The sequence below is a fragment of the Microcaecilia unicolor genome, chromosome 13, assembly GCF_901765095.1.
Source record: "Microcaecilia unicolor chromosome 13, aMicUni1.1, whole genome shotgun sequence".
In the NCBI taxonomy this organism is placed as follows: Eukaryota; Metazoa; Chordata; class Amphibia; order Gymnophiona; family Siphonopidae; genus Microcaecilia; species Microcaecilia unicolor.
This window is the reverse complement of record NC_044043.1, coordinates 55,514,430-55,758,222: the sequence shown is the minus strand read 5'-3', so window position 1 is coordinate 55,758,222 and position 243,793 is coordinate 55,514,430. Positions and strand designations below refer to the sequence as shown.

Here is a 243,793-nt window from a genome sequence, read left to right as displayed (position 1 = left end):
TATATTGGGGTGCTGGGGTTGGAAGATCTCCTTGGGGTGTAGGAGTGTCTGTGTATTGGGGTGCCTGGGCTGGAAGATCTCTTGGGGGTAGGAGTGTCTATATAGTGGGGTGCCTGGGCTGGAAGATCTCTAGGTGTGTAGGAGTGGCTGTATATTGGGGTGCTGGGGTTGGAAGATCTCCTTGGGGTGTAGGAGTGTCTGTGTATTGGGGTGCCTGGGCTGGAAGATCTCTAGGGGTGTAGGAGTGGCTGTGTATTGGGGTGCCTGGGCTGGAAGATCTCTAGGGGTGTAGGAGTGTCTATATTGGGGTGCTGGGTTTGGAAAATCTCTTGGGGGTAGGAGTGTCTATGTATTGGGGTACCCAGGCTGAAAGATCTCTCTTTGGGGGTACAAAGTGAATACTGTGACACTAATGCTGGCAGCTTGCTTCCCTTTATGAATCATTACACAAACAGTCCTCTGGCCTCTGAGATGTGGTTTCCTCTCAGAGAACAGAAAAATCTCCGAGTTAGTAGGTCTGGCTCGCACATGCTGTCCGCCTGGAGAGAAAAGCAGTTCCCCTTCTCACTCAGAAAACCCCTGAAGATTTTTCTGTAAGTATTTATTTAAGCTGCTTTTTTTGGAGGCAATCTGGGGTTGTGAAGTTTTTCCATGACAAGTGGCTGGACTGGATTTCAGGATCTGCCAAGCTGGAGCCCTGAACAGGGGCAGATCTGCCCTGCTCTTTGGGTTGTGCTGGCTAGGAAGCGGAATGCAGCCAGGAGCAGGAAAGACACAGAAGATTTTTTCAATTCAGTCTTGGGCTTCGCAGTCCCCTAGCAGGATAGTTCCTTCCCGAGGATAGTGAGCTCCCCAAAATGATTCTCTGTGTAAGGGCACAGTATCGACTCAATGATGCAGAATCAGTCAGCTGTGGAGGCTTGTGCAGTGTTGGGATATGTAGCGTGAACTGCAAACATGTAAAGGCAAATTTTTGCAGTAAAGCTGAAGTCTCTTCATGCCATTTCTCTTGCTCCACATCAGCTGTCACCTTAGTGGCTTAAAATCGCAGCGCCTGTTTGTGTCCCAGCTGGTAGAAATTCAGTGCCATCAGCAGAGCATTTGGGGACGGAGGAGGGTGCAGCACTGGAAAAGGAAATGCTGCACAGAGAAATGTGGTTTTGGTGACATGTTAGATCACAGTGGCACTTAAAGGGTGTAGTAGAGAATGGAGGAATAAAAATAGCACAGACCTCCTTGGTGTGAGTGGTTGTATCATCTGCTACTATATAACCATTACTGCACAGCAGGACTCCTGCCACTGACTTAGGGTTTTGGGGGGTGGGGGTGGGGGGGCAAGAGCCCTGGCACCAGCAGAGCTGATCATTTCAGGGGACTATATTGGGGACAGGTGTTTCCTTGCCACTTCAGGCTTGTGGAGCTTTTCTGTATCTGCTCTGTGCTGGATAAATGCTGTGCCCAGTTGTGATTTTAGTTTTTTTCTGTCTGACTGCTGACCTGGAACCTCGGATGAACTTGTTTTACCAATTGGAGTGAAAGGTGGGAATCCCTGCTCTCCCCCCCTCCCAGAGTCACATTCAGCTTTTCTGATTCTTCCCCTGCCCCCCAATCTTCCTTCATGGTGTTCCCCCCCCCCCCCCTCCCTATTTCACCTCTCTCTGTGTGGCAGGGAAAAGTGCAGAGCCTAGTTTTGGGCATAGTGGCAGTAATAATTTGAGTGAACATGGGGACTAGGCAAGCACATGCTTAAAATGGAGTGGCTTAATGGTTAGAGCTGGAGAACGGTCAGGCAAGCCAGTTCCAGGAGGGAACTATTTTAGGCCAGTCTTGGATTTCTGATAACCCCTATCCTAGTGCATTTTGTGACCTGCAGTGCTGATTTCAGTGGGTAGAATTGGGGACTGCAAATAGCACACTGAATTGGGAAGTTACCCCAAATTCTCCCTTCTGAAACTGGGAAAACTTGGCAGCTCCGGAACAGAGAACCAAGGATTTTAGGCAAGTAATTTACACTCTCCATTATCTCTTGTACAAACTAGAGATGCCAAGGGTGGACTGCCCCAAAGCGTGAGATCTGTGGACGATGGTCTGAGAGAGCAATTTATAAATTTACAAAGCTTTACATGTAAAGAAAGCGCCACAAGGGGTAAAAAAAAGGATATTTAGCGCTCTTTGGTTCTTCTGAAAGGGGTGTAGACAGATTGGAGGTAGTGTTAGGACAGTTTCCAAAGGAAATTGATAACTTAAGTTAGCAAGTAAATTCCTTGGACTGAGAACTTCCCTTCAATTAGTAGAGCATAGGTACATTTGTACCCATGAACTTCTCCACTCCAGTCGAAATTTTCAAAAGAAAACTCTATTTCTGTGAGACCATAGAAACATACCCACGTGTATATAGTCTTTTGCTCATTGGTCACACTACATGGCTTCCTAATGCAAGAGTAATGCCAACATTTTGCTCCCAAATGCAAATAGTGCACCTAACACGGGAGAGAGCACCAGACACATTTGCTAGTGACAGCTGTTATCTTGCGCGCACACAACAATTGCGTTTGAACCTAGAGTTGCACCCACGCAGATCTGTGTATGTGTTGGAATGCTATTTGTGTGATACCAGTATTTATGCACAGAATGTGTGCCTGCAATATCGGATGCTGATACGGATCCATGCATGCACACAACTCTCTCAGTTCTGCTCTTTGTTTTGCACTCCTCCCCTCGGTTCTCTTTTTTTTTTTTTTTTTTTTTAAACCCATGCTCTTTATGGAAGCCAGAAAAAAAGTTGCAGATGATGCAGAGCTTGCATGCTTGCAGTAATAAGAAACGGACATGAAGTCCTCACTAAGGCTGACCACAGAACAGGGGTGGGGCCTGGGCCCACCCATCCCTCTCTGCCCCCTCCTCCAGTTAAAAATGTTACCTTTGCTGGCAGGGATGCCCAAGCAAGCCCCACCAGCAGAAGAGCTCCATGGCCCGAACCTCCCCCATTGTGAAGAAGTCAACTTTCCAGCCGCCGACACTGGCACTCCTCACACATGTATTGAGTATACATGAGGAATGCCAGCATCGGTGGCTGGAAAGCGTGCCGTCAACTTTCACAGTAGGGGAGGTTTGGGCCGCACAGCTCTTCATCTGTTGGGGCTTGGGCATCCCCGCCAGTCGTTCAGGATACTATAGTTTGGGGGAGGGGCCTGAGCCGCCCCCCCCCCCCCCCCATGACTACACCACTGCCACAGAACGAGCTATTTCTCTGCATTTGTGCTTCTGTACTTAATAGCCAACAACATTTATTCACGTGGATTTAAATGTGCTGTGGCTTGGTGTTGACATGAAGCTTTGCGCATGATTAGCTCTTGCACAGGATGCAAAATTGTGCGGAAAAGCTGAGCTAATCAGCGTGCAAGTCCTGGCCCTTCACTCTTCTACTCATGTGCACCCCCAAACTGCTGTGCTCACCATCATGTACATTTCTTGCATTTACTGCCAGCTGTGTTTCTCAGCCTGCAGCAGTGGGACCCTTCAAACTTAGCCCTATTCCTCTTACATTCCTACCCCTTCTGAATATATTCTCCACTCCCCCCCCCCCCCCCCCCCCCAAGACTCTCCCTGGTTCCAGTGACTCCCTTCAAGGCCTGAGCAGAGCTCAGTCTCCCCCTCAGCTTTTTATCCCTCACCACTTGCAGTTCACCCCTTCCTTCCTGTTACTAGAGCTGGATCCTACCGAGAGGGGGAAGGACTGGAAAGCTAAAGAGGGCTAAACTCTGAAGAATAGCCAGATGGTTTAGCCATCCTTCTGGCTTTGAGACATAGTACATGACAGCAGATAAAAGACCTGTACGGTCCATCCAGTCTGCCCATCAAGATAAACTAATTTTACATAGTATGTGATACTTTATATGTATACCCGAGTTTGATTTGTCCTTGCCTTTATCAGGGCACAGACTGTAGAAGTCTGCCCAGTACTGTTCTTGTACTAAGTTCTGAAGCTAACATCGAAAGCCCCTTAAAATTTACACTCCAGCCCATCCCTATCTATTCAGTCACGATCAGGGCATAGACCGTAGACCGTAGAAGTCTGCCCAGCTCCCGTTTTGTTTCCAATTACCGGCGTCACCACCCAATCTCCGCTAAGATTCCACGGAACCATTCCTTCTAAACAGGATTCCTTTGTGTTTATCCCACGCATGTTTGAATTCCATTACCGTTTTCATCTCCACCACCTCCTGCGGGAGGGCATTCCACATATCCACCACCCTCTCTGTGAAAAAATACTTCCTGACATTAGTCCTGAGTCTGCCCCCCTTCAATTGCAATTCATGTCCTCTAGTTCTACCGCCTTCCCGTCTCCAGGAAAGGTTTGTTTGTGGATTAATACCAATTTATAAATCTGTAGAATCTTGAAAACAAATCCAGGGAGTTGGCAATCCTAGGCTTCTGAGGACACAGTGCGCCCCCCCCCCCCCCCCCCCCCAATCTTCTGGTTCTAAACAGGTGCCTGGTTTTGTGTATGCCTTAATCCAGCCTTGCCCCTGCTAGCTGATACCAACCTAGCATTTTATTTTTGTTCCTCATAGAAACTGACCACTGTCTATGCAAATGCCTAGATTGCATTATGTGGGTGGAACTATATTCGTCTGGTGACTGAATAAAAACATCCCAGAGGCCAAAAAATGTGAGCACGGAGTACACTCCAGTCTTTATGATCCCACGTAACTGGGACTGACCCGTTGTCTGATTAAGTGAAAAATCAGATAATATGGAAAACAGTGATAACGATGCATAAAGAGAGAGAGAGGAAAATGAAGGAAGCCCAGTAGAAACACTTGGTCTTGTGGCTACTGTACGCCACCCACCCCAAACTTTTTTTTTTTCTTATATACTGCCTGCAAGCCTGATGTGCATTAAGGTACAGTAGGTATTTTCTGTCCCTGGATGATTAAGTTTGTACCTGAGGCAAAATCACAAGGAACTGAAGCTGGGGTGTAGCCAGACACCCAGTTTTGGGTGGGCCTGGGCTCAAGATGGGTGGGCAGAATAACTCCGCTCTGTCTCACAAGTGATTTGGTCAGTTCCTCTCTCGCCTGCATGCCATATGGTTTCTCAAAAATCCCCCTCCCCGTATACCTTTTAAATAGCAGATTTTCACTGTTAGTGAGCAGCAACTAATACACTGCTCATGTTGGCCCCACAGCCTTCCCTCTGATGCAACTTCATGTTTCTGCAGAGGGAAACATCAGAGGGAAGGCTGTGGGGCTGGTGCGAACAGTATGTATCAGTTGCTACTCGCTGAAGGCGAAGATCTGCTATTTACAACGTATGCAGGACGGACAGTTGTTGGGAGTTTTCAGCTGGTGAGGAGGCTTGGGGATCAGTGCCAGCCACATCGTAGGTGTGCTGCTATTGGGTGGGCCTGAGCCCAAAGTGGGTGGGCCTGGGCCCACCTGGACCCACCCTTGGCTACGCCACTGAACTGAAGTGGGATTTGGACCAGACTCCCCTGGTTCTAAGCTGCTGCTCTAACCATTAGGCTCCTCCTCCACTCCAAGCCTAATGTTTCCATCAGCCTGAGTGCTTGATTTGTGATTGGTCATTCTAAAGCTCCTGCGTTCTCTGTCCCATCACGAGTCCTTCACAGATCTTCTTGAAGTCATGTGACCAGAGAGCTGTGCCATGGACAGGTTGAGCCAATCCTGATTTTTACCCCATGGTTTTTAAAAATGTGAAAACTTTTCTCTATCATTGACCTAAGGCTCCAGGAGGGAATTCTAACATTTGGCGGTGGGGGTGAGGGATGTTGTGGGTATGAGCACTCCAGCTCTGCTTCCCCTTCTCCTCTTTGACATGTGAGGTGTGTGCAGCCCTGTGACAGAATGATTCAGAGCACTGACACATCATCAGAAACTCCTTTTACAGGAACCTCAAGCAGTTTCCTAACCCAGTCCTGGAGATGGCAGATAATTTCAGGATAGACCACAATGAATATGCTTCAGATAGATTTGTACACAGTCTCCACCAGCTCTGTTAGAGATATTCACGATTCTGATATTTTCAGCAAACTAGTCAATAGCATTATTCTGGGTTGTGTCAGGCTCTGACAACATTGTATTTCAATTTTTTTGTGTTGCGATTGTGAGGTCAGTTTTGGAGCTGGGCTGTGTACTTAGTCTTTAGTTTGAATGGTTTTTGTTTTACACTGTTGATTTTAGTTTCTCAGTATTTTTACCTGAAGGAGTAGCCCAGTGGTCAAAGCAGCAGGCTGAGAACAGGGAAGCTAGGCCTCAAATCCCTCTGACACACCTTGTGCAAGTCACATTATGCTAAGAACATAAAAACAGCCATACTAGGTCAGACCAATGGTCCATCTAGCCCAGTGTCCTGCTTCCAGCAGTGGCCAATCCACATCACCAAGTACCTGGCAGAAACCCAAATAGTAGCAACGTTCTATGTAGAACCCCAAAGAGTAGCAACATTCCACGTAGAACCCCAAAGAGTACCAAGATTCTAGAATTCTAAAGAATAACAAGATTCCATGCAGAATTTCAAGTGTAGCAACATTCCATGCTACAAATCCCAGGGCAGTAGTGTTTTTGTTACCTCAGGTACAAACTTAGGACTAAATTTCCTGATGTGAGCTGCTTAGTAAATTGACTTCATTCATAATAATAGAACTTTTGGCCCTTAGATTGTAAAGCACTTTGAGGACAGGGAAATGCCTACTGTAACCTTGAGCCATCAATGAAAAGGTGTGAGCGAAATATTTTAAAACCATTGTACCTTGTGACTTTTTTTTAATAATTGTTTTTATGATAATTATTACACCATATTCCACTGTGAGCATCTTTTTAATAGGGAGACCAATCACATTAATGCCACTTATATTCCACATATTACTTGTTTCATTCCAACAAACACACACAATTAAAATCTCATCTTCAATCACAAAAAGGACAATGCACAAAACTACCCACGATTAAAAAAAAAAAAAAAAAATGATATGAGTAAGAAGCCATCTAGAACTAGGGGGACTGTCCATAAATAATGAATGATGATAATACACTACTTTTATATACCATCCAAAGCTATTAGCTCCAAATAGTTCACACAGAGAAAAATTCCAGTGACAAATTTAAAATACCAGAATAAAAAAAAGTAAAAATGTATTGAAAAGCCATATTTTTGATAATTTACAAAACCTCAAATAATTTTGTTCCGCACAAGTTTCTGTTGGCTGCATATTCCACAAACTTGGAGCAGATGAACAAGAAGATTTTAACCGAGTAAAGAAGGCAGACAGAATTTTTAAAGCTGTCAGTAAATACTAGGTCTGGGTTTGGTTAAGGAAGCCCAATAGCCCAGAAAGTTTCCAAACAATATTTCCTGATTAAAAAAACAAAACATTAAGGGCTCTGTTTACTAAGCCACCGCTAAAAACGATCTCATTCTAATGCTAGAGACACCCAGAATATATGGGTGTCTAGCATTAGCGTGTGGTAAATTTTAGCAAACGCTAACACGTCTTAGTAAACAGGGCCCACAGGTCAATATTCTGCCCACGGCAGTGAACAGCTTACGAGCTGCTTCCAGGTGTGGATTGACTTAATCCTGAATATTCAATGCCGGGCCATGCGCAGCGCCCAGCATTGAATATCCAGGTATGACTGCCATACTGGAAGTTAAGCGGGCACCAGCCGATATTCAGACCAGTCCTGGTTAACTTGCCGCAGTTTCTTAGGTAGAGGACTGAAAATCGCAGATAAGTTTCTGCTCTGCCCTAACTCCACCCCCAGACTGCCCACAAACTAGCCAGTTTCAGCATGGGCAATTTTAGAGGGGATATTCAGTGGCATTATCTGGATACGTGCCACTGAATATCCCCAGATAACTCTGCACAAGCAATTTTAAATGGCCAAGAGCCTCTCCTGCTTATTTAAACTACTTTGAGTATCGAGCCCCTCAAATTCTATTAGCAACTATAGGCAACCGGTGCAAAAGTTTCAGTAGCAGAATAGCGCTTTCAAATTTCAGTTTTAAAAAGAATAATTTTAGCAGCAATAATCTGTAACATTGCAGTATAGATAGTGAAGTTTTAGAATTCCTAAAAACAATGAATTGCAGTAATTTAATCCTGAAAAAACAGTTGCATGAGCAATCTTTGCAAATAATCCTGAGAAAAATAAACTAAGATTTAATGGAAGAAAACATTTGACACCAAACCTGTGGGAGGTGGAATTTAACCTTCCAAATCAAAGTGCTCGGAGGGCAGAGGCTACAGCTTCCCACCTACCCATAACAGTTGCACTGCCTTTTCTGAATTAAGTTTAAGAAGATTCTCTCGTCCAGATTAAAATATGATCAAAAACTTTCATAAAAATAAATCTCAATAATAGATACTACCGGAAACAAAATTTGTACATCAGTGTAAACATATGTTAAATCTAGTGACTTTTAATAACACACCCAAGGGACTTTAAAAATATTCAAGAGCATAGGTGATAAGGGTGAACCCTGAGGTGCCCCATGTCCTGGCTTCTAACTATCTGAGGGCGTCTTTTACTAAGGCATGCTCACATTTTGGGCACGCCATGGCCTAGCTACGTGGGGCCAGGGGACCTGGGCCCCCATAGATGTGGTCCTGGACCCCCCTGCCGCCGACCCTCTCTACCCCCCTCCCGCCATTGCTGTCGCCTGCCTTTTGCAGGAAGAAGAGGACCTCAGCTGGCGGAGGTTGGGGTCCCCCGCCAGCAAGGGCAGGCGACAGCAATGGCGGGAGGGGGGTAGAGAGGGTCAGCGGCAGGGGGGGGGCAAAGGTGGTGGCGGCGGCAATGGTGGGGGGTTGGCGGCGCCGGGGGGGGGCTAAAATGTGCCCCCTCACCTCGGGCTCCGGACCCCCCTCCCGCCGAAGTCTGGCTATGCCCCTGGGGCACGCTAAACGTTAGAGATGCCCATAGCAGTGGCGTTCCTAGGGGGGCTGACACCTGGGGCGGATCGCCGATGCACCCCCCCCCCCCCGGCGAAACGCAACTATCCCCCCTCCCCTTACTCTGCTATCCCTGGTGGTCTAGAGATACCTCTTCGTCTTCGGGGCAGGAAAGAGCCCCCTCTTTCCTGCCCGGAGCGCTGCTGCTAGCTGCCCTGCATCCTGTCCTGTGGTGAGTCCGGCTCTCGGCATTTCAAAATGGCCGCCAAGAGTTGAAGCAGCCTCACGAGACTTCAACTCTCGGCGGCCATTTTGAAATGCCGAGAGCTGGACTCACCACAGGACAGGATGCAGGGCAGCTAGCAGCTCCGGGCAGGAAAGCGGGGGCTCTTTTCTGCCCCGAAGAGGTACCTCTAGACCACCAGGGATAGCAGAGTAAGGGGAGGGGAGGGGGGGAGGAGAGAGATGGCAGGGGGGAGGTGAGGGCGTGGAAGGGGTGGGACAGGGGACGTGAAAGGGGCAGCTTCCCCCAGTGAAACGACACCCTCCCCGGTGCATCTTTACTTGTTGGGGGGGTGGCGTGCGTCTGTCAGCAACGCTCGTTCCCTGCTCCCTCTGCCCCATTACAGGAAATAACCCATTCCGGGGCCAGAGGGAGCAGAGAACGAGCGTTGCCGACAGACGCGTGGCACCCCCCCCCCCAGCGGCGTACACCCGGGGAGGACCGTCCCCACCGCCCCCCCCCTTAGTACGCCACTGGCCCATAGGAATGCATTGGCATCTCTAATGTTTAGCGTGCGCCAAAAATGTGAGCGCGCCTTAGTAAAAGACCCTCTGAGTTTCTCTGATTTTTAACTCTCTAAAACAAGGATTTTTCAGAAATGCAGAAAACCATCAGGTCGCCTTAATAATAGTACCTGATCTACTACATCAAAGGCAGATGAAAGGTTAAGCTGCATCAGAATAGGCATTCCTTTATCCAAATTCAGTCTCAAATCATCTGAATAAAGAGCGAGACAAGATTCAGTACTGAACGATTTCCAAAAACAAGACTACATTGGATCTGAAAAGTAAAATTTATCCAGATAGACCTGAAGTTAATCAGCCATCATCCCTTCTGCCACTTTTGTTAAATAAAAGGTATGCTGGTTACCAGTAGAACATTTTGAGAACTCTTGACTAGACTTATTAGAATCTTTTAGTAAAGGTGTTAAGTATATTTGTGCTCATGTTTATTAGAAATCTACCGGACAGAAAAATTAAATCCATGAAAGCTATCGTCCAATGTATCCTTTCAGATGATAGATATTTAAACAGTGGAGCTGGACATGGATGCAAATCACAATGATTCTTACTAAATGTATTGATTAATACATGGAAATTAAATTTATTGATGATTGTAATTCAGTTGTGACACACTGGATGGCGTGTTAATGTATGTGACACACTGAACAATTCACAGCTGAACAAAAACCCTCCTAAGTATTTCATTTTTTTAAATGATGCAGATTTTATGCTGCTTATCCTAGAAATAAGCAGTGGATTTTCCCAAGTCCATATTAATAATGGCTTATGGACTTTTCTTTTAGGAAATTAGCCAAACCTTTGTTTTAAACCCTGCTAAGCTAACTGCTTTTACCACATCCTCTGGCAACAAATTCAAGAGTTTAATTACACGCTGAATGAATGTTTTGTTTTCTTACTTATCACAGAAGGGCTATGAAGCTCTGCGCATTTCTGGTTCTGACATTAGGTAATATTCTGGCCCACTAGGGATAGTGCTGATATTCATACATGATATTCTTTGTATAAAGGTTGCCCAACTCTGGTATAAACAAAGTGTGTCTTCAGACCATAAAGGCTTGGAAGGACAGTAAACCTTCAGCACAGAGGTCAGAGAGTAAGGTGCAGAAAGATACAAGGATTTTGTACTGTATCCCATTGGTTACCTGTAACCTATATAATTCTTGCAACACAGGAGTAACATGCTACCTATGCTGAGAGTCTGATATTAAGCTGGTGGTAGCATTTTGAACATCTGCAAATAATTGTGTATTCACCATGAATAGCCTGAAAATCACACCAATTACGTGTGTCTCCAGGACAGGTCGTAAATCACTGACCTAAAGAATTATATTCTAGTGAAGGAAGACGGTGGTCAATAGGGAAGAGAAAAAAACTGCAAACGTTTGACTATGAGCAGCATTAGGAAACTGAAGTGATGAGGAAGAGAATGAGGGGCAAATCCACGAATGTAAACTCAGCACCCAGCACTGGTGGCTGGCAACCAAGTGTTATGAAGGGCTCAGATGGGTCCCATTTCAGCTGTTTCCTGGTGCCTGTGGCACGTCGCCTGCCCAAGGAATGATTTTGGAGCTGAAGAAAGAACGGAGAGAAGAACACAATGTCTAATGGTATGAACATTCCCTGCTGTCACTATTTACATGAAACTAATTCCAACAGTATGTGCAGTTATGACTCTCTTCCTCTTTGCGTAATGTATGCTATCTAGCGTGGAAGCATCAGGTATGCCAAGACTTCAGGCTGTAAACCCTGTGTGTTGCCCACGTTAGAGCATCTTCCCTGTTGCCTGGACTAGGTTACTTTTTCAATTTACCATCCTTCAAGGATAGGGAGAGAGATTTTCTTGGAAATTCTGAACTGAGGAAAAATTGGGAAGTAAATAATTTGACTTGGTGTACGTATATATTACATTTTTTGTATGAGCAGTTTCTCAAAAATGAACATAAAATTACACTTATGTAAAATGGATCATAGGCTATGATGATATATTACGGAGAGCCGTGTGTTCAATGTACACCCTGGTTTTGTGAGGTAAATGGTACTATGGAGTCCTTTGAGCAAGCTGCGGTAAAAGGACTCCGTTGTGGGGTAAAAAAGGAAATGGCTGTGTGGTAACTTTAAGCACTTGCTGTTTGGCCATTTCCTGGGGGAACCCTTAGGAGGCGGTAAGTGCTCCTTTGCTAAGCTGGCAGTAACTGGGCAGCGATTTGCCCCCGGTGCTAAAATAAATTTAGAGGACCGGAAATGGCGAATGGCACACACTGGAACTTCCACCGGGATCCTGTGATAGCCCGGCGGTAGGGCTGATTTTGCTGCACGCTATTGCGATGGTAGCCCTACCGTGGCATTGTAAAAGGGTCCCCATATAAGTTGTTTTTTTTTTTTTTGTATGAGATTAAGATTAAAATTAAACTTCAATATAGACAAGAGCTGCTCTCATCATTTTACTCTTGTAACAAGCATCTATAATTGTAGACATCTGAAAATTCTGTTTTAATTATCTGAGAAATTCTTTAAAATACTGTCATTTTAGGGAAAGAGCTGTTATGCTCGCGTCTTCTCGTTCAGATTTTTACAGCTGTCGCTGCATGGTTCCATGTTCGTGTCTCTCCAGCTTGTCTCCTTCAGAACTGGTCCAGCAGGAGTCCAACTCGTAGTACTTTGCTGGGCTCCTGGCTAGTGTTGCCATCTCACTCCTCACTGGACTGTAAAGGCTCTTGTAGTTTTTGGTTTTTTTTTGCCTCATTGCATATAGTTCTGATCATCTCGTTAATTTGTCTTAGACAAATCAGCAATGTGGATAGGCAAACCCTGTTTGTCGGGGTGATTTGGCAACATTTCTCTTGGTCCGTGTTCCCTCTGAGGCAGGGGTTTCTATCTCGTGCATATTCATTGTGGAAATTTTGAAAACCAGACTGGCTTGGTCTGTCCCATGGACTGGGTTAGATTTGCAGTAGAGGCACGGCATGCAAATGTATTTCATGCATATTCACTGTGGATATCTTTAAAACCAGACCAGCTTGGTGTGGCTCTCCAGGACTGGGTTGAATCCTTCCTCTAAGGTGTGCATAGTCCTTTAGTGACCTACCAGCTTATTTTCGAAAGAGACTAACGCCCATCTTCCGACACAAATCGGGAGATGGACGTCCATCTCAAAAACGGGTATAATCGAAAGCTGAATTTGGATGGCCCCAACTGCTTTCCGTCACGGGGCGGGCAAAATTCTTGGGGGCGTGGCCGAACGGTAGCGAAGGTGGGACAGGGGCGTTCCGGGGCGTGGTTAACAGATGGAGCTCCGCGCCTGATAATGGAAAGAAGCAAGACGTCCCCGACGAGCATTTAGTCCACACAAAGTTGGTCCTGTTTTTTTCACGACCAAGCTTCCAAAAAGTGCCCAAACTGACCAGATGACCACCGGAGGGAATCGGTGATGATCTCCCCTGTCTCCCCCAGTGGTCACTAACCCCCTCCCACCCTAAAAAACAAACTGTTTAAATATTTTTTCCAGCCTCTATGTCAGCCTCAAATACCATACCTAGCTCCATGACAGCAGTATGCAGGTCCCCCGAGCAATTTTAGTTTAGTTGGTGCTGCGCGGGACCCATGCAGAGAGCAAAAATCGGAAGAAAAAAACCAAAACATGCAAGTGCAATCAGTGACGTCCAAAAAACAAAACAAAACATGCAAGTGCAGTCAGGGACGTCCAAATTAAAACCATAATAATAGGGGGATTTGAACCAGCCACCTTCTGATTACAAGACCTGTGCTGTAACCACTGCACCACTTATTCAGTTGCTTAGACATTCCTTCCCTTTGCATTAAGTCCCTCCAAGTTTCTGTCAGCCAATCACAGCTAAACAAACTGTGATTGGCTGACAGAAACTTGGAGGGACTTAATGCAAAGGGAAGGAGGTCTAGGCAGCTGAATAAGTGGTGCAGTGGTTACAGCACAGGTCTTGTAATCAGAAGGTGGCTGGTTCAAATCCCCCTATTACTATTGTTTTAATTTGGACGTCCCTGACTGCACTTGCATGTTTTGTTTTGTTTTTTGGACGTCCCTGACTGCACTTGCATGTTTTGTTTTTTTTCTTTCGATTTTTGCTCTCTGCATGGGTCCCGCGCAGCACCAACTAAACTAAAATTGCTCGGGGGACCTGCATACTGCTGTCATGGAGCTAGGTATGGTATTTGAGGCTGACATATTCAGAAGGTGGCTGGTTCAAATCCCACTGTTACTATTGTTTTAATTTGGACGTTCTCTGCATGGGTCCCGCTCAGCACCAACTAAACTAAAATTGCTCCAGGGACCTGCATACTGCTGTCATGGAGCTAGGTATGATATTTGAGGCTGGCATAGAGGCATCTCAGGGGGACCAGTGCACTACGAATGCTGGCCCCTCCCACGACCAAATGGCTTGGATTAGGTCCGTTTTTGAGATGGCCAGCAGCGGTTTCGATTATCGCTGAAAACCGCGGACGGCCATCTCTAGGTCCAGCGATCTCACCATTTGTGTCGTCTATCTCTAGAGTCGACACAAATGATGGGATTTCAGCGGGCCGAAACGTATAATTGAAACCGAAGATGGACGGCCATCTCGTTTCGATTTTACGGTTCGCTCCGCCTCTTCGCGGAGCCGTCTCCGGAGATGGACGTTTTTACACATGGGCGTTCGCGTTCGATTATGCCCCTCCTAGTGTGTTGCAAACCCAAACCATACAGGCTTCTGCACATTTCTATTTAAGGACCTGACAAGAGGTCCCTGCAAGAACTTGGCCCATGGCTGGCGACCAGTGTGCTTAGCTTGTGCTGGAATTGCAAACATTTTGAACACTCACATGTGGGCATTTCCTGCATTCTAATTTTTTTAATTCATTTATTTCTTTTATTAAGATTTACTTATTCTTTTTTAATAAATTTCACCCAAGGCAGTGTACAGCAAGTATGAACTAGGCATAGGCAATTTACAATTACAGTGACAGCACAACCATAGTAAAACGTGTAATTAAACTCTGGAATTCGTTGCCAGAGAATGTGGTAAAGGCGGTTAGCTTAGCGGAGTTTTAAAAAGGTTTGGATGCTTCCTAAAGGAAAAGTCCATAGGCCGTTATTAAATGGACTTGGGGAAAATCCACTATTTTTGGGATAAGCAATATAAAATGTTTTGTACATTTTTGGGATCTTGCCTGGTATTTGTGACCTGGATTGGCCACTGTTGGAAACAAGATGCTGGGCTCAATGGACCTTTGGTCTTTCCCAGTATGGCAATACTTAAGTACTTATGTAAATATAAGCGTAGCACACAATCAAAATAACAAGGTAAACTCAGATATGGGCAAATTAAATCCCAGTAATAACAATATAGTGCAGTTTTAGCATAGTACACATTAAAACAATGCAGTAAAACATTAATATAGCAATGCACATTAGTGCATAGTACATAATATGGAGTGGAGGAGTGGCCTAGTGGTTAGAGCACCGGTCTTGACATCCAGAGCTGGCCGGTTCAAATCCCACTGCTGCTCCTTGTCGATCTTGGGCAAGTCACTTAACCCTCCATTCCCTCAGGTACAAGCTTAGATTGAGAACCCTCCTGGGACAGAGAAATATCCAGTGTACCTGAATGTAACTCACCTTGAGCTACTACTGAAAAAGGTGTGAGCAAAATCCAAATAAATACAGTAATTAGAAGCATGATAAAACAAGAATCTTTTCTTTCTTTTTAAATATGGATCATATTCACAAGAGGACAGGTGAGAGAATAACAAAGGAGTTGAGATTCGCTCCCTGCTGCTCTCTAACTTGAAGGGAAACAAATTGTATGCGCAGTCGGGGAAGGTGGAGCTGACCTCGGAATGTATGTGGTAACCTAATCCTGTGTAGTATGTGCAGCTGATGTTAATCTGGGTACACGTGACTTCACCCATTGAGGATTTGGGAGAAGAGCCAGACTTTCAGCTGCTTCCTGAAGCAGAAGTAGTCTTGTGTGAGCAGAAGCTTTTCTTGGAGTGAGTTCAGAGTGTGTGGGCTGCTCCTGAGAAGGCTCTTTGGCATATTCACACGGTGTCATTTCCTTTGGAGAAGTTGTGTTTAGGGATGCTCTTTGGGAGGACCCTAGAGACTTCAAAGGTTCATAGAGGGAGATCCTGTTCTTCAAGTACTCTGGTGCATTTCCTTTAAGGTCCTTGAAGATCAGAGAGAGTTTAAAATTTGGCCCTGTAGCCAGTGAAGTTTTTGCGGGAATGTTGTGATGTATATCGAGACTTTCTGAGAGACCTGTCCTAGCAGTCTTAAGTATATTCTCTACTCCAGTTTTTGGGAACCGCACCATCAATCTGGCAGGGGTCAAAGATTCAGCCAACTCTTGAGAATGATTGGGGGTGCTAAACCCATCACAAATGACCCTTCTTTTGACCAAGTGAAGGCTGGAAGCTGTGCAAGGCATCCTGAAAGCATGAAAACCTCTGGGTACATGACAGAGGAGTGGAGGACTAGCCTAATGGTTAGAGCACTGAACTGAGAACCAGGAGAGTCAAGTTTAAATCCCACTGCAGTTCCTTGTGCAAGTCGCTTAACCCTGTATTGTCTCATGTACAAACTCAGATTTTGAGCCTTCCAGGGACAGAAAAACATAGTAAAATAGTAAGTGATGGCAGATAAACACCTGAATGGTCCATCCAGTCTGCCCAGTAGTTGCATTCATTATCAATTCGGGATTAAATCAACAATCAATGTGATGATATATACTTGATCATGGTCTTTCTTCGGTGTTTCTGGGACATAGACCGCAGAAGTCCGCCTGACTCTGTCCTTATATTCCACCTACTAGAGTTGCTGTTAAAGCCCACTCCAGCCTATCCAAATACGTCTTGTCATTGGTGAGACACAGGCCGTAAAAGTCTGCCCGGCACTGTCCTCATGTTCCAGATTACTGGAGTTCCTGTCAAACCTCTCTCCATACCATCCTACAACCAGATTGCTATATGCGGGACTCGGACCATACAAGCCAGCCCAGCATTGGCCTTAGTTACATAGTGCATAAGTATTGCCATACTGGGATGGACTGAAGGTCCATCAAGCCCAGCATCTTGTCTCTAACAGTGGCCAATCCAGGTCACAAGTACCTGGCAAGATCCCAAAACAGTGCAATATATTTTATGCTGCTTATCCTAGAAATAAGCAGTGGATTTTCCCCAAGTCATTTTAATATTGGCTTATGGACTTTTCTTTTAGGCAGCTATTCAAACCTTTTATTAAAACCCCGCTAAGCTAACTGCTTTTACTACATTCTCTGGCAACAAATTCCAGAGTTTAATTAAATGTTGAGTGAAGAAATATTTTCTCTGATTCATTTTAAATTTACTACTTTGTAGCTTCATTGCTTACCCCCTAGTCCTAATATTTTTGGAAAGAGTAAACAAGCAATTCATATCTACCCATGCCATTCCACTCATGATTTTATAGACCTCTATCATATCTCCCCTCAGACGTATTTTCTCCAAGCTGAAGAGCCCTAGCTGCTTTAGCCTGTCCTCATAGGAAAGTCGCCCCATCCCCTTTATCATTTTCATCGCCCTTCTCTGTACCTTTTCTAATTCTGTATCTTTGAGATGCGGTGACCAGAATTGCACACAATATTTGAGGTGCGGTCACACGTCACACCATGGAGCGACACAAAGGCATTATAATGCTCTCATTTTTGTTTTCCATTCCTTTCCTAATAATACCTAACATTCTATTTGCTTTCTTATCCGCTGCCGCTGCACACTGAGCAGAGGGTTTCAACGTATCATCACCAATGACACCTAGATACCTTTCCTGGTAGGTGACTCCTAACGTGGAACCTTGCATTACGTAGCTATAGTTTGAGTTCCTGTTTCCCACATGCATTACTTTGTACTTGCTCACATTAAACGTCACCTGCCATTTGGATGCCCAGTCTCATAAGATTCTCTTGTAATTTTTCACAATCCTTTTGCAATTTAACAACTTTGAGTAGCTTTGTGTCATCAGCAAATTTAATTACCTCACTAGTTATTCCCATCTCTAGATCATTTATAAATATGTTAAAAAGCAGTGGTCCCAGTGCAGACCCCTGGGGTACCCCAATATCTACCCTTCTCCATTGAGAATACTGACCATTTAACCCTACTCTGTTTTCTACCTTTTAACCAGTTTTTAATCCATAATAGTATACTACCTCCTATTCCATGACTCTCCAGTTTCTTCTGGAGTCTTTCATGAGGTACTTTGTCAAATGCCTGTTGAAAATCCAGATACAGAATACTGACCAGCTCACCTACTGTACCTGAATATACACCACTTTGATAACTTTCAGGCTTGCCGATAGTATATAAGAAAAACAATTAAAGCAATAAGCTACACAGATTATGTTAATAAGCAGGGCCAGCTCAATACAGAAAGTATGATAAGCATGGTGCCAGGGGGAGTGCTGACATTTTGGGTGGCATCAAAAGCTGTCATGAGCACTGCTCTAAAATCTGTTGTGCCAGCCCTATCTGTGGCAGAGCTCTGCTCTTTACCTTCAGGTTATGCAGTGCAGGAAGGAACCCCACTGCAAGTCTTGTGAGACTCTGCTGTTGTGTGGCACAGGAAGGCAATTCAATGCAAGCCTCAGATGTAGGGTAGTAGCAGCATCCCTAGTGGAGAGTGAAGGATTTCAGAAAACCTGGCTCCATCCCTGTTAATAAGTGTGTTTAGCTCAGTCAGGAGCCTCAGTCCTGATTTATGAAGCACACTGGGACACTACTCTAGTTTCATACAAAATCAGCACTTGGGAAATACTGGTCCATAAATTTTGGAAATGGTATACTGGAAGCTGAGGGTTGGGCTCCTGTCATTCAAGTTACCGGAGAGAGAGGAGGGAGGGGGAACAGATGTTTGGGAAGGAGGGCATGAGGTAGTGGATAAATGCTGCACAGGGATAAGGGAAGTGGCAGGCAGTAGATACAGAGGATTAGAGAGTGAGAGGTGGAGGAAACATATTATGGAGTAATAAAGGGAAGGGTGTACTGCATGGAGGATGAGTGATGATATGATATGGTGATGGAGGAAGAGGAAGTTGAGAAGGAAGGAAAGCAAATACAGGAGAGAGGAAACCGAGGGTTGAAAGATGTGAGAAGAGATGGCAATGAAGAGAGGAAAAAAGGAAGCTGATAAAAGGAAGGATGGTGCTCCCAACTATTGTTCCTGCTGAAATGTAGGGATCTATAAATATGTGAGAGCATTGCTGCATTACTCAGAGCAGTGGTTCTCAACCCAGTCCTTGGGACACATCCAGCCAGTCTGGTTTTCATGATACCCACGATATGCATGAGTGTGATCTCCACGTACTGCTTCCATTGTATGCAAATCGATCTCATGGCTCTTCATTGTTGAAATCCTGAAAATCCAACTGGCCAGGTGTGTCCCGAGGACTGGATTGAGAACCCCTGGTCTCTACAAATACATGCCAAATAATCTGATATTCAGAACAAAAAATTGTATTTTTGAAATGCACGTGAATCCCATTTTTTTCTTGATCGGTTTATTTTGTTTTTAAAATTTAGCTGTTAGCCATCTCTTTTCCAAGCTGAAGAGTCCTGAGAGGGGATAGAGATCTACAAAATACTAAGTGGTGTAGAATGGGTAAATGTAAATCAATTTCTTTTTGTTTTTACTCTTTCAAAAAGTAGAAAGACTAGGGGACACTCAATGAAGTTTCATGAAAACAGGATGAAGTATTTTTTCACTCAGCAAATAGTTAAGCTCTGGAACTTGTCAGAGGATGTGGTATTGGCGTTTAGTGTATCTGGGTTTAAAAAAGGTTTGGACACTGCTTGGCCCTGGGATTGGTAGCATGAATCTTGCTACTGTTAAGGTTTCTGCCAGGTACTTGTGACCTGGATTGGCCACTGTTGGAAGCAGAATAATGGGCTAGATGGACCATTGGTCTGACCCAGAATGGCTATTATGTTCGTATCTATTCAAAAGATGGGTCCCCCTCCCTTTTACATCTGTGGAATGAAGGGTCATGTCAATCTGTGAACGTTTTAACATAACAGACTGAAAGATAAAGACTAGTGAGAAAATATTTAATATAGAGGGGAAGCTCGCTGGTATCCAGAGCACCTGGAAACTGTTCACCAGTTCTGGTCTGGGTGCTAGAGGTCATAACAAGGGTCACCAAAATCCTGTTGTGCTGATTTGTCATCAGAACTCTGTGCCAACATCTCACATATTGTAAAGTATGATTATGACATGAATGGCTAGTGGAAGAAGACAAATTTTTAAAAAGGAGGTGCTGCTAAACAGAGACAGACATTTTTTTTTAAATCTCCTGTCCTCTCACACTTTTATGGAATAAGAACTGTCTCCCACTTCTAATGAGAAGGTATTCCATGAATGCACCACACTTTCTGTGAACAAAAAGAAAAAAATTCTCCGATTTGCTTCCGAGTCTGCTTCCTTTCACTGTTACCTTTGGCCTCACGTTCCTTTGAAAAGGACTTACCTTGTGTATGCTGCTAGGAATGGTGGCTTCTGTCCTCTCAGTAATATTTTCTCTTTCCAACTTCAGATTTCTAGACCTCAGAGAATGAAGGGTGCAGCCAGGCCTGGCAGCCAGGAGACTGAACGTGGGAGAGTTCTCCGCATTCCTGCCTCTGGAATGAAGACCTCTAGGTCCTCCAATTCCCTGGCTTTTGAGTCTCGGCTCAGCAAGGTGAGAGTCTGTCAGCAAGTGCAGAGACCTGTAAGAGAGCGACCCCCCGACCCCCCCCCCCCCCCCCCGGCTCTAGGTCAGAAGGATTGATGGGATCAATCCTGGTTTTCCAGCTCCTGCTGTTTGTGTTGAGAATTTCCTAGAAAGCTTTGCAAGAGTTGGCAGACTGCTGACCTGGAGCCACACCTAGGCTGACTTCCCGCCTTTCAAGTCTAGTGTTCGTGTTTGTTCTTCACAGCAATAAAATGCAGCATCTAGGAAGACAGCATTTAAGGGCCAGATTCAGAAAGTGGAACCTGTTAGGTACCATTAAGATCCTCACTAAGCTAGTATTCTGTAAAAGGTGCTCTGCATGAAGCATCCTTTAGCGCCATTCTTGCACCTACCTTTGGGGTGTGAACGCTTCCACCTGCCACAAGCTGGTGTAAATGCTCACACCAGTGTCATACCTAGCTTGTTTGCCACCCAGGGCGGGTTGCCACTGCACCACCCTGATGTGTCACTCCCCAGCGTGTTCCCCCCCCCCCAAAGTATGTCAACACCGCCTCCCCCCAAATGCATCACCCCGCCACCTTTCCTGATGGCAGTTAGACATTCAAATGCAGGTATTCTACAACATCATGCCTAATTTCTGGGAATGCCTTTGACCTGATGATGCCCCTCCCACAGCCACACACCCCTTTGGAGTAGCGCACTATGAAATAGAGATGTGTATATTATAAAGCATAGAGCAGATCTGTGTGGAACTCCTAATTACTGTCAATTAAGTGCTTGTTAATGCCAATAATAGCACCTAATTGGCTGACTAATCTACTTGCAGATCTGGGATCATCGCCCAAATTTGGGTAACCTATACAGAATCTGGGGATAAGTGGTTAACGTTCATAAGCACTTATGTTTTTCCCATTTACTGACAAGAACTTTCAAAAAAAAAAATATTTGCCCATGTAAGTGATATATGACCAATGTTTATCCTAAGATGAAGATGGGACAAGGGAGGGGCCAAAACGTTACACAGATAACAATATCTAACCAGTACCCAAATAATTTGTAACCATTTAAGTGGACCACATAAATAGCAGCTCTAAATTTAAGTGATTTTTTTTGCACAAATGGTGGCAAGAAGATGTGTGTTTTTTACGTGACTTCTATGTAGGTGTGACGAAAAAAAAGTAATCCCAGGAGATGAGGTTAAAAATAGCCCAGTGTGGCCACATTTTACCTATAGAAGGCTGCTTCAGGGGCAGCAACTGTTGATTTAGATATAAGGCATAAATTAAAAACAAACCAATATGAAAATAAAGCTGCTTACAAAAAAAATCATTAAAACATATATTAAACTTAAATTATCCTTGAATAAAACAATTATAAATTGGTAAAAATCACTAATTGAAAGCTTAAATATGTAAACATGCAGTAAAGTATATTATAATATCAATTTAACAGACGTTTGGTGAGAGCGGGCACTATGAATTGTTATGAGTTTGTGTGAATCGGGTCTGTTGAGTAGTTTGAGACTTGTGACACATTGTGAGAAGCACAAAACGTACCTAGGTGGTGTTGAGGGCACTCAGTGGTCCATTAGCCTCAAAATCTGATAAGAGGCCATATCACATCATGCAAGACCAGGTTCCTCCACTAGTGGTTTTTTTTTTTTTTTGAGGGGCATTTTCGAAAGAATGTCCAAATCAGAATTGGAATGTGTGCTGCACATAATGCTGAAAACCTCAGGATTTCCTATTCGAAAATAGGTAAGAAGGATGTTCTTGAGCTGAAAATGTCCAAAATGAAATGTCCAAAATTATGAACAAAACCAAGGCACAAAAACATCTGTTTGGCATTGTTTGTACAAAAATGGGCACACAGATATCTCCACAGAGCAGAGGGGCAGCCTAGTGGTCAGTGCACTTTAAACAATGGGACCTAGGTAAAAAAATCCCACCTTAATTCCTTTATACGGCCTTTTGCCCTTCAAGAAAGCACCGAAGACCCATCTCTTCAAGGTAGCCTACCCTAACGATTCAACCTAACCAAAGCTTGCCCACATGATTCTTATTGACAATTGTTATACATCGACAATTATTATACATCGACCATGTTTCCAATTATCCTTTTTGCTACCCCATATCCATTCCTCTCCATCTTCCTATGCCTACCTCCCAACGTTCGTTTCCTTCTGCACCCAATCCCTCCTATGTTCAATTCACTTATCCGTTAACCCCATTAATTTTGCGTTTACTACAAACTGTATATTCTTCTTACGACTTTGTAATTCTTTATATTAGTATGTAAGCCGCATTGAGCCTGCCATGTGTGGGAAAGTGCGGGGTACAAATGTAATACTACTACTACTTAACATTTCTAAAGTGCTACTAGGGTTACGCAGCGCTGTACAATTTAACATAAAAAGGACAGTCCCTGCTCAAAGAGCTTACAATCTAAAGGACAAATGTACAGCCAGTCAAGTAGGGGCAGTCAAATTGGGGCAGTCTAGATTTCCTGAAAGGTATAAAGGTTAGGTGCCGAAAGCAACATTGAAGAGGTGGGCTTTGAGCAAGGATTTGAAGATGGGTAGGGAGGGGGCTTGGCGTAAGGGCTCAGGCAGCTTATTCCAAGCATAGGGTGAGGTGAGGCAGAATGGGTGGAGCCTGGAGTTGGCGGTGGTGGAGAAGGGTACTGAGAGGAGGGATTTGTCCTGTGAGCGGAGGTTTCGGGCGGGAACGTAAGGGGAGATGAGGGTAGAGAGGTAATGAGTGGCTGCAGACTGAGTGCATTTGTAGGTGAGAAGGAGAAGCTTGAACTGAATGCGGTATCTGATTGGAAGCCAGTGAAGTGACCTGAGGAGAGGGGTGATATGAGTATATCGGTTCAGGCGGAATATAAGACGTGCAGCAGAGTTCTGAATGGATTGAAGGGGGGATAGATGGTTAAGTGGGAGGCCAGTGAGGAGTAGGTTGCAGTAGTCAAGGCGAGAGGTAATGAGAGCGTGGATGAGAGTCCGTGTGGTGTGCTCAGAGAGGAAAGGGCGAATTTTGCTGATGTTAAAGAGGAAGAAGTGACAGGTCTTGGCTGTCTGTTGGATATGCGCAGAGAAGGAGAGGGAGGAGTCGAAGATGACTCTGAGGTTGCAGGCGGATGAGATGGGGAGGATGAGGGTGTTATCAACTGAGATCGAGAGAGGAGGAATAGGAGAAGTGGGTTTTGGTGGAAAGACGATAAGCTCGGCCATATTCAGTTTCAGGTGGCGGTTGGACATTCTTGCAGCAGTGTCGGATAAGCAGGCCGATACCTTGGTCTGGGTCTCCGCGGTGATGTCTGGTTTGGAGAGATACAGCTGGGTGTCATCAGCATAAAGATGATACTGGAAACCATGAGATGAGATCAGTGAGCCCAGGGAAGAGGTGTAGATTGAGAAAAGAAGGGGTCCAAGGACAGATCCCTGGGGAACTCCAACAGAGAGTGGGATGGGGGTGGAGGAAGATCCATGGGAGTGAACTCTGAAGGTGCGGTGGAAGAGCTAGGAGGAGAACCAGGAGAGGACAGAGCCCTGGAACCCAAATGAGGACAGTGTGGCAAGAAGTAAGTCATGATTGACAGTGTCAAAAGTGGCGGATAGATCGAGGAGGATGAGGATGGAGTAGTGTCCTCTGGATTTGGCAAGGAGCAGGTCATTACAGACTTTAGAGAGTGCTGTTTCTGTCGAGTGTAGAGGGTGAAAACCGGATTGAAGCGGATCGAGGATGGCCTGAGAGGAGATAAAATCAAGGCAGCGGCTGTGAACGGCGCGCTCAAGTATTTTGGGGAAGAAGGGTAGGAGGAAGATGGGGCGGTAGTTGGAGGGACAGGTAGGGTCGAGTGATGGTTTTTTGAGGAGGGGTGTGACTACGGCGTGCTTGAAGGTGTCAGGGACAGTTGCAGTGGAAAGAGAGAGGTTGAGGATATGACAGATGGAAGGGGTGACAGTATGAGAGATGGTGTTAAGTAAGTTGGTGGGGATGGGATCAGAGGAACAAGTGGTGCATTTCGAGGAGGAAAGAAGGCGGGCGGTTTCCTCCTCGGTGATATCAGGAAAGGAGGAGAAAGAGGCCAGGGTTGGTTGGTTGAGGGAGAGGGTTGAAGGGTGAACAGGAGGAGGTGGCTTGGTAGCGAACTCAAGGTTGATCTTTTGCACCTTGTCGCGGAAGTAGTCAGCCAGTGATTGAGGAGAGAGTGAGGGGGGGGTGGGAGCGGAGGGCACTTTGAGGAGGGAGTTAAGGGTGGCAAAGAGACGATGAGGGTTGGAGCTGAGAGAATTGGTCAATTGGGAGTAGTAATCCTGTTTGGCAAGGAATAGGGAGGACTGGAAGGAGGATAGCATGAATTTGTAATGAAGGAAATCTGAATGGGTGTGAGATTTCCTCCAGAGGCTTTCAGCAGATCGGGCGCAGGAGCGAAGGTAACGGATGCAGGGTGTCAACCTCCAGGAACAGATAAAAACCTACTGTACTTAAAGGTACATCACTACAATAGCCAACAAGCTTGCAGGTGTCTTAGAAATTCAGGTACAGTAAATATTTCTGTTGTCGGGAGGTCTTATATATTTGTTCAGAAACAGGAGTTAACGTGGGAGTTACACCTGGATCCTGTTGTTCAAAGTCCACTGCACTGACCACTAGTCTACTCCTTGCCCTTGCTTGCTGCTCTGTTAAAAATGGCCATAACTGAAGCTGAAAAAGATCTAGGTGTTATTGTAGATAATATGCTGAAATCTTCTGCCCAGTGTACGGTGGCGGCACAAAAGCAAACAGGATGCCAGGAATTATTAGGAAAGGGATAGTAAATAAGATTGAGAATACTGTAATGCCTCTGTATCGCTACATGGTGCAATCTCACCTTGAGTATTGCGTTCAATTCTGGTCACCGTATCTCAAACAAAAGATATAACGGAATTAGAAAAGCTTCAAAGAATGACCAAAATGATAAAGGGGATAATATGAGGAAAGGATAAAGAGGTTAGGGCTCTTCAGCTTGGAAAGACTGCTGAGGGGGGGATATGACAGAGGTTGACAAAATCTTGAGTGGTGGAGAAGTGAATCGATTTTTACTTTACACAAAGTACAAAGCCTGGGGGACACTCAAGGAAGTTACATGGAAATACTTGTAAAACAAATAGGAGGACATTTTTTTTCACTTGACGAATAGTTAAGCTCTGGAGCTTTTTGCCGGAGGGTGTAGTAACAGCTGGGTTTAAAAAAAGGTTTTGCCAAGTTCCTTGAGGAAGAGTCCATAGTTTGTTATTGAGGTGGGCATGGGGGAAGTCACTGCTTGCCCCAGGATTGGTAGTATGTAATGTTGCTACTTTTTGGGTTTCTGATTGGACACTGTTGGAAACAGGATACTAGGCTAGGTGGACCATTGGTCTGACCCAGTATGGTATTCTTATGTTATTATTTATGTTCTGTCATAGAGCCTGGTATCCACTGTCCCATTAGGGGTGGGTGGGAAGGGGTCAGTAGCCACTGGGAGATAGAGGGGTCATACCTTTGCCTCTCCAGTGGTCAACTACTCAATCAGGTCACCTGTTTTGTACCCTGGATGTGATTTGAAACAGGTTTAGATAAAAATGTCCTTTTTTTGTCTTGGACATTTCTTCCCATTCTATTATTGATGAAAGACGTCCTAATTTTAGGCCCGCCCTAGTCCCACCCAAAACACACCTCCAACATGCTGCTTTGCTGTTTGGATGAACTGCAGTGTAAAAGGTCCAGATGGACTTTTTTTGGCCATTTTCAGATGTCCATCTGCTTCTAAAATAAGTGTCATAGACATCTATTTACCTTTTATTAAATAGGCTGAAAATAGGCACTTGTTTGCCCTTCACACAGAGGCAATATGTTATAAAATTACCTTCTATAAGGATAACATCCATTCAGAGTTAGTTTCATTATTCAGTGGCCTGACTTAGGTTGGCTGAAAATCTAAAATATGCAGACTTGTTTAAGTGGAGGCTACCCTACTAAATCTTGACCTCTAGATTCCTGGGGGAGATAAATGCTTGCCTTTTTATTATTATAGTGTGTAGATTTTTTTTTTTTAGTATGTCTTTCCGAATGATGCTCAAAGCAGCTTACAGTGTTATTAGAATCCTGGCAGCCCGACTCATATTTTGTCCAGAAACCTCTGTGGCTTGGTTTTCATTGTTTTCATTCAATGAAATGACAGGTCACTGTTTGTAGACTCACAGTAACAGCTCTTGCTTTTGTGAGCTATGATGTGGTGGTATAATTTTAGGACTGGATAAGCATACTAAGCATTTTTCTATACATAGAGTAAAAATGATGACATGAGAATGTGATGTTCAAGGTCACCCATTCTCTGGGTTTCATCAAAAAAGCTGTGCAAGGGCTTTGACACTGTGATCAGAAATTGTGAACAAAAAACACTGGAAAATCATCCTGACAGCTTCATATTCAAAAACAGCTCAGAAGTAGCAGGTTGCATCAAAGCATTTTCCTTTGTTTTGACTATTCTAGGTTAATTTTTATTTGATATATATCTTTTTGTTTTGACTATTAGTGATTTTTTTTTTTTTTAGTGTATTATTGGCTTCCTGAATTTTACACAATCCTTTTGGGCCTCTTTGGAATGTGAATGAATGAATAAAGTGAATGCTAACTTTTCCCCAAACCAGTAAAGAAGGAATTCACACACAAATGTCTGCCACCTATCCTGCCAGGGTTCTAGGACAGTTCCCACCTGGATAATTCCCTCCACACAATTTCCACTCACCATTTCCTGGACAATCCCCTCCCCCCCCCCCCCAAATAACATTTATGTTACCAAATATACATCAAACACAGTGTATATGTAACGAAAAAAAATATTACTTGGTAAACCATTAGAAAGAAGGAAGATGAGTAGACAGTAGACTAGTTTTATTTTTAAATTTAGTATTTATAGTAGATCCCAATATTCAGTTTTAATAGTCTGCAGGCTGAGTTATAGGCCCACGGCAGTGAGTTTGGTACACCAAAGCCATTTTCCAATCTCTTCTAGACCCTTGATTCTGTCTTCCACTCCCTCCCTCCCTCTGGTTTCCTGCATATCAATCTTGCCCCGCCCTCTACCAGCACTTCTGTCTCGCCCCTGATGACCCATTGCTCTTACCATGACTTCTTTCGCTGACACCAATGCTATGAGCTATGGACAATGCATAGCATTGGTATCAGCATGAGAAGAAGAAAGAAGTCTTACCAGTCATTGGGGGGGGGGGGGGTCGGGGATAGATGTGCCAATCACCATAGAGAGGGATGGGAAGAGTGAGACACCAGTAACCGTGGTGGGGCAAGGCAAGGATGAAATGTGGGTAACTCGGGAGTTGGGGGAGGGGGGGAGTGAGGAAGAACAAACACTCGAATCGCAGAATAAGGAACGAGTGAGCACTGAAAAGGCAGAATTGGGGGGGGGGGGGAATTAACCAAGTAGAAATTGACACATGGGAGGGGAGAATTATCCAGGGGGGGTAATTGACCTACATGGCAGTTGTCCAGAGGGTAATTGGTGGGTGGGAATTGTCCAGGTGGGAACTTGCTGGATACTCCTGCCAGGGAGGAAAGTGAGTTTATTATCTATAATTTACTAGTAAAAAAGGCCCGTTTCAGCCTCTGATGAAACGGGCGCTAGCGGGCACAGGACTCCCTTCCCCTCCCCTTAAGCTAGTCTCCCTGGTGGTCTAGAGGTACCTGTTTGGTCGGGGCAGGAAAGAAAGAGCCCCCTCTTTCCTGCCCGTAGCGGTGCTGCTAGCTGCCCTGCTGCATCGTGTGGGAGTCCGGCTCTCAGCGTTTCAAAATGGCCGCCGAGAGTTGAAGTCTCGCGAGGCAGCTTGAACTCTCAGTGGCCATTTTGAAACTCCGAGAGCCGGACTCGCACACGATGCAGCCGGGCAGCTAGCAGCAGCACTCCGGGCAGGAAAGCAGGGGCTCTTTCGTTCCTGCCCGAGCGAACAGGTACCGCTAGACCACCAGGGATAGTGGCGTAAGGGGAGGGGAGGTGATGAGGGGAAGAGTGAGCGACAGGGGGCGATACCTTTAAAGGGGCGGGGTGATGAGCACGTCCTCGGCGGCTGCGATTTGTTGGAAGGGGAGGAGTAGTGCGTTCATTTGCCTTGTGTACATGTTCTGCCCTCAACGTCATCATGTTTGACGTGAGGGCGGGGCATGAAGATATGGTGAGTGTTGTGGCTTCACCACCATGAACTTACGAACTGGTGTGTGAGTGCCTGCAGTGACGTCAGTGTCCTCAGAATGTTGAGGGTGCGTTTTATTATAGTAGATATCTCCCTACAATATACATCTTACAGATATCTTTAGTTACAATAGTATTTTTTTTTATTTCAAGTAAAAAAAAAATTACTTATCTTCCCCACAAACCTAATTTGAAATTATGATCAAAAATTTGTAGAACATTTAGAACATGATGCTTCACATTTTTTTGGAGCAGGTAAGTGAATGGTTTGGTTTTTAATGTCATGATCTAAGTGTTTTTGGTTATAGTGTTTCTTGCATGGTGCAATTATCACTTTAGAGAATGACAGCTGTGTAACCTGTGAGCACTTTATTACAAATATGTGGTAATAACTACAAAATAGGTGTGCAAAGAAAATAAGTAAATTTTTGTATTTGATGATATTTAAAATATATATTATGAATAAAGATTTATGCTGTAGGATGTGTATATGTATATATGAGAGAGAGAGAGAAAAATTATTCATTTCCTTCAACAATTTGCTTTCACCTCTGTTTGTGTTGATCGAGGAAGAGAAGGTGACAGTCTGACACTGGAGCCCAGCAAACTAATAGGATCCTCGATCCATCTTTTCTTCACATCCTGTGAGACAGAATTCATTTCCTTATTTATATGTCAGCAATTCATAATATTTCAAAGTGAATGTACTTCACTTTGAAATATTATGAATGAACTTTGCACTCCAATCAACTCAGCAGTTAGTGGCTCTTTATCTATATACAAGACCAACCTTCTATGAAGCCTCCAGCCGGAAGTGTGAAGCGCCAGAGATATCCGGTTTCCCCATGAGTGAAGGAAAACAGCACAGCACGAAATCTCACACAGTGAAGGACTCAGAGGGGGAGGGGAGAGAGATGCCCTCACTCTCTCTGTAACAAAAACACAGAACAGCAGGAAACGTAACACTGAAGGACTGGACTGGGAGGGGGAGGGCGAGAGGGCAGGGACACACACTCCCACATGCACACTCTGAAGAAAACCTTGCTAGCCCCCCGTTTCATTTGCATCAGAAACGGGGCTTTTTTTTACTAGTTTCCCAATAATCTCACATTTAAAAGCCCTAAATGGCATTCTAAATATTGCTGGAGATGCACCTATTTAAGAAGTTAAATATCTAACTGACACGTTCTCCTTACAATAACTGCAAAAAAAAAAATTCCAAAACATAATCTGTTGCTCCTTATCTTCGACAGCTGAAACGAGCCAGCAGCGATGACCACCTGAGCAAAGCCAGGGGCACCCCTGCCACCACCTCCCGCCTGAAGAAAACCATTACCACAGGAGCAGTTCCTGAGGCGGCTGAGAGCCGGCTGAAGAGCAGCACAGGTGAGTGTTCTGTCAGACCTGGAGCCCTGTGAGCTGGGTTCTGCTCCTTGCCGAACTGTGCAGTGACACAGGGAGTGCCTGGGGTGGGGGAGCAGTACTTCCCATCTCCGATCAGTTCTTCTGAATGGGAAAAGTGCCCATAGTGAAGTGAACCTATGAACAGGAACGGTGACAAATCTATGGGCTGTCGCTGGAAATGAATGTCATTGGTGTGCGCCGTTTGCATATAGTGCGCATACTTCTTACAGTCACCCTGATTCTGTAAAGGTCGCCAAAAATTGCGTGCACAAATATAGGCGTGTTCCCTATTTGTGTGTGCAATTTAATTGAGTAAGCCAATTGGTGCCAATAATTGGCTTTTTAACAATCAATTATTGGCACTAATTAGATTTAATTGGGACCAATGCACATAAAGTTAGTTGCAGGATCCGCTCCTAAAACTTATGCACATTCCAGAAAAGGGGGTGCAGAAGTGGGAGGGTCATGTGTGTTTTGGGGCAGAATGGGGGGGGGGGGCATGGCTTTGAGTTGTGTGCATGTAATTACAGAATAATGTGCTCCAAGTGTTAATGTAGGTGCAGGCATTTTAACAACGTTTTCATTGATGCAAATCTACGTGTGACTCTCTGCTTAAGCATGTATTCTATAAACCACGCCGAACTTTAGGTTCAGCCTATAGAATATTTCTTAAGTGGGTTTTATTTATTTATTTTTGCACCAATTTTTTAAGGTGCCAATTACACAATTTCTGGCTCCTCATTCCTGTTACCTCATTGAGCACTGAACAAGTCTGCCAGAGCTTTCAGATATCCACATTAGATATAGAGGAGGTTCATTATCTCCTGCACTGTGAATTGCTCTGAAAGATTTCCGCTGTCCGGTTAGATATCTTATGACATTTCACAAGTAATAGCAAAATGGAAAATGGTTTCTCTACATTATTGTCAGGTAATAGTTTAAAAAAAACATAACAATGTGGAGCATTGCGGGGCCCTTTTATTAAGCTGTGTAAGTGTCTACGCGCACCCAACATGCACGAAAATGGAGTTACCGCCTGGCTACCGCATGGCTCTTGCAGTAATTTCATTTTTGGTGTATGTCTGCTACATGCGTCCGAAAAAATAATTTTTATTTTCGGACACGCACACGTAATTACCGCCCGGTTACCGCTTGAGACTCTACCGCTAGGTCAATGGCTGACAGTAAGGTCTCGGACCCAAAATGGACGTGCAACAATTTTCATTTTGCTGCACGTCCATTTTCGACAGAAATTTTTAAAAAAGGTATTTTTTTACAGGTCTGCTGAAAAATGATTCTGTGTGCGCCCAAAACACACGTCTGCACTACCGTAGGCCATTTTTCAGCGTGCCTTTGTAAAAGGGCCCTGACAGCATAAAGTGGACTATTGTGATTATCTGGGAGCTGTACTGGTGCTTGCAAAATAACGCAAACCACAAGGTGGCAGTATAAACAAATATATAAAGCTAAACATCCTTTGGCTCACCCAGAACCAGACTTAATTCCCTAGCCAGGTTTTGCAAGGAGGATCAGGGGATGAGAAGTTTTTTCCAGTGGCTCCAGCAGCTCCTTAAGAATTTCAGCTCTTAATGGATGCAAAATAATTCAGTGATCTCATTTCTACATAGATCCACCGTTGTAGAAATAATCAATGTTCCTCCTGTGAGCCCAGAAAATGTGTGCTTTTGTCCATCCCCTCGACATCTTGGGGGCGGGGGGGAGAATGCCTGACCCTGCAATTGCAAAGTTAATTTGATATCATTAGTGTGGCCTTTACATGATGTGCCAGTGTTTTCAAAGCCACCAGCATTGAGACATTATTGTGTGATGAGGTCTTGGAAAAATTGCTTTCTTTTTAAAGATAAGTCACGTAATGTAATTGAGCAAAACCACTTTCCTAAAGCAAACACAGGTCTCATTATTCTGCTGTGCTGACTGAAAGTATCTGAGATTAATTAATTAATGAGAGAACGCTCACATCTGAAAGAGCTGGAATTGTATTAAAGAAGGAAAGGCGATCCAGGAGGAGCATGCAAACAGTTTTATTGGTCTTACTGGTTCAGAAGAAAACCAGAGCCTTTGTGGGCTGTGGAAGGATAAGGTATGGAGCATCCAGTTTTAGGTGTTTACAGAATGTAAATTTTGAGGTCTGTTGGGAGGTGGAGAACCATTAAATCATGATTTTTACATTATACCTTGGAGCGTTCCTTTTTCCGTGCTTTTTCCAGACTCGCTGCACAGTAATATCCATTCACAGCTCTCCCTAGGACAATCTTTCCATGGCTTCCCCACACTCTCCCTGTTCCCTATGGCCAGCTCTGGCTCTTCCCTCTGCTGCTGCACGACAGGCTTCTCCTGTAGAGGTCTATAAAATGAGTGGCGTGGAAAGGGTAGACGTGAAGCGCCTGTTTACTCTTTCCAAAAATACTAGGACTAGGGGGCATTCGATGAAGCTACAAAGTAGTAAATTTAAAATGAATCGGAGAAACTTTTTCTTCACTTGACATGTAATTAAACTCTGGAATTCGTTGCCAGAGAATGTGGTAAAGGTGGTTAGCTTAGCGGGGTTTAAAAAGGGTTTGGACGGCTTCCTAAAGGAAAAGTCCATAGACCATCATTAAATGGACTATGGGAAACTCCACTACTTATTTCTGGGATAAGCAGCATAAATGTTTTTGTACTTTTTGGGGATCTTGCCAGGTATTTGTGACCTGGATTGGCCACTGTTGGAAACAGGATGCTGGGCTTGATGGACCTTTGGTCTTTCCCAGTATGGCAATACTTATGTACTTATGTGCTCTTGTCATCAGCCTTGGCTCCTGTTTCCCTCCTTCAGCATTTATTGCTGTTCCTGCCATCAGCTCTTTCAGGGTTAGAGGTTACAATAGACTATAAATTAACTTTTTGCCCATATGTATCATCTATAATAAAGGTTTTTTGTTTCCTTAGACACGTGAGACTCTTTTAGACTCTCTTGGATAAGAAAGATGTGCAAAACACTGCTTCATGCACTAGTAATCCAAGGGTTGGATTATGGAAATTTGCTTTCTCCATGGTGACAGAGGGAGGCGGTGGAGCCATGTCTCAGCTGCTGAGAACAGGGGGAACTGGAAGATGGGGCATGTACAGCAAGGAGGAGGAGGGAGACGTATTGGGATAGTTTAAAGGAGGTAAGATTGACAGGGGCGTAGCCACGGGTGGGCCTGGGCCCACCCACTTTGGACTCAGGCCCACCCAGCAATGGTGCAGAGAGACACCAAAAGAATTGATCTGCCGCCGGCACGCTGCAGGCCTTCTTTCCCCTCCCTCCCCTTCGGGCAGCGCTGCAGTCTAACTGTTCAGCTGAGCAAAGCTGCATGGCACCGCCTGGGTCCATCCTGCCACTACGCTGCTGCTTCCGGCTCCGTTGTCATCTTTGTTCTTCTGCTGCTTATCTGCAGCGGATCCGCGCGCTGCCAGGGCTGTCTTGTTGCTGCCTGCGACGACTGCTTCCTGCTGGCCCCGCCTCTTCAGAAAGAGTATCGGAGAAAGTGAGGCCAGCTGGAAGGAAGCAGTCGCAGGCAGCATACAGACAGCCCTGGCAGCGCGCGGATCCGTTGCAGATAAGCAGCAGAAGAACAAAGATGACAACGGAGCCGGAAGCAGTAGCGTAGCGGCAGGATGGACCCGGTGCCATACAGCTTTTCTCAACTGAAGAGTTAGACTGCGGCGCTGCCCGAAGGGGAGGAACGGGAAAGAAGGCCTGCAGCCAGCGTGCCAGTGGTGGCTGGGGAAAGGGAGGGAAAAAACCTGTAGCTGCAGCACATGCTGGCTGGCGGGTGGTTGGTTTGTATGTATGTGTGGGGGGGGGGGGGTCGTCGGGGAGAGACAGGAGCATTGTTTGGATGAGGGAGTGAGACAGGGTAGAGCTAGGTGGGGGGAGGGATGGAGAGATGCTGGAAGGGGAAAGAGAGGGAGAATTGTTGGATATGGGTGGGATGGGGGAGAGGGAGGGAAAGGGCATGAGAGAAAAAAACGCGTTGGACATGGAAGTGGAAGGGAGAGATGAGAGGGGAAATGTTGAACATAGCATTGAGGTGAGGGAAAGGAAGGATGGAGAGATGGTGGTTGGTGGTGGGGGGGGGGGGGTAGAGAGAGATGTCAAACCAGGGGCTCAAGGCAGGGAGAGGGAGAAAAGTTGAACATGAAGGTGGAGGAGAGGAGAGGAAAGGAGAGATGCACAAGTGGGGGAGGGGAGAAAGAGGGAAGATGGCTCCAGGGAGAGAAGATAGACAATCAGTGGCTTAGCCAGACAGCCAGTTTTGGGTGGGCCTGAGCCCAAAGTCGGTGGGCACAAAATTTTCTCTGCTCCGCCCTACCTCCACCTCAAAATATAAGTACTTTAGCTAATGAGGATCCCACCCAGAAACCCACCAACATTAAAATTTATTGTTGGTGGCTTTATGGATGGGGATGGACTCTAAACTGACTAGGGGAAAAAAGGTATATTTTTGCAGCACAATACCAGAAAAACAGAACATTGCTATACATTGCAAAATAAGACAGCAGATGTAAATTCTCAAATTGGACATATTCCAAACACTAAAATGAAAATAAAATGATTTTTTCTACCTTTGTTGTCTTGTGACTTTATTTTTCTGATCATGTTGGTCCCAGTCTCTAATTCTGCTGCTCTCTATCTGCTCCTTTAACTCCACTTCCATTCTTATCTCTCCCTGCCCCTCCATCCATGTGCATCTGCTTCCTCTGCCTTTCCTCCCTCTCCATCCATGCCCAGCATTTCTCCTCTTTTCCCTCCATCCATGTCCAGCATTTCTTCCCTTCCCCTCCTCCATGTCCAACAATTCTCCTCTCTCCACTGCTCTCCTCCATGTACAACAATTCTCCTTTCTCCATTGCCCTCCCCTCCCATCCCATCCATGTCCAGCGATTCTTCTCTCTCCCCTGCCCACCCCTAGTCCAGCTGCATTTCCTTTTTGCCTCTCCTTCCCCTTCACCCTTATGGCCCAGCTCTCCCTATCCCCTCCACCCCATGATCCAACAATTCCCTCTCCCCTCTCTCCCTTCCCATCTACCCCAAATTGGGGTCCAACAAATCCCTGTCTCCAATTTCCACCCTTCTCCCTTATGATGCATTTACTTGTCCACCCTCCCTTCCACCCCTATGGTCTGGTTTCTTCCCTTCCCCCTTATAGCCCAGCAGCTCTGTGTTCCCTCGTTGCACCTCTGTTTCCTGTCCTCTCCAGTTATGGATCCAGCGCAGTGCCTCTCCTCCCCCCCCCCAACCAGTCCTTTCTTCTGTAGCGTCCCGCCTTTATGCAACTTTGTTTAAGTGCAGGAGGAAGTAGGAACGCTGCAGAGGGAAGGACCAGATCGGTGACGGACCAGACAGCCTGTTCCTGTTACCGCTGCCGGCACAGCAAAGAATCTGCCGGTTCAGTTCCGGCTCTCTTCTGAAAAAACTACTTTTTTCTGCCTTCTGTGACCATCAAAGAGACTGTCAGACCTGTCCTGCTCTCCTCCTCGACGGCGTTTCTCTATTCTAGCCTTCCTGCCGCCTTGTGTAGTGACCCCACCAATCAATGTTGGCATTCCAGTGACGTTGTGGTGACGTCAAGCCAAAGGCAGGGAAGCAATGGAGGGGAAGGAAAGCACGAGCCGGCAGCCGGGAACTCCCACGTGGCAGGTATTTTTTTTTGGGGGGGGGGGGGGACACCGGACTTACACGGAGGCAAGGGATCAGATCCGGTGCTCGATCTGCCCCATTCCTATGCAGCTGAGCCAGGTCTCTAGTCGGCAGCGCGGGGCCCCTGAGAGAGCGAGGCCCTGTGCGGCTGCACCGGATTGGAAGAGCAGGACAAATTGGGTGGGCCTGACCTGAGATTGGGTGGGCCTGGGCCCACCCAGGCCCACCCGTAGCTACGCCCCTGGTCCACCATCTCTCTCTCCCTCTCCTTTGTGTCCTGGGTCCAATATCTCTCTCCCCTTCCCATACAGCATCTCTACCTTCCTCCCCTCTACCATGATGTCCAACATTTCTCTCTCCCTTGTGTTCTGGTCCAGCATCTCTCTCCTTCCCATGCAGCATTTCTCCCTTCCTCCCCTCTACCATCATGTCTAACATTTCTCCCTTCCCTCCACCCCTATGCCCACCATTTCTCCCTCCTCTCCACCCCTATGTTAAACATTTCTCCCCCTCTCACCACCTATCCCCTCGCTATGCAGCATGTCTCCCTCCCCTCCACCTCATATGCAGCCAAGACTTCTCCCTTCCTTACCCCTCCAACCCTTTGCTGCATCTCTCCCTTCTTCCCCATGCAGCATCTCCCCCACCCACCATGCCTCATCTTTCCATCTTCCCTCCCCCATGCAACATCTTTTCCCCATCAATCCTACCCCCGTGCAGCAACTTTCACCCCATCTTCCCTCACCCTCATTGCAGGTCCGCCCAGCAGCAGTGTTCCTGTAGCTCGCAGCAATTCCGGTCGCAGGCTCGGCGATTCCGGTCGCAGGCTCGGCTCGCTGCAATTCCCACATGCTGCCTGCCGGCTGCCGCTCAACAATCTCCTTGCAGCTACTAAGCGCTAATCCGGAAGCCTCTCCTCTGCCATAACTTCCGGTTTCTGCCCAGTCAAGATACGGCAGAGGAGAGGCTTCCGGTTAGCGCTTAGTAGCTGCAAGGAGATTGTTGAGCGGCAGCCGGCAGGCAGTGTGTGGGAATCGCTGCAGGCCTGACCCCAAATTGGGTGGGCCCAGGCCCACCCGGGCCCGCCAGTGGCTACACCCCTGAGAAGGGCGCCCACTTTGACACAAATCGGGAGATGGGCGTCCTTCTCCCAGGGTCACCCAATCAACATAATCAAAACCCAATTTTGGGCGCCCTCAACTGCTTTCCCGTCGCGGGGATGACCAACGTTCCCGGGGGCATATCGGAAGCATAGTGAAGGCGGGACTGGGGCGTGCTTAACACATTGGCGTCCTCGGCCAATAATGGAAAAAAGAAGGGCATCCCTGACGAGCACTTGGTTGACTTTACTTGATCCATTTTTTTCTTATGACCAAACCTCAAAAAGGTGCCCGAACTGACCAGATGACCACCGGAGGGAATTGGGAATGACCTCCCCTTACTCCCCCAGTGGTCACTAACTCCCTTCCACCCTAAAAAAAAAACTTTAAAATTATTTTTGGCCAGCCTCAAATGTCATATGCAGGTCCCTGGAGCAGTTTTAGTGGGTGCAGTGCACTTCAGGCAGGCGGACCCAGGCCCATCCCCCTCTACCTGTTACATGTGGTGGTAAATGTGAGCCCTTCAAAACCCACCACAAACCCACTGTACCCACATGTAGGTGCCCCCATTCACCCCTTAGGGCTATGGTAGTGTTGTATAGTTGTGGGTAGTGGTTTTGGGGGGGGGGGGGGGGCTCAGCACACAAGGTAAGGGAGCTATGCACCTGGGAGCAATTAATGAAGTCCACTGCAGTGCCCCCTAGGGTGCCCGGTTGGTGTCCTGGCATGTCAGTGCACTACGAATGCTGGCTCCTCCCACGACCAAAGGGCTTGCATTTGGTCGTTTCTGAGATGGGCGTCCTCTGTTTCCATTATCGCCGAAAACCAGGGACGACCATCTCTAAGGTCGACCTAAATGTTGAGATTTGGGCGTCCCCAACTGTATTATCGAAACGAAAGACGGACGCCCATCTTGTTTCGATAATGAGTTTCCCCACCCGTTCGCCGGGATGTCCTACGAGGACATCCTCAGGAAAACTTGGGCACCCCGTTCGATTATGCCCCTCCACGTGCTTTTGTTTTTTTGTTTTTCTGTTTTTTGTATTGTTTTATAAATATCAATAAACATATTGAACTTAAAAAAAAAAAAAGAATTCCAGCCATGCATACGAGGCTTCAGTGTCAATTTAGTTCTGTTTGGTTTTTTTTGTTGGTGGGTAAAGTATTGATTCTGATAATGTTATCATTTGTGCTTGTTTCCGTGGCAACAGTGTGTTTTCCCATGTTTGTGCACATATTTTGCATACAAACTGTTTACATGCAATTTGGTTATAGCACTGAGGGCAATAAAATGTTTCTTATACATGCATTAGGAAAGCCTAATGCACGGCTGTAACGCACAACTTTAATATATTGGCCTCTCCATCTCTGGCTAAACTGTAGTATTCCTTTAAAGGCTATAGAAAAACCACATACACACAGAAAAAGAGGATTTGGAAAAGGAAATGTCTATTTATTAAATAAAAAAAGAAATGCTTTGATCCAAGAAATTGGATGCAATTTCTGGGAGCCTTTAAGCTCTCTATTAGCAGCTTTGTTGAGGTGTGACCTTATTTCTAGCAGCCTCATTTACTAATTATCTTTAATGCTAATCTGATCTTCACTGGACAGCCCCCTATTGTGGAAATTCTGCCATATAATGTGTAACCTTCAGTTTTATTTAATATACTGTCTATTGAATAATCAGCTAGGCGATTTTACAATGTGATTAGGACAAGATAAAAATAATCTCATAAGCATCTGGAATTGTAGTAGGAACACCACAATTAACACATGAAGGAAGGAGGGGGATCTAATGGTAACTGGAAGGGATAGGACCAACCCAGATCCTCATAGCCCAGTCATGAGAATGCGATCAGAGGGAAACAGTGGCGTGGGCCGGGGCCCACCCACTTAGGTCTCAGGCCCACCCAACAGTAGCACAAGTTTAGTGGTAGCTGGTGGGGATCCCAATCTCCGCCAGATGAATTCCCCCTGATGGTAATGTAAGCCACATTGAGCCTGCAAAGAGGTGGGATAATGTGGGATACAAATACAATAAATAAAATAAATAAAAACGGTACTCTTCATGATACCAGCACATGCGCATGCCTGCTGTACACTGCAAAGGTGGAAAAAATAAATTTTTCCGCCAGCTGAGATATTCTTTTGGTGGGGGGGGGGGGGGGGGGAAAGAACACTTGGTGCCCACCCACTTCTTGCCTAGGCCCACCCAAAATCTGTTGTCTGCCTACGCCCCTGGAGGGAAATGTAGGATTGAAAAAGTGAGGCAGGATTTAAAGTGCAGGGAAAGAGAGAGGTCATCCTACAATAATACTTAGTGGAGGGACCTAAGGACATTTTGCTGAGTCAATCAAAGTGATCATGTTGGAACATAAGTTTGCTAGCCTGAAAGGTGAGAGATCCACAATAAAATATTCAGTGCAAAAGCACTAGGATCTTATAGGAAATCCTGTAAGGGCTGACCCAATTTCAGTTTGGCTTCGGATTCGGCACCGAAACCAGCCTGTGCATTTTTGACTGAAACACCGTCTCCATGATCTGTTCCCCGCGATCACTCTCCACCCCCCCCCCCCCATTCTGCCTGACCACCTGTAGACCTCCCCAGGCTTAAGTTAGGAAGCCCTGGTGGTCTAGAGGCCTCTTCAGGGGGCAGGATCGAGCCTCAACTGCCCTGTGCTGCTGCTCTGTCGCAGTGGCTACTGAGATTTCCTGTGGCCTACCAGTGCTGGTTCCAATTGCAAAATGATTTCCAGGACCTCCTTGAATGGTCAGGTGCGATTAGGGTTACCATACGTCCGGATTTCCCCGGACATGTCCTCTTTTTGAGGGCATGTCCGGGGCGTCCGGCGGATTTTGCCCGCGCCCACGTTTGTCCGGATTTCTGGACAAACGTGGGCGCGGGTGCGGGCAGGCGCGTGCGTGCGGTGGGCGTGTGGGCGGGCGATCGGCGCCGTGGGTCTGGTGACCTGGTCTCCCGTCCCCTCCCCTTCCTTACCATGTTCCCTGGTGGTCTAGTGACGTCTTCGGGGCAGGAAAGAGCCCCCTCTTTCCTGCCCGGAGCGCTGCCTCCCCTGTCTATCATCCTTCTCGGTCTGGCTGGGGATTCAAAATGGCCTCCGAGAGTTGAACTCTCGCGAGGCCGCTTCAACTCTCGGTGGCCATTTTGAATCCCCAGCCATACCGAGGAGGATGCAGCAGGCAAGGGCAGGCAGCGCTCCGGGCAGGAAAGAGGGGGCTACTAGACCACCAGGGCTAGACAGTAAGTGAGGGGGGGGGTATGTGATGGGGGGAGGGGACTATGTGACGGGGGGGGAATAGGGGCGGAACCCGGACCTGAAGGGGGCGTGGCAGGGGCAGGGCATGAGGCGTGGCGGGGCGGGGTAGGGGGGCGTGACATGTGTCCTCTTTTTCAGAGGACACAAAATGGTAACCCTAGGTGCGATGGCAGAGAGGGGGGGGGCTGGTTTAGTCGGGTGTAAGGGAGTAGTTTCAGTTTCTGCTGAAACTGAGCAGCCAATTTAAGATCCTGGGTTTGGTCAGTCTCTAGAATCCTGTATGAAGCTGGAAGCCAATGTTTTCCTGCCTTTGGAAATAACCTGTGAGGTTGCCAACAGGGCGACCGAGTGTGGGGGGGGGGGCGGGGGGGAGGCAAAATTCCCTGGACCCAGCTCCAAGGGGGGGGGGGGGTCCCAGGCCTGGCACAGGCAAGCTTCTTCCTGCCTGTTTCCGGGACTGGTCTGTCTTCTCTTAAAGAGGTCAGTCTGTCTCCTGCTGCCCAGATGATCGTATTAACGCAATATTCGGCGGCACAAGCAGCAGGAGATGACAACAGCAGTCGGTAAGGGAGCGGATGGTGCAAGTTGGTGCAGTGGCAGTCCGAGTGTGAGGGGACTGCATGGTGGTGGCAGCCTGAGTGGGTGGGGGGGGGCACAGTGGTCCGGTCCTGCCCCGGAACTGGCTGGATCTCTCGGCGGCCTTGGTCACAAAAGCTCATGATCTGTGTGAACGTTTTTTTTTTTTTTTTTTGATCCTCCAAGATATTGGAACAGGTTAAACCAAGCTTCCATAACATGTAGGAGTTCATTTAAAAAACCTCTACCTGTGGAAATAGCAGCATTCACATTGGCTAGATGTGTAAAATGGCGATTTCTTAAAGTTGTTTACATGTGTAGATGGCCAGGACACATATCTCTGGTCGGGGGGGGGGGGTGTTTTTGGCAGTGGTTTGATTTCCCTGTCAGCTTTTGCATTGGCTCTGAGGTATGGTAAGGTTTTGTAAAAGTGCTCATTTCAGCCAGGGCGTTAAATGAGGGAGTAAGGGGGCAAATTTCACTAGGAGTGGCCTAGTGGTTAGGGTGGTGGACTTTGGTCCTGGGGAACTGAGGAACTGAGTTTGATTCCCACTTCAGGCACAGGCAGCTCCTTGTGACTCTGGGCAAGTCACTTAACCCTCCATTGCCCCATGTAAGCTGCATTGAGCCTGCCATGAGTGGGAAAGCGCGGGGTACAAATGTAACAAAAATAAAATAGATACTATTGGAGATTCTAGATGGAATGTTGCTACTGTTGAGATTCTGTTGCTACTATTGGAAATTCTACATGGAATGTTGCTACTATTGGAGATTCTACATGGAATGTTGCTATTCCACTAGCAACATTCCATGTAGAAGGCTGCGCAGGCTTCTGTTTCTGTGAGTCTGACGTCCTGCCACTTTGGTGATCTGCAAGGGCCGACTTCTACATGGAATGTTGGAACATTCCATGTAGAATCTCAAGTAGTAGCAACAGTGGAGGAGTGGCCTAGTGTTTAGGGTGGTGGACTTTGGTCCTGAGGAACTGAGTTCGATTCCCACTGCAGGCACAGGTAGCTCCTTGTGACTCTGGGGAAGTCACTTAACCCTCCATTGCCCCATGTAAGCCGCATTGAGCCTGCCATGAGTGGGAAAGTGCGGGGTACAAATGTAACAACACCCATTTTTTATTTTTGTGTAAAAGTTTTTAACTTTTTTTTTTTTTATGTGCAGCTTCCCTAATTAATCAGTGCCACAGATACACATATCCCCTGATATTCAGCCAGTGGCAGGCAGCGTGGTTAGCCACCTCTGCTGGCTCTGACCCCGGGTATTCAATGCTGGGCTGTAGCTGGCGACTGGCATTGAATATTTGGTTTCAGTTTAGGCTGTGGCACCTTAACCGGTTAAGCGCGTATGCAGTACTAGCTGCTTAAGTTAACCAGCAGTTAAAAGTAGACCTGCTGAATTAGCCAGTTTAACTCTGAATATTTGTGCTTAGTTGGCTAAGTCATGTGACATAGCCAGTTAGTGGCTAGCTGCTAATATTCATCAGAGATAACCGGCTATCTTGTGCTGAATATTAGCATTTAGCCGGCTAAGCGCTATTTAAACCAGCCGGGAGCTGTTTCTGGACGGTTAAAGAGCACTGAATATCAGGCCCATAGTTTTTGAAATAAGGCCACTATGGGGTAATTCTGTAACAGTTCTGGTTAATGCGCGTTAAAGATGCTAACACGCCTATAACGTGGCTTAGTAAACAGGGCCCCATGTTTGTTAATAATATGTAAATTATCTTTGAATCAAGCATGTTTCCAGAAGATTCGAAGGTGGCCAATGTAACACTCATTTTTAAAAAGGGTTCCAGAGGTGGTCCGGGAAATTATAGACCGGTGAACGTGACGTCAGTGCCAGGCAGAATAGTAAAGACTATTATACAGAACAAAATTACAGAGCATATACATAAGCGTGGATTAATGAGACAAATTCAATGTGGATTTAGTGAAGGTCTATAAAATAGTGGGTAGATGTGAATCGCTTGTTTACTCTTTCCAAAAATACTAAGACTAGGGGGCACAGGATGAAGCTACAAAGTAGTAAATTTAAAACAGCAGGGTTTAAAAAAGGTTTGGATAATTTCTTAAAAGAAAAGTCCGTAAGACTTTATTAGGATGGACTTGGGAAAATCCACTGCTTATTCCTAGGATAGCTGCACTGTCAATAAACTATGGCAATACTCTACTGTGACCTCTTAAACATACAATACACAAACCAGTAGAGGTGATCTTAGGAGTGTCTACTATTTTTCTAGTCTACATGCTGTGGGCCCCTATTCTGTGACGGATGTAATAATCGACTGACCCCTTCCTACCACTATTTTCAATTTTTTTATAATTTTTCAATGTTTTTCAGTATTTATGTTATTAAATGTCTTATGACATCAACAAGACTTATATTTTTCTCCGTAAAGCTTATGTCTACTCCCATATAGATCAAGATATCAGACAGTGTTGGATAACCATTACGGCTTTGGCGGCTATACGTTTAGCGCTCATTTAATTGACCTTAAAGCAGTGGCATAGACAGACCTCGATTTGGGAGGGGGCATGAGCCCAAAGTGAGGGGAGGCACATACCTGGGCTGGTGGGGGGGTCCCCAAGCCTTGCCAGCAGAAGCTTTCATGCGGCGGTATTCAGCGCTATGCTGCCTGCTATGCTTTCCCTCACCCTCGTATGCATGCTCGGTTTTAGTGAAATTGAACATGCATGAACATCTGAGCATGTGCAGGTGAGAGGGGGAAAGCAGGGCAGGCAGCGCTGTGGCAAATATCACTGCGGGAAAGCTTCTGCTGGTGGGGCTCGGGGACTCCCGCCAGCCAAACCAGCAGACCTTGGGGAGGGAGGGGGTAGAACCCAAATTAGGGGGCCCAGACCCCCAAGGCCCCCTCTGTGGCTATGCCACTTAAAGGCAGGTTCTGATGGCGTCTGGAATCTTCTGTGATCCTCTCGCGTATGGACCTATGACAGCTGCTCTCTGTAACATTGAGGGCATAACTGAAGCTGAAATTTGTATGAATAATGTGATTTCAGCTCTTCCTGTGAGAGATACATTTCCCTGAATCTGAAGTTAGTGTGTGCGTGTTGATGGGTCTGTGCCAATGGCTGACAGCACTGCTCAAAAGATGATCTAATCTCACTTGGGAATCCTTTTTGGCCTGCTTTTAGCCAATGAAATGTTCTCAGCTGGAGTGTGGATGCTGATTCTGTATGAGTAAGACTTTTTCTTCAAACTCTTGGAGGTGGAAAACAGTCAGGAAACAGCCACGCCTTGGCAAAGGAATCCTGGTCTACAGCTTTCCTTGGTCAGTGAAAGAAACAAGTCTGAATTCAGTCACTTTTTTTTTTTTTTTTGTAAAAGATAAGCCTACATATTTTCTGTCTCATAAAAACATAGAAAATGATGGCAGAGAGAGAGGCCATAGTGCAGGGGCAGAATGTCAGGGATCTGAGACCCTGGGCAATAAGAGTCATGGACCCCCCTCCCCCCCCAACGTCTCATCCAACATAAATTATTGGTTCTATATGTATTATAACCAGGGGCTTAGCCAGACTTCGGCGGGAGGGGGGGGTCCAGAGCCCGAGGCACATGTTAGCTCCCCCCCCCCGCCGCCACCACCACCACCAACAACAACTTTGACCCCCCCCCCTCCCGCCGTCACCTAACTTTGCTGGCGGGGGACCCCCAACTCCCGCCAGCCGAGGTCCTCTTCTTCCTTCGTTCTGTTTCTGAGTCTGACGTACGTGCAGGAAGTCAGACTCAGAAACAGAACGAAGGAAGAAGAGGACCTCGGCTGGTGGGGGCTGGGGTCCCCCGCCAGCAAAGGTAGCAGACAGCGGGAGGGGGGGGGGGTCCAGGCCCCTGTGGCTCCACGTAGCTATGCCCCTGATTGTAACAGTTCTAAAAATTCACTCTAGACAAAAACCTAATGTAGAAATATACAAAGTCATTAAATTATGCTAGTGGTGTATGTGAGCTACAAATTTGCCCCCATTTACTAAGCCATTTGGCTGTGTTGGCATTAGTACATGGCAGACAGCCGCAAGTGTGGCTACGTAAACAGCGGGGTTGGAAAGATCTGCATGTTGCTTTGTTTTCTAAATGCTGCTGAGACTACAACAATGGTTCTCAAACTTTTTTCATTTGGGACACACGTGATGGCCAATGTTCACATATGTGACATACCGCATACATGACCCTCACAGATGCAAATTTCTCCATGGAAGTTACCGTACAAAAACTTATTCTGATTCTTATGTCATCTGAGCGTAAGAACATAAGTGTTGCCATACTGGCATGGACCGAAAGGGACTCACAGAAACAGAAGCCTGCGCGGCCACATTGCCGATCTGCAAGGGCAGGCTTCTACTTGGAATGTTGCTAGTGGAATAGCAACATTAACATTCCATGTAGAATCTCAAATAGTAGCAACAGAATCTCAATAGTAGCAACATTCCATCTAGAATCTCCAATAGTAGCAACATTCCATGTAGAATCTCAAATAGGGAAAGGGAAATGGGACTTGATATACTGTCTTTCTGAGGTTTTTGCAACTACATTCAAAGTGGTTTACATATATTCAGGTACTTATTTTGTACCAGGGGCAATGGAGGGTTAAGTGACTTGCCCAGAATCACAAGGAGCTGCAGTGGGAATCGAACTCAGTTCCCCAGGATCAAAGTCCATTGCACTAACCACTAGGCTACTCCTCTACTCCATCAAACCCAGTTTCCTGTTTCCAATAGTGGCTAATCCAGGTCACAAGTACCTGTTGAGATCCCAGAACAGTAAAACAGATTTTATTCTGCTTATCCCAAATAAGCAGTGGATTTTCCCATCTTAAGGGCTCATGGACTTTTCTTTTAGGAAATGATCCAAACCTCTTCAAAACCTGTTAAGCTAACTGCTTTTACCACATTCTCTGACAACAAATTCCAGACTTTAATTACACGTTGAGTGAAGAAATATTTTCTCCAATTTGTTTTAAATGTAATGCTTAATAGCTTCACAGCAACATAAATCTCTCCAATACCAGGCACATTGTGAAATACAAAACCTAAAAACAAAATTCAACTCCCATACATGTAGCAAACATGTCATACAACAGTAACACTAATTCTATGGTTCAAACAGCAAGAACCCTACTTATGAATAGGCAGCACTACAAGTATTACACAGGGCCTAAAACACCAACACACCTACTAAAGGTAAAACAGAACAAGTGGGACATACAGAAACTATATGCAAACAGAGTATTACTCATTGGCTACATGCAAAACACAGACCCTCACCAATGCAGAACAAGGGATCACAAATTACAAATAGAATTATGAAGACAAAAATTGACCTACGAACCCAAAAAGTCAAACTTAGTATGTACAGCAACACTAAATAAATAAAAACAGAAATGCATTTCCTTTTGTATACAACACAATAGAAAGACATCCATGATGCACATTTTCCTACGCTAAGATATTTTGGTTAATAAATTTCAAAATTTTCCACTATGCTGGCTTCAGTTTCTCTTTTCTGCTTTCCTAGCTGTCTTCTACTCTCTTTTCACTGGCTGTTGCCCATTTGCTACTACTACTTATCATTTCTATAGCGCTACTAGACGTAAGCAGCGCTGTACATTTGTCACTTCTACTCTCTCCTCCTGTCTTGTTCCATTCCCTCACTACATCTGTCTCTGACACACTGATTTTTCCACCCTCGTTTTCATTTCTGCTGTGTTCACTCAAACTTTACCCTCTTTCTCGCTTTCCAGTTCTCCATCCCCTGTGTTCTTTTCACCTACCTAACAACTTTCCATCTCCCTCTCTCACCCCTTAGCTCTCCCATTTCTGGACTCACTCCTTCCGCAGTCTCCTATTCCCTTTATCTTTCATCTACTTCCCATTACCACATTCCTCCCCTCTCTACTCACTATCGTCCTCACTCATCTCCTTGATTACCCCTCCCCCATGGCCTCTCCCATGTGGTTCCACCATTCCCAGTATCCTCCCCTCCCTCCACCATTATAGCCCAGGATTTCTCCCCCCCCCCCAACACCTTTGTAGCCTCTCTTCCCTTCTGCCCCCACCCATGGTCCAGCATGTTCCCATCTATCTTCTTTCCCTCCCTCCCTTCCTTCTGTACCAAGGTCCAACATATTTCTATCTCTCCCTGCCTCTGCTGTCCAGCATCCTTCACTGCTTCTTGTCTGCTGCAGGTTCAACATCTCTCTCTCCCCCTCCTCCCCCCATTGTCTAGCATGTATCCATTGGGCCAACATCTCCCCCTCCCTTTTCCTTCCCAAGTCCAAAATATCTCCCTCCCTCTCCTATGCCCTGGGTCCAACACCTCTCCCTCCCAGGTTCCAATATCTCTTCCTCTCTGGGGTCCAACACCTCTCCCTCTCTCATTCCATGAGGTCCAACATTTCTCTCTCTCTTCCTTCCTTCCTTCCTTCTCACTGTCCAGTATTTCTTCCCCCTGCTTCCTTCCTTCACTCCCATTATCCAGTAACACTCCCTTCCCTCCCTCTTCCCCTTGGTCCAACATCTCTCCTCTTGCTTCCCTCCTCTTCAGCCACTGTCCAACATCTCTCTCTCACGCTCTCCCTCCCCCAGGTCTACTCTCTCCATCTGGCTTCCTTTCCTCCCATTGTCCAGTATCTGTCTCCTCTGGGTCCAATAGCTCTCTCCCTCTCTCTTCCTTTCCCTCCTTCTGTTCAACATCCCCCCCCCCCTCTGTCTACCTTAAAGTGGTTCTCTGTACAAGTAAGTAGTAGCAGCAGCAATTCACACAAGCCGTCTACCACTAAGCTTGGACCCTGCTGTCTGCTACATTCTGCCCTTGCAGATGTAGGAAGTTAGGTCAGAAATGGGTGGGATGCAGCAGAGAGAAAAATGCCAGGCTCAGTGGCACATAGCCTGCCTGATCGCTGCCACTGCTGGTGACCTTTACAAACACTTTAAGGTAGACTGGGGGTGGGTGGGTCAGATACAGGGGCAATGCCATGGCCAGAAGAGGGAGGGAGGGGGAGTGCTGCACCTGGGGTGGAGGGGAGGGAGAAAGATGGACACATGGGGAGATGTTCTGGAGTCTGGACTGCCAACAACTGCTCTGGGCCTTCACACTTTGCCTGGTTGCCTGAATGGTCAGTCTGCCCCTTCTATATGCTCTATCCAGTCTGTCCATCCATTACCAACTACTAAGCTATACTCGCCTTTCATCTCCCTCGGAGATCCTGTGGGTGCTTCTCCCATGCTTTTCTTGAATTCAGATCAGACCTTATCACCTCTGCTGGGAGGCTGTTCCACCCTGTCTGTGAAGTATTTCCTCAGGTTACTCTTGTTTCTGCTCACTTTTACCTTCATGCTATCTACCCCCCTCATTCCAAAGCTTGCTTTCAATTGAAAGGGGCCTGCTTCCTGTGTATTTATACCATGGCCCTAAATGTCCTTATCTTACTTCCCCTGCCTCTTTTTTTCCCCAAGTCTTAAGATCTTTAAGTCTGTTCCCAAATGGGTTATGCCAAAGGCCACTGACCTTTTTAGTAGCTCTCTATTGCAGTGACTTTGCCAGGCATGAATAGAAAAACGACTCTTTCCTGACTTGCCAGTATGGTGCAGTACACTGAAGCTTAGCATTTTGAGAGGGATTCCTCAGTGGATGGAAAAAAACAGAGATAGAAGCAGGACTTTTTTTGAGGGGGTACTTGGGGGTACTGAGTACCGGCACCTTTTCCATTGTTAAAATTGACCCATGGTCTCCAAGTTTTAATGAAAGAGCTCAGGCTCTTCACACCAATTCTGCCTTGTTATAGATTCTGTGACTGGTTGCAGAGGGCCTGGCTATTGTGGGGTGGGTCCCTCAGTGATCACCCCAGCCCTGAAGGATGGCCTGGCATTTGAATATCAGCACCTTTTTCGCTAGAAAAAATGCGCGCGGTAGAAGTTAATGGTAGTCAAGAATGAATTTCTTTTAAGGGACTGGAGCCGGCCTGCCAGTTCAAAGACAATGCAGTGGGCTGCTGAGCAGAAGACCTGGGCCTTCTAGTTCCCAATGAGGAACATGAATGAAAAGTACTACCAGGTTCTCATAATGTGTGTATATATATTTCTATGCACAGAGTTGTTTGGAACTAAACTATTTGTACTATAAGGTCCCCGTCCTGAAGCCTGTTCTGTTTTTTAGGCTGTTTTAAATCTGAAATGTTGGTTCTCCCTGATTCCCTGTTTAGAACCCTTCTAATTTTACCTTATACAGATTCTGGTCTGTGTCTTGGCCTGGACCCTTCATCTCCCATGGTTCTGTGACAGGGACCACACCATGTACAATATTACTACTACTACTTATCATTTCTATATCGCTACTAGATATACGCAGCGCTGTACACTTGAACAGGAAGAGACACTCCCTGCTGGACAGAGTTTACAATCTAATTAGGACAAACAGTACAGAATGGACAGCTGTCTTAGGCTGGGTCTGTGCCGAGTTGAGGAGCGCATGCACGTACAACTCTCCTGTCCTTTACTTTCAGCACTGATCAGTATGGCACTAGAAGGGAACTGGGCTATCGGGTCATCGATCTAAGGAAAGGGTGGAAGTGAAAGAGAGACTTAGTGAGGCCTGTGTGTCTGACTGTGAAAGAACCAAAGGAACTGGACCAGGCAGAAAGGATATCCAGGTCGGGGAGAAAGGAGTAGGGCAGGGAGGACACCTGCTTCTCCTCACAAGGTCCGTCTTAAACATGTTGAGGACAAGGCAGAAATTTGGGAAGAGGCCCCAAAGCTCACCAGCAGGCTCTGCGTCCTTGGGGTGGCCCCCTGCTTTCCCATACTAAGATCCCATAACCCTCCACCTCTCTTCCCTGCCTTTCTCCATGAACTTACTCCTCCTCTCCATCTACTCAGCTCTAACGTCTCCTCTCCCCTCCCCCCCCCAAGTAACAAATTTGAGACACAAGCAAGCTTGCAAAGGCTCTTATTTTTCTCATGCACAATTAATGTAAATATGAAAAAGTGCCTAGCTTTGCTACAAAATCTAACCTAACCCTGCGCTGCTATAAGCAGCTTAAGGGCTGTGATTATAAATGCCCTAGAGCGGAGTTCGTGCGAGGCTGTAGTACAGACATGATTAATAGCTGCTTAGAGCATTTGATGAGACTCTGTATAACCAGCCACACCCCTCTTTATTCACTTTCCTAATGTTGGAAGGAAGGGGGGCAGGGAGGAAAAAAAGATGTGTCCTAAAACATACTAAGTATTATAATAGCTGAGGGCAGGGGTAGTTCCTCTGTAGTAGGGGGATAGAGTTTTTCGCAAAAGCATACATACATGTATGTTGGTAGGTTTTTCAGCAAAGCTAAGGAATCCTAATGATTTGATTTTCCTCAAACGAATAAGTAAAAAGAAAAAAAAAAATCTCTTGCCGGCAATTGGAGTTGCTAACCAGGGAAGGTGGGTCAGTGGTGCCTTGGGGGGAGAGGGGGCGGGGTTTAAACCCGAGCAGTCAGCTGCGGCCCCTCGGAGCACGTGTGCAGTGCGCTGCAGCCACCTCTGGGGGGCTTCCTAGCCCTTGCTGAGTCACCTCCCTGTCCGGTCTCGGACTGTGAGCAAGGGCGGGAGGAGGTGACACACATGTGCACAGCGGCCGCAGCACCGGCCTGCAAGATCCTTTGGTCCAGCAGACGGGCACCGAAGGGGGATGGTGTGTGAGTCGCCCCGGAGATGGGCAACCAGCCTGGGAGAGCCGAGGAGCCGCAAGAAGGTGGGTGGAGCGCGATCCGAGGGACCTTGGCCGGAACAGCGTCAGTGTGTCTGCTGCATCCCTCCCTTTGCACGCTTTTAGCGGCAGAGCACCTGCAGGCTTTGCTGGGAATGGGCTAAAGGTCTTCTTCAGCCGCCCTCCTTAAATGTATCTGTGGCACTACAGCGCTGAAATTCCTTGGCTTAGTTGGGTCTCGGTCTTACTTCCAAGGTACAAGCGCACATCGGAACCGTCTGCAAGTGTCTCCTACTTGGCTGGGTTATGGAGCCTAAGTGTTAGTACCGATCGCCTTATGAGGGAAAGGATTGAGGGGAGGGGTAGCTTTATTTTACATGAGTTGGTCCTGCTTTTTCGTTTTTTTGCATGTAGGTATTTCCTAGTTCTAATGAATTAATAATAAGTCCTAGTAAATCAATTTCCTAAAGAAAAGCGGGACTGTACCTAACTCTGCACATACATCTGGAGGGAAGAGCCGGCTGGGAATTAAAATTGTAGTCCAGTTTAAAGTGTGAGCTGGGGAGTGACTGGAGGTGTTGTGCCTTGCAGTACAGGGAATGGCCATACTCAACTCAAGGAACGATTCTAATTCTTTTTTTTTTTAATGTACAAATCAAAATACTGGATTTAATTTTAACTTGCATATATAAAGCTAATTCATAGATCAGATCTGTAGGTAGGTCATTGGGAATGCTTGGTTCTGCCCATGGCTTTTCTAAAGACCTTCCCTAATGGGGGAAATGGCTTTTAAGTTTACTGGTTGGGTTTGTATTAGAGGTTTGCCTTCAAGTAAACTGAAGCTTTCTTTGCAGTTAAGTAGGATTCCATAGTGTTTCAAATCTAGGGGTTTGAGTCTTGCATTTTGTATTTTTCAAATTGATTGTGCTCAGGACGTTTTGAAGAAAAATTCTGCCTCTGACTTGTGTCTCTCCTGACTTGTGTTTCCTTGAACCTGCCTCTGGTTCTTTCTTCCTAGTGCAGATGTCAGTCTGTTTTCTCTCTTCCTTTCCCACTGGGCACCAGAAAGCCCAGTCTGGCATAACATAGGCAACCATGACTCCTCGATCCTGGACAACAGCCTTTATAACTTGTATAAATAAAACAGGACTCATGCAATCAAAATGGCAACAACTTGGCTCCGCTTTATTCAAATTTAACTTATTTATGAGGTTGGGGTTCCCAAGCCAAACCCAAAGCTTCTCAGCTTAAACATGCACATCCCAGTCCGCCACCATTAGCAAGACTGATAGTTCACATAGCAGAACTCCCCACCACCCAGTAAGGGGGTTCAACATGAGGTGTGCCTGTCTCAGCTGCAAACCATATCTCAAATGAGGCTTGGGTACCACCCAAAAGCTGCGACATTATGGGATCAATCCATTAGGGAGGGAGGGAGGGATGCACTCTTCCCAAACGCTGAGGACCTCCCATTTGGGCTATATACCCCTTCGCGCTCTCCTCTCTTAGCAGGGTGCCTTTGCATGGCGACAACTCCCCCTGACCGCCTCACACCCACCCCGCTGACGCTCATCACATGCGCTGTGCCTTATTAATGGTGACTCCGTTTACCGAGGGGCATTACGCCTTGGGTCAGGTCCTAAATAGCTGCACAGGATCTGGCTGGTATGTTTCCTGCACCTTTCCCCTTTTACTCAAACACTGAGGGGCAGATGCAATAAAGTGTGATAAGCTTTTACTCAAAATTTCATGCACAAATGCGGGTGCTCTATGCTCAGAGAAGTTTAACTGTAGGCAAACATTCATGCTGATATCGGTACACAACTCATTTAAATGCCACAGTAATGAAGGTATTGGCTATTAAATTTAGATGCAAAAGACCTGAAGGCTGGGTGGGGATCGATGCAGAAAGTCGTGTGGTAGAGCCACACATGCATGACTGTGTGGCTTCAACTGCAAGCTTAAAATTGCGCCAATGAAAAAGCTAATTCTGTGCAAGTTTTATGGGCGCAGAACTTGTACACTAATTGGGGGGCGATGCCTGCCGGACATGTGCACAAAGATTCAACGATAAGTACGGCTTCTTATGCCCACGTCTGAAGTAAACAAATGCACCAGTGCACAGCTGCTGTTCTCTGCAAAAATATTAGCCTCGCAAAACTTTCTTGTGCCTGAAATTTCTGCAAGGCTAATATTTATGCACAGGACAACAGCCGCAGAAGTGTGCTCACGCTTTCGTTTTCGTTTGAGCACGTGCACGTTATTGCTCTTACCTCCGGTCTGAGTTTTAAAGCTTCAGATATGCTCTGACTGCAGACAAAAGAAAAACTAAGGCATTTTAAATTGCAAAAAGGGCATGAAATCTCTCAACCAACCCGCAGTTAGGTTCGGGGTAGCTTTTGCACCAGCTGTAAGGTTTGTTAATACTAGGGGGCCCTGTTTACTAAGCCACGCTAGAGGCTTGCTAGCATTTTTAGCACGCACTAATGCTAGAGACGGACATAGGAATATATGGGCGTGTACATTTAGCGCACCTTAGTAAACAGGGCCCTGGGTATGAGGAGGAGGAAAACATTAGCTCACTTTTCTGTGGTCAGCATTAGGGAGGATTTTATGATTGTTTGTTCTTTTTACAGCGAGTAGGAAGGACCACAACTTTTTTTTTTTCTCTGGGCTTGTTTGAAAGGGATGGGTCAAAAAAAAAGGCATAGAATGATTTGCTGAGAAGTGTGCTGGAACATGCAATAAAGTACTGGACTGCTGACATTATTACATAATATAGAATAATACAGCATTCCAGCATGAGCACACAAGGGCTGTGGAGTCAGAAGCAATTTTGGGTGGCGTCTCAGTCGGTTTAAATGTACCAACTCTGATTCCAGCTTCAAAATAAAACTTACAAGATTGTTAATATATGGTAACGTTATCATTTCATACTTGTGCTGGATCTAAAGTACTGGTAAGTACTTTAGATCCAGAACAAAAAAATGTAAAGCCTACTATCTGTCGGAGTTGGACTGTAGAAAAATAGAGGCATCGGAGCCAAAGGTTTGGTGTACCAGTTCTGTGTGCACATAGGGGTAAATTCTATAAATTGCGCCTGCAAAATCGGTGCCGAACCCCCCCCCCCCCCGCCTAAATTTACACATGGAAGCCCCTTATTCTATAATTGCATGTGTAACCAAAACCACGCCCACAAATTGCCCATGACCTTTCCATTTCCACACCTCCTTTTTCAGGATGTGTGTAAAATTTAGGTGCGCACAACTTCGGATCTTAGAATGCTAAAAACAGAAACTGGAAAGGAGATGGCGGAAATCTCGCCTGGATGAAGACAGGCTAAACTGTAGGAAGCACACGGCAAAGAATCAGCAAGCCTTAACAGCAATAAAAAAAAACAATATTTCTCTCAATGCATCGACCAGGCTGCCAATTCAACCCAGCAGCTTGTTCAGTATAATAAACAGCCTACTGCAACCCCTAAAACAGAACCAGCCTGCCCAGTCTAAACTGAACTGCAATGATTTTGCTGCATACTTTACCAACAAAATTAAAAGTCTTTGCCAGGATTTACAGGCAATCCCACCCAGCCTCCAATCAGCTAACCAGGAGTGCACAAACTCGTCCCCTCTTGACAGAGACATATGGGACAGTTTTAACCCACTGACAGAGTAGAGCCCTGACAAAATCCTAAGAGACGTTTGACCAACTACCTGCTCCCTCAACCCATGCCCATCAAAGAGAGTGCAGCAGGCAAGTGGGGCCTCATAGAAGGTGCCATAAAAATCGTGAACTCCTCTTTTTCTAATGGGCAACTACCAACAGCATTGCTAAAGATGTGGTAACAGCGGTTAGCGTATTTGGGTTTAAAAAAGGTTTGGACAAATTCCTGGAGGAAAAGTCCATAGTTTACTATTGAGACAGATATGGGAAGCAAGTGCTTGCCCTGGGATTTGTAGTGTGGAATGTTGCTACTCTTTGAGATTCTGCATGTTATCAATAGAAATCAAACAAAATAAAACATGGAAAAGAAAATAAGATGATACCTTTTTTATTGGACATAACTTAATACATTTCTTGATTAGCTTTCGAAGGTTGCCCTCCTTCGTCAGATCGGAAATAAGCAAATGTGCTAGCTGACAGTGTATATAAGTGAAAACATTCAAGCATTACTATGACAGTCTGACAGGGTGGGAGGATGGGGGTGGGTAGGAAGTATGCATGGGGACATCAAAGTATATCATTGATATTCTAACAGGATGGGTGTGGATAGGTGAGGGGAGGGGTGATCAACAGAGAATTACAGCTTTATGGTTTATAATGGGCTAGGAAACCTTCAAACAGGCTACAACCCCAAAATAATCTCCGAGAATATTGCCTCCTCCCTCAAAACACCCAGGGAGAATCTGCTACAGTACAAGGAGAAAAAAAGCCACAGACAGAATCCCCCTTGTAGTGACATACAATCCACAGCTGGAAAAACTGAGGAAAATCATAAGAGATCTACAACCTCTACTGCAGGAGGATGAATTACTGAAAGAGATATTCCCATCCCCACCAGTACTGGCCTTCCGACAGCCACCCAACTTAAAACACAAGCTAATCAGAAGTAAACTTCCATCACAGACTGAAAAGGAACAGAAGGGCACACTTCCCTGTAATTTATCCAGTTGCAAACTATGCCAAATCATTTCACAGGACCCCACAGTCATCCACAAAGGAAAGATATTAAACATAAAGGAATCTTTCACTTGCTCATCTTCCAATGTGGTTTATATCATTCAGTGTAAAAAATGTAACGAAGGATGTTATATTGGAGAAACAGGCCAGATGCTTAAGACAAGATTCAATTTACATAGACATCACATGAACAATACTGGTGTCAGTGGGGCTCCCACCCCCTATTGGTCAGCATTTTACAGGACCAGGACACTGTACCAGTGATTTCACAGTGAGAATCCTGAAAGGTAACTTTAAAACCATACAAGAACGTAAGACCTTTGCAGTCAGAATGATTGAATATTTTAATACTCAACAGAAAGGACTTAACAAGGATCTGGGGTTCCTAGCCCATTATAAACCATAAAGCTGTATGTCTCTGTTGATCACCCCACCCCTCACCTATCCACACCCATCCTGTTAGAATATCAGTGATATGCTTTGATGTCCCCATGCATACCTCCTACCCACCCCCATCCTCCCACACTGTCAGCTAGCACATTTGCTTATTTCCGATCTGACGAAGAAGGACAACCTTTGAAAGCTAATCAAGAAATGTATTAAGTTATGTCCAATAAAAAAGGTATCATATTTTCTTTTCCATGTTTTATTTTGTTTGATTTCTATTGATAACCTTAAGAGTGGACTAACACGGCTACCACACTCCTCTACTTAAGATTCTGCATGGAATCTTGTCACTCTTTAGGATTCCAGAATCTTGCTATTGTTTGGGGTTCTACATGGAATGTTGCCACGATTTGTGTTTCTGCCAAGTACTTGCGATCTGGCTTGGCCACTGTTTGGAAAGCAGGATACTTGGCTGATGGGCCATTGGTATGACCCAGTATGGCTACTCTTATGTTCTTATGTAAAGAAAAACAACCTTGACCATGACAAACTTTAAAGTTACTGGCCAGTATCCCACATCCCATTTCTAGGGAAACTTTTTATAGAACAAACATTCTATGTTCAACTCGATTGGCTAGAAGAGAGAAACTGGCTAAATCATGTCAATCTGAATTCAGATCCGGTTATGGAACAGAAACAGTCCTCATATCCCTACTAGATGATCTTCACAGTAACCAAGACAGGGGATTTGCCTCAGTGTTAGTACTGCTAGATTTCTCAGCAGCTTTTAACACTGTGGATCATATCATGCTAGCATGACTGGCAGAAATAAGTATCAATGGAACAGTACTTGCATGGTGTCTATCAGACAGGCAACAATATTGTTTGGCAGCACCTCATTGCCACCATGGACACTGACAAGGATCGATACTGTCACCTACTCTGTTCAATATCTACCTCAACCTACTAGCCGAGCTGATTAGGTCAACGCGTGCCAAAATGGAGTTACCACCCGGCTACCGCATGGCTCTTGCAGTAATTTCATTTTTGGCGCACGTCCAATACATGCGTCTGAAAAATATTTTTTATTTTTGGCCACGTGCCAAGTGGTATTTGGTGTGTAGGTCATTACCACCCAGTTACCGCATGAGACTTTACTTCTAGGTCAATGGCTGGCGGTAAGGTCTCAGACCCAAAATGGACGCACTGCAATTTTGACTTTGCCCACGTCCATTTTCTGCAAAAAAAAAAAAAAGGCCTTTTTTACAGGCGCATTGAAAAATGGATCGGCACCCGCCCAAAACCCACGCCTGCACTACCACAAACCATTTTTCAGTGCGCCTTTGTAAAAGGACCCCTCAGTTCTACATCTACGCGGATGATGTGCAGCTACTCATACCCATTGAATGACTTACCTACAGCCCTGAATAACCTGATTACCTGTCTAACATCAATTCAAGAATGGGCTAAGTACAAAAAGCTTTGCCTGAACCCAAGTAAAACTGAGCTTTTCTGGGTTCCTAACACAAGTGGCCACGTACCTGACATCAAAATCTCTTTGGGGAAGTGTGAACTCCCTCTCAAATCACAATACAGTTAGATTCAACACTTACTTTGATTCCCCAAATCCAAGCAGCCTTCAAGAGTTGCTTCTACTATTTACAACAACTACACTGCCTCTCTCCTTACATTGAGAAGGAAAATCTTATCCTACTTTTGCATGCCATGATAACATCAAGATTGGATTACTGTAATGCACTCTACGATGGTCTGACTACAAAAAGTCTGCACCAGCTCCAATTGATCCAGAATGGTGCAGCAAGACTCATAGAAGGTTGCAAGCGACGTGACCACATCACACTAATTTTGCAAAAACTTCATTGGCTCCCAATATAATACAGGGCTAAATTTAAAACTCTGATCTTCAATGGTCCCAAGTACTTGAACAGGATGGCCCTCTACACACCTCCAAGAACATTTAAGGTCCTCCCAAGGGGTATCCCTAACCACATCCTCTCCAAAATACATTATGTGATAATGATATCCGCAAGCGAGCCTTCTCCGGAGTAGCCCCCACAGTCTGGAATGCAGTCCATGAAAGGCTTTGCTTAACACAAGACTATCTGTACTTCAGGAAAATGGAAGAAGTAACTAACTTCTTAGTCTCTCTCTCTCTCTCTCTCTCTCTCTCTCGCAGGCTGCACATACTGCAGTAGGACATGTTTATCCACTCCTACCCTAGCTGAGATAACATTTAATCATATCTCTGACTTCATGTGCAACTTTCTTTTAAATTGGTCACCTTATTTTCTAACTTCTCTTACCTATCTATGTATTCCATCCTTGCTTATACCCTACGCTGTCTATTAAAATGTTTTATTACGTATTGTGTTGATGTAAGTAGTGTACTGTGCCATACTTTGTTTTCTTATTTGAATATTTTTACTGCTGCAGTTGTCTATTGTTTGTTTGATTTATTCTTACTGCACACTGCCTTGAGTGAATTCTTTCAAAAAGGCGGTAAATAAATCCTGTTACATAAATAAAACTGAGCCAAAGCTCCTTCTGAACCTTGCAGTCCTGGGACCTAAATAGTCACTAGATGTAGCTGCTGCATAATATGTTCCCCCCCCCCCCTTAAAAAAAAAAAAGCATTACTATTGTCTGATCTAGGGAGCAGAGACTTGAGCTTGACGGAAAACCTAGCTCTATGTACATAAGCAGTGATGCACACAAGAGAAGTTTTTCTCTTTCAGCAGTGGAAGGGCCAGTGAAACACATAATGAGCTTTTATTTAGATCTAGCTCATACTTTTTCAGTAATAGTCAAGGCACTTACATTCATGTACAGTAGGTATTTCCCTGTCCCTGGAGGATTCCCAATCCAACTTTATACCTGAGGCAATGGAGGGTTATGTGACTTGCTCAAGATCATAGGAGTCGTAGTTGGGATTTGAACCTGGCTTCTCTGGTAGTCAACCCGGCGCTCTAACCCAATGATTCCCAAACTCTTTTTTTCTATGGCGAAACCCCTAAAATATTTTTCATACACTGAGGAACTCTACTCCCTCCAAACACAAGGAGCCCCCCCCCTCTCCTGGAATAATACCTAGCCCCTCCCACCCCATCCCTGGGCCTACTGTATCATTGGCAGTCTAGAGGGGACAGGAGTGATCCTCAGTCGCTCTTGCCCATGCCAGCTTCAGTCTCAAAATGGCTACTGGGACCTCCCATGGCTATTCCTCCACTACCAAATGGTGTGGTATCCACAGCCAGCACGTTCTGCCTCCGCTTTCAAGTTTAGAACTGTTATACAGATTTTTACTTATGTTCTGGGATCACCTGTCTTCTCCCGCTGAAACAAGTAAAGAGAATAGGAAGCAAACAGAAGCCAGACCGCAGTTAATAAAAGGACAGGTGTATGGACTTTGTTTCAAAGTGCCAGTTCTGGTAATCTGATTCCTATTACAGCTTCAAGAAATTTTCTTGTTGGCCTGACAATTTGTTCATATGTTACCAATGTAATTCATGAAGTGGTAAGGGGAAAGAATTACAAAGTGCAGATGTGAAGTTGCAAACTATTGACCACACTGGTTTACGCATCTGGGGAACTGGGATTCCAGCTTTCTCCCGGCCTGCAGCTTTTTTGACATATCTGATTCGCATTCCATTATTTTTTGGTAATAAATAGTAATAAAACAAAAAAGAAAAATAAGATAACCATCTTTATTGGACTAAATTCATGTAACTAGCTTTCAAAGGCCAGGAACGTCTTCCTCAGGTCAGGATAGTATGAATGAAAAATGAAAATATCAGAATATGTAAATGGAACATAAAAGCATGCCAATGAGTTTCAAGGGGAGGGGTGGGGGTGAGAAACGTGGAGAGATGGATGATCGGAAGGTGACAAAGCAGTAGAATGTTTTTGTTTGTATTGAGGTGTTTCATCATCATCTTTACTTCAAAGGTCTTATGTTCCTGATTTGTTTGAATATTTCCTCTTAGTATTCTGACCATAAAGGTCTCGATGTTGTCTTTTCTTTGTTCTGCAGCAGTTTTCGATGGGTGTGTTGTGAGGAGACAATCTTCCTATTTGTTTGCAGGATTTTCAGGTGTTTCTCTTTCTCTCGGGTTAGAGCTTATACAATGATATTGTGGCTTAGCTGTGTATAATGGATTTGTGTTTTCCATATGTGGGTGTAGTTGCATCTTATATATATGAGTGTAGATGTTTACTCATCTTGTTGATAGAAACTATGGTGTCTGAGAAATTACCTTTTTCTGTGAACGGGGCCGCAGGGCCGGTCTTAGCAATTGCGGGGCCCTGGGCAGACCAGTTCAGTGGGACCCCCAGCCCGCACCCACCAGTGCCCACCACCATAAGCCATAATTTATCAGTTTAAAAGAAGGTTTAGAGCTCTCGGAACCCCACCTCACCCCATACCATGATATGCATCCACCTCGTTTCAGTAGAGAGCGGCAGACAGCAGCAGCAATTTTCATATCCTATCGGCTGCTGAGCCCAGAGCCTCCTCGCTGCTGCGTCCCACCCTGGCAGAAGCAGGAAGTGACATCAAAAGGAGGTGGGACGCAGCAGTTAGGAGGCTTTGGGCTCAGCAGCTGACAGGTTATGAAAATCGCTTAGACTGCCTGATGCTCTCTACTAAAAGTTGGATGCACCTTAAGATACGGAGCAGGGAAGTGTTCTGAGACAGGAGGACAGATGTGCCAGCGATGCGGGGCCCCTAGGAGTGCAGGCCCCGTGCGACTGCCCCTGCCTAAGACCGGCCTTGCGGGGCTGGATTTAAGTGTATTGTGGCCCTTAAACTGTAACATTTAGAAGGTCTTCTATTAAACCTAAAACTTACTTCCTATTTAATATATGATAAAAAAACAATAGTCAATAATAAAAACAATAATTATGATTATGTTGAAGTTTTCATTATTTATAAAAGCACTTAATTTTTTAGTTTTTTATTGACGCACGAGGACCTTTTGTAATAGGAGGCCCTAAGCATTATCTTGTCTAGCTTATACATAATCCGGCCCTCGTAGTGGAAGAGTCTACTGTGAATCTGGTTGAAGGATGGAATGCATTTAAAAAGAACGTGAAATTGTCGAGTCTTTTCTCCCTTAGTCCACCAACAAATCATTACAATGTCATCTGTATACTGGTAGTATTTAAAGGGTTTAGGGGCCTTTTTACAACCCCGCAGTACTGTTACATGCCTGTCAGGCACTAATGCCGGGCTATCACCCCATCCATGCACCATTTAAAAAGAAAATGTTCTGCATTCTATCTCGCACAAGGCAAAAAGCGTTGTACTGAATAGGTTTCCAAGTGTATCTTAAGTGGACATTGTTATATTAGGGGCTGGTTTGGGGTCCTCTGCCAGGGAAGGGGAGGGAGGTTTGGGATTATTGAGTGTTATTCTTTTGAAATGGCCAGAACCCAGACGCCGGTCATCTCAGTAGTTTGTTCTGGTAAAAGGTAAGGCAGGATGGGGGTTCGATAAAGTAGAACGGTATACAGGGTTTAGAGGGAGGTTTCTCACAACAAAATGAGGATCATTTGCTGTTGCTGTAAGATGTTTCTGCTTATTATTTTGTTATGCTTGTTATCTTGTCACTGTTTGTTACTGTTTGGACTTGTTTCTTGATGATGGGTATATTTTATTTTGATTCTGAATAAAAACCGTTAAACCTTAAAAACTTTTCTGCATTGGGGGCTTACCCGGCAGTATTCAGGCAGTGCTGGGTTAAACAGGTGGCTTTAAGGGCTTCCCTGGGAAATGGCCATGCGGCAAGTGGTTAACTTGCTACACAGCCATTTCCTTTAAAGCAAAACAAAATGCCTTTTACTCACTATAGTAAAAGGGGGTGTCAGTGCATGGCAAACCTGCACCCTGAAGCCACTGCAGTGTGGTAAATGGGGCCCTTAGTTATCAATATGGGCTACCATTAGATGTTATTTCAGCAAGGTCCCATTTTACGCAGTGAGACCTAGCTACTAATAACTGGGGGTTAGTGGTGAAATAATGTGTCTTAACAGTAGCCCACATTGAAAATGTCTCTTCTGTTCTGCCATGAAAAGCTTGGCATATTGATGTGCTCATAGGCGCCGACTCCGTGGCTGGGAAAGGATCAGTCCTGGAGAAGGCAATTGTAGTAGATATAATATATCCAATGTGAAAAGAACATTCAGGGTGAGACGGAAGTGTGTGCTAGCATCTCCTGCTGGCTTGTGATGTGCACAGGAACACAATCCATCCCTTATGCCAGATGACATTAGCGGGATGCCATATGGAGGTAACTTTCACTAGCTCACCTGGCTGCAACATGTGCAGGTGGAATTGAGAATTGTTTTAGGGTTCTACCTACCTCTCCATGCAGGTCATCTTCCCCACTTCTGTTCAGGGTACTAAATGCTGCTCCTTGCATTCTTTGACCTAACCTGGCTCTGAAATATCTTTTATGTTCAACTAAAGTATGCTCATTGTGAAAAGATTTTTACTCAAATGAAAGGGGGTGCATTTTTCACTATAGAGGGTCTAATTGGGAAATTTTGTAATAAAAATTTGAGAGTTCTTACTGACCTGTCTTATTTCTGTTTGTTCTTTCAGGGACAGTTTCCACGTCCAGACGCTCTGGTATTCCTGGTCCTCGGGAAGTTCCAGCAGCCTCAGCCAGAGAGAGAGTATCCCTGCATGGCCAGGTTAATACCAAGAGAGCCTTGGTGAGTGGAGTACCCACTAGACAGCAGCGGAGCCCTGTCAAGCTTCAACCAGGGCATGGAGCAAGCCCAGAGTGTCAGAGCAAGAAACTCCATCCCGAAGCCAGGTCCAAGGACCCTGAAATCAGCAGAGTCTCCAGGGAGCTGCAGGGCTCACCTGATGCAAACAAGGTGACAGCAAGGACTTTGGGCTTTCTGCGACCTGAGCTTTCCCTCCTCAAGCAGGATCATCGACTGTTAGCAGACAAGGTTCATGCTACATCGGAGGTGGGGCACAGTAGCAGCAGCACAGACTCCAGTCTCCTCACTTCTGGATCTGGAAACACCCTGCGGACATCTGGCTCCTCTAGCAGTGACCTGACCACATCACCTGATGTGCCAGATTTGGAGCAGCTGGCGGACAGAGACTCTGGGCCCCTGAGTGGGCGCACAGCAGTGGAACGACTGAACGATGGCACCACTGAGGAGATACAGACACCTCCACAGCAGCTGTCCATCAAAGAGCAGGTGCTGCATGAACTTGTGGTGGAGAGAGTGCAAAGGAACTGCATGAAGCGGCTGAGCCATGAAAACCAGGAGCCACAGGAACGGTCGTACACGGGGACAGTGGGGATGAGGGGCCAGGAGAAAGAGTTGCAAAAGGGTCTGGATGCAAGGAGCTGGCCTGTGGAATTAGAACAGAAGCATGCAGAGCTGGAGCGACTGCATGCAGAGCTGCAGGAGAAGGCACTTGCCGAGCAGGAGCAGTTACTGGACCTGCGGCAGCAATTGAGCTGCAGCTTGCGGCATGCAGAAGAGGCCCAGGGAACCGTCCGAGGGCTGCAGGAGGAAGTGACTCAGCTGCATAGGCTTCTGGAAGCCGAGAGGCAGCACAGCGGTGCCTTGACCAAAATTCTGGAGGACCTGAAGGTGGAGAACAGTCATTTGCGGACACAGCTAAAGACCACGGCTGAGGACCATGCTCCAGGGGCACAACTAGAACTGACGTGCACTGGACTCCAACAGGAACTGAGTGAGGCCCATGGAGAGCTGAAAAATCTCCATGGGCTGCTGTGTAAGGTGAGTCTCCCCCGCAACCCCCTTGCAATCCAGGGCTACTGCAAGGCTCAGAGGAAAGATTCAGAGCATCCCTGGATATAGTCAGCCTGTGAAGGAAGCTGAGTATACAACTTGGGTTCTTCTCCCATTCTTAAGCACTGTGCATAAAAATTCCCTCCCGTTCTGTGATCTTACAATCTGCTTTGCATACTCAGGTAGGAAGCAGGAAGAGAGGGAATGGGGCTGGTTCAGTGGATTTAAGAGGATATCAAAAAGTCTTTATTGCAAACAAGCTGAAAAACGACCCGACATGGCCGTGTTTTGGCATAAAGGCCTGTCTCAGGGGTCTGGTGAATCTCTAATGTTATGGCAAAACGTCTCAAAAAAAAAAAAAAAAGGCTATTCTCAACACCCAAGTTGTTGAATCCTCAATGGTACAAAAACGCTGAGCTGCAAAAGTCATCTAACCTGCTAGGAGTGTTTTTAGAATGTATTCCTAACCTGTTGATGGCTAAAGCAGAAATTCTTATTATTTGCTGAATTTTGAATTTTTTGCAGGGCGAGCACAGCTTCAGAATCTAGAGAATAAATAGGTGTTTTTGACTGGTATATGCCAGAATTAAGGTCTGGACAAAATGGGAGGTAATTTCTATAAAGTAGATGCTAAAATTTATGGACCAATTATGCACGTAAATGATTAGAATAATGGGATATATGTGTGTGCAGTAGATGCCAATATTGCACCAAAGATTTACTCTGTAAAATAGATATAACAAAAATTTATTTTATTTATTTTATTTATATCCCAAATTTAAAGCTTGATGCAATAGGATACTCTATGATGATTGGATGAGATTCCCAATCTCCTCATTGCTTATAACCCCAACCATTCAATATCTTTATATAAACCGTTGGGTTCTACTGTGTCCCATGAGAATATTAAACATTGCTCTTTTCTCAACAATATGTGCGATATATCACCCCCTTGAGAATTTTTAACCTCTCGCCAACTGGGAGATAATAATACATGTGACGCTCAATGCAAAAGACTGGATAACCCCCCTCTCACTGCTTTCTGCATCTTAGTATTATTGAATTGTATAATTATAACTTTGTAAGGTACTAGGGATATTAGATTAATATAAAGAGTCTTGGTATACTGTGTGATTTATTTAGTGTTTGCTTCTTAGAAAGTAATTAAATGTAATGAAAACTCCCTTCTTGTCCTATAAGTTAAGATTATAAATGACGATATGTGCTAGGGGTGGGTGGGAATAAAGACTCACCTAGGCCCTACAGTGCCTTCTAGAAGCTATTTGTTAATGCTGTATGCTGTGGCAGAAATTTCAAGTTTTAAAACTATGGGGAAAAGGGTATGGAGAGTAGTAAATAAAGTTTGCTTTTTAAAATTCTGTTCTTATCAATAAACTTACAATTCCTCTCTTAAACCCCAATCTTTAATCTCCAAAGCACAGAGCAAAAGAATGTTCACTTACCCAGAGAAATGTCCTCTTCTTTCAGAACTTCTCGGTTTTGACAATGTAACACTTCATATTCTGAGCACTAATGTTACAAATTTAATTTTATAGGATTGAGTGAGTTGATTTCTTTTGATATTTACAATAGAATCATATTTAGGTAGTCACCTTTTGATTATAGAGTTTATTGTGTTAATATACATATAGCTCACATAGTGTGAATTTAACAGATGGACTTACATGCATAACTTGTAGAATACTATAACTTATACACATCTCTGGCATTTTGGTGTAATCACTGACACCGGGCTCTAAGGCAGTAGTCTATAAATGGAAATAGGCATCTACTTTTTTATAGAATAGATGCACTGTTAGATAATTTCCCTCAAAGCGGGCAAAATGCCAATGATCTTGTTGTTAGCATGAGTTTGAAATGGTACATCTTTTGCCCCAGGCTTTAGTATTTTGCAGCTTCTGAAAGTGAAAGAACTCCACAGGAGGAACATTGTGTGAGGAAAACCTAATGGGAAAAATGGAACATTTGTTCAAGTCTCTGGTGTGTGGGTGGATGTTTTAACTTCTCATGCAATGTGTTGCACATGGAGAAACTCTCTCTCAATGTTGTATGGTAGGAGTTCAAGAGGCCAGGACTGACTCACCCGAAACTGGTTGGAGATGCTAGGTTTAATTCTTCAGTGACCCAGCAAGTATTGAGAGGGTTAAATCCATTTTCCTGAATTGTGGTGTTTTTTAGGCCCCTATTGATAGGCCTTCAGTCTACCTGCCCATTCTATCTGGTCTTCTCATTTCTCTTTCACTTTACTGGGCTTTATCCTTAATTCCTGTAGCTAAGACTCTTCTCTGCTTGGCCCAGGCTTTAACCTTCTGTCCTCCCACCCAGTGTAGATTTTCTGCCATGCTGCTGTCTCTGAACTTTGTGGTGCCACCTCAGAACATTTTTGAACTTTTTTTTTTTTTGTACTGCCGTTTGAGTGGAAAACCCTGCTAATTGCCCCCTTCTTCCCTGCATCCCCAGCCCCGACTTGTTACTTTCTTTATTCAAAAAAACAACCCCCCCCCCCAATTGCTCATACTTAAGGATCCGCTCTGGCCAGGGCCAGCTTAACCAGTAGGCAAGACTAGGCAGTCACCTGGAGCAGCAGCTTTGAGGGGGGACAGCAAAGAGTAATCACAGCAAACGAATAGGCCCTGACAGTCCATTTATCCAGGTAAATGGCTTTTGGAAATTGCCCTCATTACTGAACAACATTTAATATATAAGAGCATAAGACCAAAGGTCCATCTAGCCCAGCATCCTGTTGCCAACAGTGGCCAATCCAAGTGACAAGTACCTGGCAGGGTCCCAAGAAGTGGAAAGACTCATTGCTACTTATCCCCAGGTCTACTTTAACGGTTTATGGACATTTTCTCCAGGAATTTGTCTAAATTGTTTTATTTTATTTTTTTAAGTCCAATTACATTAACTGCTTTTACCTCTTGCTTTAGGAACAAGTTCCAGAGCTTAACTATGTGCAGAGTGAAAAAAAATATTTTCTCCTATTTGTTTTAAATGTGCCGCTGTGTAATTTCATGACATGTCTCTGAGGGCTGGATGCACTAAAAAATCGTTAGAGCCCTTCCCTTACCGATTCCCTTAGCGAATCGGTAAGGAACGGGCATGCATCAAAGAAAAGGAATGCAAATGAGCTGCTCGTTGTAGCTCACTTGCATTCTCTATTCCATCGGTAAACAGTCGGCCAGTCAGCCGGTTGAGCATGCGCAGAGCAGCCAAGCGTTATGCTGGCTGCTCTGCGCATGCCAAATACACCTCCCGAAAGGAAGACGCCGCGCCGCTCACCTCCATGGCGTGCTGTAAGAAGGCTCCAATCCTAAGGAGAGTGCAGTTGAGGACGCCCATCGAAAAAGATGTCCTTGTTGGCCATCATTCCCCCCCCCCCCCCCCCCCGCAATAATAAAAACGTCCTTTTGGACGTACTTCACTCAGCTGAGAGACCTGGAAGTCTCTGAGCCAATCACAACGCGTTTAGCTAAACGCGTTGTGATTGGCTCAGAGACTTCCAGGTCTCTCAGCTGAGTGAAGCACGTCCAAAAAGGACGTTTTTATTATTGCGGGAGGGGGGGGATGATGGCCAACAAGGATGTCTTTTTCGATGGGCGTCCTCAACTGCACTCTCAGGATCGGAGCCTTCTTGCAGCATGCTATGGAGGAGGACGTTATTGCGGGGGTGGGGGGGGGGATGATGGCCAACAAGGATGTCTTTTTCGATGGGCGTCCTCAACTGCACACTCCTTAGGATCGGAGCCTTCTTGCAGCATGCCATGGAGAAGGACGTTTTTATTATTGCGGGGGAATGGCGGCCAAAAAGGACGTCTTTTTTTTTTTTTTTTTTCCTTTCTTTTGAGGGAAGGACGTCCATAAAGGACGTCCCTGACGAGCACTTGAATTTTGTTTTTTGTTACTTTTATAGAAGTTTTTCAATCCCGCGCAGCCCCAACGAGAGGTACAGACCTCTCGTTAGATTTTCCAGCGTTAAGGCAATCGGAAAAGGTTAGTGCATCTCATTACAATAGGGTTTCTACACAATTTGCTCATCTGCATTCCGTTTTCGTTAGCTGCTACTGTCCTTGGAAAATGGTTCGGAGAAGTCTTTAGTGCATGTCAGGGTTTACTCCTTGCTCGTTAATGGCTCGTTAAGTTTAGTGCATCTGGCCCTGAGTCTTTGTACTTTTGAAAGAGCAGGCAATTGATTCAGTTGCCTGTTCCACTCTACTCAGGATTTTATAGATCTCCTATCCTCTCTCTCCTCAGCTATCTCTTCTCCAAGCTGAAGTGGTAACCTCAGTAGCCTTTCCTCGTTCCATTTCCTTTATTGTTTTGGTCACCCGTCTCTGTACCTTTGTTCAATTCCATTGTATGTCTTTTTGCAATTCGATAATCAGAATTGCACACAATAGTCAGATGTGGTCGCACCACGGAGCGATACAGAGGTGGCGGTGTTCAGGTGATTACATTTTTAATGTTCAAAATTACAGGGGGGTTGGGACCTGAAAGTTAAATGGAGGGGTTGGGGGGGGGGGGGCAAGGCTGAAAATCTACCTAGGGTGCCCAGTGTCCCTGCCTATCTCTGGCTTTATCTTTATACCCTCTTATTTAAGGATCCTCCCTGCTTACCTCAGGCTTTCCTGACTTTTGTTGTTTGCAGTCCCCCCCCCCCCCCCACACCCTTTCCCTCGCCCCTCCCCAAGCTGTTTCACTATCATAATGTCTTGAGAGTAGGGGAAAGGAAGCAATTGAGGCAGAATATTTACTCCCCTGCCTCAGGCTGAAACCTGTCTAAATAATGGCTACCTGAGACTCAGGAGTCCTAGCCTTGTGGTGGTTGTGCAATTGGCCAGTTAAGAATTGGGGCTTGTGGGCGTGGCAGGTAATGGGAGTTGAGTGTAGATTATCAGTTTTGTGCACATGAAATGTCTAGGGTAGAGGTGCCTTGGATCACGCGAGCATGTCCTCCTACCCCCACCAGTATCTCTGAAGGAGACCAGTGGTTTTCCCAGGCTAGAATATGCTGCCATCTAGTGACTCCTCTATAGAAGTTGCTCACAGTCCTTAGGCAGGGCCAGCTAGTCAGATTTTCAGGACATCATAATGAATATGCAGATGAGAAATTTTCACATGGTTAAGTGATGTATGCACATCTTATGCATATTCATTAGGGGGAAGGAGGAGGACCACTGGCTAGTTCCAGTTTGAGCACCACTGGCTTAGAATTACGTAAGTACATAAGTATTGCCATACTGGGAAAGACCAAAGGCCCATCAAGCCCAGCATCCTATTTCCAACAGTGGCCAATCCAGGTCACAAATACCTGGCAAGGTGGGGGGGGGGGGGAACAAGATGGCGGCACGCTAGACTCGTCGTGAGTCTCTCTGTAAACTGCTGTGTATTTCGCGTTTTTCTTCTACTTTATTAAATAAGATATGCCCCATACAAAGCGGAAAGGCTCCGTGAAGGTCGGTACTCCGACGACCAGAACATCATTACCCACACAACAGAGTATTGAAAGGTTCACGACAAGGAACTTCACCCCATTGAATGTCGGAGTAATTCCTGCGGTTGTCTCGGAGCAAGGAGAAGCCAAGACCTTGGGATTACATGTAACACTCTAACCTCCGTTTCTCAATCCACCGCCGCGCCCTGCTGGCCTTGATACACAAGCAAGTCCTTCCGTTCCTGAGAAAGAAATAGGAAGTTCCTTGAATCGGGGTCTAGTGGACGAGGAGCCAGCAGGAGGTCGGAGAACTTTGGTTCTTCCGACTGCGTATGAAACACCAAAGATTGATTCCGCGGCGGTATCGCTGGAAGCTATTTGGAGCACACTCCAGCGTTTGGATCGGACTGTGGCAGACTCTGCAAATCAAACTACAACCCTAGTGAGTACTATAAAAGATTTATCTACAGCTTTCTCAACTATGAAATTAGAACTAAATGGCAAAATTGATACCTTAAAAGAAGACGTTAAAAATGTGAAAGTTCATCCTTTTTGATCAAAGACAATGCAATTTTACATCGGAAAATGGAACAATTTGAAAATTATAATCGGAGGTTAACCCTCCGATTATTGAACTTTCCTCGATTGCCTGTATATACTCCGTTAGAAGTATTTAAGCGTTACCAAGTTGAAAATTTAAAATTTTCCCTGGAATCTATTCCTCCATTAAATAAAATTTACTACATTCCTAATAGAAAAAAAGAAGAGAAATTACAGGTTCAGTTACCTCAAGAACAAGAAAAATTGAATGTTTCAGAATTGTTGGAGATGTCTTTGACTACAACATCAGAGAGACAAACTTTGCTGGTTTCTTTCATATTTGAGCAGGATATGGAAGCGGTGAGAAGATTGGCTCTTAAGAACTTACAAACACTTTTTTATGGGGGGAAAGTTTGGGTATTCCCAGATGTGACTAAGCAAACTCAGGAAAGGAGGAAAGTCTTTCTGGCATTAAGAACAGAAACAGTAGCCTTAGGAGCATCATTTAATTAAATTACTCCTGTAAATGTAACGTTAAATACCTGGATGTTAAATATGTTTTTTTTTTCTTCCGGAACAATTGAGATGTTTTATTGATTCAAAAGAAAATATAAGATATGTAGAGTCTGTATGGTTAAGATTTAAGGAAAGAGATAACTTACAATTGGATTAGGGTGAAGCGATGTGTTAAGCCTTTATTGAATCAAACATTTTTTTCCTCCTTTTTTTAAACTCTTTTCTCCTGAGTTTATAAAGAATCCTCCCCCCCATATATAGTGGTCTAATACAAGATATAATTTTGTGCTTCTAAAACTAATTTTCTAAATATATATGTATCTGTTTTTCATGTTCAAGATGATAAATGCTTGTAAAGATTATAAATATGCATAAATAAAAAAACACCCCAAAACAAATACCTGACAAGATCCCCAAAAAGTACAAAACATTTTATACTGCTTATCCCAGAAATAGAGGATTTTCCCCAAGTCCATTTAATAATGGTCTATGGACTTTTCCTTTACGAAGCCGTCCAAACCGTTTTAAAAGTCCACTAAGCTAACCGCCGTTACCACATTCTCTGGCAACGAATTCCAGAGTTTAATTACACGTTGAGTGAAAAAACATTTTCTCCGATTCGTTTTAAATTTACTACATTGTAGCTTCATCGCATGCTCCCTAGTCCTAGTATTTTTAGGAAAGCGTGAACAGACGCTTCACATCTACACGTTCAACTCCACTCGTTATTTTATAGACTCTATCATATCTCCCCTCAGTCGCCTTTTCTCCAAGCTGGAGCCCTAGCCGCTTTAGCCCTTCCTCATAGGGAAGTTGTGCCATCCCCTTTATCATTTTAATCACCCTTCTCTGTACCTTTTCTAATTCCACTATCTTTTTTGAGATGCGGCGACCAGAATTGAACACAATATTTGAGGTGCCGTCGCACCATGGAGCGATACAAAGGCATTATATCATCCTCATTTTTGTTTTCCATTCCTTTCCTAATAATACCTAACATTCTATTTGCTTTCTTAGCCGCAGCAGCACACTGAGCAGAAGATTTCAACATATCATCAACGATGACACCTAGATCCCTTTCTTGGTCCGTGACTCCTAACGTGGAACTTTGCATGACGTAACTATAATTTGGGTTCCTCTTTCCCACATGCATCACTTTGTACTTGCTCACATTAAATTTCATCTGCCATTTAGACACCCACTAGACAGACGCTGGGGCCGATGCAGGAAACTTCCTTCGCAGTTACTGCGGATTTTACTGCAGGATAGCAGTGCAGAAAAGATTTAAGTGTGGCTGTTAACTCACACAGAAACCACGTTAAAATGCATTAAGGCCCAGATGCTCAAAACTCGGTACTGTTCTGAACAGTGCTGTAAAAATACCGTTGGAATAGCACAGAAAAACAACTTCCTAATGCTCAGCGCTAATGAGATGCAAATATAGGCGTGTTCATAGAGTTGAGCATTAGGGAGTTTGGCGGGAGGATTGTGCTTGGTGCATGCATAGAGGAGTTCCGCAGTAAGCTCAACTCCTGTGCGCATGCGCCTGGCAAAACCCAACATGAAGCACACATTGGCGTCTGTTTTTTGTGGCCTAAATATAAGCATTCCAAACTTTTTTTTTTTTTTTTTTTTTTTTTAGATGCTTATGTATAAATGCAGGAAACAGACACCAGTGTGTGCTTTCACTTTTGGGTCTGCTGTGACTTGCGCATATTCATTTCTCACTACCAGCGCTTAAGGGCTTGCACGGGCTTCCTTCTGCTTTCAAAAGCAATGAAAACCTGGCAGATTTTGAGGAAGGAAGAGAGGATACACCCTAATGCCTGCTCTGGAGAAGAGACGGCTGAGGGGAGACATGATAGAGGTATATAAAATGAGTGGAGTGGAACAGGTGGATGTGAAGCGTCTGTTCACGCTTTCCAAAAATACTAGGACTAGGGGGCATACGATGAAACTACAGTGTAGTAAATTTAAAACAAATCGGAGAAAAGTTTTCTTCACCCAATGTATAATTAAACTCTGGAATTCGTTGCCGGAGAAAGTGGTGAAGGCGGTTAGCTTAGCAGAGTTTAAAAAGGAGTTGGACGGTTTCCTAAAGGACAAGTCCATAAACCGCTACTAAATGGACTTGGGAAAAATCCACAATTCCAGGAATAACATGTATAGAATGTGTGTACGTTTGGGAAGCTTGCCAGGTGCCCTTGGCCTGGATTGGCCGCTGTCGTGGACAGGATGCTGGGCTCGATGGACCCTTGGTCTTTTCCCAGTATGGCATTACTTATGTACTTATGACCTGGTGTTATTTTTTGCAGCGGTGAAACAGTTTTGTTTTCTGAGCATTGGGGAGGAATACAAAATGGCCTCATTTTCATGAGGTTGACTACATTAGCATGCTACTTGTGCTGTTCATCTGCACGCTCATTTGTTCCCGCGCTCCAGGCCTCTGAACATTCTGTGCAGGTAAATGCAGGTGCTAGTCGAGAGCTAATGGCCTCTAGCGCCCATGTTTACTTTTGAGCATCGGGGCCTAAATTCATATTCATGTTCTGTCCTGATTTTTTTTTATTTTTTTAGTTCCCTCCAGTAAGAGGTAGAGGAATTAGAAAAGCAGGACTGGACTTAACACATCTGTTATTGCAGATTATGAAATACCTAGCTTAAGTTCATGATCCAGTGATACCTGTTCAATGCTGGGGTGCATTGGGTGTTCACCTCCCAGAGATCTATAGGAGGAAGCTGGCCCATTGAATTTCCTTTCCATCTTCTTTTGTAGAGGGAAGAAGAGTGCCAGCAGCTGACGGAGCTCTGTGACAGGCAGGGGGAACAGCTGATCAGTATCAACTGCCAGCTCCAGGAGAAAGCTTCCAAAAACCAGGCCGAAGTCAGAGACATGAAGGACATAATCTATGAACTGGAGGACCAGGTGGAGCAGGACCGCGTAGTCAAACTGCATAACAACCAAGTCATCAGTGATCTGGAGGGTAAGCCCAAGAGATCCAAAGGACTATCGGGGCTGCATACATTTCGCATGCGTGTTGGGTCTTCGGGCTGGGGACAGCATGCGGATCCCATCTCGAGTCAGTTGTGGTGAAATTGTTGATGAGAACTGGAGTTGTGAGGTTAGTGAGCAGAGAAATGTCCTTGCGTTCAGTAATAGAAAGAATTCATGTTGTAGGGTATTTTGAGTCCTCTTTGGCCAGGTCATCCTATGTTTTTTTTCTGGTTTGTTTCCAGGCAAGGTGATGAAGTTGGAGGAGCAGAAACTGGACCTGGAGAGGCAGCTGAAGACTCTGACCAAGCAAATGAAAGTAGGAATGACCAAAAATCAGATACCCCATTCCACCCTAGAAGCGGCTACATTAGTGGTTTAACAGTGCTACGATGGTAGAACTTGTGGGAAACTGTTTACATACAGAAAGCTATGCGCTAGACATGCACCGATGCCTGAGGCGCAGCTTCTACAATGAGATGAACGAGAAAATATATGCGGCGCTGCAGTAAGCTAACAACATGCAAAGTCAAAGTGTACAGAACTTGCAAACCAATTTCTTGTATATAAAATTTTTGTGAGGCTGATATTTACGCACAGAGCAACATTCTGGTTCATGTGCAGATGTGTGCTGGTACTTTAGGTTTCTGTGGACACATGCACAAAGTTGTAAACTCTTGTTCTGTCTTTAAAGCTGCAAGTGCTCACAATGGTTCCAGCAAAAACTGGCAGTAAATCCTCCTTCTACGCTATCTTGGACCTAGCAGGGAATTATTCATGTGTGTTTTTTTACTTCTGCACATTTATTTATTTATTTATTGTTACATTTGTACCCCACGCTTTCCCACTCATGGCAGGCTCAATGCGGCTTACAAGGGGCAATGGAGGGTTGAGTGACTTGCCCAGAGTCACAAGGAGCTGCCTGTGCCTGAAGTGGGAATCAAACTCAGTTCCCCAGGACCAAAGTCCACCACCCTAACCACTAGGCCACTCCTCCACTGTTGCTACTATTTGAGATTATACATGGAATGTTGCTATTCCACTAGCAACATTCCACGTAGAAGTCGGCCCTTGCAGATCACCAATGTGGCCGCGTAGGCTTCTGCTTCTGTGAGTCTGATGTGCAGGACGTCAGACTCACAGAAACAGAAGCCTGCACAGCCTTCTACATGGAATGTTGCTAGTGGAATAGCAACATTCCATGTAGAATCTCCAATAGTATCTATTTTATTTTTGTTACATTTGTACCCTGCACTTTCCCACTCATGGCAGGCTCAATGCGGCTTACATGGGGCAATGGAGGGTTAAGTGACTTGCCTAGAGTCACAAGGAGCTCAGTTCCCCAGGACCAAAGTCCACCACCCTAACCACTAGGCCACTCCTCCACATTGTGGAGGAATGCTTAATGGCCTCATTACCATGCATTTTAATAAACTGGCATGATAGGCGTGTGTGCCCAGTAAACTCCTGCACTAACCCCCTTTGATCATTCTGTGCCCATTGACATCAGCATACATCAATGGCATAGCTAGGACTGAATGGGCCCCGGGCGGAAAAACTGAGATGGGGTTCCCTGTCACACCATCACTCCCAAAATAGTAGGAACGCAGTAGTGGGAGGTGGGGGCAACAAAAATGCACATTTCCTAAAGCTCTCAATCCACAGTAGCACTCAGGATCCAACACCAAATAATTTAAACATTTTTCTAGACCTCAACAGCACAACCCCGAGTTCCAGTGCTTCATAGCTCTACGCTTTTATGTACTTTTTGTCTTTGGTTTTAATTAGTTACTACTCATACTTTTTTTTTTTTTTTTTTACTTTCAAGTTCATATTAGGGAAGCAAGAACTTACCTTACCCTCCACCTCCCCACTTGCCAAGGAATAAAATACAAATCAAAAAGCTTCACATACCTATGGAGCAAGACCTGGAACACACTACCAAAAGACCCGAAATGCATGAACAATTACTTTCATAAACACCTTAAAGCCACCACCTTCAAAAAATTCTTCTGTGAGGAAACCACATAGTCACAAGCCATAACTGATCCATCACACATCACACTATGCGTAAACAGTAGGAATTGAATGTTTGTTTTCTGTTTTAAAATGTGTTGTAAGCCACATGGAACCGGCCCATGTTTGGAAAATGGGGGGTATAAATGTTTAAATAAATAAATATCATTGGCTTCCGATTAAACACCATATCCATCACTAGATACTAACTTTTAACTTACAAAATTCTTCACCAAGCTCTCCTCCTACCTTGCTTCTCTAATCACCCCGTATAGACCTTCTTGAATGCTTTGCTCTGCCTCCGAACACTGTCTCACTGTCCCACCAGTACTCTTCAAGTTAGAATCTACTGACCACTGTCTCGCCCCTTCCCTCTGGAATTCCTTGCCATTTGATATTAGGGCTGAATTATCCTACCCTCAATTGAGGCCCATTTATTCTCTCTGGATTTTGCTGAAGGCGTTTAGACGTGTTCCGGGTAGGCATCCGGCAACTCTCCCCTCCCTCTCTCTTCTTCCCACCCTATTCTCTCCCTACTCTCCTGTCATTGATTGTAGTTCTTTTCCTGTTTTCTCTTTGATTCAAGTCCTGAAAAGCAATGTATTAAGCACTTAGAGGCCCTTTTACTAAGGTGCATCAAAAAATGGCCTGCACTGGTGTAGGCGTGTGTTTTGAACGCACGCAGGTCCATCTTTCAGCACTCCTGGAAAAAAAAGGCCTCTTTTTTTTTTTTTTGTGGCCGAAAATGGATGTGTGGCAAAATTAAAACCAACACCCGTCCATTTTCGGCCTGAGACCTTACCACCACCCATCGACTTGTGGTAAGGTGTCACATGCTAACCAGGAGGTAAGCGTCGGCGTGTGTACATTGCCAATTACAGCCGGGTAAGCGCCACGCGGTAGAAAATAGAAAATATTTTCTACCGTGCGTCTTGGACGCACGTCAAAAATGGAATTACCGCCCGGGGCATGCGGTAGCCGGGAAGTAGTTCCAATTTGTTGCACGTTGGACATGCGTAGGCGCCTACATGCCCTTTTTTTTTTTTTTTTTTTTTTAAATATCAATCAAGCCACCTTCCCACTTATTATTGTGTTATATCCCTGGTGGGAGGAAGTGGGTTGGCTTGGAGAGAGAAGGGGAGAGAAAGATTAGAATTGCTCCATACTGATAGACAGCAGAAAACCCCAGCAGTACCTACTTTCTTTTCTTTTCCTTGACTGCTAGTAATTTGTGCTTTCTGGGGCAGACAGCACCAGCATGAGAAAATCATAAGAGCTGTCGCCTTTCGCACCTACTGAACCATACAGGTAAAGTGGGTCATGCTGTCTGTCTGTGCCTTTCAGAAAGAAATGGAGGAATGGAGGATCTTTCAGGCTGACCTGCAGACTGCGGTGGTGGTGGCGAATGATATAAAGAGCGAGGCTCAACAGGAGCTGCGAGCGGTGAAACAGAAGCTGCGGGAGGAGGAGGAGAAGAGCAGTAGACTGCAAGAGGAGCTGGAAGCAGTGAGGACAAGCAGGTCAGTGCCAAAGCCCTTTGCTCGATGCTAGCTTGGTGTGCTGGTGTGTTGCCCCATCTTTTTTGGTTGTGTTCCCCATCGTGTGTTTCCTCCTCTAATGTGTTTTCTCATTCATTGGTTCCTCTCCGCGAAGCTGTACTCGGCAGCCAGGCAGCACACATGCTACCTTGACGGTTTGTAACCCTGTGACTTGATGCTGAAGACGTACATAACAAGAGTGCATTACAACAGAAATATAAGAAATCCTTATATGCAGCGCCTAATATCTATTTTCATAGTCCCCAGTGATTTAGCCGTTTCTGTGTAGAAAAAATGAATTTCCCTATTGTGTGAATCTGTTGTGAGCATAAGGTCCTGTGCCTCTCTTTAACCAACAAATGTCCTGGGAAGAAAGCCTTCATAATGTGAGGGGGGAGGGGGTTGCCATTGTATGTGTCCCTTGCTCTCTCGAGTATGAAGTATCCCCTGTTGTTGCATTTTGTTCCCAGGGTCCAGAATCCTTCCTCTTGCACTTTATTTCTTAGTGATGTGGTTCCAGTTGAAATGAGGGGCATTCAGTAAATGCGTAAACTTTGCACCATTTGAGTGAGGAACCCTTTATTTTGACTAGAGGGTTAATAAGGAGTATTACAATGGGTCCTGAATGCATGCATAATGCTATCTTTTGCTACCCAGTAAATTCAGGGCTTGCTGATGTCTGTGTCTGTCCATGTCTGCTTCTCTGTCTGTCCTATTATCTGCTGCCTCTCTTCAGCAGTGACCCGGATAAGCTGACGAGCTACACAGCCCGATGCGCAGAATCCTGCGAGAAACTGCTTCAGGTCGGGGAAACCAGGAGGCGGCTTTCTGTAGGGAGCCCCAAGATCTCCTGAGGTCAGATTAGTGTCTGAAGGCGAGAGGGAGATTCTAGGAGCGGTTCTTGCAGGAACTGAATCTCAACAGCTTCTGTTCAAGTGAAGAGCCACCTGTAGCTGCCTCCCCGCAGGGCCAAAGGGTCCTGTCAAGCACCCTGCCCGAGTCTGCCATTCTTAGTTGTTCTGAATGGCTTCAGGCCTTTGCTGGCTCCTGTCTGGTTTAAGGTTTATAGTTGTTCTAATGAAGAAAATAAAACTGAGTTCTTGAATGTGGAGTTTACAGAATGTCCTGATGATGCCATCAGTGGGTGACCCAAAATTTTCCCCCCAAAAGGTAAGAATCTCTGAAAACTAATGTGACTAATATGTGCTCTAAATCTATAAATAGAAACATTTTGGGGGTGGTTTGGATTGGCCTAAAACAAGCACTTAGAAGTCAAATTAAAACTGAAGGGGGATTATGGTCCTATAAATGGATAATGCTTGGTCGAGTGACATCAAGCTAAGCCAATCAGAATGGAGAGAAAACACTAGACTCCGTTAGCAAACTCTCTGCTTCTGAACACCTCTGGGACATTGCACTGGAGTGACTGGACAAGCCAGGTGGCCAGTGCTGTCTTTTGTTTGTTGTAGGGATTGCAGGACTTGGGAATCCTGGTTACAGCTTTTGGGCTTACTTCAGTGCTTAAGACAGTGACAAGCAGGAAGTTGCCGGGCTTGTACCAGACTCTGCTGGAGTCCCTCAACTCAGTTCAGTGTGCATATATGTGAAACATGCCTGTCTGTTCCGTGTGCCCTGTGTGCTTTGTGTGTGCATGTCTGCTTTGTGAATCAGCAGTGTGCAGCTGCAGCCTTAGGTGCATGTGCAGAGAGGAATGACACAGGTGAGGGATGGAGATTCTAGAAGGCAGCCATTAATTAAAGGGGAAGTACCATCTGCCTAGATTTTTTTTTTTCTTTATAAATTATGCATCTTACCTTTTGCACAGCATTTCCTAATCTGTTCTGTAGGTAAACCTAGCCATTTTCAGTATTGCCACTATGAATATATTGGAGACTATATTTGCATCTCTCTCTTGTGCATAGTCATTGCAGCAATCCTGAAAACCTGACAGGCTAAGGGTGCCTCCAGGACAGAAATGGGAAATGCTGCCTTGGCAGAAGAACAGAAAACATTTAAAATTATGATGATCAAATACTATGAAACTTAACACTAAAGTGCTCACTAGATGCATTTCTCTCTCATTCTCAGATATAGGGCCTTTGAACTTGAAAGTATAACTGTCTCATACCCTCCCCAGCTCCTTCTTTAACTGAGATGTATTTTATTTTTATTTTTGTTACATTTGTACCCCGCGCTTTCCCACTCATGGCAGGCTCAATGCGGCAGGCAATGGAGGGTTAAGTGACTTGCCCAGAGTCGCAAGGAGCTGCCTGTGCCGGGAATTGAACTCAGTTCCTCAGTTCCCCAGGACCAAAGTCCACCATCCTAACCACTAGGCCACTCCTCCACCAATGGCACCAAAGGGCCTCCAGGACTCTGTATTATTTATTTATTTGGATTTTGCTCACACCTTTTTCAGTAGTAGCTCAAGGTGAGTTACATTCAGGTACACTGGATATTTCTCTGTCCCAGGGGGGCTCACAATCTAAGCTTGTAGCTGAGGCAATGGAGGGTTAAGTGACTTGCCCAAGATCACAAGGAGCAGCAGTGGGATTTGAACCGGCCACTTCTGGATGTCAAGACCGGTGCTGTAACCACTAGGCCACTCCTCCACTCCATCACTAATGAACCAATACCTTGCTTCTTGGTTAGAAACACAAAGTCTTAAAGCCAAACCCCAACAAGACTACGGTATCTCAGATCACTGAACAGCTTCTTCATCCATCATTCTAATTCTGTGTAACAGTACTGTTTACTGACCTAAAGAAGGCAAGATAACTCTTACAAGCTACTCACGGGTGGTCTTAACTACAACTTTGTAGACCATTATTTTTACTTAGAAGAAACAAATGGTGGGGTTTTTTTGATGAGCAGAATTTTCTTTAAACTTTTTTTATTTATCACTAATTTTAAATCATTACAACCAAGTAATCAACTTGTACAGAAAAGTAAAACTTCCCACATAATAAAAAGTAACAAAATCAAATTTATAATCTAAGAAATAATTAACATAATAAGTTAACTCAAGTCCACATTAATGGATCCAACACTATTGATAGTGGAACAATAAATTCCAATAAATTCAGAATAGAGCAGCTAGTCACAAGAATAACATGTAAGCCGCATTGAGCCTGCCATGAGTGGGAAAGCGCGGGGTACAAATGTAACAAAAAATAAAAAACATCTAAACCCCTGTGACCCGCTTCATTGTGAGAAAAGCTCTGAGATGGGAAGGTTCAAAAAAACACATTCTTAACAGACTTGTATCTAACTACACGTTTACAAGGATATCGCAAATAAAATGTAGCGTCAATGTGAATTACACCTGTCTTTAACAATAAAAATTGGCGCCATTACTTACAAGTATTTCTGGAAATGTCCAGAAAAATCTGGATTTAAAAGCCCCCAAAAAGTCTTATCGTTATTCTTGAAGAACATTTTCATCAACCAGTTCTTGTCTAGTGCTAAAACTATAGTAACAAGCGCTGAGCAGCACTTTTAAAGGAAATAAAATACCCCTAACTTTGCTGAGCTATTCGTTTACCAAGCTGACAGCCATCTTCTCTTTGCCAGCCCTGGGACATCCTCTGATAAGTTTGAAAGCTGCACCTTTTCCTTGGAACACATAGCCAGTACTTTCAGTCACCAATCCCATATTTGAATCTTTTGGCCCCAGACATCTGTTTCCTCTCCCCTTCCAGTCTTCATTGCCTACAGCCACCGACCTTCAAAGTTCTTCCCTAGCTGCTGGCACTCCTCACACCTCTGTGCTGCCCCTCTTCTATTCCCTGAGAGTGCCCTCTGCATGCTAATTCAGGGGGAACGGGACTAGCTAACACTTTTGCAGTCTCTCTTTAAGTTACGCTGCTGCCACTGTTCATCCTTTGCTACTGCTCCCATATCTAAGGGCCTCTTGCTTCTCTGAACTTTGGATGTAGCACTCACTGCTGAGCCATGACTCTGTACTAGAAGCCTCCCTCTTCAGAGGAGCTGGACAGAGTGGAGGAATAGCCTAGTGGTTAGTGCAGTGGACTTTGATCCTGGGGAACTGAGTTTGATTCCCACTGCAGCTCCTTATGACTCTGGGCAAGTCACTTAACCCTCCATTGCCCCTGGTACAAAATAAGTACCTGAATATATGTAAACCGCTTTGAATGTAGTTGCAAAAACCTCAGAAAGGCAGTATATCAAGTCCCATTTCCCTTTCCCTTCCCATAAATGTGCCAAGACTCCCCAGAGTACAGAAACATCAGTTTGCACTACAATTCTTGTAACAAGTGACTAAGATGATATTACAAAGAGAAACCAAAGGGACAGAAGAACAGGAACCTTCACAATCGCACAAATGTGTCGGTCACAACGAAGATGACAAAGGAAAGCTAGACAATGTCCAGGAGCAAAGTTTTATTGTAACATCCAAAGTCTTGACACGAGTCGAGTTTCGGCCACTAGGGCCTGTCTCAGGAGTCTTCTCTGGATGTATCTAAATGTAATAGCTTTCGGTTTGACAGTATAAAATCCACACCTCGTGTGATATTATTTCGTATGATAGAAGTTCTCACCTCATAAAATATCGCGTTAGATTTTATACTGTCAAACAGAAAACTACCACATTTAGAACACATCCAGAGAAGACTCCTGAGGCAGGCCCTAGTGGCCGAAACACGACTTGTGTCAAGTCTTAGATGTTACAGTAAACATTGTTCCTGGACATTGTCTAGCTTTCCTTGTCATGTTCACTGTGACTTGACACGTTACAAAGAGAAAACCAGGACTGACACTCAAAACAGAATATCAGATATACCAAAAAAGGGGATAAAGGAAGATGTTTGATAAACTAACAAGTCTCCTAAATCTTAATGTGTCAATGGCATTGTCCTTCTTACTGATCAGGGCTATAGCTTTATAAAAGCAAGGCTCCCTATAGCCACCCTGAACATTCACCAGGTGGAAATGCTTATGTACAAATAAAAAAGAGCAGGGAATGCTGCAGGACAGGAGTGAGGTGCATGGACTCTGTGTGACTCAGTACTGGAATAGTAAGGAGTGCTGCATTGGCAGAAAGAACTATGTATGTGCGAGGGTCTTGGTGCTGGAATAGTAGGGGTTACTGCATGGCACGAGTGAGGTGAATTGGCAGAGCTGTGTGTTCGGAAGGCGGGGCAGGGGGGGTTCAGTACCATGGTGTAGGAGTGAGGTGTATGGCAGAGCTGTGTGAGGGTCTCCGTATTGGAATAGCAAGAGATGGTGTGGTGCAGGTGAATATGCGCCATGCATATAAAAAAGGTCTTTATTATTAAATAGTTAAATAGGACCATTTTTGTTGAACATGAAGATACTGTGTGTGCACTTGGCACTTTGCTGGATGTACTGTAACAGCCTTTCCTTCTTGTTTTTACAGAGTTCTCATCTCTGCCAGCTGACACTGTGGAGTCATGTTTGGCCCCTCATCTCTCCTGGGATTCAGTAGAACAGATAAAGCCCCTTCAGCTGGGCAGAATGCCTCCTACTGGGAGAAAACACTACAGCAGAGGGAGATGTTCTGCTACATGTTTGTAATAAGGCCTTGTTCTGTGACTTGTAACTCTGCGTTGTTTCTCCTATTAGGATACTTTTACTTAAGACTTTACGTGGAACTATTTTGACCCTTCCACAAGGCAATGTATGAAATACATACACCACGCTGAAGCTCTGTCTGTATCCTAACAAGCTATCAAAGAGCCCAACTCAGTCAAGTCTTGAACCTCAACAACTTATTGACTCGTCACTATATAATCATCGGCTCCTCAAAGCTGTTATATACAAAGTTCACACTTAAAAAAATATTGCCTACACAATCCTGTCTTCAAATATTCAAAAACAAACATACTTAGCTGCATGGATGTGAAGACTACTACATTTGAAGATCATTGATTCCAGTCAAACTCTTCTACTTAATAACACCAACTCTAACATGATATGTTTCATCAAAAAACTTCTCCAAGGAAAGTCTCTGCATCAGAAATACTCTGTCCACTTTCTATGCAAAAAAATAAAAAATTATTAGGCAGCAGCATTCTTTCTACAAGAACATTCTTGCATCCAAGTGGAGGAGTGGCCTAGTGGTTAGGGTGGTGGACTTGGTCCTGGGAAACTGAGTTTGATTCCCACTTCAGGCACAGGCAGCTCCTTGTGACTCTGGCAAGTCACTTAACCCTCCATTGCCCCATGTAAGCCGCATTGAGCCTGCCATGAGTGGGAAAGCGCGGGGTACAAATGTAACAAAAAAAAAAGAAAAGATGGCCCTTGGATGTTGTCATATGACTCAAAAGTCCAACCAAAACAGAATGTTACAAATAACAGTTCTGAAACCTTTATTGCATTAGATTTCTAACTATATCCCGCTAACACCTCACAGTTCCAAGCAGGTCACAGTCAAGAAGCCAGGACAATCCCTGGGGAATTACATAAACCCAACATTAAAATACCATTAACTTTAAATACTAACTTCTCATAAAATGAGATATTAAGCAGTCATTCCTCCTAACCTTCTAAGTTAACCGGACAAATCAGACCACATAAAACTTGGTTCTATCTTTATGCAATTTGATTTAGGCAGTTAAGTGCTGGCTATCCTACTTAACCAGATAAGGCACAAACCAGATATTCAATTCCAGTTGCCCAAAGATGGCCTGGCATTGAATATCCTGCCTTCATCCAAAAAGACACTGACCAGAATCGGCTGAATATTTACCCCGGTATGTTTAAAAGAGATGACATGGACTATAGGAATGGCTTTATTTATTCATGGAATAAGTCCAAGAACCACACCATTCAAAAATAAGAAACAGATGAGATTTGTGACTAAGAAGATAGTGTGGATGATGTATTCATAGAGGGTGATGCTAATTTTGAAAGACGGAGAAAAAGAAAGACAGAGTACTACGATCCATTAGCTTCCCTTTTTAATACCCTTCCACCACAGAATATTCCAAAAGGGAATTTTGTAATGACAAGATTTGGGGAAGAAGACCTTGTTAGATACTGCCAAGAAAATAGGTCTAGAAGAGAGGAAATGTTTTCATCCCACAAGAGGGGGGTGGGGGGAAGTGGAGATCATAAGGCCCCTCTTAACGCAAACTAGAAGTTAATTTATTGCAAAATGTTTGTTTTCAGAGGCTGAGGATAGTGTTTTGGCAAAGGGCCTTTCCTTTGTCCCAACTGTGCTGAATAAAGTTACTTCAACATACCATCGGCTGGAGAGATTTCTTGGTCCATCCCTACTCTTTTGTACCTGATTTGGGCTATGTTGGGGGTTTTCTTAACCTGACCTGTTGGTGGTTCTGACGCAATGCTTTCAGCACCAGAAGTTCACTTATTCAAATTTTTCAGAAAACTCAATATCATTGATTTATTTTCAAGGAAACTGGTGGGTTTATGTGAAACCTGTGTTGTAAGGGAAGGGAATCTAAGTGAAAACCATTGGGTCCTACCAACCCATTGATCACAATATTTGAAAAAGTAGTGCTGAAGAAAATCAGTACTCTTTAAAAGAAAACAAAATCAAAGATTTTCTGAAGAGATGACAATGTTAGAGAGGGTATGTAGAAAATGTCAGTCTGAGGACAATAAGATTAAGTGGAGGCATGCTATTCATAAATATAAGTATACTATTTCATTGAAAAGGTGGGAATACTATTCTAAATTAATTGGTAATATTTATCTTTCTGCCCTCTCCCAGGTATAAAGGTACTAGTTACCTGTAACCTGGAATGTCCAGGACTCCAGGGATTATGGTCCTAACGCCACCAGGCAGAGAGTCAGAAAGACACAGAAGGCTTTAGTAATATGAGAATAATCAGTAATTGTTTATTACACTTACCAATCAGGACTACAATTAGAATACATAATATAATTAATTCTCATATGAGACAGCAACCGGGACACAAACGTGACCTCTGACATTATCGCTCTGATTGCCTCTGTCCATGATTCTCCTTTTATACCCTATTCTCTCATAGGCTAGTATTGGAAGTACAAAGTCAGCATATTCTAGTAAATTCTATCTTACAGAAGCAAAGTTCTTCATAACATATTTGCTTATCATAAGTAAGTCAGTAAGGTTATCCTACATTGCAAAAACCATCTTCCCAGCAACCAAAGTTGTGTCCCTTCATTGTCTGCTTTCATGGTCAGCAGCAAATGTCCCTTACATTACTTCATTCTCCTGCCACACATATCTCTGTTATGACTCCATATCTGCCTGTCTCTCCAACAGAAGGGCAAGCTGACATGAGTTTCATATTCTGTGTAATTCTTGTTATTTAGCTTCTCAGTGACTCTTAACCTGTTCATAGCCTGTTCACAGAGGCCTAGCTTTGCTCATAATTCTCAGTTACTGTAAAGTTATTTTGTGGTTCATGACCTGCATGTCCCATATAAATAGTACCAAAACTTTGGATAAGAAAAATAATTTTTAAGGTGGTTAATTCATTATGGACTGAATCATCTGGTTAGATCTGAGAATATATCTTTTCCATCATTTAATGATCTAGCTCAATATTTGAAGCATAAAATAGAAACCTTATGAAGGCAAGTAAATGATGTGGATTTGCTATATTGGGTAAAGATTTGAATGTACCGGTAGACAAAGTTTGGGACAATTTTGAATATATTGATGTGGATATGGTTAAAAGATTGTTGGGTAGATAGGCAAAAACTACATATTGGATGTTTGCCCTGCAAGATTGAGATCTGCGTCTTCCTTTTTGTTGTTTTTTTTTTGTACTTATGGTTGAATGGATGAACAACAGCCGTAGACGGGGGCCTATTTCCTGTGACTGGTGGCAATATTGTTTTGATACCAATACCAAAAGATTCTAAGGGTAATTTGCATGAAGTGTCGAATTATAGACCGGTTGCCTCAATACTGTTGTTGATCAAATTTATGGAGGGTTGGGTCATGATGCAACTAGAGGATTACTTAGGCAAATTTGATTTGTGACATTCTTCTCAATTGGGATTTCGTAAGGGATATAATACCAATACTGTTTTGGGTGCCTTAATTGCACATGGGAGGTATTTGCTGAGTCATGCACAGTGTGCTGTGGTAATTCAGTTCAACCTATCAAGTGCATTTGACCTTGTTGATCATGAGGTATTATATTTGTTGGATAGTTTTGGTGTTAGAGGGGTAGTGTTGGTTTAAGGGGTTTCTAGAGAAACAAAGTTTTATAGAGTTAAGAAGCAGGGGGTCTTATTGGAAACTTGGACACCTGTCTGTGGAGTCCCACAGGGCTCCCCCTCTCTCCATTCTAGTCAACCTTTTATTGCAACCTTTGGGAAAAGCACTTATTAGTATGCAGTTCCCTCTTTCATATATGCCAACGATATTACTAAACTAATGCTGGTTTCTAGAGAACATTCTAAAATGGTGCAAAGAATTCAATTGTGTATTGAGACTAGAGACTATTGAACAGTGGGCTTTGAGTTTTTGTTTGAAACATAACCAGGAAAAAACAAATTTTTATGGTTAGGCCTTGTTAAGGACATCATGGGAAAAGAACAATTCATTATTAGAAATTCTGAATTTAAATTTGAATCTTCTACTCATTTTTTAGGGGTCAAGGTAGATAGCTCATTGTTTAGTTAAGTAAATAACACCCCTGTTTACAAAGTGGTATTGTCGACACAGCCCACTCACTTTGACTGGACTGTCAGCATTGTCACATGGCTTTGTAAATGTGTGTGTGTGGGGGGGAGATTGTTCACAGCTCTTCCCTTTTATTAAGGAAATTGCAAATTATTCAGAAATATTTTGAATTACCATCATTTAAGCTTGTAGTTCAGTCATTATTACTCTCAAAGACCAAAAACTTGCCATAAGGGTAATATAGTCATTGAAGATGGCTAATTATTTTATTTTTTTGTTACATTTGTACCCCACGCTTTCCCACTCATGGCAGGCTCAATGCGGCTTACATATTATACAGGTACTTATTTGTACCTGGGGCAATGGAGGGTTAAGTGACTTGCCCAGAGTCACAAGGAGCTGCCTATGCCTGATTAATTCAGTTAAACCTTGTTTTACAAACTTCATCAGTTACCGGTCATGACGAGGGTTAATTTTAAATTATGTACGTTAGTTCTTCGATCCCTGTATGGTACCACTCCCTCCTATTTGTCTAACTTCTTTTCAGTTTTGGATAAGCAGCTACTACAGGGTCAATTAGTATTACAATTCCAGTCTGTAAATTCAATCACGTTTTTAGACAGTTATCGTCATCGCTGTCCTATCAGGCTGCTTCCGTTTGGAATTCCTTTCCTTCTTTTGTGCGTTCCCAAGAGGAATACTGCAGTTTTCATAAGCAACTTAAAACTTTTTTATTTAAGAAATATATTATATGTTTAGCTTTGTTGTTTATCCCAGATAAATTGTTCTGGTACTCTTTGTGTTATCCATATTGAACTTCAAAGGCTATTGCAGAATATAAGACCACTATGTAATGTAATTTATCATAACTTAACCAAATAAGAGAATTGTGCATTACAAGATCTGAAAGATGATTCAAAAATAGTAAAGCTGCCTAACAAAAGTGATACAGTGGTAATCATGATAGAACTGATTACCAAAAGAAATTCTGTATTAGTTAAATGAAAACAACCTTTTATACACCATTAAACAACACCACAGATAAAATTCAGAAAAGAATACCCTCAGTCGTAGAGACTGGTAAGCAACAGGGTATCCTTACTAACAATCAAGCCGACTGTTTCAGAGTAAAACACTCAGTCATTCCTTAAATCAGAGGCACCGCTATGGGTGCCACAATGGCATCTGATAGTGCCAATTTATTCATTGGCAAATTTGAAAAAATCCATTTAGAGACTAAACCCATTCAAAGACTCTGTGGTATTATGGTAAAAATACACTGATGACTTCTGATAAGGAAGGATGAATTAGCTAGCTTAGGAGATTTCCACATTTTGCTCAACACCAGAGATGTGAATTGAAATTTCATATGAATTTTGATGATAGAGAGATCTGTTTTGTGGAACGTCATGGCTTGCAGAACCTGAGGCAGCATGGTTTTACTAGAGGCAGGTCTAAGACAAATATGTTCAATTTTTTTTGACTGTGTGACCACACAGTTGGATTGAGGGAAAGCACTAGATGTGATGTACTTATATTTTAGCAAAACCTTTGACACAGTTCTGCATAGGAGACATAAATAAACCAAGTGCTCTTGGTATGAGCACTAAAATAACCGACTAGGTTAGGAACTGGTCGAGTGACAAAGGGTGGTATAGTAAATGGAGTTTACACGGAGGAAAGGGATGTTGCCAGTGGTGTGCTGCGGGCATTAGTTCTTGGTCTGCCTTTTTTTTAGCATTTTTATGAGCAGTTTTGTGGAAGGGCTGTCTGATAAGGTTTGCCTCTTTGTGGATGATACTAAAATCTGCAATTGGGTAGACACCCCTAGGGTGTAGATAGCATGAAGAGGGAGCTAGCAAAGCATGAAGAATAGACTAGAACTTGGTGGCTAAGATTTAATGGTAAAAAAATGCAGAGTCATGCATCTGGCTGCAAAAACCTGAGGGAGCAGTACAGGATAGTGGGTAAATTACTGTGTACCAAAGAAGAGTGGGACTTGGGGTGTGTTCATATATGATTACCTTAAAATGGTCAGTTAGGTAGAAAAGACAACAGCAAAAGCCAGAAGGATGCTTGGGTGTATAGGGAAATGAATGGCCAGCAGGAAAAAAAAGGTGATAGTGCCCCTGTTTAAGTCTCTGGTGAGACCCCCATTTAGAGTACTGCATACAGTTCTGGAGACCACACCTTCAAAAGATATAAACAATAAATTATCCAGAGGAACCAGACAGTACTCCTAACTGACTGAGGATATGACTACGAGCCTGGGGAACCAAAGTATGAACATAGTACATACTGAGGGGCATTTTTGAAAGGGACGTCCAAGTTGCGATTTGGACGTCCTTTCAAAACGTCCAAATCCAGGAGCGGGGAAACCCATATTTTAGAAACAAGATGGACGTTCATCTTTTGTTTTGAAAATACCGTCAGGGACGTCCAAATCCTTAAATTTTGACATCCCCAGACATGGACGTTTCTGATTTTTGGCAATTTTCGAAACTAAAGACACTCCACCGGGGCGTTTGCAAGGACATCCTTAGCAAAACTTGTAATACTAACTTGTAATACTAACTGTCCCTTTCGATTATGCCCCTCTGTAGCAAAATGATATTTAAAATTATGTACAGTGAAGGGTGATATGATACTTCCATGTTGGAAGAGAGGAGATTGAGATAAGCAATTGAATTATGAAGAGCAATTTTGGACATTAACTATGAAAGTGAGATGGCTTTCTTTAATATCATTATAAAGGGTTTCAGAACTGTTATTTATAAGATCCTTCTCCGATTGGAATTTTTGAGTTATGTGATTGTGGTTTTAATTGATGGTGTCTGATGGCTATCTTGGATACAAATGTAATGTTTGTTCTAGAAAGAATGCTGATATTGTAGATTTTGATTTTTGTACAAGGTGGACCAAGTTCAGCTCATGAAAAGAGACACTTTGAAGCAGTTTTCTGAAGAAACATGCTATCATGTCAGTTGGAATTAAGTAGAAGAGTTTGCTGATGGACATCGACGTTATCAAGTTGAGAACTCAGTTGATAGATATCGTGATGAGTAATGCATTTGGAGATCATTGCACCCAAGTATTTTTTATTTTTGAATATTTGAATAGTGGATTTTATAAGCAAAATTTAAAAGTGTGATTTTTGAATATAGCATATTTTATGGACCAATGATTATACAGTGATGCATCAAATAAGTTCTTGAGGTTCAAGAGTTGACAGCTTGTATGGTGGTCCACTATTATATTAAATATTGCTTGGGCTATTTTGATTCTTAGCTTTTATAGTCTCAACAAGTTTTTGCTCAAGGATAGTATTGATTCTGTTCTAACAAAGACATGTTGTTTGAATATGGTCAGTTGCCTAGTCTGTATTTCCCAAACCTGATTTGGTGATATGACAGATTTGCACCAAATATGCATGAAATAAATTTGCATATAATGGAAACTCTGTGTATTCAGTTCTCTCATGCATATTCCTCCTGAGGATATCCTAATACCCTGACTGCCTGTGAGGTCACCGGAACAGGTTTGAGAAACATTAGTTTATACACATTAAGGTATCTGGTCAAAAGATTGTTTTTAATCCTTTTCAACATGTTTGCAAAACAATTGTGCAGTGCTTGAGACCATCCATCTGGAAGTACATCAAGATTCATTAGAGTGGACTGATCAGGTTCAGATGATGTGTGAAAGCTGATCACGGTCCTGGAGTTTTTAGCTTTTTGAAATTCATCAGAACCTTATCAGCGAAAGATTGAAAAGTACAAAGGAATCTGAGTATGTTTTGAATTACCTTCTAAAGAAAGATGACCCATAGTCTTACAAAGGAAAAAATTATGTTACAACTTTGCTGTGAGAATGGCTGATGAATGGTATGGTTGAATTTGTGTCATATGGAGGGGCATAATCGAAAGGGGTGCCCAGGTTTTCCTGAGGATATCCTCACAGGACGTCCCGGCAAAGGGGTGGGGAAACCCGTAATATCAAAACAAGATGGGCGTCCATCTTTCATTTTTATAATACGGTCGTGGACGCCCAAATTGCAAAATTTAGGTCGACCTTAGAAATGGTTGTCCCTAATTTTCGCCGATAATGGAAACTGAGGACGCCCATCTCAGAAACAACCACATCCAAGCCATTTGGTCATCGGAGGAGCCAGCATTCGTAGTGCACTGGTCCTCCTGACATGCCAAGACTCCAACCGGGCACCCTAGGCGGCAGAAATTCAGAAATTGCTCCCAGGTACAGAGCTCCCTTACATTGTGTGCTGAACCCCCCAACCCCCCCCCCCCCAAAACCCACTCCCCACAACTGTACACCACTACCATAGCCCTAAGGGGTGAAGGGGGGCACCTACATGTGGGTACAGTGGGTTTGTAGTGGATTTTGAAGTGCTCACATTTACCACCACAAGTGTAACAGGTGGGGGGGGGGGGCCTGGGGTCCACCTGCCTGAAGTGCACTGCAACCCACTCAAACTGCTCCAGGGACCTGCATACTGTTGTCATTTGAGGCTGGCATAGAGGCTGGCACAAAATACTTAAACAGTTTTTTTAGGGTGGGAGGGGGTTAGTGACCACTGGGGGAGTAAGGGGAGGTCATCCCCGATATCCTCTGGTGGTCATCTGGTCAGTTCGTCACCTTTTTGAGGCTTTGTTGTAAGAAAAAATGGACAAAGTAGTGTTGCCCAGTGCTCATCAGGGACGCCCTTCTTTTTTCCATTATGGGTCGAGGACGCCCATGTGTTAGCATGCCCCAGTCCCGCCTTCGCTATGCTTCTGACACGGCCCCCTGAACTTTGGTCGTCCCGTGATGGGAAAGCAGTTGGGGTCGCCCAAAATCAGCTTTCGATTATGCCGATTTGGGTGCACGTGAGAGAAGGACGCCCATCTCCCGATTTGTGCCAAAAGATGAGTGCCCTTTTCTTTCGAAATGAGCCTGATGGTCATTTTGGGATCAAGGATCCCCTTCCTGGGCCCTGGGAGCAAAGTAAGTGTGAGTGGGATTAGGACACATGAATCTGCAGTGATAAACCCAGGAAACCCTTTCCCCAGGCAAGGAAATACCACTGCCATGAGTTTTCAAAGGTTTCCATTTTCGTGGGTTAATAGTCCATTCTTCTCTTGCTGCCTTCTAGGACCTGGCTATAAAAAAAAAAGTGTTTGCTCATCACTGAGGTCTCTTTGGGCCCTACTGGAGACAGACACATTTCTCTGTTTTGTCATGGTATGAAAATGACCAGGGCTGTGGGTGGTTCTGCAGATTGCAGAATTGGAATATATTGGTGTGAAACCGTGCTTAGTAAGTCTGGTTTAGTGGCTGCAGTTTCTAGCTGTTATCACTAGGTGTCAATATTGTCTCAGAGCAAGGAATATGAAATTTAATCAAAGGCAAAATATAGGGACAATTCCTTTAACTTTTTGATTGGCATTTGAAAGGATTAGCTGGCTTTATGTTATAAGGAGATAGTGACTGATTCTCCTGATAGCTGATACAGTAAACTGTGCTGTGCATTAGTACATTGGTTTACCCCAGATTTTCCCATGTTAATCTTACTCCCAATGCAGAAAGACTTCTAGAACAGAAGCAGTGGCCAAACTCAACACATGCAAAATGGTTGAATAACAAATTGCAGCTAATGTTTTAAAAAAAACAAAAAAAACAGCACTAGAATTCAGCTGTTTCACATTCCCTTTATAGTTCTCTTATGCCAGCTCAGGGCAGACTTAAAGGTTCAGCACAAGAATAAAGGGGTTATCTGAGGTGAGTGCATCACTTCACCTCAGATGGCCCACAATCCCTGGTGGCCGAGCATCGCCCCTTCCCTCCCCCCCAGGCACTCCCCATTGTACTGTGAACGCCTCATTCGCCTTCCCCCACCATGTTCTTACACCTCCCTCTCTCTCAACATCACAAATATCTCTGGCCTCTAGATTCTGATCCCTCACCCCACCCCAAAAATTTCCCTGGGGGCCTAAGTGGGAAATGCTGTGCATAGGGTGGGTTTTGCAAGGGGGGTTGGGGAGCCTGCCTAAGATCCTAACCTATTTTGTGTGGGGGAGGAGGCACAAGGGGCCACAGGCTACCAGAAACGTATGTGGAGTCATGGAGAGAGAGGAATCAGGAGCTTCAGAACTGCTGTTTGAAGTGTTGGGGGGTCGAGGGTCTGGGTTCTGCTGGGCCACTAAGACATTTTTTAAGAGTGGGGGGTGGGGTAGGAGATTAGAGTCTCCTTTTCTGTCAGTTCATGAGCTAATCCATTCTCATGCACTAACAAGAAGGGAAACATTTTATAATGTAGCAGATGCCTGCGTGTTACCACAGTGGTATATGTGTTTTTTTTCTGAGCGTGCACATGCAAACTACTGCTACAGTAAATACTTCATCGGGAGTAAATATATTTTTTTAGCATATGCATTAGAACACTTGTCACTGGAGCATATTGTACCATTTTAACACACAGCTTTCTGCATCGAGGCCCTGGTCTGTACGAAAGCCTTTTAAGGGAAGGAGATGTCTCCTTGTGAAAAACCAGGATTTGGCTTTCTTGTTATTTCTGAGCTGGAGCCCAGGTGATTAGAAGTTCAGTGGCTACCAAGTGAGAGCCTTTCTCCTTCAAGCAGGCCTGGTTTTCAGAGAAACTAGAATATGAAGGTTTGCCTGGTTAATAGAGCAAATCTATTTTCTTCACTGTCGATAGCTAGAATATCAGATCTTGCTGTGCTCAGACAAGATGAGGAAACAGCTGGGCCTAGCCTAGGCCTTTCTTAAAAATCAGGACTCTCATACATGCCTAATTGCAAAGTTTAGTTTAAAATGATGAGAGAAGGAAGTGTGGAGGTGGAGGCAAGACAGAAGGGGTAGGAATCCTACCCCTTCTGTCTTGTCTCAACCTCCATTCCCAGTACTGTGGGAGTGGGTACAGGAACAGGACGGAACCCTGCTCTGGTCCTCTGTGCTTGGAATGCTGGACTCTTTTGATGTCACAATAGAGGCTGATGACCTCACTGCCGGCATCACATCTGCTTCACCAGCTGGGAGCAGGAAGGGGATCCATGCTGCTCACACATCTGTTCCCTCTGTTTGTTTTCATTGTGCTGCACATCTTTTCTGGTTTTAAAATGTTATTTTAAAAGGAAAATAAAAGGTTGTTTTTGGGTTTTTTTTTACTACAGATGTTTGCATATCTCCTTTTTTTTTTTTTCATTTTTGTTTTAAATTGTAATCAATTTGCCGTCACTGTTGGGAACCCTCTGTGGTTAAGGTACAGGTCTTGACCGGAGCACACCTGAGCAAGCTTAGAATAAAGAGAGATCCATGGGGGATCTGTGCTAGGGGAGCCAGTCTCTGAATGAACCGGGCTGATTGGAGTTGTGGGGGAAGGGTGACCACAGAAATATTGAGACTTTGGCTCGTGGTTGTTTCCCCAAAATGTGAGCATTACACAAGTAACAGTTGAGTACAACTGAGCTACAAGAGCCAGGAGAATGTGATAATCTTGAAAGGGCCAGTTTTGCTCCTGATCTCATCCTGGCTGTTTCTCTAGTTGCATTCTTTTGCAATTAAGTTACATCAAAGAGAGAGAACTTTGAAAATGAAGGAACTTCCAAAAAGAAATAACTATAAAGCTAATAAAGTCCTAGAGGGGACAAGAATCAAACTGACTGAAGAAGCACTACTTACAACAAGAAGTTGTATTATAGGATAAGCAAGATACATCTGACACTTACATAGCTCTGTCAACATCTCCCTTGTCCTCCAGAAGAAATTGTAGCTGAGATGGATCATAAAATATATAGGAATGATTATCATGAAGAAAGCAAATTTGCATTTACACGGATTTCTCAACTGGAACTTTGCTCCAATATCCAATGCTTGTTGTCTAAGGGCTAAGAACTATTTCCGTCTTCCCCGAGTCAATCTAGAAATATCAGGAAAACGTGTAAGTGGCCTCCAGAAGAGGAACATTTCCTTGATTGTAAAAAAATAAACATTGTAATAACTCTTTATCTTGGAGGTATACAAAGGTAACTAGCAAATTGTTCAGGATACATTCCACTGAGGAGATCTTTCCAGAATAGCAGTTGCATTTAGACTATCAGAAGAAGCATCAACCAGCATTGTCTTTCCAGTGTGGAAGATTTCTTAGAGGAGGTGACAAAAAATAAATAATACGATGAGGCAAGGTCTCTTCGTTATATTTTGAGGATTCCTTCCTGGAACTTATAAAATAAAATAGCAGTTGATATTAAAGTATGAGGAAAATTAACAATTCTCTAAGGGCCTTGTTTACTAAGATGCACTAGTGTTTTTAGTGCACACTAAAAATAAGCGCACGCTAACTATGTAGATGCCCATAATATGCATCCATATGGTTGGCGCTCACTAAAAATGCTAACGCGCCTCCAGCATGGCTTAGTAAACAGGTCCCTAAATGTTTTATGTAGTTCTCAAAATTCATTGAGTCATCAATCTAGCTTGCATAAAAGATGATTGCTGAATTTGACATACTTAAGTAAGTTCTCCAACTTTAAAAGTTTGCTGGGTAGATAAGTCTTCCAGGGGTCCATTTACAAAGGTGCGCTAGCATTTTTAGCGTGTGCTATAAATAAGCACGTGCTAAACGCTTATATAGTCTTTATGGGCATCTCTAGCATTTAGTGTGTGCTAAGTACGCTAGCATGCCTTTGTAAAAGGACCCCCCCCCCCCCCCAATTTCTTAATACGATGGATATTATCTGTCACTGTAGGTTGCACACCAAAACAATGCTGGCAAAATGACTCAGTGCTGACCATAGAGTATCTAAGGTGATCTTCGAAGCAGGGGGATTTTCCTTCCCTCTCAGGTGCTCTTGGCATCTCTACTAGCTGGTGAATGAAACTATTAGAGCTAAAAGAAAATCCTTCAGAAAATTGAAGAAGGATCCGACTCAAAATAATAGGAAACAGCACAAGGAATGGCAAGTCAAATGCAAAGCGCTGATAAGGAAGGAAAAGAGAGACTTTGAAAAGAAGATTGCGTTGGAGGCAAAAACACATAGTAAAAACTTGTTTAGGTATATTAGAAGCAAGAAAGTGGTAAAAGAATCAATTGGACCGATAGATGGGTTAAATGGTCAGTATTCTCAGTGGAGAACCGTGAAAAGGGATTTTAGCAGTATACAAGATTTGATTTGATTTGACCAAGGGGTAAAAGGGGCACTCAGGGAGACAAGGCTATAGTGGAGAGATTAAATGTTTTCACCAAGGAAGATGTGGGAGAGAGATACCAGTGCCAGAAATTGTATTCAGTGCTGATTAGTCAGACAAACTGATACAAAGAAATCTCTGTAAACCTGGAAGATGGAGCAATTTGACAAATTGAAGTGTAGCAAATTGCCTGGATTGGATGGTATACATCCCAGAGTACTGAGAGAATTGAAAAATTAACTTGCAGAGCTGCTATTAGTAATATGTAATTTCTTTCCATTCAAACATGGTACCGGAAGATTGAAGGGTGGTCAATATAATGCCAATTTTTAAAAAGAGTTCCAGAGGTGATCTGAGAAATTATAGACTGGTGAGCTTGACATCAATGCCGGGAAAATGGTAGAGACTATTTTTATAAAGAACAAAATTACAGAGCATATAAATAAGCATGGATTAATGAGACAAAGCCAACATGGATTTAGTCAAGGGAAATCTTGCCTCACTAATCTACATTTCTTTGAAGGGGTAAATGTGGATAAAGGTGGAGCTGGTCAATATTGTGTATCTGGACTTTCAAAGGCATTTGACAAAGTACCTCATGAAAGACTCCTGAGGAAATTAGAAAGATGTGGGATAGGAGTTAGTATCCTATGTGATTCAGAACTGGTTAAAGAGAGTAGGGTTAAATGATCAGTATTCTCAATGGATAAGAGTAGATAGTGCGATTCCCCAAGAGTCTGTGCTTGGACCACTGCTTTTTAACATATTTATAAATGATCTAGAATGGGAATTACTAGTGAGGTAGTTAAATTTGCTGATGTCACAAAGTTATTCAAAGTTGTTAAATCACAAAGGATTGTGAAAAATTGCAAGAGGACTTACGAACTAGGCAACTGAGCATCTAAATGGGCAGATGACGTTTAATGTGAGCAAGTGCAAACTGATGTATGTGGGAAAGAGGAACCCAAACTATAGCTACGTGATGCAAGGTTCCATATTGAGTCACCACCCAGGAAAAGGATCTAGGTGTCATTGTTGATGATACATTGAAACCCTCTGCTCAGTGTGCAGCGGCAGCTATGAAAGCAAATAGAATGTTAGGAAAGGAATGGAAAACAAAAATGAGATGTTATGTCTTTGTATCACTCCATGGTGCGACCTCACCTTGAATACTGTGTGCATTCTGGTTCACATCTGAAAAAAGATGTAGTGGAATTAGAAAAGATACCGAGAAGGGTGACAAAAAAAATAAAGGGATGTGATTACTTCTCTGTGAGGAAAAGAGGAAAGGCTAAAGCGGTTAGGGCTCGTTGCTTAGAGAAGAGACAGCTGAGGGGGGAAATGATAGAGGATTTGTAGTATGGAGTGTTGCCACGATTTGGGTTTCTGCCAGGTACTTTGACCCGGCTTGGCCACTGTTTGGAAAACAGAATACTGGGCTAGATGGACCATTAGTCTGACTCAGTATGGCTACTTTTATGTTCTAGGTCTATAAAATGCTGAGTGGAGTGGAATGGATAGAGGTAAATCACTTGTTTACTCTTTCCAAAAATACTAGGACTAGGGGACACACAATGAAGTTACTAAGTAGTAAATTTAAAACAAACCAGAGAAAATATTTCTTACCTCAATGGGTAATTAAACTGTGCAATTCATTGCCAGAGAATGTGGTAAACGCAGTTAGCTTAGCAAGGTTTAAAAAAGGTTTGGATAATTTCCTAAAGAAGGTCCTTATGCTATTATTAAGATGGACTTGGGAAAATCCACTGCTAGGATAAGCAGCATAAAATCTGTTTTACTGTTTTGGTATCTTGCCAGGTACTTGTGACCTGGATTGGCCACTGTTGGAAACGGGATACTGGGCTTGATGGAACTTTGGTCTGTCCCAGTTTGGCAACACTTAGGTTTATATGAGGCAATTCCGCTCTTGCTATAGCTGGAATCCTTTCGGGGCAATGCTATACATAAGACATATGAATAGTCATACTGGGTGAGACCAATGGTCTATGTAGCCCAGTATCCTGGGTCCAACAGTGGCTGATCCAGGTCACAAGTACCTGGCAGAAACCCAAAGCAGTGGCTTTCCCATGTCTGTCTCAATAGCAGACTGTGGACTTTCCTTCAGGAAATTGTCCAAACCTTTTTTTAAACCCAGGTATGCTAACCACTGTTACTATATCCTCTATCAACGAGTTCCAGGGCTTAAATATTTGTTGAGTGAAAAAATATTTACTCCTATTTATTTTAAAAGTATTTTCATGTAACTTCATTGAGTGTCCCTTAGTCTTTGTACTTTTTGAAAGAGAAAAAAATAGATTCACTTCTACTCATTCTACACCACTCAGGATTTTATAGACCTCAATCATATCTCCCCTCAGCCATCTTCTTTTCCCAAGCTTGAAGGGCTCTAACCTCTTTACTTACTACTACTACAAATCATTTCTATAGCGCTACCAGTCGTACACAGCGCTTCACAATTTCCTCATATAAGAGGCATTCCATCCCCTTTATCATTTGGTCATTCTTCTTTTGAACCTTTTCTAATTCCGCTATATGTTTTTTTGAGATACGGCAACCAGAACTGAATGCAATACAGAGGCGTTATAGTATTGGTCTTTTGCATCTCTCTCCTCATAATTCCTAGCATCCTGTTTCTTTTTTTGCCACCGCCGCACACTGGGCAGAAGATTTCAGCGTATTGTCTACAACGACACCTTGATCTTTTTCTTGGGTACTGATCCCCAAGATGGATGCTAGAATCAAGTAGCTATGATTTGGATTATTCTTCCCAATGTGTATCACTTTACATTTGTCTACATTAAATTTCATCTGCCATTTTGGATGCCCAGTCTTCTAGTTGTTTAAGGTTGCCCTGCAGTTTTTCATAGTCCACGTGTATTTTAACAACCTTGAATAGTTTTGTGTCATCTGCAAATTTAATCACATTTCCCTAAACTAGCAGAAAAATCAATGCCTTCCCACAGAGTAAGCAGGAAACACTATATATAATCCTGACAGAGACAGGAGGAAAGTAGGTGCAGCTGCAAAATGGATTATATCCTGCCACCAGAGTTGTAACCTGGCCAGGGACAACATGGACCAGCACCAGAACCTGGAAATTGTCCTTCCTCTCTGTACTCTGTTATGGTTATTACTTCTTTGCTAATTATTTTTTCTGTTTTTGTTTTTCACCTTAACCACATACACAGTAATTTACTAACACAGCACCTGTATACAATCCCCCCCCCCAAATGCTTATTTTATAAAGCTATTTTATGCTTAGTTCCATGTCATGGCGTGTTCTGTATCTTTTATCAGTGAAAGCAACCAATAAAACCCAATACTCAAAATAACTCTCACTACTATTAATTATCAATAAAAAACAAACAACAAAAACAGACCTTAATTCTTCATGGACAAAAGCATACATTTTTGTCCCAATTGAGATATAGATGTAGATACATGCAAGCACTTACCTTAGATGAATATCCATTAGTAAAAAATCAGGAGACCTAATCTGCATCAGGGTTGTTGTATGCTTCTGAAAAAAAAAAATCAAAATTCAGATTAATCCTACAAACTCCCAGTATTTTAATATTGCTTGTGGCACACCAGCTCAGTACACAATCTTTTTCTCTCGCCTCCTTTTTCTTTTTGGTTATTATAGGTAGAAATGTAAATCGCGTTGATGTGTGGTTAGAAGAGCAGTTTAGCAAATTCATCACTAAACAGTGGGTGGTGTGATGTTGCTGGTGTATGCATGTGTTCAGTTGTGCAAATTTTGTAATAGCTATTTTCCACCTGTAAAACATGATTTACATGTGGGAAAATGCTTTATAAAACCACTCACTTGTTTTACTTTGGCAATGTGGGTGAATTTGATGTTCCAGGAAAGGAATCGGATAGTTTATTTCACCTTCTCAGTCCTAAAGGTACTCAATGGTACATCAGAAATACCATTTTAAGACTCAGATATTTGAAGAAAGAAGGGGTTTGGTGTTAGGTGTTGCAGAGCAGGTACCCTTTCTCTCCCAGGGGAGAGAGGCTCTTGAATCTGCCTTTCCTGGCTAGATATGCCGTGTTTCATGCCCTAGGCAGCAACACAAATCTCAAATGCGGGATATTGCACAAGTGGAAAGACAAGGACCCAGACTTACGCTCAGGTGCTGCATCTGTCACAAAGGAGACTAGTCCTTCACATAAGAACTACAAGTACCAGAATCCTGTATTCTGGACATCAGTACTGTCCCCTGGACTAGTTTGCATGTGCCTCCACTTCTCTGTTAAGGACACTGTTTAGAGGCTGCCTCTGTACCCTTGTATGTAGAAACTGCTGCCTACCCATTATCGCTTCCCCTCTGGTTCTTTTGGCTTTTCTGCACATCTCGTACCATCTGCAAAGCGAGCATTAATGCCACTAAACAAATTGGCCTCATTTGCCAAGTAAAGCAGAAAGATTCTCTGAGTCAATCTGCAAGGAGAGCAGTGCTCAAATGAGAGGCAGGGTACCAGTTAACACTGTTCTAGCTGTGCTGGGAGGATGAATGGGCATGTCCTGGGCAGCAGCAGAAATGTATTAGAATCCAGAGCTATTAGTGGTAAACCAATCTGGAGTGGGTAATATGATAATCAGCTTCAGCATTACTTTTCCTTCTGCACTGATCTAGAGTTGACCTTTTTGTTGGACTCACTTGGTGCAACCTCTTTCTTTACTCTCCTCATCTGTCTCATTAAAGAGTGATTATTATTAACTCCCAGTATGTTCCTTGATTGTTTCTGCAGTAGGACAGCAGCTCCCTCCTATCACTGAGGGCAAAGAATTCTGCTCTTTGACTGGACACTAGGTGTCACTGTAAGAACAATGCTACGCTTAGCTTTCAGGGCCCAGAGACATGCACAGCCTAGCTTCCTTCCCTGAGCAACACTGCCAGCCCAAGGAGAAGAAGCCTCTGTAGCCTGAATCAAGAATAGAACCATAGGTGCCAGCTCTGTGCTGCTTGAGCACCCCAGTATTGTCCAAGGAGGAGTGAATTCCATTCAGGTTAGCATCCCCAATCATGTTGAAAAGTTGGCTTCTATGAATAGAACTCAATGTGACTTAGAGACCTGCATAGGATTGGGGATTGCAGGAATCCTGCAGAACTCGCAGGATTCCCTTGGGGATGGAAGAAATTACTGTGGGATTCCCTTGGGGATGGAAGAAGTTGCTGTGGGATTCCTGTGAGAGTGTAGTCAAAATCTATGGTGACTCCAGAATAAGACTTGGAAAGCACAAAAAGTGGCAATTGGAGCACCAGAATGAGGCTTGGAATGTACAGAGAAAGGCAGCCGGAACACCAGACTGAGGTTTGGAATACTCATTGGTTGAATAATGAATACCATCCAAAAACCCACGGGAGGCTGTTGGGGTTGGGAGGAAACAGAGGATTGCGAGCCAGTGAATAATAGCATAGACTCCCGCAGGTACAGGTGGGGATGGAGTAGATTAATTGTGGGAATGGAATGGTACAGATGGGGTTGGGTTAGATTCCATTAGGGATGGACGGGGATGGGTGACATTTCTGTCCCCATGTAACTCTCTAGTGTGACCTTCTTGATAGTGCAGAACTCAAGGCCAAAGTTTAACCCAGAGCTCTCACATTGTAGCACAAAGTAGGAGAATACTGGTTGCAAGAGTTGGTGAATGACTCCGTTTGCAGTCGGTGACCCAGTGCTATAAAGCTTCTAGTGGAAAGACTTTATCAGATCTCTGTGGTAAACAACCCTGCACACACTACCTGTTAGGATCACTTTCTTCTGTTCCCTCAGACTTATTTTCCACTTGCCATTAGATAGACTACTCTGTAAGTAGGAAAGCAAATCTCCACTTAATGGCCTTTGTTTACAGGGTTTATTGAGGGCTGGATTCTCTAACACAGAGAATAAATCTGTCTTTATAATGGTAAAGTAGACTATCATAAAAGGAAGACACAATGGTATGCTATGTGACTCTCCAGTACCCAGCCCCAGGGCAATAAGTGTAATAGAGCTGGTGAGAGCTGCAGGCCTTTTCATCTTCTGGTAGTGACCCCGCGATGCAGTGGCCAATAATATGCTCCAATAAAAAGGTGTGAGCAAAATCTAAATAAATAAATGTTGCCTGGATAGTTTTGTAAAACAATATTCAGGAGCTCAACCCCAGGTGAATGATGCATTGGTGTAATGGTAAGTCTTGCTGCATTCTCACTATGGTGCATAGGCAGGACCCAGGGAAAGATATATGAGACAAAGTTCCACCATGGAGATTAGAATGTTGGGGTAGGGTGGAAGGGTGTCCTAGGTTTTTGGTGTCTTCAGAATTTTTGTGTCCTAGACCAGTAGTAGTCACTTTCAGTCCTTGATGATTCCAACAGGACATGATATCCCTAATGAATATGCATCCCTCACCTTAGAGTGAAATTATCTATCCTGTTATGATCTATCTTAATCCTATACTCATTAATAACAGCGTAACAGCTTTATAAATGCTCTCTAGTGAACTCCCTGAACTTTTCAAGCTCACGGGATAAGTGGTTATTGCTTTTCATTTGGAGAGACATACAGACTGAGTTTTATATGCACTTGTTTAACATCGGAGGACTATGGTATCCGTGCTTATCCTGTTTTCTAGAGCACTGTAAGCATATAAAAGGACTGATTTATTATTATGTATTAGTAAGGTTATTGGTAGTGTGAACTTTTACAGATAGTTTTTTCAGTGGGAATCTTTCCACCGTGCAATATTTTGTAGGATGTGTGTGTAAGTGTATGGTGTGCATGGAAACTTGGACAGGGTATTGTAAACTAAAGTGTATAAAATTATAATAAAATATTTTGATTACACTAGAGAGCATTTATAAAGCTGTTGCGCTGTTATTAATGAGTATAGGATTAATGAATATGTATGAGCAAGATTTGCATGCATGCTACCTCTACGTATGCAAACCTTTCTCCTGTGTATCCATTAAGGGTAACTTGAAAACATGACCTGTTGGTGCCCTGGAGGCTTGAGAGTGAATTCCACTGCCCTAGACAATTGCCTATGGTGGTTGTGCTTAGATGTAGTCCTTGCATTTTCCCCTGATGGCTCTTTACTTGCTTCTCGGGTGTTTTAATTGCTGCTCTTTTGGTTAATATTTTCTGATTTATCTTGCTTGTCTTTTTTTTTTTTTTTTTCTCTCCCACAGCCTTCTGAACAGAAAAGAACCATCTGATGATGGGGACAGTAGTAGTCAACTACAGAAGGTCTTCCTGAGCCGAGTTCCCCCCACAGAACCAGGACAACCTCTAACTGATGTGAAATCTCTTATCAAGTCCTTTGACACGGGATGTCAAGGTACTGAGCTTCTGGGGATACAATGGACCACCTTGGAAGAGAAGTGCTGTGTCTCTGGGTTCCAGATGAAGGGTTGTTGCTGCTGTGGGCCCACCATATCTTTGGGTTGCAGGAGTAAAAGTATAGGGCTCGAGAGGAGAGTGTGGTACGCCATGTTGTAGGAAACATGCTCTGTCTCCAGGTATCGGAGGAGTGTGGTACAAGTTTCAGGAGTCCTAGGGAGGGGCTCTATGCAGTGTGAAATATGCATATGGCAGAAGGTGAGAGTAAAGGACTTGGGCATTTCTGGTCAGAGCTGAAGCATGACATTTTATCTTGTTCCCTTAGCAGGAGGCGTTGGGCACAATGTTCCAGTCCATACTGTCTCTCGCAACCCTCTAAGTGGAATCCCAGTGCGTACAGCCCCTGCGGCTGCTGTCTCACCCATGCAGGTAGAGTCTCCATTGTCATGCATACACTTATATACATACAGAGCGGGACGTAGGTTCCCACACGCATAATTTAGAAATTCTTCTTGTCCTTGGCAAGCTGTCAAACTGTGTCACTGTGCACTTCTGATCGAGTCCTGACTTTCTGTGACATTTTTGTTTTTGCTGAAAATTTGGGCTACATACAGACAGTTGTGTTCAGGTCGGTCACATTTTGTATGTAATGAATAGAAGTTGCCAAAACCTCTGAGTGGTACAATGTTAAATGTGATGGGGGCCAATATACAGCAGAGATTTCCGAGTAGGAGGCGCTCAGATAATTGCAGTTGACTGGATCATACCTGGATTTTCAGTACTGCTTCCCCAGATAGCGCCATTGAAAAGCCAGGTAGTATCAGGGCAGTCTGGGTGCGGAGTCTGGAGTTAGTTAATGGCAATATTCAGTCCACTAATTTGGGTAAAGTAGTGGTTCCCAAACCTGGTCCTGGAGGCACCCCAACCAGTCAGGTTTTCAGGATACCTACAATGAATATTTATGACAGAGATTTGCTTGCACTGCCTCCTTAGTATGCAGATCTCTCTCATGAATATTCATTGTGGGTATCCTGACAACCTGACTGGCTGGGGTGCCTCCAGGCCTAGGTTTGGGAACCACTGGGGTAAAATTAGGACAACAAAAGGCATTCCTGACTTCATCTGGATATTTTTTTTTTATAAATCTTGTTTATTCACATCAGTGCACAAAGGAACTTAAAACATACATGTAGGTTACAATATTAATAACAGTCCTTACAACCAAAACTGTTCCCTTTATTTCCATTTTTTATTCCCCCCCTTCCCCCCTTTGATATCTCCCCTCCCTCTATCCCCCCCTCTCCTCCCTCCCTTCCTTTATTTCAAGAGTTTAATATTCTACTTTTTGTCGTTGCAGTCAAAGTCTCCCAAAATGGGGCCCATATTTTACAATAGTCATCTCCCTTTTGGGAAGCTAAGTCTGTAATTCTCTTCTGTTCTAGGGAACACATGTGGATCATAAGTGCTCTCCACTGGGCTATCGTTGGACTTTCTGTAGACAGCCAAACTTGCAAGATCGCCTTTTTCCCCATTAAGACTGTCCTCTGTAAAAAGGTTTCCATGCCAGCCGGTTTATGACTTTGTATTGTAAATCTATGAAATAATTGTCTCGGGGAGTGGTGCCACTTTACTTTCCACATGTCTGACACCTGTTCTGCCAGGGATTTCCAGAATTTATGTACCTTTTGGCACGACCAAAACATATGGCCTAAGTGAGCATTCGCTAACCCACATTTTGCACAGTCATCATTGTCTCTTAGTGTCGCTCTATAGGCCCTGCGTGGTGATACATAAAGGCGCAGGATAAACCTATATTGCGTTTCTTGCCAGCACGCATTCTCAGTCAATTTATAGGTTCGTTGCACACAATTTCCCAGCTGTTCCGCTGTAACAGGTACTCCCAAATCTGTCGTCCATTGTCCCGCTTCTTTCTCATAATCATATTTCTTTGTCCGTTCCCGGAGAAGGCAGTGGAAGCATTTAAGTGGTATCCGTGTTTGATCGTCCAGACCCAACATTGCGTTATATGTCTCCCAGCTTCCCACACTAAGCGATGAGCTAGGAAGTGACTGGATATAGTGCCGTAGTTGCATAAATGCAAATGCATCTTTCTTGTCCAGCTTGAATTCCGTGCACAAATCTTCGAATGGCTTTATCGTACCTTGCTCCGTCACCACGTGGAACAGATATCTAACTCCATGGTCTTCCCAGTTCTTGAATATCTTGGATGTGTCCCCCACAGGGAATGCTGGATTGCCTCTGATTGGCAATAATGGTGAGGACGCCGTGCTCAGCTCGTAATGCTTTGTCAGCCATCTCCACGTCCTTTGCAACGGTCTGAAGATTGGAGCCGCCGCCCCAACAGTCTTTTTGGTGTTGGAGGGCATATGTAACCAGCTGGCAAAGTGCTGGTGTCGAAACCATTGTGTCTCTGTTTGTGTGTTTGTAAAATATTCTTTGCTCCGAAACCAGTCAGAGAGGTGTCGCATTGAGCTTGCTGTTGAAAAGAGCCTCAAATCCAAAAGGCCCAATCCTCCTTTATCTCGCGGAAGCATGACTCGCTTGATGGACATTCGCGCTCGTTTGCCTTGCCACAGGAATTTATTGAGTTGTTGATGTAACCATCTCTCATCTTTCCCACTCAGATACATTGGCAACATTTGAAACGCATAAATCCATGTAGGAAATAGGATCATGTTATAGAGAGCCACTCGTCCCATTAATGAGATGGGCAGTGCTTGCCAGTTGTGAAGTGTTTTCCCCACTCTGTCCTTCATTTTGGCCATATTTAAGGTATACAGTGTTTTAAGGTCAGCCGGGACTTGGACCCCTAAGTATGTCACCGCCCCTTGTGCCCATTGTAGTGGAAACGTTCCCTCCCATTCTGTTACTAATTCTGGGCCTACAGGAAGGGCTACGGATTTCTGGGTGTTCAAAGTAAACCCTGAGTGGAACCCAAACTCCTCTATTGTCATTAACAGCCTCGGTAATGATGATTGTGGCTTTGTCAAAGTTAGAAATAGATCATCCGCAAAGGCTAGTACCTTCACCACCTGCCCCGGAAACTGAACCCCTTCTATGTCCGGGTCCACTGCAATCGTGCGCAACAGAGGCTCTAAGTAAATCAAAAACAATAGTGGGGATAACGGGCATCCCTGCCTTGTGCCCGCCTGTATCTCAATTTTTGGGGACTTGACCCCATTTACTAAAATCTTCGCAGAGGGGCCTTCATATAAAGTTTTAACTGCTCTTAAAAACCAGTCATCTCCCCCCACATATGTTAGCACTCGAAACAGATATTCCCAATTAACTTTATCAAAAGCTTTTTCTGCATCGAGACTAGCCATCAGCATCCTGGTCTTTGTGTCTTTACTCTGGGCAATTGACATAAGGACCTTCCTCACATTAATTCCTGAGTGTCTACCCCTTATAAAGCCCACTTGATGTTCCCCTATCAACTCCTTTAGTCGCGGTGCTAACCGTTCTGCCAGTACTCGGGCCAAAATTTTTAAATCTACATTGATAAGTGATATTGGGCGGTATGACTCAACTCGATCCTCCGGTTTACCCGGCTTGGGGATTAGTGTTATCATTGCTTCATTTTCTCCAGGGGTAAAGAAGCCCCTCTGCACCACCGCTTCATAATACTCAACCAATGGCCCACAAAATTGTATCGGCAAAATCTTATAATATTCAGCTGAAAATCCGTCTGGGCCCGGTGTTGAACCCAGAGGGAGGGTTTTGAGCACCTTTTGAATCTCTTGGGCCTGTATTGGTGAGGAGAGCAAATCTCGCTCCGTCTGTGTCAATTTCGGCATTCCGGAGTCTACTATGTAGTCAATGGTTAATTGCTCCTCTGGGCTATCGCCCCTAGAATACATCTCCGTGAAATGCTTATGGAAGGCCTCTGTGATTCCCTCTATACTATGAACCCGTGGGCCCCTCCTAGGGAGAATGGAGGCTACCAGTTTCTTAGGCCTCTGCGTTTGCGCCACTTTGGCTAACAGTCTACCCGCCTTATTCCCAAACCTATGAAAATATAACCGGCTCCCTGTCATCTGTTTTTGGGTTTTGTCATGTATAAGGGAGTTAAGTGCCACCGTTGTGGCCGTTAAGGCATCTCGGTTTTCAGTTGTTGGGTGCTGTATGTATTTATGTTTTACCCTCTTCAGCTCATGCTCCAGGTTGATTATGCCCGCCGCTATCCGCTTCCCTCTAGCACTCATATAGGCTATTATCCCCCCTCTGACTACGGCTTTGGAGGCCTCCCATAGTATAATTGGGGATGTGCATGTTCCTGCGTTCGTGGCTATGTACTGGTCCCATTGCTCTCTAATGTATATGGCAAATCTTTCATCTTTATACAGGAAGGAGGGAAAGCTCCATGCATAGCCCTTCTCCCCAGGGATGTCATGCACCACATCTATCCAAATTAGTGAGTGGTCTGACACTTCCACTGGGCCTATCTCTGCTCGTTCAATTCTAAAAAATAATGACTGGTCCACTAGAATATAATCCAGCCTGGACCACGTCCCATGGGCTTTTGATTGGTGCGTGTAATCTAAGGTGGTTGGGTGCAGTAACCTCCAGGGGTCCACCAATCCCAACTCTGTTCCCAGCTCTTGCAAACTAGCCCTCTCCTCAAGTTCTCTCTTTCCCGACCTGTCTAATTGTGGGTCCAGGACTTTATTAAAATCGCCTGCCCATATCCATGGCGCGTCCGTGTATTGGAGGCCCAGAGAAATTAACTTTTGGTAAAACGTGTTTGCATGGGAGTTGGGGGCATATACCGCGCACAGGTAAACCCGCAGTCCCTGTATGTTTAAACTCAACAGTACCACTCTTCCCTCCCCATCTTTATATATCAGTTTAGAGCCACACATCAAGCCTTTTTTAATTAGAATCGCCACCCCACTTCTTTTAGCCCCCGAAGACGAGTAATAGCATTCTCCCACCCATTTTTGTTTTAGCTTTTCATGTTCTATGTCTGTTAATTTAGTCTCCTGTATGCAGGCTATCGAGGCCTTATGATGCTTAAGCTGATTTAAAATCTTGGTCCTCTTGACGGGAGATGTTATGCCCGAAACATTCCACGAGATTACTCTTAAAGTGGACTTATGTGTCTAGCTCTTTCTCTGTATCCTCCCTTGATCCCTTTTGATAAGTTGCCCCAGGGGCCCAGCCCATCCCCTGTGGTTCTACCCTATCCTTTCTCTGTCTCTTAATTCGCAATGTGTGTTGACTGTTTACTATTTTGACTACAACTCTCAATGTTCTTCTTCCTTGCTCCCTCCCCCCTCCCCTTCCCCCCCCCCCCCCCGTGTTCTTCCCTACCTCTCACTGTTCCACGATTACTGTGATCCTCTTCCCCCCCCCATAACTCTCCCCTCCCCTCCCCAGTCTCGCTCTGGGCTCCCCTCTCTCTCTGAGGGATTAGCCTATCCGGGTCTTCACCTGGTGTTTGAGAGCCGTCTCCCCCCCATCAATTGACTTCTCCCTCATGTAACATTTATGCTTAAACCATCCAACTTATAACCAAAAATTCCATTCCCGGCTGACCTCCATTACACACCTGCAATAAATACTGCCTTCACACAGGTTCCAGAGATTTCACCCATTCTTCTGCCTCTGTTGCCTCTGTAAATGCATGCCAGCGGTTCAAATGCTGGATCTTTAGAATGGCTGGAAATTGTACCATAAAACGATATTTCTTTTCTACTAGATGAGAGCATATGGTTGAAAAGGCCCTCCTTTTGGATGCTAATTCCGCCGAGTAGTCCTGGAACATCCTGATTTGTTGCCCCTCGTATTTCACAGACTCTCGCTTATTTTTAAAAGAACTTAAGAGCTGTGCCTTTTGAGCATATCTATGAAATTTTGCTATTATAACTCTGGGTTTCGTGGCATCCGATCTCGCTGGGCCCACCCGGTGTACTCTGTCCATTGTTATCTCCCCTTGAATGGCCACCTCAGGGAAATGCGCAATTAGCCAGGTTTCCAGGGTCTTTGCCAGCGACGTCTCCGCTAACGACTCAGGGAAGCCAACAAACCTGAGATTGTCCCTCCTCGCCCTGTTTTCCAGCTCCTCCAGTTTGTCGTGTTGTGTTTTAATTATGGCCTCCATACTGTCCACTTTATCCTTGTACTCCTGCAGCGTGTCTTCCACATCCGAAACTCTGCACTCGATCTCTCCGGTGCGCCGTTGTAGATCTGTTGTGGACTGCGCAATTCCTGCTATTTGTTCAGAAAGCTGCTGCAGTCGGGGGTCTAATGCTTTAACTACAGCTTCCGTCAGTTCCGCCGTTAAATTTGCCTGGGCCGACCGGGGCGGTGAGTTAGGCGCCATTTTGTCTTCTCCCGATTTTGCCTTGTCCGCGCCTCTGCGAGGTGGTTTAGCAGCCATCAGCGTTTGCGAGTTAGTCAGAAATTTGTCCATATATTCTCGGACCGTTCTGCACCTTTTTCTTTCTCGATCTGGGTATTAAAAGTCGAATTTCAAGGTGTTTGGGGGAGTTCGGGCCTCGCAGCAATCCCAGGTGCGTCTGCTGTTATTCACAGCATCACGTGACCCCCTTCATCTGGATATTTATGTGGGTACCGATCTAAATATAGCAGGTATCCTAGATAAGTACCGGTGGCTTCTGAATATCTAGGTGTTCATTGCTGATATCTTGTATGGCCTGACATGGGATATCTGGACATAAAAAGCCTGCAGTGGCCAGTGTTTAAAAATAAATACAGACTACCACCTCGACAGAGACTACTACCTCGACACCTCTTCTGCAGTTTTTAATTTGTGGATTTTAAGAGCTTGATAATATTTTTTTTTAAAACATGTGTAAAGGTTTGGACGCCCTTCTAGATATTCAGTCCTTTTTTTCAAAAGTTGCTGGCCTTCAGTTAGGGGCCTTTTTTTACTAAAAGATGTTAATTCCCAGATTCTAAATAGTGCGCCTAGAGATTGGTGTGGATTCTGTAACAACGCATGCAATTTAATTGGCTTAACAAGCTGAGCGCTGATAACAGCACTTAACAAGCAATAATGAGCACTAATTGGCACTAATTAAAATTTAGGTACACAACTCGCTAAGCATATTTGCACCGAACGTCTAACGCATACAGGCAAAAAGGAGCGTGGTTATGGGCATTGACATGGACATTTCGTGGGTGTTCCAAAATGTATGCACATAGTTATATAATATTTCTCAGTACGTGTAAATCTATGCGCTGGGATTTACACCACATTTTTGTTGGTGTAAATAAATGCACATAGATATAGGTTGTAAGCTCTTTGAGCAGGGACTGTCTTTCTTCTATGTTTGTGCAGCGCTGCGTATGCTTTGTAGCGCTATAGAAATGCTAAATAGTAGTAGTAGTAGTAGTAGTGCTGAGATATCAACTAAGTGTATTCTGTAATCGGCACCTAAATCTAGGTGCCGATTATAGAATACACTTGGCAATGATTTCAGCACTAATTATATTTTTTTAGGCATCATATATAGAATCTTCTAAGCCCTTTTAATGTGTAATTAGCGTTTGAAACTAGGCTACCACACCAATGCATTAAAAAGCTTTGCAGTATTTTTCCTGTTTCTGTATATTAAACCGTGTATTTAATTTTTCAAGAGTTTTTCTCTGAGGGGGTGTGGCATGGGTGTGGAAGCATTAACCAGCTAGCACGTTATGATGAGTGCATGCTAATTGGCTAACACAGGAGCATTCAGCACCTTCTAAATAGGAGGCGTTAAGAGTGCTGTGCCCGTGCTAACTTTCTGCAGGTGACACAGGTTAAAGGGAACATTTGTATACAACCTGCAAATAACAAAAATGAAAAAAAAACCTAAAGTGCCATGTTAAATCTGGGCTTAGCATGTGGCTAATACCTGCGCTATAATGTGTTCAGCCCAGATTTTACCGCACTTTTTTTTTTTTTTTTTTATTACATTTGTACCCCACCCTTTCCCACTCATGGCAGGCTCAATGTGGCTTACATGGGGCAATGGAGGGTTAAGTGACTTGCCCAGAGTTGCAAGGAGCTGCCTGTGCCTGAAGTGGGAATCGAACTCAGTTCCTCAGGACCAAAGTCCACCACCCTAACCACTAGGCCACTCCTCCACTCCAAATCATTGGCCTCCCCATCGGGGAATCGAATCCCGGTCTCCCGCGTGACAGGTGGGGATACTTACCACTATACTAACGAGGACTAGTGAAAGGGCCCCTTAACAGCTCACAGTTAAGCAAATACTGTGACCCTTTTAATCCTTCATGTTGCAATTGTTCAACAGCGGAGGACCCCTAAGCAGCTATCTGAATATTTTAAAATGAAGATTAGGGAGACTTGCAAAGCAGCAGAAGTCTATTAAAAAAAGCAACAAAAAAACCCCAAAACATCTAAATGCTTCCAGTTAGCAGTTTTAAATGTCAGAAACAATGGTCTGAATGGGAGAGCTGCCAGAAGGAAACCTTTTTCTACAACCTCATCACAAACGTTATCTTCTAAAGTGCGCAAAAGAAAACCTTGATAAGCCTGAAACATTTTGGAACAAAATGCTTTGGATTGATGAAACAAAAATTGAATTGTTTTACCATAACCACACAAGATATGTTTAGAGAAAGACTCTTTAGCTGGCTACAGAAACAAATTTGGAAGCTGTTACTGTTGCTGCAGGAGGTGTTTGATAAATTAATAAAATAAATATTAGTTGCCCAAACAGTTTTGTAAGAGACTTTATTAAATATAAAGCATGGCACTACAGTACCAAGACAGCTCAAACATAATCTCTTTCTATGTAACAGAAACTTTACAAAAACAGTTTTTCTTTTTTAAATGACATACCATCTTTCTTTTATCATGATGAGCACTGTGTCATTTTAACACTTTCTATACAGCATCCTCAACGCAATAATTTTAACCCCTCTTTACCCTTCTCCACCGTCCTCACTTCAACCCACTTTAAGGAGAGAGCCTGTCTCACACCCGTACCAAATAAAAAATCAGGTTACAAAATCTCCCAAAATCAACAGTGAAGTTGTATGTTCCCTCATGAAAGCTGCCCAAATGTTACGAGTCCAAACCGTCTTCTTTTAGGCTGCACAATCAACTTCTCCATGTCATAGGAGCCAACTTTTCAAAATGATTGGGGGGTGCTAAACCCAGTAGAAATGACCCCTCTCTGTACGCAATCATGGAGGTTGCTCGATATTGAGGGTGCTCAAGCATCCACAGAGCTACTACTACTACTACTACTACTACTTAGCATTTCTATTGCGCTGCCAGGGTTACGCAGCGCTGTACAAGTTTAACATGGGGAAGGACAGTCCCTGCTCAAGAGAGCTTACAATCTAAAGGTAACAAACTATGTAGTCAGTGTAGGTATCATGAATGGGGAAGGTGGTTAGGCGCCAAAAGCAAGGGAGAAGAGATGGGCTTTGAGTAAGGACTTGAAAATGGGCAGGGAGGGTGCATGGCGTATGGGCTCGGGAAGTCTGTTCCAGGCATAAGGTGATGCGAGGCAGAAGAGGTGGAGTCTGGAGTTAGCGGTGGTAGAGAAGGGTACGGATAGGAGTGATTTGTCCTGAGAGCGGAGGTTACGGGTGGGAACATACGGGGAGAGGAGGGTAGAGAGGTAATGGGGGGCTGCAGATTGAGTACACTTGAAGGTCAATAGCAGAAGCTTGAACTGTATACGATAGTGGATCGGGAGCCAGTGAAGCGACTTGAGGAGAGGGGTGATATGAGCTGACTCCTAAGACCCACATTTTGACTAGCTACTTATTTAGTGGAGGACGGGTCAGCTATTTTTAAAAGGATACCGGATTCAATTTAGCTGCACATATCACATATGCTGGACTCAGTAATGCCCACTTTTTAAAAAAATTGCAGCCTGTAAATTACAGCTGTTTGCATCCTGACCAATGTTCCCTCTAAGTGGAGCACATGAGCGACATACATTTAATTTATTTATTTGGATTTTTGCTCACACCTTTTTCAGTAGTCGCTCAAGGTGATTTACATTCAGTTACACTGGTATATTTTAGGAGTGTTGCTCACAGATTTTACATGGTTTCTCACAAAAAATTTTTTTGTGTGCTATATACAGAAATGCATTGCCAATACTGGCGCTCAAGAATTGTTGGTTTTTAAAACTTGCTGCTCATACACACACAAAAAAATTTGCACACACCAGGCCACTCCTTAGAGGAAACCTTGGTCCTGACTCTTGCAGGGTGGTTCGATCATATCACACCACTTGTTTGCAAAAAGTGAATTGGCGGAAGGAACACTGGCTAGTCTTAAACCCTGAAAAAATAACAGCATGCTTGCTTACAGGCCATGCAGCTCTTCCAACAGGAGCAGTCCAAGACAGTCTGCTGCCTGAGGCAAAGGGATGGTCTGCCACCCTGGCTCCATTCTTGCCCCCCCCCCCCCCCCCAATCTGACATTTTCTCCCTTCCTTCCTTCCCCGAATATACCTTCTTTTCTGGCTTGCCAAAAGTCAGGATGACAGCGGTTCCCATATGCTGCCCTGCTGCTGGCCCCAGCCACTTCTTTCTACTGTGGCCTGCCCCACCTCTGAGGAAACAGGAAGTACGTCGGAGAGGCAGGCCATAAGAGAGAAGGGGTCAGCGGCAGGGTAGCATATGGGAACCTCTGCCGCCCTGACTTTTGGAAAGCAAGAAAAGAAGGTAAATTTGAGGAAGGAAGGGTGGGGGTGATGCCAGAGCATGGCAGGCGTGGGGGTAGATGCCACTCCAAAAGAGTGCCGCCTGAGGCCCTCACCTCAGATGGCCTAATGGTAGGGCCACCACTGTCCTCCAACAATACCTCCTTATGCTTTTTGATATCCCTGTTCCTCCTGTTTACAAGTTCAAGTATCTAGGAGTCTGGCTGGACTCTAAGCTAACCTTTTCCCCCGCAAATTTCATCGGTCATTAGAGCTGGTTTCTTTGCTCTTCGGAAACTGAGATCAGTTTACGGTTATCTAAGCTTTGAGTCCCTTCACACACACACTGTTATGGGCTCGCACATAGATTACTGTAAAATAGTTTATTCGAGGAATCCGAAAACTGAATTAAAACGGTTACAGACATTACAGAACACTGCAGCAAGGATTCTTTGTCACGCCAGTCTGTGTGACCACATATCTCCGTTACTTATTAGGCTTCCCTGGTTACCCATCAAATATCAAGTAAAATTTAAGATTCTATCGTTGCTGTTCAAAGCATTTTATACAGACACCCCTGATTATCTTGCTACCTTAACTATTCCATATATTCCAACACGTAATTTCCAATCATTTAATGATCATAGGATGGTCCTGCCCAGCCTGTCAAAGGCTTACTGGGAGTTTACATGAATCGGTGCTTTTGTACTTTTCTGGTCCATTTTTATGGAATGCATTGCCTATTTCTCTTTGATCTGAGACCTCTTTCTAGCAGTTTAAGGTTGGGCTCGAAACTTACTTTTTAAAATTTGGCATTTGAAGGTTTTCTATATAACAGATCCTAGACTTGAGTGTCTGTTCATGCAGGGTTCTCTATATCAGGGATTTGCTTGCAGTCAGCTGTTGCAGAATGTAACTGATAGTGTGATTGTGGAATTCTTGTATGCTTGTAAATTGATTATGGCATTCTTTCCCCACTTGAATAGTTTTATTGTATCCCATTTTGACAAAGGTGGTTTTAGCAAATTTTAATAAATGATGTGCCACCATTGGCTCCCAGTGCAGTACAGGATGAAACACAAAATTTTAACCTTAACTCACAGATCACTTCATACAGAAACCCCATCCTACCTAGCCTTTCTTATATTCCCACAAGAGCGCTTTGGTCTGTGTTCAAATTTAGCCTTTCTATACCCTCTGTTTCTCATGTACAGAGGGAGTCCACACAGAAAAGTGCTTTCATCTACATGGCACCAGCCCTTTGGAACAGTGTGCCCATAGCCTTATTTGGTGAACCATCTTGCATGAAGTTCAGGGCGGAAATTAAGGTCTCCCTCTTCACACTAGCTTTTCCATGCGCTGCCAGTTTCTAGGGCATTTGGGGAGAGGGGGGAAGGGTGGTATGGACAGCTGTGGGTCTTGACTTTTTTTTTAATTGTCTAAAGGCTGTTCCCTCTTTTCTGTCCTATCAGTTTTTTGTAGTTCTTTTCCATTCAGATTTATGGTTAGCAAATTGTAAACGGCTTTGATTGCCTTTCCAAGCCTCATTAAACATTAAACTTAGTGCATAACCAAAATTTTCTCTGGCATTCCAAGAAGTGATATGGAGAGGTTTAGCAAAAAGACACCTAGATCCTGTGGAGTCTCCAGACCCACCAGGTTCTTAATTCTGTAATTTATTGCCTTTTGTTAGGTGCTATTCATGGACAGCTCCACCATGTACCAGTCTACTTTCACCCCCATATCTCCTCCAGCATCAATCAATCAATCACACCCAAGCAGCATTCAGAGTGTCTGCTGGGGATCAGGTATCAGTCTGTAGCTATTCTCTTGAATATAGACTTCTGTGGATGTTCTTTCCAGATCTCTGTTCTCATTGCTTGATTGTATAGTGAGTTCCCATTTGTCCCTATGTTCCCTAAGAGGTGAGCCCATCCCTCATACCTAATGCTGAAATTAGGTCCCTGGTGGAGTTTCTCACCTCTTACAAATCCTCCAAATATGGATGTTCTCTTGCTACCTGCTTGCTCACATCCCCCTCTCTGCCCAATGCACCACTTGCAAATATGAATAATAATGGTATGGTAAAAGTTGAAACGCCTCCCTAAGGGATACAATAGGAATGAATTTTCTCCTTTTTATACACTTCTCCTATTTCTCGCAGCCCCTTCTGCTCCCACTGCCGATTAAACTCTAGCCTAGTTCCAACCCTGGAGGGAATGTTGTATTATTTTGCTGTCAGGGTTAGTGGAGATATTTCCCCATTATTCTTCTAGGAGTATTGATCCAAGCAGTGAATTGTATGATCAATATATGCATTTGCCTCCACCACCCCCCCCACCCCCCATTATAGGTTCTAATCCTCTTTGATGTCCTCACAATGCCTGCCAGCCAAACTGTCCCCACCAGCTATTGCTCAATCTGTTTTCAGATATTGTCCACTTTGGAACTGATCTAATCAACAACCTCCCTATCGCTGGATGCTAAATACCACCACTGCAGGTTAGGCACATTAAAACCACCTGCAAGCATATAGAACCTATACAGGTTTTTTATTCCCCCAAATAAAGACCATAACCCTCTGTTGTTCTCCAGCTATCAATCTCTTAGGAATCTCTGCAAGACAGACCTGGAATAGATAAAGTAATCTACGGAGACTGTTCATTTTAATTGTCACTATTCTACTCAACCATGAAATTGTTAGAGTTGATGCACCTCTAGGTCCTTGCTAATTTGCCAAAACACTGCTGGATAGTTTGCTTCATACAGTGTCTCAGGAGAGCTCGTCAGATTCTTATCTTAATATCTGATGTGGTTAGTAACTCACGTAAATGAAAAGCTCAGTTGAAGGCGGCCACACAGTGTCTGCAGCAGATTAATATTTAGAGTCTCTGTTTTACATTCATTTTAAACCCCTAAACTCCTTACATAGCCCTCTATAAGTTTATGGAGACTGACTTCTCCATTGACATCTCTTCCCAATAGCAAGTCATCTGCAAATAACGCTATTCCATGCTCTGTTTTAGTCAAGCGTATCCCCTTAATACTGGGGTCCTTGCATATCATTTGGGTTAAAGGCTCTATAATAAGTGCAAAGAACATCCCTATTCCCTCCTGCCCCCTCCCATTCTCCAGCATCTGTCTGTCTCCCCTTCACCGCAGGGTCCAGCATCTGTCTTCCCTCCCATCTGCAATATGGCATGTTTCCCCCTCCACATTCCTCTCTCCCACCCATGGTCTGGCATAGCTTTCTCTCTCTTCCCGCCATACTTGCCCCTGTGGTGCAACATCTCTCCTTTTCCCCCCCCACCCCACCCCACCCCTATACAGGGAGATTAACACAGAACACAGATGGAGAGATGCAGGGACTTGTAGTCTTTCTTTCCTCGGGTAATGTGGTAAGGAAATCAGAACTACGAGTCCCTGCATGCAGTGGGGTAAAGCCAGGACTGGATCAGTCCTGTTTATGGGACCAAGTTAATTTTTCAGTGTTACAGGACCAAAGATAACTAGAGGCTTCTGTTGAGATTTTTGCGATCTTTGATGCTCTTTGCAGTCTTCATATTTTGTGCAGTATTGGTTGAGCTCCTCAAAGACCTTGGACCAAAATTTCTCCCATTCATGTGCTAAATTAGTCCAGAAATTACTCTCCCATACTTCTTCAGTCTATTTGATGCCTTTCTGCTACAATGGAGAAAGAAGACGAGGTCTAATAACCTGCAAGCAGGTTAGCTATATCCTTAGCAGCTTGCAGATGAGTTGGCAGGCGGGATCTTGTCATCTTCTAGGGGGATCAGGTTTCCAAAACTTTTCAGTGCCTAAATTTCACTCAATTTAGGAACCTGCATTTAGTTTTGGATTAATTTTCCCAGATTTGGAAATCAAAGTTAGGTGCCTAGTATAAAAATTAGTACAGTGTGCTTAATAGCTTCTCCCTGACCCTACTCTAACTCCCTCCCCCCCCCCCCCCCCCACAACATAGAATCCTACATGTATGTGGTCCAGCCCTACTTGGTTTTCAAAGGGGATTATCCATTCAAAATTTCACCTCTTTGTTACTGTATTACTGAGCTGTTTCTCTGCTGAGCAGGAGCGCTAAGGATTTCTAGCTCTGGGCAGGGAGTCAGAAAATTAGGACTGGAGCAAAACTTCTTAATGGCATGGAGTTAACGTTGGCAACAGTAAAAGCAAAAACCTAAGAGAATGGGGCCCTTAGAATCTCACTTCCCTGAGATGGCATCTGCTTCCTGATCTGGCAGATCTGAGACCCTCTGGAAGCAACCATGAACAGGAGCAGGGGATGAGGTAATGTGTGAGAAGCAGGAATGGCTAGCCCCCCTCCGTCCCCCCAGCTTTGTACATAAGACCTCTGAGCCCCAGAGCTGTTTCCTCATAGAATCAGAAAAGTGGGACTATAATGGGATCATGCCACTCAGACAGCACTGAGAGCTGGCTGCCAGCCCTACAAACTTTTCCCACTTTTCAGGAAGCTCGGCCTCTTTCTCTCTCTTTGAGGGGACTAATAGACTAGTGGCTGCACTACCTTCGCCCTTTCCTCCCCCATCACCCGTGCATCCTCTGGCCCTGCCTTTGTCCCTTCTTCTCACCCTGCTTTCACCCTTTTCTCACATCCGCTCGCTCTGCTTTTCACTGCTGCTTCTTGTCTTTTCCAATGCATGCTCTCATTGCTCCCGCTTTGACTTTTTCAAAGCAGCTGTGCAGCCAGGAAGTTTGACACTTTGTTCTGATCCTGATGGTGCCAGCGGTGGTTGGTGTGTAAGTGCAATGGATAATTTCACCACCAAAAATATATTAGAGACCAGAGAGATACATAAAGGTTATGGAGATGGATGATGGAGTCAGTTCAATGAGATAATTTGTGATGGGTTTAGTGCCCCCAGTCATTCTGAAGAGTCGGCTCCTATGTGTCCCCTGGTTTACAATGGGAAGTGTTTCATGAAGATAAAAGATGAGAAGTCCAATTTTAAGACTAGTTTGGGGCAACTACAGGAGGAGTCCTCATAAGAATGTTTGAATTGACTCCTTTTTCTCAAGAGTTTTGTTTTCTTATGGGAAAAAAAGAGGTTAAATATTAAAAATCTTCAAATCCAGTTACCCGTGTGCTGGATCCAGTAACTGCAGCCAGACTAATAAATGACTGTGCTCGAGATCTGGTTACTAAATCCAGTGAACATACCCAGCTTGTATCATCCTTTTAGTCAAATAAAAACTTTATATAATATCATTCACATTTCAAAGCTTGCACCAGTTCCTGAAGAGAAAATGAGGGGCAGTGCTAGTGTGTTAGTGATTTCCCTAAGTTCTGCTCTCTGTTGTACCCAGGACCCCTTGCAAGAGTGCTGAATGTCCTAGGTGAACCTTTGACCATGCCCCCCCATATCTTTCCTTTCTCTACCCATCCCTCTTCCATCCTCTGGAACACTTCCTGCTTTCTCTCTTCCCATCCCAGGAGTATTCCTCCTCCCCTTATCCCAGGGGAAAATATATATATATATATATATATATATATATATATATATATATATATAATTGTTGCATTTGTATCCCACATTTTCCCACCTCTTTGCATCCTCCCAGCCCCTCAGAAAAGCGCTCAGTCCATTACCTGTACAATTCCCCAATCAACTTTTTCCCACAGACCTCCAATAGAGACTGGCCTCCACCTGCTTAGAAAGAGCAGCTCTATACGCCAGTCTCATGGCATGAAATATGGGATCTACTGATCTCGTGATTGATACCCTGTAAACAGAAGGTTTACAGACCCTGTAAGCAGGAAGTTGATACTGTGTTTAGTGTTTCTCCACTTCTCTTGTGAGGCTGCTGTTAGTGGTGGAGAGTGAGGAATAAGCCTGCTGCTTTGATTGCTCAGGCTGGCTCTGCAGTTCGCCTGCTGCTTCTCCCCCCCTTTGCCTCCCAAGGTTCTTGCATTAGGTGAGAGAGCAAGAGACTCCTGCTCCAAACTGTGGAACCACTAGGCCAGTCTTACAGCCACCAAGTGCTTCTGCCAGCCCTACCTCGCCCTGCTTAGAGTTTGTTTCTCTCCCTTGCCTATGTTTTGATCCTGTTCTTTTGTATTGCAGAGGCACTCCATGTGTGGCAGTGGGAAGCTGACCAACAAGGGATCAGGAAACCAGGCCCGCCTGCGAGAGATGTGTCACACAGGTATAGAATCTCTGCATTTGCCAAACCTTCCTAGCGGTATAGAACAATCTTTAGGAACCCTGGTGCAGGGCTGGATTTATGTACAACTTGCAAGGGGCCTTACACTTCTCTAGCATGGAAAAACATTAAACCTAAATTTTCCTTCCTACTTAATCGAGGGGGACCTCTTAAATATTACAGCCCCACAATATGCATAAATCCAACCCTGCCCTGGTGCACCCCATGGCGGAGAGCTGCATGTCTGAGCATGATCCCTTAATACACACTGAGATCCATATATGAGGCATTTATTTGACTCGGACCTTTTTACGTTGTAGCTCACGGCAACTTACATTCAGGTGCAATAGGAGTTTTCTCTATCCTTGGAGACCTTAGGCAGGGGAAGACACCAGAGCCTATCTTGTGTTTGTTTCTCCTCTCTTTCCTTTTTTTTTTTTTTTTTTTTTTAATTCCAACATTTTATTGCAAAAAATAACACAAACAGCAGAGATATTAGAGTATCAACCATCACAACCTAATACATATCCTAAAACCCTTCCCCTCCTGAACTGCCCTCCCCCATGGAATTATAGAGCCACCATCACTTGGCTCGCAGACCTGACCGACATCTCCAATGCTCATAGGGTTGACAGATTTTCGAGAAACACAGCAAACAACTGTGCCTCGATGCAGTCAATGTGGACATTTGAAAAAGAAAATCCACTTTTTTGAAGAATATGTCACACAGATGGTAAAGACTTTTGTTTCCAGTTCCATGTCAGTGCCAGCTTCCATGCTGTAAAAAGATATATAGCCAATTTGTGTTGACCCAGAGTAATGTCCACTGGCTTGACATGCAACAGGAAGCACTCTGCCCAACATGGATAAGGCTTCTGTAGTACCTGCTGCACTAAATCCAAGACAGATGTTCTGTAAGACTGGACCCAAATCACATGTCCACCATCTATGAATAAATATGCCCCTTTCCCCACAGTCCCTCCAACAGTGATCTGAAGCTTCAGGACATATTTTTTTCAACCACTCGGGGGTACAGTACCAGAGATTAGAAAACTTTAAAACCATTTTCGGAGAGGTTACTCGCTACTGAGATTTTAAACAGATACTTGAATTCCTCTTTCCTATTTTGAATGGAGTTCTGCCCCCTCTTTACCTATTTTTTGTAGATTGTGACCTGTCTAGATGGTCCATCCGCATGGCGGGATAGTAAATAACAATAAACTTGGAACATGTATATACACAAATATATACCTTTTGGAGTAGGTATAAATTGTGTGAGAACATTTAAGCACCCAGAACCCAGCAGCATACATATTGCTTTTAGAAAATAACCATAAAATAAGGGCCTTTCAGCAACCTTTTGTTTGGCTTGCTGATACACGGCTGTTTGGCATAGTGCGGGATGTTTATGCTTGAAAATTACCTCTGTTCCTGTGTTGCCTGTTTAGCATCTTTCAACTGAGTACAATTGTCTTTTTCAAGATAAGTATTTCCTCACAGTGGACAATTGGTGTCCCTGGCAACGGGTACCATCTATAGACCCCTGACATAGGTGTTTTTAGCTGAAATAGGACCGTGTCGAGTCTAATCAATAAAGTCAAGCTGAGACACCCTTTACTTGAAGGCTCCTTGTTCTTTTTTGCTTATTGCTTTCTCCAGCCTTGGCACAGGCATCCTTTTAGAACCCTATTGCTGAAATGACTAGCGGTCCTGTTTTTCTCCTCAGTCAGATATAACTATAGCAGAGATCCAGTCCAGTCATTAATTTTTCCCTCCTAAGACCCAGCAATCACCATATTCAGGGAATGACAGGCTCTTCACCAGCCTGAGACTTCTTAGCATGACTCCTGTGCTGCATTGTTGACTTTGGGCATTCCAGACTCTCTTATTTTCTGGATAAAGTAGTGTAGTTGCCTTGTTATTCCACTTTAAAGGTAATAAATAGAAATATTACAAATAAAAAAAACAAAGGAAAGGAAAATAAGCTTTATTTTTCTTTTGTTTTATTTCTATCTATTACCTTTGTTTCCTGGAACTCTGCTAACTGCCTGTCTTTTATAATTGCATTTTTAGTAAGGAAAGAGACCCATGTGGAGCCTGAGTTCATGAAGGAGGCATCCTAGAATAACATTCCTCTTACAGATTGCCCTCCACAGTCCTCGAATACTGGACTAACATAGTGGTTGTGTGATGTGTGAATCCATTGCCTGCTTAGTTGTGTGCTGCTAATGTTTTCCAGCAGAACATTGGTTGTCTCCAGAGTTAACGAGTTAGTTGGTTTACTGTAAAACTAATTGAAAGCCTATTCTAACAGGTGGTTCTGAGTCATGGGAATGATCGACGTCAATATGCAAACAAATGTCACCCTCGTACCTGTCTCTAGTTTTGGAAATTACCTCTTTACCCAGATGTTTCAGCTACCATTTCAGGTCTAGGATGACACATTCATAGAAGATAATCCGTTTCAGAGACTTCAGTGGCATCTTCCTTCTAACCATTTCATTCACCCTTCTCCCCCCCCCCCCCCCCCAAAGACTTCATTGGCATTGCTCTCCTAATCATGACACTCACCACCAAAGGCTTCAGTGGTGTCTCCCTCCTAGCTACTTAATTCACCCCCCATAACTTCAGTGGTATCTCCCTCTTAGCCACTTAATTCACCCCCATAACATCAGTGGTTTCTCACTCCTACTCACTTCATTCACCCCCATAATTTCAGTGGCAGCAGCCTCCACGTCATTCATCTGATTGATAGTTTCTTTTCCCGCAGACATGTTAAAGAGACGAGCAGAGGAATTGAAACCTGACTATTTCCTTCCCAAAAACCCATCTCTGGAGTCCTTGAGCAAGCCTCTGTCACTCAGCTTTGGTACCAAAATGTCAGCACTGGCTTCCAGCAGCTTCAGCCCCCAGAGCAAACTGAGGTGAGAAGCTAATGTTGTCTTCCTTTCCAGTACACTCTGAGTACTGTCCTCTGACTTTCATGTATTCTGGATCTTGTGCTGCTATCACTGTAACACAGACCCCCCCCCCCCCCCACCACCTCTCTCTCCCCTATGTTGCAGTGTTCTCACACAGTCTCCTGGTCATATGTAGGAGGCCACCTGCTGTTTCCCATTTTCGCTAATGTGAGTGTTGACAATTGTCTAGGAGTATCTTTGCTCTGTACCCCTGGGGAGTCAGAACAAGGATCAGATTATGCTATTGTGGTGGTTGACTTTTTCTACCTTGTTGCTTGGCACCCATGACATTCTGAGAAATGTGTGAAAATTTCTCTGAAGATCTGTGATGTTTCAAAATGGGTTGTAAGTCCATAAAAATAAGTTTAACAACAGGATGTGAAAATGAGGTCCCTTATAGAGCAGAGTAAGCCAAAGGTCAAATCCTGCGTAAGTTGTTCAGAATCTGAAAATTCAGACACTTCTTAAAACCAAATAATATTTGAATTGTTGACTGTGAAAGCCAATTGCCACTGAGGAATTCTAGGCACAATCATGGTCGTCATCCTGTTCTTCCTACCAGACCATCGAACTGAAGGGCCAATGTAGTAAACAAACTGTACGCCCCATAAGTGCTGTAATATGCAAATGCAAAGTGGGTGGAATATGGAAGGGGCATGGGCAGGGCTCCCAGTTATGTGCATAATTCAGGCTTGGACTGAACATTCGGGCAACTGAGCAGTGCCCGAAGGCCCAGAGGTTCTGCCTGGTTGCCCAACACCAGTGCCCTGTTGCTCTAATGGCCTCTGCAGGAGCAGGAAGGAATCCCACTCTGCTTCTCTTCCTGGTGGTGCCGGTGCCACCGTGTTTTAAAAATGGCTGCCTAGACTTCCTGCTGCCAAGACCCACGAGACTACCTTGGGCAGGAAAGAGTGGGGTTCTTTGCTGCCCCCAAAGAAGCCACTAGACCACCAGAGCCCTTCAAGGTAGGACCGGGGAGGGTGACGGCAACTGCAGTGGTGCGGGAGGGGGCGGCAGTGGGGTGGTGGTCAGTGGTCAGGGTGGGGCCCGATGACCTTTACTGCCTGGGGGCCTGACCATTGTCAGTCCGCCTTTGGCATAATTTACAGAATTCTGTATGTTACATGTGCCCTTGCTGCATTTCAGTGCCCACACATACACCAGGAGGCATATTTTCAAAGCCCTTAGCCTTCCAAAGTTCCATAGAAACTTTGGAAGGCTAAGTGCTTTGAAAATATGCCTCCAGGTCTATGAGTGAACTGTGAGCACCTAAATGCAAGACATGCCGATACCTGGTTACACTAGTATTCTGTAATGGAATTTGGACACTTAGATGTCATAGAGTAGACTAGAATAAGATCTCAGAAGACAGGATCAGGGCGCCTGCAATGAAGTGTCCACCTATAGAATTGCCACCTTTGTCTGTTGAATAGGAGAGATGCTTAATAGTTCTGTTACCTCATATTGGAGCAGCAGAAAAATTGTCCAATTATCAGAGGGATATCCCTGTGCCATCTGGTCCAGTCCAGGGTTCAAGTGGCAAATGCAGAAGGTCCCAGTTTGATCCACAAGCCAGGTTTTCTGCTTACCAGATCACCATTCACACATCCCCAAGGAGGATGCTTAAGATGACACCAATGGTCTGACTCATGGCCCATGATCACGGGGTTAGGCAGTGGTGTGCTGGAGCAGGCTCTCACAGGCTCGCAAGAGCCGGTGGTTAAGTTTTTAAGAATTTTGGGAGCCGGTTGTTAAAGTAGGGCCCTCCATGGCTACTTTAACAACTGGCTCCCAAAATGTGGGCTTGGGCCCCCTGCTGAATTATCTTTTACTTTGCTGGTGGGGATGCTGAGCCCTGCCAGCCAAGTAAATAGACTACTGCTGCTCCCCGCTCCTTGTTTCCAGCTCTGGGCAGCAGGCTGGGACTTCTCGAGCATGTGAGAGAAGTTCCAGCATGCTGCTCATAGCAAGACGTTGGGAGTGGTGGCAGTCCATTTATTGGCTGCCAGCAAAGGTATGCCTAGCGTGCCCGCACGAAGGGAGGGAGGAGAGAGAGCCAAGTGTTGCCCCCACCCCCACCCCGGCCACCCCTGGCCCTTCCAAATGCAGAGCTGGCTACGTCCGGAGAAAGAGCCTGTTGTTAAAAATTTACCAGCACACCCCTGGGGTTAGGTCACTGCAACAGCCAATGGGAGAGGCTCTAAAATATGAGAATTCCCAGGTGGTTGTGAATAAAGGCTTGAGCCCAAAAAAGTAGGTAGGAATCACTGGGTAGAAAAAAAATAAACAACTCTGTGGGCTTGAAAGTTCATGTGGTGGACATGGCTACAATGGCTACAAGACCCCAGCACTCTTTTCCATATTCCTATACTTCTCTGGCATCTCTGCTTTTGTTCATTGTAGACTGAGAGATTAGACACTATTAATCCTCAGGGTCCTCTCTCTGTATTTAGATATTTGCAATTACTGCTTTGATTTCCTCAGCAGAACGAGCCTTGTCCATCTCTACCTTCTGCGGCAGAGATAAAATTAGAGGTCACTAGAACTGCATCTTATCATAATTAGATCTGCCTTTAGGTAAACTGATGTAATATTTCATCAATCCATTATTCATATCTTTTGGAGAGATACTAGTGAACATGCCACCTTCCGAAGCTTTAGTTTTCTTAGATTTTCAAGTTCTCCCCTGATGACAATTGTGTGTATTATTTTGTGTTTTGTGCTGCTTATCCTTCAATCTTTGCTTTTCAGTGTGGAGGTTAATCTTTGTGACCTGGCACCTTTTTATACTGCTTACGCTTCATGAGCTTTTATGGTCCTCATCTGTCATTTACGAGCTATGGAAGCAGCTTTCAAACCTCTAGCTTGCTTTATGCCCATTTGCACCTGCTATTTGAATGGGCTGGTCGAGAAGGGCAAAATAGCGTAAAATATTTAAAAGTCATGTACGTGAGTGGTTCCACTCCCCAGCCTAAGCTTCTACACTCCCAGCAACAACACCTCTCAGTACTTCTAGAGATACACCTGTTACAAAAGACTGTGCAAACGTTTACCCAGACTGAAGAGGGCAGTTTTCTGCCAGGGCAACTAGATGCCTTAACACAGCTGGATTGCTTTGGAAATTCATTTGTTTCTATGTTCCACTGTTTGGAATAGCATCAAGCTAAATTATTGATTTACCCTTTCATATGCCTTTTGTGAGCCCCCTGCCATGCTATCTATTCCTTGCATGAGATAAGAAGGCAGTGCTTGATCTTCAGATATGGTGGGCTGAACACTTGCTTCCAGGTCATGAGGGAAGGGTATAGTTGGGACAGTTCATATTGGTGTTTTAAAGACTGCTGTGATACTGACAGAGGACTGAGCCTTGCACTGCATGTTTCCTAAATGTTTCTTTCTTTCTGTAAACCTGATGATCGCTGTATATACTTCTCGAAGTTCTATAGTCCTTATGACATGGAGCAAGGTGGTTTTCTTAAGAATCCAACTGGAAGTGAAGGAGGAATTCTTTTTTTTAACCAGTGGAGCAAGGTTGAGGTTCTGATTGCCATTTTGCCTTTCTCTGGGTCACCAGTAGCACACAGTTGTCCAGAGGCATGTGAGTTGAACAAGGCTGGAATACAATGACTGGATGACCCTCACTTGCCCCCCCCCCCCCCCTTCGTATCTCTGTTAAATGCAAGTTCTGGTTATGTGCATTTGTTAGCACCTGTGAGGGCTTGATTGGTATAGCAACAGGTGTCCCTAAAAAACACTCCCTCACTGAGGTTGGCGTTTAGCCACCTTACGGCAGGTGGCACTAAGCTAGCTCAGATCCTTGCGCTCCTGTGTGATAAGAAATCTTAAGTCTATGCCTCCAGGGATTCCAGAGTTGTGTAATCACAAGTGAGGTAACTGTAGACTGCCAAAATAAGCTAATTATCCCTTGGCTATTGGAACTGTGGTATGCAATAAAGGAAGTTCTTGCATATTGAAGAGTGTAGCCAAGCCAGGGGCAGGCTACTGGAATTGGGACAGTGTTTGGGAGACTTTTGGAAGTACCAATCCTGAGAGGAAACAGGGCTGATTATTCTCCTTGCTTGTACATAAATAAAATTATTTTGACTTCCAACTGAAATTTGTATGCGAGTCTGTCACCACTCACGTCAAATTTAAAATTCTCTTACTAGTGTACAAATCTAGGCTCCCCTCTGCCCCTTCCTTCCTCAACAACCTCCTTATTCCCTATGCCCCCCTCCTTTGTCTCCATCCTACTACTACTGCTACTATAAATCATTTCTATAGCGCTACCGGTCGTACGCAGCGCTTCACAATTGAACATGAAGAAAAGACAGTCCCTGCTCAAAAAAGCTTACAATCTAAATCAAGACAGACAGACAGACAGGACCAATAAGGGTAAGACAGACAGTAGGACACATAGGGAAAGGGACTATTGAAGAGAGGAAGACAAGATAAAAGTTCCATCCCAACGATAATAACCTTCTTACGCTCCCTCCACCTTCGTTCATACATCTCACCACCACCTGTGACTTTGCTTTGTTATCTGGGCCCCAAGCTATGGAGTGACCTACCAGTCCATATCAGGAACTAGCCAGTCCTCTGTTTCTTCAAACAAGTTCTAAAAACCCACCTCTTTTCTATTTCCTTTCCTAGTACTATATAATTCCCCCTCCCTGCCTACTCTCCTCCTTACAATCTGGTGTTTTTGTGAACTGCTTTAATGCCTATGTATAGGCCTTTGGTAGTATATCAAATGTGTCAAAAAAAAAGTGTGAGGTCCTGCAACCAGCCGTAAACCATGCTATCACAGCATGCCTGAAAAATTTAGTGTGTGCAAAATTAGATTTCACACACATTAACCGACAATCAGTGCGCAATGTTAATTTGTGTTCGTTGTATTTTTTTAAACAAATGTGGAGTGAATTGAAAAAAAAATTTGAAATTGGGAGAAAAGGCCAATTGAGCCAAAACATCCCTACAGAGTTATAGTGTTAGTCCTGAAGAGAACTGGATTTCTCAAAAAGGATGAAAGAAGAGAAGTGGAGTTGTAGGTAAACCTTCCAAACACAATGCAAAAAGGTTCGCCTGAAGTATTTATTGTGAAATTACCACTAAGACTCGACACTCTTCCATCCTTCTTGAGGCATCTGCAGTGACTCTTTGGTTCCTCCACCTCGGTGGCGTTTTTCTGCTGAGAACTGGATTTCTGACAGGCTGTCTGCTGGACCAACATCAGGGTTTCCCAAAGGTGATGATGCATATGAGCTTTGAGGATCTTCATCCCTTCTGAAAAGTTTTAGTACCTGAAGCTATTTGGACTAGTCTGATGCTAACTGAATAAACGTTGTCTCAACCTGTGGGAAATCAAGTAGCAAGCTGGAGCTGAGCTGCACAGAGACCACTGATAACAGTAAGAAAGACCAGCTGACTTCAAACCTTTGGCACATGAGGCAGCCTGTCTTTTATGAACCCTTGTCCTGTTGTATGTATAGAGTGACTGTCCCACTTTAATTGGGGACATGGCGCTCAAAGCGCTTTGTGTTAAGGGACAAAACCAGCATGTCTTAGTTGACAGTCTGTAACCCAAAGGCTACCTCTGCCATTCCCTGCATTAATTTCACCTTTATTCATTTACACCTCTATGCAATGATTTTCAAAATGCACTTTGACTGGGACAAAATTTGCAATGTCATGCCTGGGTCACTATGTTCTGACGGTGGAGGAAGGGGTTGGTGCTAGTATGGGTTAATTCATAAGTCCTTGCCTTGTATGCACACTGAATGCCATGTTTTCCTTGCACTAGTGTGGAAAGGAAGGACCCTTTAGCTGCCCTGGCCAGAGAGTATGGGGGCTCTAAGAGGAATGGTCTGCTGAAGTGGTGTCAGAGGAAGACAGAGGGTTATCCGGTAAGAACAACTTTCCTCTATATGAGAAATAGTAGATTTTGAGGAAGGTCTGTGTGATAAGGTATAAATGTTTTGTCTCAAGTATCTGAGCTGCATTGTTCATAGTTTAGTTTATTTGAAATGCTGCTTAGGCAAATTAAATCAAAGTTTAGAGAAAGTAACCGATAAGGAAAATGGGGAAAAAAAGTAAATACGAACCAGGGGGGTAAACGAACATGGAGAAACAAACGGATCCAGAGGACACAATAGGATATAGAGGAGGCATAGAAATATTGTCATAGCTGAATCCAGGAATAAGGAACACACTTAAGCAGCATGTGAAAAGGCCTGGTGGAAAAATAAGTCTTCAAAGTTGTCTTTAAAATCTTGAAGGAAAATGACAATCTAACATCCAAGGGAAGGCTATTCCTGAGCATAGAAGCTTTAACACAAAAACAAGAGTCCCTGTTGTAATCCAGTCAAATTAGCTGATGAGATGGAACAACTAGGCAGTTTGTTGGGCAGAGCATAGTGAATGCGTTGAAAAATAGGGTAGCAAAAGAGATGATGGAAAAGACGGGAGACTAGAAGCAAAAACCTGAAATGAAATTGGGAAACCAAACTGGAGTAATGGGCGAAATGTAGTCAAACTTTTTCTTTCCGAAAAGTAGTTTAATGGACACATTTTTTATTATCTGGAGTCTTTTCAGCTGTGAAGAAGAAAGTTCCTGAAAAAAGAATTACAGTAGTCTAGTTTTGTTATGATAAGCAATAGAATCAGCATACACAATGATGTGGTATCCAGAAAAGAATGATTATGTATCTTAGTGTGAAAAAACATTTCTGAATGACTGATGAAATTTGAGAATGAAAGATCAGCTTGTCAGTTGTAACTCCAAGGATTTTAAAAGTACTTCTCAACAGAAGCAGGGTACATAATGGGTGACCCAAAAGGGGAGGTAAAAAGAGCAATGCAATGCAAAGAAGATAGTCTCAGATTAGCTCTATAGTAATGAACTGCAATTAAATGTGAATAAATCTGAGGCCAAGTCCAGTTTGGAAGAGAGAGAGGCCATAGAAGTGGAAGAAAAGGAATCAAATACATAAAGTAGCCGAGTATCATCCGCAGAGATTTTTAAAAAATGTGAAACCTAGAGTTTGAATAAGAGCCAGTGGGAAAAAAAATAAATATTAAAAAGTATAGGAACCAGGATCAATCCCTGAGGAACCCCAGAGAAAAGGGATATGGGGAAAGACAGCATATGATATATATCCTATTGGATAAGTAGGACTGAATTCATGTTTATTTATGAATTTTTTTGGATCATTTAATATAACACTTATAAAAAAAAAATAAAAACACCATCCAAGTGGTATACACAGTCACAAGAAAAGTATTATAGTAGGATCATAAAACAAAAAATACATAGACACACTAGGAAGGGATGTTTTAGCATAACAGTTATCAACCAGAGATTGCTGAGATACCGCCGAGGAGGGCCTTTCACATGGGGCTTTCCCCGGACGGAGCATGCCCAAAATGTGGAGCTCAGGGAGCTACACTTGGGCACATGTTCTGGACATGCCCAGCCACGTGAGCATTTTGGGAGAGACTGTTACAATGGATCTCAAGCATTTGGCAACTCGACTGGTGCCCTGGACCGGAGATGCTGTTTGGGAAACTACAAATGCAAGGCCAGGTGGCCCCGGGCCCGGGCATGCGGGAGTTTGCGGCTTGGGCCATCATTGTGGCCAAGAAAACTAAACTTACAGCTTGGTTGTCCCCGAAACCACTTCAAAACCAACTCTGGCGAGGGGAGATGATACAGCTGATGAGATTTGAAAGATTAGAAATTAATCATTGGCCCCCGGACAGAGATCTGAGATTTCAACGCAGATGGGGCCCCTTTCTAGACTCTGTCACCTGCGGCCAGAGGATACTTATTGAATATGTAAAAAAAATCAAACAAAAATGGACGTCTACAAAAGGACAATGGAACCTGCCTCGGGGGGGGGGGGGGAGAAGGGAGGGGGGATGGGTAGTAGACCCTGGGGGGGGGGGGGAGGGATGTTTAAATTGAGGGAGTGGGTGTTATGAAATTAAGTTGTAAAGAGAGTCCAGACACTGATAAAAATATAGAAGTGACTGTATTAGCGGAATACATTGCCTGGACATTATGCATTATAAGTATGTTGTGCTAAGTGAAAAGTTAATAAAAATCACTTAAACATAAATTGCTGAGATACAAAAGGATAAAAGGTTAAGACTGTGTCAGAGATGTTGAAGTTGGAAAGATACTGGAGAAGAATGGAATGGTTGACCAAATCAGAAGCTGAAGATAAACTGAGAGAAAAGAGTAGAACATCTTTTCGGAGTCAGGCTAGTTTTAACAAAATCGAGAAGACCTAGTAATTTACTTTCAGTAGAATGATGTGGGTAAAAGCTTGTTTGTCTAAAGTAAAGGAATTCAATTTTTTTTTGTTTTAAATTAAATCCATTAATTGTGAAGCAACTAGTTTTTCTGTGAATTTTGCCACAAATGGAAGAGTAGAGACGAGTGTGTAATTTGAAATGCAAGATAGATCAGACTATGGATCTTCAAGACAGGGATAAACAATAGCTTATTTCCAATCATCAGATAACCAGCCATTAGACTAGAAGAAATCACGAATAGTAGAGGGGGTAAAAAGGGATTGAAAATATTTTTAAGAAAATGAGCTGGTAGAGGGTCAGTGAATGCAGAAGGAGGGTTTCATAGAGAGATGGTTTTTGAAAGGGTAATCAAGTTTCAAGTTTAATAAGGCTTGAAATACCCTCCAATGAGACAGCTTTCAGAACGGTTTACATAGTGCTGGAATGGAAATACATCTAAAAATAGAATCTTGATAAAAGGGAGGAAAGTAGTGAGAGAACTGTATGGGACAGAGGCGTCATCTGTGGGAGAAATAAACATTAAGGTGGAATTGTAAGATATAAAGTTGGATCCTAATTTTGTATTTTGTCTGAGAAATTGAGTACAAATTGGTCAGCAGACAAGTTGCTGGATGAGAAGAATTAGACATCTGTGATCAGGGATGCCAACACCTCTGGCTGAGGCCTCGCACAGAGATTGTCATCTCATTGAAATCTTTCTCTTATAGCCTAAAATAAATACTGAGACTCTTGGTTAGAAATTGAGGGGGATGTTTACTAATGTGTGCTAATAGGGCCAGTGTTAAACATACTGGGACTCAGGACACAGAGATTTGGGAAAGGATCCCAAAGCCCACCAGCACACTGCATCTCCTTCAGCTTCAGACCAGTGGCGTAGCTACAGATGGGCCTGGGTGGGCAAAGGCCCCCCCAGTCTGGTGACCAATGAAGCCCCCAGACCCACCTCAGTGGTAGCTGCCTCACTCCCCTGCCCCTCTCTTCTCCACCCTCAGATCCAGTATCTGCCCCTCCGCACTCATGTCTCAGCAACTGCTCCTCTCTGAACCCCCCCATTCCCTCTCCTCTCCGTTCTACCTGAGAGTCATCGGTGGTGGCAGCAATTCACATTTGCAGCCTGTGCCAGTCCAACAGACTTCCTTGTGCCATGTTCCACCAGAGAGGAAACGGGAAGTGATGTTGCAAGGGCAGGACATGACAGAGGGAAGCCTGCTGGGGCTGGCGCAGTTCTCAGGTAGAACGGGGAGGGGGTTCAGAGGAGGGGGGGACATTGATGAGCCACAGGCTGGGGAAGGACAGATGCCAGATCTAGGAGCAGAGGAGCGGGAGAAATTTTTGAAGGGCCCACCTATGTTTACTCTGGACCCACCCAAAAATGGCAGGTCTGGCTACAACACTGCTTCAGACATGCTTGGTGCCCCCTATAGCTGGGAAACCCAGGTAGAAGCCAACCAAGTTTCGGTTACAGCACCTAAACCAGCCCAAAATCCTCTTTATGCCTGGTTTGGGTTTTGACTGAAAGGCTGTTTTAATTTTCAGCCATGTTTTTGGTTTGGCCGAAAATTACCATGTATTTTCAGTGGAAGACAAAAATTTGTGCTTTGCCCTGTTTTGTCTCTGTCTCTCTCCCTCCTGCCTCCCGAACAGGAGTTGCCCCTTCTCCTGCATCCCCACTCCTAGGCCCTCCCCCCAGGCCTATCTTACAATCCTAGGGCAGTGTTTCCCATGCCCAGTCCTAGAGAACCCCTTGCCAGTCAGGTTTTCAGGATAACCACAATGAATATGCATAAACTTGATTTGCATACATTGCCTCTATGATAAGCCAATCTTTCATTTATATTCATTGTAGTTATCCTGAAAATCTGACTGGCAAGGGGTACTCCAGGACCAGACTTGGGAAACACTGGTCTAGAATTGTAGTTGGGGCAGGAGAGATCCCCAGTTACTCCTGCCCATGCTGGCTTTGCTCTCAAAATAGCTGCTGCGACTGGGGCAACCCTCCTGCCCTGACTACACTACTGGGACCACCAGGGATTGTAAGGTAGTCCTGGGGGGAGGGGGGAGAGACTACTTTTTGTATTCTTTTCTTTTGTGCTGCGATTGCAAGTAATGTAGTTAGGATCTTGCAAAATAGTTACTTTATATGGTAAATAGTGTTCCAAATGTTTTTGATATAAAATTCTAGTAGAAATTTAAGTCTATAGGGGGGTCTTTTACTAAAGTTTAGCTCACATTATCTGCAGTAGGACTCATAGGAATAAAATGGGACCTGCTGCAGATAACGTGAACTAACCTTTAGTAAATGACCCCCTAAATTTTGGGATAAGCTCCTTAGGAATTTCCCTCTATGGAGTTATGACATCAACTGTCACTCTGAGTTTGATGCAGAGTCATCCACTGTAAAAACACTCTGGCTTTTAGTTTGATTTCATTAGCCACAGTCCATGTATGTGGAGACTATTTAGCCTGGAGGTAAAATATGGTCTTTCATTATTTAAATTATTATATTCTGGATTTGATATTTTAGGTTTAGCAGAGGAACACCACAAAACACACAAATCAGACCAGCAACGGTGAAAAGAGAAGTGGTTTATTATGAAACAATTACCTAATGTGGCTATGTTTTGCCCACAGGCTGCGTCAGGGGTAAAACTAAAACACAAACATACTTACATATAGAGAACAGGCATGTGCAATGTGTGCTTTCGGTGTGGAAACGTGCATCTGTTTTCTTGTTCAGAAAATTAGTAGGGTCATATTGTAAAGGTAAATAAAAACTTACACCCTCAACTTGTCTCTTATACTCATTGACATAGTCAGTCTTAATCATCACCACTACTGGTGCTTTATTAGAAATTGGCAGGCAAGCAGGATACAGCAAAAGAATTTGAATTTTTGCAGGTTCAATGTCCAAGGATTCCTATTATCTACACACTCCCTAAGATTCACAAGTCATTGCACAGTGCACCTGGGAGATCAATAGTATCTGCAATAGGTTCAGTTCTAGAACCTTTGTCAAGATTTGTTGACTCCTTCCTGAACTCTAATCCCACTAATTCCCTCCTATGTAAGGGACTATTAATATATTAAAATATATGAAATTAATTTTTCTTGTTACTTTAGATCTAGAGTCTTTGTACACTAATATATCTCTCAAGGAGAGGTTTTAGTATAATCAGAGAGGCTCTGAGTGATAGTACTATGAACTTCAAAATTCCTACTGAGTATATAATTGAATTAGCTGCTATTTCATTAAAAGAGAATTATTTCTTTATTGAAGCCACTTTTTTAAGAAAATTAAAGGCACTGCCATGGGTGCAACCATGGCTCCGTCCCTAGCAAATCTCTACTTGGTGAATTTTGAAAAAAAAATTGTCTACTAATCCATATAAAGAGAACATCCTGTTATGGTGCAGATTGTAGATGATGTGTTGAAAATAATGGAGAGGAAAACAGGAAGCACTTTTGGAATTTTATACATGGCTTATCACCAGAAATAGGAATCTTAATTTTTAGATTAATTTTAGTAAGGAGTTGGCTTTTGGATACTATATACAGATACTATATTTTAAGACCACTTTATACCAAAAGCTTACAGATACAGTTTTGAGGGTTAAAGAATTTGTTCCGAGCGGGATGGCTTAAGGAACCAGACTAAAGCCATGGCCAGGAGATTTCTTGACAGAGGCTATCCTTTGAAACACATAAGAAAAGGTTTGATTAGAGATGAACAATGAGAGGGGAGACCCTTTTGACAACTCATTCGAAAGGGAATGACAATGTTGTGTGCACCCTCAATTATGACCATCTGTCTTATGAGATCATTAATATATTTAGAAAATATTGGCCCGTTGTGGAAAATATTCCACACTTTGCAGATAAGGACATCTTGGTTGCTTTTAAAAGAAATAGGAATTCGAAGGACATTTTAGCACCATTTGCACTTCCTGTTCCACGTAAGAATGATATCGTTTGTGGACATTTTCCTTGTTTACATTGTTCGGTTTGTTACGTGAATTTAAAAATATAAATGTTTGTGCATCCAGTAGCATTGGATAGGTATGAGCTCAGACACTACACAAATTGTCAGGCATGTGGTATATGCAGTAATTTGGCCATGTGAATTAATGTACCTTGTTAAAACCAAGAGAGCTTTGAACAAACATATTATCGAGCCAAGTTGTGCTATAAGAAGGAATGTATGTTAAAAACCATTAGTTGAGCATATGCATGCACAGAAACATGTTTGATGAATGATGGTATTGCAGGCAGAACAAAGGTTTATTTTTAAATATAATACCATAACACCGAAGGATTTAAATCGGGAGACAGATTTATCAGTGTTTTCATAATTACCAAAAAGGACGCCCTTTTTTCTTTCTAATGATGATCACACATCCATTTTAAAATATGTGTATAGTTTTTACAGTATAGTTGCATAATTTGTATTATTTATTGATTCCTAGGTATTTTTTTTATAATTTTTATATATAAGTTCTATTTGTGGAATTTTTTGTTCACTAATTATATTTATTCAGTTTTGTATTTGTGTGACCATTATTCATTGTGTTTTCAATAGCCAGAGGCTTCTTTTATAAGCTCCATTAAATTTTATAGCACTATGAAGTGTTTTTGAACCTTGCCCTCATGTTTCCAGGGTGTTTGCCTTCCGATGACATAATTTGCATCATTGGAGCACATTCAAATTTTTCTGCATTCCCATGGCATTTTAAAAAATGAAAACTAGCGATTTGAGGTGCCCATTTTTGTTCAAAAGATCAATTTTTTTTCTGCCACCACAATGTTTTTAAAGCTTTTATTCTAATTATTTTCAGTTTGAGCCTTGCTATTTTCATCTTTTTAACTTCAGTCTTATTAATAAATTGAAGTTTTGAGTCAGATTTTGGGAATAAGAAGGTTTTTTTTTAGTAATAACCTTTGACCCATGGCGCAGAGGATAAACCTGCTGTTGAACTGAGCATGGCAGACTCACCCTTTTTTTTTTTTTTTTGCCTGAGGAGTGGAAATCCTGTCTTGTTGAAGAGAAGTGTTGTTTGTAAGTAACCCACAGCTGTTTTGCAGTTTCTTTGTTATAGAGCTCAAAAACATTTTTACTTAGCTGTTTGACAGGTCTCTTCTCCTCCCCCCCCCCCCCCCCCTCCTTTTTACAAAGCCATGCAAGCAGCTGCCGGTGCGGTAATGCCGAAACAGCCCATTCAAAGTGATTGAGCTGTCTGCATTGCCGCACAGCTTTAAAAAAGGGGGGGGGGGGGTTATTTGCTATTGTTTTTTTTATTTTAAGTTGTTTAGATAAAAGCTTTACATTAGGGGAAGGTCTGTTAGCATAAGGGAAAGGGAATGGGACTTGATATACTGCCTTTCTGTGGTTTTTGCAACTGCATTCAGGAAAAAAAGATGGTTATCTCAGAGCCAGACTGGTACTACAGGTACTTATTTGTGCCTGGGGCAATGGGGGGTTAAGTGACTTGCCCAGAGTCACAAGGAACTGCAGTGAGAATCGAACCCAGTTCCCCAGGATCAAAATCTGCTGCACTAAGCACTAGGATACTCCTCCACTCTATAGGTAGGTGTCCTTTTGGGTATTTTTTTTAGTTATATTTGTCTCTGCACAAAACACTGCCGGTGCTAAAGTATATGTATTTATCTCTGACCTGAAACACTGATATAGTTCTTTTAAACTATGTAATAAGTTGTTATCACTTATGCATGTATAACACTATATGTAAACCGATTGTCACTTATGTATGTATATTTTTGCCTGCTATTCATCTGTTTTATCTTCCTTATGCACATTTTCACATTGAAAGCACACACTGCACATGCCTGTTCTCTGTATGTATTTTATTTGCCAGTTTGTATGTTTCTCAGTGTGATCGTAATCTATGGTTTTTTTTTGTTTTTATTAATTTATGATTATTATTTTAATTTATTATTGTATGTTTTGTGTTTTAGTTTTACCCCTGATGGAGCCTGTGGGCAAAATGTGGCCATATTTCGTAATTGTTTTTTAATAAACCACTTCTTTTTCTCACCATTGCTGATCTACTTTGTGTGTTTTGTGGTTTTGCCTGTTGGCAGATCTTTGCTTCTTGTTGTGTACTTTGCTTTAGCAGAGGGATGCAGACTGCAAGCTCAAAACAATCCCCAGCGGCCCTCACTAGTTCACATTTACACAACCAAACTTGAGTTTTTGGTTTCAGGTGAAACCAGGTGATGAGTTTTGGCTGCAGTTTCGGTTTCGGCCGAAAGCTTTCAGATTGTTTCGGTGGCAGTTTTGATTTCGGCCAAAACTGAAAAAAAAAATATCTTCAGTCATCCTCTATGCCCAGAACACTTGTCCTGTTTGCACCCTCTTAACACTGGTCCTGTGCACTAAACATTTGATGAGAAACTTAGCCCATGCTAACCTAGTGCAAATCTGTGCTAATGGCTGTCACATGCTAAAAATCCTGTGCTAAGTGCTTTGTGTGGAATGAAGCAGGGACTGGGCAGGTCATGGGGAGAAATTAGGTGTGAACTGTTAATTGCAATTAGAGCATGGTAATTATTACAAGCTGTCACTTGTGCAGTTACTACAGGTGCATTCAATATCTGGACTGTCTCTCTCTGTCATGTGTTCAGCACTGCATGCATCTGGTAGCCCTCCCTCACTCTTATAATCATCACATTTCATCTGCTCTGAATAAATATATTTTGCTGTTCGTTTTTGAAAAAAACTTTTTATTGGCAGAAAAAGTGAATTGTAGTCAGTGCAGAAAAATATTTAAAATAGCCAAAGAGCATCAAGGCAATGCTTGTGTTGTTTTTGTTTTTTTTTTTTTGCTCTCCAGGTCTCTCTATTCAAAACCTTTTTCAGGTTCTGTGGCATGCAGACAACTGAGTTTTTAAAATAAACTAGAATAAAACAGCAAAATCTAACATAACACGGACAGCCTAACATATTTTGTATTTCTTTTATTCTAACCACTAGGCCACCCAGTCTGTTCCATCTGGATTGCTATTTCAATTTATCCTACATATTTTATCCTTTGTTAGTGTTTTATTATTATTTATCATAACTCTTCCAAGCGAGTTTAAAATAGTCAGAAGTATTTTAACATCAAAAATAATCATTAACAAAATAGCGGCTATGATAACACTGTCTTATCTGCTAAAAGAATCATTTGCCTGTAACCGCAAATTGGTGGGACCACAAAATTGAAGTAACCAAAAGAAATAGGGAAGGACCAACTCAGTCCCTACATGAGAATTAACAAAAGAGTCTTTTGGATCAGGATAAACAATTGCAACTGATTATTTGCTCTAGTGGACATAAAGGGGCATAATCGAACGGAAACGCCTATCTCCATGGGCGTTTATCTCCAAGAACGGGTCCATGAAGGGGCGGACCGAACCGTATTTTCGAAAAACATGGACGTTTATCTTTTTTTGAGCTGGGCGTTTTTGTTTTTCAGCGATTAATGGAAACCGAAAGCGCCCAGCTCAAAAACGAATAAATCCAAGGCATTTGTTCGAGGGAGGGGCCAGGATTCATAGTGCACTGGTCCCCCTCACATGCCAGGACACCAACCGGGCACCCTAGGGGGCACTTTTACAAAAACAAAAAAACAAGGTAAAACAGCTCCCAGGTGCATAGCGCCCTTCCCTTGGGTGTTGAGCCCCCCAAATCCCCCTCAAAACCCACCGCCCACAAGTCTACACCATTACTATAGCCCTAAGGGGTGAAGGGGGGCACCTACATGTGGGTACAGTGGGTTTGGGGGGCGGTTTGGAGGGCTCCCATTTACCAGCACAAGTGTAACAGGTGGGGGGGGATGGGCCTGGGTCCACCTGCCTGAAGTCCACTGCACCCCCTAATCACTGCTCCAGTGACCTGCATACTGCTGCCAGGGAGGTGGGTATGACATTTGAGGGTGAAAATAAAAAGTTGTGAAATGGCATATTTTGTGGTGGGAGGGGGTTTGTGACCACTGGGGGAGTCAGGGGAGGTCATCCCCGATTCCCTCCAGTGGTCATCTGGTCATTTAGGGCACTTTTTGGGGCCATATTCGTGGAAAAACAGGGTCCAGGAAAAGTGCCCTAAATTCTCGCTAAAAACGCATATTTTTTTTCCCTTATCGGCGAAAGGCACCCATCTCTGATCGCCCGATAACCACGCCCCAGTTCCGCCTTCACCACGCCTTCGACACGCCCCTGTCAACTTTGTCCACATCCGCGACGGAGTGCAGTTGAAAACGTCCAAATTCGGCTTTCGATTACACCGCTTTATTCGTTTTTGTGAGCTAAACGTCTATCTCCCGATTTGGGTCACAATATAGGCGTTTTTCTATTTCGATTATAAGCAGGTCAGTGTGGTAATTTTTCATCGGTATTCGGGCCAGAGCTCTGAGCATTTGGGCTTCAGAGAGATTGTTAAAAAAAAGTTATTGTTTCTACTGTTTTAATTTCCTGCTGAATAATTGACATAAAAAGTTACATGGATTCCTTTTGCTGCTTTTCTCAGCATGAGGATGGGCAAGTGGTGCATATGTTAGTCCTTTTGTCTTTAGGATGCTGTCAGGTTTCGTATGCATGTGGCGTATAAACACCAAGGAGGCACAGGACATGCTGGCGCTGGGCTTGCTTAGTTGCTGTTGGTTGCTGTTTTGTTGGGTTCAGCTCCAATTCTGCCAGTGATACAAGACGTCCTCTCAGAAATTAACTTTCCCCCCATATTTCAGCCGGCGGCTGTCAGCGTTACTTTAAACGCTTATTGTCACAGGCTAAATTATCCCCTGATATTTAGTGCTCAGCGCCTCAAGGGGAAGGAGCGAGGGAGCTGCGCTCCTGCACCCAAAGACCCCGCTGGACCACCAGGGATGTAGGTAAACTGGGGGCTAACCTTCACTGTTGGAGGAAGGTAGGGAGTCTTGTGGGGGGTTCACTGTTGGGGGGAGGTGGGTGGGGGGTCTTAATGCGCAGGGAGAGGGAAAAGGGGAAATTGGGGCATGAGGGGGCTCGTGGGGCTTGCTTTTTTATTTAATAAAAAAAAGTTATACGACTGTTGGCCCAGTATTCAGAGCCGCCAGCCGCATAGCTAAGCAGCCTTATTTAGGACAGCTGTTGATCATTCCTAAATGAAGCCACTTAGCTATGCCGACGCTGAATATTGCCGGCACCCGCATTAATTTGGGTTCCTCCCCAGTGCCTCCCCCAGCGCTGCCCCTGCCCACTTTTGGTTTAGGCGGTCTCAGGGGATATTCAGCGGCACTGTCTGCTTAAGTGCTGCAGAATATCCCCGGTTAGGCACCAGGGAGCTATTTAAGTGGGCCAGAGAGGATCCTGCCTGCTTAAATCGCTTTGAATATCAGCCTCTTTGTGTGTTTTTGTTTTTGTTGTTGAGTTTATCTTCACTTAATGCTTTGTTGGGAAGTTTTGCATTTCTATAAAAAGCTGGCTGGAGTGAAACAGCAGTCCACTGATGTTTAAAGACTGCCAAATTGTGACACAGATGCCTAACACATCTTATGGTTTAAAAGGATATTCCAGATTGAGTGAAATCAAAGGTTTAGAGGACGTAGTTTTCTCTTCTCTCCTCTTGTGCGTTAGGTCAAAATAGTTGAGAAATTGTGTTTCTCTCCCCCTCCTCTGCCAGTTTCAGCTCTGTTACAGTTTATTAAAACTTGATGCACCACCAGTACTTTACCAGATGAAGGTGGTTTCTTCCTTAGGGCCAGATGCACTAAACTTTAACGAGTCAAAAATGAGCCTTTAACGAAGAATTTTCTAACCGTTGCATGCACTAAAGCCCATTTTCCGACGACGGTAGCAGCTAACGAAAACGGAATGCAGATGAGCATTTAGTGTAGAAACCCTATTGAAATGACATGCACTAACCTTTTCCGATTGGTTTAACGCAGGAAAATCGAACGAAACGCCGAGAAATCTAACTAGAGGTCTGTACCTCTCGTTAGGGTTGTCCGGCTAAAAACTTAAATGTAAAAATCAAAAAACAAGGGGGGTGAAAACGCGCGTCAGGGGCGTCCTTTATTGACGCCCCAGGTCGCCGCTGCTCCCCGCTCCCTCTGCAGCAATACAAAAGTTAAAAAAAAAAAAGGATCGGGAGGGGGCAAAGGCGCTCATCAGGAGCGTCCTGTATGGATGGCCTTGCCCCCCCCCCCACCCTGCCTGAGGTCGCTGCTGCTCCCCACTTCCCCCTGCATTATAAATTAAAAAGCAAAACAAAAATCATTACTTTAGCAGCCCCGGCCGGCCCCCCTCCCTTCCTCTCTACTCTTTCGCCCCACAGCTCCGCCTCCCGACATCCTCCGCCCTGTGCCCCGCCCCCTCCTGGGGTCGTCGCCGCCATTCCCCCCCTCCACCGGGCCCCCCTACCTCTTACCGGCCCGTGCAGCGCCTGTGTGAAGCCGCTGCACGGGCAAGAAGAATTACTTACATCAGACGGGGGCGGACCCAAGAGGAGAGAGACGCGAAGGAAGACTGGCCGAAGACATGGCATCAGCTGTTCTTGCCCCTGCAGCGCATTCACACAGAGGTGAGAGGCGCTGCAGGGGCCGGTAAGAGGGAGGGGGGCCCGGTGGAGGGGGGGAATGGCGGCGACGACCCCAGGAGGGGGCGGGGCACAGGGCGGAGGATGTCGGGAGGCGGAGCTGTGGGGCGAAAGAGTAGAGAGGAAGGGAGGGGGGCCGGCCGGGGCAGCTAAAGTAATGATTTTAGTTTTGCTTTTTAATTTATAATGCAGGGGGAAGTGGGGAGCAGCGGTGACCTCAGGCAGGGTGGGGGGGCAAGGCCGTCCATACAGGAAGGCCCTGACGAGCGCCTTTTCCCCCTCCCGATCCTTTTTTAATTTTTGTTTTGATTTTGGGAGCCACGTGTTTGTGTTTTTTTTGTTTTGACTGTTTGTGGCATGCGCAGAGCAGCCAGCATAACACTTGGCTGCTCTGCGCATGCTTTAGGGGCCGATTACCGACGGGGATTACGAACGTATGATACATTGTACTTTTCAATACCGCACCGAACATTTCTGAGCTGTTTTTTTTAGTGCATTCTTCGTTTTTAAAAATTCGGTAAGGACTTTTACGATTTTGATTTTTTAACGTTTGGTTGATGCATCTGGGCCATAGTTTGTGTACCATAGGAGTCAGCTCTGTGGGTGCTGAGCACCCCCAATATTGAGCACCCCCAATATTGAGCAAACTCCTTCATTTTGTTCAGGGAGGAGTAATTTGTATTGTGTTTGGCACCCCAGTCATTTTAAACTGTTGACACCTTTGCTGTGTACCACTGGGCCACCCCTAGTTATAACAGTTGAGCCCAGACCTCTTAGTTGTGTTAAATTGGTAAGGGGGTCCCAGGAGTGGGGAATGGCTAGTTGAAACATTACACCATTGTGCTGTCCTTGACACTGATGCCTCTGGATGACCCTCTAGCAGAAGGTGAATTTTTGTTTTTCATAGGAGGCTTCATATTGTCTTGGGTTTCCGATGTGGGGAGGCAGGATTCCTGTTCCTGCCTTTTGTTTGTTGACAGGGAAATGCCTGTGCTGGGGGAGCAGCTGTCACAGAGAGGATGAGTATGGTCTGAAGCTTGGCTGTTTGAGGCACCCTTGGAGGGGGGGGGAGGGGTTCAGATCAAGCTCCAACACAAAAGAGCTGGGGTTGCATAGCAAGGTGTTAGAGGGTGTCCTGAGAATCTCCAGCTATTGCACTTTTCTACAACTCTACCAAATTGTCCTGGGTGTGAAACCACAAAAGTTTTTTGTGGGAGGGAAAGCTTAATGTTTTTTTTAAGCAGAGTAGTATGTATGGGTGGCTGGCTGGGGGAGGGGGTCCTGCTAAGGTACCAGCAGTGCCTTTCATTGACTGAAGAATTAAAACATGTAACATACTAGGGGTGTGCTGGGTAGCTGCCAGGTCTCTTACCTCTAGAAAGGAGTGTTGGTAGCCATCCTGGTCCTGGTGAAGATAGCTTTCAAGGGGGTAATTTTCAAGTCATGCAGAATGGGTCAAAGTCAGGGGGTACTTTTAAAATGAGAATTTTCACTTTCCTGGTCTTGGAATAAAGGAAAAATTATGATCTACTCTACCAGGGGTACTTCATACAAATCCCACATGGGCAGATCTTGGAATCCTCACTGCCTTACCCCACTGACACACTACCTCTGCCTTAGCCGAGATTACAACAAAACTATACCTAGTGTGGCACGGGCCTGTTCTGAAAGCCTGCTGCATCCTGCTTCTGTGATACAAATTTCCTGCCAGACTGGAGTGGTGGAATGTCATATTTAAAGCATCTTCTAAGTATCTCTCCCCTGGCATGCTGGCACTGCAGCACCATGTTGACCCCCCCCCCCCCACCCCCAAATTCTTCCACCCTAGGTAGAAACATAATCCACCTAGTAATAAGATGCACTCTGAATACCCTGAGTGCCCAAATTCAGTGCTTGAGGGCTGCAGTCCAATGAGGTTTTCAGGATATCCTTGTTGAATATGCATGAGAAAGGTTTGCATGCATTCTATCCCCCTTGTATTCAAATCTATCTCATGCATATCCTTTAAGGGTAACTTGTCCTGTTTGTGTTCCTTGAGATCTGACCTTGTGCACCCCTGATATGTATAACAAGCAAAAAGCCCGTTTCGTGAACAAATGAAATGGGCCCTAGCAAGGCTATCGTCTAATGGCCATTATGTTTTTAACGGACTCGTTAGCAGGAATATCCTGTGATAAGCAATAACTGATAATGCTTAACAATGCAGGACTATCCTCCCAGGGCAGGGGACGTGGACCCCCTTCCGCATGCTGCCCCAATATAATCCCCATAGTAACATAGTAAATGACGACAGATAAAGACCTGAACGGTCCATCCAGTCTGCCCAACAAGATAAACTCATTTTACATGGTATGTTCTACTTTAAATGCATACCTGAGTTTGATTTGTCCCTGCCTTGTTCAGGGCACCGACCGTAAAAATCTGCCCAGCACTGTTCCTATACTAAAAGTTCTGAAGCTAACGTTGAAGCCCCTTAAAATTTACACTCCAGCCCATCCATATCTATTCAGCCACGATCAGGGTGCAGACCGTAGAAGTCCGCCCAGCATTGGTTTTACTCTCCAATTACCGGTGTTGCCACCCAATCTCTGCTAAGATTCCGTGGATCCATTCCTTCTAAATGGGATTCCATTGTGTTTATCCCATGCATGTTTGAATTCCATTACCGTTTTCATCTCCACCACCTCCCGCGGGAGGGCATTCCACGTATCTACCACCCTTTCTGTGAAAGCATACTTCCTGACATTTACTCCTGAGTCTGCCCCCCTCCTACCTCATGTCTTCTACCACCTTCCCATCTCCGGAAAAGGTTCATTTGCTGGTTAATACCTTTCAAATATTTGGACGTCTGTATCATGTCACCCCTGGTTCTTCTTTCCTCCAAGGCATACATGTTCAGGTCGGCAAGTCGCTCCTCGTACGGTTTACAACGCAAATCCCAAATCATTTTTGTAGCTTTTCTTTGCACCGCTTCCAGTCTTTTTACATCTTTAGCAAGATACGGCCTCCAAAACTGAACACAATACTCCAAGTGGGGCCTCACCAACGACTTGTAGAGGGGCATCAACACCTCCTTTCTTCTGCTGGTTATACCCCTCTCTGTAGCCTAGCATCCTTCTGGCTATGGCCGTCGCCTTGTCACATTGTTTCTTCACCTTCAAATCCTTGGACACCAACACACCAAGGTCTCTTTCCTGAGTCGAGCTTACATAACTCTCCCCTCCTATTCGGTATCTCTCTTTTGGGTTTCTACACCCCAAACACTGCACTTCTTGGCATTAAATTTTAACTATCTACATCAATCACAAGGGGATAGAATATTAACCACAGGAGTACAATTATCCAGATAATTAACATCAAGTACTCCAGATTTTTTACTAAAGTTTTATACTTATTTTATTATATCAGCTTGCAGTAACACATATGTTATCCTAAAGCACACTCAGAATTCTCTCTCACTCCACATTCGTTACATCCTTCAGAAATACACATCAACATACTTAATGAATTTTAACATTGACCTCACTTGATAACTTATTAAATTATGACATAGTGTATCATTGTATATATACTGTTGTATCCCCAACTTGTAGCAACTTTTTTTAGCCCCTCTGCTGTATACTTCTCCCTGTCCATAATCACAATGGACCCGCCCTTATCAGCCCTCTGTATGACCATATTATCATTATTCGCCATTTTCCGAATACATGCCACGTTGCCACAAGTTGGGGATACAACAGTATATATACAATGATATACTATGTCATAATTTAATAATTTATCAAGTGAGGTCAATGTTAAAATTCATTAAGTAATGTTGATGTGTATTTCTGAATGACATAACGAATGTGAGAGAGAATTCTGAGTGAGCTTTAGGATAACATATGTGTTAATGTAAGCTGATACAATAAAATAAGTATAAAACTTTAGGAAAAAATCTGGAGTACTTGATGTTAATTAATTAAATTTTAACTGCCACACCCTCGACCATTCTTCTAACTTTTGGAGATCCCTTCTCATTGTTTCTACTCCCTCTAGGGTATCCACTCTGTTGGCTATCTTTGTGTCATCCGCAAAAAGGCAAACCTTTCCTTCCAACCCCTCAGCAATATCTCTCACAAATATATTAAACAGAATAGGCCCCAGCACCGACCCCAGAGGAACTTCACTGCTCACCTTCCTTTCCTCCGGGCGGATTCCGTTTACCACCACCCTCTGCCACCTGTTGGTCAACCGTTTTTTTTATCCAGTCCACCACTTTCGGTCCTAAGTTCAGCCCTTTCAGCTTATTCATGAGTCTTCTGTGGGGAACCGTATCAAAGGCTTTGCTGAAATCCAAGTAGATTACATCTAGTGCACGTCCTTCATCCAGTTCTTTGGTCACCCAGTCAAAGAAGTTAATGAGATTCGTTTGGCAGGATTTTCCTTTGGTAAAGCCATGTTGCCTCAGGTCCTGTAACCCGTTGGCTTCTAGAAAAATAACTATCCTTTCTTTCAGCAGCGACGCCATTATTTTTCCTATCACCGAAGTGAGACTTACCGATCTGTAGTTTCCCACTTCTTCCCTGTCTCCACTTTTGTGAAGAGGGACCACATCCGCTCGTCTCCAGTCTTGTGGAATCTCTCCCGTCTCTAAAGATCTATTAAATAAATCTTTAAGAGGTCCCGCCAGGATCTCCCTGAGCTCCCTCAGTATCCTGGGATGTATCCCATCCAGCTCTATAGCTTTGTCCTCCTTCAGATTCTCCAGCTGTTTATAAACTTTCTTCCATAAACGGCGCAGATATTCCCTCAGCAGCCAGCCGTGGTTCTTCTCCAGGATTTTCCTCCGTGAATACTGAAGAGAAGTAATTGTTTAGCACGTTTGCTTTATCCTCATCACTCTCCACATAGCCATTCTCCAAATTTCTTTATATACAACATTTTTGGTGAAAACTTTGCCACAATGAGGGGAAAAGCTTTCCTTGTTCAGGACCATCTATGACTTCTATAATTGCATCCGAAGACTTTTGAACTCGGGGAAAATGCCACATACAGTTGTCCATGATTAAATACTGGTTCTGACAAGAAAATGCCAACTTTTTCCAAAGTCTGCCCTTGAATTTTCATTGCGAAAGCCAATTATACAGGAAACTACTTTCGACGCAATGTAAATGGGAGGTTTGCGTTAGACGAAAAACACGTGAAGTCAGTTCTGCACTTCAGAACCGACAGAGACACTATTTTAAATTTGGCAGATCGTAGTGAATAGTAGTTAAGGTTTGTTGTAGTAGATGGCATGTGATGTACAGCAGGTTGGAGTGTGCCTCTGCTTCCCTGGAGCAGTGTGTGGTGATGGTAGCTCATTTGCATACGGTTACGAACCCAGCCATCCATCCAGCGAAGCAGATTGGCAAATTATTATAGGAGATGTTATGTCAAAAGCAAATCCAATAACTCGCTTTGCTCAGCTCTGATTTTTTTTTCTCCTCTTATTTGACCAAAAATAGAGTATGTCATTCTAGATAAATAAACACAATGAGGTATCTGATAGGAAACAAAGAGGTCTTGAATATATGTGAACATTTTTCATATCTTCCCCACCCCCAGGGTAGACCTTTGATAAGAAGCAGAAATGACTGTTACAAATAAATTGCAGCTTTCTTTAATACTTACCTCTTCCTGTGTTCATGCCTGGTCTATGTCCTCTGTCAGTGTGCGCCCTGAGCAGATCTGTCGTTGCAGTTAAGGAGTGCAGAGTTTGAATTCATTAGAAGATACAGTCATTCTTATCCACTGTATCAGGCAGAAGTTTCAGTTTGCTTAACAGTATGTAGGCTACAACTGGATCTCTTTCCCCCCCCCCTCCCCCCCAACCACCTCATGTTTCTGGGAGAAAGGAATCTTGGGGGAAGGAATGGAGGTGGGAAAGTGATGCCAGACATGTGCCATCTCCCTTAATGAGGAAGCTAATAGACTGAATAACCTTTATGCCTAGATGTCATTGTGACGAACTCACTAATTACAAAGGATAGAAATGTGCTCAGAAGCACGTACATTGCTGGCATTGCAGGGTTTCTTATTTTTAAAAGAGCATGGCTATCTGACATTTTAATGCTGGTTATAAATTTAAGGTAGATATAAGAACCTTTTTACTAAAGTGTGTTAAGCCATACAGTTAACACACACAAACTGGCATTCGTACGACCACCTTAAGAGGTTTTGCAGTCGTTTATTTCCTCGCATTAAACCATTCGTTAGTGTATTTTTTTAGATTTTTCCCTCAGGGGGCGTGTTGTGGCAGACAGTGGGTGCAGAAACGTGCGTTTCATCTACTGCTAATGTAGAGTTAACATGGGACCACTTACTGCTTCCTAAGTAGGTCCCGAGTTAACTCTCAGCAGGTACCATGCATGAATGGTAACATTAACACACGACCTGCAGTAATAATAATGAATGCCCCTAAAAGATGTCGCATAAAATTTGCAGCAAACACTCAGTAAAATCCCATGTTAGGCCAAGAGAACTACAAATGTTAATGAAAGAGCCCCATAATATCTAAAGTCAGAGAAGACAGGACAAGACAGTCGTGAGCATAAGCTAGCTCTCTCCCTCACTGTCAACCTTACTCCTGTCTTGCATCATCGTTTCTAATACTGAGACCCCTTACCATCCCCCCACCCCCACTCTTAGTCCAGTGCTGCAACATGAGTCCTCCCTGTGCACCTCCGGTCCCACTGCACACCCTGCTGTTTCAGTATTCATCTGGAGAAATGAGTGAGAGTGCAAGTCACCAGAAACAGAAAGTGGTGGAGAGGAGACTGTCCCCGATGGTGAGAGAAGAATCAGAGGAACACCTTTTTGTTATACTTTTTACATGCATATTTCTTCTGCTCTCTGTCCACACTGGGGGCCAGATGCGCTAAACTTAACAAGCCTTTAACGTGCTATTAACGAGCAAGTAGTAAACCCTGGCATGCACTAAAGACTTCTCCTGTTGCAGGAATTGGGATAGGAATTTGTGATGCTTCAGGAGTCAGACAGCACACACCAGAATGAGAGAGAAATCTTCTTTATTTGCCAGCAAACAAAGCAGGACATCAGTTCTAGCTCTCTTCTCCTCTCTTAGCTCTTTGTGTCTTTCTCTCAGCTCTCTGTGTCTTTGTCTCAGCTGCTTCTCTTCTTATGCTGTCTCTCCTGTTGTCTTCCAGCTTTCTTCCTTTCTTCTGAGCTCCTTCTGACGTAAACTGCTTCTGCTCCTACTTAAATAGGGTCCTAAGCCCTCCTCCTAGCCTAGCCCCCTTTACTCCCAATTGGTTTAAGGAATAGATTGGTCACCTTGCCTCAACCAATCATTACTTTTGAAATATCAGTTACATAGGTTTGGTATTCCTCAAACTGACCCAGTCCTACACTTAACTTATAATTAATCAAGGAGACGAGAGCTAACTAGCCCTGACCTCGTTCACCTATCAGCTTATATATTAAACCAGCCAGAACTGCAGATAAGTCTAACCACATGTTGATCTCCTCAACTGCAGTCTTAAACAGCAGACAAAGAGTAATACAGAATTTAACAGACATTCTACATTTAACTACACAGAATAAACATATTCTAAATATCAAAAACTTGTAAATACTAATCTATTGCCTCTCTCTAAACAGTATTTCTTCTAAGCATTTTAAACTAATCCTAAACAAACAGCCTGCTATATACCGGCTCATAATAGAATACATGTGTTTGCTTAGCAATCCATCCCTCACAAGGTTGAAAGAAATTCCTGTGTCTGACCTTTCTAACCCAGCCCAGCAAATGTAAATAACTTAAACCAGATAACATTCCTTCACTTGCTAGCAGAACTGAGAATTTAAAATAATATCTGAGCACCTTTAAACAAAATTAACCCTTCATATGATTTCTCAGAATTATTCAATTTCTTTTGCTCACTGCCTCATTCCCCCCTTTGAGACTAAAATCAGCTTATGCAGAGATAAGTCTCACAACTCAGACTCTGGAGATTATAGTGGTCCTAACTAGGAATAACATTTTCTTTCTTCCTAATCTAAAACAAATACAGCAAACTAATTAAGCAGTAATATTTCAACAGTCTGTGCTAATCACAGATTACTCTCATATAATGTTCTCAGTCTTTGAGTTCTTATACCAGTTGGGATAGACCCTCAACTGACAAGGATCAAGCTTTCAAATTCCAAGAAAGCCAGAATCAGGCAAGAAAGAGTCTCAGTATGAAGCCGAAGTTCAGCCGCTCCTGCAGTATGCAGTTGACCCTTCTTTTCAGCTAGTAGATTCTTTGATTCGGGTCAGGCGCAACTTCAATGGCTCCGCTGGATCTCTTTCTGCTCTCCACTGTTTAGGCTCCGTCTGATCCGTGCTGGGCTCAGTCTGGTCAGCAGACTTAATTCGAGACCAATGGACCCATGGAGTTATCCCTGCGACCTTCACAGCTGTAGGGGTAGAAAGCAAAACAGTAAAAGGTCCTTTCCATCGGGGCCCCAAAGGCTGGAGCCTCCAGTCTTTCACCCAAACTCTATCCCCTGGCAGGAAGGAATGTACCTGAGCCTGGAAGGGGACAGGGTTTATTTCTCTCACATAAGACTGAAGCTCAGAAATTATCTTACCCAGGAGGGCTACCTGCTCCTGCACCTGGGCAGACCCTAAAATCCCTATGTCTCCCTTAATTCCCTGTAAAATGGCTGGGGGCTTCCCATACACAATTTCAAAGGGAGAGAGGGCTGTTCCTTTAGTTGGAGTGCATCGGAGACGGAAAAGGGCTAGTGGCAGTGCCTGTGGCCATTTCAATTGGGTTTCCTGACAAATCTTTGCTAGGCTATTTTTCAAGGTTCTGTTTGCCCGCTCAACCTGCCCTGAACTCTGGGGACGATAGGCACAATGCAATTTCCAGGTAATGCGCAAAGCGCGGGACAGGGCCTGAAGTGTAGCTTCAACAAAGGCGGGACCATTATCTGAACCTATGGCAAGGGGCAGTCCATACCTGGGGATGACATCCCTAAGGAGGGCTCGAGCTACTTCTGTGGCTTTCTCAGTGACTGTAGGATATGCTTCCACCCACCCAGAAAAGGTACAGACCATGACTAAGAGGTATCGGAACCTACCACTCCTGGGCATTTCTGTGAAGTCTATAACTAGGGACTCAAAGGGTGTTAGTCCTCTAAACTGAACTCCTGGTGGAATACGGGGTCCCTGACGAGCATTATTCTGGGCACAGAGAGTACATCGGGCAGAGGCAGTGGCAACCAGACTATCCAATCCTTCCAGCACCACTACTCAATTGAGTAGGCGGGCTAGTGCTGTTTTCCCTAAGTGTGATAGGTCATGAGCTTGAGACACTACAGGCCAAGCTAGGTGGCGTGGCACCAGAACTCTGGTATCAGGGAGATGTAACCAGCCATCAGGTCTCCTTACTGCACCTTCTTCTTGAGCCCATTTCTCTTCCATTTGGGTATACATAGGTGTCCATTCTTGCAATCGAATTTGGAACAGGGGGGTCACAGTACTTGCTGGGGGTCCTCGAGCAGCTTCCTTGGCCACCCGATCAGCATGACGGTTCCCTCGGGCCACTGGAGTATCTATTCTTTGGTGTCCCCTGCAATGAATGACAGCTACCTTCTTAGGGGCCCACACAGCCTCTAGCAACTGAAGTATTTCAGGTCCATACTTAACAGGTTGGCCTGCAGCATTTATGAGTCCCTTTTCCTTATACAAAGCTCCATGAGCATGTAGAGTTGTGAAGGCATATTTGGAATCAGTATAAATGTTGGTTACCAGTCCTGCTGCTAACTCCAGAGCTCGTATGAGGGCCACAAGTTCTGCTTTCTGAGCTGAAGTTCCTTGGGGCAGGGCTCTTGCTTCTATCACCTTGTCTTCTGTCACCACAGCATAGCCTGCCAGTCGCTTGGAGTTCTCCACATAACTGCTTCCATCTGTGAAATAAATTACATCTGGGTCCCTCCATGGAACATCTTTAAGATCTGGTCGACTGGAATACACTTCATCCATGGTTTGGATACAGTCATGATCCGGTGGTCCCTCAGATGCTGGCAAAAGAGTGGCGGGATTGAATGTAGCCACTGTTTCCAGGTGTATCCGTGGATTCTCACACAAACTAGCTTGGTACTTAACCATGCGGTTATTTGTAAACCAGTGGTTGCCCTTATACTCCATGAGGGTGAGAACTGCATGGGGGACTTTAACAACCAGTTCTTGCCCCAAGGTCAACTTATCAGCTTCCTGGACCAGTAAGGCTGTTGCTGCAATGGCCCTCATGCAGGCTGGCCATCCTTTAGCCACTCCATCCAACTGTTTAGACAGGTATGCAACAGGCCTCTGCCAGGATCCCATCATCTGGGTCAGCACACCCAGAGCAACCCCCTGTCTCTCATGGACATACAATGAGAAAGGTTTCTCCACATCAGGAAGGCCTAACGCAGGGGCTTGGAGTAGGGCTTTCTTTATGGCAATGAAGGATTGTTGAGCAGTAGATCCCCATTCAAATGGTTCCTTTTCACCCCCCTTTGTGGCTTGGTATAGGGGTTTCGCCATCAATGCAAAATTTGGAATCCAAATTCTGCAGAATCCGGCTGCTCCCAGAAATTCCCTAACTTCCCTTCTGGACTTGGGTTGGGGAATTGCAGCTACTGCTTGCTTCCTACTAGCATCCAATCTCCGACTTCCCTGGGAAATGCAAAAGCCCAGATACTTCACTTCTGACTGACAAAGTTGGGCCTTTGAGCGTGAGACCTTATAGCCTGCATCCAAGAGTAGCTCCAGCAATTCTCTGGTAGCCTCAAAACACTCTTCCTGGGTCACTGCTGCAATCAGGAGGTCATCTACATACTGAAGTAAAACTCGCCTGGAAGGCTCAGATTTAAAAGTCTTAAGGTCTTGTCCTAGGGCTGTCCCAAAAATAGTGGGGGAATTCTTGAACCCCTGTGGCAGGCGGGTCCATGTATACTGAAGCTTCCTTCCTGTTACTGGGTTTTCCCATTGAAAGGCAAAAGCAATTGACTGGCGGGGGCCACCCGAATACAAAAGAAGGCATCTTTTAAATCTAGTGTTGTGAAATGGGTAGCTCCAGAAGGTATCAATCCTAGCAGGACATATGGATTAGGCACTACAGGGTGTAATGAAATAGTGGATTTGTTAACCACTCGTAAGTCTTGGACTGGCCGGTAATCCTCAGTCCCTGGCTTCTGAACTGGCAATAGTGGCGTATTCCATGGAGACTGGCAAGGTCGAATAATTCCATGGGATAACAGACGATTCAAATGTGCTTGAATCCCTTCCAGAGCCTTTCTGGGAATTGGGTATTGGCGAAGATGGATTGGCCGGGCACTTGGAAGTAAGTCTACATGTACAGGAGGAATATTTCGGGCCAACCCTGGGGAATTATCTTCTGCCCATACCCCACTGACCTGAAAGCTGTCTGCCAGGGGTAGGTCAACTTGGCCCTGCGACTGATGCAGCCGCCATTCTTCTTCAAGAGGGCAACAGAAACTCAGTATACCCTTAGGGCTGGATGTTGGGGGCCGAAAGGAGACTGAAGTCTGGCCATCAGAGTCAAAGGAAATTTGGGCCCTAAGCTTGGACAGCAGGTCTCGACCTAACAAAGGGATTGGACAGTCTGGCATATACAGGAATTCATGAGTGACTATGTGTGAGCCCAATTGGCATCTACGGGTTGTCAGGAAGGGCCTCCGGTTCTGCACCCCCGTGGCACCCACCACTCGGACAGTTTTTCCAGACACAGGCGCTAATCGCTCCGTCACAACAGAATGTTCCGCTCCTGTATCAATCATGAATGGAATTGAGCGGCTCCCTATAGTTAACTTGACCATAGGTTCCTGGGAGCCCAGTTTGTAGGAACCCGGTCTGTCCTATTCGTCCCATTCTGCCATCTCGGCTATCCCGATGATGTCAGATTCAGGAGGCTCATATCTTCCCTCTCGAACTCGGCCTCGGCTTCCTCGATCTCCTGGTCCCCTTCTCAGTCCCTGGCGCCTCTGGGGGCATTCATCTTTCCAGTGCCCTCTTTCCTTACAATAGGCACACTGATCCCTCTCCAATCTTGGTCTGGGATTCTCCCCCCTTGGCCGGGATTGATTGAAGGAATCTCGGAGCCTGGCTGGTGGTCCGGGGTCCCACTTTGGCTTCCCATTAGCTAGAGGTCGACCTCGATTAAGAGTGGAATTAGTAATGGCTGCCGCTAAAAGGTCGGCCTTCTTCTGCATCTTCCGGTCAGCCTCTCGGCGCACCTCCTGATCTCTATTAATGAAAACCTTGGTTGCGATCTCAATTAGCTGGGTGGTATTCATCCCTGCGAATCCCTCCTGACGCTGCAACTTCTTCCGGATATCTGGCATACTCTGGGCCACCAATGCGCTATTCACCATTCTCTGGTTTTCTTGGGCTTCAGGGTCAAATGGGGTGTATGTTCTGTAGGCTTCAATTAGTCGCTCTAGAAAGGCCCCAGGGGATTCAGTTGCCCCTTGGAGAATTTCAGAGACCTTTGCCAGATTAATGGGCCTCTTTATGCCTTTCCTCATACCTTCCAGTAAGTCCCGGCAATAGCCAGACAACAGTTCATAGTGCTGCCCATCATTCGGATCCCAATCTGGAGCTGCGCGAGGAAACCGAGCTCTAACCCATCCCTCTGGGTCCTGTATCCCCCCGGGGACACGCTCTCGCGTGATGGCCTCAGCATTTTGCAAAATCTTCCGCCTCTCCTCAGTTGTGAAGAGGGTCAGGAGAAGTTGTTGACAATCAGTCCAGGTTGGGTTATGGGTGGCCATAATGCTAGTCACTAGGTCCACCACCGCCTGAGGCTTTTCAGTATAAGAGGGATAATGCGTCTTCCAATTCAGGAGATCGGTGGTTGTGAAGGGTACATACTGATAGGCCTGTGCCTGTATAACCTGACCCTGATTATTAGGATCCGGTCGAGTGGTAGTTACCTGACGAAGTGGCAGAACTCTCGAGGAGGTGGGAATGGAACCTGAGGTAGAGCTAGGAGCTACCCTCCTATCATGCTCAAAGGTAATTGCAGCAGGTCTAACCCATTCAGTGGAGGTGTGTTGAACCCCTGAGGGATGGGGAGGGGTACTCATAGACTGAGAGGTGGTCACAGGTGAATCAGTCCATTGAAAGGGATGCCGGGCCCCTGATGAGTGGGTAGGGGTATTAGAAGGAGAGGCTGGGCTGTCGGGAGTTGAGGAGTCAGGGAGTGGAACCCAAAACGGGTCTTCAGAGGTTAACAGGAGAGGATTTGGCACAGAAGGGTAGAGGCCAGGTGAAAAGTCCAACCTAGGGTGTGGCAGGTTTGGCACAGGAGGGGAAGAACTATCCGGAGAAGCCTGTGCTGGAGAGGCTTGGGCTGGGCGGCGTGGATCTCTGGGGGCGGCACGGAACCCCAACAATGGGCCATAAGGTGGCGGCTCAAGGTCTGAGGGGTCATCAGAGAGTATGGGTTTCTCAGACAGGGTAGGGGCGGAAGCCACCGATTGGGTGGTAGGCTTCCTAGGGCTCTTTCCCTCTTCTAGTTTAGATTTTCTAATCTTTCTTTGAACACGGCCTAACATGAATTTTACTGGGGATCCCATATAAGTTTTCAACCAAGAGGGAGGGTCAGTCACAAGGCTGTCCCAGGAATCTATATAAGGGAGTTGTTCAGAATATTCTGGTCCTCCTACTACTATGCTGTAGACCTTCCGGATTACTTCAATATCTAAGCTGCCACTAGGGGGCCACCCCACTCCCATAGATGGCCACTCAACTTCACACAAGGTTCTTAAAGTACCTGAGCTTAAAGTCTGTCCATAGTCATTAATTAAAAATCCTTTTTTGAAATTTCTAAGCATACAATCTAGGGGGGTAGCAATTGTTCTAGATGATGTCCCACCCATAATGCTTACAGTTACAACACACAAAGAGGGAAGGAGTTTTTGAGAATGCAGTAAGAGGTCTGCACTCTTCTAACATTCAAGCATCACACATCCCATACAGAAAATCCCACCCAACAATTTCAAATTTCTCAGATACAGATAAGCTCAAGCGTTTTCGCTTCTAGTCCCCGCGACTAGAAGGTACTAGGGCCTTTGCTGAGAATTGATCAGATTCTCCTTCCCTCTTTCTTGAGGGGCTGGTTTACAACTTCCTAGCTAGGATTACAATACAAAATACAGAATACATACCCGGCAAATGTTCTCCAGTCAGTTGGGTGCTGGGATTAATGCAGGATTTATCCCACCGCTGCCACCAAGAATTGTTGCAGGAATTGGGATAGGAATTTGTGATGCTTCAGGAGTCAGACAGCACACACCAGAATGAGAGAGAAATCTTCTTTATTTGCCAGCAAACAAAGCAGGACATCAGTTCTAGCTCTCTTCTCCTCTCTTAGCTCTTTGTGTCTTTCTCTCAGCTCTCTGTGTCTTTGTCTCAGCTGCTTCTCTTCTTATGCTGTCTCTCCTGTTGTCTTCCAGCTTTCTTCCTTTCTTCTGAGCTCCTTCTGACGTAAACTGCTTCTGCTCCTACTTAAATAGGGTCCTAAGCCCTCCTCCTAGCCTAGCCCCCTTTACTCCCAATTGGTTTAAGGAATAGATTGGTCACCTTGCCTCAACCAATCATTACTTTTGAAATATCAGTTACATAGGTTTGGTATTCCTCAAACTGACCCAGTCCTACACTTAGCTTATAATTAATCAAGGAGACGAGAGCTAACTAGCCCTGACCTCGTTCACCTATCAGCTTATATATTAAACCAGCCAGAACTGCAGATAAGTCTAACCACATGTTGATCTCCTCAACTGCAGTCTTAAACAGCAGACAAAGAGTAATACAGAATTTAACAGACATTCTACATTTAACTACACAGAGTAAACATATTCTAAATATCAAAAACTTGTAAATACTAATCTATTGCCTCTCTCTAAACAGTATTTCTTCTAAGCATTTTAAACTAATCCTAAACAAACAGCCTGCTATATACCGGCTCATAATAGAATACATGTGTTTGCTTAGCAATCCATCCCTCACAAGGTTGAAAGAAATTCCTGTGTCTGACCTTTCTAACCCAGCCCAGCAAATGTAAATAACTTAAACCAGATAACATTCCTTCACTTGCTAGCAGAACTGAGAATTTAAAATAATATCTGAGCACCTTTAAACAAAATTAACCCTTCATATGATTTCTCAGAATTATTCAATTTCTTTTGCTCACTGCCTCACTCCGAGCCATTTTCCGACGGTAGCAGCTAACGAAAACGGAATGCAGACGAGCAAATTGTGTAGAAAACCTATTGTAATGAGATGCACTAATCAGCCCGCCTGATCCAGCTCATCCCAGTCCATCTGCCCCGGCTTGTTCCAATCCGCCTGACCCAGCTCCTCCCTGTTTGTGCCAGACATCTGCTCCAGCTTCTTCTAGCCCGCCTGATCCAGCTTCTCCCTGTTTGCTACAGTCCTTCTGCTTCAGCGGTGCCAGCCCACCTGATCCAGCTTGTTCCTGTCCACCTGATCCAGCCTCTCCCCGCTTGTTCCAGCTACCTGCTCCAGCTTGTCCCAGTCCGTCGGATCCAGCTTGCTCCAGCTACCTGCTCCAGCTTGTCCCAGGCCGTCGGATCCAGCTTATCCCTGCCTGTCCCAGTCATCTGCTCCAGCTTGTTCCAGCCCGCCTGATCCAGCTCGTCCAGCCTCTCCCTGCCTGTTCGAGCTACCTGCTCCAGTTGTTACCTCGACTTCTGATGCATATCGAATACCTACTTTAACTGTTGATTGAATTCCTTTACTCTATCTTAACTGCTGATTGAATTCCTCTAGACACTATCACTCCCTATGCCTTAGCTGTTGCCTGCTGTCCCAATCCTAGCATTCCTGCCTCCTCCTCTACTCCTATCACCTTAGCCACTTCACATCTACCCACATCCACCTTAGCCGTATATATGGACCCTATACACATTCTATTCATCGCCCTGTCCCTTCCTAACCTCTTCCCCCCTCCCTTTCCACTGTCTACCTCAGGAACTCATTGCCCACCCTTGTCCCCTCCCATCCTGCTCATTACTCCCTTACCCTACGTCCCCAGCTGTCCTGCCCCCCTCATCATTCCTAGCTCTCAACCTTCTACACTTCCTCCCCACCATTAACCCATCCCCATTCCTCCTTAACACATCCCGTCTTCGTCATCTTCGTCGACCCTCCTCCCCACCCTCCTCCGCACTCTCTTACTCCTTCTCCTACTTTCCGCAGGTGACGTCAATCCCAATCCAGGTCCCCTTCACCTCTCCTCTCCATATCCACGTAACCAATCCCAGAATGCCTCCAATCTCATCTCTATTCCCCTTCTCCCCCCCGCTTCCCTCCCCTTCTCGTGTGCCCTATGGAATGCCCACTCAGTATGCAACAAACTCTCCTTCACCCATGATTTATTCATCTCCCGTTCCCTTCAACTGCTCGCTTTAACTGAAACTTGGATAACCCCTTACGACACTGCCTCAATCGCAGCCCTATGCCATGGAGGATATCTTTTCTCCCACACTCCCCGCACAGATGCACGCTGTGGAGGCGTTGGGTTTCTTCTCTCACCCTCCAAGCCCTCCTCCTGCCACAGTCTCACTGCTTCTCATCCTTCAAAACTCATGCCATCCGTCTATTCTACCCGACACCACTCAGAGTTGCAGTCATCTACCGCCCCCCTGAGAAGCACCTCTCTTCATTCCTTACTGACTTCGACGCGTGGCTCACCGTCTTTCTTGATCCCTCATCTCCATCCCTCATTCTCGGTGATTTTAACATTCATGTTGACAACCCTTCCAACTCCTATGCTTCTAAATTCCTCACTCTGACATCCTCCTTTAACCAACTATGCTCTACCACCCCTACTCACCGTAATGGCCATTGTCTCGACCTCCTCCTCTTCTCCTCCTGCTCACCTTCCAATTTCTGCACCTCAGTCCTTCCTATCTCAGATCATCACCTAATCACCCTCACACTTCATCACCCTCCCCCTCAACCTCGCCCAACTATAACCACTGCCTTCAGGAATCTCCAAGCTGTTGACCCCCCTACCCTATCCTCTCACATCTCCAATCTCTTCCCTTCCAGCTCTCCTTCTGAATCTGTCGACACGACTGTCTCTACCTACAATGAAATCCTCTCCACTGCTCTGGATACCCTAGCACCATCTGTCTCTCGCCCTACTAAGCGCATTAATCCTCAGCCCTGGTTAACCCCTTGCATACGTTACCTTCGCTCCTGCACCCGATCTGCTGAACGACTCTGGAGGAAATCTCGCACCCTGTCAGACTTCACCCATTACAAATTCATGCTATCCTCCTTCCAGTCCTCCCTATTCCTTGCCAAACAGGAATATTATTCTCAATTAACCAATTCTCTTGGCTCCAACCCTCGTCGCCTCTTCGCCACCCTCAACTCCCTACTTAAAGTACCCTCCGCTCCCACCCCCCCTCACTCTCTCCTCAAACACTTGCTGACTACTTCCGTGATAAAGTGCAGAAGATAAACCTTGAATTCACTTCCAGGCCTTCTCCTCCCTGTGACTTCTTAACCCACTCCCTCAACCAACCTAACCTGGCCTCCTTCTCCTCCTTCCCTGAGATCACCGAAGAGGAAACTGCTCGCCTTCTTTCTTCCTCTAAGTGCACCACCTCTTCCTCTGATCCCATTCCCACCAATCTGCTTACCAACATCTCTCCTACAGTTAACCCCTCAATCTGTCACATCCTCAACCTCTCTCTCTCCACTGCTACTGTCCCTGACACCTTCAAGCATGCTGTAGTCACACCACTTCTCAAAAAACCATCACTTGACCCCACCTGTCCCTCCAACTACCGCCCCATCTCTCTCCTACCCTTCCTCTCCAAACTACTTGAACGCGCTGTCCACAGCCGCTGCCTTGATTTCCTCTCCTCTCAGGCCGTCCTCGATCTGCTTCAATCCGGCTTTCGCCCACTACACTCGACAGAAACAGCACTCTCTAAAGTCTGCAATGACCTGTTCCTTGCCAAATCCAAAGGTCACTATTCCATCCTCATCCTCCTCGACCTATCTGCCGCCTTTGACACCGTCAATCATAATTTACTTCTTGACACACTGTCCTCATTCGGGTTCCAGGGCTCCGTCCTCTCCTGGTTCTCTTCGTATCTTTCCCAACGCACCTTCAGAGTATTTTCTAATGGCTCTTCTTCCACCCCCGTCCCGCTCTCTGTTGGGGTTCCTCAAGGATCTGTCCTTGGACCGCTTCTTTTCTCGATATACACCTCTTCCCTGGGCTCGCTGATCTCATCACATGGTTTCCAGTACCATCTCTATGCTGATGACACCCAGCTTTACCTCTCCACTCCCGACATCACAGTCGAAACCCAGGCCAAAGTTTTGGCCTGCCTCCAGACATCGCTGCCTGGATGTCCAACCGGCATCTGAAACTGAACATGGCAAAGACTGAGCTCCTTGTCTTTCCACCCAAACCCTCTTCTCCTCTTCCCCCACTTTCCGTCTCTGTTGACAACGCCCTCATCCTCCCCGTCTCTTCAGCCCGCAATCTCGGAGTCATTTTCGACTCCTCCCTCTCCTCCTCTGCCCATATCCAGCAGACAGCTAAGACCTGTCGCTTCTTCCTCTTTAATATTAGCAAAATTCGCCCATTCCTCTCTGAACAGACCACCCGAACCCTCGTCCACTCGCTCGTTACCTCTCGTCTTGACTATTGCAACCTTCTCCTCACTGGCCTCCCGCTTAGCCACCTATCCCCCCTTCAATCTGTCCAAAATTCTACCGCACGTCTTATCTACCGCGTGAACCGTTACTCTCATATCACCCCTCTCCTCAAATCGCTTCACTGGCTCCTGATCCGCTACCGTATACAGTTCAAGCTTCTCCTATTGACCTTCAAGTGCACTCAATCTGCAGCCCCCCATTACCTCTCTACCCTCCTCTCCCCGTATGTTCCCACCCGTAACCTCCGCTCTCAGAACAAATCACTCCTATCTGTACCCTTCTCCACCACCGCCGACTCCAGACTCCGCCCCTTCTGCCTCGCATCATCTTATGCCTGGAACAGACTTCCCGAGCCCATATGCCATGCGCCCTCCCTGCCCATTTTCAAGTCCTTACTCAAAGCCCATCTCTTCTCCCTTGCTTTTGGTGCCTAACCACCTTCCCCATTCATGATACCTACACTGACTACATAGCTTGTTACCTTTAGATTGTAAGCTCTCTTGAGCAGGGACCGTCCTTCCCCATGTTTAAACTTGTACAGCGCTGCGTAACCCTGGCAGCGCTATAGAAATGCTAAGTAGTAGTAGTTTTCCAATTGCCTTAACGCTGGAAAATCTAACGAGGGGTCTGTACCTGTTGTTGGGGCTGCGCGGGATTAAAAAAACGTCTATAAATGTTACAAAAAAAAATTGGGGAAAAAAGTGCTCATCAGGGACGTCCTTTATGGACGTCCTTCACTATATATAAAAAAAAAGATGAGCTGTGCCTATGGACGTCCTTTATGGATGTCCCTCGCCGCCCCCCCCCCCCCCCAAGATTGCTGCCGCTCCCCCTCCCCCCTGCATTGAAATGACAGCTTCCCGTGGCCCCGCCGACCCCCTGAGGTCGTTGCTGCCGCTGCTCCCCCTCCACCTGCCCCCCTCTGTCCGCCACCGGGCCGGGGCCCTCGCAGCGCCTCTCACCTCTGTGTGAAGGCACTGCAGCAGGCAACAGCTGATCGCCTCTCTTCGGACTTCCCTCCTTTCCTTCCTGGCTCGCCCTCGTCTGATGTAAGTAACTTACGTAAGTAACTTACGTCAGATGAGGGCGGGCCACGGAGTAAAGGAGGGAAGTCCGAAGGGAAGCGATCAGCTGTTGCTTGCTGCAACGCCTTCACACGGAGGTGAGAGGCACTGTGAGGGCCCAGCCCGGTGGCAGACGGAGGGGAGCGGTTGGAGGGGGAGCGGCGGGGGCGGGGCCACGGGGGTGCGGAGGATGGTGGGGAGGCCGAGGCTGCAGGAAGCTGTCATTTCAATGCAGGGGGAGGGGAGAGCGATGACGATCTTGGGGGGGGGGGGGGAGGACGTCCATAGGCACAGCTCGTCTTTTTTTTTATTTTTTATATATATAGTGAAGGACGTCCATAAAGGACGTCCTTGGCATGCGCAGAGCAGCCAGCATAACGCTTTGTTGCTCTGCGCATGCTCGACCGGCCGACTGTTTAACGATGGAATAAAGAATGCAAGTGAGCTACAACGAACAGCTCATTTGCATTCCTATTCCTTGATGCATGCCCGTTCCTTACCGGTTCGCTAAGGGAATCGGTAAGGAAAGGGCTTTAACGAGTCTTTAGTGCATCTTGGCCTGGGTCTCAGAACTTCAGGAAGTTCCCGACAGCGTTCCTCAGTTTTTCTGCACGTAGTCTATAGGATGGAATTCAGTCATTCAAGGGCTGCCTCCTTTTTCACTTCCATTCTCTTAAACACAGCCCTAGGAAATACAAGTCAGACAAAGGAATGGGATGACACTGGGAGTGGTTCTGTGTTCCCAAGTGAACTGCAGCCAAACTCAACACAACTGCTTCAGAATAAATATTTTGATCTATGATTTCCGATCCCTAGAGGTTATCAGTGCAGCATACCCACAGATAAGGCTTGTATTAGAAAGCACCCTGATCCAGAGTGAGGTTTTGCACGATTACAGGGAAAAGTAGCACATCCAGAGTCTTTTCCCTTGTGACTTCCTGTTTATTTATTCATTTGGATTTGGCTCATGCCTTTTTCGGTTATAGATTAAGACGAGTTACATTCAGGTGCAGCAGGTTTTTTTGCCTTTCCTTGGAGGGCTCACCATCTGTTTGTACCTGAGGCAATGGAAGGTTAAGCAAGACCAGTGCTAGGGTTTCTGGCACCTCCCTGCAACCTATAAATCGGAGCCTCCTTCCTCTTTCTTTCTTTCTCCCCCCCCCTCTCCTAGTGCAGCATATACCTTTTCTTTTCTCTCCCCTCATCCAGCATTGGCTATTCTGAAAATAGTCATGAAATACAATATTTAAAATAGCCAAGAGTTTGGTTAATGACGTTTTCTTTGTATTATTCCCATGGTCTCATGGCCCACCCCTACTCTAAACTATGCACATGTCACATGTGTGTATGCATTCACAGATCATGAGCCCTGCACACAGTGGTGTGCTGGTAAATGTTTAACAACAGGCTCTCTCCCCGGTCCCCCTCTGCGCCCCCCCCCCCAAATTGCAGAGCTGGCTATAGCCGGGGAGAGAGCCTGGGGGGAGGGGTGGCAATGCATTACTCCAGGAAAAAAAATTAAATGATCCCAGGTTTCAATCTAATTCATGTTTAATGTGCAATAAAATGCCATAAATAAGTAAATAAATATAAACTTTTAATGGTGAGCACCTGATTCTCAAAGTGAACATATTCCAAACACTATAATGAAAATAAAATGATTTTTTTTCTAACTTTGTTGTCTGGTGACTGTTTTTCTGATCATGCTGGCCCAATATTCGATTCTGCTGCTATCTGTCCTCTTAACTCCGTTTCCAGGGCTTCCTTTCCATTTATTTCTTTCCTTTCCTAGTTTCTTCTTCATTGCTGTTCCTCAGCTTCTGCCTATTTTCTTCATCCATGTGCAGTTTCTCTTCCTTTTCCCTCATCTCATCTCATCTCCTTCCTCACTTTTCCCTCCCCTTCCATCCATGTCCAGCATTTCTTCTCTCTCCCCTCCTCTCCCCTGCCCTCCATCCACCCATGTCCAGTGACCCTTCTCTCCCCCTGCCCTGCATGCACCCAGCGACCCTCCTCTCCCCTGCCCTCCATGCACCCATGTCCAGCGACCCTTCTCTCCCCTCCATCCACAAATGCCCAGCGACTCCCTTCTCTCCCCTGCCACCCCCTCCCGAGTTCGGCGAATTCTCCTCCCTCCCTCCGGATCCGGTCCCTCACGTCACCGACCCGACCTGACTTTTCTAATTCTTCGGGGCAGGCAGTCTAGCCTGCCCGCTGCCAGCACTGACTCTCCCCCACTGGCGCTGCCGGTTCACGCTTCAAAATGGCCGCCGAGACTTCAGCAGAAGTCTCGCAAGGCCGCCTCTGGAAGCCTTGGCGGCCATTTTTAAAGTGCGAACCGGCAGCGCCAGCGGGGGAGAGTCAGTGCTGGCAGTGGGCAGGCAAGACTGCCTGCCCCGAAGAATTTGAAGAGTCAGGTCGGTGACGTGAGGATCTGGAGGGGGGGAGGGAGGGAGGAGAGCCAGCTCGCGCATTTCAACAACCGGCTCGCAACAGCCGAACAAAGTTAACAACCGGCTCGTGCGAGCCGGCTCCAGCACACCACTGCCTGCACACATAGCAAAACATAGGAAACTGTGGAGTCTGTAGACAGAAATATTTGGGGTGGCAACAGGGGGGACAAGCTAGGTATGTGGGGGAACAAACCAAAGCAATGTTTCTGCACATCATGCCCACCAACACATCACACTCACCACCACATCACACTCTCCTCTCCCCAACCCCCCTTATAAAATTAGCAGTATAAGACTCCATAGCTTTCTATGCATAATGAAATCGTCTTCCTCCAGCCAGTTTCAGCTACTCGGTAAAATTGGCATAATAGCACCTGAGTATGTGCTAGTCATGATTGAACTATCCCCGAGAAGCGCAAGCCCTGAAACCAGAAGCTACTTACCTTTTCATCTATCCAAATGCAGAAACATAAACTATAAAAACCATCTACACAGCCGGATTCACCTACCTGGGTTCGAAATGGTGGAACTCAAAACCAAAGGCAACAAGAAGCATCACCAACTACCTTCAGTTCAGGAAAGAAATGAAAACCCTACCTCTTCAAAAAAAAAAATTCTATACTTAACTATATAAGCTATCGTCATCCTACCTCCTCAAATCTACCTCTACAAAAATTCGATAACTAATTACATAAACTACCATCGTTCTTACCCTTCAAACCAACCTCTTCAAAATTCCCAAAACATTACAAGAAATTATCGTCCTACATCTGCAAAAATCTTCACGTGAATGATTCCTACCTCTTCAAAACTACATCTTCAAAAATTCCATAGACAAACACGTCATAACTATAAAATACTATTGTAATCACATCAAAATGTAAATTGTAAGCCAGCTTGAACCAAAACTTGTTTTTGGATAACAGTGGGATACAAAAATGCATAAATAAATATTATCATTCAACAAATTTTTCTATGGGGAGTGAAGTCTGGATTCTCTACAGGATTGAACCAAAATCTCAATAGAAACCCTGCACCTCCAGTTAATGTAACACAAACTGAACAATAGAACTATCCATCTTACATCATGTCATACAAAAAAAAAATATTCAGATTGTGATTATCGCCTCAGGAGCAGCACATGTTCCTTCCACTGACAGACACTGATTAAATCAGATAGGTTTGTGTGGTGCCTCTACTGGCAGGGCCGGTGCTAGGGTCTCTGGTGCCCCCCTGCAGCTTACTAGTTGGTGCCCCCTACCCATCCAGCATCTCCTCTCTCTATCTTTTCTCCTCACAACCAACACCCCCACCCCCATCTTGCACCCCTCCCCTCCCAGGAGCAGCATCATTTGTGCACATTTGTTATAGAATACTAATGTTTACATGCATACAATGCACATGTATGTGCATAAGTGCTAAAGCACTATTCTATAGTTTACACACATAAGTCACTTAGTGCATAAGTGCAAGGAGCATGTACATAAGTTATATGCTAAACTGCCACATTTAGCCGTGAGCTGTTATGCTTGCTATAGACCTGGTGTAACTATTCACACCTACATTTAGCTGCATCGTTGCTATCTTAGGCTAGTATTCTCTATTGGCATCTTGGTGCACAGATGACGTTATAGAATTGACGCTTAGCGTGCAGCATTAATACACCCAAATTGTGGTGGAGGCCAGCTATAGAATTGTCCCCAAAGAGTATAATTATTCATTTACACGGAGCATTCTCAAATCGACCAATAAAATTTGCAGCAACAGGTACAGTTACAAAAATATTCTGTTCAAACTCTTCGTGTCACATGAGTGAGAGAAACTCAAACCCCTCTACTACCAGACACTGAGAACGAACACAACACCTTGTAAATAGACACTCAAGCTGTACTAACCCTACCTATGAAAGTCAGCACTGCAAATATTCTACAACACCAGAATACATGCAGTTGGAAAAAGAACACCCAAACAAGCTACATGTTAAAATAATCCTTCTCTGTGATTAGAAAATGAAAACACACACTGTCGCCTAGTAAAAAAAATAAAACGAAAAAACAAGAGAGAGACTACAGATTAGAAACAAATACCTAGACAGAATGAAATTGAAAACCCAAGAAACCAGATTATGAGCAGTGGAAAACTGAGAAAAGAGAAACAGAAATGCATTTCCTTCTGTACAAAACAAAGTACAAGAAATCCACATTTTCAAAGCTGACACCGCATTTCTCTAAATAGTGAGAATCAATTTTTTTCTACCTTTATTGTCTGACCATTTTTTTTTCTACTTGGGTTGGTCCTGCTCTGTCCTTACCACATCCTCTTGTTGGTGTTCTCCCAAGTCCTTTTTCAGGATGTAATTTCCATTTTCTTCTTTTCACTATCCATCTTCTCTAATGTTACATCTACTTCTGACTCAGATCCTTCTGTCTCATTTTTTTCTCTATTTCTCTCATCCTGCTTTTTTTTTTAACCTACAGGTAGCTAAATTTCATTCCTCCCCTCCCCCATCTTAATTCTCTGCCATTCTCCTATTTACCAGCTTTTTAGTTCTTGCACTTACCTCCCTAATTCTCCCATTCCTTCCTGTGTCTTATTCTTCCCTATCTCCTATTTCTAGTATTTCACCCACTTTCAAGTTGCCCATTTCCACTTTTCAAATTCATTGCCTGCCTCCCCAGCTTATCTTCTCTACCTGAGCCCCTTACCAACCTCTAGCTCCTTCCCTGTCAACTCATCCCTCCAGCTTCAGTCCCTTTATGTCTTATCCCCTTATTCAAGCTTCCATTTCCCCTTTAACTTTTATTTCCACCCTTTCTCACGTCTGTCAAAGATCTGTCCCTCTTCACAACTCTCCATCTCTTTTGCCACTTTCCCTGTCATCTTTTACCCCAGCCTCTTCTCCCATAATTTGTTCTCCATCCACCTGCCGCCTTCTCCAATGTTTATTTACTCTATCTTCCCTCCACCTTAACCCCCTTCCCTGTCATCTTTTACCCCAGCCTCTTCTCCCATAATTTGTTCTCCATCCACCTGCCTCCTTCTCCAATGTTTATTTACTCTTATCTTTCCTCCACCTTAACCCCCACTACCCATCCCTTTGCCCCTCCATCTTTACCTTTCCTTGCATATACCCTTGCTCTCCCAACCCCCCACATAGTATTTGCCCTTCTCTTCCAGCCTCTACATCAGCCCCCAACCCTCATCTGCTCCTTGTCAGGGCTTAGACCCCTTCTCCCACCCCCAACCCCAGTCTGATATCTCTGATCTCCCCTTCTCTCTTCCCCAGCAGTAGCATCAGTCCCTTCTTGCATCTGCCTCAGCACCAGACCCTTCTGTCACTCCTCTCACTTCATCCCCAGCCATTTTTTCTTAGCACCTTAAGTAGAGAGGTGTGGTAGCTGTGTTAGTCCACTCTTAAAGGTTATCAATAGAAATCAAACAAAATAAAACATGGAAAAGAAAATAAGATGATACCTTTTTTTATTGGACATAACTTAATACATTTCTTGATTAGCTTTCGAAGGTTGCCCTTCTTCGTCAGATCGGATATAAGCAATCTTGGCACCTAAATCAAAGTCATTGCCAAGCCTCTGCCCCCTCTTTTCAGCCCCCAGTTCCAGCCCCATTATCTCATCTGCTCCTATTTTCAACCCCAGCCCACTTCTCCCAACTGTCCCCCTTTTCAGTCCCCAGTTCCAGCCCCATTATCCCACCAGTCCCCAGTTTCAGCTCCTAGTTTGAGCCCCAGCCCCTTTTCAGCCCCAGCCCCTAATTTTAGCCCACAGTTCCAGTCCTAGCCCCCTTATCCCACATACCCTCCTTTTCAGCCCCCAGTTATTTAAAACCTAATGATATTTTAAAATAAATTAATGTAGGGTTACTTTCATTAAAACAATTATATAATGCTTTTGAAATCATGTTAGTATTTGCATTATATTTGTTGAGGGTACACATGCCTTGTAGCACACAAAGTTTGAACTCTGCTTATATATAAAAAAAGCTGTGCTAAAGATAATTTTTACACACACATCCTATAAAAAATTAAAGAGAAGGTGGGTCAGGTGTGATTGGGGGTTGGGGGATGACTAATTTCTCTGTCACTTTTTACAGACATTTGAAAGGGCCATGAATTTCAAATGCCACTGCTGCTCCTTGTGATCTTGGGCAAGTCGCTTAACCCTTCAGTCCCTCAGGTACAAACTTAGATTTGTGAGCCCTCCAAGGACAGGGAAATATACCTGAATATAACTCACCTTGAGCTACTATTGAAAAAGCGTGCGTTAAATCCAAATCCTTCCCTGCTAAATAATGCTGTTGAGTGTTTGCGTCTTCTCCGTCATCTGTATATTTCTCACAAACCAAATTCTGTAGAAGAAATTGCCAAGCCATGAGCAGAAACTTTTGCTACTTGTTCTCTCTACCCCCCCCCCCCATGTGATATTAGAGCAGCAACCAGAATCTTTGAATATACAGTACACTTTTGCCTTTTTCAATTCATTTTCAGCAGTCAAGAACTACTGAAAATTTTTCAGAAATGTAGCTCGATTTTGTGTATAGATCTGAGTATAAGAAAGCAGGTAGGCAGGCAATTTACAAGATCCAGCACGAGCACAGCATAAAAAAAAGAAGCAAATCGTGTGATAAATAAATGTCCAATTTATTCATCACACAGCCATGTTTCGCCCTCACAAAGAGCTGCGTCAGGGGCTTGAGATCAAACCCAGTGGTATAGTCAGAAACTTTCACCTACTGGTTTAAATGGCTTCTCTTCTGAAAAACAGCAGCACTTATTTATGGTTTTAGTGGTGAATAAGTTTGACATTTTTTAAAACTTTATTTTCCTGGTGATTTGCTTCTTTTTGTATGCCATGCTAGATCTGAGTATATCAATATCGCAAGGCATAAGAATTTTTAATTAGTGTACTTTCTGCTTAAAGTAGTTCAAAGAGGATTATAACATTTAATAAAAACACAATAAGAATAAAAAAATAGAATAGAATAACTAAAATTGAGCAAATATCACAAAAACAGCAGTGGGGGGGGGGGGACCCCCCAACTACATGATAATAGGTAACAAACATTAAAACCATGACACAGAAATGGTATGACAGCAGTTGATATATATATATTTTTTTATTACATTTGTACCCCGCGCTTTCCCACTCATGGCAGGCTCAATGTGGCTTACATATTATATACAGGTACTTATTTGTACCTGGGGCAATGGAGGGTTAAGTGACTTGCCCAGAGTCACAAGGAGCTGCCTGTGCCTGCAGTGGGAATCGAACCCAGTTCCCCAGAACCAAAGTCCACCACTCTAATCACTAGGCCACTCCTCAGAAACACACCCCTAAAAGAAAATCAGCTTCTGTGATAGATAGTGTTGAAATGACTGAGGTTTATTGTATGTTTGATCTTCATTCAATAAAATTTCTATTAAAAAAAAAAAAAAAGAAATGACTGAGGTTTAAACTTGTGGTCAATGAGACGCTTCTTGTAAGCACTGTGCATCAATTCACTGCCTTGGAAAGAGGTTTGGACTTTTTTGGGTTCTGTATATCTTAAGAGTTGGACAGTAACTCCCCAAGTTTGTGTTTTGGATGATATGTAGGATATTGTAGAAGGCACTCGGGTGTCCAGCGTTTTCCTTTGAAAGCAGTCTCTGATAGCCAAGAGATGTATCTTACTGCGTTGGATTTCAGATGCATCCCTTTCTTTTACTTTTTGGAGAAATCAGATGTTTACGTTACTGACAATGGAGCACCTTTCTCTGTCTACCAGAGGTCCGAAAGCAAAGAAATCATTTCTTAAACTGTGGACCTGGACCCCATATTTGAATACATTGGCGGACCATGTTTGGTCTTCTATTCTGAACACCCTTCATTTATAGTGATTCCATGCACTTGCTGGTAGTAGTTAGTATGAAAGAGGGGGAAGGGGACATTTGGGGTTGTGGGCTTACAAGGAGGGATGGAGAATGAGTAGTTTAGGGAGTTAGAGTAGTGGTTTTCATACAAGATCTTGTTCATTATCATTTGTTATTCTTGGAGTTCCAGATATTATTGCTGTTTTCATTTCCACTTACTTTATGTATTTTTTGATGGATAATGTCAATAAAGATATTGAAACATAAAAGAGGTCTAAACTACAGCCGCCTGACTTCTAAAGGAAGAGTGTTCCCAATGACCTCAGCACTATAAGGTAAATTTGTCATATGACCTTTTGTGGAAGAACTCCTTGGGGATGGGAAATGCAGTTTCTTGGTTCCCTCGAATCTAGTTGCTCTACCAGAAATACTCCCCACAGTCAAACTTGGCATATAGGCAGGAGCAGTACTATAAAGTATCTCATGAGCTAAACAGAGTAGTTTAAAAAATAATTCTCACCCAAACTGATAATCATTGAAGCTCTTTTTTTAAAAAGCTGTGGCATGCTTCAGTAGTCAACCCTCTAAAATCAATTTTGCTGCTGTATTTTGAAGAATTTGTAGGCAAAGCTCAATCTATTAGGAATATCAAGCCTTTTGCATCTAAGGCTGAAGGGGTGGGTGGAGGGGATACTAAGCCTGTCATCTATAGGCTCAGGGGATGGGTACAGGGATATAGAGCCTTTCCCGCCTTAGGACTCAGTGTTCCCGTTCCTGCTAATCTCATTCAACAGGCAGCTTCTTGGAAGTCTGCAGAGATCATGTGATTTGCTTACTGTTGCCATAATAGATGCAAGGGGGTATAAAGACATTTCTCTTTTTTTGTGATTGTTCCTTCCCTGGAAAAAAAATGCTTCTCTGGGCCAGCATCTTTGTTGAAGCCATTCATCAGGGTGTAATGAAATGGGCTGGTGCCAGGGCAGCTTTGCAACTAGAATGCCAAAGCAGCAGAAGCTGAGCAAAGGGAGATTGGAAGGGGGTAGAAGAGTCTGAATGGGGCAGTGGGAGACATAGTCCATACCCCAGGGAGATTCATGAGTAGAATGATAGTGGAAGGCATTAGAAAAATGAAGGCATTTCATTTAACTGCACTCTATATGTATTCAGAGCATTCACACCGAAGGAAAGAGAGAACATGAGTATGGACTTTTTAGTTTATTTTGTCTGACTGGAAAGTACCAGCATAACTGCAAGAACCACGAAGAAACTGCAGCTTACCTCCTGGGTTTTTGTCTCCTCTTTTAACAGATTTTTTGTTGGTAAATTGTACGGTACTGTAGAGATTAAATATTAAGCAATTTTTTTTATGTTTCAACGGTTTTTATTGATGACAAATCCAAAAATGCAACTTCACTATAACACAAAATATTAAGCAATTTAACAAGCTGGCCACACTAGGTATATTGCTTTGAAGAAGCAGACATCCCATAGAACCTGCTCCCGTTAATCGAGAGGCAGGTGCGACGTAACTGGAAATGCGCCCTGTACGACACCTCCCCCCTCCCCAGTGCTCCGTTTCCTGTCTACTGCATTGTGGCCAAGCAGGGAAGGCAATGGATGGGGCACAGTTTTGGCACCCTTGCCTCCCTTGTGTCCGCACCGTCCACACATAGCTCACTACAGCCCTGCTCGGGGGATGTGATGATGGTGCTGGTGTATGGTAATATCTCAAAGCCTCGCCCTATTCTGCTCATCAAAAAAAGCGCCTAGTAGCGCACGTGTTGGAAAAGCTCAGGAAACCCTTTGCATAGCTGGAGACCTCAAATGTTGGGGCTCTGCCACTCCACCCCCCGACTGTTATTGATGGATTGAGTTGGACTTTGAACCTTTGGCCTTCTCATTTGATGCTTGCTGCACTGTTGTGGAGTGATTGTATCCAAGGGATCCTGAAGGAGGAAAAAAAAACTCAATGCAAGGAGGCTGATGAGGAATTTAAGAGTTCTGCAGCAGGCTGGACTATGCGGCTGTCGTTCTCCTAGAAAGGAGATGAATCTCCCTCCCATTGGCCTCGACTTTTTTTTTTGTATTCTTAGGCATTAGTAGAAGTTTCCAGGGGTCAAGTGAACGGAGGCTGCTTTCACTGCGAGAGGCTTCATTTTTGGTACAGCTAAAAAGCAGAACTGTAACATGGTGGTTCCCAAAAACTTGGGTTGGGTTAAAATGCCATTCTGAAGGTGTGTTGCTGTAAAAACAGAAATAAACGCTTGCCTGGGGTATTGCTGTCTCAATTGCTGCCTGTGTTTTTTTTTTTTTTTTTTAAATATAAGGATCCCTTCCAAAATATCACGGATTAGTGCTTGTAACAGTGGATTGTTCAACTCATGCTGTGCTCCCCTGTCTATAACACTATTGGACAATTAATGTTCTGAGCACATAGCACGCAGCTTCATCTTCACAAGCCTTTCATGAAGCTGCAAACAGGAGAATAAAAGCAGTGAATCGGATCAGAAAACTCAGCCAGTGTATGGGGGGCAGCCTGAATCAGTGTCTCATTTCCAGAGTGGCTTTTAGAAAATAGAAACTCTATTTCACCTGGTTTTCTCTTCTAACCTGTGTTGTTTTCTCTGCTTTTCCCATAGTGACATATGTTGCTATCAGTGGCATAGCCAGATGGGTAATTTTGTGTGGGTCTAAGCCCAAAGTGGGTAGGCCTGAATTTTGCTCTCCAACCCACCCATGCCCGTGGTCTGGCATCTCTCTTCCACTCTTCACCCTGCTCGTGAATCGGCATCTCTCCTCATCTCTCCAAAAAACCCTTCCCCTCTCCAAAAAAACCTAAACTTTTAAAAGTCATCTTCCTTTCCAGAGATAGCTGGCAAGGAGCTGCGATTCACATATTCTGCTTGCGCCATCCACAGAGACTTCCCTCTGACACAACTTCCTGTTTCCACATTGGTGGGACTATACTAGTGGGAAGGCTGGGTGGCCATGCAAGTAGCTTCTGTGGATCACTGCTGGTGATCTGTGGAAGAGAAGAAAAGTTTTAAAAGTTACGTGGGTGGAGGGGGTGAGAAACTGTAGGAGATGCTGGATCATCAGCAGGGAGGCAGGGGAGGGGAGAGAGAGATATGCCAGGAGTGTTTAGCCTGAGCCAAAGTGGGTGGGCCCCTGCCTACCCAGGCCCACCTGTGGCTACACCAGTGGTTTCCTGTTTCACACATATAGTGGCTCATAGGATACAGTATCCCCAGAAGCTTTGTTGGCTTCTTGTGGTTTATAAGTCATACTCCCACTGTTACGTTTTGAGTCATCTGTTTTGTAGTTGCCTGTGCTCGTGTTTACCTTTAAATTCTTCCACCTGGAGCAGAGCTTTGTGAACAAGGATTTAAAGGAGCTTTGGCTAAGGGCAAAGGTCAAATAGCTAATAAGGATATTACATTCAAGTAGGAAGCCTGTTCAAAACAAATCATGTGCATCTGGTTTGACTCTGGCCCAGATGCATTAAAGACATTGGTAATTCCCGTTCCCTACCGATTCCATAGCGAATCGGTAGGGAACGGGAATGCATCAACGATAGGGAATGCAAATGAGCTACTCGTTGTAGCTCACTTGCATTCTCTAATCCTTCAGTACCTGTCGGAGAATCGGGACGTCACTTTAGATTAGGCTTCTCTTCCTGGTCTCTTCAGCCAATCAAAGCGGGCTTAGCTGGCTGTTGTCAGCGAAACGCGCTCTGATTGGCTGAAGAGACCAGGAAGAGGAGCCTAATCTAAAGGGACGTCCCGATTCTCCGGCAACCAGGAAAACATAAAAGTTTTGCTGTGGAGGGGCGGCGAAGACAAAATAGAAGGGGGGGAAAAAACACCAGCACCGGCAGAGCTAATAAAAAAAAGCGAAAAAAAAGACATCTCTCAGAAGCGCAGGGAGAGTACGTCCTTAAAGGACGCCCCTCACATGCGCTCCCTGCTTTTTTTTTTTTCTTTTTTACCTTTTTTGGGGGCCCTTTTCCTTTCCGATTCCCTCACAGGAGCCCTAACAAGAGGTCAGACATCTCGTTAGGGTTCCTACAGTAAGGGAATCGGAAAAACGGAAGTGCATCTCATTATAATGGGCTGCAACGGTAGTGCAGCTCATTATAATAGCTTTTCAATCATTTGCATTCCGTTTTCGTTGCCTGCTACCGTGGCAGGGAAAATGCCCTTAGTGCATGCCCGGGGTGAACTACTTGCGTTTTAAACTGGCTAGTACCAGTTTAAAACGCAAGTTGTGGGCTCGTTAGGTTTTGTGCATCTGGGCCTCTGTTTCTAAGTATCTGTGTGGAGTGTGTACTAAGGTGGCAGGCCTTGAAACAGAATCCTAGAAGATGTTATCCACCTCATCTGCCCATTTCTACCTGGTTACTGTATTGTAAGAAGTCTCACTTGATCTGTGGTCTCTCTCTGTCACTAAAATTCTTTGCTGTCTGTCTCTCACATATATATATGATTGAATTCTTCTGCTGACTTGGTTTTACCATCTCTGCTAAAAGTCTGCTCCAGGCTTCCACCATCCTTTCAGTGAGAGAACATTTTCTCATAGTTTTTGAGCTTTCCCTTTCATATACTAATTTTCACCCTTAATTTAATTTAATAAACCTTTTCAGTTTGTTGGAATATACAAGGCAGATTACAGCAATATAAAAATACAATCATCAGTCTATCAAGAAGTTATAGTAAAAATTTTTAAATCTCCCTAATTTTGTTCTTCTTGTTCCCATAATCGCATATATGGCGCCAAAAGGTGGACAATGCAGTGGGACCAGATGGGATCCACCCCAGGATATTGAGGGAGCTCAGAGAGGTTCTGGCGGGTCTTCTTAAAGATTTGTTTAATAAATCCTTGGAGACAGGAGAGGTTCCGTGGGATTGGAGAACGGCGGAGGTGGTCCCTCTTCACAAAAGTGATTATAGGGAAGAAGCTGGAAACTACAGGCCGGTAAGCCTCACTTCAATTATTGGAAAAGTAATGGAAGCCATGCTGAAGGAAAGGATAGTGAATTTCCTGGAAGCAAATAAGTTGCAAGATCCCAGACAACATGGTTTTACCAAAGGGAAATTGTGCCAAACGAATCTCATTGAATTCTTTGACTGGGTGACCGGAGAATTAAATCAAGGACATGCTATGGACGTAATCTACTTAGATTTCAGCAAAGCTTTTGACACGGTTCCCCACAGGAGGATCTTGAATAAACTAGACGGGCTGAAGATAGGACCCGAAGTGGTGAACTGGATTAGGAACTGGTTGACAGGCAGATGCCAGAGGGTGGTGGTAAATGGAGTTCGCTCGGAGGAGGGAAAGGCAAGTAGTGGAGTGCCTCAGGGATCGGTGCTGGGGCCGATTCTATTCAATATATTGTGAGTGACATTGCCGAAGGCTTACAAGGTAAAGTTTGCCTTTTTGCGGATGACACCAAGATTTGCAACAGAGTGGACACCCCGGAGGGAGTGGAAAGCATGAAAAAAGATCTGTGGAAGCTAGAAGAATGGTCTAACGTTTGGGAATTAAAGTTCAATGCGAAGAAATGCAAAGTGATGCACTTAGGGAGTACAAATCCACGGGAGACGTATGTGTTAGGCGGTGAGAGTCTGATAGGTACAGACAGGGAGAGGGATCTTGGGGTGATAGTATCTGAGGACCTGAAGGCAACAAAACAGTGTGACAAGGCGGTGGCCGTAGCTAGAAGATTGCTAGGCTGTATAGAGAGAGGTGTGACCAGCAGAAGAAAAGAGGTTTTAATACCCCTGTATAAGTCGTTGGTGAGGCCCCACCTGGAGTATTGTGTTCAGTTTTGGAGGCCGTATCTTGCAAAGGATGTTAAAAAAATGGAAGCGGTGCAAAGAAAAGCTACAAGAATGGTATGGGATTTGCGTTGCAAGACGTATGAGGAGAGACTTGTTGACCTCAACATGTATACCCTGGAGGAAAGGAGAAACCGGGGTGATATGATACAGACGTTCAGATATTTGAAAGGTATTAATCCACAAACGAACCTTTTCCGGAGAGGGGAAGGCGGTAGAACGAGAGGACATGAAATGAGATTGAAGGGGGGCAGACTCAAGAAAAATTTTAGAAAGTATTTTTTCATGGAGAGAGTGGTGGATGCTTGGAATGCCCTCCCGCGGGAGGTGGTGGAGAGGAAAACGGTAACGGAATTCAAACATGCGTGGGATAAACATAAAGGAATCCTGCTCAGAAGGAAGGGATCCTCAGAAGCTTAGCCGGTTGTGGGAGGCGGGGCGGGTGGTTGGGGGGCGGGGATAGTGCTGGGCAGACTTTATACAGTCTGTGCCCTGAAAAAGACAGGTACAAATCAAGGTAAGGTATACACAAAAAATGGCACATGTGAGTTTATCTTGTTGGGCAGACTGGATGGACCGTGCAGGTCTTTTTCTGCCATCATCTACTATGTTAATTTACGCATGGAAATCGAAGCGTATTCTATAACAATGCACTGTCATGACTGTGGTCGTGATCCCTCTCTGACTCACCTTATGTCCCGATGGTCAGCTGCTGTGCTGGCTACTGTCTGTAGGGTTTCTTTCAATGTGTGTTTCAAGCCTCACTTTGGTGTTCAGTGTGTATTTCCCGTCTCTGTCCTGTTTATAAGAAAGTGCCTTTCAGTGCCTTTGCAATGCCAAAGGTCTCCAGGTTAGTCCGTGTGCAGTGTAGCACTTCTGCCTTGTTCTAGTCTGTGTGCCTGCGGGCACTTCTGTCTTGATTCCTTGTTTAGGGTGCCTGTGTGCACTTCTGCTTCTGTTCTTTTCGGTCTGTTTATATGCTAGGTTCAGCCTTCAGCCATAGTTCCTTTGCTTGTCTGTGTGGGTCAGCTTTGTGTCCTGCCTAGTCTGCCTTGCTTGTTCTAGTCCCCTCTACCTTAGCTTCAGCCTTAGCTCTGTTGTTTGTCTGAGTGGGTCAGCTTTGTATCCTGCTTGTCTGCCCTGTTTGTCTTCAGCTCCGGTCCCCTTCCTGCTTGTCTCTGCCCTGTTTGCTTTCAGCTTCTGTTCCTGCCAAGCTTGTTTAAGTATCCTGAATCCTGTTCCTGCTAAGCTTGTTTTGAAAATTCTGAATCCTGCTTGAGTATCCTGAATCCTGTTCCTGCCATGCTTGTTTGAATATCCTGAATCCTGTTCCAGTATCCTGAATCCTGTTCCTGCCAAGCTTGTTTTAGTATCCTGAATCCGGTTCCATTCAAGCCAAGTCCGGTCCTGCATCCGGTTCCTGTCAAGCCATGTCCATCCCAGCATTTGGTTCCAGCCAAGCTTGTTAGTCCAGTCCTGCTTGGGGGGGTTTGCCTCCTGCTGCCACTCAACAACAGTAGGCCAAGGGCTCATGTTGTTCCAGAGTTCGTGACTGTTTGTTTAAAGCCTGGGACCGTGACATGCGCATAACTTAATTGGTTAACTAGCTAATCAGTGCTCATAATTGGATATTAACAAGCAATTAGCACTAATTGGCATTAGTTACAATTTACGTGCACAACTCGCTAAGCGTATTCTGAAACGTGGGGTGCCTAAATTCTGGGTCGCATAGTTGAATAGGGGGACATGAGTGTGCTGTTATAGACTACACCCACTGTATGCCTAATTTAGGTGACGGGATGTACGCCAAGTAAAACATGGCATAGATGGCTGCAACTAAATTTGGTTGTGTGGAGAGGCGCTCGGTATAGTTCTATATACACCACGTGAAAATTTACAGAATACACCTAGGCATATTTTTTTCCGCATGAAATTTTCAGGCCACATATATAGAATTCAGCCCAATATGGGTAATTTTACACTTGAGGGCTGAACGCCTGCATCTTTGTACAATGCCTACTAGCAGCTCTACCAGCTTCAAATTGTCCCTCCATCAAATACAGACATTCTCTCTTTAACAATATAGTTTTAGCAGCAGAGCATCTCCTTGTCTAGAAATCTCAGACTAGTAACTGCTCTGACTTCAGGGCAAAGAATTCCCAAAGACCTGGGCCCCATTTTTCACTTCTTCCATCTTGTTTCTAGTCTTTAGTAGTATTTTTCCAGTTGCGGTTTATATGGAGCATGTTTCCTCTCCTTTTCTCCCCTGCTGCCTTTTTGTAACGTGAATTGTTTACAACAAAATCATTAGTCATCTTTTTTGGGGGGGTCTGTTTAGGTTTTTTTAATGGTTGTTATTTCCTGTATGGAGCCCAGTTGACATCCATGCTACAAGTTCACAGCCTTTACCAACAAAGGGTAACCACTTCTTCTGATAATAATGTTCAGATTTCAGTGTTATCTGTTTTCCTGGATCCAAATGTTCAAAAAATATGGATTGGGGTGATAATTTTAGTAACCTCACAAGCCCTTTCCTGGCAGAGAGGGATCTGTGACGGTTTATAGCTTTCAGTGATGTAGGACTTTCCTTCCGTTTCTGATTCCCAATGCTTCTGCTTGGTCCTTTGACCCTGTGCCACCCTCCCCCCCCCATACAACATCTGTTATATTTGTGAAAGAAAAAAAAGACTTGTATCCCTCCGTCCCCTTTCTTACTCCATTGAATAAAGTGATGTAGTAGCCGTGTTAGTCCACTTTTAAAGGTAATAAATAGAAATAAAACAAAACATAGAAAAGAAATTATGATACTTTTTTTGTTGGAGTAACTTGATATATTTTTTTTATTAGCTTTCGAAGGTTACCCTTCTCCTTACTCCATTGAAGAAACTTTCCTGGCCTGGCAATTTATACATGCTGCTGTGATAATATATGTAAAGGAAAACTTTCCAAAGGGATCGAGCCACATATAGATTAACTCAGTATAGCCAGTTAGGCTCACCAGACAGTTGTATTAGTTGCTCTAAATGGAAGTACTCCCAGGGACGTTGCTTCATTGAGGAGAAAGCTACCTGTATACATAACATTTCACTGTATCTGCATATTTCTCCTGACCACCGACTGACCTCACTTGGACAAGTTCCTGGAGGAAAAGTCCATAGTTTGCTATGGGGAAGCAACTGGGATTGGTAGCATGGACTATGTGTTCTGTGTTCTTTAAATGATTACAGTTTGGTTCTCCCAGGTCCAAAACAGGCATGCTTAGAATCTATGACACACAGTGCCTTCTATTTCACTGCTCCTACTTCCTGGAATGCCTTACCTCCTTATATACACAGTATGTCTTTTGTTAAGGAGTTTAAAAGTGGCCATTAAAATGTGGCTCTTTGAACAAGCATTTGGATCTTGATTTTTTTGGCAATAGTTTCAGGCTCTCAAGCTGGCTTTATCCCTCGGTAAGTTTTTTTTGTTATTTTAATCTTGGTTTTTGATTGTCTGGACTTGTTTCTCTTGTGTGAATGATGCTTTCTGTCCTTTCAATATTGTAGTTCATTTCTTTTTTTACTTAATAATTTTGATTCGTACACCGCCTTATGTTTTCTCCATCAAAAGAGATGCACATTTTGCAAAGCGTTTTTTTTATATTTTGCGCAGTGCAGGAGGCGATATGTTTCTATTTCACCAGTGTTGCAGTGCATGCAGAGTCTGGTTTCTTGAGGTTTCCTGTTCAGTTTTTTTATGAACAGCTCTGTTTATAATTTCTAGCTCTTTGGTGAAGGTCTATCTATGTTCTGCATGTCTGACCAAAGTTTTATGCATTTTGCTTCCTGTGCTCAGTTCATTACATCACATCACCACCATCTATTTCATCCCTTCAGTCCCTTGGCAGCACCACCACCTTGCACCCCCCCCCCCCCCCCCCCGGGACTCCAAATCATCTTGGATTTTGGCAAGAAGCCCTACTGCCTCTGTCTCTCCAGGCTTCCCTCTGAAAATGAAACCATGGGACTTCATAGTTTTCTGTAGCCCCAGCCCTGGCATTTGTTCGATTTTCCTGCAGTTTTAGTGAAGTCGGGGGGCTCATTATAGGTGACCATAAGAATTATTAAGAGAACTTTATAGCGTGTGGTTTCCCCTCTTCTAGTACTAGTATTTTTTTCATGTTTCTATTATTGTTTTCTAGCTTTTGAGTTTTCTTGAGATTTGTGCCCTCTTCTGTATCTGTCTGTACAAGTTTGCTTTGTATTTTCATTTTTAATTTGTTTTGTATATTGCATAGAGCAGTGATGGGCAACCTTTTGAGCTTGGTGTGTCAAAATTCGCGAAAAAACCGAGCATAACTCGGGTGGTGTGTCACTTTGAGAAAAATCTACTAGGACCGCCCCCGGGCCCCCCCTACCCGAGATTGCTGCCCACCCGAGGTCGCTGGGCCCCCCCCTCCACCTGCTACCGGGTCCAGAACTAACCTTAAAGCCTCCTTTCACGTCGCAGCAAGCAGCAGCAGGGCAGACCTCTCCTCCTTCCTTCTGTGCTCTGCCCTCGCGGACGTTACGTCAGGCGAGGGCGGGACACGGAAGGAAGGAGTGGCCTGCCCTGCTGCTGCTTGCTGCGATGTGAAAGGAGGCTTTAAGGTTAGTTTCCGGGAGCGAGGAGGGAGGGCGGACCACACTGCGGCAGCGCCGCGTGTCATCAAAAATGGCTACGCGTGACAGTGCTGACACGCGTGTCATAGGCTCGCAATCAGGGGCATAGAGTGAGTGTGTATGGTCCCTTTTTTTTCCTAGATGGTTTTGGATCTCTGTATCTGACAAATTATCAGGTTTGTCCCTGACCTAAGAGCACTGAGATGCACCTTACTGTCCAAAAAAATTATTGCCCCAACTGGTGTGTTGTGTGTTGCTTTATACTATTCCAAGGGATGGCAGCGGCAAGTAATATGCTCACTCACTCCCCCTGCTGGCTAAAGAGGAAGGTGCACGAGATGAGGAAAAAGCAAGTTTAGAACTTTGCCCCTGCTTGCCGAAGTTGTGACCTGTACCCTGTGCCTATCTCGTCACCTGATGAGAATTTTAAAGCACACCTGAGATTCCTATGTGACATATTGGCTAGAAACGTTTGTGCTAGTGTGTAAGTTGTTCTGTTTTCTAGTCTGCAACTCCCAGTTGGAGGTGTATTTAGGGCCTTTTATAATATTTTCAAGGTTTCCTTTTCACAGGTAGGGTTGTTACCATTTGTGCCTGGTAGGCTTGCTATGTAGATGATAGAGTATCTTATAGGAAGGGAAAGGATGGAGAAGGGATCGTAGAGAGAGTAGGACAGAAAGATCCATGGTGAGGGAAGTGGAAGGGATTTTGGATTTAGCTCATGCCTGTTTCAGTCACATACAATCAATGTCCATTATATGTCTGTCCCATCCCAGATTAGGGATCCTCTGGCTGGCTGGCAAAGTCCTACTGGGAGTGGGGCTCCTCCACACCCCGACCTGGGTGTCTTTTTCCACCAGGCACTCCTTTCTTCTTGAGGTTCCCTGTGACGGGGAACCAACCTAGACCCCCTCTGCCCCCAGCAGAGGTTTCAACAACCAGCCACACCAAAGTCCACCTGTTCAGCTCTAGGACTCCCCCTCAGTACTCAGGGTTTTGGCGGGGATAAGGCAACCAAAGACCCCAATCCACTATTCACAGTCCCTTTTATCTGTTCTGCTCCGCCTCTGGAGGCTGGGCTCCCCCTATATCCACCCACCAGGCCAGATTTACCAGCCCCCATTACCATAGTGACCTCAAGACAATCTTCCCACCTCCTGCGTCCAGCACAGGCATTTTCCTGGGGGGGGGGGGGAGAGGGTTGTTGCATACATAAAGATGTAAAAAAATAATATGAGAGAGAACCCTAGCTGCTTTATATAAATAATATTTTATGTTGTATTTTTTAGGAAGTGCCATAACAAGTCCTCCTTTCCTTTCTTTAGTCTCGTTCCAGTTTGTCCTTTTCTTTTCACTTGTCTCCTCCACCTTTCCCTTGTTTCATTGATTCCATTGTAGGATATCTTCCCTTTTTTATCTGTTCTTCCGCTCTACTCAGTTTTAAAATTCTTCTGGGTTTTTTTTTTTTTGTTTTGTTTTCCTATTGCTGGAATTAATTTCTTTTTGTTCTCATTCCACTTTTAACTGCCATAATCATTAACAGGGGCTATCCCTTGCTGGACGTCACCAGTAGCATACGTGCATCTTGCAACACAGCTCTTCCCATGCAGCCTTTATCTCAGCCAGACTTTGTCTAATTATCAGAGCAGGACAAGAGACCCTGTTGCGGGGATAGATAATATAACAATGATTCTGCATTTTACAGTGCCAGTTAGAGCCCTGTTTACTAAGCTGCGCTAGAGGCGTGTTAGCGTTTTTAATGCGCACTAACCCTGTAGATGCCCATAATATTCCTAAGGGCATCTACACGGTTAGCTTGTGCTAATTTTTGGCATGCACTAAAAACGCTAGCACACCTTAGTAAACAGGGCCGCTGTTAGTGACTTCAAAAATATTTCACATCACAGCCTGTATAGTTCAAAATTATAGCACAATTTGATAAATTAGTGAAGTAGAGTGCTGTAGATTAGTGCTAAGGTGCACTATTATACCACTACTGGGGGAGGGGGAACACTGTGTAGAGCAGTGGCATAGCTACGTGGGGCTTGGGGGGCCCTGGGCCCCTGTAGATTGGGTCCTGGACCCCCTGCCGATGACCCGCTCGACCCCCCCCCCCTCCCGCCGCCAACCTGCCTACCTTTGCTGGCAGGGTACCCCAACCCCCCGCCAGCCGAGGTCCTCCTCATAAAAGGCTTCCTATTCCTTCTGTTTCTGACGTCCTGTCTGCAAGGCTTCGTTCTGTGAGTCTGACGTCCTGCACGTACAATGTGCAGGACGTAGAAACAGAAGGAATAGGAAGCCTTTTGCGAGGAGGAACTCGGCTGGCGGGGGGTTGGGGACTCCCGCCAGCAAAGGTTGGCGGCGGGAGGGGGGTCGAGCGGGTCGTTGGGGAGGGGGGTTGACAATGGCTGGCGGACGGTGTCGGCAGCAATGGGGGGACCGGGGGGGGCTACAATGTGCCCCCTCACCTCGGGCTCTGGACCCCCCTCCCGCCAAAGTCTGGCTACGCCCCTGGTGTAGAGGTGTCTCCCTACTGGAGTAGCTCAAGAGTACTGCAGGAGAGGAGTGAAATGCATTGGCAGATCAGCATGTGAGGTCTTGGTACTGGAGTAAGGGTGCTGCAGAACAGGAGTGAGGTGGGAGATCATTCACGAGTCCTTTTACTAAGGTGTGCTGAAAATGGGCGCATGTTTTGGGCACGTGCAGATCCATTTTTCAGCGCGCCTGCAAAAAATGCCTTTTTAAAATTTTTGCTAAAAATGGATGTGCGGCAAAATAAAAATTGGCACACGTGTTCATTTTGGCTCTGAGACCTTACTGCCTGCCATTGACTTAGCAGTAAGGTCTCATGTGGTAACTGGGCAGTACTACTACTACTACTACTATTTAGCATTTCTATAGCGCTACAAGGCGTACGCAGAGCTGCACAAACATAGAAGAAAGACAGTCCCTGCTCAAAGAGCTTACAATCTAATAGACAAAAATAAATAAAGTAATCAAATCAATTAATGTGAACGGGAAGGAAGAGAGGAGGGTAGGTGGAGGCGAGTGGTTACGAGTCAAAAGCAATGTTAAAGAGGTGGGCTTTCAGTCTAGATTTAAAGGTGGCCAAGGATGGGGCAAGACGTAGGGGCTCAGGAAGTTTATTCCAGGCGTAGGGTGCAGCGAGACAGAAGGCGTCAAATGCCACTATGCCAGAAAATAAACATTTTTCGGCCGCACATATCGGACACGTGCCAACTCTATTATATCTCATCTAACAAAAACAAAAAAAACCCTGTCCTTTCACTTGTTGAGGGTCTGTCCTCTCTAAACCTTTCTATCCTATTGCCTGTAACTTACAATTGTTGCAATGTGATTTCATAATTTTATGCTAGCAGTTTCTTATTTGAACTGTGTTGCACTTCTGTGCCAGTGATTTCATATTTTTATGCTGCAATTGTCTTAAAGGTGCTCTCTAGAACTGTGTTTTGTACCTGTGCCAAGTGATTTAATCCAATTAACTTGGTTACACAAGATTTGGTGACGCTGATTCTGGTATCTGTCTTAAAGTTGTGTTTATTAGAATTGCGTTTTGAATCTTCAGTGCCAGAGACCTAATTTAAATCAATTTGGTTACATAGCACCTAGTGACTCATACCTTGGGAGGAGAGGCAATTTGTGTACAACTGTGTAGTTAGAGAAAAAAAACCCCAGAACTTCACTTTACCTTGCGAGCTGTGAGTTACGCTGGGCTTTTTCAGAATTGGTTTGATTGGTAACTGAGGTTACCTGTGTCCTTGGGGAGAACTTCAGACAGTATGTTTCTAGACATTTAAACTAGAAGGCGGGGGGGGGGGGGGGGTGACAAAAGGAAACAAGGGAATTCGAAAAGTCACCCCCAGAATAAACTTGATGGCAGAGGGAAAGGTCATCTAAATACAGAAAACCACCTAAACTCTCTATGCAGATGGAAAGAAATGAGCACAAATGCTCGCAGTCTAGGTAAAAAAGGTTCAAGACTTGCAAGCCCTGATGTTTGAAGAAAACTTGGATATTGTTGCTATTAGAGACGTGGTTCAATGATTCCCATGAATGGGATGTGACTATACCGGGCTATAATCTTTTTAGAAAGGATAGAGAGGGCCGAAGAAGTGGGGGAGTGGCGCGCTGTATGTGAGAGACAATATCAGAGCGGCTGAAATGCAAGGCACCTGGGGAAAGGAAGAAGCTTTATGGATTGTCCTGGAAAGAGAAGATGGAACCTGTGTCCATACGGGGGTTATCTACAGACCTCAGGCACAAATAGAGAAGCTAGACAAGGATCTGGTAGAGGATATTCAAAAGATTAGTATGAAAGGGGAGGTGCTACTGTTGGGAGATTTCAACTTGTCTGATGTGGATTGGAACGTCCCGTCTGCGGAATCAGAAAGAAGTATGGAGATTGTGGACGCCTGTCAAAGTGCCTTGCTCAGACAAATGGTGAAGGAACCCACGAGGGAAGGGTCGATGCTGGATCTAGTGCTCACGAATGGAGGAAGTGTTTTTAATATCTGGGTGGGTGCCCACCTATTTAATAGTGATCATCACACCATATGGTTTGATATAAGGGCGAAGGCGCAGTGTGGACGCACAAAACTAAAAGTACTGGATTTCAGACGTACTGATTTTGATAAAATGGGGGAATACCTGAAAAAGGAGCTGTTGAAGTGGGAAAGCGTAGGAGAAATGGAACGTGGTCAAAGCTGAAGGCTGCTATAAATATGGCGACTGATCTTTACGCGAGGAAAGTAAACAAAACCAAGAGAAACAGGAAGCCTATATGGTTTTCCAACCAAGTAGCTGAAAAAATAAGAGCAAAAGAGGCTTTGTTCAAGAAATACAAAAGAACACAACGAGAGGATCACAAAAGATTATCGGATTAAACTCAAAGAAGTGAAGAGGGAAATATGGCTAGCAAAAGCACGAGCAGAAGAAAAAATGGCTAAAGATGTAAAGAGGTGATGACCTTTTTCAGATATATATTGGAGAAAGGAGAAAAGATAGGAATGGAATTGCGAGACTGAAAGATAATGAGAGTGGTTATGTGGAAAGTGAGGAGGATAAAGCGAATGTGCTAAACAATTACTTCTCTTTGGTGTTAACGGAAGAAAATCCTGGTGAAGGACCACGGTTGGCTGCTGAAGGAATATTTGGGAATGGAGTGGATACTGCGCCGTTTACGGAAGAAAGAGTTTATAAACAGCTGGAGAATCTGAAGGTGGACAAAGCTATGGGGCCGGATGGGATACATCCCAAGATACTGAGGGAGCTCAGAGAGGTCCTGGCAGGACCTCTTAAAGATTTGTTTAATAGATCTTTAGAGACAGGAGAGGTTCCGCGAGATTGGAGACGAGCGGATGTGGTCCTTCTTCACAAAAATGGAGACAGGGAAGAAGTGGGAAACTACAGACCGGTAAGTCTCACATCGGTGGTAGGAAAAATAATGGAGTCGCTGCTGAAAGAAAGGATAGTTAAGTTTCTAGAAGACAACGGGTTACAGGACCCGAGACAACATGGCTTTACCAAAGGAAAATCCTGCCAAACGAATCTCATTGACTTCTTTGACTGGGTGACAAAAGAAATGGATGAAGGCCATGCGCTAGATGTAATCTACTTGGATTTCAGCAAAGCATTTGATACGGTCCCCCCAGAAGACTTGTGAATAAGCTGAAAGGGCTGAACTTAGGACCGAAAGTGGTGAACTGTATAGAAAACTGGTTGACCGACAGGTGGCAGAGGGTGGTGGTAAATGGAATCCGCTCGGAAGAAAGGATGGTGAGCAGTGGGGTTCCTCAGGGGTCGGTGCTGGGGCCCATTTTGTTTAATATATTTGTGAGAGATATTGCTGAAGGGTTGGAAGGAAAGGTTTGCCTTTTTGTGGATGACACAAAGATAGCCAATAGAGTGGGTACCCTGGAGGGAGTAAAAACGATGAGAAGGGATCTCCGAAAGTTAGAAGAATGGTCAAGAGTCTGGCAGTTAAAATTTAATACTAATAAAAACACTCTGGGGTAAATATAACGTTCAAGTTTCAGTTAAACATATCACCATATACACAAGAGAAACCATTGAACTCAGTCTAATATTCTCTCTTTTTTTTTGTTTTATATTTGCAGTGAATCACATATTGAAAAATATATTAAAACGAGTGATAGCATGTGACTAATGTTTGTAAAGAGTGCTCAGTACCACATGCTGCTACGGCTGGGCTACTAAGATGCAAGCATGAGTTAATCTCAACATCATTGCACTCATGCCCCACCACCCTCCAGTGTGGAATATGAATAATATATAGTCAATGTCTCTGATCTTCATATAAATAAACTCCACTTATCTTAAAACTGGAGGAGGAGTTCAAATAAATCCTGTGCTCCTCAGTAGTACCGCTGCTGTCACAGATGTGTTTTCGTGCTTGTGTTAGTGCTCATGTGCAGATAAAAACTTATCTAATCATCAGTTCATTTTCTGAAACTTGTTAATGTTCATTCTGTTGTTATTTGTTCCCTTTTAAATCGTTCTCGACACAACGTGTGTTTCGCTCAATGAGCGTCCTCAGGAGAACTCGTAAGATGATCCGGGACATATTCATATAGACCGAAAGGTTCGCCACTCCACTCACTCATGGAAAAAGAAACGATGATTAGATAAGTTTTTATCTGCACATGATGTTGAGATTAACTCATGCTTGCATCTTAGTAGCCCAGCCGTAGCAGCATGTGGTACTGAGCACTCTTTACAAACATTAGTCACATGCTATCACCCGTTTTAATATATTTTTCAATGTGTGATTCACTGCAAATATAAAACAAAAAAAAGAGAGAATATTAGACTGTGAGTACAACGGTTTCTCTTGTGTATATGGAGTTAAAATGTAATGCCAAGAAGTGCAGAGTGATGTATTTGGGGTGTAGAAACCCAAAAGAGAGATACCGAATAGGAGGGAAGAGATTAGCAAGCTCGACTCAGGAGAGAGACCTTGGGGTGATGGTGTTGGACGATATGAAGGTGAAGAAACAATGTGACAAGGCGACGGCTGTGGCTAGAAGGATGCTAGGCTGCATAGAGAGGGGTTTAACCAGCAGAAGAAAGGAGGTGTTGATGCCCCTCTACAAGTCGTTGGTGAGGTTCCACTTGGAGTATTGTGTTCAGTTTTGGAGGCTGTATCTGGCCAAAGATGTAAAAAGACTGGAAGCGGTACAAAGAAAAGCTACGAAAATGGTATGGGATTTGCGTTGCAAACTGTACGAGGAGAGACTTGCCAACCTGAACATGTATACCTTGAAGGAAAGGAGAAACAGGGGTGACATGATACAGACGTTCAAATGTTTGAAAGGTATTAATCCGCATACGAAACTTTTCCAGAGACAAGAAGGTGGTAGAATTAGAGGACACGAATTGAGGTTGAAGGGGGGCAGACTCAGGACTAATGTCAGGAAGTATTTTTTCACGGAGAGGGTGGTGGATATGTAGAATGCCCTCCCGCGGGAGGTGGTGGAGATGAAAACGGTAATGGAATTCAAACATGAGTGTGCATCCTTTCCTTGTTTTCTTTTGTCTTGTTTCTTTTATTCTCTCAAAATTAATTGTAACCGTGTCACCTCTGATCTGTCAATAGCCTATCAGTGCATTGTAAGCCACTTTGAGCCTGCTAAACTGTGGTATAAATGTGCAAAATAAATAAAATAAACACAAAGGAATCCTGATTAGAAGGAATGGATCTATGGAATCTTAGCGGACATTGGGTGGCAACGCCGGTATTTGGAGAATAAAACTGGTGCAGGGTGGACTTCTACGGTCTGTGCCCTGAGAAAGGCAGGGACAAATCAAACTCGGATATACATATAAACTACTACTACTACTACTACTACTTAACATTTCTAAAGCGCTACTAGGGTTACGCAGCGCTGTACAGTTTAACAAAGAAGGACAGTCCCTGCTCAAAGGAGCTTACAATCTAAAGGACGAAATGTCAAGTTGGGGCAGTCTAGATTTCCTGAATAGAGGTATAATGGTTAGGTGCCGAATGCGACATTGAAGAGGTGTGCTTTGAGCAAGGATTTGAAGATGGGCAAGGATGAATGAGTTTATCTTGTTGGGCAGACTGGATGGACCGTTCAGGTCTTCATCTGCCGTCATTTACTATGTTACTGCAAGAGCCACGCAGTAGCCGGGCGGTAACTCCAAATTGGCGCGCATTCGGTCCTAGCCTACATTTTGGATAGGTTTCATCCATGTTCTCACTTTTACACTATCAAACTCTACAGCTGGGCTAACCTTGAGGTTAAACTGGGTTTAATTCGGACTGCTTGGCTTCCTCTCTATAGCAACACTACCAGCTAATACTGAGAATGGAAGGGAGTAGCAGTTGGTGTCTCTCAGACAGAAGGTCATCATTGTGATTCCCAGGCTTGTGGAGGGACGAAAAAAGAGGGACATCACGGGGGGAGGGGGGGAAGCCCAGTAGCCCATGAGTGAAAGATCATACCTGATAGGGAAAATGGAGCAGGAGACTATCAGGAAAGAAAAAAAGAGAATACATATATATATATATATATTTTAATAAAAATACCCAGAAAAAAACTATATAGAATAAAAAATGAACTTTTATAATGGTCAGTAATTGTTGGGGCTATTGTGAACAAAATGTAGTAACCACTCATGAAAAATTTACTGGAATTATTTTCTCTGATTTCCGCACTCAGAACCTCTTAGTGTCGCTTCTGATTACTTAGAGCAACAGCTCAAGTTTTCTAGCAAGCTGTTATCTTACGGTAGATGCTGTTGCATTTACAGAAAGTGCTTATTAGCAGCTGCTTTGGGGAGCTGTGGTGCCCTGCTGAATGCCACAGCTTGCAGGGCATCAGGTATACAGCTTCTATAATCCTTTATGGGCTCTATGGAATAAATAGGTCCAAGCTAGGGCATGCCAGAAGGGCAGTGACAGCAGCGTGGTGACAGGTTTGCTTCTGGCCTAGCCCAGACATGTGCTCTGAGCTGTCTTTGGACCACTTCTGATACCATGAATGTCTGTACCACCGAAGCTTTCTAGGATAAAGGACAGTGTCGAGATAGTCTTGACCTGAGGAGGGGGGCTTTTAACACCTTAAAGCAGGTCAAAAAATATATCAAGTTGGTCCAATAAAAAAGCTATCGGGAAAAGATTTGAGCTTCCATAATCTAGCTCCGGTTTAAAGTTACACTTTGCACAATAGGTTGGTGAAGACTGAGTCAAATTCTGACAAGTATAGAGATGTGATTGTCTCCCTCATTCAACTCTCTGGTTTGTGCTGCTGCTGTTTTTGAGGGAGAGAGAGATTCCACGAATTACAACACATGACTGGGTATTTGTCAGGCAAGTCATCTGTCCATGTTTGTTCCTTGTGCTCTAAAGATCCTTTCTCTTATGCAGCCCTGTCAGATTTATGCCTTTCCTGTTCCTTTCTTCTTAGAACATTGACATCACCAACTTCAGCAGCAGCTGGAGCGATGGACTGGCTCTCTGTGCCCTGCTTCACACCTATCTTCCAGCCCACATCCCCTTCCAGGAACTAAGCAGCCAGAATAAGGTAAGGCTAAGTTTCTTTACCACTTCCTTGGCCGCTTTGCACTGTGGCTTTATTTGTATATTCAGAGCTAGGTTTTCAAACCGTGGCTGTCAATGTGCTGAGAGGACCAGCTGGGTTGTCTGTAGTTTTTCTGAGGAATCTAAGTACAGTCGTTTGTAAAGAAATGTACTTAAGAACATAGTTTAAAGACAGGGCCGTGCATAGGGTCTCCGGCGCCCCCCCTGCAGTTGGCCCCGCCGGCGCGCCCCCCCCCCCCGAAAACGATCGCTACACTACCCACCCTCTTCTCCCCAGATCCTTTTCCTTTTTGTTTAAATTTACCTCTCTGGCGCGCGGCAGCGTAGCGTTAGTGAGAAGGAGGCGGCGCTCCCCCGCCCCGAAGTGTCTTCTTCCCTTCGCTCAGTGTCCCACCTTCTTCTGACGTCATTTCTGACGTCAGAAGAAGGTGGAACCGAGCGAAGGGAAGAGACACGTCGGGGCAGGGGAGCGCCGCCTCCTCACTAACGCTATGCTGCCACGCACCGGAGAGGTAAATTTAAACAAAAAAAAAAAGGACAAGGATCTGGGGAGAAGAGGGCGAGGTAAGCATGGTGCGGCCCATGCTTACCTCGCTTACCGTGTCGGCACGGCCCTGTTTAAAGGCATAGCTGTACATTATCTGTTCTTACTGTGCTTGACATCTAAATACGCTATATACAGTTCACCAGCTTTACATACTTGGGCGTTCTGTCCAATGTATTCAGATGGGATTTATTGTTGCATATCATTTTGGGTTGTTTTTTTTATAACGCTTTAGTAGGGATGGGCACACATTAAACATTTTAATCAGTTAATTGCACGATTAAAACATTTTAATTGCATGATTAATCATGGCATGCATTTTGGACACACACTTTTCAATTTTTTTTTAATGTTGACCCAAACATCCTTTTGAACAAATGCTCAGCATGGCTGATTATCCTTTACGTCAATAATGAGCTGAACTTACTTAAACACACCGGCAGTCACGGTGTCATAGGAGTAAGAGACGCCATTTTGTAAGGTATCGTGATTTTCCAATAGTTACTTGGCCCCCTGAGGAAGCTTAAATTTCATAGCGAAACGGAGAGCCCCGTTGGGCAAGATTAAAAGCTAAGTAACATTATTATTAATACTATTGTTAGAAGAATAAAATATCACGATTTAGTATTTCACATATATTTTGTGATATACCAGTGGAGTTTTTTTTGAGACCAATGATTACAACGGAGTCCAAGGAATGCTGGCATTTGAGCACATTGAGCACAGTATCGCCACGCAGAGACTGCTGAGGTCTTTTTCTCCACTTTGAATTGAAAATAAGAAAAAAGAAAACAAGAATTGATACCACGCTGTACGTTTACTAAGTTAGTGTGTTTAAGTAAGTTCAGCTCATTTTTGATGTTATAGTTTAGATTTTTGCTGAAGTTGTGTCCAGTATTTTTTGTGATTATCCTTTACAACATGCTGTTCAATTAGAGGTGGGCAACGATTAAAAATTTTAATCAAAATTAATCGTTTTAATCACATGATTAGTTGAACCTCTGGACTGGATTGCTTGGTTCTGGTAAATTCCCACTGCATGGAAATGTTTTAAACCTGCTGAATATAATGAAAAGTTGCATACACGCATTTTCTTCCCACAGCACATTGCTCCCCCTCTCCTCCTTACAGGTACCTACCTTTATCCTTTCCTGCTGCATCCTTTCCCGTCTACTGCTAACCTGTTACCCCTGTCACACAGACACGCATTTCTCTCCTCTCCTACTGCTGACCCTCCCAGCAGGGGCGTAGCCAGACAACAGATTTTGGGTGAGCCTAGGCAAGAAGTGGGTGGGCACCAAGTGTTCTCCCCTTCACCCACCACCAAAAACCAATCTCAGCTGGTGGGAAAACGCTTATTTCCACCTTAGCAGTCTGCAGCAGACACGCGCTGAAAACTGAGCATGCGCAGGTGCTGGTATCCTGGAGAATAGTGTTTTCATTACCATCAGGGGCAAGTCTTCTGCTGGCAGAGCTTGGGATCCCCACCTGCTACCGCTAATACGTGTGCTGCTGTTGGGTGGGCCAGAGCCCTAATTGGGTGGGGCCCGGCCCACCCAGGCCCACCTTTGGCTATGGCACTGTCTCCCAGTACACAAGTCCAGCACCCCCCTCCCACATTTATCTTAACATTTATCTGGCTCTTCATAGGGTCTCAAGCAGTGATTCCCACATGCTACTTACAACTGGCGCCAATGTCTTCCCACTGTTATGTTATTCCAATGTGAAATAGGATACACAGGGGATAGAAAGCAATGGTGGGCAACAGACGAGTTAAAAATTGTGTTCATGGTCAAGAAATGTAATCACAGTTACAATTTTTACAAAATTAATTGCATTAATAGTGCACTAAGGGGGCCTTTTACTAAAGATTAGCTTGAGTTATCTGCAGCAGGTCCCATTTTATTCCTGTGGGCCCTGCTGTAGATAACTCGAGCTAACCTTTAGTAACAGATCCCCTAAATGTCCACCCCAACTCTTTAATCATGATTCCAACACGGCCGGTGTTTCGGCAAACGTCTGCATCAGGGATCTGTACATATAAAAATACAATGATATTAATTACTCAAAAATATATAAAACAAGTATATAAAGTTAACTAAAAATAAAACAAAACAAAAAAACTATGTGACATCATATGTAGAGCATAAATACCAAAATTTGTTCATCTCTGCAGTGCAACACTTCCTATGTGAGTTTAACAGACAGAATTACAACTTCCAATTCACTGTAATAAGATCATCATATGTAAGTCTTATATTTATACTAGTAAAAAAGGCCCGTTTCTGACACAAATGAAACGGGCGCTAGCAAGGTTTTCCTCGGAGTGTGTATGTTTGAGAGAGAGTGTGTGTGAGAGTGACTGTGAGAGAGAGAGAGTGAATGTGCGAGTGCGTGTGTGTGACAGAGAGAGAGTGAGACTGGGTGCGAGTGTGTCTGAGAGAGAGAGTGTGTGCCAGGAGCCTCCCTCCCTCCCTTCCCTCCCTCCCTCCGACTTTCAGGGTTGTCCCCTCCCTCCCAGTGTCAGGGTCCCCTCCCTCCCTCACTCCCTCTGACTTTCAGGGTCCCCCCCCTCCCTCTGATTTTCAGGCTCCCTCCCTCCTGAGGAGTCGTTGCAGCTGCCCACACATCCTCCCATGGGGCCCGGAGGGGCAGCCGTCACCTACTTTCCTCCTCTTTCGCTCCACTCCGACTCCTGAGGTGTGCCACTCTGAATCCTGAGGTCCCCCCTCCCCCAGCGCAGGAACATGCGAGCACACCCGCGCACCGGCTCGGCACAGCAGCACGCGCTCCTTGGCTTTGCCCCCTCCACTGACGCCCAAGGGGGACTCCAATTTTTCTTTCCCTGCCATTGGTCGCGACGCTCTCGGCTACTCCTCCCCTCAATGCTTCTGTTTCTTTCATGCTCCGCCTCCGCCCCTATGACCTGCCCCTTTCGCCCCTCCTCCTCCGGCTCTGGCATTCTACGTGACGTCAACCTGATCTACAGAGCCTAGCAGACCAACTGTGAAGAAAGCCACAGACACAGGCAACAAGATAGAACGTTGGAGGTGAGAATTATTATATAGGATGTCTCATATTTAAAAATCTTGTATTTAAAATCTCATATTAATATACTTATTATACTAGGGAATACAAACAAGGTTAATGTTTCATGCTTATCATAACCAGAATTAGAAAACATAGCTAAACTAGAATCAAAATATCACATGTACATTATTAATGTATGGAGAAAAGTACAATAAATATACCAAAGAGCCACATTAGTAGCATAAAATATACAAAATAGAACATACAGAACTAAATATTATGTAATACATTGAAGGTACATATAAAAAGCCACACTGATAATCCTTCAATATGATTTATTTATTTAATTAAAACATTTGTAATCCGTAGAGCTTTTGGTAGTTTACAATAAGTACATTCATAGTAATGACAAATCATAACCAAAACATAACCATCACGTACATACTACATCAAGTTCTCCACACACAGTAAGCAAACTAACATCAACTACACATTATTCGCTAGTTGTGTTAGTGATTGAAATACAGTTTGTTTTAAGTTTATAATAATAGAACAAAGCAACCATAATAAAATGTGCCAATATTAAGCATCAATAAATATATGTAAAAAACTACAAACAGATGTGCCCCGGATAATTTAATTCTACAAAAGGAAAACTACTGTCTTTGGCAGCAGAAACAATTGACCAAGGACACCATGATCATAAAATCCCATGAATTTATTTAAGATCCTGCTTCCATCTTTAGCCTCACTGCTTAACTAGCTCTGAAACACTCAAATTAACCCAACCAGTACTGATGCTGTGGAGCTCTGTTTATTTAATAATTTATATAAATAACTTTCCTGGTCCAAGGGCTATTCAAAGCACTGAATAAAGTGAAAATGCCTGAGTTTCCACCCCATCAGTAACCTTAAGGAATCCTGAACTGTGGGGATTTGTTCGTACACCGACAGGAAAGGAGAAGGAAAATAATATTTTTCATCTGAAGCAGAACACAGTGGTTTGTTGGTATGTGCTGTTGTTCTATCAGTACATAGTGAAACCCAGTAGGGAATCTGAGGAATGGACAATTAGTTATTGAGTGCCAGATCTCGCTGCTGCTTCACTTGCAGGGTTTCTTGGGGAACATTCCTTGACTTTTTCTCCAGGTTTTTTTTTTTTTTTTTTAAATCTTTGTTTTCTTCTTCCTCTTTTTTTTTTTTTACTTGTTTTTATTTAAAAACTCTTTGTGCTCTTTGTCATTACACCAAGCTGGTGGAATTTAGAGTTAAGGGACAGAGAAGTCAAGGCAGGCTTTGGGTTAGTCAATATTAAATCGACCTACGTTTTCTTTTACAATTCCTTTAATACAGATGTACATGCAGCTTTTGTCCTGGACACACACCCTACAAGTGGCACCCTTATTCCTAATTATTTATACCGTTAACCATCCAAAGGTGCTCATGAGATTAGTGATTTAAAACTACAATGTGAGCAAAGTTTGTTTTAAATGGGATTAACAAGAGCCCACTGTTCTTGGATTTTTCTTTCAGATTATTTATCTTTGTTCTAGAGGGGTCATTGGTATTCAAAATTTGAAGGTTACATTTATCCAGTCAATACTGGGGTAATTAAAATCACAAAAGCAAAACCAAAACAGAACAAAACTGCTTTTTTGATTTATAATCACAGTTAACATATGTATTTTATTAAACAACTAGGAAAAAAGGCCCGTTTCAGACACAAATGAAATGATGCGCTAGCAAGGTTTTCCTCGGAGTGTGTATGTTTTACAGAGTGTGTGCGAGAGTGAGTGTGTGATACAGAGAGAGTGAATGTGTGAGTGTGTGAAAGAATGAGAGTGTGTGCCAGGGGCCCTCCTCCCTTCCAGTTCCAGGGGGGCCCCCCTCCCAGTCCCAGGGATTTTCTCCCCCCCCCCCTGTCCCTGTCAGTTCCAGGTGGGTGGCCCCCCTGTTTCCCTCCCTGCCTCCCAGTTCCAGGGTGGCCCCCCTTCTTCCCTCCCTGCCTCCCAGTTCTAGAGTCGGCCCCCTCCCTCCGTGCCTCCCAGTTCCAGGGTGGCCCTCTGTACCTCCCTCCCTCCCAGTTCCAGGGTTGGGCCCCCTCCCCATTCTCCTCTCCCTGCCAGTTCTAGGGCGTCCCTCCCTCCCTCCCTCCGTTGGGCACTGAGAGCCAGCGTGGTGTAGCAGCAAAAGTGACCTTTGAAACTGAGTTCTTTTTTGAAAGTTTTTTTTTTTTAATGTCCGAGTGTTGAAAGATGCCGTGTGAAGTTCAGTGAAGCCACAGTCAGCTTCTGAACGTTGGAGGAGGTGTCGTCGTGTCATGCGATTACCTGCCCTCGACGTCCTAACGTTTTGACGTGACACAAGGGCGTCGCCCTCGACATCATCACGTTGTGACGCGAGGGCGGGGCAGAGACAGATGGCCAGAGACGGAAGTCTACACCATGACGAACCCACGAACCCTGGTCCCTGCACTGAAGCCACAGAGTGAGCTTCAGAACGTTGGAGTTGCGAATTATGTCGGGGGTGGGCGGGGCATCCTACGAACACTACGGGGGGGGGGCTTCAGGGGCAGGCTTCTGGGGGGCTTCAGTCTGGCACGGAGTGAGCTTCAGAGGTGGGAATTATTTATATAGATAAAGCAACAAAAATATCTAAGTATGGTTTAAAAAAAAAAAAAAAAAAAAAAGGTTTCAGAAATACAGCACTGCTGCTGGCCTCCAAAGTTCAAAAGCAGTCAAGCATATCAATCATGAGTTGGAAAAAAAAAGTCATACACTGAGATCACCTATTATTATACGGCTGCCAAATTTGCCAGCTTCCCTCATTTCTGTTAATATTCCATCTTTTTTTCTGCTCATTCTGGCCAGGCAGACAGTGGTATTCTCTCCCACACTGTTCTATCTCACTTCAAAAATGAAGATTCCATGGTGCATTCTGTTTCCTGCCAACAGCAACCAAATGATCCCATGCCTTCTGGGCAAGCTGACCCAGTTCTGTTTCCACCACCTTCCCATATCATTTTTGAACTTGCAATACAGAACCAGGAAAGGTTCATGTTGTCCTGCTGACAGAGTCACCGGAAAGTTTTCATTATGGAGCGCAGAGTTAACCCATCTGCCCCCCAGGCTGCCTCTTTCTGAAATGCTGAAAAGAGGTCATTTTAGAAAGTTTTTTCCCATGTTTAAATCCTCTTTTATATGCAAATAAGGGGATTTTCTAAAATCATATGGCTGTACACTTGCATTGGAGGAGTCTGTAATTTAACTTCAGTCTTCTGTCTCTACTTGGTTTTCTCTCTGCCCTCACATTACTTCTTTTAGGAATTCTCTTTCTATCTTCTTCCCATGTCATCATCATTTCTCTTTCCTCTGTTTGTCTCGCCATAGCCTCTCTCTTCAGCTTCTGTCATCTCACTTTCTTCTAGTCTTATTCTCTTCTGCCACTTTTCACCCTTTTCTCACCTTCATCTCCTCTACCGTGGTCCCCCTTTTCCTCAGCTGCTCTCATCCCACACAGCTACTTTACATCTCTTTCAGCTCCTTTTCCCTCTGCACCTTGTGTCCCCTCTGCCTGCTTTTCTTCCTCTCTCCCAGATGTCTGCTGCCAGCAACCATCTCCACACAGCCCATGCCCCCTGTGTTCCTCTTACCCTCCTAGCCTGTTTTACTACTCTCCCAGAGATGCCAAGGGTGGCCCATCTCAAAGCTGGAGATTTACCACTGCAATGCTGGAGATTGAAAGCCAGTGAGTGAAGTTTTTCTCACGGGCCACAGCCATGTCTAAAACTAGTTCTGGAAGGTGCACATTAAAAAAACTGACATATTCCAATCAATAAATAGAAAATATTTTTTTCTACCTTTGTTGTCTGGCCATTTTATTTTTCTTATTGTGTTGGTCCCAGTCTCTGGTTTCTGCTTTCCTCTTTCTTCCTGTTCCTCCTAGAGAACAGACCTGACAATAGTAAATAAATTATGCATCCATGTTAATATATATATTGAACTGAAAATGTATTTTAATAGCAAAAGTGTTCTAAACTTATCACTACTTGATTATAGTATAATATTCCAAAATCCAGATGATCAATGTCCTCTCTTCTATATTCCAACACGGCTGTATTTTGGGAAACAATCTTGCATTGGGGCACATCGTTACTAAACTTGATCCTTACTCCATTCTTCACCAACACTTTGACAAAATACTTTGTTTCGTGACTGTCACTGGATTCTTTTATTTATAACTGCAAGTAAAGAAAAAATGGCACCACAACATTCTGTAGCCAGACATTCTCAAATCAATGTCATCCATACAGAGTGTAAAGCTCACAAATCCATATTGCTCCCAATAATTAAGTTGGTAATCTCTGCTCCACCATGGGGATTCATGGGTACAAAGTCTATAATTATCCATGAAACGTCTGATATCAACTTTGGTCCAATGAGTAACCAATGGTGCAGACACACAGTTGGAATCAGCCAACACTTGTGTTCATTTAATCTAGGCTGTATCAACCATTTAGTTCTACCAATGTACAAACAAGGGCAAGAACAACCACAATATAGACTACATAGGAAGGCTCACATGTAGTCAAAAATTGAAACCAAACCTCATAACTAGACATTCTGTATTGGTTGAATTGCATCAAGAGCATGTACACAATTTAATACTTTGATTATTCTTACAAACCAACAATTCCCCAATGTTCACCCTCTTTTGAAACGCCATCAATGAGGCCTTTTGAAAAAAAAAATCACAGAGACATGCCAAAATATATGTAGTATCTTCACCACAGATCCAGTCCTCAAAGTACATATCTGCCTAGAAAGCAAATGGTCTTGGTAAGCATATTTAGCACTTTGGTATGCACAAGGGATAATTGGAATTGGGTAACTTCACTGAGAAAACAGATCCCTCAATTCCTTAGCCTTAACTTCAAAATCAACAGAAGAGCATATACACTGCAACTGAAGGAAGTGATCAACAGATACATTGGTGTTCAGCTTGTAAGGCTGGAAACTATGAAAATGCAAATAATTATTTCTATCAACTGTTGTGTAATATAAAGTAGTACAAGAAATACCATCATTCTTAGTGATACAAATATCCAAAAAAATCCTCTGTAGATTGATAAGACATAGTAAACTGTAAATTTACATCTTCACCATTCAACTGCGAACAAATTGATCAAATGCCACATAGAATCTTGTACCCTCACACACACACACCATCCAAAAGGTGTTTCCACATTAGAATATTAGAAAAAAATCTCAGCAGTCCCATGACCAACATGGCCAGTGTTTCGCTCTGCTGCTTCAGGGTCAATCAATCGGGGATTCTTTATTGCGCCAGACACTCCTTCTGCTTTGAATGGCTCTCACCTGAGTGCCCAGCACTATAAAGAATCCCTGATTGATTGACCCTGAAGCAGCAGAGCGAAACGCTGGCCATCATTGGTCATGGGACTTATGGGTTGAGAGTGGCTCAATGACACCCAGATTACTATGAGTTAAGTGCACTTTTGCTAAGCTTCTTTAAGCCCATTTATTGCACTGTTTGGACACTGGAAGAATAAAGTTTTTGCTGGAAGATTTTTTTATGCCAGTGATGAGGAGTTATAGCTCTGAAGGTTGTTAATACCTGGAGCACATTGAGGCTTTTTCCTTCCACCATTTTTCATCTCTAGATGCAATAACATATTAAGTGTTTGAAATTTGTACCAGGTAGACGACAACTTATTGTTTGCGGGAACAGTTTTATAATTTATTTTTTGAGCAGTTTGTTCCTCATTCCCACACCATTTATAGAGTTGTTGTAGTTGAAACTATCAGTCTTCCAGGAGGGTTAACAGTATCCTTATGCCCCTTTGACAAAAATTAAATAGGCACTCAAAGATGATCTAGAAAAAAAACAGCCTCCTTGCTAGTCAAGATTTCTCTTAGCAACTCAGGAGTAGGACCTACATCCAGACATTCATAAAAGTAGCAAATAATTGATGATGGACCTCTGCTGCAATATTTGTGTGTGTGCGGACAGGTTCCTATGCGGCATTTGATCAATTAGTTACCAGACTGAACGTTGAAGATGTAAATTTACAGTTTATTAATGTCTTGTCATGTGCATATTCATATCACAAAGCATCATGGGATTTTATACTACTTAACAGTGCTTTTTGTCTATCAAAAAAGGTGCCGGTACTCAAATTCCAGGCCACCCTTCAGGGGTTGGGTGATCACTGAGTGACCCACTCCACAACAGCCAGGTCCTCTGCAACCAGCCACAGAATTTATGACAAGGCAGAATTGGTGTGTAGAACCTGAGCTCTTTCATTAAAACCTGGGGACCATGGGTCAATTTTAGCAGACAATAGAAAAGGTGCCAATACTCAGTACCCCCAAGTACCCCTTCAAAAAAAGCAGTTGATAGAAATAATTATTTGCAGTTTCATAGTCTCCATCCTTACAAGCTGAACACAAGTTTACCTGTTGGTCAATTCCTCAGGCTGCAGCATATGTGCTCTACTGCTGATTTTGAAGTTAAGGCTAAGGGGTTGATGGATTGGTTTTCTCAACAAGGCCACCGAATGTTTGTTACTTCTCGTGCATACAAAAGAGATAAATGTGCTCACCAAGACTATTTGCTTAGTTTTATTCCAACTGCATGAGTGATTTCTAGGCATATAACATATACATTGGGAACAGGATCTGTAGTCAAGCTGCAACATAAATTGTCTACATTTTTTTTTCAAGAGCCCCCATTGATGGCATTTCAATGAGGAATGAACATTAAGGAATGTTGCTGTGTAAGAATACTTGAAATACTGAATTGGGTAATGTGATAAAACAGTGGGTTTTAAGCTTTTAAACTGTATTGATTATTTCTTGAAATACTATTTCTTGAAGTGTACTTCTCTAGTTTGGCCAGCAGGTGGTGCATGTTTGTTTAAAGCTGTTACAGAGAAATGACTGTTCCTTCTTTAGTTAACACAGATAAGAGGTAACCTTCAGTGATGTGGCCAGTAACCTGCAGTAATGTGGCCAGCGACTTTTAAAACTTGGTGTTCTGACCGCTGATTGGCCCAGGAGCTCAATTCAGCTAGGATGTATTGGCTTTTGCTCCAGTCTTAGCCAGGGAGAAAAGAGAGAAAGACTTCTTTACTGAGACCCTGTGAGCCGTTATATTCTGTTACCTGTGAGCAACTATATTTCCTGTACTTCCTAGGCACTATCCAGGTAGTGACTAAATGTTTAGATAGTGTTATAATTGATCCATATTTCAGTTACCTGTTATTATATGCTGTTTTTGTTCCATCTGTTTTATGGTTCATTGTTCAATATTTTTCATGACAATAAACATTTTTAGTTTATTGCCTCTGCTTGTCTGGACTGACTAAGGATCCTGGTGGTTTGTGTGTTAGGTCTGTGGGTGCTTTCTAGGAACTGTGGGACCACTGGGAGTGTGGCCCCAGTAACCTAGGAATCACTGGGGAACACCTTGAGAGCAGGAGACTCGCCCAGAGGTGGTTGAGACACAGTCGGTGGGAGGAGGGTGCTAGTGTAGAGCACAAGCGGCAGGTGCACCTGAGCTGTGCTGGGGATAGACCCTCTTAAGTGGCCACAGGGTAACCCCAGGCAGGTGGCTAGGCATTTCATGACAGGTAATCATAGGGTACACGCTCTTGATGTGTTAACCCACTTCAGGCACAGGCAGAGTGGGAAAGCGCGGGGTACAAATGTAACAAAAAAAAAATAATAACCATTGGAGGACCCAAGTGGAAATCATTGATGACTGGTTATGAGGTCCCATCTAAACTTTTGACTACATGGGATTCTTCATATATAGTCAACATTATTGTTTGTCCTTGCCCTTGGTAGAACTAAACAATTGATATGACCTAGGTTAAATGAAAACAGGAGTTGACAGAGGATGAACTGTGTGCCTTTACCATTGATTGCTCATTGGACTGAATCTAAACATAAAATATCAAATATTTAATGGAGAATTATAGACTTTGTACCTGTGAATCTCTGTGGTGGAGATGATTACCAACTTAATTATCAGGAGCAATACGGGATTTACACCTTCTGCACTGTGTCTCCGCAGGGATTAAATGAATTGGAATGGATAACATTGATTTGAGAATGTCCGATTGGCTGAGTGAGGCCATATGAGTTTGTATATCGAATATTGCGGCGCCATTTTCTTCTATACATAGCAGTTGTGAACGAAAGAATCCAGTGACAGTCATGAATTAAAGTGACTTGTTATGTGTTAGTAAACTCAATCCTTACTACAATCTTCTCCAACAATGCAGACTCCTGAAGAAGGCACTTTCAGTGCCGAAACATGGTATCATGTTGAGTCGTCTTTTATTAAAATTTGTTATTCATACTCAGCGTCTTTGGTCTGTTGTGAAGAGCCTGACTCTGTTCCCACTCTTTCTCTCTATAAGTTGTTTCCCAAAACACAATCATGTTGGAATGTAGAAGGGATAGAAGGGAATATAGAACTGGATTTTGAATTATTACACTATAATCAAGTAGCGATAAAATAAGTTTTGAACTACTTTTGTTGTAAATCATATATACATATTGGCCTGAAAATCTATTTGATTGGAGATTTACATTACATTGGAATTTATATTCCGCTTATACCTTGTCAGTTCTAAGCGGTCACAGCAAGAGACCTAGATCAAATTAACTGGGATATACATAAAAATAAAATTACATAAAAGTAGCAATGATCTCCTATAAATCCACTGTGATGGACCTACGAATGATGTTCTGCATATGAATGTAAGAATTACTACTTTCTTCTGATAGTCTTTACTAACGTCACCTATGTTTGATGATTAATGTTTGGCTAAATAATATGGGCATGAATATGTGTGATCTGTGTACTTGACACTGTTTTGTCATAGTGTGGATTGTGGTGCCAGCAGCAATCAGTTCAGGGCCCTGTGTTTCAGTATGTGCTCACAGACCCAAGTACTCTGCAAGGTTTCCAGTCTAACAACCCACACAGGAGAACCTGTGACTATTCACCAGCTCGCAGACGCCTTGCTGATGGCCTCTACTGGGCATAGGTCACAGTGGAGGACCAGAGGGAAGTGGAGCAGTCCTGTTTTTGACCAGCATCTACTGATACTGTGTTCCTATTTGGGGTCCCGACTCAATGTGGTAACCACTGCCTTAACAGCTCACAAATTCTCTAGCACAAATGTACTTGCCCCCCAAAGAAGCTGTAAATGTATGCAGGTAATACATCCATTGCAACTCTTGCTCTGTCCAAACTCTGTCCATGGTCATGTCTGCGCACAGATTGCATAGGCTTATGCATGTTCTTGTTGGCACACGGACTTGTACATGTATAGACCCGCACAGTTTTTATAAGAGTCAGTTTCCCTGTGTAACATGTGCTTTACATAGGAATGTGCTTTATAAAACACTACACTAAATAGTAAATTCTTTACACAATTCTTGTGTCATTCAGCAAGGCTTTTTTTTTTTCCTGATTTGATCATTTTGTTCTACTGGTGCCCTCTGCCCCCCTCCCCCTCAACATTGTATACGCTTGCAGTCTTAGTCACCGGGTCAAGCAACGACCATGCTTGGCTCATGGCTCAGACCCTTCACTTGGATCCAAGCCACGAGCACCTTATCAGTTCATTCAGTCTGAAGGGAAACTAAAGCTCCGACAGATTCTGTTAGTATCACGTTTTGATTTCCTGCAGGAACAGCCTGTGCAATCTACTGAGCTCTTGAGCTATGCGTGTGACACCATTGCTTTAAGGAGGATAGCTCTCACAAAAAAAGATATCTGCTATAAATCTCTCTATATAAAAGGCAAAACCAACGTTCTATGAAGCCTCCAACCGGAAGTGTGAAGGGGGCGAGATATCCGGTTTCCCTATGAGTGTCTGCCCTGCCCTCTCTGTAACACAGTCAGTGAAGGAAAACAGCAGAGCACAAAATCAAATCGCTGGCTCTGTAACAGTGAAGGATTCAGAGGGGGGAGGGGAGAGAGGCCAGAGGGCAGGGACACACACACTCCCACATGCACACAGAAGAAAACCTTGCTAGCCCCCCCCCCCCCCCCCCCCCGTTTCATTTGCATCAGAAACGGGGCTTTTTTACTAGTATTTAATGAAAGCAAAGGAGAAAATAGGGAAATGCTGCAAGAGTAAAAGCTAAAAATGACCATATTTGTATCTTTAATGCACCTACTGAGCTTCTAATACCATTGGACTAATCCTATAGCGATACATCCTTTGGAGGGTCCCTACATGTTTCCTGTGTCTTTGTAGTGTGTGTTACTGCAGCAGGACAGGAAGAGATCCTTATTGTACAGCTGTGGAACTTTAGCAGAAGTTATGTATTATTTGCGGCACCTGGCATGTGGGTCAGTAACCTGCACTCGTGCTGAACCCTGTTAGATGGCAGATCATTGCCTTGCTGTTCTGTGATCCTGTTGCTTCTTTCCTGGCTTTTACAGAAGAGAAACTTCCTGCTGGCATTTCAAGCTGCAGAGAGTGTAGGCATCAAACCCAGTCTGGTGAGTACCCCTTGCCCAGCTCTCCAAAGAGGTGTGAGACATGGGTGGATAAAGCATGATGGAATGCTGGGAAAGGAGTCTGCTCTTGTGTTAAAGCACAGAGATATGTAAAGGGGCAAGTTGAAAGGGTCCATCTGTCAATCAAACTGTAGTGTGAATCACCAAAAGATTTGTTAAAAGATATTTCCTTAGAGGCACAGATATGTAAAGGTGAACCAGAACTCAGTAACTCTCAGTCTTGATGGAGTATTGAGAGAAAGCCTGCTTCTGCTGGGAAGGAATCTGTACTTATGAGTATTTACCTGCTGGAAATTGTCTTAAAACTTGGGAAAGGGAGATTTGGGTTAAACTGATACTATATATATTCCTTTTCTCAAGTTTTAAGACAGTTTTTCAGTAGGTAAATACTCATAAGTACAGATTCCTTCCCAACAGAAGCAGGTTTTCTCTCAACACTCCAAGACTATATATTGATAAGTGTTTCTCATTATTTAAAGACATACTTAGTCCATACCTAAGGCTGAAATTTTGTAGGGTTATGTAGTTGACATCTCTCTGATCACATACCCTACTTTTCACACCAAACAAAGATGGTGAGCTAGTATATAATATCACGCGCATTGTTGATGTAAATCTTGAAATGATAATGAATGTGACTGTTGGGCAGACTGGTTGGACCATTCAGGTGTTTCTTTGCTGTCACTTTCTGTGTTACTATGGGACCCTTTTACTAAGACATGGGAGAGCTAACGAGCAGGTAGCGCGTGCCAAATTGGCACTACCGCTGGGCTAGCGCATGTGCCCTGTTGTAATTCTGCATTTGGCACATGCCAAATCCCATGGTAGAAAATAATTTTTGTACCGTGGAGGCGTTCCCGGCAGTAATCAACAGTTGACATGTGCTGTATGGTTACTGCATGGGTAGCGCGTGAGCCTTATCACTAAGTCAATGGGTGACAGTAAGGGCTCAGACCGTAAATAGGTGCACGCTAGTTTTAATTTCAGCGCATGCCTATTTCCCGGCCCATTAATAAAAGCCCTCTTTCCCAGCCGTGGTAAAAAATGGCCCTATGTGCGCCCAAAACACGTGCCCACACTACCGCAGGCCACGTTTTACCACAGCTTAGTTACTAAGATAAGTGGCATTGAGCTGATATATGTAAAATTTAAGAAAGAAACTTTTTTGTATTTAACTGAGTTTGATATTACAATGAAAGAGTTATAAATGGTAATCAATAAACAGTGACCGATGAAGAAGCGGGCAAACCGTGGATTGAGTAGTCTGTGTGAAAAAAAGTTGCCACTGAAGTCCAGAAGACTGTTGTGTGGTATGATGTTGTGATGATTGAGTTTTTAGTGTTTGGGTGATATATGGAATATTTTTGAATGATCCCCTTCTATTGAAATTATTTAAGTTGGGCTGTGTATTGATTTATGAAGTTATAAAGTAGCACATTTAAAATAAATAAGAGAAAATATTTTTCACTCAACACATAGTTAAGCCCTGGGGGTCGGTAGTATGGAATTAGCTACTATTTGGGGGGGATTCTGCCAGGTACTTGTGATCTTGATTGGCCACTGTTTGGGGCTAGTAGATGGACCTTTAGTCTGACCCAGTATGGCAATTCTTATGTTCTAATTCTAGCAACCCCTCCCCCACCCCCCAATCTTCTTCAGCTAAAGTAATTGAGGCGAGTTCCAAAACCTGTTAAGTAGAAAAAGCTGTTTTCTGGATAAATTCAAGATGATATTTTCAGGAATTCTATCCAACATTTTTATCAATAAGTATCATATACTTTATGAATAAATGTCTTTTAGGACAAGCTTCACACATCTTATGGCTATCTGTAAAGGAAGTATTTAACAGGTTTGGAACTCACCTCTGCAATTGTGAAACCCATGTTCTAGATAGAAACCTGTACGACTCCTTTTAATGTATATTACCAGCTATTTCTGGAATAGATTTTCACCAGGAGTCTGTAGAGGCTTATGTTTAAACCTTGAATAAATGGCTTTACTCATGGATTTTTTTTTAAAGTCCTTCAATACAGAATCAATTGCTCTTAAAGTAGTTTGATCAGGGCTCTATAATTACTTATAAGACTATTCAGTCAAGGAGCTATAATGCAATCATTGTACTCTGGGATCTGTGATAACAGGACTTAACCCCTCTGAATGTGCTCTGAGGTACCAGTCACACCAGTATGAAGATCTAGTCTGGCTGGAGGCTAAGAACTAGCAAGGGTCACGAGTTTGGAAGCAGGTGTCGCTGTATGAGATGGTGACGCTGATAAGTCAAATACAGGCATCCATACCAAATAGATCATTCCTTGCCAGCAGCCTGCAGCTCCAGGGGCAGCAGGTCAGGTAAATGATTTGTGTCAGCGCATTACATATCAGTGATTTAAGATGTCAGCTGCCAGGCATATATTAGAAAATACAGGCTAGAATGGATGTTATTCATTCTGAAGATTAGTGAATTATTATTTCCTGCTGACATCATAAACAGCTAAGAATGTTACACTGAGATCACTCTAGAGCTTTCCTGGAGCACTTGAGAGAGCAGGGAAGTGTTTGTTTGTGCTACTGCTTTGTGTAAGAAGTGGAGGGGGAAGGAAGTGCTTGAAATAGGCATTGAAAGATGCTGTAGGAAATTATTTCTTATCCCCACTGGCCTTCATCTGTACAGCTAAGGCCAGATTCCTTGCCTGCCTGGTGCACAGTTATCTAGATGTCATTGGGTCATAATACAAAGACAAATTGTTGCATTCTGTTTTCCTTTTCTGGGATTGGAAGCCACTGTGGAGTGTGTCTTAATAAAACAAATGTCAGATCTCCCAACCTGAGGGTGGCAACATCTTTTTGCACCTTTAGAGTCAACTAGGCGCCATCAAATGTTTGTTGTATAAGTTGTAGGCATTTGCAGGGCAATCCTATAAAATACATACTCAGTTACTTGTGGATTATGTGTGTATTTCATTAGAATAGTGGCATATGCACAAATGCGATGCGTACATAATATGCCAAAATTCCACTTACGCTGGTATTTACTGAGTAGTGCTTATCTTATATAGTGTATACTTTTATAGGTAGTAGAAGAGGACAGTGGATCAAAGAAGATGAAAAGAACGAACTATATTAAAATTGCCCAACGTGGCCACGTTTCGCCTATGGCAGCTGCTTCGGGGGCAGCAACTAAAGCACACTTCCCTTCAGTAGAGGTAAGGGCTGCTGGCATCACCACAGCACTCCTTCCCAGTAACACCAGCCCTTACCTCTACTGAAGGGAAGCGTGCTTTTAGAATCCCCTTTAGTCGCTGCATCTGAAGCAGAGCCGCCATAGGTGAAACATGGCCACGTTGGGCTATTTTAATAACGTTCACTCTTCTTCATCTTCTTTGATCCATTGTCGTCTTCTACTACTACGGTTTGTGGATCATCCACCTCTTTTGTGTCAATAATATATTTTACAGGTAGGCATACACAGAGGTGGAGCATAGGTGGGACTCACACGTGTGTAACTTCCAAAATCCTGTAAGTTATGTGCATTTCATCAGGTGTACACATACCAGCTTTATGGTTGACGTAAGTGTTGGCCTGTAACTTATAAGCACATATTTTCACAGTTAACGTTAGTGCTTACATTCCTTTATAGAATAGGCTTCTACCAATTTTATGTTCTAAATTTTACACTGTAACTAGTCAAAGATTGAGAGGGCAAAAACGTGCCTAGTAGCAGCCTATTTTATAAGGACACACGAATGCTATAAAATACTGACACAAATCTTGCAGGAAACATGGGTAAAACAAACGTGTGTATTTACACCAGCTCTGGTGTAAATCTCAATTCCACCCCATGCCCTGCCCAAACTCTACCCCAGAACACACCTACACTGAGCACCATCTCACATACATCTTACACATGGGGTAACTTTATAAGACTTATAAAATTACCCCCTAAGAGACATTGGCGTTCTCCTCTTAAACTTTTCTAATCTCTTCTCAGAACTGGCTTCTTTTAGGTTGTGATTATTACAGACTAATCAAAGTTTATTGGCCTGTGTGCAGGAGCCTCTTCTTGTGGAAATGATTTTGCTGAGGACCAGCTTGTTGTAATTATCATTGCTATAAGGCCATGACTGTAGGTTCATTAGGGAGCTTGTGTGGTTGTGCACCCCAGTGTGACTGCAGCAGATGCACAGCTCAGTGGTGTGATGCTTGTTGGCACGATGCGTTCACAGAGTCACAGTCACAGTCACCACTGGGATGTGCAAATTGAATTTGAAGGATCTATGTAAGACAAACACAGAAAACGTAGCAAGGAAGGAGAGGAAACTGGATAGATGGAGAGTTAAAAAAAGGAAATCTGGCAAGAAGCAGGACAGAGCCTCTTGGAGAAGCAGGTTGGTTGGGGTATGTATAAATGATGGGTGGAGAGTAGAGAGCTGCACGGCTTCCGTCCCCGCGGGAATCCCGCGGAACCCGCGGGATTCCCGCGGGGACGGAGGCAGTTCCTGCGGGGTTCCCGCGGGGATGGAACCAGTTCTGTGGGCTTCCCGTGGAAGTGTAAGCTGCACCTGCACCAGCCTCTCATCTACCGAATACCAATTTATTTGAGTGCTGTCTCCTCCTCCTCTTCTTCCTTGCTTTAACAGCATAAATGTGGAAAGTCTTCCATTAAGGAGGTGGTAGAGTCACAAATGATGACGGAATTCAAAAAGGCGTGGGATGAACACAGAGGATCTCTAATTAGAAAATGGAAGTTATATAAAAGCTAACCTTAAATGGCGGCATGTGTGTGGATGTGTCAAGTGACGCTTAGATGGCGACTCTGGCTGTGATGAACTAGAGCTGATACCTGGCAGACTTGTATGTTCTGTGTCTCATACATGGCAATCTGGTGTAGGATGGGCTGGAAAGGGCTTAGACAGCAACTTCAGTGGCTGGATCATGAGGACAGTGCTGGACAGACTTTTACGGTCTGTGTCCCACAAATGAGAACATGAATAGGCTGGAGTGGGCTTCGATGGCAACTCCAGCAGTTAGAACATAAGGATGGGGCCAGATAGACTCCTATGGTCTTTGTTCCAGAAACACGAAAGAAAGACCATAATCAAGTATATAATATCACACTCGTTGATTTAATGATGAATTGATCATGAGTGTGACTATTGGGCAGAGTGAATGGACCGTTCAGGTCTATTTGCTGTCACTTACTTTGTTACTATTAATCCTCTTTGCTCCCAGGCTGGTGCACAGACCTCAGCTCTGACACAGGCACGAGAATCAGATGTCACCTGACCTACTGGCGCGTGCATGTGGCGGCCTCTCAGCACACAATCCCAGTGAATCAGAGACAAATCTTACATGTGCGCACCAGAGTGTTCCAAGTTCCAACTTCCGGTTTGTCCTTGCCTACAGTGCTGTGGCTCAAATCCAGAAAGGGAGCTGACTGGAACTTTCTTTTATGTACTATTAAATTCTTACGGGGATGGGTGGGGATGGGTTAAATTCTTGCGGGGACGGGTGGGGACGGGTTGGGATGGTTTAAATTTTTGTGGGGATGGGTGGGTACGGGTAAGATTCCAGCGGGGATGGGTGGGGACGGGTAAGATTCCAGCAGGGACGGGCGGGGATGGGTAGGATTTCTGTCCCCGTGCAACTCTCTAGTGGAGAGCCCTGGAGAAGCTAAAATTTCGAAGGACCTCAAAATTTCTGAATCAACACTCAGAGGTTGGCTTGGAAATAAAGAAGCTAAACTACCTGACTTCATTTGAAAACATTGAATCTTCAGAAGGACTCGAACGAAAGCGTGTGCATTATGCAACCAAACCCGAGCCTGATAAAACACTGCGCACATGGGTTGCACAAGAGCAAGATAAAGGAACCCCTCTTAGTAGTCCAATACTCCAAGCACAAGCTGAAAAATTTGGACATTTGATTGGGCATGAATTTTCTGCTAGTAGAGGTTACATAAATAGGTTCAAGAAGTGCCATGGAATTTCACAAGTGTTGATTTCAGAGGAAATCCGATCGGTAGATGAAGCTGCCACCAGTGTGCTCCTCAGTGAGTTAAAGAATGTCCTTGAAAATGGAGGCTATACAGAAGAGCAAGTGTATAACGAAATGACCTCATTCACTAAACTGTTACCAGATAAAATTTTGGCATTTCAACATGACCCAATAAAACAGCTGGCCATAAGAAAATGAAAGATTGTGTCACTCTGCTTTTCTTACACGAATAAAACTGGCAGTCACAAGCTATCTCCGCTGCTGGTTGGCCAGTTTGAAAATCCACCTTGCTTCAGTCACCTAAATAAATCAAAATTGCCTGTAATTTATAAAAGCAGCAAAATAAATGCATGGATGACCAGTACCTTGTTTAATGAATGGTTTCACTGTTGTTTGTTCCATCTGTTGAAAAGCATTTGCATTCAAAGAAGCTTAAGGAGTGGAGGAGTGGCCTAGTGGTTAGGGTGGTGGACTTTGGTCCTGGGGAACTGGGTTCAATTCCCACTGCAGGCACAGGCAGCTCCTTGTGACTCTTGGCAAGTCACTTAACCCTCCATTGCCCCAGGTACAAATAAGTACCTGTATATACTATGTAAACCTTACAGAAAGGCAGCATGTCAAGTCCCAGTTCCCTTTCCCTATTTCAGATTCTACATGGAATGTTGCTACTATTGGAGATTCTACATGGAATGTTAATGTTGCTATTCCACTAGCAACATTCCATGTAGAAGCCTGCCCTTGCAGCCACGCAGATTTCTGTTTCTGTGAGTCTGACGTCCTGCACGTACGTGCAGGACATCAGACTCACAGAAACAGAAGCCTGCGCAGCTGCAAGGGCAGGCTTCTACATGGAATGTTGCTAGTGGAGGAGTGGCCTAGTGGTTAGAGTGGTGGACTTTGGTCCTGGGGAACTGGGTTCAATTCCCACTGTAGGCACAGGCAGCTCCTTGTGACTCTGGGCAAGTAACTTAACCCTCCACTGCCCCAGGTACAAATAAGTACCTGTATACAATATGTAAGCCGCATTGAGCCTGCCATGAGTGGGAAAGCGCGGGGTACAAATGTAACAAAAAAAAAAGGCACTCCTGTTGCTTGATAACTGCCCCACACACCCTCCAGTGAAGTTTTTGATATCTAGAGACAGGTAAATTTAAGTTCTTTACCTTTTCCTTGAACACCACATCCAAATGCAATCACTAGACCAACGCCTAATCAACAACTTCAAACACAGTTACAGATGAGAGTTAATTTCTGCCCTTGTTTCATCAGAACATCCTAAGATTCCTGAATTTCTGAAAAAGTTGAATCTGAAAAAAAATTATTTATATCGTTGAGAGAGCATGGAACGATATAAAACAGCTATCCATTGAAAACTGTTGCTTGAGAGGCTTGGGTGATGCCTTTGCTGAAAGCAGTTCTTCCAGTGACTCTGGGAGCGAGTCTGACTTTGAAGGCTTCACCGAAACAGATATCATCAATATGTTTAACCAGACAAATGAACAAAAAGCTGCCTATATCTATAACTAGTAAAACAGGACCATTTCTGACACAAATGAAACAGGCGCTAGCAAGGTTTTTCTCGGAGTGTGTGTGAGAGAGAGAGAGAGTGAATGTGCGAGTGTGTGTGTGTGTGACAGAGAAAGAGTGAGACTGGGTGCGAGTGCGTGTGTGAGAATGAGAGTGTGTTCCAGGGTCGTTCCCTCCCTCCCTCTGAGTTCCAGGGTCGTTCCCCCTCCCTCTGAGTTCCAGAGTCGTTCCCCCCTCCCTCCCTCCCTCCCTCTGAGTTCCAGGGTCTTCTCCTCCCTCCCTCCCTCTCTCCCTCTGAGTTCCAGGGTTGTCCCCTCCCTCCGAGTTCCAGGGTTGGTCCCCCCATTCCTCCCTCACTCCCTCCCTCTGAGTTCCAGGGTCTTCTCCTCCCTCCCTCTCTCCCTCTGAGTTCCAGGGTCTTCTCCTCCCTCCCTCTCTCCCTCTGAGTTCCAGGGTCGTCCCCTCCCTCCGAGTTCCAGGGTTGGTCCCCCCATCCCTCCCTCCCTCTGAGTTCCAGGGTCATCCCCTCCCTCACTGTGAGTTCCAGGGTCATCCCCCCTCCCTCCGAGTTCCAGAGTCGTTCCCCCCTCCCTCCCTCACTCCCTCCCTCTGAGTTCCAGGGTCTTCTCCTCCCTCCCTCCCTCTCTCCCTCTGAGTTCCAGGGTCGTCCCCTCCCTCCGAGTTCCAGGGTCATCCGTCCCCTCCCTCCCTCCCTCTGTTCCAGGGTCGTCCTCCCCCTTCCTCCCTCCGAGTTTCAGGGTCCTCCCTCCCTCCCTCCCTCTCTCCCTCCCAGTTCCAGGATCCCCCCCTCCCTCCCAGTTCCAGGGTTGTCGTCCCTCCCTCCCTTCCAGTTCCAGCACCCCTTCCTCCGAATTTTAGAAGTAATCTTCACTTACCAAGTCGGGGTTACAGCGGCCGTCAGCAGCCGTAAAAGGCATGAGGGTGTCGTCGTCCCTCCCTTCCTCCCGCCCTTCCAGTTCCAGCCCCCCTCCCTCTGAATTTTAAAAGTCATCTTCACTTACCAAGTCGGGTTTACGACGGCCGTCAGCAGTGGTAAAAGGCGTGCAGGCTCGGCTCTTCTCTCTCAGCTCTGGTCCCGCCCTCATTTCCTGTTTCCGCAAGGGCAGGACCAGAGCTGAGAGAGAGAGAAGGGCCGAGCCTGCACGCATTTTACTACTTCTGACGGCCGCCGTAAACCCGACTTGGTAAGTGAAGATGACTTTTAAAATTCAGAGGGAGGGGGCCTGGAACTGGAAGGGAGGGAGGAAGGGAGAGACGAAGACACCCTCATGCATGTGACGTCGCGTTCCGTGGCCTGGCAACTCAGCAGTGTTCCATTCCAGTGATTGGTCATTGCTGTTTGTGACGAACCCGGAAGTACGTGATGTCAATTCAGGAGATGGATAGAGCAGGAGCACGAATGCTTCAAGGCTTCACTTTCACGGAGTCAGCTTCAGAATGTTGGAGGTGCTTTTTATGATATAGTCTATGTTAAGCCTTTGATATAGAAACTTTTGCTGAAATAATTAGTGACTGACTAGAAGGGGGCCAAAAATAATGATGCAGATGATCCAAATACAGAATTTATGCCAGAGGAGGACATTATACAGGCTGTTCAAACACAGCATGATATTCAAGAAAACAACACCAATGACGATGATGTGCCAACTATAAAACTTTCGCTGCTCTTGATAAGTTATCAGATATATGGAGGAACATGGGGGCAGAACCTTTAGAAATCATACACCTTAGGCGAATGGTAGATTTTGTGAGGAAAAAAATGTATTTCTAACCTAAAATAGCTAAAGATTACCGACTTTAAAAAATAAGCAATGGCCCATATTTAGTTTAGAATTCAGACTTTAAATACTGTACTGTCCAGTACTTTATTTTTTGTTTTGTTTTGCAAATGTAGTTTGATCCAGAATTGAGCCTTCTCTTGTAAATGATTGTTGCAGAAATATTGTATATTGTCTGCCAATACATACAGTACTGTAAATAAAAGTCTTCACGCTTGGTCTTTGATTCTATTTTATCATTCTTCCAGTTATAAGTGCTCCATTTATTTGCGGTTACATAACGTTTGACTCCCAACCACTGCGTACTAAGTGCTTCACTGTATACATTTAATACTCAAATTGTGTACATGTAGTTTCTATTGTGAAGTCCATACATGTGATCATATGTTTACTTATGCAGCCCACAAGATTTGTAATTCTCTTCCACTGGAGGCTTGTCTATGCCAGTGTTTCCCCTCTTGCCAGTCAGGTTTTCAGGATATTCATAATAAATATGCGTGAAGAGATTTCCATATAATGGAGGCAGTGTATGCAAATCAAGTTCATGCATATTCATAGTGGATATCCTGAAAACCTGACTGGCAAGGGGTTCACCAGGACTGGACTTGGGAAACACTGGTCTATGCTAACAATGATCTGGTTTTTCATAAGTTTGTTAAGACTTCTTAAGGGGGGGGATGTGTATTATATAGTTTGTTTTGTTATTATTATTATTATTTCTCTTTATTAACGGCACATAAGCAAACACAGTGCCAATGCAAAAAAAAGAAAGGAACAAAACTCCAACAATAACAATGGAGGACTTGTCTAATAATAAAAGATGTACATCAAGTTAAAACAATCTCATGCTAATTTTTGCATTTCCTTTTGACACTTATAACTCTACCTCTGCCCCACCCACTCCATTAACAAAGCGTCATACCTGCCACTTGTCTCTACCAAAACAAAAATATAAAATCTAAACATTCAATACAATACAAAGGTCCTGCCAAGGAGTATCCTTAACCACACCCTCTCCAAAGGACATCACACGATGTGATACCCGCAAGCGAGCCTTTGCTGGAGTAGTCCCCACACTCTGGAATGCACTGCCTGACATGCTCCGCTTAACACAAGACTATCTCTACTTCAGGAAGCAGGTGAAAGTTTGGCTCTTCAACCAGGCCTTTAATTGAAGAAGTAAATGGCACTGGCTGCACATACTATAGCAGGACATGTTTACCTACCCCTACCCTAGCTAAGATAATGTTCAAGCACCTTTCTGACCTTCTTTAAATTAATCTTCTTATTTTCTTACTCCTGTTACTCTATCTTATCTGTCTATATGTTCCATCTTGGCTTATACTCTAGGTTGTCTATGAAAATGTTTTATTATGTATTGTGTTGACACTGTAATGTATCTTACGGTGCTATACTTTGTACTGTTTGAATATTTTTACTGCTGTAATTAATTGCCTGTTGTTTATGCTTTACTTTTTTTTTTTTGCTATACACCGCCTTGAGTGAATTTCTTCTAAAAGGTGATAAATCCTAATAAATAAATAAATAAATTCAAGATCCTGCTCCGCTTTACTGGAGTTAGTCCCAAAACGGTGCCCATATTATAAACAATAGGTCACCTTTAAAAGATGACAAATCAAGGATACCCTTGCGTTCCCAAGAGCAAAGCACTATCATAGAAGATCTCCAGTGTGACAGGTTGGGAGAATCAGATTATTGTGTGTTATAGTTTTATAATGTAATATATCCAGTAATATGGAGTGTATGTTGTCTCCCAATACAGTATGAGGGTTTTGTGTGTGAGTAGCTAATAAATATTTAAAGCTCAGATACAGCCATTGTACAGTCCATGGTTGCTCTTCAATCTCATTTCTTTCAGCAAATTTTTAGAGAGATGCTAAACTATTGTTTTTGAAAATGGGCTAAAAGATAGAGATGCCTACATACCTTGCCAGTAGGCAGTTTAGCTCAAATTGCACCCAATAAAGTTAATCAAATCAAAATTTCTAAGCAATATAAAATGGAGCAGGAAGGAGAAAGAGAAAATACTGGAAGAACAATTTTCAAAGCAGTTCTTGCAAGCAAAAACAGTATGTTACCCCTGAAAATGGGCTAATTGAAAACTACTCACCCTTCAGGCAGCATTTTGTTCACTTTTAGGGTGGAATTTGAACAAAGTTAATATTTCCAAAAGCGTGCACTTTTTTTGTTCAGGAAAAGGAGCTGCAAGTGTCTGCAGGGCCTTTTTTAATGGCAGTTTTCAAAGTGAAAAGTACATGCTTTCACTGTCGCTTTGAAAATGAGTCCATGGTTGAAAAGAATTTACAGGCTAACAGCTCTGTGGGCTGGATAACAATCATAAATGGCTATGTTCAGAATTCTCCACTAGTTCCGTCTCATTTACATGAAGAAAAAAATGCCTTCCAAAATTGGCCCATGTCCCATGTAAGGAATTGTACCCATGCTGTCAACAGAGGAAGTATGTTTCCACTGCTGTGAAAGAGGGTAGAGAAAAAATATCCGCCAGAAGGCGGAGAACTCTAGACGCCCCACGGACAACAACAAGAAATGAAATAAAAGTGGGAGGACGACCAAGGATTCCAAAGACTGAAAGGATATATAATAATAAAGATGTTTATTGAGGTATAAAGACTCGACACAACGTCGTGTTTCGGCCGTTAGGCCTGCATCAGGAGTCTTAATGCCGAATGCTTTTGAGAACTATTTGAAGGCAAATCCTTAACAAAGGGAGGTCTTTAGAAAGACCGTTGTGAAGGTGAGCGTGCTTCGTTGTCTCCTCTGACACAACGCTTGTATAGAATGCTGCAAGCGTTGTGTCAGAGGAGACAACGAAGCACGCTCACCTTCACAACGGTCTTTCTAAAGACCTCCCTTTAAGGATTTGCCTTCAAATAGTTCTCAAAAGCATTCGACATTAAGACTCCTGATGCAGGCCTAACGGCCGAAACACGACGTTGTGTCGAGTCTTTATACCTCAATAAACATCTTTATTATTATATATCCTTTTAGTCTTTGGAATCCTTGGTCGCCCTCCCACTTTTATTTCATTTCGTGAAAGAGGGTAGGCCAGGGCAGGTCCAAAACAGCAAGTGCAGGGATTTCCTATTCACATTCCCACACCTGCTTCTCACAGTTTTAATCCACATAGTTCTGTATCTAAGAAGTGTGTGGATTAAAAACTCCCCTTGGCACAGACCTCTGCCAGAGGATTTTCAAAGGAAAACTCCCAAATACCAAAGGGGCTGCCAGATGTTGGCACCTGCTGAAAATTGTTCTTCCTAAAATCTCAGGGACGCTGAAGAATGAGAAAAGTTTCCTGCTGCCCCTAAGAAACTTTCCAAATTTGCTGTTTTGTCTCCCTTATTACCAGTGTCTCACAGGAAGTAGGAGAAACCGCATAAGGGGTGACAGCAAGCTTGCTGGCATCTTCTTTCCTCATTCTCCTTCTTCTTTCCACAGGAGCTCAGCGAGATGATATACACTGACCGCCCAGATTGGCAGAGGGTCATGCAGTATGTGGCACAAATCTACAAATACTTTGAGACATGAGACTGAGGAAGGCAAAAGCGACTGACCACAGTGCCACAGAAGCACTTGCTCACTTTAGAAGCAATGTGGAGCCAAGGGGGTCCTTCCCTGTTCCCTTTGTGAGACGAGGAATCCCCGTATGATCTGAAATTTTCAACACCAGCATCGTGCAGAGGGCTATAAGAGAAAGGAACCGTGTCTGAGGCACCCCTAAGATACGTCTTCAATTAATATTTGTTCCATTCTGTTGATTGTTGTCGTTAAAAGATTTATGGTGGACATCCGAAGTCATGAGGTGTCGTTTGTGGCTTCTGAACCTCAATGTGACTAACACTAGAGGCCCTGAGTTTCAGGGAAAGGAATGATGCCTCATGCAAAAGAACTCAGATTTCATTTATTTCCATATAAGAAGAGGTATATTTTAGATAAATCGTTAGAATGTTTTTGTGCCAAAAGAGTCCTTGAATTGTCTCATATAAAATCCACTGCCAACCTTCACCACACACCCAGCAATCCATGGATAGCTTCTTAATCCAAAACAGCAGAAGGATTACACTGTGAGAAATGAGTTTACAGAATGTGTTTCTTCAGTCTTGAGCTATCTTTGAACACTGGTAGATATGAATGCTGTTAAAAAAGGCCATATCGGTGCCAAAAGAAGGTTTGTGCCTCGGCCTGTCCACTTTGCCACAGGAGATGTCTGAACAGAAACTAAACGTGATACAAAGATGTGTACTCACTCGTTCACTTTCTCGCTCTCTCACACCTCTTGTGTGGGGAACAATGTGAGGTCTATAGCTTCCATCAACTGGCTGAACCAGGAAGCCTCCCATGGCGCACAAACACTTAACTTCATATTTACAGCTTTGTTTGGTTGCCCTGTTAGCACACTTGAATACATAGAAATAAGTCAACAAATAAATGGTTGTGAAAACTTTCTATTAGACTAATTTAATACATTTATTACTAGCTTCCAGAATTATCCACTCTTCATCAGTCACTATGAGGGCAGAATTCTCAAAAGCAACTCACAAATATGTTATATTAGTGTAAAAATAAGGTCTCGCCTACAATTGGTTCACTGGCCTTTATTCCTACTTTTTTTTTTTTTTTACAACAGAAAGAAAGCCAGTGTTTTGCAGTGTGAATTAGTTTCTTAGTTCTCTTTTATGAACCATTTTGGTTTTCACACATTAAACCAGAGGTGGGCAGCCATGGTCCTCAAGGGCCACAACCCAGTCGGGTTTTCAAGATTGCCACAATGAGTATGCATGAGATCAATTTGCATTTGCTGCTTCCATTGTATCGATCTCATGCATATTCATTGAAACAGTCCTTTATTATTTTGAAAATACTCAATGTGCATGACTAATCTACACTGAAAGTCACTCCTATCGCTATAATTACACCAATTATGATCTTAAACGTCCAAAATACTCTACCGCTTTCACAAAAAGGTTTTTAACTTATCTGGTGAGTGATGTTATATGACGTATTGATGTAAACTCTCTGACTCTTTAGCAGATTACAAACTGTCCTCCATATTATATCCAAAAGTCCAAATTCGTATGTGTAACTTCAAAAAAATCCCAAATTGTCATTCAACTTGTGATCCAAAACCTTATTTGACTGATGAATCCTCATGATGTTATCTGTTCTCATGCACAAACTTTCCAAAATACATGTCCTGTTCTCTACACGGATCCATGTTTTGCCATTCGGTGTCCTCGGGAGACAATGCTATAGCTCAGCATTTGAACAATTTAAGATTTAACAGAATAGAAGCTCCATTAGTGGATCACTGGGTTCGAGTTGGTCATGTAAATACTGAAACATAAATAAAATAAGGATAAATCGAGTAGCGGATTTTGCTTTGTAGTGTTGCAAATACATTTGAAACAGGGTGGAGATGTCTCTGTTTTGGTACATAAGGAACAAAGATTGATCTATATGTGGGATACAGTGTCCCCAAGGGATTTCAATAGAGAAGTAGATTGGGCCATCCTTTGAATTGATATTTAATTAATTGATAAGAGGATAAGTATGCTAATTCATCTGAAATATCTTAATCTCCCCATTGTGCACATGTGTGGGAGTTTCGAGGAAGTTCTGGTACACCATTTTGTACCATGCCAAGGGAAGTTCACTTTGCTAGTTTGTTTAAAACATATTATTTTGGTAAGCAGTAGCAGATATTCAGCTAATATAATGTTGATGTATGGTTGACTTGGGTCTTCTTTTTTAGTCTTGCCTCCTGAGGATGCAGAATGGCGAAACAAGGACACATGTAGAGAATAGGACATTGTATTTTGGAAAGCTTGTGCATTGGAACAGATAACATCGTGAGGATTCATCAGTCAAATAAGATTTTGGATCACAAATTGAGTGACACTTTGGGATTTTTTGAAGTTACACATGGATTTGGACTTTTGGTTATAGTATAGAGGACAGTTTGTAATCTGCTGAAGAGTAAGAGTTTACATCAAGAGTGTCATACAACTTTATGAAAGTGGTAGTGTTATAGACATTTAGGAGATCATAACTGGTGTAATTATAGTGATAGGAGTGACTCAGCATAGATTAGTCATACACATTGAGTATTGTTTTCAAAATAAAGATGGTTTTAATTAATTTTGTAGAAAATATTATTAGTAGTGTTTTATGGGTTTTGTTTATAATTGACACGGACTACTTTGTATTATTTACCCTATTCAGTTTTTTGATGCATATTCATTGTGGAAATGTTGAAAACCCAACTGGGTTGTGGCCTTTGAGTTCAGTGGAGGCTCACCCCTGCTTTAAGCCATGCTGAGAATAGGAGGTATTATAATAGCCCAAGATGTATATGACATGGGCTCATAACTGAAGGGTACTTTTGCAAAGAGGGGTCCAACTATCTGACTATAGAGTTAAATGGTTGAATACCAAGGCTAAACATTCTGAATAATCACCCAATCCTTGTCCCAGAATATTGGGCTCTTGTCTGTAATTACAGAGTAAGATGAAGTCCTGCCTGTCATACCGTCCAAACTAGTTACTTGTATGTACATTTTGGATTGCAAATGTATTGAAAGATATAAATAAACCAAGTGATTAATCAAGCTGTATCATGTGATTGGAAACTGGCTTCCTATGCCTATGGTCAGTGCCCATCTGTGCAAGACAACTCTGGCAGAGTTTGATGGTACCACAGTGACCCTTCATTGGGTTAGGTTTTCACTCCCCAGTATTCAGCAACCAGGACATTCATTGAGATTCTTAGATCCACTGCTGTAGCACTGAGAATATCAAATTTTTAATAGACTCTTGCCTTGTTAATAGTTGATTGTTTTGACTTTCAAGTATATTTCTGCACTTTTTGAAAAATCTCAATAAAAATGATTTTAATAGACTTTTGCTTTTAGTTTCCCTTCATAATTCTTTGGTAATGTGTCTGTGGTAGGATCTGCTAGATCCTTCATTTTAGAACCTGGTCTAAAACTGTTATTACTATACACTCATTTGCACTCAAAGCGTTCCTTCCTCTGGAGCTTTGTATGTCTTGGGGGTAATTGTATGAAGTGATTTATGTGTATAAAACAGCTCTTATTCAATAGCACCAGGTGTAAAAAGTACACACAATGGCATAAATGCAAGTTTGTATTTATTTTTATTTATTTACTGGACTTTATTAACTGCCTTTATGAAGAGATTCATCCAAGGCGGTGTACAGCAGGTACAGTTTAACATAAAACTTACAATTTTGTTAACAGTGACCAAATATAAACATAAATATAATCAATGAGGTAAATTTGGAAACCTAATAATAGAACTAACATGAAATGGTATCATAAATATACACATTTAACAGCACCACAGAACAAACCAGTAACTGATAGATGTCAGTACAATACTAATGATACCATATCCATAATAGCATAGAACATTCAGATAACATAGATGTGATATGATGTCGGCATAGTATTATTTATTATACCAATGAAACAACCAATAGGCATGCATTAGAACATTCAAATAACAGAGATATGCTTTTCTACAATACAATGAAACGTCTTACTCTAGCTGAGGGGGCAAGTGCAGGTGAAGTGTTTAGATATGGGACAAGATTGGTAGCACAAAGTCAATGATGAAGGCTAATCTGAAGGCAAATTATACATAAAGTTGAGTAAGATATGAGGAACTGGTCTAAATTTCAGGGTGTGTAGCAAGCTAGTCCAGAGGTCTCAAATGTGTGGAGAGGGCTAACCTACTCTTTACTCTGGTCTATTTTGTCCAAGGACCTCGAAAACTAGTGGCCTAATGGTTAGTGCAGCAGACTTTGATCCCAGCATCCTGGGTTTGATTCCTACTACAGCTCCTTCTGACTCTGCGCAAGTCACTTGCCTTGGGTACAAAAACCAAGATTGTGAGCCCTCTAGAGATAGTACCTGTTTATAATTGGATTGTAAGCCACTTGATCCTGAACTCTGTTTGGGATAATGCAGGATACAAATGTCATAATAATAATTTTTAAAAAAACATAGAGGTTTGCATTTAGTCTCGTAAGGTACTGGTAGCCAGTGTAGTTTTTGCAGGAAGGATGTGATATGGTCACTCTGCTTACAGAATTCGGAATTGGCTGGAGCTGGTGCAAAATATTTGGTTTGAGCAATGTACAGATTATTACAGAAGTCCAGTTGGAACATTATCATGGCATGGACTACAATGGTCAAGCTCATCTTTTCAATATATGGAGAGGGAGTTTGTGGTTGCTGCAGGTGATAGAAACCATTTTTGAAGGTTGTTTGAATTTGCAGGATCAAAGTAAGGGATGAGTCTAGCAGTATTCCAGTATTCCCAACCTGTGATTTTAGGAAAAGTTCATATTTCCAAAATGGTGTTTTGAAGTTGGGTATCTGTCCAGTTCTGTTAAGAACCCACAGAATCTGTGTTTTTCTTGGGTTCAAGCAGAGTTTGTTGTTTTTTAGCTCATTTCTGAGTTGCTGTTAGGCAGACAGTTTACTCAAAGTTGTGGGTAGATCCGATTCAGAGGGGAACAGCAGCTGCACACCATCAGCTTAGATATAGACTTTTGTTCCTATCAACCAAAGCTCAAAGGCTTGAGGTAGATATTAAATAAAATAGGTGACAGTATGGCTCCCTGTGGCATCCTTTAGCTGTGTCCTGCCCTCAAAGAGATAGGAAGTTGCTTCAAAGAGGGCGTGATGCGGCTGACAGAAGGCCTCGGGGGCTGCAGAAGCAGCCTGCTTAGATTGCTGCCGTTGCCCTTGCTGCAATGTAGAGGAAGCTTTGACCACTGGCAGGAGAAGAGAAAGGAGAGACAGAGAAAGGTGCCGAGTAGGTGAGGGGCAAGGAGAGAGGGGTAAGTGCTGGCATCAAGGTTGGACAGTGGGTGCTGATTTATAGGTTGCCGGGGGGGGGGGGGTGCCAAAAACCCTAGCACCAGCCCTGTTAACCTTCCTTACGTCTAGCTGTCTTCTGAGCATTTCATAGGTAGTTTGTAGGCAAGTGGCAATGAGCAGCCCCCAGATTTTGACACAACTAATCGTCTTGTTAATGGAGGTGATGATACATTTTGAATACATTGATATTTGACCTTTGATCTTCACTCCATGCCAGTACCCTTGAAGCATGAAATCTCAATGTAATATACACACACAGGATTGTATGAGGCACCCTGACATGTGGCATGTGTCCATGCGTTTTGTGTTCTAAAGTACATGTTGTCACATATGGAGAGAGGATAGAAAGATTGGTCTATCTACCTTCAAAAAAAAAAACCTTGTAGCTCGCAAGAAACGCCTTAAGAGTAAACCTGACACTATGAAATGTTTGTTGTGTAAGCATCCACTTTTGTGCAAATTTCTTTCCCTGGAATGAAGTTGAACCTGTGTTTATTTGCTTGAGATAAATGCTGTTTGTTTGTTTTGGGGGGTTTTTTACGCTGTGTTTTTAGTGGAGGGAGGTGGGAAAGGAAGAGTGTGAGTCCTGGGTTTTTATGGGAGTTGTTGTGTAAGCATCCACAGTTCAGAAAGGTTATTAGTCTGTGACCTGGCAGAGAGTCTGCACTGTGTGTAAGAACAATAAATAAGTCTGGCTGTGCACTGTAATTTTTTGTTTTCTTTTTCAAAGGATAGTGACTATTGTGTGCGAGTACAATCTGTGAAAGAGATAATAGCACCAGCTCCATAGTATATTCATATGGTAAGGGTGGAGGTGAGGGGAATAAGGTATTTGTAGCAATATGAAAAACAAACAAGTTTTCACCCATTCCTGAGTAGAGAGGTGTGGTAGCCGTTAGTCCACTTTTAAAGGTAATCAATAGAAATCAAACAAAATAAAACATGGAAAAGAAAATAAGATGATACCTTTTTTATTGGACGTAACTTAATACATTTCAGAGATCTGGGTTTTCTAGCCCATTATAAACCATAAAGTTGTATTGCTATGTTTATCATCCTCCTCTCACCTATCCACCCCCCATCCTGTTAGACTATCTCTGAAATGCTTTGAGGTTCCCATGCATACCTCCTACCCACCCCCACCCTTAGACTGTCAATGAAATGCTTGGATGTTTTACTTATATATACTGTCATCTACCACATTTGCTTATTTCTGATCTGACGAAGGGCAATCTTCGAAAGCTAATCAAGAAATGTATTAAGTTATGTCCAATAAAAAAAGGTATCATCTTATTTTCTTTTCCATGTTTTATTTTGTTTGATTTCTATTGATCACCCATTCCTGTAAAGAATTGTAGTGATTCTCCCTGGAACGTAGGTAGTGGAATGGAGATAATCTCGGAGTTCATGGCAGAGATGCCAAGTAACTCAGTTCTAAGCTGGAGATTTTTGAACAGTCCTGGATTTTGGACCACCCCCATCCTGGTGCATTATGGACTTACAGATCTGATTTCATCAGACACTACAAATCCCACACTGCTTTGGGATGTAGGTTCAAAACCAGGACTGTCCCAAAAGCTCCAGCCTGGAGCTAGGTAACTAGCTAGCTCTGGTTCATGGCTCCACCAAAGGTTTGTCCAATCAGGCATCAATTCCTAGAGAACTTGAGGGGTAGGCTGAAAGATTGGTTTGTTTGGCCCTTCCAACTAAAGATATGGTTCTGCTGCCCCTGCCCTGGAAGAAGAATTTATTTGTTGCACTCTGAGGATTAAGGGGACAATTTTCATAGCGCACATGAAGCCTAATTTTTCATAGGCCACTGAGATGCCCATGTCAGGGCCTGCTTAATTTTATATATACACTCATACTCTTACACCAAGTGGGAGGAGCAATTTTACAAATCTACACTTTGTTAAAACTGGCACCTTCACTCAGGACCTTTACACATGTAGATGCCAAAATGTACAGTACATGTGTATTTTTTTAGTTTCTCATACATCACCTGCAAGCCCAAAAGGTTGTATCAAAGCAGTGTACATTCAGTTACAGTAGTTACTTTTCAGTTCATGGAGGGCTCATAATCTGAATTTGTACCTAAAGCAATGGAGGATTAAATGACTTGCTCAAGATCAGAAGGAGCTGCAGTGAGATTTGAACCAAGTTCTCCGATCTCTGCTCTAACCATTAGGCTACTCCTCTAGATGTGCTGATTGTACAATGTAGGCATGTGTTTGCTGACGCCTACACAAAGGTGCAAATGGAGCTGGTTAAGGAGAGTTACGAAATAGCTATTTCTTCCGGAGCCTTGAGGTGGTGGTAGACGTTACGCACAAGTCCATACTGTTGCCCCCCCGGTTGACTGGTAGAGACCCCAGGTCTAAATGAGCAGGTAGGTGGCACTTGCCTGTCTGATTCAGCAACGTCTAAAGGTATATCTTTAAAATGGGAAGTTTATGCAAACATTTTAGGCCCTCCCAAACCACACCCAGAAAAGGTCACCTTAATGTCTTCATCTCATCTATCAGCGTGCAAAAATAGCAGCTTTCTTGATTTACCAATTTACATGTGTAAAAGTCACTATTTCCCCCCAGCAGATCTTTCTAAACTAGGTGGTCTCAACCCAGTCCTTGGGACACACCTAGCCAGCCAGGTTTTCATGATTGTCACAATGAATATGCATGAGACAAATTTGCATACAAGGAACGTAATGCATGCAAATGTATCTCATGCAAATTCATTGTAGATATCCTGAAAACCTAATTGGCTAGGTGTGTCCTGAGGACTGGGTTGGGAACCCCTGTTCTAAAATGACCTCGACAGGTAGACTTGCACTCACGGATGTGGTTTCCTGCTGGGAATGACTAGGACATGTGCAGATACAAAGTACTCATGTGGAGAGCAATTTTATAACTGAGTGCTTAGGCTAAGAAGACACCTAGGCACATTCAATTTACACCTAATTTCCAAAAACAACAGCTGCATAGTACCTGGTCAAAATAGCCCAGACAAAGCCCCAACACTTGCGTCTTTCTCCTGCCACCCTTCGTGCGGGCATGCTAGGCATACCTTTGCTGGCAGCCAATAAATGGACTGTCACCACTCCCAACATCTTGCTCTGAGCAGCATGCTGGAACTTCTCTCACATGCTCGAGAAGTCCCAGCCTGCTGCCCAGAGCTGGAAACAAGGAGCGGGGAGCAGCAGTAGTCTATTTACTTGGCTGGCAGGGCTCAGCATCCCCACCAGCAAAGTAAAAGAGAATTCAGCAGGGGGCCCAAGCCCACATTTTGGGAGCCAGTTATTAAAGTAGCCATGGAGGGCCCTACTTTAACAACCGGCTCTTGCGAGCCTGTGAGAGCCTGCTCCAGCACACCACTGCATAGAGTGGGGATAGGTGGCGAGAGAGGGAGAAATGTTGGACATAGGGTGGAGGAGAGGGAGAAATGTTGGACTTAATGGTAGAGGGGAGGAAGGGAGGGATGCTGTATGGAAAGGAGGGAGATATGTTGGACCCAGAACACAAGGGAGGCAGCATAGGTGAATCACAGCCACTGCAGGTGAGCTGTAGACTCAGGAAGAGACACCATTTAAGGTACAATGTGGGGTGAGGGGAGAAGTTCAGAGAGCGGGGAACACCTCAGAATGCAGAGGGGAGGGAGGAGAACTTCAGAGAAGGGTGAGATTCTGGATCTGGGGTAGGGAAGCAGAGGTGCTGACTTGGTGAAGTGCAAGCCCTGTGCGGCCGCCTTTGCTGCCCCTGCTTAAAGCCAGCCCTGTACAGACGTACATAACTTACAGAATACTGTACATCACATATGTCCCTGCCAGCTCTGTGGCTGGTGTAACTACAGCACATAAATGCTAGACTCACAGATACCATGTTATGCTAGCATTTTATAACAGAATCTGGACCCTCAAATGCTTTTATAGAATAGATTCTGACTGTGTCTCCTCAGGAAGTGTAAATGGAGGCATCCAGTTGGAGAAATGCCCCTCAGTGTCCTCTGTTTGCTCTTTAAAACTACAATGAGGTCATGTTTGTAGTTGTGTCACAGGAGAGAGTGAGCGGAGGAGAGGGCAAGTTATTTATTTATTAGGATTTATTTACCGCCTTTTTGAAGGAATTCACTCAAAGCAGTGTACAATAAGAATAGATCAAACATGAGCAATAGACAACAGTAAAAATATTCAGATAAACATGTCGTGTGCGTGTGTGAGAGACTCTGTTTATTGAAACATGAATCATGCTGGAAGCATTAGAAGTGCCGCAGGTGGATTTTGACAGTGTTTGGAGACACCAGAGTAATGTTATGTCTTTCATGTTATCACTGCTCCTAATGACAAGTCTCTTGGAAGGAGCACTGAGGAAAAGTTCAGCCATCAGTGACGGTTCTTTCTGTCACACTGTCTGTTCTGCAGGGAGGGGACCCCTCTTTTATTGTGGATAGCTTAGCCAGAGTGTGGGCCCCCTGATGACAGAATTCCTACTTCACTGTTTTTCAGCAGTAGGTTCTCAAACACACCCTGTTGCTTTGGAAAATAATAAACAGGCAGTTGCTGAATGAGGGCAGGACTCATTGGGGACACTGGCTTTCTTTTATGTGCAGTTCTGTTATTGTTCTATGTAATGTCATTTGTATGTTGTTTTAGGATGTTTTTGTGATTTAATTGTATGTTTAATATTCGTCTCAGTGTATTATTTCTCATGCTTCATTCTCCATTACTTAGAATTTTAGATAGGTGGTTTGTATATACATTTTTCACCCCTTCTACCTTAGGATCTGTCTGAGTAAGAAATGAAAAATCCTGTGCACATTTGAACCTTCCACTAAAAAACAAATCATACGAGCTGGCTTTGGGATCTTGCCAGGTACTCGTCACCCAAACTGGCCACTGTCGGAGACAGAATGCTGGGCTCAGTGGACCTTTGATCTGAACCAGCGTGCTATTTATATACACCTATACTTCACTTCTGCTAATTATGAGGCATTGCAAATGAATAAATATCTGAACATGTTTGGGCTGCAGCATTAAACACAACCATTCCAGCTGGCACTGGCATACCCAGGCCAGTTCAATCCTGTGTAGGATTCCCCCCTCCCCACTCCATGCCAGCAGACCTGAGAAACTTCTGTTTGCTGGGGGTCTGGCCAGAGGCATAGTTAGGTGGGGTGCCAGGGGAGTGACCACTCCCCCAAACGGACTTCCGATGACACCAGTGCCTATTTTTCAGGCAGTCTGTCATGCCTACTCAGTCCGTTCTCCGCTCCCCCTTGGCATCACAACCTGGCTATGCTTCTGGGTCTGGCCATTGTCCTATCTCACCTGCTCTGTGCATTGCCTGCTGTGACTTTACAAGGGACAAAACATATCTGTGTTAGAAAAGCATTTCACCTTTTGCTATCTGCTGTACTCTGAGATTACAGGGAAAGCATCCAAGATGTTGATAGATGTTTTCATATAGGCACAAAATAGTCTATTTTTTTTAACTTTTTAAATTTGCTGAATTGAACTTTCAGGAAAGAAAGAAACTAATTTAGAGTCACGCATAAGACACCCTGTTAATTAACTACATCTCCTTAATACACTCTGGAGCTCATTTTGAAAAGAGAAAAACATCCAACAAGTGTCATAAAGCACCATTTGGATGAATTTCTTCTCAAAACGTCCAAATCGGTATTTTCGAAACCTATTTTGCAGATGTTTATCTATGCAATTCGTCTGCAGTGTGTCCAAATCACAAGGGGGCATGTTGGGGCGTTTCAAAGTGCCTAACACTTGGACGTTTTACAGCCATAATGGAACAAAACTAAAACGTCTAGGGTGAAAATGTCAGCATTTTGGTCTAGACCTGTTTTTCTAACTAATAAGACAAAAAAAAAGGTGCCCTAAATGACCAGATAACCGCTGGAGGGATTCAGGGATGACCCCCCCTTACTCCCCCACTGGTCACTGACCCCCCCCCTTACTCTCCCACTGGTCACTGACCCCCCCCCCCAAAAAAAAAATGTGAATAAAAATAGTACCCATTAGCCTCCATGACAGATGTTATAGCCAGGTCCATTGGAGCAGAATGCAGGTCCCTGCAGCAGTCTAGTGGTGGGTGCAGTGCACTGTAGACAGGTGGAACCAGGCCCATACCACCCCCTACATGTTACACTTGTGGTGGAAACTGTGAGCCCTCTGGAACTCACTAAAAACCCACTGTATCCACATATAGGTGACCACTTCACCCATAAGGGCTATTGTGGTATATAGTTGAGGGTGGTGGGTTTTGGAGGGCTCAGCAACAAGATAAGGGAGCAACATTGAGATGTGTATCTGGGAGCATTTATATTAATTCTACAGCATAGACATAGGGGACAGTACTTCCCCACCCCCCAAATGTTGCAGAAGTTAATGCCAGATTGGTTTCCCTCCCCCATTGCCAATATGACTTCCTTACCCATTACCCTTTCTCCCTACCACCAAATTAAGCAGGCAAACTTACATGTATGTGGGAAGGTCTGAAATGGTCTTCCAGTGCTCTACCAGATTTTGGAATGCTTGATAGAGATTTGGAGAAGTCAGGTTAAAAACAGTCATAGGTTGCATAGGGGAACTGATATGCTTATCTACACAAAGTGGTAGAATCTTAACTGGGCTGAATTTGTCTTTGCCTGTCATTTACTGTTAGAAATAAATGGGTTGATATTCAACAGTCTTTTCATCCGTAAGTACATAAGTATTGCCATACTAGGACAGATCGAAGGTCCATCAAGCCCAGCATCCTGTCTCCAACTGTGGCCAATCCAGGTCACAAGTACCTGGCAGAATCCCAAAACAGTCCAATACATTTTATGCTGCTTATCCTAGAAATAAGCAGTGGATTTTCCACAAGTCCATTTTAATAATGGCTTATGGACTTTTCTTTTAGGAAGATATCCAACCCATTTTTAAACCCTGCTAAGCTAACTGCTTTTACTACATTCTCTGGCAATGAATTCCAGAGTTTAATTACACGTTGAGTGAGGAAATATTTTCTTAAATTTACTACTTTGTAGCTTCATTGCGTGCACCCCAGTCCTAGTATTTTTGGAAAGAGTAAACAAGCAAGTCACATCTACCTGTTCCACTCCACTCATTATTTTATAGACCTCTATCATATCTCCCCTCAGCCATCTTTTTTCCAAGCTGAATAGCCCCAGCTGCTTTAGCCTTTCCTCATAGGGAAGTCGTCTCATCCCCTTTATCATTTTCATCGCCCCTCTCTGTACCTTTTCTAATTCCACAATAGCTTTTTTGAGATACGGTGACCAGAATTGCACCATATTCAAGGTGCGGTTGCACCATGGCGCAATACAAAGGCATTATAACATCCTCATTTTGTTTTCCATTCCTTTCCTAATTATATCTAACATTCTATCTGCTTTCTTAGCCGCTGCCACCGCACACTGAGCAGAGGGTTTCAATGTATCATCAATGATGACGCCTAGATCCCTTTCCTGGCTGGTGACTCCTAATGTGGAACCTTGCATTACGTAGCTATAATTTGGGTTCCTCTTTCCCACTTGCATCACTTTGCACTTGCTCACATTAAACATCATCTGCCATTTAGACGCCCAGTCTCCCAGTCTTGTAAGGTCCTCTTGTAATTTTTCACAATCCTCTTGTGATGTAACAAATTTGAATAACTTTGTGTTATCAGCAAATTTAATCACCTCACTAGTTACTGCCATCTCTAGATCATTTATAAATATGTTAAGAAGCAATGGTCCCAGCACAGACCCCTGGGGAACCACACTATCTACCCTTCTCTCTTGAGAATACTGACCATTTAACCCTACTCTCTGTTTTCTATCTTTTAACCAGTTTTTAATTCACAGTAGCACACTACTTCCTATCTCATGATGCTCCAATTTCCTCTGGAGTCTTTCATGAGTTATTTTGTCAAATGCTTTTTGAAAATCTAGATACACAATCCAGATAACAGCTGCCATTATCCAAATAAATGTCTTAGCTGGGGCTAGCCACAATTATTCAGTGGCACTATCCAGATACTGCCAGTGTGGCCTATTCATGGAGCTGGGACAGAGTTATCTGGTTAGTGGCAATATTCAGTCCACTGACCCAGGGGTTAGTATCTCCATTGTATGCAAATCTATTTCATGCATATTCATTGTGGATATGCTGAAACCTGACTGGGTGTGTCCTGAGAACTGGGCTGAGAGCTCCTGCACTAACTAGACGAAGTTTAGACAGCTAAAAAAACTATCAAACTGTAGCTATCCAAGTAGCAGACTGGCTATCTGGATACCCAGCATTGAAGATCCAGATTTAATTCAGCCACGGTGGCCGGCATTTTAAAAAATGATGACCTCCTTGTCTGAGTATTGAGCCAACAGAAAATATGGAGGTTATTTTAGAAAGGTACCATTTAGGTGTGCAAATAGCTGGTTTACACCTGTGAATGGGCATAATATACACGTAAGCAGTGATTTATTTCTTTATTGGGATTTATTAACTGCCTTTATGAACAGATTCACCCGAGGTGGTGTACAGCAGGTCCAGTTTAACATAAAACTTACAGTTTTATTAACAGTGTAGCAATAATAAAATGACCAAATATAAACATAAATACAATAAATGAGGTAAACTTGGAAATATGATGTCAGTACAATACAATAGGCAGCATGAAAGAATATTTAAATAATATAGATATAATATGATGTCAGCATAATATTACTGAAACACCTAATAAGCAACACAATAGAGCATTCAAGTAGCATCGATATGATGTTAATGCTTTTCTATCTAGCTGAGGGGCCAAGTGCAGATATAAAGATGGGGACAAGATGGGTAGTACAGAGTCAGTTGGGATAAATAGATAGGTGGCTAAACTCGGGTCAAAATCTTTGTACAGTAACAGGATGTTCAGCAAGCTAGTCCAGATGCGGAGTGAGTGTATAGTCGGTCACCACATATATTAAAGGTTTATGAGAAGAGCCAGGCTTTTTACCTGCTTCCTGTAGTCTCGAGTTAGACGTAGCCCCTCTGGGAGTAAGTTCCAGAATGTGGTACTCATTCCAAGAGTACCAAGACTAGCGGACTCTCGAGGAAGTTACATGGAAATACTTTTAAAACAAATAGGAGGAAATGTTTTTTTCACTCAACAAATAGTTAAGCTCTGGAACTCTTTGCCAGAGGAGGTGGTAACAGCGGTTAGCGTATCTGAGTTAAAAAAGGTTTGGACAAATTCCTGGAGGAAAGGTCCATAGTCTGCTATTGAGACAGACATGGGAAGCAACTGCTTGCCCTGGGATTTGTAGTATGGAATGTTGGTACTCTTTGAGTTTCTGCATGGAATCTTGTCACTCTTTAGGATTCCAGAATCTTGCTATTCTTTGGGGTTCTACATGGAATGTTGGTACTCTTTGAGTTTCTGCATGGAATCTTGTCACTCTTTAGGATTCCAGAATCTTGCTATTGTTTGGGGTTCTACATGGAATGTTGCCACGATTTGGGTTTCTGCCAGGTACTTGTGACCTGTCTTGGCCACTGTTTGGAAAACAAGAAACTGGGCTAGATGGGCCATTGGTCTGACCCAGTATGGCTACTCTTATGTTCTTATGGGGCTACTCCTGAGAAGGCTCGCTGGTGGGTATCATATCACACAATTTCTTTGATGAGGGTACAGATAGTGGTGCTCCTTGAGAGGAACTTAGAGGTCTCAAAGGTGTGTTTGTAGAGAAGCTACTTCTCATACGTGTATCATCACAGCGCAAACAGATTTCATGGGGGTGTGGTCTAAACAGACTTAAAAAATGTAAAAATATTTCCCAGTTTACAACGGCAGTGCATTTATACTTGAAAAGATTGTCTTGTCAGCATTTATACCTGCTTCGTGTCATTCAGAAAGTCAGCTAACTGCTAGTTTGAGCCTGGGCTTTGGAGGAAAGATGGCAGGGGGTATCTCTGTTTTATTTATGTATTTAAAAGATTTTTAGACCACTCGTCTACCATACTGGGCAGTCTACAAATGACATACATAGTAATAGCTTATTAGTGTTTAAAACCACCTCAAAATTTTAAGAAATGAGTTCTTCTATTCTATTCTCTGCATTTGTTATTCGCTCAGTCCCTAAGTTTAGTTTCTAAGCAACATACAAATAACAAAACTGATGCATTCATCAGAAGATATAACATTAAAAGAAGAAAGAAGGTGATAAAACAACATTTAATTATCACTAAAGTAATACTTTGCAAAATAAAATATTTTCAGAGCATGACGAAAATTAAGATATGAAGAAATTTGTCTTAAGTATAAAGGGAAAATATTCCACAGCTTGGCTGCTTGGAATTTAAAAAAAAGACTCAAAAATTCATTTAAATTGAATTCTTCTACTAGAGGGAAATTGTAACAAACAACGAAATGTCTGTTCCCACTGTAGGTGCCGCCTTAGCACATGTGTTTTTCCCATGGTCGTATACATATGTCACAAAAGACATATGTAGAAAGAGAGGCTACGAATTATGAACATCCCTAACTGGGTTATCTCTTTTCTGACCTTAATTACTTATAGCAAATCGGGCTTTATAGAGTCAGTTCTCTCTCACTTGCGTGGAAGTGTATACAGTTTTGCAAGTGTTCACTTGCACGCTCAAGTGGCAGTAAAACACCTAAGTACTGTTCCGTAAGAGTGCACGTAAGCAGCTTAACGCATAATACAAGCGGGATTCACATGGGAGGGGCATGGGAGGGGCAACCATCACTATTCCCTCTAAGCTAAGCGGGAGTCCTCCATGTACAATCCAGCCAGTGGGGGGTGCTGTTTCACTATCATATTTTCAATGATGAGGGACAGGCAAGCTCTGCAGGATTTTAGAGAACCTGTCTGTCTGTAGTGATTGAAACCACAATATTGAAGCAACACCTCCCACTGGCAGCAAAACAGTTGAAGGACTGCCACCACACTTAGAGGGAACTGTGGCTGCCATTTATGGGCACAACTTAGAGAATTCAGTAAGTTGCACTCACCCCCTGCCACATTTGGTCGTCTGCAGTTACACCAGATTTGGTGATTGCTGGAAGTGTCGTGGTTTTCTCTTAACATAGGCAACCGAGACCCTTGGGCCCGGGGTATTATTCACAATGTATAATAATAACTCGAGACACATGGTAATTTCTTAAACATGGCAAAACTTGGCCGCAGCTTTATTTTAAATCCAAACAACTTTATAAACATATCCCCCAGGTATACCCAAGCCAATCCGCTCACGGCTTAGTAGCCAACCCAGTCCGCCGTCACAGCAAGACTGACTAATCGTACACCGAGCTCCCCGCCATGCAGCAAGGGATCTCAACCGTAAGCTAGCTATCCCAGCTGCCTAGCTTAAACCATCAGGCTTGTGTACCCCGCCAAAGCTGCGACAAATATACACATTACAGATTCATAATCATTTGGGGAAGGGGGGCGGGTGCTGGCTGGTGCCCGGACGCCGAAGAGGCCGTCCGAGCTCAGCCCAGGGGTTTTAAACCCCCCCTTTGATCCGTCCCCTCACAGCGGGGAGCACCTGCGAGGCGGGGTCCTGACTTCTCCCCCTCGCTCGCTCCCCGCTGCTTCAGGCATGAGGCCCATCGGTGCACGGCGCCATGTTAATGTCGGCTCCATGCACCGATGGACACTCCGCCTCGTTTTTATAGTCCTTGGGAAACTCTGAAGATTTTCTTTCCACCTTTGTCCAACAGCTGTGGGTGAAAAGAGCTCCTGGCAGTAACCAACAGGTCTTCTTCTCCCTGTGCCCTGGGTGTTAGGCTAGACACTGCCCTTCATGGGCCACAGCACCTGAGGTACAGAAGGAAAAGTATAAACTCTTGCTGGGATTTGAAAAAAAAAAAAAAAAAAAAAGTCTGCAGTGAACCCAGTAAATAGCCATGTTTCCTGCACTCAGAGTAGCAGAAAAGGGAAATCTAGAAAAGGGATCAAAAGAGGAAGCAACGGAAAAAAACTGCCAAGCTAATCTTTCAAAGTCCCATCCTTTACTTCCAGTCGGTTGTTTTCTTTTGTGATAGTATATTTAAAAATAGAAACACAGTTGGGCCTAAATTCCATAGTTTAAGATCTAAATATACAACTAGGAAATAGTGAATAGTTGTTTAAGTAATAAAGTGCCTGTTACTCTGGTATCTGAAAGTATCACATGGTCTGTTGTGGCCTGTGTCACAACTTGTGTTGGTGTTCTTGCCCAAGACAAGTGAGATGAGTCAGGTAAGATAACACAGATTTAGGCCTACACAGAGACCTCTTGCAGTTCACATATACACAGAGACACAAAGGGGTAAATCCTCAAAGGGTTGCCAAAATTTAGGTGCCAGGATGATGTGGGCTAAGCACAAATTCTATAATGGCAGTTGCAATGGTGTAGCTAGTATTGAATGGGTCCTAGGTGGAAAAATTGAGATAGGGCCTCCCTATAATACCATCACTGCCAAAGTAGTGGGGATTGGCGGTGTGGGGAGGATGTATATTTCCTAAAGCTGACATATTACAATTAATACATTAAAAAAAAAAATTTTAACCTTCATTGTCTGAGCGTTGCTTTTTTCTTAACTCTCTCCAGGGTCTCCTATCTTTTTGACATTTCTTCTCTATGTCCACAATCCATCTTTCTTATTGGTCTCTCTATCCGTCCTGTATAGTGTCTTTCCCTGTGTGTCTGTGTTTCTGTCCCTGTGCTGTCTCCAGAGCCAGCATCTCTTTTGTGTCCCTGTCCCTCCTCATGTCTGGCTTCTCTCCTCTCTCTTAATTTCCTTCTGTACCCCCTTGCCCCCCAACTCTCCCCCAACCTTCTGTAGTCTTGCCACTCTCTCTCCTCTCTCTCACACTTGTCTTGTCTTTCTCTCCCCCTCCCTCCAATTGGGACAATGTCTCTCCCCAGTCCAGTCTCTGCCTCTCTTTCTTCCCTCTGCTCCCCCCAGTCCAGAGTCTGCCCCCTCCCCTTTGCTCCAAGTCTCTCTCTCTTCCCTCAGTCCTCCCCCCCCCCAGGTCCAGCATTTCTCTCTCTCTCTCTCTCCCTTCCCTTTGCTCCAGTTCTCTCTCTCTCTCTTCCCTCAGCCCCCCCCCCCACCAAGTCCAACATCTGTCTCCCTCTCTTCCCCTTCTCCTTTGATCCAGGCTCTCTCCCCAACCCTCACCCCCCCCCCCCCAATGCGCCTGGGCCCGGTATCTCACCCCCATGCATTTATGGGGTCTAGCATCTGCCTACCTTCATTCCCCACCCCCGCTCCTCCAAATGGTGGTAGGTTGCGGCATACCGTGTACTGCCTCTCTGATGCAACTTCCTGTGGGCATGACACGCTGCAAAGGAAAGGCCACGCAGGATAGAAATCAGCCTTCAGAGCTGCCTCTGCCGCAACCCACCAGTGTTTGGAGGACTAGGGGGATGGAGGTAGGCAGACACCGGACCCACGCAAGTGCGTGGTTGGGGAGGGAGACGCCAGCCCTGGGTGTGGAGGGGAGAAGGGGGCTCCAACTTCAGGTGCGTGGCCCCTACCATTGGGCAGACCTTGGCATTGTGCCAGGCTTGCTCAATGGTAGCTATGCCCTGGGCAGTTGTGTGTGCAACTTCTTTTGTAGAATAACATTGTAAGCCTGCATTTATGCACCTAACTTTAGGTGCGAGCAATTACCCTAGTTCAATAGCTGGCATAAATGCTCACATCATTGTTTGGGGCAGATAGTGATGGTGAGGAAGGAATTATTACAGAGCTTTGTGATTAGTCATGAAAAAAGGGGAGGGGTAGAAGGGGAGCTAAAGGCAACTAAGAAGGAATTTTGTCTTCTGACTATGGGCAGTTATATAAATGTTTTAATTAAATAAATACTCACCTGCTCAAGAGGCTAGAGTACCACCAGGAAGAAAGACAAAAAAGACTCTTCTGATAAGGTGAGTCGGTCACACTGTTTGGCTAGCAGCTGTGATGTATTGTTAGCAGTGTGGGCAGAATAACTGGGTGGGCTTGATGGTCTTTCTGTCATCATCTACTATGCTATTATGAATCTCTGCAGATCAAGCAATCAAAGCTGTTTCTCCAGGTGTATCTGGTTCATGCAGTGGGTGACTGAGTACCCACATTGTACTACGTTAGGATGTGTTCAATTTCAAGATCTCTTCCCGGCCACCAGGTGTGATTTCTGACTCTCACTGTCATAGGCAGTGTCTAGATCTGCAATCTTCCTTCTTTTCTTCAGGGTGACGTGATTTCTCAAAGCAACTGACAGGTAATCTCAAAGAGCACCACAAATTTTCAACTGGTTCTCCAGATCCTCCATGTGCAAGGCCAGCATTAAGGCCTGGCAAACAGGGCAATTACCCTGGGCCCCAATGCCACAGAGTAAGACATACTTGCAGACATGCTTTGGAGCCTCATACCCAGTTTCTGCCCTGGACCTTGAATGTCTAACACCAGTCTTGTCCGTGGGCCACTGGGCCATCTTCTCTGCACCCAGTTCAGGTCATGTGACAAGACCTGGTCCTTCAGCATCTTCCTTGTCATATCCATTACATGCAAGGTTGGTTATTGAACTTGTTCCCAACTTCAGGTGGCAACAGAATATTGAATTCCTAATACTTCAGCTACTGTTGTTTGAGGAAGTTGGCATTCCCCGAAAAGTAGATGGTTTTAAACAAAGCCCTTCACAATAGCAATAAGGTAAGAGGTGTACACAGATACCTATTAGAGCACTGGCTCTCAAGTACATTAGGTGTAACCTGTATCCAGGTGAATAAGTCAAGCATAGGAAGACTTGGTTTGCTGCTTTCAAAGTCTGTGACCTCAGAGTTGGATCCTTTGTGTACATAGTATCTTGTGAGATTCAAACAAGCCTAGTCAAGCACATTGAAGCATAGGCTCCACCACTTAACAATAATCTGATTGTGATCCAGGTGGAGACAAGAAGGTAATTCTTGCATTAGAGAAGTTTCTTATTGCATATGGGCAAGAATCCAAAGCTAGCCCAGCCCCCTGTGCAACAGGATTAAAGTCGGGGGGGGGGGGGGGGGGGGGAGAGCGGTTCCTGGATCCTGAATGTAGCCACAGCAAATGTAATATTTATTTAAAATTATTTCTAGCCAGATGATCTGAATACCTTGTCCTCGGTGAATAAGAACCATAAGAATAAACAAAAAAATACATAAATGAACAAGCAGAGAAATCAGTACAATAAAAAACAACTCATAAAACATCTAGGGTCCATGCAGATGCCATAGTTAGCTTAACCGCGCGATTACCGCAGAGTGTGCTCGCACATTGGATGTAGAACACAGAGAGGGCTTAAGTGTGTGAGTTGACTTGCACTGTATTAAAATGTATGGCAATGAGCTCATTTTGAGTATTCCATGAAATACAGAAAGCTTATGACACAGAAACAAAACATGAGAAATTTTTTTACCAGGTTCAGGGTAGCATAGAAGGGTTTGCGGAGAGGATTTAATGTCAGTTTTTGAGATTTAAATGCCAGTTTTGTCTTATGTCAGCAGACAGGCAGTAACAACCATGAGGGCATGTTTGAACAAAAGTTAAAGTGAAAGCAGTTATATGTAGCCTACACACACAGTATATTTTCTATAAATTTAAGCACACATTTAAAGACGTTTACAGATTTTTGTCATAAATCTCTATCAAAACTTCTATAAAACTAGAGACGTTCACTCCAAATAAATTCTGCATCACCTCACGCACATGCCTGAGCGATGCCCACTCAGAAAAAAACAAATCCAAAGCTCTCTGCTGGAAGCTCAGAGCCTCCCCTGAACCCCAGGTAACAACAACAACAACAAATATATATATATAAACACCCACCGGGTTGCATATATCTGGGCCTGTTCTTCTGTGCCTAAATCTAGCCTCACAAAAATGTATGTGCAAGCAATTTTTGCAAAGTTCATATTTAGGCGCAGAAAAACAAGCATCAACGTGTGTTGACATTTTCATTTTTATTTGTACATGTGCACAAGAAGATACTCTTACTGTGAAACCTTTGTTTCCAGCACACTCCCCCACCCCAATTTGCATGCCATTAGCTTTCTGCGTAGCATGTATTAGGCTCATGGTAGGTGCCATGTGTTCAGACATTCGCATGCGGCTCTACCACGAACCTTTCTGCATGGGCAGTATATAAAGGAAAGCGCACAATGGAAACTCATAATCAATGGCCTAAACCCCCTTATTACCATTAAAGAGGTTGGCACATGCTATCGCTCAGCTGCTACTAAACATTACCATATAGGCCAAACTGACCCCTTCAGTTCAGGGCATGCTAGGACTCTGAAGCTGAAGTAGAAGCCGCTCATTCAACCCCTTTCTGTATGTACAGGTACACACCTATTTCTCTTTGTTTAGAATGAATCTTATGCTTAGCTAGATGTGGCTGCCTTTGTCCTATCAGCTCCAAATTCTCTGCTCCCCACTTCTAATCCCCTAGTGAACAATAGAAATTCCGGAAGTTTTGTCTACTATTGTGTTGCCTAAAGTGATGTTTGCCATTTTCTGATTGTGTTAATTATGTGATGATGTCTACCTAGAAGAAACACACCCAGGTCTTTTTATTCTTCTTTCTCATTGCAGTAACTAAGGTGCTGATGATCAGAAGCCCCGTGTAGTTCTAAATAGCGCTCTGAAAATAGCTATAACGCCCCTATGATCAGAGCTAATAGCATGCAAATTTAGACACACTATTAGCTCTGTCAAATGCAGGAGATGGAGGTCCTGGGACCCCTGGACCTCTGCCAGCCCTTTGGCCCTGGTGGTTTAGTGCCACTCCAAAGCCCCCCCCCCCCAAAAAAAAAGCCCTGGTGGCCTAGTGGGCTGCAAACCCAAACCCCCCCCACCACCACACACACACCTGGTGGTCTAGCGGCCCCTCTCACCCATACCTCCGCAATGGAAGATGGAGTAGCACACTCTCTCCTCTTCCAGTACCACCTTCAAAATGGCGGCGCTCTGCTCTGCATCCTGGAATGCACTGGGTGGGGCTTCCCAGCCATATAAGGGAGAAACCCCAGCCTTTTGTTGGGGCGGGGGTCAGAGAGACTGGAGGTCCACTGGACCTCCAACCCTCATGTTGCTGGCTTGGGGTGGGGGGTCAGGGCTCCTGCGGGAGAGGCTCTTGTCGGATTCAGGTCATCTGTTGGGGGGAGCCTACTAGCATGCTCCCCATTCCTCAATGCTTTGTAAACTCTAATGCCAGCTCCGAGCTGGTATAAGGTTTACAGAGGTAGCAGTGCGCTAGTTTGGCATGCTGCCTGCTGAGCATTGGGGAGGAATACTAATGTCCCTGTTTAGTATTCATTTGCATGCTATTAGCATTTAGAGCCAGCTCTAATCCTGGGACACAAGCACATGCGGGCACTAGTCCAGCGCTAATGGCCTCTAGCATCCACGTTTACTTTTGATCATCTGGACCTAAGCATGTTATAAGTAATTATAAGCAATCAAAGGAGCTGGATATCACAGAGCAGACACAGGTGACTCAAAAGATTTCAAGATGGAGTCTTCAACCTCCCTCTGCTTGTGCAAATAACTGCCCCTCAGTGACGAACTGAGAGCGGGCGGTGGAGGCAGTCTGCCTCGGGTGCATGCCGCGCGACTGTCAGCTCTGCTGGTTCCCTGCTCCCTCTGCCCCAGAACAGGTTACTTCCTGTTCCGGGGCAGAGGGTGCAGGGAACCAGTGGAACTGACAGCTGTGCAGCTGCTCCCAGCAGGTAAGAATGCACCCGGGGGGGGGGGGGGGGGGGGGGGGGTGGGGTCGTGCTGCACCCGGTGTGGGGGGGTGCGCAGCGACGATGCACCCCAGGTGGCAGCTGACCAAGGATCGCCACTGCTGCCCCTCTCTAAAATCTCTTAAATATTTACCAGGGTGAAATTAAAATCATATTGTGAATGATGACAGGGAGGGTAGAAGAGTTTATAGGGCTCATTTTCAAAGCGCTTAGGCTTATAAAGTTCCATAGGTTACTACTGGGCTCATTTTCATAAGAGAAAAACATCCAAAGAGTGTCATAAAACACCATTTGGACTAATTTCTTCTCAAAATGTCCAAATTGGTACTTTCAAAACCTATTTTGCAGATGTTTATCTATGCAATTCGTCCTGCAGTGCATCCAAATCACAAGGGGGCGTGTTGGGGTCATTTTGAAGGTGGGATTAGGGCCTGCCTAACTCTTGGACTTTTTACAGCCGTAATGGAACAAAACCAAAACATCTAGGGTGAAAACCTCAACTTTTTTGATCTAGACCTGTTTTTCTAAAAAATAAGAAAAAGAAGATGCTCTAAATGACCAGATAACCACTGGAAGTATACAGGGATGACCCCCTTACTCCCCCCCCCCCTGTGATCACTGACCCCCACCCACCCCCAAAAATGTTAATAAAAATAGTACCAGCCTCTATGGCAGCCTCAGGTGTTATAGTCAGGTCCGTTAGAACAGCATTCAGGTCCCTGGAGCAGTGTAGTGGTGGGTGCAGTGCACTGTAGACAGATGGACCCAGGCCCATACCTCCCCCTACCTATTGCACTTGTGGTGGAAACTGTGAGCCCTCCAAAAGTCTCTAAAACCTCACTTTACTCACATGCAGGTGCCCCTTTCACCCATAAGGGCTATTGTGGTGTACAATTGGAGGTAGTGGGTTTTGGGTGTATTTTGGTGGGCTCAGCAGATAAGGGAGCAATGGTGAGATGTGTACCTGGGAGCATTTATATGAAGTCCACAGCAGCGCCCCACCTGGTGCTCTCCTGGGATGCTGGGGGACCAGTTTGCTAAAAATGCTGGTCCCTCCTACATCCCAATGGCTTGATTTTGTGTGTTTTTAACTTGTGCGGTTTGTTTTTTTTTAATGGCCAAAAAGATAAACGCACAAAGCACAAAACCTTGTTTGAAACAGTATTTTCGAGAAAAAAAAGAAGATATTTTTCTTTTTTCAAAAATTGGTCTATTTCCTATTCGGATTTGATACGTTTATCACAAAATGTCCAAAGCCCAACTTAGATGCACTATCAAAAATGCCCCTCCATGTAACTCAGGTGTCATAGTTTTCCCATGACATTTCCTGCACCTTGGCTCATCCTAATTCACATTATCTACAACAGCGCTTCCCAAGCTTTTTACTGATAGACCATTTTGTAGCACAGTAAAAATTCACAGGACCCCAGTCCCTACCTAGGCCCCGATGCTGAAAAGTAAATGCAGGCGCTAGAGGCCATTAGCACCATATTATCCCCCCCCCCCCCCCCCCCCCGCATGTACCAGAGGCCTGAAGCATGGGAACAAATGAGCACACAGAGGAACAATGCAAGTAGCATGCTAATGATACCCTCCCCCACTCTTTCTGCCAACACTCTGAAATCTTCTGCCCAGTATGTGGTGGCAGCCAAAAAAGCAAACAGGCTGCTAGGAATTATTAGGAAAAGGACGGTAAATAAGATCAATAATATTATAATGTCTCTGTATTGCTCGACCTCACCTTTGAGTATTGCGTTCAATTCTGGTCACCGTTTCTCAAAAAGGATATAGCAGAATTAGAAAAGGTTCAAAGAAGAGCAATCAAAATGATAAAGGGGATGGAACTCCTCTCATATGAGGATCAGAAGCCTCAAAGAGGTTAGGTCTCTTCAGCTTGGAAAAGAGATGGCTGGGGGGGGGGGGGGGGGCGGGGAATATGATTGAGATCTACAAAATCCTGAGTGGTGTAGAACGGGTAAAAGTGAATAGATTTTTCACTGTTTCAAAAAATACAAAGACCAGGAGACACTCAATGAAATTATATGGAAATATTTTTAAAACAAATAGGAGGAAATATTTTTTCACTCAAAGAATAGTTAGCTCTGGAACTCATTGCTGGTGGATGTGGTAACAGTGGTTAGCATATCTGGGTTTAAAACATTTGGGGGCAAGTTCCTGGAGGAAAAGTCCATGTTGGTTATTGAGATGGACATGGGGGAAGCCACTGTATGCCCTGGGATTGGTAGTATAGAATGTTGCTACAGTTTGGGATTTTGCCAGATACTTGTGTCCTGGATTGGCCACTGCTGGAAGCAGGATACTGGGCTAGATGAACCATTGGTCTGACCCAGTATGGCTATTCTTATGTTCTAACAGGTGAATTAATAGGGCAAAAATCTGTCTTAGGAGCTATTAAAAGGGCCTCTCCTAAATATTTAGTCCTTTAATTTGCCTAATCCTGCCCTCAGTATCGTTGTGGCCTTTTTTTAAAAGTGCAAATATGGTCATAACCCCAAATGAGGGATTTTATGACCCCATTTGGGGTCCCAACGTACAGCTTGCAAACTGCTGATTTTTTTTTTTTTATTTATTTGTTATTTATTTATTTATTTGTCAGAAGGAATGGATCCTAAGGAGCTTAGCCGAGATTGGGTGGCAGAGCCGGTGGCGGGAGGCGGGGATGGTGCTGGGCAGACTTATACGGTCTGTGCCAGAACCAGTGGTGGGAGGCAGGGCTGGTGGTTGGGAGGCGGGGATAGTGCTGGGCAGACTTATATGGTCTGTGCCCTGAAAAGGACAGGTACAAATCAAGGTAAGGTGTACACAAAAAAGTAGCACATATGAGTTTATCTTGTTGGGCAGACTGGATGGACTGTGCAGGTCTTTTTCTGCCGTCATCTACTATGTATGTTACTATGTTACATTTGTACCCCACATTTTCCCACCTATTTGCAGGCTCAATGTGGCTTACATAGTACCGTAAAGGCGTTCGCCAAGTCCGGTAGAGGAACAAATACAAGGTGGTGTTGTGGTCGAATAAGGAAGGTGTATTTCAGGCACATTAGGGTCAAAAGTAGGGAGATAAGAGGCACTGTCAGCAACATATATTATGCCAACAGAGAATGATCAAGGGTTTGGCAAGTATTAACTATAAATTGTCAAATAAGGCATTCCAAGTGCAAAAATCCACCTATGTTTAGAAGGGCAAGAAGTGGAAACTGTCAAGCAGGAAATAGATCTAAGAGCAATCAAATCAAGTGACCTGAACATATCCAGTCAATTTTAAAAAGCAACTGGGAGGGGGGGGGGGGGGGGGTCACATGATGTGGTGAGAACAAGGAAGACTAAGGGTTGGGTCTTTCCTAAGGGATTGGAGGGGTCTTGGCTTTTGGTGAAATTATCTTGGGTTGTTCTACATGGTTCATCCCTGTCATCCCTACAATTTAATATTTATCTTCAACCACTTGGTCAATTAATTCATTGATATACAACCGGTGGTCCCCTTGGGCAGGAGCCTTAATGTGTCTACCCAAACAAGCCTACCCAATCAACCCAGCTTAACTCTCAAACCTAACCCACACCACCAGTGCCCATACCCCTATCCTTTCCTCACATCTCTTACTATTGTCCCATCCTATATAACTGTGCTATCTTTGTGATACATTGTACCATACTTGTATTATCTCCGTGATACTTTGTACCATACTTTGTACTATCCCTGTGATACTCTGTACCACACTTGTAAGCCACACTGAACCTGCTATCGAGCGGGAAAGAGCGGGGTATAAATGCTACAAATAAATAAATAAACAGTTAAACTGTTGTTTAGCACAGGTTGCAAAGCGGTTACAAGAGAGTAAGATGTGTTAAATGTGTCAAACTCAGAACTGGTGGGGTTTGAGGAGATGGATTGGGGTGAACTAATCCAATGACTGATTGTAATGTTAATCCTATCATGAGCTCCATCAGGAGTTTAGGTACGAGTCTATTCAAGGAGACTTCTTTTTATTTGAAGGTAGCTCAAGTAGTTCAGATTCATAGATTGGTTGGTCATGTTCTTCCATCATCTACTATGTTACTATTTTACTATATCACAGTATAACTGTGACAGCCATAACACTTCGTTGCGCTAATCTCATAGTCGTAAACTCAAATAGTCAGCAGTACGAGTTGCCAACAGCATCTAT

At 44.0% G+C, this 243,793-nt stretch overlaps 1 protein-coding gene and 1 non-coding gene across 2 annotated transcripts; one reads left to right on the top strand and one right to left on the bottom strand.

The window, feature by feature from the left end:
• Positions 1–550: 550 nt before the first annotated feature.
• On the top strand, positions 551–217,684 carry SPECC1 (sperm antigen with calponin homology and coiled-coil domains 1). The gene is made up of 15 exons (XM_030185806.1): positions 551–593; positions 20,299–20,442; positions 29,919–30,051; positions 62,107–63,275; positions 72,575–72,782; positions 73,036–73,109; positions 76,151–76,326; positions 102,382–102,530; positions 102,858–102,961; positions 119,298–119,379; positions 122,147–122,300; positions 128,140–128,242; positions 189,301–189,417; positions 203,500–203,559; positions 216,378–217,684. The coding sequence occupies exons 2-15, from the start codon at positions 20,317–20,319 to the stop codon at positions 216,465–216,467; spliced, it is 2,745 nt and encodes a 914-aa protein (XP_030041666.1). The 5' UTR covers positions 551–593; positions 20,299–20,316; the 3' UTR covers positions 216,468–217,684.
• TRNAD-GUC lies at positions 110,664–110,735 on the bottom strand. Its single transcript has one exon. It is a non-coding gene; the product is annotated as a tRNA-Asp (tRNA).
• Positions 217,685–243,793: the final 26,109 nt, after the last annotated feature.

Bases quoted from the DNA above. Each gene is read 5' to 3' on its own strand.
- SPECC1 (XM_030185806.1), top strand. From the start codon at position 20,317: ATGAAGGGTGCAGCCAGGCCTGGCAGCCAGGAGACTGAACGTGGGAGA. The intron at 73,110-76,150 runs GTAGGAATGACC...TGTGCCTTTCAG, and splicing joins CTCTGACCAAGCAAATGAAA to AAAGAAATGGAGGAATGGAG. The intron at 189,418-203,499 runs GTAAGGCTAAGT...TGGCTTTTACAG, and splicing joins AACTAAGCAGCCAGAATAAG to AAGAGAAACTTCCTGCTGGC.